Here is a 280,215-nt window from a genome sequence, read left to right on the forward strand (position 1 = left end):
ATATATACATTTTCCAGCTGGTTAAGTCATTTTGTTAAATGAAGTATACTTATTCTCTACCAAAGATCATTTTTTTTAAAAAAAAATTATTGTAAAAAAACAAAAAATGTAGGATTTTAAGGTCAGTTAGAATCATTTAATATATGGGTTCAAGGAATATAACTTGTATTCTATTTGAACCATTCCGTATTAATAAAACAGGACATTCACGATTCGTTGCATTCCATCTGCCCTGTGACCTGCTAAGTTGGTTTTAATTTACACTTAATTACGTGCATTGCCGGCGTAAAAGTGCAACAGATTGCCTCCTAGGTGTTCCATTAATTGTCCTTTGTTGTGGCATCTGACCCCCTTTCTCGACCTTTCCCCACCCCAAATAACACATTACCAAGTTGCTGGTGGTGGGTGCTATTTGCTGTGGTCACATGTCGGAGGAGGGGAAGAGCATTAACTTATGACCTGCGAAAGATAGCACGTCACTTTGGCTGTCCAAACAAATTGCTCCATGTCGAAGAAGTTCCATCAATCGATTATGAGGCGGTCGAATAATACATTAGTAATGCAATTAATTAGTAGAGAATTCAGAATTCCCACCGCCTTGGGCGCCAGATGATTAACTTCCATGGCGATTGTTTTGCTTTTAGCTTTGGAACCAACCACTTGCTTGATTCCTGCCACTTGGCTGCTCTTTTCTGGCCAAGAGCAACCAAATGCTCTTTGGAAACCATGGGCCTGGTTCTCTTCGTTTTTGCCACGCAGTCGCAGCTGTGTGATTCCGAAAATAAAGCAGCCGACCTGTGGACATTGCGTATACGCAGAGTTGTCGGCGCTGCTCGTTTGGAAGCACTGTGTTCAGTCGCTAGCTGGACGTGATGTTGGCCGGAAGGGCAGCACGGCAAAAAAAAAAAGGAAACGAAAGGCAAAGACTTTCAGCCAAAACAGTTGAACTTTGGGCCGTAACAAGTGTGGCAGAAGTGAGGTGTTCGTGCCGCTGAAACAACAAGTATCCGCAGTACTTTCTCTTTCGCTCGGTTCCCTCGGTTTTTCGGTCCGTGTGTGCATCGTGTGTGTGTGTGTGTAAGTGTTGTGTGCGTGTTGGCCCTGTGAATCCGCTGTGTTTTGGATGCAAATCAAAGCGCAGCTCAGCTGAAAAGTATGCTTTAAATTTCTACTATCGCCCGCTCCGCTTTTTTTGTGCGCTTGTAACTCTGTAAACTTTTTTTATTTGACTGCCTCGGCGCATTTACATAAGTGAACTTTGGCATGCGCGCAGCCTGCTCCACATGACGACGACTTTTGCACTGAATAATTAATGCAATCAAGCCATTTGAGCCTGCTGCGCTGTGGAGTGGGCCTGTTTCGGTGTTAGAACGGTTTCAACGTGACCATAAAGCCGCCTAAAGAGCCCACAAAAAAAAAAAACAAGCTTAAGAAAGAGATAACCTGACCAAAACACATCAACCAAATACCCAAAGCCTGAGGAACAAGGAAACAAGGAGGGAAGACTATACATATTTTTCGAAAGCACTATACTATAACTATACTATAACAAAGAGAGAGCCTACTATATATACTACATGTGCTAACTGACCACGCATATTCCAATCATAAATTATCGTGATAAAAATTCTTAGGCGCTGAAAGCCCATTTCAATTTTCACCCAAAAAAGCAAGAAGAAGAACACAGAGAGAGAGAGGGAGAAAGAAAGATCCACCAATTACTAAGAATAATTTTCAAAATTTAAACGACAACAAAAGCGAGACAAACAAACATATACAAACAAAAATGCGGGTATATAGCGAAAAGTAGACAGCCTGGCAAATGTATTTCGATTAAAATATAAACCAAATTGAACTGGACAGAGCTTTGACACGAAAACCAAATCGCTTGCCAAGTGTCTCTGCCAACGGATTTCGCAAACACGCACGAATTTCGCCTGATTATTGCCGCAACAACAGAGATAAGATTCGCAATCGTGGAAAAGCGTTTAAGTGGCTGGGGAAAAGCAGCCAACAGGTTGTCGACGGCCGATAAGGCCCACATTTTCTCGAAATTGGTAAGTCCAACAAGTCCAGCAAAGTGTGGCGCTAATGAAAAATAATAAATCTGGCATTTGATTTTCCGCTAACTGGAAGAAATGTTTGATCTTGAAGTTTATTAATTGGTCTAAAAAGTTTTGTCAACCATAATATTTTTCTTTGAGCTTTGCTGCGAGCTAATAAATGAGCTTAATCTTTGAAAACTTAATTGAAACTGTGTTTGTGTTTCCTTGAGACTCGTCAAATTTGTCAAAATAAAACAATTTCTTAAATAAAAGGAAACAGTTTTCATGAAAGGGGTTTTAAAGCATTTAATGCCATAACAGAATTTTTGTTTGACAAGCTCTTAAATTCTTAGAAAAATAAATATAATAAAATTTTTTGCAGAGGTATACTCGTGGCTTCAACTTAAATAACATTTTTAAATACATTTTTCCTATTCAATTCAAATAAACGTTTGTTTTTTTAAGCTCTAAACACTAAGAATATATTTATTTAGGTCAGCCACGACTGATAAATGTGATTAAAACATCGCCTTGCATTTGAGGAATTTAAGTGCCAAGGGTGAATACCTGCACTCCACCAACTGTCGCACTTTTTCGCAAAGGTGCTGAGCATCGCTGGCCAAATCCCCCATCCATTATCCCCGTAATACCGTAATCCAACTCCTCGGGGCTTCCCATCCGTCAAATCCCATTCCCACCCAGCAGCAACATGTAAATGCTCCTGTAGTTCCGCTCGTAACATATGTGGACGGAATGAAAAGTTCCCAAGGAGTAAACTGTAGAAATACTGACCATGTCGCAAAGTGCCATAAACAATTTTACAACATTTTTGCTGTCATAAGATTAAATGTGCATAAACTGGAGGGGCAAGGACAACGGGAAGCGGAGTCCTCGGCTGGAGGAAAAACAAAAAAAACTGAAAGTGGGGAAAAGAAAGGCGAGGAGAAAGCTGGGCGATAGAGCGTTGCGATGGGTGAAAGCGAAACAAAAGCAATAACTATAAAACAAACACGACAATTCGCTTCAACTTTGGGGCTACAAAAAAATGGCTGAGCACACACACACAGAAGCAAACCGACTTTATGGTAGAAAGAAAACAACACCAACGGCAGAACAGCACAACAACAGGGAAACACAGATAGGCTTACACTGGGGGAAATCGGATGATTTAAGCTACGCAATAAAGTATTGATTTAAGAGTGCTCAACTACGGTACACTGCAGATAAGTTTTGGTCGGGGTTTATTTTTTAGTTCTAAAAACTACATTTTTAGATTCATTTTGAAAAACATGTTCCAATTACTGTCTGTTTAGAGTTGATTTCTTTGAAATCTAAGATTATAATCGATAATTATCGATAACACTTTCAGTTTGAAGCTATAAATTCTTTTTTAAATCCACTCACAATTAGATTAAATAAAATTAATTGTGTTAATTTAGAAAGTATATCAGTATCTGAAGACTGATTTTTCTGAATTCCAAATCTATAGTGTATCATTGAATTTTGCGACAAAGAAGCGGTTCTTAATTTAAAAAAAGGTGGTTTTCTCTTAAAAGAAAGCTTAATCTGTCTATTTTTACTTCTTAAGTAATAAAATTAATTTAAAAACCGACATTATCTCAAAACTTCAATATGAACTCAAATCAATTACAGTAAATCTAGAGTATATCATATCATTATTAGCCAAGAATACGATTTTAAACCTTGAAATTAGTTCTTTCTTTTAAAAAAATTATGTTTTAACCTCTAAAGACCTATAAAGTTTGCTGTTAACTTATTAAAAAGAAGAATGAAACTAAATCTGCTTTTATTTTCGCAGTGCACACATACCTACACCAGCTCATATGCATTCATTCCGAGCTTCTTTTTTATAGCCGCGGGCAGTGGGTGGTCTGATATGGTATGGTATGGTATTGTTAAGGGTCGACTGTGCTATAAAGGTATGCAGCAGCCAACAGACGACAGCATCCAATTACAAAAGTGAATATTTCGAGACTGGTTGGTCTGGCTCCCGCTCCTGTCGTATCTCGGTCTCCTTCCATGTTGACCTTAACATTTATATCATCTGCCTTATTCTCGGCTTTTTGTTGCTGCCTTTAAGTGACTTTCAAGTTGTTGTTGCTGACCTGATTCTGATTTCTTCTTCAGTTGCACGAAAACGAGACCACCAAAACACCCGGGCCATTCCGAAATGAAAACATTACGTGGGTTCTCAGGGGGTTTTAGGGGGTTTTAGGGGTTTTTAGGGGTCTTCGGGGTCTTTGGGGTCTCTGGGGGAATAATGAGGCACGCGACCGTGCCCACTTGAGCACGTTTTACACGAACTGCCGCCCCAGCCGGCTATGATGATGGCATGCTAATAACGACCACCGACCACCTTGCTGAGTGGCCAAAAAACAACACGGAAAAAGCTGTTAGAACCACCAACGTTTTAGCATTTATGCATGGCTTGTCATTTTCACATTATTCACGCGAATATCCCCCGCTGGCCATCGATGCGATGGCTATCCTATCCTGCTGTTATTTGGCTTTGGGGCTTTCCCAGAAATTCGGTGGGCCAACAAGTGTCCGCCTCAATGTTTGGCCAGCTGTGTGTGAAATTTAATTAGATTTGCAACGCCTTTGTGTTCCTCAAACACTGTGCTCGCTCACCCACTGCGTATACGCAATGTCCAGGAAGCAATCACCTGCTGACCAAAGGCAACAAAGAGCACATTGTCCCCAGCCTTTGTGCCATGATTTTTGGGCACTTTGTATGCCTGCCGACATGTGTCAGGTGGGCTTTGTTCCACATTGGCTTTTGGCATTGGCTCTTTTCGAAAAAAAAAAAGTGAAAAAAGGAAGCACTGAAATGGCAGCACGTCCTTTGAGCCATATGACGTGTGGCAATCACAAGGCAGCTCAATAAAGGACGAATCGAATTTTTAGGCTGAGGCTGCAGTCGAGCTCTGACTATCAAAAGAGCACCATTTTTGAGTGATATGCTTCTCGGAGCCTACGGTTTTATTGTCTACTCGAAAATTCCCCTGCCATTTGCCATCCAAGTTTTGATTAACTGCCAGGGTGGCTTAGGGAAAATTATGGTTTTCGTTCATGACGGAAAGACAAACAAAAATATTTTCACAGTAGACACTGTGGCAATAGAAGCCGGCCCGTTGTAACAGGATATGTGTTCCCCGAGGATAACTAAACAAAAGGGGGACAAATGCAGTGTTTCGAATGTAGGGTATCCTGTAAAAAGCATTTAAACTGAATTTTAAAAGATTAAAAATGATAAAAAAAGAAAAATTTTTGAAATATTTTTTAAAACTATGCTGAAATGCTTTTCAAATTGAATATATTAAGGAACTTTTGAATGGATAAGAGTCGATAAAATAGTTTAATCACATTTTAATTCAGCACAGAGAGAAATGTACAACGTTCTTGAATTGAGAACATTCGATCTTGAAAACCGTGTAACTACATTTTGGTATCAATGCTCTTAACATAAGATTGAAATAGTATGAAGAGAAAAGTTAAATTGAGTGTTCCTAACCACTTTTTAATAAGTATGCATTACTGACTGGAATAAATCCTCAGTTGTTGAGATAAACAATGTAAATAAGCACATTTTAAACTTAGATGAGAACGTCAGAATTCTCTATGTGATAGTGACATCATTTTCCTGAAAAACATGGATAGATATGGTATAATAGGTAGAACAAATACGCCCGGGCTATTATTTTTGTGGAATGCCTAGAGAAACAATGGCATTTGTTGGTTCTGTAGCAGGAAAGCGAAGTGGCGGGCAGAAAAGGCCCGTTAAGGAAATTGCAAAGTTAATAAAAGAGTAGTCGGCGAGGCTTGTGCGGTTGGCATTTAGCTTTAAACGCGTCATTAACTGCTTAAATAGCAACATGTGCGCCAGTGAGATGGTGTGTGTGTGGATCCTGAGCGTGCTCATTATCACCTGTCCGTCCGGGACACACACACAAGGATACTGACAAAGCGAATATGATGCCCGGGGGGATGTGAAGGACCTGCCCCAACCCCGCAGGATGCTGACATCGCTCCACGCTCCTCTAAGTGCTTCATCTTGTCTGAATAACATTTGGGGCAGGACCTAAGCAGGAACAGAAGCATTTACCTCATTTCCATGCCCCCAGCTCCCAGACCTCCAGATTCCAGATCCCACATCCCAGATCCCAGCTCTTGGCCCCCAGATCCACCTACATTTCCCATTAAACCCCCCCTCCAGAAATGAGCTGGCGCATTTATGGCAGCCATTTTCGGGACGAGGAACTGGCATTTAGTGCCCCGCCAGAATTCCAGCCTTCATACGTATTTAATGAACTTTGTATTCTTGTTTGGAGCCCGCCTAAATAGCTCTTGTTTCGAGCTTCGGGTTAGGTTACCTGGCCCATCTGCCCATCCCCGGAGCTTATTTATGATTGCCCCTGCAAGAGCGAAATGCATATTTACGAGGCTGCCTATTTTGGGCTGTCTTCCTTTGCATTTCGTAGCGCTTTCTGGCACTTTATTGATCCGAGTCCCTGAGTTATGGACGTACCTCAGCCTCTGTGAACTTGGCAACAATAAACCCAGAAACTCATTTTGCATGCTAAATGTATAAATTACCTTTTCCCTAGTCTTTGACGGCCATGAGTGTAATATTTCATATAATGGCTTCTAAAAGCATAACTGAGCCAAAAATTTATGGGTACAAATAAGTTGGCAAAGTGAGGTGCATTTACTAAAAGTTAAGTTGGCAAATTAGTTTTTCAGTCATCGTATACTATTTCATATGGTCATTATGGTCCAAATAAAAGTTATGTTTGTGCAAACACACAAAAAATTATGAATATCCATTACCAAAATAATTAATAAAATGTATTGTACCAGGCAAAAGCATGCCACATGGAGCTTATCTTTCATTTGTAGCAAATTTTGTTGAACCAATTCAGGCTTTACCGTCCTATTCCTAAAATCCATTAAGCTGTCGACTCACAATTAGAATAAATCCCCATTGTGCTTCCCAGAAATTTGCTTGAATACCTACACGTACAATACATTTACCCAAACAAAAAAGAGCTTTATTAGAATTTATTATGAAACAATTATGCGCAACAAAAAGAACTTGGGTTTATTGACTGATAAAAGTTTGTCCATCAGCTGTCGGCAAATTGTATGGCCTGCCAGTGATTTACTTTGAAATTCGAAAACAACAAACTCTCGCTGACTTCATGATGAATATGCAAGAGATTTGCTTTCGAGTCTTGCCACACACATAATTAGAATTTATTTTTTAATGATTTCTCAGCTGTCATTCGGGCGTCAAGGTCGTAACGATTTGGCATTTTAAAAGTCCAAAAAACCCGTCGTCGTCGGGTGTTTCACCTTCGATTTGGTATCCGTTTCCTAGGAACGGTGCGAAAACATTTTCCGCCACTCTGCAGGTTGACAACTTTTCATGTTTTCAATTGAATTGCCTCCATCTGAGGCTCTTATCGGCTCGAATTCGAGTTTTCATAGCCGTGCGATTTTTCCAAAAATATTAACTTTGCCTGCTTGCGGGTGGGGTGGTGGTAGCTATATAAATATATAATTTTTTTTTTGCTTGTAACTCTTGTTACGGTTGTTAGCCCCCCGGGGGCGTAACTTTGGGCGTAGGGGGCGTGGCCCTTGAGTTTAGCCTGCTCAACAACGATTTGCAAGAAACATTTCAAAATGTCAGGCGCAGCTACAAATGGTAAATGGTAAAAGCAAAAGTTGAATATTCTTTTTTTGCACCAGCCAAGCTCAAATTTCTTAGCCTAGTTCTTGGTCGAAAAGTCGACTTTGGCTGCCATTTGCCGTCAGGGCCAACAAGAAACGGCAGTGATTGATTGACTAATGCCTCAATTTAACTCAATTTCTGCTGTCTCCCTGCTGTTTACATTCAGAATCTATTCGGCTGTTTACGCGCAAGCCAAACATTTATTTTTTAATGCCCAAACCATGAAAACGGATTAATTTTATTTGGAATTCTGTTTGATTTATTTTTGATTTATTGGCGGTGAAGAGAACATTAAGGCAATTTTCGTAAACCGATTTTGAAGGCTGAGATCAATTCAAATCGATTTGATAAACAAAACTTTTTTATGTTTACTGTTTGTCTTTCTGGTTTTTTTTTCGTAGTTTCTGAAGCGGAAACTGCGTCAATCAATGCAGCTTTGATGGTTTTGCCAGTCAGGCGTTTTTAAAGCTTAATGAGCCGTGACTATAAGTCCTTTTTACTCCCTAAGAGTAAGCACACAAACAATAAAATGCAAGTGAAAAATTACTCAAAACGTCATCTCAGTCATTTAGGGGGGAAGCAGCCCACTACTCCCTCTTTTTTCCAGTACCAGGCTGCTGTAGAAAAACTAACAAAGTGCTCTAATCGAGCCAAGGGGCAATTGCCGTGCTGCACCAGCTGCACTTCCCCATCCGTATCCCTTCCTCAGAAGCACACTTCCAAGTGGGTTTGAAGGTACACTGCAAAAAGTAAAGCTTATACTTAATAACATTTTAAATTTAGAAGTCGCTAAATTTGAATTTAAGCGAAATAATACTTCTTATGCGTAAATAATCACTCGTTAAGCTTAGACTTAAGTTATACTTTTTCGTTGGCATTAAATACGAAAATTAAGGTCTTATGACACTTGATTCATTTTAGGTCAACTAGATGGATTTGTTTTAAAATTCAAGGCAACTTATAGATAAAAGTGCCTACAGCTTAACAAAATTTTATAAATTTGTTTTTAAGCCACGTTAATGTTGCATTTTTGAAATAAATTCAGTTCGTTTATCAAAAAATCAAGTTAGTGTCATAAGAACTCTATAATTAAGTTGAGATTAAAAATTGTTTTATTTTGGTTAGGAGGTAAACATAAATTTTTTATTTGTGCTCTATGAACTAACCGAATTTTATTAATTTATATATTAAGCCATGTTTATGTTGCACTTTTAAGATAAATCCACTTTGCTTATTAAAAATCAAGCTAGTGTCATAAGACCTCTATAATTAAGTTGAGATTAAAATTATTTTTATTTCAGTTAGGAGATAGAATACAGAAATTTTATTTATTATAATTTTAATTTTATTATTTTAAAGAATTACTTACCGAAAAATGATTATGAAAATATTCAGCTATAATATTTTGAGTAAAATATTACAAATTAAAAACTTTTCTTAAAATAATATTGTACTCAGAATAGTTACTTAAATGTAATAAGATGTTTAAAACTATTAAAAATAGTGACGTGTATTTTATTGTTGCTTTGGTACCTATTAAAAACTACCATAAAATAGTACGTTGTGTAACTAGTACTATAAAATTTAACAATGCGTATAGTTACGTAAATGTAATAAGACGTTAGCAACTGTATTTAAATTTGTGTATTTTATTGTTGCTTTATATACTATTTAATAGAACAACTACCATAAAATAGTATGTTTTGTGTATTTTGTTGTTGGTAGAGTAACTGGAACCCCCAATTCGATAAATACAATTTCAATTTTACCTAAGTTTTTTTTGTGTGTATGTTTTGTTGATAGTTTTTTCCAGTGCACTGCTTAGAAGGCGGAAGCTGGAGGCGGCACTGGGCAGTGGGCGTGGCTTCGTGTTGACGCATGTTGACTTTGCCTTTGAAAGGCTGCCTTGGCTGTTTGGTTGGGTAATTTGCAATGCAGAAAAACCAGCAAGGCGCTGAAGCCGAGTGTTTTCGCAGGACGTGAGGCGGGCGGTGGATTCGCTAGGGAAACATAAATATTCAGCGAGAAACGTCATATTTACATTTAGTCTAGGCTGATAATCCCCCGGCTCCGTGGGGGCGTCCCCTTTTGGGATGCCAGTGGGATCCCCTGGCCGCAATAGGTTATCTCTGCCCCTGACATTTGGCCGTCATTCATTCGGCTGCTTATCGCAGCAGTTCAAATAAAAAGTCCCCAATCTGCGACTCGTTTGTCTGGGTCTCCCGGGCTATAAAAGCCCCACTGCTCGCCAGCTCAAGGCATCAATCAATTCCCGTCACCGAGCAAAGATGCAACTCAATCTTGGAGCGATTTTTCTGGCCCTGCTGGGAGTGATGGCCATGATGGCTCCGTCGGTGCTGTCAGAACCCCATCGGCACCAGGGACCCATTTTCGATACGAGGCCGTCGCCCTTCAATCCCAACCAACCTAGACCTAGACCTGGAGTTTACTGAGAAGATGGCGAATTCATACCTTCTGATGTCGTTAACACATTGACTAAGTTAATACAATTAAAGCCGAACTGAACATCAAAGCTGTGACACTGTGTAATTTAATTAATTCATTGCTGGGGGTCACAGGTGATTGAAGGGCAATCAGGAATCCACTTTCACTGAACTGGAGAATTATGAGGGAGTTTCCCCTGATTGCTCGCCATTTAAGGCTACTTCAACATACATTTGAAACTATGCTTGAGCCAGCATTGAGATGCAAAGCATGCCAATGCAATTTAATTTGCATTTGGCATCTGCTCGGCTCTCGGGGCGTATGAGTAATCACAGTTGCCATCGATTGCCATACACTACACACTACACTTGTGGTGCATATATATATATTTAGATGCGAATAAAAATTGAGTACGCGCAAACATTTCAATGAGCTTCTTCACACACAAAAACGACAATTTTCCTTCCTCACCCTCTGTGTGTGTGTTCATTCGATTTTTTTCTATTTTCCTTCTATTTTCTATTTTCAGCTGGCGATCCAAGAAAAGCGCTAAGAAAAACACTTGCAAAAATTAGCAGCAGCAGCTGATGGACGGCGTTTCGGCGGAGCAGCTCGGTGCGGGAGGCCTTTCGTCTATAAATAGTGCTTTTGAACACTTTCTGCGCGTGACAGCTGTGACAGCAGCAGCAGCGGCAGCCATGACGTCATTGGCTGGATAAGCCACGTCACGGATGCGGTATAAACTGGTCTGGCTGGGGCCAATAAAGCGGCATATCGCGCATACGCCGCATTGACCCACCACGGCAATCAAAGCAAAGTGGGCAGCGCCGCCATAATGGCAGCAGCATGATATTATCAACGGCAGCAACATGCGTACAGCCAGCGGCAGCAGCAGCAGCAGCAACATCAACAGGAGCAACATTTGCAGCAGCAGCAGCAACAGCACAACCAGCAGCAACAGCAACATCAGCAACATCAACAGTAGAGCAGCCATGAGAATCGCGAGAAAGCACAGCAAGAAGAAAGAGCGGCAGAGCAGAAGAATCACAGAAAATTGTCAAAATATTTAAATGCTTACAGCTGCTCGAGAATCAGTCTAAATTCGTCGTCGATCGGTCGTAGTTCCTGTTGTTGTTATTATTATCATTATTATTATTTGTTGTGTGTGCTGTGTGTGCGCCAGGCGACATAAATAAATAAAGAAAATTTGCAAAAAATTAAGGAAGTGCCACTGAAGCGACTCGAAACGAAACGAAACTTAACCAAAAACCCAAAAATATACGAAAACCAGACCAAAAGTCAACCCTATATACCACATTCATGTGCCACATATGTAAACCCAGTGAATCGGACAAGCGACAACAGTGCGTGTGTTGTGTAAACAAACAAATATTTGTGCTACATTCAAATTTAAAGCGGCATACTGAAATGTCAACCCAACGACTCGATAAGAACACAACATCGCTGTAGATTCTTTGAACGGTGAGTGGGGAATCTTGTTAATGATATAAATTATATTGAATTATTTTTGGTAATTTAATTATATTATTATTTGGTTATTACTTGCTGTCCAATTTGTTTGGTTTAATAAAATAGGTGGATTTGTCGTTTATTTATTTAGTATCAAGTTTATTTTTGGTTACCAGTCTATTAAAGAGGATTTTCCACCTGGATATTCGTATTCAATTTTTAACTAATGTGTGCCACCATTTTTATTATGCCCAACGTTTTTATTATTTGTTTTTAGATTTTTTATTGAAATTTATTTTCAGTATAAAATTCGGTAGGCAAACCTTCAGGTAGATTCTTAACCTGCGATATGGACAGGTCCTGTTTAATTATCCTAATGTATATTCCATCCCCGAAACTCGTTCAGGGTCCCAAAATGTTGGGTTTGGGCTTGTGTCAGGGTGTGCATGTCAGACGGAATTTCAATTCGAGTGGGGACCCATCCCGCCAACCCATCGAGATCCCAACCCTGTGCGCCCGGTTTTGCTGCTCGGGTGGCTCTGCATGGGGCCCACGTTGCGAATACGCAATTTGTGTGCCCAAGTCGAAGCCAAAGCTGCTCCATGTTTTGCCTGCCTCTTCGAGCGCTTTTCTCATAAATTGAGTTTACTCTTTTCGACGGCTTTGTTTGGCCAGCCTTCGCAGCGAAAGCCCCCATCTGCTGCACCTAATTTTCCTTTTGCATAAGTATCACATGTCTATGCTACCTGTATCATTGCGACTTTGTGTATTTTTACCCGCCTGTTTCTGATGTTTGGGCCATCTCAATGTGTATGGGAATTATGGCTTACACAAATCGGTACAAAACTTTATTGTGGCCCGTGTTTTCTCAGCTGGAGTACAAAACTGCTGGCTGGCATATGGGATTGATTGGGCTTTCCTCCTGATCAAAGGGGCTAGTTAAATAAGTTTTTTGTACTTCATAGCAAACTGAAAATCTTAAGAATTGTTTTAGAATTTTAGTTGCATATCTTATATAGTAGTTCAGCTTTAGTATGCGCATTGTTTTATTCGTTTTCTGAAAAAAAACAGGAATAAGAAAATACCATAAACTTCCTAGAAGGTCCCAAGTTTTTATTCTATTTCCTTTGACCTTTGCTTATGTTTCTTGTTTTCTGTTTGTGAAGAACATGTTCAAGAATTTGTGTTATTTGCAAGACAAATAACTTCACATGCCGACTCACTTAATTGTATTTGTTTAAATGTTCTTCAATTGAAGGATTAAAATAAGCCACTCAAGCAGGTTTTATAAGAAATTGAGAAGCAAGGATAAATGTTCTTAATACACACTTCAGGTATTTCCCCTCTCTATTAAAGACAAGCAGCTTAATTTACTGTGTTTTCTTAAAGCTGGGTCAAAACCATATGTTATGCTGATGTGTTTCTTGTTTCTTGTTAAATTAAATTAAGAACATAGAAAGAAAGAAAAGAGCTTGGGTGGAATTCAAAAGCAGGGTCAAAGGCATCCAACTAAGTTGCCTTGATCTTTGCTCGTTCTCGTATTTTCCTAGCAAGTCGCAAGGAATTCGGTTAATTTGTATTCTCATAGCCAGCACCGAATACCTCGGCGTGCAGACCCACTATAATACATTTGTTTATATGCTTTTAAATATAAATATGTTCTGTTCTGGGCTCACTGCCATGTAATTATGTATGTCGCTGGCCGAGAGCAAGTGCATCGCATGGGCGCCTTCACATTGCTCCTCCTAGATGTTTTTCTATTTCTTTTTTTTTTTTTTTGGTTTCTTTCTGGCCCGCCTTGACAATGCACTTGAGTCAAGTTTGCTTCCTCTAGCTGGCCGGCTTTTCCTGGGCATTTCCTCGGCATCTTAGCATCTCAGCATCTCAGCATCTGAGCATCTTAGGATCTCAGTGCCTCTTGCCAATATGCAGCTAGCCAAAACGAGGGGTTCGTCTGCCTGTTTATTTATAACATTTTGTTTGCTGCTGGCTTCCTCGTTCTGATAAGCGAATTGCCATTGCTCTTCAGGCTTCATTGTTTTTTGTAGTTAATTAATTTTAATACCAGTAGTTGCCATTTGCCCTTTTATGGCTCCGAAGTAGGAAGCTGCTGTTTGTGCATTTTCGCAAAATTGCTTTCAGTTGGTTTTTCCCCCCAGGCTGGAAAAGGTTGGAAAAGGCTTTTAAAATGCCAGTCCTTGCCAGAGGATAGAGGAAATTCCTCCTCGTTCCCTCGATGCTTTCACAACTTTGAGCCCGAGAATGGAGAATGGAGCCTGGAAACGGGAAAACTTTCTCTTTGTCCGCCACCGCCCACTTTCACTTACTCTCACCCCGTTTGATTGATCAATGTTGACAGATTTAACGAGCTGGTAAAGTGCAGCAAAACAATTCAATTATGTGCATATAAACGTGTGCGTGTGGGTGAGTGAAAGTCGGAAGGGAAGTCGCGGATGAAAAGGAAATATTTGCGTACCCATTGGATAGTGTCATCGGTGAATCCCCCCGCTTTTCCTTCAGCCTTGGAACCATCAAATGTACGGGGAATTATTCATGCGCCCGCCCCTTTCTGGCAGCTAATAAATAATTCACATTGAATTAAATTGCGTGATTTCTTTTCGGCTCGCCTTGCCACAAGCTGTAGCCCCCCATTTATGAAATGCAATTTCTGTCTTGGCTTTGGTTTTCCTCATACTCGTGTTCGTGCCCCCTGTGAGTCCCCCCTCCCTCAGCCACCATCATCATCTCATCGCATTCTTGTTGTAAGTTTTCTTTTCGGGTTTTCCTCATTTTCACATACGCACACGCAAGGCCGCCGTGCGCGATTTATATATATGAGTTTAATCTCCACCGATTTCCCGTGCCGTAATGCGATTTTAATGCCGGCCAAGGACCCGCCCTCTCTCATTCCGTGGGTGAATATTATTGGGTCAGTATCCATTATATATCAATTATGCAAATGGTAAATTTATAATGAAATTTTTAAATATGGGCTTAAGTGGCTCGAGAAGCCTCGAACTAAGCCTTTGGAATTAAAAATGAAAATCATTTGATTTCACAAAAGATTCTTAAAACCTTTGGTGTTTTATAAAGCTTAAAGACTGCTTAGTTAATAATTTTGATACATTTACAAGGGTAAAACAATGTGGTACTGCTGCTAAATATTTTTCTTTTAATGTTTGATATACTTAAACCTATTTTTTTAGTCCCTTCTTTTTGCATTCATTGGTTAACCGATGGTATTATTTTTTAAAGCTGTTTTATTTAAAACACTTTTTATATTTTAGATCCAACGTTTATATTGTTTTTTCGTTTAAATAGTAATTTATGATTCCGGAAAACCACTTAACAAACACTTAATTCGTTATTAATTGTTGTAGTGCTATAGTATACCGCGTATCTTATATCATTCTGGGAAATCCGATATTATGTCCGTAATTTCAACGCCCATAAACTTCGAACCGTGAAGACAAGACAATGGCAATCTATAATCACTCATCCAGTTAATACTGATCCGATAATTAAAGCGCCGTGTAACCATCGGTTATCATGAATATTTAATGCAAATTTAATTGATATGGGCCAATCGATTGGCCATAAAATGGCATAATAATAAGCCTTGCATGTGGCGAGTCCGTAATTTGCCCACCCCCCAACCCACCAGACGTTTCGACACGCACAAACTTTGAGCTCAGGCTGTCAGTGCCAATTCCTGTTAATTTGTGTTAGAGTCCCCACCCCCCAGTATTAAGTGAGTTGGCCCAGTACTTTTCCTTAAGGGATAGAATTAAGCAAAGAGGGAAAATGAAATCATTTATTTCGACGTTTAAAAAGTTATAAATGTTAAAGAAATTGGAATTGTTGACTAAATATTAAAATAATAGGAACAATTAAATTTTTAACAGTTCTTAAACTTGATCGTTTATCTGTTTATCAAAGTGAAATTGTTTTTTAAATTGAATACATTTTATATATACATTTAAGTATTCCAAATTTAAATTTGACAATATTCCCAACATTCGGTCTAAGCACAAAAGCTATGTAGATTGTTCACATAAAATAAAGTCACTAATATATTAAGCTTAAATCCAAATGTTGTTTAAAAAAGTTGTATCTCACAACAGTTCTTCATTATAATAACGCTTTAAATGAACTTTGATGAATAATGGGCGTTAACAGTTTTATAACAATAACACTTATTTACCATTAAAAATATGGTAAGTGGGTTTGTATTTTTTCTACCATTTTCGTACACATTTGGCACTCTGACAATTAACCACCTGGCCCCTGGGTTCTTTGGGCCTTGGCCTTGGCCATGCGAACCTGGCCAAAAAATTCGCTCTCTGTCAAACTTTGTTTGCCAACTTGCGGGGAATGAGTGCCCAAAGTTTGACCTAAATCTTGACCCTGGAGCAGTAACTTCTGCTCTTCCAGGGAAACAAAACAATTTAATGAGCAAAACGGAAAGACTCGCATGAGTGAGTGACCAGCACAAAGAAACGTTTTTAATGAGGCTGCCAAACTTTTGTTTTATGTTCTAAAAATGTAACATCCAGTAATTACGACTAATTAATCTTACGCTTGTTTTCTTTGTTCTACCCATTTTCAGTATCGTCTTCAAGCATCGACAATATGCAGCGATCCAAATGACAGCACGTCCCCGAGAGATAAACTAAACTTGAACTCACTTTGTGATATAACCGAATAGCAGAAAGTACGTTAAGTCCTAGTTGTAGACGAACCTAGATACGCCACATATCTATATTGTTTTGGTAACTTAAAGCACTTTAGTTAGACAACCCACAAAAGACAGACAGCTGACAGCACTGCTAACAGAGAACCCCAAAAAAGACAGGACCTTACAATCCTTAAAACCCAAGAAACAGAGACCCACCGAACCCAGATCGTATGTAGTTACCCCAGAGACCAAGAGATAACCGAGCCAACAGCTGAGATCCACTTAGCACAGTGCCACCATGCCACATGGGGACCGTGAGGAATGTACGTAATATATCCCGCCGATGAGCTCATCTGTATGACCTATGGTTTCTTTGCGCCACGTGTGAAACCGCGACCCTCACTCGACTGCCTGCCCGAGCCGCTCGTGCCCATCGAGTATCCAGCCAGAGCCACCACCAGTTGCCTCGTAGCCAGCACCACCAAGATCCCAACCACCGCCGCCGTCCACTTCGAGACCATCACCGCCAGCACTCCGCCCATTGCCATCCAGCCAGCGACCGCTCCGGCAGCACTAACCAGTTTCTATCCGGGATCACCGCCTGCCTCGCCGCCGTTCTCTTATTCAGGATCACCTGTGCCCTCATCCTTCTTCAGCTTCGACGAGCCACCGCAGAGCCAATTCCAGAACCAATCCCAGAGCCTGCCGCCCACGCCCACTCGCCGCACATCGCGCGCCTCCTTGACCCACTCCAACAACTCGAATCTCTCCCACCAGGGCTCCACCAAGAGGAGCAGCCTACGGAGGAGCCAACAGCGTCCGCCCGCTGCGTCCATGTATAATGATTATAATGATGCCAGCCAGATGCAGGGAAGCAGTAGTGCCACTGGACCAGGACGAGCACCATTCCAGCGCAGCAGCGCCGCCTACGAGCAGGATTCGTCAGGACTAGGAGCAGGAGGAGCGGGAGCCCTGGAGTATGGAGATCCCCGCTCGAGGAGCCCTAGTATCTTTCTGGAGCCACCCACGCCGGATCCCACGCATGCCCACTTCGGACCGGGATGGGGTCGACCCATGTCGCCCATGGATCTGCCGCCAGAGAGGTCCTCGGCCAGCGGATCCGGCAGCAAGTCGCCCACCGGCAAGTCGCGACTGCGGCCTAAGCTCCACTTGCCGCTGGGGCGACTGGGCCGCTCCAGCTCCTCGGACACGAGGGAGAGCAACAGACTGCGCGAGGATGTCCATGTGCATGTGGAGAATCCGGTCTTCAGCAGCGAGAATCTGCGCCAGAACAACTTCGATGCATTCTTCGAGGCCCGCGAGCCGGTCATCAAGCTGCAGCCGCGAACCCCCCACACGGCACCAGCGGATGGGAGTGGAAGGGGCTACTCGCCGCCCCTGGAGAACTATGCGGGTGTCTACGATTCGCCGAGGACGCGGAGTCCGGCGGGCAAGGGCGGCGGCAGCGGGGGCGGACTGTTTGCGCGGTCGCCTCGCGAGGATCGGGAGAGGATGGCCGGCACAAGGTCACGCAGCGCGGATCAGTGCGACGGGGCGGTGGGTGGAGGAGGAGGAGGAGCAGCAGGTGGCCAGCCCAGTGGATCCAACTCGGCGGGCGGCGGCGGAGGGGGCGGGGCCAGCTCAGCTGGAGCGCACTCCAAAGGTGACAGGTGCCTTCCAAGTCTACTCTTGCACCTGCTAATCGAATCGTTTACAGTTGTTTGCCGCGCGACTCGTAGAGATCGACCTTGGGTCGATCGCCATAACATGCAGCATATACGGAAGTGTTCGGGGTTTCACATTTTAGGGATCTAAAGAAATTCGATTTGATATCATCCCGCCATCTTTAAAAGCAAATGGAGTTCCTTCAAGATCTGGAAATGTTAAAACCCGAGCATTTCTGTTAGCCACGTTTCATCTGCAGCAAGTTTGATTCGCAGTTTTGAGTTATGTTAAAGTTTGATTCTGCCTTAAAACACCGCCTTTATAATAGGTATCCTTGGATTATAATTAATTTGAAATTAATTTTTTGAAATAGTCTGCTTATGTCCGTTTTAGTACAATATACAAAATATAACGAAAAAGTTGTCTGACCCTATTAAATTTTCTTTACAAGTTTGCTGTTAAAATTATATGTCTAAAGCGAATATATTTATGACATGACATGATATGTTAGGTATAATAGTCCTTATAGATTGAGTTTGTTGCCACTTTAGAAGTGTGGAATCCTTTACTAAAAGCAAACTTAATTAGAATTAGTTATTTTCTTGTTGAAATATTAGTTGCCACTCAAACCACAATACTATTAGTTGGAACCCAAATCAGTGAGAGCGCCTTTACTTATATAGTGTAAGCTCTAATGTAGGCCCCACCTCCTTTTCGTAAACCTTTTATTTCCTCTTCCCATCACTAAAACCTTTCAATTAGCTGCATTACGCACACGTTCAATTACCAACTGGCGCACAATGAAAGCACAATCCTCACAATGGACTCTCAGATTTTGCACTCGCAGCTTGTTTTCCAAGGATACGCAACCTTTGGCCCGGCCAGAGTTCGCCTTCCCCATCCTTTGTTCCACCCTTGCTTGGCTAACTTTCGGTACTAAACACACACACAAAGGCGAGGGGCGGACTTAAAGTGCTTAGGATGCCTGACTTTCCGCCCGACCATTCGCCATCTGCATATCCATCGCGCCACCTTATCGCTTGGGTGGGGTCCACAGCTGCTCCTCGCATGCATAATTGGATTACCTGTGCCCGTGGATGTGGATGTTGATGTGGCTGTGGATGTGGATGTGGATGCAACTGCTTCGCGTGCCCCGAGCGCATTCTCCAAATGCAAGCACGCACATAATTCCTTTAAAAACTAGAAGGATCCGGTGGAGCAGGAGCTGGAGGAGCAGCACATCCTGCTGTGACTGGCGTCCCAAAATGAATGCCAGCTTAGCAGCGCGTGAAGTGTAATCAACAACAGCGATAACGACATCCTTGCAGCTGGCACGTGAGCTGGAACCGCCTGAGATCCTGTCGAGCCACCAAGCCAAGAAAGTCAACAGCCACCCACTCGAATTCATTTCAAAGTTCACAGCGCGGCAAATTTGATGACCAGCGGCAAAGTAAATCAAGAGCTACGTGATCGCCGGCAATCTCGGACACGCCTTGTTTATCCCGCCTCAAATTGGACGGGATGGTTGAGCCATAAGGATGCGACAGCCGAGTCCTTTAATAATTTCCAAAGCACACTTACGTGGGCCATGCGCTGCAGCTCCTGCATATTTCATTTAGACAAACCCGTCGGACAGTAATTGAGCCTCGTGTGAGCTTGGGCAAACAAACACGGCTAAGGCCACTTGGACACTTGGCTAAGACGGGGATCCGGTGGGTGGTGGCCAGTGGCCAGTCCGAATGAAACAATCACAAGACATACCAAAACAAACGGGCCCTCGAGTCTTTTTAGCTGCGAGTGTGCTCGAAACGAAATCTCGACTCTCGCCGCGGCAATGAAATTACGCTTCATTTATTGATTGAATTTTAAATGAAGGGAGTCCCATCTGCCCCGACTTTCCGTTTGGCCACCAACCAAAGACCGAAGGAGCCAAATACCAGCTAGCCAAAGGAACCCACATACAGTTGCGCTTAAAGTTATAGGACTAGAATTAACCCTTGGTTATATATACTTCTAATAAATTCCATGTTTATAAAATTTGAAACGGGTTTTACTGCTCGAAATAGACTTCCTTTAATTTATTTTTATGATTTTCACATTAGCATTATCAAGGGACCTTAAAGTTTTACCTTTCCTAGTTACAAAGTTGTTCTATACTTTGCGAATATTAAAAAATTTAGGACTGCATTCATCGAACTAAACAAATATTTTAGAATGTATTTTTAAAGTCTACAAAAACTTAAAATTAAATTTGAAAAGATTTACCAAAGATTTACAAATGTCTTAAATCTGAAATAAACCCTAGGTAGGACCGATTTCTCAATGTCATGTTTAATTGAAATTCAAATTTAATTTTTATATATCATGCTATGTTTCATTTGAGTGGAAGCTCTTACCTATAGGTACTGTTCTGTTAAATTTGACCGTCGACAGAAATAACTGACAATAAAAAATGTTCCTGATTCATGTGTTAACAGAACTCGTTCGTAAATTTATTACATCACATTGGAAAATTTAATTATATTTTTCGCAGAATTGAACTTTTTATTATGTTTCTTTGACAGACAACAAATCAGAACCTTAACATGACATTGAGAAATCGGTTCTAGTTATTAATTAATTTATTTACAAGCCAACAGAACTTGAGTTTAATTGAATTTAAAATTATTAGAATAATTCATTCATATTGAACTCCTTGAGTTAAAGAGTAGTGCCATAATTTTGGCCGCTCCTGTCTTGGTTCTCTTGTTGACTTTGGTAATGGGGCTCGGGTTTAGGCCCTGTCTTGGACTGAAACACTCGAATTTCCGCCTTGGCCCAGAACGAAAATAGAAGCTAAAAGAAAGTGGGTTGGATGGGCTGCCTCCCCTCATTATTTATGCATAAATACAAAAGGCAGCGATCTGTTTGATTGCCCAAAAGGGGGAGCGGGGGAAAACCGACTTGTGCATTTATCACGGCGTGGCCAAAATAATTCCTGACATTGCCCGACGGATACTTTACTCCATCCACCCGAAATCAAATCACATTTCTTTTGAAAATTCTCATTTGTTTGCTTTCAATTCGGTTTGTTTTGTTTGGAATTTGCGTTGCGTTCTGTTTGTTTCCTCTCTTTAATTCCCCTTAATTGTTTGGTTTTACGAGTTGATTAATTTTTGGTTTGAGAAAAACATTGATAGCATTTTTTGGATAGCCTAGTAATAGTATTTGCAACACATTCACAGGTTCTTCGGTAAAATCTTCAAGTGGTCGAAGAAGTCGTAGGAGGAGGATCTTTGGGTGGAGGGGACCACGCGGTGGTTCCCTTAGCCCCCCGGGCGGCAGCATGGCGTCCTACAACGGCGTGCTCAAGGATTACAGTCACAGCAGTTTGAACGAGGCTTTCAAATCCCAGAACAATGTCAACTTTAAGTTAATTAAAACAGGTGAGCGAAGCGAAATCCAGAGCGATAGTCAGCGTCAAAGCCAATCTATTTGGCGTAGCATGTAAGTCGGATCCAATTCACATCACCGGGGACTACACATGTCGTGTGCCACCGCCACCTTTCACACCTGACACGCTCTCGCCAGGTGGCCCAAAATGACAAACGCCGGGGATTGGGTTTCACCATGGTTGAGGGGGTGAAAAAAAAGTACAAAAAAAGCAATTCCTGTGCCAGCATTTTATTTGATAAGTCTCGCCTGTTGTCACCTTTATGGCTTATTGATTTCGATTGTCAATTGTCTTTGTCGGTTCGTCAGATTGAGACATAAATCTGTTCGGTCTCGTAAATTCCCCATGCTCCATCTGCGAGTATGTTTACCCACGAACAATCTCCGGCACAGCTGCAACTTTTCGACATAACTTTGACTTTGAATTACGACGCTGTCACTGAAAGTTGTCCCAGCGGATGCCACCTTTGGCTCTTGCGTACACAGCACAGTTTCCAGAGTTTCCATAGTTTGTACTAGTTCCATAGAAGTTCCGTAGCATCTAAAGTTTTTAATAACATTTTCGTTGTGAACAGCATATGAAATCAAAGAGCCGCAAAAAAAGCAAAACTATTGATTAAATTAAAGTTGCGCAGACAAACTTTAGAGTTTCCACACATTTGGCAACCTGTTGCCTATAACAGTATAACACTATAAACGCGTATCTGGCGGGTTATAAAACGTTTGGGCCATAAACTGGCAGGTTAAGAGCTTGAAAGCCCTGTGAAAGCCAAACATACATATTCATATAAGCCTGAATAATCGTAAATATGATGGATCACTCCTTTTAAAGAGCCTGGCCTTATGTGTACGTAAACTTGAAGGGCTTTTATTGCAGAAAACAAAGTAAGAGAAATGTGAAGGGCTGACATTGGGCATAAAGTTGTTAAACCGTTTAATCATGAATAAATCATGCCCATTTATTGTGTAAAATTCCGAGCTTAGCCTTGAGCTGTGAGACAGAGCGAAAAGGACACAAATACTTCAGCCGGAAGTCCTCCTTTGGCATATCCGTTTCCGGCACTCGTGCTGCGTCTAATGCAGTTTTGTGGCTCGTCACAAGGCGTGACTGCCTCTTAGTTTTATCCGTAGTACCCACCTAGTACTCACTCAATCTAATTCAATTACAGTATCCGATTTCTCCGAAACACTCTCCCGTCTCTACGAGGAACACGCGACTGCCCTCCAGGTTGCGGTGTCCAATTATCGCAAGAAGAATGCCGAATTACGGAAAGAAAGGTAAGTGCCCCCCCCCCCCCGCGATAACGATTTTCCGGCCAAACTGATGCCAAAAACTTAATGGCGTGCCCAGACCCGCCTGCCACTTGGCCATCTTTCAGGCATGGGAAACATTCCTGCAGGAGGTCGAAACCGATTCGCAGGCCTGCAACGATGTGGCCAGCGTCCTTTCCCGCCAGGTGAGTCTCTTGAATTACAGCCTTTTGTGCGCCGAAAGTTGCCGAAAGCCAAAATGGGTTAATGGCAATATCGTGTCGCGTTAAATATTCAGTTGCCTTCACTGGAAATAGATTCGAAAGGGCCTGTCATGCACCAGCCGTTAAAAGATTTTTAATTGGATTAAGGCAGCCATTCTGGCAACAAAATGATGCCCTTTGAAAACAAAAGCCAAATTTCTATTAATAATAATAAATTTATTTGTACCAGTTACCGCATTGAACGGCTGTGTAAACCACATGTGAATATGTGTGGCCTTGAGGCCGCACAAAAAAAAGGAAAACAAACAAAAATCCCAATTTGCATTATAAAAAGCAGACTCTAATTATGGTTAATTAGTAGGGGGCGTGGCTCTGCGGGGCCCTGGGAAATGACATGTGTTTTTCGAGTGCCGAATAATGTGTTCTGCCGCCGCGTTTGTTTGGCTTACGCATTTAATTTTCATTTTTCACGATGATTTGCCCTTTTTAGCTCCGGACTGCGGTCTTAAAAAATACTCCATGAATAATTTATTTATTCATTTTCCCCCCCAAAACCTGCAGGTGTCGCGACCAATGCTGGATAAATCCTTTCATCGCAAAGTTCAAAGCCGTAAAATATTCACACACAGGGAGTCTTTCGAGACTATTATCGCAAAGACTGAAGAGAAGCTGTCAAAGGTGAGTTTAATTAGCAAAGAGCCCTGATGAAGTAAAGGAAATCCCCGAAGTCATCTGACCGAACAGGAATTTAATTTTCCCTTAAAGTTCTGTTCGAGCAGAAAACCTGAACACCGAACAATACGCAATACGCATACGCAGTGTGGGCCGTGCCAATTGCCCGTCAAATGATTTTCTGTCCATTGTGCGTGTGCACATTTACCCTTTGCTGTGATTACCCATAAATTGGCCACCCTTTATGGCTCTGGTTATTTACCTCTTACCTTACTTACCTCTGCCTCCGCAGTGCCGAGTGGACTACAAACAGTGCCACCTGGCCCACCGACAGAATCCCAGCCAGCACTCGCTCACCGAATACATCGACGCCCACAACGCCTACGTGCAGCAGCTGCATGCCACAAATGGAATGCTGGAGGCCTACCACTCGGACACCCTGCCCCAGCAGATGCAGGAGCTGGAGGAGATCCACAACGACCTGGTCGCCATTGTGTCCGACTCGCTGATGCAGGGCGCCGAAGTAATTGCCGGCAAGGTGAGTGTCCGCGGGGCAGTGATTTATCACTGCAGCAGGTGGTTGTCGCACCCCGGCAAAAGCCCACTTTATATAGCCTGGTAGTTGGGTCCAGTGGTCAGTGGGCAGTAGTTGGGGGCACCTGGAATTCGAGATAATTTCTGCACCGCCCTTTGTTTCCTGGAAAATAATTTGTACACTATTATAATAATTGCCGGAGTAGCAATTTGCTGTGGTAATTTGCCTAATGCGCGGGCAGGCTCTGGCTAATGATGGTTACACTTTTTACCTAGCCAGGGATTAGAGTAAATAAAAAGAGGGTTTACCTTTTAGCTAGGTGAAAGAAATCATTTTCATACATTAACCAGTTCAGTACGGGCTATGATTTAAATGCAGTAAAGAACCTAAGTATTTTTTGTTTTATTGTAAAACACTTCAAGAGCATTTAAAGCATTTTAGCTTAAAGTAAATAATTTAATTGCTGGCATGAAATGCTGCTTATGGTGTACTTACTTTGGGCTAATGGTAAACAACGCTTGGGGGTATAACAGCAAAAAATCAATAAACAAATCAACCTGTTTTTTGAAGATATGTAAAGTGCTTTTAATTACGAATTTTATTCAATTGTTTGTGGTATTTAGGAAATAAAAAATATTTCGAAGTGAGGTATGAATCACTCTTTATGTGTTATATACCTATGTATAAATCTAGGTAATCCTAAAAGAGGTATTGTTTTACTTTTTTGAGGCGAACTTCAATGAGTTTCTGAATAAAGTCCCAGGAAAAATGTTTCCAAGTGAGGTATGAAGCACCCTAAACCTATGCATACTATATATGTACTATACTCTATGTATAAAACTAGGTAATCTTAAAATAGGTATTCTTTTACTTTTTTGAGGGGGACTACAATGAGTTTCGGAAGACCGTCCCAGGAAAAGCCTTAAAATACCTTATAAAGTTACTGATTAATAATATTTTGTATCATCTCCCAGGCCAACGACCAAGCCAAGCGGTACAACAGCCTGACCAACCAGTGCAGCGCGGTCTCACCTCAGCAGGATCTGGTGAACTTCGTCCGCCTGCTGGCCCAGCCCTCGCAGGCCCAGAAGATTCCCCGACGGCTCTTCTCGACGCCCCAAGGAGAGGCCGGCGAGGAGGCGGGCGACCACAATGTGAGTACTGACCAAACCAGAACTCCTGAACTGTCCTGATTCTTTTTGTGGGCATATTGCGTGTGTCCTCCGCAGGAGATGACGCCCTGCCTGCGGAACGAGCTGGTCTTCGACCGACACTCCACCTTGTCACAACGCTCCGCGTTGGAGTCGCTGAAGCGAGAGGCCATCGAGTTGGAATTGCAAATACGTCAGCTGCAGGTGAGATAAATTGACCACAAGGTAAAAAAAACACCATAGGATACCATGAATATCTCGGGAGATTTTAATATTTATAGGTTTCAAAACGTCTCGTAAAAGGTGTTGGTTATTCGAAGTGCAGGGTATAGAACATCATGTGAAAACGATAAAATCCAACATATATTTGTTCCGAATTCTTCATAAAAGAATCTCCTAGGCTTCCTTGCTGCCTACAGCTCTTCGCTTTCTGAGGAGAGAACTTCGATATCTCCATTACATTCCTTGGGTTTCTCGTGGTATTTACAAATTAATGATGCAACTACCACGCCAAAATAGGCTTCAAGAGCTGAAAATTCTATATTAGATATTTTTATCTCCAATTTAATTAAAGTCTGCACACTTACTGAATGTCGGAAATATTAAGAGACACTGCATGAAAGTCAAGTTGCGAATCGTATTGTTAATAGTCGTCATAAGAGTCGTGAAAACTGTAATGTAAATCCAGAGAAAAAGGCAAACTTGCTGACCCTTGGGGAAAAATATAGAAATCAACTACTTTATTTTAAGGTCCTTCACTGAATTCTCACCCATTTGCATCCTATAAGGAGCAGCATCGAATTCAGAACAGTGACCAAACAAAGGGCCATCAAAAAGTGGTGATTCGTGTGATAGAGAAACATCCTATTGATAATGCCGTCTCGTTCGATTTTTGTGATCCAAAAGGGATCCGGTAGGATTACACTTGGTCTTGATTGATTGGCTAGATGATATATACTGCAGATTTGCATCACGCTCACCAGGGTCTCAAACAGAGCTATTATCCTGCATCCTGTTTCCAGTTCGAAAAAATAAAAGAAAGTCTTTAGTCTAGGGAAGTTTTTCAATTTGCGCACAATGGTCTGCCAGCGAATGTATATCTCAGTAGAGGACATTTTCGCACGATTAATGAGAGACTTTTACAGATATTTGCTCAATGAAAAAGCTATGGAATGTTGGCACCTAGCCTACTTTAAGCAGGTATTTAGGATGGTTATTTTTTACAAGAAATTGTTTTCGCAGGCTTCCTGAAAATATGTTAAGACGGAAATAAGTCATATATATAGCGCATACTCTTAACCTTAAATAATATTCTATTTAAAATAAATAACAAAATGAAGAGAATCAGTTAATGGCTCTTTTTAATTTGTGAAATTAACTTCGGATTACCTTAACAAACTCTTATATTTATTTATATTTTCCCAGTGCTAATGGCAAACCGTTCCATATTTTTCTTAATTTTTTTAATATATTACCTTATTGTTGTAAAAACATTATTGAATGGATGACTATCATTCATTATTAGTATAAACCTGATAGTATATAAATTAATTTTTGAGATTTGCAAGCTTAAATTTAAGTTTAAAATTTATTTCTTTCGAGTTAAATCCTAAGTGTCTCTGCATATTTTACACCGCAGGACTCCATTGAGGCTCTAAATCGAACGCAGACACGCGGGATCGAGGGTCAGCTGTACAACAAGGTCAACGAGCTGCAGGAGGATTTGTCCATGAAGAAGTTTGACCTGCGGGCCAAGCAGATCCATTTGGCGGCCATAAGGGCTCAGGTGAGTTCAGATTATCCAAGATGGTGAAAAGCTCGAAAGTTTAGCGGGATAATGCACCCAGCTTTTTGGCTGGAAAAGGGAAAAGCGGGGAAAGTAACCAGTTGGGAAAGAAAGTTTAGGCCGTGTGAAAGCCCACGCTAAGCTTTTCACGGACCTGTTGCTGGCCAGCTTTTGCTGTGGGGGGCTTTTCATGGCCGAGATCTAATGGGTTCCATTAGGCGGGGTCGGGACTGCCGACACGCCCCCCGTTTGCACGCTTGAAAGTACAGATGAACTGGCGCTCGTATGTAGGTCAAACAGCTGATTGCCGACTGCGCATGTGACCCCCAGCGTTTCGCCGTCTCTCTCCCACTCTCTCTTTAGGCCAAGGAAAGCCGCCAGCAGCCAGCAGCCAACTGTGGGTTAGGTTCGTCCTTCGTCCTTCGCTTAGTCCTGCGGTAGATTAGCTTGTGCGTGGTCAGTGCGGCAGTATGGCTTGATTTTTCCTGCATTTCCCAGCTGCGTGTTTTCCCAAATTTAAACGGGGCTGTCTGATTAAAAGTATCCTTCGTGTGCTGTGTGATTTACTTTGTTTTTTGGTGTCGAAAACAATATTTGTGTGCGGTTTTTTTGGTAAAAACCAGCAGCCTTTTGACTGTAACCTCAACCTCAGAGCCTCCAAGTGAATCAGCTGTTGCCGAAGAAGGCTCGGAAAAGCCTGAGAGAGAGTCAGAGAGAGCGCGGAAAATTGCATGCCGAGCGTTGCCAGACCTTTGCCAGCATTTTCCCGATGTCGCTGTTTATAAAAGCAGCGTGCAACGGTCGCTCCAAGTCAGTCACGTGCTTGCATCCCGACGTATACGTAACGCGGCTCGCCAGCTCCGTTCTTGGGTGATCCATCCGTTCGACAAATTAGCCGTAGCCGTAGCCGTAGTGCCGTAGCCGTAGTTCCGTAGACGTATCCGTATCCGTATCCGCATCCGCATCCGTAGACGCGTCGTCGTCGTTCTTCGTCGCGCCTGAGGTGTGATTGGCTGCCAATCGCCACTGGGCCAGCTAAACCAAAACCACGCAAACGAAAAACACAAACCTTTAAGAACCAAAAAAAAATAAAACGATATAATATAATATATTCCCCAAAACAGACACCATTCATATATATATCCTCTATAATATATATGCATAATTTTAGAGCGCAGTTCAGGGCAGCAGGCTTTTCTAGGCGAGTTGTTCTCTCTATTTTGATAGCCACATAGCCACACACAAGATAAATTGAATTGAGTTCAGCGCGTAAGTAACCAAACGATGATCAAAATAGTAATGCAACCAACTAGTCGACAGTCCATGTCCATGTAAAATAACTTTAGCTTTATTAATCAATCACGCATACGCACCGTGCGCCCAATGATTTCGAATAAAATAAGAACGTAGCACTGCCAGAATTTCTTCGAATTTCTTTTGCCTGCCTTTTCTAACAAAACTAACTAGCCAAGTAGTCGAAATTCGAGGCCCCAGTGCCGAACTTCACCCATCCGAAGCAACAACTCAACTAAAAAATAAAATAAAAAAATTCTAGCTAACTCGTATGTACTGTAAATAACCAATACTCTTTGCTAATCTAGATGTAGTTTAACTTATCTTTACTCAGTAATCGCAACATCAACTATGTAAAATTCTATCTAGAGCTAGAGGCTCGGCTCGCTTTGCATTTTGTAATTTCGTGACCTTTGTGCCTGTGCAGTCGCAATAGCACCCGAACACGTACTTGTAACCACCAACCACCCACTACACACTCCGCATCTAAATTCGAATCTGAATCTGAAAACTGAAATCTGAAATCTGAATCCGCCTCCGATGTCGCGAGGAGTGGAAACCCGTTTGTGAACGGCCATCACTTGAGAAAATAAAAAAGAGACTAGCGAACTCGGCGACACCTCGAAATTTGAAAGTTTTTCAAAATAAAAGAAACGAACACTTTGCGTAAATAAATAGCAAGCAAATAGTAGCCGCAAGCCACACGCACACGTACACCCCCTTACATTTGATACCGAGTAAATATATATATATCTGCCCATCATGCGCGTTATCGTTCTCAAAAAGAATCGGCCTAACAAACGCGGCACGCCCACGGCAGCAGCGGCCACCTCCTCGCGAGAACCGCCCAAAAAGTCGCCGTACGCAAAAGTAAGAATTTAAACTCGATACCTCTACTCTACTCTACTCTACTACTCTACAATGCTCCCAAATATTTGGTTTCAATTTTCGCCGATGAAATACTCGTTATCGCGATAACGAGCGTTTCAGCCTTTGTTTCCTGTTCAATTTGCCAGTGCAATCAATTTTTGAGATACCCCGATACCATATATACTATATGCCTTGCACATTTGCACATTTCGAATTTCCCCATGCAAATGTGCAAGTTTTCGCGCCGCGTGTGTGTATTTCACGAGTTTCGAATGCAAATACAATTACTTAGCCATAAAACCAGCATGTTTAAGTAGCAATCTGTGCATATTTAGCTCAAAAATTGGTTGTAGTGGCCAGGCATGCTATAACTCATTGCCCAACGAATTAATTCAATTATATATCATAGAAATAACCATATGCTATACCATTTATCTAAGCTACAAAACACTAGACTGCCAGCTTGTTTTAGAAATGTTTAACTGCGATTATCATACTCGAGTGAATTGTTTATTTCCTTTTAAGTGTTTAGGTGGTCTTGCTTTTAAAATATATTATTATAAGTATGACCATGATGTAGTACTTAAAGTAATTAAATTATCTTGTAATTACTAAGCTTCCTCGCTTTGTGTGAAAAGCACTTCCGTTTCCTGAACATTACGGCGAAGTTTATCCTGTAATTTAAGAACCAAAGAGGCAACCACTGCGCAGAAATAGATTTCGAGAACTGAAAATGGTGGTAATTAAATAATAGATAAGATATTGTAAGCTGGTTATTTTATTTTATACTTACAAATGGAAATAGTACGAAAGAACATGTTTAGCAAATCGCAATCTTGCATAATATCAATGATAGTGCCGATCATCGTGGTTATGACAGTAATGCAAAGCCACAGGACTAGACAGGATATGTGACTCTGATATGTAGTATTATATGATGTAATAGGAGTATTATTTTAAAAATTCCTGAGGACAACATACCCACTCGGCGCCTATAAAGAGCAGTAAAGACCTGAACACAGTCACTGAGCTAAGGGCTCTACTGAAATACATATTGGCCTCGAAAATGGGCATCATAGTGTTCGTTCCGAACATATCCCCGTCTGGTTCCCTGGTGACCATCAGCGAATCTGGGGACTCAGTTGTCCTGGTCTTAACCGCCATCTCGGCCATAAAGAGGCTGCACATTTGCAGCATATTAACCAAGGCTTCGAATACGGCTATCAACTTGCAGCCCGTTTTCAGGCCGAAGAAGTAAAAGCAACTATTTAATCCCTTCATATCACTGATATTTCGATTTAGTGGGGTCCAGCCATTCTGCGAGTCTAGCCAATTTCGAATAGACGACATTCTCGAACGATTTCAATGGATTAGAGCTGAGTAAATGCCTTGGAACATTTGGCTGCCAGCCTACTAATGAACTTTTCATCCACAGCCTTGCCGCTGATTGAGTTTTGGGTTCACTTCCGATTGACTATTCCAGAGTTAAGTGCACAAGAAAATCCAATTTGATTTATACGTTGCGCCAAGGAGAGCCCCAAAATGAAGGAAAATCTAAAACAATTCAATTTTCCAAGTGTGGCAGCTCCGGACTTTCCCCACTTTCACTGCCTGTTCAACTTGTTCCGCCCGATTCGATGGCACAATCACAATCAGTTGCCCATAAGCGAAATTCCTTTGCTGATTTCCTTTTAAAAGCATTTTTCGAATTGTCTTGACTGCCAAGGAGCCACTTGAGTTAAACCCTCGTCGCCCCCTGTCCTTTGGCGCTTTTTTGGCCCATTCTGGCCCATTTCAGTGTTTTATTCGCCCTTCTTTTCCTGCCCTGTTTCAAAAGCCTGCGGGCCAAGTCGTGTTTCCCATTTATTTATTATTGTTTGGCGTGCTGTTCTGTTCTGCCGTAGTGACAACTCGGTATATCCATTTATCGGTTGCCAGCCAATATGCTGGGAATTATTTCATTTCGATTGAGAGCCGAAACCCATTCAATTAATTAATCGCTTGAAATGGAATTATTTTTACCGATTTAAAATGCACAAATGGGCCACCTGCAAAGGCGATTAATTTGGCAGCCCTTGAGGAAATTGGCTGCTCTCTCTTTTTCGTTTTGGGACTGCGAATGCCCAGGATTTATTGTAAAGCCTGTCGCCTCTGTGGGCGCCAACTGAAGGTCAAATGTTGTGCTCCTAAAGGGTTAATTTTAAATTTATGGCCCTGCCCTTCTATGGAAGCCTGCCTGGGAATCCTTTTCCTAGGCCAAATCCGCAGGACAATCCTGAGAAGGGGAAGCAACAAATTTGCACGTTAACCGCAACCAAAGCAACAATGGCTCCCTCAATTTATGTAAGTGTGTGTGTGGGGTGTCCCTGATCCTGTTTCTGTCTCTGTGTGAGTGTGTGACGTGTGCGTGTGTGGGTGACACAGTGATATTTCTCTGGGTCCTGGGTCCTGACACGTTATCTGGGCAACAACTCTCGTGCCGGAAAGGCCCGTGTTGGTTCCTACTTTATTTTATTGCTTTAATAAATATGAAATGCGCTCACTTTTTTCGAAGCATTCGCATTCGCATTCGGCATAGTTTTGTTTTTCCGCTTTTCCGCCTTTCTCCGCCTTTCACCGCCTTTCCCCTCGAGTGCCTTCAATTAGTTGACCCAAATTGGGTTCTTCTTTATGACAATCCTCTTAATCTTAATCACCCAACTTGATGGCCACAAGGAATTGATGCCTGCCCTTTGAATAGGAATATTTATACGCATACGGTCTTTGGGAGTGAAAGCATAATTTGCTCGGGCATAAATTTTAATTAATCATAAAAACGCTGGCATAAAAATGCCAACAGGTCCCGGCAGCGTTTTCTTTTTCTCAGCCCACGCTTCACAGTACCAGTACCAGTCTCAGTCCCAATCCCAAACCCAATCCCCTCCAGCCCTGGCAGAAGGCTTCGTCTAGCAGATTCCATCCAGGAATTCATATTCATGTTTAATAATAAATCACAAGATGCCGCGCTGTTCGCCGGAGTTGGAGCTGCCCGAGGGCAATTGCGGTTGCATCCTTGGAAACCGCTCGGAAAAAACACAGCCCGGGAAAGTCAAATGCCAAAGGGAAGCCCCAGTAAAATGGCGCCGGCATAAAAGGATTTGCGGCTAAAGGCAAATTTAATTAAAGACATCAGCGCTGCCTCACACACACACACACACAATGGCCCTGAATCAGGAGTAAATCCTTGCCTCAGCCCGTTTTAATTGCCCACTACCTGTTCCTGTTCGCCAGAATCCACCAGAAACCATCAGAAACCATCAGAAACCGCCAAAAGGACGGATCCCGCGATACTGGGTGAAAGGCGAACCATGAACAATGGGAATTCATTTGCGAATTTTGGTATCAATTAACCGACCGCCCATTCATCATCGGAATCGTATCTAACGGATGTATGCTTCAACTAATTTACTGAATGAACACGCCGCGCAAATGTTTTGCAGTTCTGCATTTCACGCTGACGGTTTTCGCTGTCCACTGATAAATATTTAAGTGCTGGGGTCACAGCTAGAGATACATAAGCTGGAAAGAGTGATAAGGTCATCAAACGACTAGGGAATACTCTATTGCGAAAAATGTGCAGTACCCCAAAAAACGTTCGCTTTATAAGTACTGCATAATATCATATTATACATATAAATATCATTCTTCGAAAGTATTTTACGTTATTCTAAATAATTAATTAATTAATTAAGATATAAAATGTTAATTTAGTTTTTTATTTTTATAAACCAGGGGGCTTAAACAGAGAATGACTAGAATATATTAATATTAAATATGTTTTTGTAGTACTTTAAATAAACAGATGAATATTATTATTTTTGGAGTCACTTATAAAAGAAGGAAATACAAATTTTAAAGTTTTAAAAAAATTGTAATGTTAACATTTATTAATCTATTTAATGAGCACATCCTGGGCAACAAGTTTTTTATAAAAGAACTTAAGTTTTAGGCACTAGTCACAGATGGTGGTTGTGGTCATTTTAATATATTATCAAAAACTAGAATTATATTGAGCATTATACAAATTTAAACAGTTTTCAAAAATAGATTATTTAAAGTTCTTATACAATGTTATCCAGCTTCTTCATAGGCTTGAAAATTATTCCTTTTTCAGCTTGAACTCTCCCAGTTCTGAGCAGCTGTAGATGCTCATAGATACATTTACTGAGGGCCAAGTGGGAGTGCCTTTGGGGTCGTTTTGGCCGAAAATAGATAGACACTTGGACAGACAGATTTTCGGCTGTTTGGCGCTCTAGAGATTTAGCATTTCGTTGACGCACGAATGACAGAAAAAACAGTTTTCAGCTCCGATTCCTGGCACTTGCCATGGGTATCTAGGATTTCTAGGATATCTGCATGTGGGTGGTGTGTCTGTGTGTGTGTGCATTCATTAAAATTTCATTTGAAAATCAGCAGAAATGCTGCTGTAATCTCTTCTAGTCATTTGTTTTGCCAGCCACGAGAACTTGCCATTGTATTCCCCGTCGGTTCGCTGCTCCTTGGAAGGGAAACACTCGCCTGTCAGCAGGAGCCAAGTTGATGGGAATCTGTGAAATTGGTAGAAAAAGTGCAAGGGCAGGCAAATCGTAAGTTGATATGCTTGTGTCTTGAATATTTTATTGCCGGAGAGATAAATCTGATCGAGAACTGAATGGATGTGCCGAGTTTAGCAGTAAGCACGAACTAAGTTTCACTCGGAAAACGAGCATTCCTCCTAAATTAAATATTAGTATACGATTAGAATTCTTATAGGAACATGATTTTGAGTCAGGATAAGGGACACCTTGGTGTTTTAAGGACACCATAACTTATTTACAAGGCAAAACGTTTGAATAAAATGTTCGATAGGTGTTTTATACATTTATAGTTTCAATGGAGTATACATCTCTGGGCTTTACAAACCTGCAAATTGGCTGAAAAGTGATGGTTTCCGATACTGAGTTTCAACTTTTATTCAACTCAATGAAATTTTTATGCTCATCCGCTCTTAAAATTCCATGCATTTTATTGAAATTTAACTAGATGACAGTTTCGGATTTCCTTATTAATTTGATCCCTCTTGCTGTCGTAGCAAATCGAATAACATTTTTATTTCTCCCCCGACGATTTCAGGAATGTTTACGATTGCGTCAAAAAGTATGCCATGCTGGCCAGGCCAATAAAGTCCGCTGTTTATGGAGGGCCAAAGTCCAAAGAAGGATTTGGCGGAATAGCGGAGAAGACCTAATGGTTTTAAAATACGCTCACCCACTAATGCGAACCCTTCAGATCCTTTTTTCCCTTTCCCAGCACTCCATGCGAATCTGACGGCTGTTTATCTGACATTCATAGTTTATGCCCCATGTTCTGTTCACCTTACTCAACAAGATAAACGCAGTCGAATTTCCCTGGGAAAATGGGATAAAGGAAAATGAGGGAAAATAAGGCTGCTAGGGTGGGGGATAGAAGGGAAATCGTCGACGGGAGAGGAGCCAGGAGCAATGATAAAACTAGTAAAGCATACAACATTGTTTGACTTTGTGGATTTGGTGAGCCATGGAGCAATTCCACTCCGCTTCGCCTGTACTGCCACCCAGTTTGCACCGCCTCAAAGCATTTTTGGCAGTTAACCCGTAAAGATGATAAATGCGAATGTCTTTGCCGTTTGAGTTTGAGTTGTTGCAGTGCCTACTCAAGAAATTTATGGCCACCCGAAATGGGCTGGCTGGCTGGCATGGGCAACAAAACGGGGGGGAAAACAATCAGAGAAAATGGAAAAAGCGAGGCCAAGCTGCTTGAGTTTTCTTCTCCTTGAGAGATTGACAGGTCAGATGGTCGGATGGTCAGATGGTCAGAGGGCCAGATGGCCAGCTGGCCAAGTGCCATCGGCTTCACTGCATCCTCTTTTGTTCCTCGTGGTTCCTTCTTTCCCTGGCCAAACAGAAAGTCACATTAATCAACACTTAAACGTTTAATTGCCGTACATTAATCTTAAGGTTAAGCCGCCTCTGCTTGGCCCCCGACTGTCAATTTGGGCTTGGGCGTGTGGGCGTGTTCCTGCGGCCTTTTTCCGACTGCCTCGGCATTAATTGTGTCATTTGGCAATTAACTTTCCAGCCCCGAAAACGTTGGGGTGACAAATTCGGGGCTCGCCGCTTGTAAATATTGATGAGCCGCGCAACGCGAGGTGGCAAGCTGGCAAGCTGGCCAGGAGGCAAACGGGCAAACAGGCAAATCTGGCCCAAACCAAACAGTTGATGGACCGTTGCCAAAATTATGTTCGAGCTTATGCCGCTGGCTTGCAGCTGTCGCAGTTTTGATTGAAATATGAGCATGGAACTGCCAGCTCAGTGATGCGACCTCACTGGCAGTCGGGATTCTGGGAGACCGGGGTCAGGGGTCAGGGGTCTGTGGTCCGGAGACCAGAGTCCGGAGTCCTGGCTTTCGCGACGAGTTAATTAATTTCCACGTTGACATTTCACTCTGCTGTATATTTAATGAGCGGGCTTTGGCCACGGCTGCGGTTTCACTCACCACAGCCTTCCTCTATTTGTCTGAATCAACGTATATTTTACGGACTGGCAAACAAATAAATATTGTGGCGAAAGCTGATACCAAGATCTTGATAGGTGTCTAAATAAATTAAATAATATCGTTTAGAGCACGGCTTGTATTTTTACCAATCAGCGAGAATTTATTTCACCATTTCAACCATTATTTTCAATTTATTTTAAACATCTGTTTTTTCCCCTTTTGATGCAGATTTTTGTCATCAATTTATTATGGCCTAATATATTTCATACTTTTATCGGTTACCTGTATAATAAACAGTATATATATATTTTTAGAAAACATTTCAACTTTTTATTGAAATTAATAACCAGATCTTTATAGGTGTCAAAATAAATTTAATAATATCGTTTAGAACACGGCTTGTATTTTTACCAATCAGCGAGTATTCATTTTACCATTTCTACCATTATTTTCAATTTATTTTAAACTATTGTTTTTTCCCCTTTTGATACAGATTTCTGTCATCAATTTATTATGGCTTTAGTGGTTGCCTAATATATTGCACACTTTTATCAGTTACCTTTTTTATTTAAAACTGTATAAATTTTTTAAGAAAATAAACTTTCTATTGAAATTGAAACATATAACAAACATGGTTCAACTCTATTCAAAATGAAAATATTGAAGTAAAAACATTTATTTGAAAGACTATAAAAGTTCTCATGATTCCAGCTCCATCCCCAATTTTTTGAGTAATTTATGCTTAAAGTTTTCCCAACCCGGTTTTACTATGCCCTCGCTGTACTTATCCGCATCAACATATATATTTCCTGGTATAGACGTGGCGAAAGTTGATCCTAAGAGCCAAATAGATGTCTAAATAAATTCCATAATTTCATTTGGCCGCTGCATATTCAATAAGCAAAACTTTGGCCGCAAGGAAAATAAAATAATAGCGTTTACCAGCCGCATAATCTATAGCCGTCTCTTTTTCCGGTCTGGCCTGCATCTCTATCCGTCTCTTTCTGCGGTCCTAGTACGAGTGTGTGAGTGTATTTGCCTTTGCCAGTTGCATTTCGCCTTCAAAAGGAAAAGTTTGCACTATTTGCTTGGCACTTGTCTTTTATTTTGCCTTACACTTACTCGGGGGAGGGACAACCCCCCCCCCCCCCCCCACTTTCCCCACATTTTCCACACTTTTCTTCGCTTTTTATTTTCCGCCTTTTCAATTTTTATTTATGCAAATAAGTTTCGCCTGGCATTGTTGCTTGTTATCGCATAAGGATGTTGTTACAAGTTTACTACCCATTCCCCACTTCTGTTCGGGACCGCCCTTCTCGTTGTCTTGTCTATATACGATATGTACATTTTTTTCTTCACTTTATTGTACTTTCCTTTTGGCCAGGCCAACAGCAGCCGCATGTAGATGTTGGCCACGGCTGGCCGCCCACGACAAGTGTTACGAGTGTCAGTAAAATAGTTGAATAATGGCAAATGCCATCGCAAAGGCAAAGGCACCAGAAGTGATACTGTCTGCTCTTCGTTGTCGAAAGTTTAATTATCACTGTGTTTTTCCTCTGTGTGCCATGTGAGCTTTAGTTTGCTGTTTGAATTTTAAACTTTTCCAGCCCCCCCCCTCATTTTTCTGACTGGCATTTCTGTGGTCTGAACTGCGAACTTTGTGCATTTGAACTTTTTCCCCTGGCGTCTGCCATTTTTTGTTCTTTTTTTTTTTATTTACAACAGTCCATTCTGTGTGGTCAATGGCCATTGCATACTTTGAAGCAAATTCGAAGAAATCACGCATACGCCATGTGCCCGGCAATTAACTCGAGCGCCTGAGCATTTTGTAATGCCTGTGCAAGCCAGCCAGCCAGGCAGTCATGCCCAAAAATTTCCATATTCATGTGCACACACTCACGCATTTTATCGCAGTTGCAATTTTTTTTGCCGGCCTCCAGCCCAGCCTCATGCATTTTTATTACTGCTGTCGTTAGTGCTTTGCATATATTATTAGGAGGCGGTTGTGCAGCTGCAAAATGTGTCCTGCGAATGTGAATCTGAATGTGCCTGCTCGTGCGCCTGGGCCGCCCGCACATTCCCCATCAAGGGGAGCGGCGTGTGCCGCACTCATTTGCAGCGTTTGAAATATGCCAAGGAGCTGCCACAAATTTGTGTGCCGAGAAATCAATGAATAGCTGCACAGCAAAAAAAGGGAGGAAAGTTTCTAAAAACGAAGGGAGAACGCTTTTCTGTTAAATTCAATTTTTAACATGGGATTTTTAAATAATGGAAAACTACTAGGATAAGTAGGCTGGTGTGAACAGGGCCTAATACGGTATATACTGATATACCAATAGTGTGGACATACTTCTTCTTTGATTAGTGTTACCAGATACGTTTAGGAAGCACAAGCTACAAGAGGAGAACGGATAAACATATCCAACACTTAAAAAACTACCTTAATGGCTTAAATGAAAAATTAAGGATTGATTTTATATTTACTTTTTAGTTAAAAGAAAAATGTTGCATCAGACAGAATACATTGACACCTGCATGTGTTAAATTTGAAATTGGTTAACAAAATAAAGGTTGTCGGATACTCGAGGCACTTGTTTCTTCTTATTTAAATTAGTTGTTATTATTATTTACCGAGTCAACAAAACAAACTTTCTTAAGCAAACATTAAGCTAACCCTCGTTTGAATTTTCATTTGACTAAAATGTTGTACAATTTTTATTTGTCTCCTCCCTTGAGCAACTTTGAGTTACATCCATATGTAGATATTACAAGTTAACAATTTAAAATACTGGTATATATACTTTTCTGCAAGTGCAGGGAATGGGTTTTCCCCTAACGAAGTACTCCCATCAGTGCTATTACTCCCATTTCACTTCCTCTCGGCCTGAAGTGCCTTATAGAGCGGGCACTTCATTACACTACCCTCAGCATTTCTCAGAACTCGGAGAGTCGGGCTCCTTTAGGTGAATGGTAAACGATGCCACGTGATGTGCATAGACAAGCGGATTTGCATTGATCGTGGCTGCAAATGAAAAAAGCGACAGCCAATTCAGTGACACCATCAATTTGCGATAAATCAATGCGCCACGGGGTAAAATGGTAAAATGGGTGAGCTGCAAGTATGCATGTCATTTAATCTCTGCTTTCGCTGACGTCGTGACAACTTGATTGCGAATCCCTCCCAGGACTGCTCGGTACATGGTGCACGGTGCATGGTGCACTGTGCAATTTGATTCGGTTGGGTTCGCAGCTCCATTCCTCGCCACTCCGCTGCACTTCGATGCCTGGGGCTTGCCGAATAAGTTGCTGGCACGTTTCTGGACTTCAATTAAAGCCTCGTTTGGGGGAAACTTTACGGCGACCAAGTGCCCGGCACTAGTCTCATTTGAAATCCCATTTTCCAGCTCCTATCTCACATGGAAATATGCTGGAAATACAATAAATGAGGCGGAGGCAGTGCGAGTAAGTGCAACTGGTACAAGGCCGAAAGTTTTTGCAGCACATCGAGCCACAAAGCGCAGAACGTGGCGCTTTCTTTTATACATTTGGCTCAGTTCAGGTGCATGTATGTATATGGGGTGGTATGGTATAGTATAGCATAGCACTTTCAATGGCGAAATGTTCGGAAATGTGCGGGTATAGAACTCGTATCTGTGTGGGTTTTTGCGTGGGCGTGTCGCATTTAAGCCGCAGAAATCGCCCTCGGGTCTACCATCTACCATCTTATGTGGCTTTAATGGAAAACGAGCGGAAAATCGCTTATTATGCCAAAAGGAAATAGTTGCTCTTCCCCTTCCCCTTCCCTTTCCCTTTCTTTTACTTTCTCCTACTTTCGCTAGAAATGTGCCACCGACAGAGGCCGTAATTTGACTTTATATATTTCTCGGTCTTAGCCATAAATGGACTTTCATGCAAGATTTGGCTTGCCAGCAAATTTAGGCCAAGGCAAGTGGGGATTTCCAAGAAGAAACTGCCTAATTGCACAGGGACTTCGAGTTGTCCGGGTGGATAGTGCAAACTTATTGTTTTCAGTGGCTTTAATTGGATTCAAATCGTCATCGATTTGTATAGATCAGCAAAGGAACAGTTTACGTGTCTGGCATAGTTATCGTTTCATTTCCCTTTCATTCGGCTGCTCATTTGCCTGTGAAGGCAAACAGTACACTGGGGAAAATGTAGACCATTTTGGGTATGATGAAATTTTTTAGGATTTTATATTGTGGATTTTTAAATATGTTGAAAGGGGGAAAAATCGAAAAATGTCATTTTTCAGTATCTCTTTAACATTGTTTAAAGCTGAGTGTTATTGATTCATATACATTGACTCACTACCATAACTATGAATCAAACCCTGATTAAAATGTTTATAAATCTATTTGATTATCATTTAAATCAGCTTTTCTCGATGTGCACACAATGGCCAAGGGGTGGCAAAAGTGGGTGGCTGATGCAGCTGGTTGGTGTTAGCGAAAATATTTTCAAAGAAAACATTGTTCGTGCTTTCCCCTGACTCCGCTTTCAGCTCAATTTATAAACGATTCGTGCGGCAAATGCATTGGCATGGAATTTTAATTGGATGATTTTTGGCCGTTGCCACGTGTTGTTGGCCCAAAAAAGGAAAAACTATGCCATAAACATATGTAGTCGCCAGGCGATAGAGAGAGCTGCTGAGTTTAAGCAGCTTTTGCTAGCCGACAAATATTTCAATGTTGTTCCAGACGCTCGACTGCCGCAGATAATCCCCCAGCTCGACACATATTTTATGGGGGCGTGGTCGTGGGCGTTTTGGGTCCAGGCACGAACAACTTCCATTTCCACATTGGCAGGCCATAAACGAGCTTGGGACGTGGACATGGGTCCTGGGATCATGGCGAGTGTCCTGCCATTTTCCTCGTTCATACATACTATATCTGTGCGTATGTATGTATAATGATGTGGTCTTCCAGTCGCTCCTGCCAAGCGTGAAATGTATGACAAAAGGAGCAAAACAAAGCTGGCGAGTGTTAAGCTAAAAATACATGCACATATCGCACACGCAGGCGAACAATGGCCAAAGCCAGCAAAATCAACACCCAAGACCCGGGACACGAGGACGACCAGGACAAGCAGGACGACCAGGACACCCGGACTTGGGGAGCAGCTGCTCAAATCCAATAACAAATTATATGCACTAGACAATTGGTCCTTTATTGCGACAGCGGCGGCGACGACAAGGACGACGACAAGGACGAGAACGACGGCGACTTTTATGCGAAAAGTGCAAAATGATTTACGATTATGTTGATAAAATGGCTTAAATAGTATTTTCATTTCTTGATGCTCGAGTGCACTTTGTGGCATCATCCCACACACACACACACACGTATCCTTTCACCCACACACTTTCAATTGTCTGCTGCGGCAAAAGTGCCGTATGATTTGTTTGCGCTTAAGCAGCGACGACAGCGAAGGAGCTTTTCCTGCTGCATACTTTTCAGCGCCAAGATTATACACATGTGTGGGTGCTCGTGTCACTCATGTGTGCCTGTGCCCGTGTGTGTGTGTGAGTTTTGGATGGCTTGAAATATTCATGGAGCAGGGAGCATCCTTACCATTTATTCAGCTTCTTCCTTGGCCACGCCTCACTTTAAGTTTGCCTGCCAAATGTCTTGACTTTAAAAAGTTTTCCCCCTTTGCATATGAAATCTGTTCCGAGATGCGAACTCGGATCACTGGCCACATGCAGCCGGCATTGGTTTCGTTTATGCCAGCTCGGGCTGAATAATGAATGCCCAGGACGGGGCGAACCTCGATTTTTCGTGTTGGCTTTCATCCGCAACTTTTCACTGCATTGCTAGAAATATGGTGTTTCAGGAAATATTATAAAGGGGTAGCTTAAGGCTTAATATATCAAAAAAAAATTTGGTGTACTTAACATTTTGTTTTACTCTTTAACTTGTTTTCTATTATAGTAATTTGTAGAAATATTTGGATTAGTATTATGAATATCAGGATGTATCATATTGCATTGCATGCATTGCTCGAAATATGGAATTTCTGGAAATATTGTGAGGGAAAGCTTAATATATCACAAAAATCATTTGGTGTATTTAACATTTTATTTAACTTTTTACCTTGTTTTCTACTACAGATATATGTAGAAACATTATGATTAGTATTATGAATATTAGGATGTAACATAGACCTATAGGGTTGTGTTGGCTTTCATACGCAGCTTTTCGCTGCATTTCTCGTAATATGGGATTTCTGGAAATATTATAAAGGGGAAGCTTAAAGCTAAATAAATCAAACAAAAATCTAGGTGTATTTTATTTTTTTAAAAGTTTTTACCCCCTTCTCTATTATAGTAATAGGTAGAAATATTGGGATTAATATTAGAAATATTAAATTCACTGAGGTGGAGTTAAATTTTACTCACACTCGATTGGTTGCCATGACCTATTTTAAATTTGGCAACATATAGGAGTAGGTAATAAAACTAATAAAACGATTTTATTGCTATAACAACCACAACATAATATCCTCATGAAATTGCTTTAAACCGAAAATAAAGCATACATTGGACAATATAAACCAAGAAAAATATACATTACTTCCATTTAAGATTTATTGTTCAGGGGCGGATTTTCATCAGAGAAGTTGTAAAGTATTAAGGAATTTTAACTATGTCGTTAAATTCCAAAGACATGGGCAATGGTTCAGGATGGGGAAAATTATTTGAGCGATACGTCAAATTATAGAGGCCACATAATTCAAAATGTCGGCAGACATCGTTTTTTTGTATCCTTAGCTGTACCGGGGAACCTGTAGGAGATGGAACACAAGTTTGTATGGGAATTTTACTCAGGGGGATCCAATTATCTTGGAAAACTAGAAATGGTTCGTGGAAAATTTTGGCTGTGCACCTGTGCTATACAAAAAATTCCATATTTATCTAAACAAAATTTCACTTTTCTTAATTCTTGCCTATCATAGCAACGAAAAAATATTTCGAATTTCAATCAGAACATATTTTTCTCTCTGTACACTATCTTCATATGCGTGTGCAGCTGCATCGGTCTTATTGATTAAGCCACTCTGGAAAATGAGAGCAAGAAGCTCTGGAGTCTGGATGCAGAAGCGATGAATAAAATATTAATGCACTCGCATGGCATAATTGAATGAAACCGCAAACATGTCGCCGAGGAGTTCATTTCATTTGGCAGCTGTGCGTTGGGGTTAAAACGTGTTGAGACCTACTGAGGCTTTTGACATTAGTCTTTACCCAATCTTCCTATAGCCCTGCCTTAATCTTTTATATATAAGACAAAACCCATAAACCTAAATCCAATTACTTTACACACCCCCAATTCTAACGCGCAATTGACTTTGTATGGCCGGCTAAAGGCAAATTGCCCGTGAAATTATGGCAAATACTCGAAATTTCAAGGCCGAAAAGGCTCTTGCTGAGAACATAAATCACATATGCCCAAGGCTTTGGATTCCAATTGTTGCTTATTTACTATTATTTATTATTATGATTATATGCGAGAGCTGCCTAAGTGGGGTTGATATCGGAAAGTGGGGCCCAAAAGTGGTATCTAACCTTAAGCCCCCCCGAATGTGAATTAATGATGAGCCTATGAGGTGCAATCGGACCTAAAATCGGTCTATATTTCCCAGCCACGACATGTCAACCGGCTGACTGAATGACCAACTGAATGACTGACTGACTGACCGATGGACTGGCTTTAATTTGATTTTCGATTTTCTACTTGTTTCACGCACGCAAGTCGCAACGTTGACGTTGTTTTTGCTCTCGTCGCCGCTCATGGCGATTAACTTAATTAATGTCACACACTAATGACAACTCAATGCGATTATGCTGACATCTGCATTGGATTGGCCGGAGTGGCGGGGCGGACTAAATTAAATTGAGAAATTAACAATGAGGCGGCACGAGTCGAGCGGCGAATAAATTGGAATTTCGGAATCGGCCATCGAGCTCGAATCGAGTGGCGAATGCGATTAATAAATGAATAGCTAATGAGTGCCCCGCCCGCATTCCACCCCATAATCGCACGAGTTTTATCAGTGGGATTGACTTTTTAAGCCTCTAATTAGTCCGTTATGAATTGCTGCGCCAACAGCAGCAATCGAATGCTTAAACAAACTAATTGAGTTTGGGTTTGCCAGTCAATGGCAGGGCCAAATGACTCGCCCCTAATATTGGCAGGGCCCTGATCAGGTCTCTTGTCAGTCGCACTTGATCCATTTTCCGCATTCCACAATCCAGCAGGAGCAGCAGCAGCAGCTGCAGTAGCAAAAACAAACAGGCTGTCGGCCCTTCAGTGGTCCAATTGAGAATGCAAATCTGTTCGCCAGCTACACTCGAAGAAAAGGATTTTCAAATTCGAAATATACTTTTTAGCTGAGATAAAGAGTGGTAAATTATTTTGTAACATCAAGGACGTTTAGCATAAAACATTTTTGAGTTTCAACTATAACATAAACGATTTGGGGACTTATTGTAAGAAAATAATGCCAAATATTAATACATTTTAAGGTTGATTGTCTCTTAAAATTATATTTTTTTTTTCAGCCAAATTTTCAACATTTGGATACACTTATTTACTTATTGATTTAATTTTATAGATTAAACAAGATTTTCCGGATTTTCCAAAAACATCTTAGTTACGGTAGTACTACCACTTCGATTTTATTTAATGGAACTATCGGTTGTGGCAATTCCTAAAACTTAAATAATAGTTTTGGGTTTTATTACACATATTAATTTGGTAAAACTTTTAAAAATAGATGGTTAGACCTTCCAGAAAATATTGATTTTAGTATTTTTAATTAGTATTTTAATTGGTCTTTCCAGAAAATATTGATTTTAGTATTTTTAATTAGTATTTTAATTGGACTTTCCAGAAAATATTGATTTTAGTATTTTTAATTGGGTTTGATTTTATATGTTTTAAAAAAAACATCCGAATCGTGTTATTAAAAACCAATCTCAAAATGTTTTTGGTTTTATGTAGGTGAGACATTTTATTTTTATTAAGATGACAAAGCCATGTTAATCAAAGGAAAGTGCAAAGATTTGGGCGTTGGGCACACTTTAAGTATACATAAAGGGCTGGTAGATCTTGATACTTTGGTTTTCAGTGTACGAAGGCTGCTGTTGCTCAATCATCGGCTAGGCGGGCTGAGGCCTCGTCATCGCCAGCTACACTAACAGCCTATAATCGCAACTTAACATGCTAACGGCGGAGGGCCAAAAGTGGCATGCAGCGAGGGGAGGGGGTAACCAAGGAGCAGAGGCTGAAGCATCAGTGCAAACATCCTTCACATGCCGGATATCGCACAATCTCGAAAAAAACGAAAGGCAGAAAAAAAAGAAAGCAGTGAAACCAGCTTGACAGGCTGCCATCCTGCTGCTAGTCCTGCCAACCTCAACCTCGTCGCTTCCGAGTGCCCCATGTTGCACTAAATGACTCACCCACAGCCACGCCCACATATGACAGAGGGGGGCGGGGTAAGAAAGGATGTGTCGAGTGCGTTGCACTGAATTTTACAGCTTTTGTTTCGCCGCTCGAGCTGCTCTTTCTCTCCCGGCTGAGCTTGTGTTTTATATGCGTTTATCTCTTGGCTGCCGCCTCTTGGTATTGTGCCCCATTGTGCCCCTTCCCAGGATGCACTGCATCTGGTGGCAGCCAGGCCTCCTTTTCGCCTACTGCCTGCTGCTTACTGCTCATCCTTATTGGCAGAGAGGTCCTTGGTCCTTGTGCCTGAGCAACGTTTACAAACATCCAGTTGAGTGGCTCTGAGTGTCATTGTTCTTGAACATTTGAACATGTGTTGTCAGTGCGAGACCTGCACGGCTGAATGCGCCCGGGGAAGGTATAGCTATAGGTATCTCCATCCATCCCACTGCACAGTGAAAAATAACAAACCATTCACCGCCAGACTTCCATAACTCAAAGCCACTACTTTCTTGGGTTTACGAGCCAATAAAAGTCGCTGTAATCTGGTTTCATTATCATAACTTTTGCCATCTCTTTATAAGTTTCCACCCCTTAACTTTTTTCAACTTTTACAAAGTGAAGTGCCCTTCTCAATTTCGAAATATTTTGTTGTGCATACATTAATCAATCCTACTACTTTGTCAGTTTGCTAAATTCATAATTGATATTTTATTTCACTGTTATTTTGCTGATGATTTATCTTTTGATATTAAAATTACTTGTGTTTTTCTGACAGCTCAAATATATACAATTGATACTTTGTTAGGTGCTTACTTTATTGATAGCCTTTCAATTATTTATATATTTTTTTTATTTTCTCTATTCAATAAGCATCAAAATTCCTGAATTCTTTAAAGCCTTAAATTAAAGCCTTTAATAGTTTTAAATTAATTTCTTATGTTCTACATAAGTCAGTCATTATTATTCTCAGTTTTTAACTCATCCCCCTGACTTTCTCGAAATCATCTCATCACGCTCGAGCGCCTGATTGCCTTGAGCCAGAAGAGGATTTGATTATGAAAACGATTTTGGCCAAGTTTTAATTCGATGTTTCGCGGCGGAACTTCCGGCGGGAAGCACTCAAGCCGCCGAGCGGAAAACTTTGGTGGAAAACGCTGTCACCTTGTCGCCTGGCTGCTCGTCCTGCCAATATCTGGCCAAATCCAATATAGTTGCAGCTGGCAAGGAGATCTGAAGGAGGAGAAGTGCAACTACAACCATTAGCATTTGACAGAAGAATGGAATAGAAGTCAACAGAAGTGCGGGCCAAGTGAGCCTCTTGAAGTGCGAAAAGGCGAAATGGGAAAAAATATTTGCCCTGCCAGAAATTGACAACTGTTTGCTTAGTAGAGAGTGTTTGCACCCCGGCCAAAAACCAGAAACGCCCCGAAAACCCCCCACCCCCCCCCCCCCCCCCCCCCCCCCCCCCCCCCCCCACCACCACGAAGCAACCGATGCAGCTGGCTCTGAAAGCGGAAATTTGACACTCTCGTTCCCACTTTCACTTTCGCTCTCACCCGCAGGGCCATAAACAGGGGAATAGGATAGAAATAGTGTTGTAATGGGTGGGGAAAGTTAGGCGGTAGAGGGGCTGGGGAAAGTGCGAGAGTGGCAGTGAGGAAGATGAAAACATTCCATTTGCTAGAATGTTGCGCGTTATATCAGCTTACGTTTTAATGGCAATGCTGCCGGCGGTTCTTGGCAGTCAATGATATAGTTTCGTTAGCCATTCGCCGGAGCAGAATGTGCCATTACATTACAACGTGGCAGCAGAGACAAAGGGCGGTGGAATCGGAGGAATCGGAGGATCCTGCTGCATGGATGGAGACATCCATGGCCAAACTATTTGATTACCAATTGCTGCTGGGGCAAAGTGGGAGTGCCTGGGATATCTGATGATGGCTTTTAATTGCCGCATCCATTTCAAAGGAGCGCTAATGCTGCAAGTTGCTCGCTGTAAAAGGAGAAAGAAAATGGCAGTTGGAAAAGCGAAACATAGAACAGAGTCCGAGTGGAACAATATGCTTAAGGGTACTCAGAGTAATAGTACTTAACCTCTTTAAAATAAAAAGAAATAGTGCAAATGGCCTTATTTCTCTTTGACAGTAGACAGCAAATGGTACATTTATAGGGAGATGAAGTCATTGTAAACATTAATCATTCAAATTAAATATTTTACGAAATCCATTAAGAGATTTATTATAGTAAATTAACCCTTATTATAAATCTATCTGCTATACCAAAAATAACAAGTCAATTCCACATATAACACCTCAAAAAACTTATAGAAAAGTCCAGGAATCCTTGACACCTCTTTAAATTTAAAAGAAACAGGAAAATAGCTATATATTCCATTGACAGTAAACAACAAATTGTACATTTCTATGGAGATTAAGTCTTTATAAATATTACTCACTAAAATTTAAAGATTTAATGAAATTTATCAAGAGACTTGTTATAGAAATTTAAAACATTTTCATAAATCTAGCTGGCATACCAAAAATACCAAGTCAATTCCTCATATAACACCACAAAAAACTTATAGAAAAATCCAGGAATCCTTCACACCAAAGATAAAAGATCTTAAAGCGTGGACTGCATCGCGCCTGACCTTCTTGAAATTTAATCAATCAACTTAAGTTCCCGGATTTCTATTTCCAAATTGCTTTCTGAGCCACGAAATCGATTAAGAACTCGACCAAGAAAGTTTGCCAGCCACTATCTCTCCAAAATCAGACTAGTCCGAAAAGTCTATTTTCTTGTCCATAAATTTGTAATTCGTATTTCCCAGTTCCAGCCACAAAAACTTTGGGGGAAAACAAACTTGCAAGTGGCAGGAGCTTCCAGCTAGCGACGAATCGATAAAAAGAAATGACTGGCAGAAAGTGTAAATAGAACTATTTGACCCTGGACAACATCATAAATGTGTCAGGCGAAGACCAAAAACAATTTGTCAGCAGGGGACGGGACTGGGTTAACATATAATAATATTATGTCGTGCCTCGAACGAAAGTCCCCGCACCCAGAACCCGAAAATCGCCTTGGCCAGCCCAACTTTAATCAATAAATTGTACTATTATTAAACCCACGCTCCAAATCGCCTGCAGTCCTTTGCTGCATGTTGGATGTTGTATGTTGTATGTTGTACGCTGGTGGCCCGCAAATATTTGTGAGCTGCTTGTGGCAGACTCGTAACGATGCTCCCAAAATATGAGTTTGGGTCCAACAAGGACGTATTTGCCGGGCCCACAGGCGAAGATGCCCGTGGAACCCAAAGTCGGGCACATGCGGGTGTTCCAGCCACGTCCACATCTTGGCCGGAATGTGTGTGTTTGCCCGGGATCCTCCTTTGGCATCGTTACGCTAACAAGCTGCAGCTGCAGCCCGAAAACACTCAGCGAACAAGCCCTGAAATTTAGAAACTTCCTTCAGTTTACCATCGCACTTAAAAGAGTTTCTTTTAATGAGCGTCTTTAGCCAGACGAAAATTTTTAGTGGGCTAGAATACTCTCCGTTTCGATAGAGTTTTTTGCTTTTAAAAAAAGAGTGTAGTTTCTTTAATTTTTATTAGGATAGAACGTGTTTTTTCTTTGAAAGCTTTAAAATAAAATTGGTATTTTATACACCAAATTTATTTTATAAGAACTTTTTTATGTCGAACGTGACAAGCAATTTCAAGGCCACCTCTCGAAAAAATGCTTGATAACACCAGTTTACAAAAAAAAATTGATGAAATACGCCTTTCAGGAAACCTTTGTTTTCCGGTAAGATACATCTCCCTGATTAAGAAAAAAGCACTTAAAATTTTTTCTATGGTACCAATTTTTTTTAAAGTGTAAAAAACGTTTTTTGCACTTTTTTATTTTATAACTTGAGTTGTGATAAACCGAATTCGGTCATTAAGGACTCATTTTACAGGTAATAGAATGCCCTTTAACTTTCTTATACACATCATTAAGTTCCATTCATTAGTTCAAAAGCTACACTTCGTCAAAGTTGAAAAATTTGGAAAAAAATCAAAAACGCTGGCATAAATGGCTTCTTTAAAAATACACGCGTAAAAACCGAAATTAGTTTTATGTTTTTTTCTTGATGGCTGAACCATAACGGAGAATATGCGCCATAGATCACGACAATCCGTTGGTAAATCGATTTTTAACAGATTTTTAAACGTATATACCCAAGTTCATTATTCGGGAGCAGCGGCCGTTAAACGTTATTTTAAATTTTCAGTGTTGGGGAACGTAAGAATTTGGTGCAAGTTGTTATGCATAACGTCAGTTTCCTTGCTAAAAATATATGAAAATGATTTCCTCGTAACTGCAATCGCATACTCTTTAGCTTGCCCAGCGCTATAGCAAAGAAACTGACGTTATGCATAACAACTTGCACCAAATTCTTACGTTCCCCAACACTGAAAATTTAAAATAACGTTTAACGGCCGCTGCTCCCGAATAATGAACTTGGGTATATACGTTTAAAAATCTGTTAAAAATCGATTTACCAACGGATTGTCGTGATCTATGGCGCATATTCTCCGTTATGGTTCAGCCATCAAGAAAAAAACATAAAACTAATTTCGGTTTTTACGCGTGTATTTTTAAAGAAGCCATTTATGCCAGCGTTTTTGATTTTTTTCCAAATTTTTCAACTTTGACGAAGTGTAGCTTTTGAACTAATGAATGGAACTTAATGATGTGTATAAGAAAGTTAAAGGGCATTCTATTACCTGTAAAATGAGTCCTTAATGACCGAATTCGGTTTATCGCAACTCGAGTTAGAAAATAAAAAAGTGCTAAAAACGTTTTTTACACTTTAAAAAAAATTGGTACCATAGAAAAAATTTTAAGTGCCCTTTTCTTAATCAGGGAGATGTATCTTACCGGAAAACAAAGGTTTCCTGAAAGGCGTATTTCATCAATTTTCTTTTGTAAACTGGTGTAATCTTTTTCCAACAGGAAAGCCAAATAAAATAAGTGTGCTTTTAAATTGTCTTCTCAAAAAAATTAACGGATACGAGTTGTTATATTTGGTTCTTTTATACAAAAAAGATTTTGAATTTTTCCGAAATGTGACTCATAAGTGATATATTTCGTGATTAGTTGAGGGTTAGGTACTTTTTTCATAAATGTTCAGTTTTTGGGTAGGGACCTTAAGTTGTTTTAATATTTCCCATGGCAAATGCCCTATTTTCTTTTAGTGTAAAGACCCTGTGATCCTTTTCCGCACATTCTGCTCCCTTGAATGGGGCCAAAAGACGAGCACAATGTATGAAGGATGCCAGCGAGTCCTTGCTAGCAATTTGCCGGTGCCGGGGCGTCGGGGCTGAAGCCGGTGTGTCCTGGCCGCTTGCTTAATTTTACATCAAATTTATAACTGACTTATTGGCACTTGGCACTGGGATTATGCCTTCCAGGCCAGCACCCACCGACTGCACTTGCACTGCGGAGGAGTTGAGAGCTCCAGCAGCCATTACGTATACGCAGTGTGTGCCTGTGTGTGCCTGTGCGGATGACAGGGAATAGGGAAAGTTTTTGCTACGCCGGCGGGGGCCAAGTTGGGAAACCAGAGAGATCAGGTAGTCGGAAATTCAGATAGTGTGGCTGGGGAGAGTGGGTGAAAGCAGCAGCTGAGCCGGAGAGCCCCAGACCAAAAATACTTCATTTATGCAATTTGCAATATTGGCAACTCAGCAACACGAGTGGGCGCATCGCATCCCCTGGATCCTCAATCCCCCGAATCCCCGAATCCCCGATTCACCGCTGGCAGCTGTCGTCGGTTTCGTTCTCGCTTTTTTATCAAAAGCAATTTTGCACTTTCTTTGGCTTGGCCTTTTAATAAATTCCGCCAAGCTTTGCATTTTCAGCAGTTTTTCCCGGCAGCATTTCCCCGCCCGGCTATTCCACAGCCACCACCTCGTTTTTTCAGCTGCTCTTTGTGCTGATTTTAACACTTTTCGAAATTTCCGAGTAGGCCACGAAATTGGCAGAGGGCAAAGGGCACAGGAACAGTAAAACAGGCCCAGCCAACGAACTGTATCCGGGTTGAGTTTTGGCAGCAGCATCTTCTTCTCCTGTCTCACCTTCATTTTTTGCTCTGGCATTTTAATGAAAATTTAAATAATTGAAAACCATGTTGCAAGTGCGACAGGCGGCGGAGTCCGCTGATAGTGTTGCATATTAATGAGAGCATCTTTCGTTCGCCAAACGCTTAAAGGGCTCTCGGTTAAAGCGATTTGGCAGGTGACCAAAAGGTGAGGTGTTTTTCCTGGGCTTTCCCGATTTCCCCGGCAGCTCCTTGGCTGCAGCTTGCACAGCGTTTGACAATGACAAATGATTACTTTTATGGCCGCGACCCCGCCGGCTGAACGGGCACAGGCATTAAAAGTTTCTACACTTGGTCGAACAGACACCCCGGGCTGGTATTCAGGAACACGGAAAGAAACCCATGGTCAATATCATTTCAACCTTTAGGATTGCTTTACTTCCTTAAAAAAGGTATATATCTGAACAAGGAAAATGATTTGTGATGGCTAGGAAATATGCAATTTGTATATTACTATTCATAGTTGCCTTCAAAACAGTGCTATTTCCCAAAAAAAAAAATGAATTTGAAAAAGAAATAATTTTCTAATGGTTTTAAATATGCAAGTATGAAACCGTTTTAAATCAGATAATAAAATATACTTTGTAATGATTATTATATGCATAATATACATATATTGTATGCATTTTAAGTAGTTCCTTCTTCAGTTCCTTTCAAAATAGTATTATTTTGTCAAAAAAGATTGAATTATAATGAGAAATTTAATTTTTGATAGATTAAAAATATGATATATAAATAATACCAATTGTATTTCAAACCATTCAACTTTGTATCAAACATGACAAATATGTATGAGCAATTTTGCATCCTAGAGTAAATCTGTTACATAGATATATTTCAAATATTAAATGATACGCAGAAAAAAAATTTTAGCTGCTAAAATATTTATTTATTTTATATCATTAGCATTAACAAATCTCGTCTATAATATGATATGTTTTTAAACTTGAAGATGGCTTACCATTAAAGTAATATGCCCTCATACCATTTCGCAAGCACTTAAAGTACATTTACTTAATGGTTGGATATTAATGAGATGCTAACCGCGTTTCCATAATATTATCCTAAGTAACAGAATGCCAGAGATAGGATTTCAAAGATCATCTAGCATTTTCCCCTGTGCAGGGTTCCAGGTAAACAGGCAGGCGGAATCAGGAGGATGCCGGCGTTATAAGCAAGGTGCGACATCCCCTGAATAAGTGTGTGTGCTGGTGGAGCTAAGGCTTTGGCTTACGTCCTGACAGGAAGTGGTCTCGGCTACTTACCACGCAGTCGGGTCCAACACTTGCCTCTATTTATACAGACAGGTCCCGACTGCCTCCCACCATCACCATAGGGCACTACTTCTTCTATCCGGCCGTGTCCTGTTTACCAAACGAATTAAATTGTTCGCCTCAAGTGTATTTTGTGTTTTGACGCACCAACATGGGGCAACAACTGTGATTGTTGTTTGTTGTTTGCCGCCAGGGCCTCCAGGCTCCGAATTTGTTAATCTGTGCCACTCAATCAGCGAAAGCTGCGGGGCGGAGCTGGGTGCCAGCCATTTTTGCTCCTTGCCAACACACTAATTATGCACGTGTCGGGATACAGTGGGGATAAACCGAAAATAAGTGGAGCACAAGTCGAACTTGATTTATAGGCAAGGATATTAAAGGCACTGATATTTTTCGGTTAAACAATTGTGAACAGCGCCTAATGTTGTATATACCAAACCTCCCTGTATTAGTGTAGCATAAGTCGCTTTTAATAATGTTACCAGAGTCTGAAAATATAAAGTAGTCGAGATAGAGTCGTACTCCAGAGCAGAACACTTTTACTTATAATTTCTATATGTAATAATATATCCAACACAACTATCCTAAATAAAACCTACACCACTCAAAGCTACCCTTCTCACAATGCTAATGAAATTAGTTACTTTTTATTTTTTCTTTGCTGGATTAGTTATACAAATTTAATATTTCAAATTGGAACTAATTGTTAAATAAATTAAATAAGTATAAGCATTGCTTGTGCAAAAGAGAATACTTACTTTGTTTATTTGCTTACTTTACTAGCCAGCTTTTCGAATTTCGCTAACCCAGATTCATTTTGAAAGCCGCTTTCCATTACTGGTCACAAGCATTTAAATCCTGCAATTTATCTGTGCTTTTTTAATGGGCTTTCAATAAACTTAACGAATATATTTAAGTCGCATTTAATCCAACTAAAGGCCATGGTAGTGACGTGGCACGTCTCTATCTCTGTCAGAAATTGTGCTTATTAAGTTTCCCCGTCGATTGGCATTCACCTGGGTCGCTTTTCCTAGTCCGCCCACCTGGGCGCCTATATGATTAACGACTGCATTCGCACACACACGCTGGCAGTGAGACAAATGTGACGAGCATTTGACATCAATTATCGCGCCTGGTTTTAGCCAAAGCTATGGCCGTACCCCCCACGTCCACCTCTATATATCCACATGGAGGGGTATACTTAGTACGTGAGCCGGGGCCATCGATTTTCATCCGTGAAGTTGGCTTAGGCCTGTCATTGAGTAACGCGACTCGTGTGCAGGCAGGCAGGAAGCTCGCAACACGAGCCAAGGCCAAGTTAATTGATTTTTTATTAGCAACCAACCCGGGCTAACCAAACACTCGGTATACACACACACAGCCCACCCACCTGGAGGCCGCCACAGTTGAAGTTCTGTAGCTCGAAATTCCATAAATCGAAGCCCTGTAGGTCATGCGAGCTCAAGGGTCGATATGTATGCATTGGAAATTCCCAAAGTCCTTTTAACTGAATGCCAAACATGTTACAAAGGGATTTACAATTTTGCAGAAGAAAATTTTAAAAAGGTAATAAACAAGCCAGAGGAAAACCTCAATAATTCTAATAACCATTGGTTTCTGTACAGTTTCCAATAATTTCTTAAATCGCACAAGCTTTACGTACAGTCATTTTCAATACTTCCATAAACGATTGATTTTGTTTGCAGATAGTGGTTTCGGTTATGGAATTGCGACTGTGTTTGGAGTGGGAAAGTGACAGGGCTTTTCGTTTTGATGAAAAACCACAACGAGATAAAAAATGGACAATTTTTAATTTGAGTTGCGGAAATATTTTGATTTCCTTTCTGGTGGCGCACAAAAAACGTGGGAAATTCGCCTGGCACATATGCTGGTTGGATGGGATTTGAGGAATGTGGCAGGTGTGTGTGTGTGTGCACTGGCTTGTCCCGCTTGTCGCAAATATTTTCCGCTCCATTTCCCGCAGATGAAAAAGGAGGAGTGGGCGGACCAGGAAAAGTCCCGCTCCTGTGGAGCAAAAAAAAACCACAGCGGGCGGCACTTTGTCAGTGCAATAAAAGTTTGCGTGTGAATTGTGCTGCCCAGAAGACAGAAACGGAGAGTTTCCAGATGCCGGCGGCTTAATCAGCTAGGAAAGGAGTCAGCGGGTGGGAAAAACCAGGGGGAAGCAGGGGGAATGGACTCTACGGGGCCTTGGGAAAAGCATGCACTTTAAATTATGCATATAATTCGCCCGCTCGCCCCACCAAGTAATTAAGTAGATAGCAGCCAATGTGGGCCCTCACTGCGTATACGTGATACGTACATAATGTACATTTGCATATACGCTGCTTATGGGTGTGAGCCAGCCTCAAATGAGTATTTACGAGTGTGTGTTGGCGGCGTTTTAATTAGAAATTCATGCGCCTAGTTGAGCAGCCCCAGTAAACTTTTGTAAGCCCCGCTTGACTGCCTCACTTGACTTAAAAAGCGCCTTGTAAAAAGAGTTTTACCCCCTCCCCAATTTCCTAGTTGCTCTTGTTTTCCCCTTTTTTTTTTTTGCATATTGATTGATAAGCAGCCCGGTAGGAGGCGAAAATATACTCCGAATTTCGGAGGCAACCTTTGATAAATCGCTTTTGGGCCTGACACGTCCTGCCCATTTATCAGCAGGCCAATAAAAACAGATTCGATAGATTGGCAAGGTCAGAGTGGTGATTCATTTTGCACATTCCGCATGCAAATTGAATTAAAGCAATCTTAATTACATCGGAGTGAATTAAGCTGTGCTCAGGAAACCGAACCGAAACTTTTCTCAACCGCAAAGCAGACGGACCCTGACAGGGCGAACAGAACGAACAGGACGCACAGCCCGAACCCGACGAGCACGTGGCCGGTACTACTCTTCTAGGGGCTTCGGGAGTAAGCCGAGTATGTCATTTTATTGAATCAAAAACCACTCAGCTATTGAAAATCAATTTGTGCTGCAACAGCTGCGGAAGTCAGTCACATTCACAGGATATTTCCCACACGATGGGGGCCGCACACCCATCCCCATTCTCCGCCCCTACACTTGCAATAATAATAAAAGTACATAAAAAGCGGAACTCAGCATTCCCATTTGCAACAAGCATCATTCTGAGGTGTGTGGCCTGATCAGCAGTCGTCGCACATAACGCCTTTTAAAGCATTTCAAAATCGAGTTAAGGGGACAAGGACGGCCATCCTGAAAAGGGGCAGTGCCAGTGGGTTTCATTCATCTGTTTGTATGCAAAATGATGCGGCAGGGCCACTGAAAATTGATGGCAGTCACGTATAAGGTGAGAGCAGGCAAACGGAAAAACCCCAGCACAGGTGGAAAACTCGATGGGAATTTTACACGGCGCTCTCTCGTTTTGTTTTCAGCAATAAAAATAAAGTGTAAAAAGGGACAGGGGGCAGCAAATGCAAATTACATTCGGAGGTGGCAAGGATGTGAGGATGCAAGTGTCATTACAGGAAGAATCAGAGGGCATTTCACGCAGCTTAACCGACGCCCTTGGGGATTTTTCCCCACGCCCCCTGCTCACCCGGCTTAATGAAAGCCCTCTTTTTGGGCCCTCTTATTTTCGGTAAGAGCAGCTTAGGGAGCTGGTCGTAAAACAAAATGGGGCATGGCTCACGCACTACCCGGGAATAAGAGGTTCTGAGAAATGGCTAAGGATACCTGGCCTCCAAATTCCAGCACGGGAAAAAAAAGCCGATTAAGCTTATCGGCCAAACCAGCTCGAGTTGCAATGTGTGTGGCCAAAGCAAACAGCATTCTGCAATTTTAATTGCGGCCAATAAATTTCACATCAGTCAGATTTCCACACAGACTCAGGAATGCGCCTTTTGCATATTTATTAAGTGCTGGCAGGACGGCACGAATTGCGGTTAACCCGGCCGCAGGACACTGGACAAATGGACAACTGGACGCAGGACGAGCGACCGAAAACCGGACAGGTTTGACTTGCCTCTGTCATCCGACGGCATTCAATCCTTGCTCTCTCAATCGCAGTGGCATTTGTTATGGTTGCAATGGGTAGCCTGCTGCGGCTGTTGTTGATTGTCAAATGCAAACTGTGCCGCCTCAGAATCTGTGACTCCTTCCATATCCAGCAGATGGAGATATATTGGGTATACGGGTTTCTTTTGATTTCAATCTAAGTGATAATGGGCTTAAAACTCGAAAAACATTCCAAAAATTCTGTGAATTTCTGACTAAATTTGTAAAAGGTCTTACAAAATGTTAGATGATTATATTTATATCATCATTACTAGCAAAATATCAAAATGTAATACCAAAATTTACTAACAGACCTTTAAAACCAATATTGTCCCGTAAAGTATGCAACATATTTTAAACTGTCTTAATAGAACTTAGTTTGATTTTACCTCTTAAAGAATTTCGGTTTAATAAGCTAGAACAAATTTCAAGAATTTCTTCAATATCAGGATATCAATACGGATGTAGTTATATCATTGCTTCTATAGGAAGTGTCCTTGAATATTCCAAAGTAATTCTCATATTACCAACAGTTACATCCCTTGAACTATGCAGCATTTTTTTTACCAGATTTACTTTATCTATCTGATGTATTTGGGCTTAATAATTACCTGGTTCAAGATTTATACAAAATTAGACAAATAACCAAAAATAACCTTTGATAACCCTTAAGGTACCAGGTATCTTTTAGTCGCTCAAAGGATTTCAGTATCCTTTCAGCTGTTGTGAGTGTCACTTGCTGTTGCAAATGACACAAGCAATTTGGTCCGGCAGTTAATGAAAATTGAAAAGTGTTCGTTCGCATTACGCATACGCCAAGGGGTCCACAGAGCCCTGTGTGTCCTGTGAGTCCTGTGAGCCCTGTGCTGCTGCACTGCGTCCTGAATTGGATCGATGGGGCATATGCATTGTGAGAGTGAGGTGGTTGCATAATCGCTGCTCCACATTGCGCGCTGCACTGATCACACAGACGCGCACCAACACAATGACGCAGCAGGAGCTGCAACAAGCAAACCCATTAGAAGTTGCAACAGTTTTACAGACCCCCTCCAGCATCCCTCGCCTCTCCGTCCATGTCCTGTTTTTGTGTCGAGTCATTTTTGCGCTGAGAAGCACTCACTAAAACAAATAAACACTTTGCGCATTGTTTCGTTTTGACAAATGCGTGTAATTTACGGAAATGTTGTGTTTGTCCATCCACCTTCCCCTATTCCAGCCATCTAGCTATCTAGCTGTCTGGCTACATATTCAGCTACATTCTGGCTACATCCCCGTGCTCCCGGTGGGCCAAATTGTCTTGGGCATGTTTGCAGAGCTCTTGGACTCCTTGGCCAGACTCTACACAACGGCAATTAGTTGGAGCCGGGAAAAAGTGGGTGGAATACCCACCCATCCATGACCAATCCCCCCACAACCCCTGCCCACACATTTACACTTACTCTAGATTACAAAGGCTGCAGCGGGCTAGAAAAATATAGGTTAAAACTGAATGTTCGCTGCTTTTGCCAACCAGCCAGCCATCCAGCCATCCAACCATCCAGCTGCTCATCAAAGTGGCAATAAAATATGCTTTCATATTGCCAGTGCTCGAATGGGCCATCGTGGGCCAATTGAAATGCTTATTACAGGGAGGAGTATCTGGCATCGGGCTGTGGTTAAGCAGATCAGGCATGGAATCACAAAGGATCCGGTTCCTTTTGTCCAGCCAGCGCGCTTTGTTGCGGCCTTAATGAGGAAATTTCCATTGGCCGGGCAAAAGCGAGCTGGCCAGCTCGGCCGAGTTGGCAATTTACGATACCTTTGTGGTTTCAATCTAGCAATGGGCAACATAATTAAAAATTGTGACAGCCATAAATTTTGTTTTGGGTTCCTCCTCCGAGACGAGAGATGGCGATAGCAGATAATTAAAGTGGCCGGAAAAGCGGGGAGAAAAGCTGGCAGCTTGTAGGTACACTACTTTCCTTCCACTTTGGGAAGTAGCTTAAAAAGCCAAGTGAAATCAATTAGGTCGCAATTTATGTCACACAGAAAGGGGGGCGGGGGGGGATTGGGTTGGTTTGGTTTACAGATGGCAGCACTTTAAGCCTTTTTAGTCCTGGCCAAGGCAACATTTGATTTCAGTCTAGCTGAGCTGCAGCAGCTGCTCCTGATTGCACTGGGGGATGCCCACATCTCACATCCCTGGGACGGGAGGTTCCCAAAGCAGTACGCCCCCATCTACGCCCCTGTCCATTTGGCAGCTGGCTGCGGGCTTTGACGTCCCCTTTTTGGATGGGACTTGGCCTGTTGTAAAGTGTCAAAACGTGTACTTGTCGCTGGCAGAATGTGCTGCTGCTGCCGCTGCTGCTGCAGCTCCTTTAATTTGAATTTTATGCACTGCATGCATAAATTTATGGCCCCCGGAAACGCCCCCAAAATGGCGACGACAATGACAAAGGCAACATGACAGGCACATGTCCATTATGGCCAGACGCTTTGGCCGCCACTCAGGCGTCCTTCGCATCCTTGCCGCTCCCCCATTTAAATGTGCTGGTTGCCACAGACGTCAAGAAAAGAGCACTCCCTTCCAGACTGGGCCGCTTATCTTGGCCACGTCCTTAATCCTTGGCCCGTCCGCCTGCATAGTGGGCCATATCGCCGCTAACCGTATTTCCATTTCCGTTTCCGGCCTGTGGCTCCGCAATTGCGTGCAAATTAATTACTCATTAAATATGGGCTCTTTGAGCTGTGTGAAAAAATTAATTTTTAATTGCAATCGCTGTGAGTGAATTAATTTGTATCAGCGAATCCTTCGCCATCACCAAATGGCCTTCCGCCGAATTGCATCCTTTGTTGTCGGTGGCGTCGATACATTGATTTTGATATCGTGCTGCACCATATGGCAGCCTTAATATCCTGCCTGTCAGCTATCCGCCCAGTCACCCACTGCCACCACCCATGGAACACCCATTTACCACCCATTCACCACCCACCTGACCTCGCCCCAACTTCTGTCGGGCTGTCAAAGTGCTAAAAATAACATGTCGAAAACGAGGGGGACTTTCGTTGGAAAAACAACGAGGAAAACCTGCCGAAATCAGAAACCGAGAATCGCGCCAAGCGAAGCGAACTGCATCGAACGCGTTCTGCTGCATTATAAATACCGCAATTGCATTGAGTGCAATGATTTTTAACTTGTTTTGACGTTCTGACAACATGAAATCACCTCTGTCTCCCGGAATTCGGTGCGAAAAGAGGGAATATTTCGGAGATGTTGCGATTGCCGAAACCAAAAAGTTAATGGGATTGGCTGACAGTCTGGAAACTAAGGTTTGTTCGGGATATATGAAAGAGCAAAGGTGTTGTGTGGCCATCTAGTTTCAAGATTTATTTATACGAATAGCCATTAAATAATACTTTAAATCAAAACGACAAAATCATTCATTTTAAATCTGGCCTCTTGTGGCAAATAATTTATGGATACAAAGCTTCAGCACAAAGCATACATCTTTCCATACACAATTTATGAGCCATATTTCACCTTGGTTTAATTAATAACACTATTTAAGCGTTATAAGATAGAAGTTATAAGGAAATATGGTGAATATTTGACATAAATATTTTTTCCATCCGGAACAACCTGTTAGTAATCCCCTATTTGCTATTTCGTGCGGTTAAAAAGCAAATTAAGTGCACTGCAAAGCTCATCTAATTATGCAACGCTCGTGACAGATAGCAACCAAACAGGCTGCAACATGATAGCAACAAGGATGGCAAGGACAACTGGGCTTACTAAACTGTGACCTCATGTCACACGTGGTTTTAATTATTGTTGCAGGATGTGTGTGCGAGTGTGCGTGTGTAAGTGCGACCAACCGAGCCTTGCAACTTGTGTGCGACTGTGTGTGTGCTTGGGCCGGGCGTAATTACATTTTGTGGCATTCGGCAGAGTGTTGATTATTAATTAAAATGGCTTTATTCAACGCCTGGCAGCAGACACAAATGCGTTGCCCATCATAGCATCAGTTAAATATTTAAGCATTCCTTTGCCTAAATACTGTCCTCGTAATCACGGCTCCATTATGGGATAACGAGTGTTTAGAAAAATACACCGAAAGAAAGAGGGAGTTGGGATTACTTAAGAAATACTAGGATTTTCACTTGGATAACAATAGAAAATGTTACGAGATTTTTACTTAATATATATTTACTTATATCGCTTGCAATTCAGTAATGCTATGAACATAATATCGATTGGGGTAAGCCAATACCTTTTATAAAAAGATAATACTTAAATATTTTGAGTTACATTTGAAATGAACCTACATCGCTACTCTTCTATAAATACTACAAATACAATATCGATTGGGGTAGACAAACTCCTTTTAGTTAAAGAAAATGTTTAAAAATGTTGAGTTAGGTTATAAATATACTCATATCGCTTGTAATTCAGATTTGTTATGAAAATAATATGAATTGAAGTAAACAAATGTGGGATTGGTTTTTCTGGTTTAAATGAAAAGTCCCACTAGTTGTAATTTTATTATAATAGGTTTATAGTTTTATTTAAATGAAATAGTGATAAGTAATTCTGATTATAGTTTTGGGTATTTAATAGGGATTTTAACAGCGTTTTTGATTATTACTCCCGTCGTTCTTTTACTTCGTTTAAAATTCACGTCTTTCGTCTTCGTCTCTCTCGTTCTAAGTCGTTGTACCAGACTTCCTTTTTCACCACGCCGATAATTAGTAGTGCTGTTCATCTGTGGTGGGTTCGGTTGACAAGGATGCCAGACCTATTCCCACAACTCGGCCATCCTTCTAAACATTCGTCCCGAATGTATCGTCGTCGTCCTCGGAGGATATATTCATCCATGGCTTCATATACTCAGCGCAAGAGGTAGTGTATCTTGGTCCGTCCGTAGTTAGCGATTCCTTTACAACATCATAAGTGTCTTTCGGCTTGACTTTTGTAACGCGGTAGGGACCCAAGTACTTAGGCTTTAGCTTAAGTCCACCACCAAGTTGCGTGCGTTTGATAGCGACAATATCGCCAACTTTGTATGTTGCTGCTGGTCTACGTCTGAGGTTGTATGAGTGCTTGTTTTCATTCTGCATAACCAGGATCTGTTGCTTTGCGGCTTTGCGGATCTCGTCTCGGTTGTCCTGAAACATTTGTACCAACTCTTGCTCAATCATTTCCTTCAACAGGACGTCTGTTTTAGTACGCATCTTGATGCCTACAAGAAGTTCGAATGGAGTTGTCTGTGTACTTCTGCAGTACGTCGAATTAATTGTCTGCTGCACCTGGTTTACGAACTTATACCACTTGCTGGGATCATCTAATGAGAGTTTGGACAGTACGGATACAATTGTGGCGTTGAGGCGTTCGACTTGACCGTTTGCTCTCGGAACTCCAGTGGTTACTGCGTGAAGTTCAATGCCCTCGTCCTCACAATACTTCTTGAACTCGTCTGAAGTGAACGCTGTGCCTCGATCGGATATTATTTGAACAGGATTTCCAAATATTGCGCTTTGAGCCTCTAGTCTACTGATGACGTCCTTGGAGGATGTTGATTTCGTAGGATATAGCCAACAAAATTTGGTGAATCCGTCAATGACAGCAAGAATGTGCTTGTACGCCTTGTGAGTTGATTCGAGAGGTCCCAAAAAATCGATGTGGAATGTTTGAAGCGGCTCCGCTTCCTTGGGCAATGGGTGCAACTCTCCTTCTTTTTTCCCAAGTTTGCGGTTGGATACGATACACGGAATGCAGCATTTAATCTGTCTTTGGATCTTGTCTTCAAGTTTAGGAATGTAATATTTCTTTCCGATGATTTCTTTGGTTTTCTTTACAGAAAAATGTCCTTTTTCATGAGCCTGTCGAATGATTTCACGTTGAAGGATCGGTGGTACAACAATAAGCTCGTCGTCGTTCAGTAATTTGTACAGCAAACCAGATCGTAAAAAGAAATTGTTGTGGATAGATTTTTCAGCAAGGATGTCTATTATGGCTTTTAATTCCTCGTCCTGCGATTGAACACACTTCAATTTGCTGTGCAAACTATCGTCAGAGATCATCATTACAGGGTAACGGCTTAGAGCATCAGCATGGCGTATGCGAGTGCCTGATCTGTGTTCGACTTCAAAGTCAAACTCCTGAAGTTCGAGGATCCAACGAGCGACTCTAGTGCACACTTCTCTTTTCTCAATCGTCTTCGTGAAAGCATTGCAATCGCTGATCAGCTTGAAATGCATACCCAACAGGTATATTCGGAATTTTCGGAAAGCTTCTACCACTGCAAGGATCTCCAACTCGTAGCTAGAAAACTTTCTTTCTGCGTCTGTAGTTTTCTTACTCATGTAGTAGACTGGATGGATCTGGTTATCCTTAGGAGATTTTTGGAGTAATACTGCCCCAAAACCATCAATCGAAGCATCTGTATGAAGTTCTGTTTCGTGCTGTGGATGAAAAATTTTGAGCACAGGTTTTTGGGTAATCAAACTCTTAAGCTTGTTAAAAGCGTCAATCTCTCTGTCAGAAAAACAAAACTTGGCGTCGTGCTTCATAAGATCGGTCAAAGGTTTGGCAATGATTGAAAAGCTCAGTATGAATTTGCGAAAATATCCAACCAGACCCAGAAAGCTTTGTAATTGCTTCTGGTTTGTCGGGAGAGGAAACTTCGTCACAGCTTTCGTCTTGTCGTCTGAGATGCTGATCGATTGGTTTTCAATACAATGACCTAGAACCTCGATTTTCTTTTTTAGGAAGCAGCATTTCTTTAGGTTGATAACTAAACCATACTCCTCACAACGTTTGACGACTGTCTTGAGATTGGCTACTGCTTCGCCTTCGTCTGCAGCTGGGACTATGATATCGTCGACGTAGGGAATCGCAATACCAGAACGGGTCAAGTCTCGGAAAATGGCGTTAACGTGTCTTTGAAATACGCCTGGAGAATTCGTGAGGCCAAAAGGGACTTTCAGGAACTGGTACTGGCCATTGTGAGTTACAAAGGATGTGAACTTGCGGCTTTCTTCATCGACATTAACGTGGAAAAATCCGTTTTTGAGGTCCAGCGTGCTGAATACATGGGCATCTTGCAGACGGTCTAATTGGTCTTCGATCAAGGGAAGGGGAAACATATCTCGTACTATTACCTTGTTAATTCTTCTATAGTCAATGCAGAGTCGAGGAGTGTTATCGCGTTTCTTTACCAGGACGACCGGACTGCTGTACTCGGACTCAGAATGCTCGATGATTCCGTCCTTTAGCCATTGTTCGATTTGATCGTCTATAATGCACCGCTCGGAAAACGCGAATCTACGCGGGCGCGAATGTACGGGAGTGTCGTCTTTTAAAACGATACGCATTGAAACGTTTGTTGTTTTTGTACTCGTCGGGTTATAGTTCTTAATCAGATCGTAAACTTCGCGTTTTGCCTCAGTTGTTGCACTCTCGTCAATGTTTATGTTTAAATTTTCGGCGCTTTCGACGTTGATTTTCATTAGCGCACCTAATTCACTTTCGGCATGCTTTTCCTGGCTTTGTATTTTTATTCCGTCACGATTAATTATTATTTCAGCGTTGTTACAAAATTCTGCACCTAAAACAACTTGCACGTCTAGAAAGTCAGATGAGACAACAAGAAAATTTTCTTCAAACACTTGATCGTCAACTTCGAATTCTTCTTTAAAAGAACCGAATGGTTTTACACGGTTGTTGTTCCCGAAACCGACAAGGAAAATGTTTACAGCACTCAGTTTTGGCTTGTTCAGGCTTACGTACGTTGTTTCACTTACAATATTGTATTTGCTGCCAGTGTCAATAAGGGCTGTGTACTTGTTGCTTTTCATATAAATCTCTTTACACATCGAAAGTTTGTCATCGCATACTTTGCGCGTATTTTTCGGAGTTTCAACCGTTTCTATCTTGCCTGTGGGGCAGTCCTTCGATATGTGTCCAAAATTGTTACAGTTAAAGCACTTACGACCACTGTTTCGATTGGGGCACTGATTTGATGTATGGCCACCGGCACCACAGTTAAAGCAATGTACCTTTCTTTGCATTGACACTTCCTTATGACACGCACTTTCTTTACCTATCGGGTATTTCGACTTGTCTTCGTAATTTTTAGGCTTTCCGGATTTTTCGCGAATTTTCTCGTAGCACTTCAATTTTTCCTTGAACTCTTTCAAGTCTTTGGCATTGTACAAGATCGATTTGTTAACACTTAAATCATTGATGCCATCAATCACATATTGCATAAGTGCACAGTTGTCTACACTGCCACGAGAAGCGATTTCTTTCATTTTCAGGAGATATTCTTGAACACTTTCATTGTTTTTGATTTTTCTTTCGGATAGCAACTTATGTAATTGAGCACTATTTACTTCGGCTTTGAACTCTTTGATCAACGCGTTTTTTAACATTTGCCAATTTTTGATACCACGCTCACTCATAATAAAGACTTTAGCGAGACCTTTTAGAGAACGTTTCGCGAAAATGAGTTTTTGCAGGTCATCCCAATACATAATGGAAGCCATGTCCTCGAAATCAGAAATCCAAACCTCTACTGCAAGGGTGTCATCTCCACTGAACGGACGAATAGAGTCTTCTACATCGCGGAAGTTAACAGAAAAACGCGGCGAATTCACAGCGAAACTTTGTACAGAGGCGTAATCGTTATTGTTGGACGCCACTGTGCCAGCCCGTGCCTTGTTTAGTTTTTTCTGCTTCTCCGTATTGCTTCGCACAGAGCGAAACTCGTCGTCGTCACCGTTAGAACTTTTCTCGTCGTTATCTTCGTCATTCTCTTCTCGTTCGTCTATCTCATCATCTTCGGAGTCCCCTTCATCTGCATCTTCCAGCAGTTTTCCTGCGCGCAAATTGCGGAAAATGTGTAGCATGAGATCACTTTTGTCGTGTTGCAAGCCCAAAATGTTGCAAATTATGGCAAGGTCGCTGTTTGACAAATTTTGCGCAACGTAAGACACCTTCTGGTTGAAAAGATCATCAGTTTCCAAAAAGTCAAACCCGTCGAAACCCCGTAGTCGCTTTCGGTTATGCCGATCGCCGTCATTTTCGTATACAAACTTGTGCAGCAGGTCAACGTTTTTCTTTTTTTCAGATTTTAGCGCCTGTAAAACGGAATCAAAATCAGCTAGACTGGACATGTTTGCAGAAACAGTTCTTGGAATTGTTCGCTCGTACTCGTTGCTCTTCTTTACACTCGTATTCGTCGTTTTCACTCGCGTTCTCTACCCGTCGTTTATATACACATACGCGTCGTTATATATGTATATGGCAGATCACAGTGGTGGTTGTAGCGTCGTTTACACACACTCGTACGTCGTTTTTTAAGTTTTTCCTCGGTTTCCACAGTTTTTGTCGTTCTAGATCTTTTCTTAGGCACACTTTTCGTCGTTTTACTTTTCACTTTTCACGTAGGTTGAGCCCCCATATTTGTGGGATTGGTTTTTCTGGTTTAAATGAAAAGTCCCACTAGTTGTAATTTTATTATAATAGGTTTATAGTTTTATTTAAATGAAATAGTGATAAGTAATTCTGATTATAGTTTTGGGTATTTAATAGGGATTTTAACAGCGTTTTTGATTATTACTCCCGTCGTTCTTTTACTTCGTTTAAAATTCACGTCTTTCGTCTTCGTCTCTCTCGTTCTAAGTCGTTGTACCAGACTTCCTTTTTCACCACGCCGATAATTAGTAGTGCTGTTCATCTGTGGTGGGTTCGGTTGACAAGGATGCCAGACCTATTCCCACACAAATATCTTTTATTTAAAGAAAATGCTTAAATGTTTTGAGTTCAGTTATAAATCTACTCATATCGCTAGTATTTTACAAGTATTATGATGGTATTCATATTGGTATTCGATTGGGATGCAAATATCTTTTAGACCTACGATAACTTTTTCGCTCTGCATGTAATGTGTGCATGTGGCACAAACTGAAATCAAAATGGTTTGCAAATAGCTGCAGACAAAGTTGCAACGGAATGCAACGAGTTGCGAGTGTTAATGGCCTGTAATTAAACTGCAACGTGAGACGTTTAAGTGGAAATTGCATTTTGGCTAATGCACTTTCTCCCCCTTTTCAAACCCCTTCTCACTCCCCTTCTCCACCTTCCATGTGTTTTGCAGAAGGATCTGTTCGTGAGCAAAGTTGAGCCGACGTCGCCGCGAAACGAACGCAAATTCTCCGCTGCCACAGCGCCATCGATGAAAACAAAGTGGCTGAAAGCATTTAAGAGCCTAAAGCCTGCTGGTTCTGGTTCAGCACAACAAGCAGATAGGTGAGTAAGGCACTATATTTACCATCCAAACCCCCTTGCTTTTTTTTTTGTTGCCCACACCACCCATATTCCCGCCGTTACACAACATTATCGGGCATAGAGAGCAGGGCCCATTAAGTCGAATACAAACCGCAGCAGAGTGTCTAGAACTATGGAAAGGGTGGAGCAGATGGAGAAACCCATCCAGATACAAAATGAAATAGTGCTGCAAATACCAGTGGAGGGCGGACAAAATCGGGAGCGGGGCCGCCCGCACATTAATATGACTAAAAGCTTGTGGAAAACGCGAAAAATTATTCAGGCATTCGGGCAACCAAGCATCCAAGGGTAGAAGACCCTCACCCTCCAACCTCCACCCTCCATTCCCATCCGCAATAAAATAAACTAGAATGCTCTGAAGGAATCCGTAATATTTGCACAATCCGGATTATGCAATGCAATGCAGCAATTGCACTCGCAATTTACAAGATAATTCCGTTCAGGTGCATCCACCATAGTTTAAGCTAAGCTAAGTTATACTTGCCATAATAATAATCTCTCCACTTCTTCTCTATACAAATTTACGTATATATTACCATCTCCATTCGAACACTAAATGCATTCAATATGCTTTGCCCAACCAAAAAAAAAATACAATGTCTCGATATATAATCGATATATAATCGCGAACTATCAGCCAACCACCCCGACAAAATCAAATGTACCACGCTGTATCAACCGTATTGACTTTGAGGTAACCGAAATTCACCAAGAACCACAACAAAACCCAATCACCCAGCATCTAACTATAGTCTAATTTAGTCCCAATCCACATAACCGTGTACAGACGTACTATAATATATAGCATATACCATATAATCGATACGAAAGGTTGCTGTAATGTTGCACGCAAATGTAGAATTAGCTGAGAAAATAAACCCCGCTTGGATCCCGAATACCGAACAACCGGCTAATTGGTTTTAAATAACGCATCAACTGCAGCACACAACACTGTTTTATTTGCCTATGTTTGTGAATCGATTTAAATTTCAATTTAACACGTACTCAGAGCACATTTAATTTGTCTTCGGGCGCCGTAAATGCCGTAAATGCCACCTGCGCCCAATCGAGTGTCATCAATCAATGGTGTGGATGCAATTAAGGCTTTGGTAAAAATATAGTAAAATGGCAAAATCCATGGCTAGTGCAACTGGCCCAAAGACAATGCAGTTTCTGGAACTGGTCCAAGTGCAGTAACAAAGTTTTCCCCATTCGATAACTACGGATAAATGTGTCGCTATATGTCCGTCCGTCTGGCTTCTGTTTTTTTTTTGTGTTCCATATGTTCCGGACAAGTTTCCGGCTGCTCCCCCAGTAAATTCCACTCGGCGCCATTCGAGCATTGAAAAATATGCGAAAAATTGAAAAACTATAAATTCTGCAGCCTTTTCCACCCACATGGACTAGGGGAACTGCAAACGTTGCAGTTGCAGCATCCAGTGGCAACAATACTTAATTCCGTGCCGGCAGCCTGCCCTGCCAATGATGATAAATCGGAAAATGGGAAAATCTTCTCGGCTTAGTGAATGCCCATTGGCCATTGGGTGTGGAAACGAAAGTGGAAAGTGGAAGGGGGTGCTTAAGTGGGCTCTATCTCTTCAAACTTCATTTCGAAATATTCGCCACTCTTGAGGCACAAATGCACACGGCATAAATACCACTCGTATATATATTTGCAAACGTGACAAGAAAATCGCAGCTAAAAGTTCGCCTGTGTTATATTGCAAAAGTTTTGAACTGGAATTACGGAAAGCCCGAAACTAAACCACAGTCGTTGCTCCCTCGAAAAAAAAGCTAGGCAGTTACTCATTACGCTCTGCTTTTTATGGTTTATATTTCTGTTTTTATTTTTCCTATTTTCGTGCATATAATCCCAGACCAATGAAAGTTTTAAGTTGCATACAAACCAACTAATGAATATGTTATGGAAATTATTATAATTAAACCATTACTCATGCTGCCCATACAAACGCAAAGTATTTCCGTTTTGTTTTTAGCATTTTGCCATAGCTGCACCCCAAAATCAACCACACACAAACTTGTCCAAATAACCAGTGTACCTATTATTAATTAAACCGAGTCCCGCTAAACACCCAACTTGATAATCCCTTTAAGTATACCAATTAATCGTAATTACCCCAGTATAAACCAGCTGAATGCTGTGCATACCAATTGTACACACCTGTAAATTGTACATGGCCTAGATAATTGACACCTCGGGTATTATTTGTTAGCTAAGTCTATCAGTTAGTTTGATCAATATTTAGTTTAAGAATTTACAAATATATTTTTTATCTATAAAATGTCATCGTGTCAGTGTTCATTTGTAGCTGCCAATCACAATGTTGCACTTTCTCCTGGGGCCGCCACGCCCTTCACCGAATATAAAGTGGCCCAGAAATCTGGGAATTTTTGTATACTCTACGCATTTGCAACAAACAACTTTATAAATATTGTGCCAATGTGCTCAACTGAATGTATTTGTTTATCTGTGTGCATAAGCCACTTACAAACAATCAAGGCCTCTGAGCCCGGTTCTGCCTCAACAATTGCCCCATTGTGAGGCAAGTAGAGTCGAGTCTGGTCGAGTCCTTCTGCCACTGCCACCTCGCTTCAACATTCGCTGCTTTTTGAGGTTCTTTTTTGCTGGCAAATAAAACAAAAACAAAAGTGCCACGGGGGCAGGAAGCGAGGAGGAAGCCCTTGCAAATTGGCTGTATCTCTCTGTATAAATATGAAACGAAATTGCTGAAATGATTTCGATGCGCACACAATATAAATAACACAATAATTTGCATAAGCACTGTGGATTGAGAGATCTGGCCAAAGCACGAGATCACGAGATTGTAAAATACTGGGGGCAGTGATTAATCGACCAATTTCCTGTAAATCCAATTAGGTTGAGTACGCACACTGTGTGTTTATTTTAAATACAATTCTTTTTAATGCGTTTCTTGTCCAAACATGTACGCACCATCGCCCTGATTAATGTGCATTGTCCTGCGTCCTGTGTCCAGTGTCCGGTGTCCTTTTTGTCCATTGTCCACACGCCATTGTTCATTCGCCATTGTTTGCCGTTGTCACTGTGCACATAGCGTATAGATATACAAAAACATAAAGTAGCATAAGAGCAGCCTTCAAATGCAATGTATGTTCGCAGATTTATGAACATATGTTTAGCCATTTGGGCCGCTTTCGGCCAATTGGCGTTTTGGGTTTTTGGGGGCCTGAGGGAAAAGTGCAACATTTTCTCCAACTCCACCCCATTTAGCGGTCCACCCACTAACACCGCCCCTTCGTCTCCCTCACAGGCGCAATGGAGCCTCCAGCACAGCCTCCGAACCGCTGCGTCCCAACCTGGATGGCAGCCACCACCTGCAGGAGTACACCTACAAGAAGATAACGGCCTGCGACGTCTGCTCCCAGATCCTGAGAGGTGGGTGTGCCCAAAGTCCTTGGGTTATCTAGCTCTCTGGTTAAAAAGGGGCTGGCTATCTTTGCCAAGCAGATGTTAAGGGGTGCAAAAAGAGAGGAGGACTTTTTAAGTACAAAGTATACCTACACAGAGAGAATCATTCAAGTACATTGTTCTTGAATTGAGAACATTCGTTCTTAAAAACCGCCTAAGTACATTTTGGTGTCAATGTTCTCAATATTAGAACAAAATAGTGATAAGAGAAAAGTTAAATTGAGTTTATCTAACAACTTTTTGATAAGTCAGTAGTGTATGACTGGACTAATAGTTTATTTGTTGAGATGTACAATATAAGTACCGCCAATTCAATTTGATTCGAGAAAATTAAAAATATATTCAACTTCAGAAATGTTGTTCTATTTTTAAGAACATTTTTAACTCAGATGATTTTCTCTGTGTACATTCATTAACTGGGGACTTAAATACAAAATTGGTATGAATTTGTATAATTTCTGTATACATCATAGTGTTTTTTTCACTTTAGCAAATTTTAAAATCTTTATGCTTTCACTAGCACTTTAAACAAATAAAAACTATTAGTATTGGTATTACATTTTTTTCGGCTGTAAAAAATTCATGTATAGCTACAGGGCCCTAAACTAAAACTGAATAACATTGTTCATACTAGGGTTTTTGGCTTACATGCATACCAAAATTAATTAAATGGAGATTGTTAGGGGTTCATGAATTGAAATTGGCATACAAATATCTTTACTGTTTTGCATTTTTTATTTAAATTTAAACTTAGCAAACGCTAAAAAATGTCAATTTCATTATGGAGCTTGTTACATTTGTAACATCGTTACAAGATAGAATCTGTTTAAATCAGGAAAGCATAACAAGCTATAAAAATAATAAATAAATGGAGCTTGTAATGCGCGCTTTGGGAACTATAAAACTCGTGGTAGTAAGGGATTTTTATTTAAATTCATTTCGACAATATTTTATTTAACCTGTTAGAATCAAGGGTCTTCTAAAACTAAGCCTAAGTATAGCCGTCACTATGATTTTAATGGGTACTCTGGGTAGTGTACAGTGGGTGCCCTCGACTGTGGCACTTCTAATCCTTATAAGCAACATTCTCAACCCCTCCGCTTTTATTTAAATTTAAACTAAATAAACATTAAAATATGTAAATTTCATTAGGAAGCTTCTTACATTAAGATTGGGTCATTTTATATTAGGAAAGCATAACAAGCTATAGAAACGATAAATAAATGGAGTTTGTAATGGGCACTTTGGGAATGCAAAATTCGTGGTAATAAGGAATTTTTATTTCAACTCATTTATAGGTAGACAATATTTTAGTTCACCTGTTAGAATCAAGGGTCTTCCAAAACCAAGCCTAGGTATAGCCGTCACAACGATTTTAATGGGTACTCTGGGTAGTGTGCAGTGGGTGCCCTCGACTGTGGCACTTCTAATCCCTATAGACAACATTCTCAACCCCTCCGCTTGCAGGCCACACACGCCAGGGATTGCGGTGCCGCATCTGCAAGCTGAACGCCCATGGAGACTGCGCCCCCAATCTGCCGCGCTGCCAGCCGAAGCAGAAGCTGCTGCGCCGCCAGAAGAGCACCTCGGAGCTGGAGAATCGCGTTGATATCGAGGAAGAAAGTGAGTATCTGGCACGCACCTGCATCACAGAGCCATGGCCCCAGAAAACAGAAACAGAAACAGAACCAGAAACATACAGCTTAAAACAGAAACAGAAACAGGCTAAACACATTCGCATACTAACCGCTTAAGGCTGGCTAACGAGTTGCATGGGAAATGCGATGTGCTGGCAGGCGAAATTCCCCAACAATTTGTTCGACTGGCCGTGCCCGAACCGTGTTTGCAACGAGGCATTACCATGTCCTGCTGCAGGACCCACCTTGAAAAGCCTCTGCCGGAGCCTCTGCTCCACATTCCACTTTCAACTTTCCACTTTCCACTTACCTATCCACTTGCCACATTTTGTTTGCCGCTCGGCAAACATTTATTGATTCGGCCAAAAGAGAATGCCAAGTGGGAGTGGCTGGTACTGTTTGGTATCAGTTGATTTCACAATGGATTTATGGCACTCGTGGGGCATACAGATTGTGGCACTTGTGATTTGTGTCGCAATTCTCCAGACCTCAGCGAGCAAGAACCTTAGCAATTTCCCTGGCTCCCTCGGTTATCCACACAAGCACCACACAACCACACAACCACACATACGCATTGTGAAATATCCTTGGAGTTCCGCAGAAGATGACTACGATGGTATCCTGCTCAGTGAACTGTAAACAATTGTCAGGAGGAAAATAGAATCTGTTGCATACCTTGCGGGTGTGCGACTGTGCCATTTATGCTGCTCATCTATCTATCAACCACACACAAATTCCAAATTGCCGACTCTCGACATTTATTTGATTAAATCAATATGCAAACCTCTTACCTCCCCCCCCCCCAAAAAAAAAAAAACAAAAACCACACTGAAACAATACATAGCCTCGCCACAGGAGTCGCTTGTTGCAGCTGCAGCAGATCAGGCGGACGATCCCAATCTGAATTCCAATCTGAATCCGAATGCGAATGCGAATCCGAATCCGAGCGCAAATCAGTTGAATGTGCCAAATGCGAAGTTCCGTCAAAAGACGCCCTTCATGCATCGCATTGCGCAACTAGGTATTTCCCGATTTAGTATGTGCCACAAACGTACATCCAACATCTATTTCAATATATTATAAATACTCGTATAGTATGCGCCAGATACTCGATTGAAATGCGCTTGACCTTTTGATTTTATTTTCGTATTTTGTGTTTGACTGTTGCGCTTTGACCCACTTAATTAGCGAGATATTCAGCGAATGACAACCAGCTCAAAGTAAATCCAAAAAACACACTCAAGACACTCTACACCCTCTCACTTCACACAAATATCTTAAGACCACAAAGGACACAAGGTTGCCTTTCTTGGCCAATCAAGGACCCTGAGAAAGCGCTGGGGGTCCACTCAACGAAAGTTCAGTTCAAGTAGTGGAGCATGTTATAGCCGCAATACTCAGTAATCAGTTATCAGTATTCCGCATTCAGTAAATATCGAAACAGCTCACTAGAAATTGCCTCACGTCTCATACCGCATAAGTGTTGTTGGCTACTGTTTTGGATCGGTTTTTGGGTACCACATCTTAGACATCTGGCTCATCACGACGATTTGGCCGCCAGCGGGCCTAGAGTAAAGTAACATCGAGCTTAGCTGATCGTTATTATATATATATATGTACCCACCACCTTTCTCTCACACACTCTACCTATATATTTAATTCAAAGTCATGACAAGTGCCCAAAAAAAAAAAAACAAGAGAACCCACTCCCCGCATCAATCTCTCATCCCCAATTATCGAATCGCCCCGAAAACCACTTGCAATTTGTACTAATGCACTTCAACAATGCATCAACAACATCATCATCCCAATCCGACAATTGAAAATGATATCGAATCGAATCCGAATATATAAAAATTTGCAAAAATGGCCCTCCATCAACCGTACCAACTTGTCAATGTCAACTCTCCTACTTCGGCACCAAAAAAAAAAACCAAAAAAAAAATAAAGAAATAACCGAAATCGATCAAATTTACCGCGTGCTGAAACAAGCCGGCGAACTCAAATCCGGGCATCTTGCAGCAGGCGCCGACAAATCCGTCCAGGGCAAGCCAATGGATGGCGTCGCGGGAGGATCGGCACTTCCGGTTCCGGTTCTGACCGAGCGGGAAATGGGCAGGGCCCCCCCACCGGACATACCAATTGTCAGTGTCTCGGAGTTGGTCCTGCAGGAGCAGCAGCAGCAACAGCAGCAGCAACACCAGCAGCAGCAACACCAGCAGCAACAGCAGCAGCAGCAGCAGCAGCTACAGCAGCAACACCAGCAGCAACAGCGCAGTCTGGCATCGGTGGCGCAGGCGGCGGCGGTACGGGCGGGACGAGGGGTCCGTCCGCCGCCCGTGGCCATGCCCATTCTGGGCGTACAGCTGCAGCAACAGGAGCTGCAGCAGCAGCGCGGCGGCCTGCCGGTGCCCAGCCAAGATATATCTAGTAGCTCAGGTCCGAAAAAGTCGCCAAAATGCAGTCCAAGTAGTTTGTGTTACTCTCTACCTTCTGTCTCTCTCTCTATCTCTGCATTTTTTCGCTCATTTAACATTTTCGCAATTATTTTTGAAGAATCCTTGGTTGTAGTTTTGGTTTTTCGGTTTTTCGGTTACCCACCACTCCCAGGATCCCGTCTCAGTGCCTCAGCTTAACCATCAAACATAAAAGTAATGTCCAAAAAAACCAAAAGTCACCAGCCATTCGTTGCCATAACGTTGCTCATCCTTGTAGTTTTCGGGCGTCCTGTCTTCTCACATTTTCTGCACCCGACTCGTAGAGCAGACAGTAGTAGTTCATCTCTATCCACATATATAGCCGCATTAGTCACACACAATTGCATTCCCTTTGCGAACATATTTAGATTTGGCAAAACAATTTCAATTTCACTCACATTGCGCTAACCAAATAATTGCTCATACGCCCCATTGCTTCGCTTTGGAGTTGCTGGATTTTTTGGCCGTTTTTGGCTTTATAGAACACATTACACACAGAAACACACACACTCAGAACTAATAACTCACAAACTATAAATATGCATTTTGTGTATACTCGTAAATAATTTATTCTAGAGTTGAATTTGGATTTGAAACGCTATTATTGACTGAAGCAACTGCCGAAATATAGTATTTTGTAGCTTAGCCAACATCAATTATAGCTTACGCAAACACATGTAGCATCTACGTATCATATTTAGTTGAACGTAATTAATTTGTGTATGCCAAACACTTTGTTTTCCTTTAAACATCCTGATTTCCCAAGCCGTCTCTGTTCAAACAAGGAATGGAGTGGCCTCGCAATCACAATGAACAGCAGGGAGTGAATGGGGGCGTGTGTTTGTCTACGCGAATGAGGCTCAATTAAAATACATGGTCTACTCGGTTCGTGTCGCCTCCCCGAGAGCAATCACTTGGCAACATGACATTGCCTTTTTGTCGCCCTCTTAGGGACCCCGCCCCTTTTGGCCGCAAAGTGCCCTAAATCTTGGCAAGTGCGCACATAATTAGCGCCACAACTCTTGCTGACTGAACACTGGCAACCAGCAACTGGCAACTGGCAACTGGCAACTAGCAACCAGCAACCAGCAACATGCAACTGGCAACTTGCAACCTGGCCAAGTATAACTGCAACATTCCCTGCGGTCTGCAGTTGCATTATTCCAATTAGAATGGTGTAAATGCAGCACTGCACTGATTGATTGAGGATTGCCTTTTGCGGTTGCCAGTGCGCCTGCAGCAACCACATCCATCTTGGCCTGACCCTGTTTACATAGCCTTAAGTACAGTTCCATGTTCCATTCGAAAGTCCCAACAACACAGAACTCACATCTTAGATAAGCAAACTGACTTAACTACGCCTTAAATGAAAACACATATATATCTATATATTCTTTCGTGTCCATATCTTTTTTGCCAATTTTCGTTTCGCTTGCCAAACTCAAATTAACCAACCAATAACCCAACCAACCAACCAACCAACCAACCACATCAAACCAAAAAAAAATAAAAAACACACCAAGAACCACCGGGGCGATATGGCCAGTTCTTTGCCCCCGTATCGAATATGTCCAGCTCGGCGTACATCAGCAATGGTTTTGGCATCAACTACTATACGGGGAATAGCCAGCAGACTGGGTACATGCATCAGGTTCCTGGCCCCGGTCCCAGTACGTCCTCCACCTCGGCAGGAGCTTCGCCAGCCCACCAGGCGTTGCCGCAGCAATCCGGGAGCAGCACCAGCGGAAGCAGTGGAATCAACTATCCAACTACCGATCCGGGACTCCGGAGGCGACTGTTCGCCGGAATCCGACCATTGTCCGTCTTCGGGCGGCTGAGACAGCGATCCTCGCAGCACCGATCCATCTCGTTGCCAGAAAGTAATTACGTGACTTTGAAGCAACCAAAACAACCAGAAAACCACATCCACTTAGGAGTCAACCGAGGGGACAGCAACTACAGTCACTACCACAGACCGATCCCAATGCAGAAATCGTTCCATCTCCCAGCCAGCACTTGCAGCACCACCACATCATCATCATCCTATCTCGGGGATGCCTATAATATTATGGGCCGCCCCATCATAGCCATGCGTTCTCGTTGGAACAGTACTGCATTTGATTCCCACTACTCGACATCGATGTTTAGATTGTGTTTCCGTGTTCTGTGTATCTTTTTGAATTTCAATTTCAATTTGAATTTATTTCCCGTGTAGCGTGGGCCACAGAGATTGTATCTGTCTGTCGTATGTTTGTGTGTCTGTTGCGTGTTTGTTGCCCACTGCCAAAAGATATGGATATATGTAGGAGATGTATGGCAAGATGCGTTTTAATTATTTCAATTTTGAGTCTGCGAATCGCAAGTGGCTCAGCCGGGCTCAGCATGGCCACAGAGGCCCTAGAACAATGGTCGGATTAAATGCCAATTAGTCTTAACCCAGTTTACACTTCAGGCAAATGGCTCATTTCCGTTGCAACAGCAGCAGCAGTAGCGGCGAAAGCAACTGCAGCGCCATCATTTGTATACATGGCCGAGTTCCTTTCTCGCTGAAAGCAGCTTCATCATTCTTCAGCTTGGCTGGAGTCGAAAGGAAACTTGCTCCGAGGAGTGAGTCTCCATCCTCCTACTACACTTGAAAAGTTACCAATTTCGGGGAAATAAATTTCGATTTTATCTCTCAAATTTAAGGTGGTGGTAATGGCAATCGTAACTCTTTTAAGAATCAGCCAAGTATTTTAAAAGGGAAATAAAATATTTGATTTACACAGGCATAATACTAAAGTTTTAACGTTTAGAGCATAACATTCCTTACAAAATATGCAAAAACTATTTATCATTGTCAGTGTTATAAAGTCGAATATACTTTACAATGGGAAAACTTAATTACTTCTTGAGAAACACCAAGTCAAAGTTATACCTTTTTTTTCAGTACAGCCAAAGCTGATTTGATCTTTAATAGCCAGTTGTGGATTTTGGTTCTTGCTTAGCAAGTTCTGCCACTTCAAATCCTTTTTTAATGGAAGCTAAAGACCAAGGCTTTCGAATGCCAGACCCTTTTCTTCCAGATTTTGTTTTCTCTGTATATCCTTGCCTCGAGGACCTCCCATCCCGCCACTGTTTATGCCGCAGCTTCAGGACTACTGTTGCTGTTGGTGCTGCCGTGTAAATTACAAGCCATTGTCAACTTTTGTGCAAAAAATTCAGCCGCACAACTTGCCAGTGGGGTTGGGTGGCAAAAGACTGGCTGCTTTCCGCTGGATGCTGCATACAAATGTTGCAGACGGGCCAAAACTTTATCGCCAAGGCGCGAGTTCATTTGTGCTTAATGTTTGCTGCATTTTTAATGCCACTCGCACAGAGGCGACGCAAGTTTAAAGTCCCGCTGCCAACTTTTTGTCTTAGGCCAAGCTAACTTCTTGTCGACGGGCGGGTAAGGGGTTCAGATGGGAGATGGGGGGTTCAGAGGGTTCAGAGGGTTGGCTGGGGGCCGAGGTCGGTCCCAGGCCGAACATAATTATGCTAAAAATTGTTATGACACACAATCTTTTTGCGCTCCTTATTTTTCTTTCCGTTTTGGGTCTGCCTTTTCCACCACCCAACCCAACCTTCCAACCTCCCAGCCCCCTTTTTCCCACCCGCATGCCGCCAGTCTCGACTTCCTTGTGGCAGAAGTTCCTTCCTAGCGAAGGCTCTGCACTTATTTTCCCAGGATTATGATTCTGCTCTATTACTCGGGCCAGGCTCCTCGTCCTGGCCATGGTCGTCCTCCTCGTTCCGGCCCTCTCCTCTGGGCTTCCGCCGGCTTGTTTTGGTTTGCTTTATGCATGAACGCTGTCTTAATGTTTAATATTTTCTTTCGGGCTTCTTGTCTTCATTTAACTTAATTAGTTTTAATTCACATTTCTCTGCGATTCACTCAGAGAGCGAAAATTGCCCTCTTCCCCGGAGCAGTTAATCGATCGAAAAGCTACTAACCCCACTAAAAGAAAGAAATACTGGCCCCCCCAAACTACAAGCCTTGTGTATGGTATATACTTGATACAGCCTCAGCGACTCCGAAGTCCGAAACTACGCGACCCTTTGGCGAACCCCTGATGCTCCTCAAGAACCCGGAATCCAATCCGGATGAGTCCAAGGGCAATCGACGAGTACGTTAAGCACACGGATCTAGAAGGATAACGATGAGAACGGGCGGAGGAACACATAACCGTTTAATTTACTACAGTTCTAATGCGATTTATGGTTTAAGTTCTTGATTTTATTACACCCTAGACACCTAGCCCAATTGATGTTCTAAATGCAGCACAGTAATTATTATAAAATACTCCACATAGTTAAATTTACCCCCTACTTCTATATATCTACTGTATGTATATCTTAGTTAATTTCGATTCTGCGAATGTGCGTGAGCCAGAGAGCAATGTTAAATGTATATTACGATTAAAGTATTAAGTCACTTCTGATTACACCACGATTATATTCTAAATGTTGTATGATTGTTGTAAATATCGCACAAAAACCCACACATCACCCACAAACGAATGACTATAATAACACACGAATAAAATGCAAAACGATATCTGGCCTTCCTTCACTTTCCTTCAGAGGATAAACACACGATCACCTTCATCTGGCACAGGGCGATGGAAACGAGTTTTCTATGATTTTCTATATATATTTTGTATAGTCAAAATCCAAATTGGAAAACACCGATACACACAGTATTCTTGCGTTGGCTTTTGATTTTTGCGGCAACTGAAACGGGATGATTAGTACTAATACACTGAACAAAACACTCGCTGTCTCTTCCTGAACGTGTCGAATGTTGCTCTGTTGCAAGCAAAAAAACAAAAAAAATAAGAAAAACAAAATTCTTTGATTGCATTGATTAAGCTATTATCTTTCTATCGATGTCCTTGCCAAAGGCCACTAAATGTTCAACGTCTTTTCAGTTCATATTTTCTAGTTCTTTTGGGTTTTTGTTTAGATTTTGTAGACGCCTAGATTACAATTTGGACTTACCAAATGCTTAACAAACGAAATTAAAATCAACAAATTTTTATTCCACATTTTACTGCCATTTTTTTGCCAACTGTGTTTTGTCCGACACACGACAACAACAACAACAAATAATATAACCATGTACCAATCCAAAAATTGAAAAATAAACAAAAATAACAGCACCGCACTCACCGCGCCGCCAAAAGTTGAACTTACGCATGAAATCCCTGAGCCTGGACTCGCCCGAATCCTCGGAGCTGCACGGCCAGTTCCGTCGAAGGGCCCAAATGCCCGGCACGGGGGCCTCCACGTCGGCCGGCTCCGGGCACTATCATGGTGGGTCCGGAGGCCACCTGGAGCACAGCACTCCTCCGTCGAACAACAGCCGCCTGCACTGTAAGTAGCAACCCAGTAAACGGATCCGTTTCCGGTTCCGCCGATCCCCGGTCCCCAAAACCGTTACCGTTTACGAACCCGATTCCAATTTCGGACACCGACGTACGCTGCACCACTAACCACTGTACCAGTCCAACTAGCCCACCACCCCTTCTATCCACAGCGGGCACCTCTAACTAATCTCAGCTTCATAAGATCTAATTTCCTAAGCTATTTAGTATGTATTGAACACCTACATATACACGCCATCTTAACTTTTCTTAAGTGCTTACTACTATACTATACTATTACTATGTAAATACGTTGCCAAAGTAAAAGTCGAGTAAAGTAAAGTTTTGTTGAGTAGTTCGAATTTGTTTACATCTTATCTAAGTAGTTAATAGCAGCTTTGAGATACATGCCAGCTGTAGACTTACTAACTTCATCTGCCAACACACATCTTCAACCTCAAATCGAATCGATCTACCCCCCCTTTGAACCGTATATGTGTATATTTTATCTGTACAATGTCTATATCTTCTTTTTCCATGGATATTCTTCTTATTTTTCGTTCATCCACTTGCATTCGATTAACCAAACCGTATCCATTGAGCCTGTCCTGGAGCAGGGACTAACGCATCCAAAACCATTACAGCCCCATCGAGCCCCTCGCATCCGGGCCGCAAGCTGCTCTACGCCACCCGTGGAATGCGTGGTGGCAGCGTCGATCTGCCGGATGAGATGGAGAAGTCGCAGTCCTCGGCCAGCACATCGCCGTGCCTCTCACCCGTAAGACATCCCCAGGTAGACCCCACTCCACTCCTCCTACTCCTACTTTGTTAATGAGTTCATATTGCCTGCTCCGTTACATTGATTAAAACCTTAACCCCACACTAATCCATTCCCAAACACTCGTAACATTTTCATTTTCAAGAAAACACATCGTCTGCTGCCCACGAATCTGTATGTCATCATCTACAACTTCAAGGCGCGACATGCCGACGAACTGGATCTCAAGGCTGGTTACAAGGTGAGCTAATCCCACTGTCCCTATCTACTCCATAAATATCCCCAACAAATCCCAGTCCCATTCCCATTCCACGCGTAAATAAATGAGAGTATGAATAATAAACAATGCGCTTTGTTTAATCCGCTAAGCGGTGCGCTTAGTTCGCACAATGGAAATGCCAGGGAAATTGGTTAACTAAATCAGAAACATATACTCGTACTCGCATTCACATGTTTGTACTGCGCTCTTTATTCAATATTAAAAACGAACAATGCCAACAAAAACTTGTTTATTTATCATACAACCGAGCATATGGAGGAAGCTCTTTTTCCACTGCGTAAACAGGGCGAAACAAACAGTGAATAAGAAGAAATAATAATAGTTACCGACTTTTTGTGTACATTCTCTGATTGCGAGTGCCTGCCCGCCGCCGGCAAAGTGTTCAATATTTACAGATTAGCTTTTGTTTGGACTGCGTCCTTGTTCGCGAAATGGCTTCCTTCCACTGCCATGGGTGCGGGATATAGTCAAACTTTTACTGCTTCATGGCAGGCTTCTGGGAATTTACTACCCAGATCGATAAGAGCTCTTCTCAGCCGCGTTTCTACTTAAACACCGAACGAAAGGAATATAATATCTTTATGGGTTTGCGAATATCATGTGCTCACCATTATATCAAACTTTTTTTAGTACTTTTTAGGAAGGATAGGACTCGCTTACGGAAAACTAAACTAGTAAATTTTATTTCTTTGCAAACTAGCCTCTTGTTTAACTATTATATTGGTTCTGAAACAATTTTTTGTAATTACTTAATGAAGTAAAGTGATTGTCTGTTTATTTCTGTCTTAACTAGGCTAAAATTGTCCCCAGCCCACTAAAATGATCCAATAATAATAACAAGCTTTGAAAAAAATAAATGCTGAAGAATTCGCGTTTTTATTAATTGACGTGACACGTAATGGTACACTTTAAAAAACTTTCTCAGGTGACTGTCATTGACAATTCGGATCCGGACTGGTGGAAGGGAAAAGTGCTGGGACGCGTTGGCTACTTCCCATCCAAGTACTGTGTGCGCTTGAATGCCAACGAGAAGCCCCTGCAGGTGACCCACAATCTCCAGGTGTCGGACAGTGAACGCGGCGAGAACCTCACCCTGCTGAGGGACCAGATTGTCATACAGGTGAGAGCTAAAGCCCCCATCTCCCATCCCCCTATATCATCTTGTTGCAATCTCTTACGTTTCCCAAACAAGACCGGCGACGAGGTCAACGGCATGGTGATGATCCGCGCCGCCGAGCACGGGCAGGGCTACTGCCCGATCAAGTATCTGCAGGAGGTGTGACAGCCAGAAGAGGACGAGCCGCCCTCCGACGAGCGGGACAGACCCCACAAGTCGTCCATGCAGACGTCGTCGTCGCGGACAACGGACAAGACCAAGCGTAGGATTAGAATCGTAGTGTCCGAGAACCACAGCCTAGCTGCTAGTAGTGTTGCAACCGCACCACCCGCTTTCTCCTCCGCTCCATCCGCCCCATCCGCCTACACATCATCCATTCATCACACCCATCACCACCAAATCCCGAGGGAGTCCGACGTCGAGACGAAGCGGCTGAATATCGACTACGGCGACGAGGGCAGCGCCGACTGGGACAAGGATCGCGAGGTGCTCATCCTGTCCGGCAGGCGGAACAAGAACGAAAAGAACTGGGAGAACTGGGAGCGCATCCGGGAGCAGAAACTGGAGAAGATGAAGGGCATCTGCTTCGAGAGCTACCGCCAGTCGAAGCGGGACAAGCTGCTGCAGGCGAAGCCGCGTCCCAAGCAGCTGGATCCCACCTGGTACACGGACAACATCTACTCGAACCGCTCCGACGACATGGACGAGGACTACGTGCCAGATTGCCTCAAGTACGGACCTTTCCGCACGCTGCGGGACATCCACGAGCTGGACGAGAAGAGTGGTGGCACCGAGGAGCGTCGAGTGGACGGCGAGGGATCACCCGGCTATGGGCTGCATCGCTCCAAGAGCTGCAAGGAGTTTCAGTACCCCAAGTCGCAGAGTTGGTGCTTCGAGGGCAACGTCTTTGAGGCGGGTGGCGGTGTGGCCAGTGGGAGTGGCAGTTCCGGCGGTGGGGCAACAGCCCCAGCAGCCACCACCTCCATCCTGAAGAACCGGGCTGGTGTGCCCAAGTCGTACTCCTTCAGTGCCACCACCAAGACCATGCCCTTCGATATCATCGACTATGAGCTTCCGCCTGCCTCGAATACGCGGCGGGAGAAGCGGGAGGCCCTGAGAAGGAACATGAATGCCCTGTGCAGCAGCAGTCTTGACCGCTGTTGCGCCCGGGATCAGTGCACCAGTGCCCGCTGCCTGCTGGAGGACATCTATCCGGGATCGGGGAGGGTGCGACCAGCCCGGTCGGGCAGCAATCGGAACCTGGCGGCGGACTGGCTTTTCGAGGAGCGCCGAAGGACGCCGGCTGCTCCAACGGTCATCTGCTGCTGCTCGGCGGCTGAGGAGTGCTGCTGCCAACGCCAGCGTCAGCAGCTGCAGCAGCCGCCCCTTCCCGCTCGCCCCAGATCACGAGCCCTCTGTCCCGGCCATCATCCCGCCGCCGAGGAGGAGGAGCACATGCACTGCCGCTACGACACCGACCTGGAGCACTTCATTCGAGCCGAGCGGGAGCGCCTGATGCTGCAGGACAAGTTCCTGGACGAGGATGAGCGCTATCTCTCCGCCGCTCCTCCTCCACGAAGTCCTGGCCGGCGATATCCAGCGGGAAACTCCAGCTATCACAGACCACCGCGCAGCAAGTCGCTGCTGGAGATGCAGCCACCCACCAGCCTGTTCGACGAGGACACCTGCTCGGATACCACCGAGATCGATCTGGAGGACTTCAACATCGACCTGGAGAAGTACTGGGAGCAGCTGGACAAGCCGCCCAGTCCCATTAACATGGACATGCGCCGCAACATGCACAGCAGTCTGAAGGTGAAGAACGTGAATGTGCGGTGCTACAACAATGGGCAGCCCATCGATCTCCACGACCGAGAGCACGAGCGGCTGATGATCAAGAAGTCGCTGCTCGAGGGGATGCCCTCGCCGCCACAGTTGGACTCCAGCGAGTCCTCGACCAATGCGGGTGTCTATCCTTTTTTTGACCCAGCTCCCGCTGCAGTGGCGCCCACTCCCGCCTTCCATCACCGCTCGGTGTACGGACAACCCACGCAGGGCTATGGCCACAAGGTCTACCCCACGGTGGACACCCTGCCCTCGTACCAGTACAACAACTTCTATCCGGAACAGAGCCACCACCCGACCGTGGGCAGTGTGCTGACCCAGCAGCCGACGGCCGGAATCCACCATCCCTCCGCCGGTGGTCACTCGGCGCTCAGCCTGATCAACAACATCTTCTCGATCTACAAGCCCAACAAGTACTCGCCGGAGAACTGCCAGATGAACTATGAGAGCAAGCCGGAGCCGTGCAAGAAGATGAATGTGCCCAGCACCCACAGGCCCCTGGGGGCAGCCACCGTGCATCCGTATCCGCCACATGACTACATGCACTCCTCGATGAAGCGACCGCTGCTGGTGAGTGCCGATCAGCCGCACTTCAAGATCATCCCCGAGAAGACGGGCCTGAAGATCTCGCCCCTGATGAGCTACGAGGACTACGGCGGAGGTGGAGTGGGTGGCTGTGGAGCAGGCGGAGGAGAGAAGGCCCACCACCACAGACTGAGTAGCACGGCCAGGCCTCTGATGCTTCCGCACTGATGGTGCTGGACCTTTCCGTGGTATGGCAATGGCAATGGCAACTATTGTTAGTTGGGCTCCCACCCATCCAACTATCCCAAAAGACTCGCGAGCAGCGAAAAGCAACCCAAGCGCACAATAACTGGGTCCAGCCAATACGAAAACGAAAACAGGAAACCATCGGAGGATCATCGGGATCAGGATCAGTATTCTTGATCCTGCCGAAACCACTCCACTCCTCCACTCCAACTCAACTCGCCGTCTTCGTCGTCGTCGTCGTCGTCCATCCGCACAATTTGCTTTTGGTTTAGCCGGGCAGGTGTTCCATGTTCCAGTTCCATCGAAGCATCCTCGACACTCCAGCGACCAGCAGGAAACCACTTGAACAACAGCAACTACAGCCATACCATTGGAAAACAGCACTACAGACAAAGACAACATCAAACTATCGGAACGCGGAAGCTTAAGTGCAAGTAGTAGGATTAGTAATGTAACGATTTGATCAGCGGATCGATTAGGATCTCCCCAAGAACACAAGACACAGTCACACACATATGTATACAATCAATGTGCTTTTAATTCGCTTAAAATCGCTAGAGAAATCGCATTGCAGTTCGATTAACCACTAAAACAACAGATTCACTAATTTTCGAGCAACTTTTAAGCAATCAAGAGCGTATTCAATAGAACAAAGAGTAGACCTAAGAATCGGAAGAATTAAGTATTAAGCCGTTCATATCGTGCGTTTCATATTTCAGTATGAACATGTATTGTATACCCTAACTCTGTAGAAAGCTAAACGGATTTTATTAGCTCGGAAGAAGATTCGGGAGAATATCTACGGGACTTATTTTGGCCTCAATATATATATGTATATCGCGATAATTTTGAGATGCAATACGAAAACAAAAACTATGGAGAACCGTTTTTATTGTCACCAAATTTTTTCTATTTTTTATACCAAGTAACTTTGAATCAACTAAACGGGAGGGGTTATTGAAATTGCTAGGATCGATAGGGCTAGAAGCTTTCCCCATAAGTTGCGGCTACTAGGAGCGATTATACGAATGCATGCTTATGCTATTTATATATATGATTAGATGCGGTTCGGATAGGTGTGCTAGGTGGTGAGGACTCGATAGAAGCGCTTTTTATAAACTAACTAGATTTGTATCGAAATGTGAAACATTGAATATGATAACATGAATTGTACTTTTATGATGTATGCGTATCCACTGGCCTTATTTATTGAGAAGTAACCAAACAATGAGCTGAACCCTCACACAAACACACACACTCGTTTGAGGACACAGATACACACACACAGACTATCCAGAAAAACAACTTGAGAATTACAATTGAATTTTTTCAGAAAGATTCAGGCTTAGGGCTTTGCGTCACTTTTGTTAATTGTTTTTTGGCGTCCAATTTTACATGATAACTAATGTAGGACTCTAGACGAAACAAATCGAAACTATCGAGCATAGATTAACTATCGAGTATTTTGTAGTGCGTAAGCTAACTAAAACCTAAACCAAACCAAATGAAGATAACTTTTTAGCGCGAGACTCCTTGTGCGAGAAGATTTTGAATTTGAATTTATTTTTAATGACTTTTGAATACGAGACGAAACAATGGAGGAGAGACATTTTATCAGAGATCGTTTTTTATCTATTTAACATTTTCTTGAACCACATACAACAAATATTTGCTAAGTGTACCCTATGGCCTATGAGTTAGTTGTAAGTAGGTGTTTTTCCAAGCCCCCGCTTAGACCACAAAACCAAATCGGAAGTCAGGAGATAGGAGACAGAAGAACAGGGGGAATTCTGCACAAAACCCAATCTAAGAAATATCCAAACACTGCACCCAATTAATTGTACGACATATATCTATCGAGTAACCAGTATTCACGGTCACACGTCTAGAAACTAAGGGAGAATTGTATTGTAAAATGAATGGAATCGACGAACACGAAAACGCCCAAATCTTATGAGTATGTAAGCAAAGCCGAAAACTTGAATTCAAACAGGATAACCGCTCCCCGCGGTCATCTAAACTGCTGAAATTGGCACTTAAGTATATAGGTATACACACCGCATATGTATGTACAACGTAGTAGAATTTTCGACTCAACTAAACTGAACTTGCAAGCGTAGCGCGACATTTGTGCAAGTCCAAGGTCCCCGAGAGCCCATAGACCAACCCATCGATGGGCTGCGAAATCGAATGGGGCTGGGGGCCAACTTCGCGGAAGACAGCTTCTCGTTTTTAGCGTAAATTTTGTTTCACATATGTACGATTAGGCGACCAGCATGATGACGATGCACCTGGCGCACCAGAAAATACATGTAAGCAGTAACTAGAAAATGGAACAATATAATATCAGTGCAACGTAATATATCAGTTAAAATAACAGAGGCAAACAGAACTCGAACTCAACTCATTTAGCACTACCTACCTGCAATTTGAATGTGAAAACAACACTCTCCCCTCATCCCACAACCGCTTCTCCGACGCGACCCCATTAATTTACCTGAATTGCAAATAAAAAAGATGTTCAATTCGATGTGAAAAAACAACAGACGGTGTTTGTGTTTCTCTGGGTGGGTTAGTTTATTTATTCACTGTCGCCCCGAAAGTAGGCAGTGATCGGCGCCCTGCCCCGGAAGAACACTGGAAAAAATGGGGATTATGTAATGATAGAAAATTGTTAGACTTTATAACATTAAAATTAAAAGAACATATATTCCAAAGACCCATAACTGAACCCAATCTATTACTCAGTCTTGCTATAATGGTCTTAAAGCTTAAGATCCTAATATCATATCATTAATTTATTAACCCCGCTATAACATTTAGTTTTTACTATATTAATATGTTCTTTTTTAGTCTCATATTTAAGAAATTATTTTCCTTTTAATTTAAACCTTTTTCCCCTCTGCGAATTTGATATATCCCAACTACATCCTTCAAAATAACTAAGATAATACCAAAATAAAGATAATATTCTCCTTTCAATTTAACATTTTATCCCTCCCTGTAAATTTGTAGTATCCCCAGCACATCCTTCACAATAACTACTTAAACACTTTGCTTTTTATTCAGTTTTAAATTTATATCACATTAAAGTTTAAATTAACAGAATTACAAAAGTTAGTCGATTCGTCAGTTGGTTCTGCTGCAGCTGCAGTTTTTCCTTTACAATCATCATTATTATTATTACATTTTCAATTATCGGAAGCTAATTGGGTCTGCCGTCTGCCAAAGGCGACAGCGGCGTTGACAGGACGGCCGGGTCTGGTTATTCATTAATCCATTAATCGTTAGCATATATAGTCAAACATTTAACATAGAGTCACACTTAAAGCTATCACTAAATTGGTTTTAAGCTAATTGCATCAGAGTCAGTCAGAGAGATGTTGGGACCTTAAGATCTACGTGTTTTCCAGGTGCGACACCTTCTTGTCAGGCTTACAAGCTAGTTCGTTGGCTGTTCCTGCTGATGTTGCTGCGGGGCATCGCTGGGTGTTGCTGCTGTTGCTGTTGCAGTTGCAGTTAGTGTTGCTGCTGCTGTTGCTGCTGCCGCTGCTGCAGCAGCTGCTGTTGTGCTGGCCGCCGCGGCATCCAGGTTCAGTGTGGTGCTGCTGGCGGCCTTCTGGTTGGGGAAGAGCACCGAGTAGGCCGGCGGGGGATCCAGCTCCTCGTAGTTGGGCGGCGCGGTGGCCCCCAGGTGGTCCTGGCCACCACCTCCTCCTCCATTGGCGGCGGCCAGCGCCGCCTCGCGCTCATTGTTGACCGCATGCTGCGACGCGGAGGCTGCAAGGGAACGGATGGATTCAATGTGAGAGCTCAAGCGACAACACAGAACTGGGGAGTGGATGGATGGGGAGTGGTTTTAGTGGGGTTTTGTTTTGCAGAAAAGTTAGACACGGTCATGGCACAGCACACGAGTCGTAGGTCGGTTCATGATGTGCGGAAAGAGAACAAATCGGGGGAACTCGTGGAAATGACAGTGCCTTACTTGGACTAGACTATGGTGCAATTTAACGTACCCCAGAGGCCGCAGATGAGCAGGGCTCCGCCGCACAGGAGCATGCCGAGCATCAGGTAGCCCCATGGGCCGTACTTCGATAGGTCCGAGTGCAGGCCGGATCGCGTCGAATTCCGGCGTGTGAATCCGCTGCCGGCTCCAGTGCCCGCTCCCATTTCGGCCGTATCGTTTTCCGGCCTCTGATGCTCCCCCTCGGTGGCCAAACTGGGCCCAATCGAGTTGGGCGACCCATCCGGTCCCACCGGCTTCTTCATGTCTTTGGTGTGCACTTTGCGCAGCGTGGTCGTCGAGCTGGCCGTCGAGTTATCCAAACCGGCAGCGCCGTCATCGCTATCACTGCCGTTGCGCGGCGAGTCCTCCGGTGCCGAGGGGGCATCGTTGGCCAGTAGGTTGCGGAACACTTCCAGGGCGAACTGCTCGAAGAGCTCCGACTCTATGCCGGCGGCCAGGTGGCCGGCACCAGGGCGATGCCGCTTCGAGCACAGCTCGTAGTCCTCATCGCCGTCGTACTCGTTGCTGTACGGACAGTGGCGGATCCCGTCGCAGGCCAGCTCCTTGGAGATGCACAGAATGGGCTCATCGCTGCAACAGAATAAGCCATTAGTACAATATCTCGGGGAAGAAAATAAAAACCTATATAGTAAAGTACTCTTTAGTTTAAGTCTAACATCAGCCATTATTAACTTTTTATAAACATTTAATAAAATAAAATGATACAATTTGGGTTCGATTCAAATAAATGGACTTATCGCAGCACCTTTGTATTTAAATACGAACTGCTTGGTTGAGGTAGGAAATAAAAAATGTGATAAGTAGTTTAAGTCGCACATCATGAAAATTTATATAAAGAGTGTTTACTAAAAATAACGTACACAATTTACGACTTAAATGATTATACCTTAAAAAGTAATTTACATTGTTACTTTTTATATGGTTTTTAACTTGTACTGCCTACTTTCAGGCGCTCTACGTTTAAAATTCCAAGCCACACCTGTTCGAAGGTGCAATACTTAAGTGTTTTCCTGTTAAAAATGCATTTGATTACTTCCAGGAATGAAGTACTTTATAAATTTGTAGAATAACTACGATCTATTATTTTGAATAATAGCAACATTGAAAATGCAGAGATTAAGTTGTTATGTAGAGAAGAGAAGTGGTTCAATCTAGATGATTTCAAGACTTCCTAGGTACGTTTCCTTATCCAACTCACCCGATCTTCAGGCACTGGTGCTTGCTGCCATCCTTGCACTGCTCTCCTTTCCCGAGCACCGTGACCATCAGCTTGGAGCGCAGCGACTGCTGACCATGTTCCCAGACGATCTTGACGCGGCCGTGGAAGAGCCTCACCGGATCCTCCATCTCCGAGGCGGTGTCCTCCAGCTGGCAGGGATCCACTCGCCACTGGGCCGTGTGCGGGTCCAAAGAGCTGAACTGTTGGGGTGAAGGCAAATAGAACCTTTTAATTATGGGGGACTGGCTAAAAGCGTGGCCTAAGTGCGTACTGAATACTGGCTGCGAAACGTGCGAGCAAACAGTTTACACGATCGAAATGCTAATCGCTTAAATTCTCAAACGCCCCCGCCCCCTTGACCACGACCACGCCCACAGCCGCAAATCGTTGACGTGACGTGAATGGCCAAGTTCAACAAAACGATCAAGAATCAACGATCAAAAAACTGCGAATGCAAACACACATAATGCAAAATTAAATATTTACGCTGGAAAAATACGAAAACAAAAAGCTGTGAAAGCCACGCCAGAAACGAGAACTACGCTGGGTAGCTATAGGTATATAAAATTAAATCCATTAATATCGTAGCTGTTTCACGTGCAGATGATATGTAGAAAAAATAAGCAATGGATACGGGTTCGGCCAGCTTTGTGCCATCTCAGGTTCAATAACTGCGACGAGTTGGTTTTGTTGGTTGGTTGGTAGTCCCCATACCCATTGTAAGTACACACTCGTAGTAAACAACAATTAGCCAGGGAGTGTCCCCGTCGGTGACAACGGTTAAACCAGTTCTCGAGACTCGAGTGATAAAAAACACGCTCCATGCATCGTGATGTCTACTACATTTTTCTAGCCAGCTCATTAGGAAGACGATTCAGTGCTGTAATTATGCGACGCATCAATTTGCACTTCTCACCGAATCGGTGACGGAACAAAGAAGCTCCTCTGTTCTGGGCATGCAAATGTGGATATGTGCCTCCACTCCCTCGAGATCGAGTCCCCAACCCATCAACCCATTGCTTTTTTTCAGTTTCCAGTAGCATAGTTTGCCTTTATGGCGTCGCCAACTGTCAGTCAGTCGGTTCAAGTCGACGGATTTATGGCGACGCGTCGCCTCACTAACCGAAAGTGTTGCTTCTCTTTCTGTTTCTGTGGCTTTCCTGGCCAAATGCTGCAAACGTGTTTCAAATATCAAACCAATATAAAAAAAGGTCCAGCAAAATGTTTGAAATTCGCGCGCTTATGCAAATACTAACGCTTTTCTGACTGCGAAGCGGAGTTTTGGGCCCGCAGAAAGTGAAACTTAAACAGCTGGAGTTCAATGTCAATGGCCAAATGGAAAGTTTCTTATTTAATCGAGAACACCTTGGCAATGTCAATGATCAGCTGACGAATTACGTTTGCCTCGCATGAGAACTGCCGGTAATTGGAGACAATTTCAGATGTCAAACTGTCTCATCGGAAAGCCACAAAAAAGTAACAATGTCAATCGAGAACTTAGGCTGGTGTGCTCGATAAGTCTGCTTATGAGAACATAACATATAATGCAGCCTGCAAACTTAATCTATTTGACAATGGAAGTTCTCAGCAATTTGGAAAACACTCATAGCCGTAGTTTTCATGTATTGCGGAATAAATTATAAATAGACAGGTATCAAAAAAGATTACCGATGAAGTCATAAAAAAATTCTGATTTCATTTGTCATTTTTTTTAGGTGTAGGAGAATCCTGAGCTGCGGAAAATCACTGGCTACTTGTTCTTGAACTCTCAGCTTTTTGAACTTCTCGATCCGATTCTCACACTTGAACGCTGCGCATGCGCAGTCAAGTGGTGTATCTTAAAGTAAAGATGAATGGGATCAAAGAAACTGGCAAATAATTCGAGCGGAAGGTGCAGAAAATGGCAACCTCGCACTAATCAGCGAAAAATAAATACACTAGGGGAAAATACTTTTAAAGTATAAATAGAGTGGAATTCTTGATTTAGAAAATCACTTAGTAGCAATCTAAACAACAAAGATTCTAAGCTGAACAAATATAACTAAGTCCATTAGAATTTCATTTATAGTTTTATGATCTTTAAATCCATTAGAATGTGATCTATATTTGTAAGATCTTGGACTTTGATTGGTTTTATTTTCTCCTTTTTAACCTATAGATATCTTGGTGGTGCCAAAAACCCAAGGAATGTTAAATGATTTGTTTTGCTAACTATCAGAATTCTTCAAAACACAGAATACTATCAAGATTTTCTACTAGTGTTCCCAAGTGTGATCAATCGAAAGGCAACCTTGTCGCCAGAAATGGGGGCTAAGGTGAGTTCACTTACGATGTTCAGAGGGCAGGTGCGTCCCATCACCCGGGAGGCCTTCGAGGAGTTCAGGGAGGCGGAGGACTCCATGATTGCCCCCGACTTGGCAGTACGCCGCAGCTTGGAGGAGTTGCTGGCACCGGCCAGAGCGGCCATGATGTTGGTGGCCGGACTCCTGGTGGTGGCCACATCCAGGGGCTGCCTGTGCTGCAACTTGGGCAGGATGAGGCGCACTATGAAGCCGTAGTTGGGCGGGGCACTCAGGATGCGGGCGCAGGAGGCGTGCTCCGCCCCATACGATCCCGGCTTCAGTTCGATGATGAGACTAGATTCTTTGCCCTCGCTCTCGATGAAGTGCTCGTGCTGGGGGCTGCAAAGCGGCTTGAATGTGGGATGGGACAGCAGATCACCTGAAATGGAGAGTTTCGTATCGAATATCATTAATGAAGCGCAGATGCCTTGAGTTCAAATTTACATTGGTCTGTTAATTCCTACAACAAACTGATGGATGGTCGCTGATTTGGGGCCATTTGTATGCCAAATCCATCAAACCAACTAAACGCATCGCATGCAGACGAAATACGCGAGTTGTCAATCAATAAATAACTCACAGCTTGACGAAAATAAAGATAAATCAAGAAAAAAGCTGCGGTGTGACAACGCTAAAAATAGGAATTTTGTGTGAATTGGCAGGGAAATGGAAATGGTTGGGACTCCAGTTTCGGGTGATGAAACCAAACCGAACACAGTTCGAAAATTCCATTAATTCGAATGGATGCGATGATAATTGAATTACCGCGTTTACCTAAACACGGCGAGGCAAGTGGGAGAGCTCCTCAAATTCAATTATTTTGCACTCGATCTCGAACTTTGCGCCGCCAAAGGTTAAAGATTCGCACAAGCACTATTAAGTACTTCAATTAATAAAGTACAAATACAAGCACACGAGCAGTACGGCTGTGTAGGAAAACTACTTTTGCATTGTGCCCCAGAGGTAGTCACACATCCATATTCTTCTGGGTCAGTGACTGCACCACATATATGGCGATATGTGTGTACCATTATACCATTATTATATTATTACCCGAGCCGTTGCTGTTGCAACTGACTTATTGTTTGTGTTTTTGCAGCCGCCCTCGCTCTTTTTTTACCGCTGAACAATTGCCACACAGCTTTGGCGAACTATTAAACATTTTATTAAACAATTTGCATTTGCTCCGTACAGCCAAGTTTTTAGAGTGCGAGTACTCATACCCGCACTCAAGCAATTTAGCAGCTAATTCCCATTTCGAACTTGACATTAATAGCCAAGGGGTTCGAGCTATCCACACGTGCTGGAGTTTCAATCATCATCTCGGCAAATGCACCCATTACATTCAGCTTAATGACAGGCTCTCGTCAGTTTTATACTCCGTTTATGGTAGATTTGGTTAATCGATTCAGATGTTGTTCTAGGGAAAGCCGTACAAATGACACTCATTCAGTTTCCCCACAATATCTTCAATTAGTCGCAATTGTTACAGAATGAAAAGCCATTAGCACTGTAATACAATGAATTCCATACAGTTAAGTAATGATTAGGGCCTATTTGAGGGCCAACAGAGTGGGGCTCTAAAGTACCAGCGTCATTGCTAATTGGGTTAAAAGCGCACAAGCACTCCCGGCCAAATAAACACATGCATCCGCAAGTTAACTCGGCTTTTGGTTGCGCCTTAATGTTTATGCGGGGAGTTCATAGAGAAATGGGTTTACGATTCACAATTCGGGCAGCCAGCCAAGCGGGCCAGAAAGAAAGGGCCAGCAGCACCAGTTCCACCCAATTTTTTAACTAAATAAACCGTTCATAATTTGTCTTCGTTTTCAGAGCAGAACCGAGTGATACTGCTTTTTTGTAGGGAAATCAGTACGCTTTCCCAGGGAAAGTCAAATCCCAGATAAGCTAAGGTGCTAGCCAAACAAGGCTTGAACCTGTATCCACAGCATAATGTCGTTTCGTTTTGGGCAAGGTCAGGTTAAGAGACACGATTACACAGATAAACATCAAGACAAACAGCTAACAAACCAACGAGCAAACTCACAGACAAACATTGAAAACAATTTACTGTCAACTGTTGGGCACTGAAAAAAATTAGATACTTAGGTTTCTGATACTGTGAACTTTTATTACGGTTTCAATTTAACTTTGCAGTGTGTTTTTGTAGGTCTTGGTGTTAAATATATCTACAGAACTTCTAATCTCATTCGGAAAGTATTCATATTATTTTGTTTCTCATAATAGGAAGTACTGTATGGGTTTTGTCCAGATCTGAATATTTTTTTGGTGGGGGGGGGGGGGGTTAAACTACAAAATTTGGTTAAGTAGAAATCAAAATTTTTTAATAAAGTACATATAACAAGTACTTTTTAACCCGAGTGGGGGTTCTTTCCATGCTATCTATACCAACTTTTTAAAATATGGTACCGTCTCTTATAGAAGTAATACAAGTTTAGAGGGCCTTGCCACACCCCTAAAAAATACCACGAATTCTCGCAGTGCACTTCAATATATCTGCCAATATCTCGCGATGTGTATCTTTGGCTTCTGGTGTACGTGCGTATCTGTGTGTAGGTCAAGCATCAGCAGCCACTTGAATTTGAAAAGGGCACATTAAAATGCGTAGTCAATGCCGATCCACAAGTTATAGTGCTACCCACAGTCCACCCATCCCTCCTATGTTGAGTGGGCCAGTTTCGAGCTGTTGTTGTTTGGATTCAGATTCAGATTTAGACAAAAACGGAACTTGGCCGAGAGCAAACTGCAACTGCTCGTGCAGAGATTGTCAAGCGGTTGGAGGGTTTTCATTTTTTGAGTTTTTGAGTTCTGCTTCTCGAGTGGCGACTGGGCATAATAAATTCTGTGGCTGCCACGCGATGCGGACGCGTGTTGCATGCTGGATGGATGGATGTGTGTGGATGCTGGATGTTGGATGCTGGATGCTCGTCATAATTACGCCCGGCTGCCTGCGGAAAGGGGGCGGTGGCAAGGGGCGGGGCGGAACAGTAAAAGCGCACGATGGAGAGACACTCGAAAAAAAGTTGTTGTTAAAAATTACACAACACTCGCACACACAAACGGCAGGCAAACACACAAACACACACACACACACGGAGTGAGCGCCACTCGACGCACAAACAGAAACAAACAAAAACAGTCTGCAAGTGCAGTTTGTTATACTCTTCTCCGCAGAGGGAATGCCATAAACCCGTAAACCCGTAAGCCCTTAAAACCCCCATCAAACTTGTTAAGTTACACAATCGAATTACGGAATCGATAGGTTATCTGCAAGTCAAGTGGATGGATTTTATTTTTCCTATACATCCCATGTAATATTTATCAAAAAGTCCCCGTGAAAAGCATCAATAGGAGTGGCGCTTTTGGTTTAATTTACTGAATTAAAAATCAGTCTTTATACTTATTTGGTTTGGTTTGAAACTTGCCATTAAGGAAAACTAAACAAAAATTTGTTTATACATAATTTCTTTGATTTAATTTGTCACCCATTTTAAACTCGTTTTGTAACTGGGTTTAGGTACTGTTTTATTAGAACCTAGAAATAGTATACTCCATATATCATTCAAAATCCCTCCCATTCTTTTGCTTCTCTAAATTCACTTGCAAGATAATTTTTAAAATTTTTATTACGATCATTTCTATTATATAGAGCATAAGATCTTCCGCTATCGCCTCTCATCATGCTGTTTGCTTTATTTTTATTTGTGTAACTGCTGAAATTGGGTCAACTATCAAAGTCAGAATGGCAAGGGTTAAGTGCTTGTCCCTCCTTCTCTTTCTCTGTGGCTGTCGCTGTCCCTGTCTCTTTATCTGTCCCCGTCTCTTTCACTGTCTATGCCTCTCTATCTGGCCTTGCACCTTTCCCGCTTTCCCGCTTTCCCGCTCTCCAGCTTTCTTCTCCCGCTTTTCCCGCCAGAAGCCCGCACCCGCTTTCACATCCCATCTTCATGGCTTTGGACAGCGCGCTACATTTCCCGTTGGCCAATTTTCCTAATAGGTCAAGCGAATGTGTCATCATGTTGCTGCTGCCTTTGCTGTTGCTGCTGCTGTTGACCACTGTCGTTGTTGTCGTTGTAATTTGTCTGTTTGCCCAGCTAAAGAACGACAAAATAAATAAATTGTACAATAAACAAGAGTTCAGGCAACGCGAAAGGCAAGGAACTGGTCATTTGTTGCTGCAGCTGCTGTGGAAGTTGCTGCTGTTGCTGTTGCTGCTGTAGATGTTGCTGCTGTTGCGTGCAACACAACTGCAACAACGGCAACTGTTGCTGCTTAACTGGCCAAGCAGTCAGCGGAATGGCGGCGAGTCGAGGCGGAAGCCAGTCGAACATGGCTTCTAATGGCCCCATACATAAATCAAAGCCCCATTTTCAGAGCGAAAAACAGTATTGCCAAGGCGGAGAAAAAATTCACAAACGCCCAAAATTGCCTTTGCTACTCAAGCAGAATGCCAGCTATTTTCTATTGCCATTTATTTTTTTTGTTTTTTATGAACAATTTGCATTTTAATTAAGCGATTGCAAACGCTTTGTCGCCGTCTCGCTCGCAAAAAGTTTGAATTGGATTGGAAAAACGGGTGTGTGTGTGCCACCTAATTGAACCCAGATGACTTTTCGAGTCGCATAGCAGGCAGCTTCTCGCCACAGCGGCCATATAAAACCAGACTCCCGGGGAACTTCTCCAATCCAAACCAATCCACAGATGGCTGCTGGCAACATGTTAATTCTACTTGATATTCAGCAGCGGCAACGGCAAAACAGAGCTGGAAACCAGTTTGCAAACATGTACATGGCTAAATATACATATGAATGCTTATGGCTGGATAAACAACGCTCTTCGACTCGACTGTTTGTTGTGCTAGCCAAAAAGTTCGGATAGAGTAAACACTATCCCAGATCAAGATTCGGTGTTAGATTTCGATTAAGATTCGGGGAGAAACTTGTGTCTGCGCACTTGGCGAAAATGTGGGTACTGTTTGGGGACTTATGAGTTTCCATTTCTACTTGATATGAAACAAATTTGTTTGGAAGACTCTCAGGTCTTGTCAACACCTATATAAAAAGGTAAACAATCTAGTAGTTTAAGAAAAGCATCTGGTATTTTCAAAATATCATTTGAAAACATGGTTGTAGATTGTATCCTTTAGTATGTTAGGGATTTACTTAGAACGTAGATTAAATAGCTATCAGTTTCCATTAGAACTAATTGTGTTAGGGTTGTATCCCAGTTGATATTATGTTATAGATGGTTTCACCTTAATTTCATATAGTTCACTTCGTTTCCATTTGGATTTTCTATAGAAATATATTCTTCAGATGGTAGCTGGCCTACAGGATCTAGGATCGTACTAAATAATTTCTTGGCTTGATCTTAAATCGTGTAATATCACCCAACAACTGATCTAGTTCTTATAGATCGTATTACCTTAATTTCGTATACTTCACTTCGTTTCTATTTGGATTTTCCATTTTTCAGATGGTAGCTGACCTATAGGATCTAAGATCGTACTAAATAATTTCTTGGCTTGATCTTAATTCGTGTAATGTCACGCAACAGTTGATATAGTTCTTATAGATCGTTTTACCTTAATTTCATATAGTTCACTTCGTTTCTATTTGGATTTTCCGTTCTTCAGATGGTAGCTGAGTTATAGGATCTAAGATCATACTATATATTATCTTCGTTTGATCTTAAATCGTGTGATATCACCTAAGAACTGATCTAATTCTGTACAGATGCAAAACTTTCCAAATGGAGAGGTCAATGGAGCGGTGGCCCTCGTCGGGGTTTCTTTGATGCTGCCGTTAACGTTAACCCCTTGTTGCAACGCAGGAGTTCCAGACGCGAAGTTTGCCAATCTGACTCTTTGTTCGGGCCATAACTGTATTTCAATGACAATGAGGTCGTCTGGCGGTTGGGTTGCGTTTTCTTATTTTCTGTTCTCCGCTTTGTGTTTTTTCAGTTTTCTGTTTCAAGTTTCACTAAAAAAAAGAGTATTTTCTTTTATTTGCATTACATTGTTTTTTTCGTTTTCAATTTCATGCCGCAGAACTTCCGCGTGATATATTTACGGCTTCTAGCCGCTTTTAATAGCCACCCGTGCCGAAAATGATTCACGAGTCTTGACGCTTATCAGTTTGGGTGACTAGCAACCGAGATTTGGCCTTTCGGCAGAAATTAAAGCCAAATCATTTACGAGACCATGTGCACGGCGGGATCGGTCAAATGCGGTTAAGATCGAGTGAGTGGGGGAACCGCCAACCGGTTTTCCAAACACAAACAGCACAAATAATCGGTGATAAAATTAAAAGCACACACAACAAATGACAGTGGTTCACAATGCGTGTATTCTATGGCCACGGATATGGGATGGGTGACTAAAAAAAGAGGCTATAATGGCGGAGATTAGAAAGGCAGCGGTTAACTACAGTCAATACTCGAGAATACTCATACTACCAACTGCGTATTTTAAACTTTTTTTCTAACCACATACACAAAGTTTACTTATTGCGCTGGTTAAGTTGCTTATGCTGTGCCAACTAGTTTGTAACACTCATGTAACCAAAATTCTGGTTTCAAACAGCTTAAAAAGTTGTTACCTTTTAGGTAGGATTCATGTAAATACAGTATAACTAGGGTGGGGTTAATTCGGGTTAAAAATAAATTTATAAACTTATTAGAATACTAAAATATTAATCTATGGCGACTTTAAATTATTTTAAGAATAAATTTCGATGCCTAAGGCGATAAGAAAGACGAGTTATAGAATTCCAGAAATTCTAGTTCTGACTATTTCTGGAAGTACAAGAAAAGATGCTAGTATTGCCCTGTTAAATACTTGGTTTCTATGTATGGAGTATTTTGATTTTTACTGGGGTACCAAATAAACCTATTAACTTTCTCGAAATTACCGTTAATTCATCTTGGGAAAGTCCCAGCTATAGAAGTTCGACTGTACGACGCAAAGTGAAATCCAAGTCTTGAACTTGTGTGTGGGGGAAGTACCTCTTTTGGCCAGATCTTGTGACCCGATACTTTGCACCGATTCCCCGAATCCGGTAATTATAAAAGCCGCGAGCACTTGGGGCGCCTCAATTACCAGGTTTTCCCCATCCTGCCATCCTCCCAATCCCACCCTTTCACCATTTCTTCTTCACTTCACACCGTTTGCACACAATGCAGTGATAAAACGCGATACCCAAAACCCCACCTCCCTAACTTTTTCCCAGACACACAATTTTTTCTGCATTTTTCGCAACTAACCAAAGACTGCTGCACTTTGGACCATGGCAACACTGGCGGCCAAGAGAGTGATCGACGCCCACGCGCAGTAAATGTGCAGAATCCGCCTGAAGTTGTTGTTGCGTCGCTGCTGCTGCGCATGCGCCCCATGCTGTTGTTGTTGTTGTTGGGCGCAGCGAACGCAGGCGGTGGTCGCCATGTTGCTCTGTTGCTTTTCGTACTTAGTCAGTTTTTCTTGCAGTGTTTTTCTGTTTTGTTTTAAAACGGCTTTTCAGAGCTTTGCTTTTGCCTTTGCTATCGAATTTCACTCGTCGACGCGCGCACTTAAACAGTTGCTTTTCGCGATTTTCGCTTTAAAATTGCGCAATCTAAAACTAGTTCGTCTAGGATCGAGATCCGTTACTCGCGGATCTCCACTCGCGCGCCCTTTTCTTCTGCGAAAGTGAACAGAAAAGGAGCCAAGTTTTCTGCGCCGCCCTCGGCGTCAGCGACTGGGGCCCGAAGACTTGGAACGCTGCTCTTTTTTCTCGCTGTGCGCCGCTGCTCGAACTCGCGAACTTGCTGCGCCGACCGATCGGATTGGACTGAGCGCAGCTTTGGCCGTCCCGCGGCGACGTCGACGCCTCTGCCGCCGCAGAGCCCGGCGATCTCTTCCACGCTGAGAGAGATGTATATTTTCGCAGAGAGCTACAGCGCGGAAGCCCCAGTCTACTCTCTTTTTCGCTCTCTTTGGGGAGGGCCCCAAGTAGTGACAAGACCAAAACAGCCATACTAAGAAAATTTCCTCAAGCAGAAATTATTTTAGATGCCTATAAAACTCAATCAAATTCATTTCTAATTTCCTTTCAAATATCAAACGATTAAATATATTTCCAATTTTTAATATAATTGAATATATTGAATACTAGAGGTGCAGAAACATCGATGTTTTTCGATGTTACATCGATGTTTTCCTGTTAAAGCATCGGTAAAGCGATGTTTCTACACCTTTATTAAATACTTACAATTTTATTTTAATCAAATCTAATATTTTTTGTTCTAAAAGTTATTTGGGGATTTCACCACTGCAGCACTTATTATCAACATGGCGAATGAGTAATTTATCCATAAAATTCCGTCATATTCTGAAAAGCAAAGAGTTCCAGGGGCATCCCAAACTCAATTGGAGGACAAATTGTTCTATGATTAAGCATTAAATGTTTTGAGTGAAAAACACATTTAAAGATTATTTTTCATTTATTAATTTATCAATGTTTTCTGCACTCTTATGGAAATGTTTTGCAACGAGCTAAGTATTCAAGAAATACGGAAATCCATTTGATTAAACAAAGCTTGAAACCTTCATATAAATTTAAATTTAAGAAAGAGATCGACTGAAGATCGGATATTAAATATATGAAACGTTGGGATATTAATGCACTTACTTTACTGGATGTGAACATTATTATTTTATTTGCAAACATTTCATTTGTGTAATATGGGAGGTGCTATTGGAACTTGAGTTTTTGTTGTCTAATAAAATTAAATGTTGTAAAACCTTAAAACAATATTTACATTTTTAAGGTTTTATTTAAGTATCAGAACTTTTGTTTTGATAGTGGATACATTGTGAGACAATAGATCTTTTGTTTGACTTACATCCCATTTCTTCCAGTGCAAAGCTCGTAAACAACTGTAACTCTGCAATTTAGCTAACAAAGCGGACGGACGCTAAAGATGGGGAGACACGAGCCAAGGAAGCAGGCAAAAGAGAAATCGTGAAGGAGGGGGAGGGAGAGGGAAGAGGTTCTCCTTCATCTGGCACCTACAATAACAGCAACAACAAAAACAGCAACATAAGGCATGAGCAATCAGTGCAGCAATTCTCCTGCTGCTCTCTTCTGACTCATGGAGCTTATGGCGTCAAACGGATTTTTGCATTTGCATGTTTTTGCCTTAGTCTTTGTTGTTGTGGCCGTGTGCTATATTTTTTGCGGGCCCTCCTGTTGTTGTTCTCTTACTCTTTATTTTTTTTTTGAGCGGGGGTCTGTAACCCAATTTTGAAACGAGTCAAGTCGATATGCGAATGGGGGGGGGAGGGGGAAGAATCGCAAAATCAGTAAGACGCATTGGATGTGGGAGACAGAATGCGAAAATTACAGCAAAAGACATTCGGTCGTTCGTTCGAGTGAGGCAAAAAATCGAAAGCAGTTCAAACAACATGTGTCAAAAGGGATGAGCACGAAATACATCTTCAACGAGATGAATGCATGCCACATGGTCCCCCTGGGGGTGTGTGTGTCGGTGTTTGTGTGTGTTTGCGCCAAATTGGAGTTTACCTTAAGCCCAGCCAGATGACAGGACTCGCTCCCAAGGCCAACCAGCTGGGAAAGTGGGTTAAAGCCCCGTTGATCCCCGTAAATTTTACAAACCAGCGCCACAAGATACAAGTTTTGGGTCACGGGATTTCAGGAACCACGCGTTGATCTCTTGGCCCTGTTATGCAAAGTCCAATACAAATTGGCATATTTCTCGCTATATACTTCCTAATCTTGGTACTCTTTGAAACATACATATTATAAAATCAGTTAGAACCATTAACATGCATTTTATACTTCCTTTATAATAATAATGGTGTAACACTTAAATACAGTGATTGGGAAAAGACTTTAGTACTTTATTGGCGATTGTCTTACCAGCCCTTAGATCATCATTAAAGTTACTGAATTTTTTGGTTAAGTGCTACCTTTACCTGAGAATATGATACATAACAAAACGAGTTAGTACTTAATATTAACTTTAAGCCTTATTATAACGAGCTATAACTTTTAAATCAATCATAGCTAATATAAAATGATAAGCTCCCCTCGACTTTGACTTCATATCATAAGTTTATAATGTTTATCCTAATTTTTTATAAAATGTCTGTAGTTTTAGAATAAATAATATAATTAGGATAGCTTTTACAACTTTATTTTTTACTTTTCTCAATAGCGGATCCAAAATTTGGTTGTGAGGGTGTTATAAAAGAAAATTTGTTGACTAGAAGCAAATATTTGGAATAAAATACATATAAACATACTTTATAACCCCCCTCAACTTATGTTTTCACAAAGACGCAGTTCTTTACCTAGAAATCTCTCGAACTTTTAGCAAACTTCGCATCGTTAGCAAAGTCTTAAGCTTTGTTTGTCTCACAACGAAAATGTTTTGAAAAACGCTCGCACATTGCATAAGTCAAATAAACATTCAAAACGGATGGCCCGACCCGTCGTATCTCCCCGTATCTTAAACAACTCACTCTTGGCAACAGCAGCGCCAATTTAGCCGGTACATGTACTAGTATGTATGTACTATATGTTTATACATACAGATGGCCAACGTGAAAAACCAGGCTTCGTTTTACGAGTATGTACTGCAGTTTTTGTGCTGTTATCGCTGCATTTGGCCGTTTGCCAGTCTTCGCGAGTTGCGAGTTGCTGCTTTTGGTTGCTTGTTGCTAGTTGCCAGTTGCAAGTTGCTGCCGGGGCAGCTGTTGTTGTTGCTGGCGTGCGTAGTGGCGGAGCTAAAAATAAACTGCATGTAATTATAGTCGCAGCGACTTGTTGCACCTACCAAAAAAAGCCGTCAAAACAACCAGCCAACTCGAGGCAGACAAACTGAGAGAGATCGCCTAAGAGAATCCCTCTTTTGGCCAACTCTCTTCGCCAACTTCTAGTCACGTCTACCGCCGTGGACCAGATCCGATATCGGTACATAGTATATAGCCGGGTCACGTATGCGTGTGATTTGTGGGCTCTGCGAAATCTTGTCCTGCTATCGAGACACGTTTAACTTCTTGCTGGCCAGCACTGCAGAGACTGCGGTGGCCACCGGCTAACCTTGGCCCAAATTAAGGGGTCCGATTTGGCTGATATTGCCCTCGTATTGCAGTCTGAAAAACTTGGTCAACAACGAAATTTGGGTTAGATTTACATGGTAATTATAGCCTAGAATATTTTAATTGAGCTTTATTTGAGAAGTCTGTTCCTAATTATATGACTATTATTCTTTGATATTATTTCGGTGGTCTTTTACCTGAGAAAATAAATGTAAGAGAATCTTTACATTTACCTTACTTTAAAATTACATGCACTCTGGCGCTATCTATAATGTTGGTTGTTTTTGGTACTAACGTGAGTTATTTACATTTACTACCGTTACTGCATTACCTTTATTTACTTTTTACATTTAAATGATCTATTTTACCTAAATTTTTACATATGAATAATTTATTTTACATAAATAATATTTAATAAAAAGAGGCTAAAAACTAGTAATGATCGCACCTTCGACATACAAAAGATTAGATATCAACTTTTGTGGCGAAAATGTATTATATGATCCACAAATAACAAAGTTAATTCACATAAATCGTTAAAAGGTAAAACATGAACAGAGTCACGGGTGAGAATATATTAAAAAGGTACTACAATTAAAATATGTATTATATTCTAAATTTTTGATTCCTACACAAACATTTTTTTTATAGATTCCCAACGACCAAATACTGGATCCGCCACTGAGTTAAAAGCATTCGTAAATGTTGCCAAAAAATTAACTGACCCACAAACTTCTTTACAAAAAAACACAGACCATTTTTAATTTTTTTGTTTATTTTTAATATTTTTACGTAAATTAACTTAAATTAAGATAATTGTAACATCAGCATAGAATATTTACAAAATGGAAATACTACGAGGGGATTGGATGCAATGCCGTGATCAATGAAACGAGTTTCTCCTCTTTTTTTTTGAGTGGAAAATGTGCAACCTGAGGACAGGGTAAGGAAGGTATAGAAAACAAAAACAACTAAGGAAGAAGTAAAACATAAGAGGGGTTTTCAGGGGCGCACGATGATCATGTCTAGTTGAGTAGCTAAATGGCATTTTGTTGTGGACTGCGGCGACTCGACTCGATCGCGATGTCTATCTGCGGCGCAGATGCATCATGGACTCCAGCGAACTGGGGTCCAAGGTGGCGGCGTGCTCCAGATCCTCGCTGCTGGCGTTCTCCTCGGCCACATTGACAAATGTGCTGGAGAGCTCCCCGTTCAGGCGGTTGATGCTGCCCGTTCCAATGTCGTACATGAAGATCTCCTGCTCCGCGGATGCATCGGTTGATCTGGAAGAAGAAAACGTTTAGTTTAAAACTCTTCAGGAAATGGTATCTAAAAATTAAATTATGGGCTTAAAAACTTTGAAAATGTTAAAAAAAAATCATTAGAGGTTTGAAATCACTTTAGAACCCTTTTAAAAAAGTAAAAATATATTCACAATAAGTTATAAGTCCGATGAAAAGTGGATATAATGTATGTTTACTTTGAGACTTCTGCAAGAGTACACAGAGAAAATTGAGCCAAAGTTTAATGTGCAAAGACAAGGGGGCTATGAATATTTTAAAAATTGTGTATGATGAGTTTCACTTCTTAAAAGTTTGGAGCCTGTTTTTGCACCTACAACTTTTGCTAGTTTACTCTAAAAAATAGTAAGCGGAGTTTTCGAAAGCATATTATCGAAGGTGCAACCAACTTTCAAAAATCACTCATGAAGGTGTCTAAAAGTATGCAACAAAATATGTTTAAGCCAAAATTACGATAAAAATGCTTTTAAATGCATAAGTTAATTGTTTAAAGATGATTTTTAGACACCTTTATAAGTTTTTTGTAGTTCTGTCGTGTTAGGTGACCTCCCAAGATAGCGTTTACAGAGATTTCACTCACTTGGCCACCAGCAGGACGACGGACTGCAGCTCCAGATCCGTGCGCGCCTCCTTCTCCAGCCAGCGCTTGAAGTTGTCCTTGGTGGGCTTCTTCACCAGCGTCTTGATGAGCTCGCCGCCCAGGAACTTGACCTCCTTCCCATCGGTACTGGCACTTCGCGCCTCGCTGCTCGCCTGTGCGGGATTCTGGGCTTCCACGGGGGCCAGGACCACCACGCTTACAATCCGTTTGCCCAGCAGCTCCTCGCTGTCGGGGATCGGGAACTGGGCTCCGTTGATCTTGAGGGGCAAATAGCGGTTGTACTGCTGGCGCTCGGCCAAATCCACCGGGGTCACCACGGTGGCATCGGTGCGCACATACTTGTCGCTCACACTCTGACCCTGGGCGGCATCGTAGCGCACCACCTTCACGTCGAGATCCTGTTTCTGGGGCAGCGAATTGCTCTGCTTCACGCGGTCCAGCTGCTTCTCGCTGAGGGCCACCTTGTCGCCATTGGGCTTGACCACGGTCAGCACTTTGTTGGTCTCGGCAATCTGGGCGCCACCACCGGCTCCATAGAAGTGCTGCAGATGCTCGGCGGGCAGGTTCTCAAGCGCAATGTCTCCCTGCTTGTCGTAGTCCAGAATGGAGATATCGGCATTGTTCAGGATGCCCGAGGAGAAGAGCTGCTGGCGGAGATCATCGGGCACCTCGTCGGGCAGTTGGAGCAGGGTCTGCGAGGCCTTGCCATTGGGTGAAGCGGAAGCAGGAGAGGATGTGGGAGCGGGAACAGGCGCGGTCTGGGAAACTGGAACAGGAGCAGCGGCAGTCTTTGGAGTCTGCTGTTGCACCTGGTGGGACACCGGCTTATCGTTCTGGTTGCGCTGCTCCAGCTCCTTGAACACATCCGAGTGGTAGGTGGACACACTGAAGGGCGAGTTATCCGTGGATGGAGCGCTGATCAGGGAGGAGGCTGGCTGCCTCGGCTGCTGGGCAAAGTTGGTGCTGGCCTGAGCCTGCAGAGACGCCGACTGGGCATTCACATGGACCACCGGCTCATGGGCGGCTTGGGAATACTGGCTGTAGGTCACATAGTTCGAGGAGGGAGGCACTGGGGTCACCACCATCACCTTCTGGCCATGAGTGGACTCTGCGTAGACAGGTGGCTGCGGAGGAGCTTCACTGGGGAAGTGGTATTGCTGCTGGGAGTGCTGGGCACTCGATGATCCAGCCGTCACATAATGCCCCGAGATGGGCTGCTGGTCCGTGGGTCCCAGATTGGGAGCGGGCACATCGTGGATCACCTCATTCCGCGTGCTGCTATAGGCAAACTGCTGGTGTTGCTGTTGCCCCTGCTGGTGTTGCTGCTGCCCCTGCTGCTGATATTGCACCTGTGGCTGCTGCGAGGGAACAATCGGATTGTGGACGGTCTCCGTGATGTGCTGCTCGAACTTGGGAATGGACTTGAGCAGCTCCGTCTCCTTGGAGGGCTTGATGTCGAAGTAGTTGAGAGCACTCTGGTGATGTTGCTGCTGGGAATGTTGCTGCTGTGTCTGTTGCTTCTGCTGGGAGTAGTATTCTGGTAGCGGAGTGGGTGACCTCACCACGAACTGTGGTTGCTGCACAAATTGAGGCTGACGGATGAACTGATAAGATTGCTGCTGGTGCGGCAACTTCTGTTGCTGCTGCGGCTGATAGTGTTGCTGTTGCTGCTGCTGGTAGTTCGTATTGTCCAGTTTCACGGGCAGGGGCAGAGGTTTTACCTGAGACACAGGTGCTGGTGTGGGACGGAACTTGACGGGCTGATATGGGGCAGGAGTCACGGTTTTTGGCGGAATTGTGGGAAAGAACGGCACCTGGACCTGCTTGTGTGGAGGCTTTTGATATTGCTGCTGCTGTGGTGACTGTTGCTGGTGTTGCTGTGGTGCCTGTTGCAGGTGTTGCTGCGGTGCCTGTTGGTGTTGCTGCTGCTGTTGATGCTGATGTTGCTGTGGCTGCTGTTGATGCGGCTGCTGCTGTTGATGCTGCTGTTGCTGGTGATGTTGCTGCTGCTGCTGCTGCTGTGGGTACTGTTGATTGTGGTTGATATAGAATTGCGACTGTTGCACCAGCTTATTGAAAATTGTCTGGGAGGAGGTGGAGGGCAGTTGCTGCTGGGTGATGCTAGGGCGATGTTGCTGCTGCACCTGTTGCTGTGGTACTTGCTTAGGATAGCTGGGTGGAGGACCCACCAGAGCCGCCGGTGGCCTGAAGTAATTGCTGCCGTGCTGCGTGGGCAATTGCTGCTGCTGCTGTTGGTAGTTAATGGGCGACTGCTGGTAGTTGCTGCCAAAAAGCAGGTTCGAAATGGGTCCTGGACCACGGCCAAAGTTGTTCTCCCTTCCGTAATCCGCTCGCGTGTTGCTCAGGTATCCTCCCTCCGATTTGGAGGACACCGAGGGGGGCAGAGCCACCACTTGACGCTGAACGCTCTCGGCATCGTGCTCCTCCAAAATGTGACCAGTTTGGTGCAGGTTCTCCGCTCCAAAAGACACATGGATGCCGGAGTTGCTGTGGAACTTTTCCGAATCCGGGTGGATAATAGTACGGAGGGTGGTGGACTTTACAGGGGGCAGGGGCGTGACCGGATACTGGATGACCTCTTCCTCCTCCTCTTCTTCCTCCTCGTTATCGTCGTTGTTCAGGGAAGCAATTGGCGACTCCAGGTGCAACTTGTTGTTCTGATCCTTCTTGTAGTTCACATAGAACACATGAACCTTCTCCTTCTTCTTCTTCTTCTTGGTCACAATCGGCTGGGCGGGCTCTTCGGGTAAGGTTTCATTAGCATCCTTGATGATGATCTCGATGATGGGCTCCGGTGCCTCCAAGTACTGAGGATACTGAGCATAGGCGGGACCAAAGTTGCCGGGGTAATGAGCTGAAATTAGAAGGAGTTGGGGATTAGATTTAATCACAAATTTTAAAGGCCTTATGACACTGGCTTGGTTTATGACTAACTGACTGGACTTATTTTGAAAAGTTATTGCAACCTACAGAAAAAAGGTGTACAGCTTAGCAATATTATATGATTATATTGCAGCATCTTTGGGATGCCATAACTGTTGTAAAATCAAGCCAGTGTCGTAAGGTCGTAATGCTTAAATTTTCACTTTCACAATATTAAATCCTACTTTAAATTTATCATTAAAATTGAAGCACTAGAAAATCATTAAATTAACAACCGACAATCTAAAGTTTTTATTTCCAATCGAACTAAGTGGTTTTTTAATACCTGTGAAAATGAAAACCAGATCATTTAAGTTTACTTACCAATTGCATTTTGACCATTATAGTAGCCAGTCTGGGGATAGTAGCTTGCCGTGTTGTCCACAAAGCCAGCCCTCCGAGAGGCTATTTCCGGATAGAGATAGCCGGCATTTCCAAAGTCATAGAGAGTTCTCTTCCCACGATTCTCGCCCGGCTTTACGGTCTTCGACTGGCGGGTGGTGGATGTGGAGGTTGTGGCCTTGGACGAGGGCGATGCCGATGGCAAAGGCTGCTTGGTGGGCTTTTCTGGCTCAGTTTTTGGCTTGGTCTCTGTTTTTGGCTTCGCCGAGGTGGTGGTGCTGGAGGATGAGGATGAGGCAGTCGCTGTGGCTCCAATGACCAGCAGCGCCAGCGCCAACTAAAAAAATGAATAGAAAGTTGTGGATTAGTACTGGTGCCAAAATATTTTAATTAAAACTTCGTGGAATTTAAATTTTGTTTGCGATTAGGCTATAGCCAAAGATACTAATCAGTCTGAAGAGCGAAATTTATTCGGGGGAAGTTGTTCGAAGGCAAAACATCTGAAAGGTGGCCATAAATCTTACAGATAAATCCAACTGTCATGTAAACACATGGCTCCTGAAAGCAGATACTTTAATTGATATCTAGTAGACAAGGTCGAGACCCCGACAAAAAACTTTTACCGGCCGAAATAGAAGATGGCAAAAGCAAATTGGTGAATGCCCAAAAAAGGCGAATTAAAAACGCAATAAACTCAAACATAACCAGTAAACGAAGCCGCAACAAATTAGCCCAGCAAAAATTTGTGAACGTGTTTGTCTATTTTTTTGCCTTTTTTTTGCATTGGGTCAATGTCAAGTTGAGGCTGTTTGGAGTTGGAGATGGAAATGAAATGGAATAGAGAGGCTGCGATTGAGTTGTTGACCACAGAATTGACACACCGCACAACTCGATGGGTTAAAGGCAAGGCAATCCTCGTTTCGCCCCGGTTTCGCCTTTTAATTTGGCATATCGCGATGCGGTTAATCAGCCAACTGGAGGCCATTGAGTCATCATCAGTCATCGACTGGCGGAAGAGGCAGCCCGGCCTTTTCATCGCAGCCGTGAAAGTTGCCCTGGAGTGCGGCGACGAATTTCAATTGACCGCGGGAGCCGCTTTCTGGCTTACTGGCCACGCCCACGCAAAAATGCCAAACGAGACAAAAGGAAAACCCAGTTCTGTGTTGAATTTTTCACCGAACTTTCCAAACTGCACTTGGACTGCAAATGTCAGCCGGAATCGGAGATTGTTTTGTGTGTGTGAGCGCTTGACATTTGATTTGTATCTAAATAATAAAGTTCGAGCGCGAGTGCGGGTATAACACATTTTGATGGCTGAGCAGAAAGTGAAGTGAAAATAATACACACTCGACGGACAATGAGCGTTACCCACTGCCACAAAGATCGGGGGTTTGCCCCAGTTGAGCTCTGTCGATCGGTGGCGCATGCGCAGTAGTCTCACGGTAGTCTCGCCTGATTATGGCATCTCTAAATGGCATTGTTTTTACGGGGAGGCGTCCAGAGTGTCATGTCAAAACGGAAGCTGTGAGATTGCCGTATTTTGACAGCCCTGCAGACAGGCTGTTCCTTTGTTTTCACAGTTTTAACGCAGACATTTTGACAGCTTAATGATGCTCTTTTAATTGCAATTACTGCTGATGTCACTGCTCTACACTCACTTTTTAGCTCCATTTCTTACACCGGGGGGGATTATGCCACATATGCTAATCAGTGAAGCCCACACAAACAAACCCGGCGATTATCCAACAGCCACTTCCCAAAGAAACTGTCACATTACCATACCAAACTGACCTATGGCCAACTCACATACCATTTGGAGGGCTGCAGCTCGCACACTCCGCTGACCACATACAATGGGCAAATGTCAAAGATTTGCCAAAACAAAGCCAAACAAAATATGAAAAAAGCATATACAATATAAGACACAAGGAGAGGGAAATAATCAAATCCACATCACCATCGACAGGCAGACTGGCAATGCGAACAGCCAAAAGCAGTTCATGAAAAGAAAGATGCTAACAATGGGAGAAAGTTACACACCACGGCACTCGGGCAAAAAGCCATCAAAATTCATCTCAAGCCAAAGCCCCAAAATACTCGACAGCTCTGAACTCGCACATTAACATAACGAAAATGTTTACAAGCCAATAAATCTGATGTCAGTTTAGAGTTTTCCTCTCGAAGAGAATTACGCAATCCTAGCCAAAGACAAAAATATATTAATGAAAAGGCAGAAGAAACCCGAAAATCTTTGGCAAGCATTTAGTGGGCTGGTGTAAATCAACGGCAGGCACTTCTCTAACTGCTGCTGTTGTGCAATGGTTAAAATGGTATGGGGGTGCCTAACCAGTTGACCGCAGGACTAACAGCTTGTGGCATGTGGCTAAGTGAGCTGGAGCCAAGTGGCAGCTACAACTACGAATGATTTGCGGCACGTTTCTGCGGTTGGTTTTTGGCTCGTTTTTGGTGTTTGCGTTGGTGTTCGAGACGATTGGCCAAGTGAAATCTGGCCGACAACTTGTCTGAATTTGCAACTGACAAATAGCCAGGGAAGTTCTCATGTAAATTGTGTTTATTTTCGGTTGCTTTGTTGTCTGTCTGCCTGTCTAGATATCATTATACATCATCATACACAGCCCCTTGCACTTGATGATGCACAGTTATGATATGTGCCAGTTGATCTGCCATTGTTTGGCCGACTGTCATGTGAATAGATTGCGGATTGTTGGTTGCAACGCGCAGACAATCAGCCTGTGACACGGCACAATTATTCTGGCCCACAACTTGAAAGTCATCTCCGTGCGAACCCAGATGGCAACTAAGCGGTTAGCCCAGAATCGCAACTTGTCTGCAGGCCAATTAGCCGAGTGGGTAGGAACGTCAGTCATCAACGAAGTGATGCAAAAGTTGCCAAAGAACATTATGACTGACTATAAACCGTAACTGACATCATTTCCCATTGGCCAAAAAAAAACCTGTGAAATATTAAGTATAAGTGACAGAGAAACGAAACCGAAGCGGATGTAAATAATGCGTCATTTTCGCGTTCGTTTTCGCGCGAAATTGCCCACAATCGGGTAAATCCTTATAATTAAATCCCAGACCCTGGTTGCATAAGCAGCTGTCCAAATGGAATAACCGTAGCGCAACCAGAGCAACAGGAACGACTAAGGAAAGGAAGTGAGCACTCAAATTGAGGCGTAGCAAATGTAAGACTTGCGAAAACAAACGAAAGACTGCAGCGACAAACTTGGCATGCGAGCTCAGATCACAGACCCCAAACCCCAAGTCCCAAAGCCCCCCGATAAATGGTGTAAAAAAATAAAACACTTATCGTTTTCATGCCGTCATTGTCTCTTAGAAGTGGCAAACGACCAAAGAAAACGGAAGTAAGCGACACGCCAGCCGGCAAAATGTGGACCACTCTTTAAGCCATAAATTTCGCGGGGGGGGGCGCTTCAGATAAAGCCAAAACGATGACGGCTCAGAGAAACAAAAGGGGAAAATATGATAAATTATTAAATGAAATGAAAAATGAAAGTGTTTTTATGCTTCTTCTGCTGCTGCTTCTTCTCTGGCGGGTTAAGTGCACACGGAGAAAAATTCAAGCGAACACTATTTCAAGCTAACCTCTTATTTCACATGATATATTTAAGCTAAATCATTGCTATATAAGTTATTAAGTGTTTCGGGGAATGAGCGCAGTAGTTGCCTAAATGAAAATGCCAGTAATCTCAGATTATATCAGTCATAACAGTCTTGGTTTCATCAATATACAAGGATAAACAAAACTGAACTTTATAAAATAATTAGAAATAAGACCATAAGCTTTATTTGTTTATTTAATAGCTTATCGTTGGTTATCCACTGCTCAACAGTTTAGTAATTTAATGAGAATGGTTACAGAAACAACAACCTCTTAGGCATTCCAATGAAATCACTTGATATTTATCAGATAATAACGACCCGCTGACATGCCAAAGATACAAGAGGTTTTGTTGTGGAAAATACCTTAAATAATTAACAATTTGGGAGCTCTTTTTGCCGTGTACCTTTCGGCGTGACATGGATTGGCCCCGAGAAAGTCCACCTATGCCGACAAGTGGTGGGAAGTGGTCTTAGCGGGTCGGACCTGTGCGTGAGCTGATCTGCATAATGGGCCCCACTGTCGATCGCTAAGAGATGAGATGCGATCAGATGGAGCTGCATAGCTGGGAATCCGGTGCAGGCCCTGGCAAATGTAAAAGTTGTCCAACCACTCCAAGGGATCTTTCGAATTGATTGCAGGCTTTTCCCCCATTCAAATGAGGGCACAAGTAGCCAGAAATCTCTATGGTAATTTGACCATTGCAACTACTCACTACTCACCTCATATTTCTGTCATTTGTGCAATTTCTGCAATGTGTCAATTGCAAATTACCGAGTAATGAGTAAATTGAAAGGCAATCGAACAAACATTGCGTACTGGCAGTGACAACAAACGGGTTATGCAAACGGCGACAAATCAAGCAAATTAGCTGGTAAGACACCAGTGACCAGGCACACTCGGTGTGTCCAACACCCAGAGCTGCAAAACAATTGGCCACTGCAGTTATTGCCACCGAAGGGGGGCGAAAAACAAAAGACTTAGGCAACGAACGCGAGGCTCCTCTGGCGGCGGCCATTTGGAAACGAAAGGTAAATCCTAATTTAGCAGCCAATCAAATGATACAATCCCAATTAACTAACCAATTCCAAAAACCAATTTCTGTTGAGGGCGGTCAGTGGCTGGGTTTTATGTCTTCCTTTTAATTACTTAACAGCGGTGACGAGCTAAGCGATGAGCAAGGTCGTTGCATAAAATAAATAAAAATCAAATAAACAATCGGTAACCCTCGAAGAGGAAAGAGTTCGCATAAATTAAGCAAACCTGGTCGCAGATAGCCAGCCGGAACCGCGTTGAACTCTGGCCGCATTCACGACCCGGGCATTACGTAATGCTCTCTTTTTCGCCCTCTCATCGTCGGTGAAAAGTCAAATAATTAAGGGCCACAAATTAGTAGGCTGCTGCCTAATCGACGGCCGAGCAATTTCGGTTACCCATTAATATTCATGGCGAATGCGTGCAGTCTGCAGTTCAAGATGCTGGTCTCTGATGGCTTGAGCAACATTTAATTAAATAAATATGAGCCCGCACGATGACCACCGAATTGCGGATACTTGTACGGTGTAATTGCGCGCCAAACAGAAAATCGTCTGCGGTCGAAAACCGCATTCCAAAATATATGAATTCGTGTGTCGCCGCCAAGCCATCGCATCCATATCCCTGGTACATCTGTACATCTCGGCGGTACATTCACATCTGGCCGCATCAAGAGCCGAAAAACTGGCCACTGGCAACTCGTCTTCAATTGCAAAAGTTTTCCTTTTATACGGTGGGCATCTTTCGATGGCAGCAAGGAAATAATTGAACGAGAAGTGAAAGGTGCATTCCTTATTTGAAAACCAAATCGCAGGGCTGCACTTGTCGAAAACTTTTCGGCAGGCCACCCAAATTCACAATAATAATCGAATCAAAAATAAATTCAAAATCCAAAACCAAAGACGAAACAAATCCAATCAACTTTCTACACTCTACAAGCAACAAATGGACAGTTTGCATGCGTGCAGCATATTAAAATATGCTCAGCCTCGGCCTATTTGGGGAACCACTAGTCTTGGGCCAGGGGAAACACAACCCAGCAACAGGTGCTGAAGTCAATGGGTGTCGTGAATAGCCGTTGGCCAAAAGCCTCGAACAGAAAGCCAGCCATTCTTCGACTTCGACAAACATGCGCAATGACAATCAGCATTTTCTTTTCCAATTTGCCCCGAAAATTAGCCATGAAATACTCGTAGTTTTCCTCACAATCCAAATAATTACTTTCTGGGCCAATACCACTTTGGCATTTATTCGTTTACTTGGAACTGCATTGAACAGAAAAGAAGTTCAATAAACGAAGAGACTTACACGTCTTTTGTAAAGGTTACACACATCATGATCCAAATAGCAACTACTAATGATCATCAGGGGGATTTTCGGCTGCAAAAGTTAAGAGTCATCTTTGACTGCTCTTTTGCAAAAGCCACATCTGATGGCCATTTGGCGCCTCGGTTTTGAAAGGCAGACGAACGACTGAGATGGAAAGGAGGACAGTTTGGATCTGTGCTCAGATCTCGTGTTGATTTTACTGATGATGCAGATGAAGACGTTAAATGAGCGCAGTTGACTGCCCCACTCGGTTCTTCAGCAGGTGGCTGATTGCATGTGGTTCCATATTGCAAAAGGAGTATGATTGTGTAAATAATGAGATGCATGGAGAGAAACAATTTGTTCAGACAGATCGAAATACAAGTAGTGACCCAGCCTAAGCAGGAAATGTAAAATTAAAATATGAAATTACAATGTTCATTAATCCTCGCATGATTAATTTGTAATGTAAGATGTAAGCGATACTTTTGGGATAATTAGATTATTAAGAGGTTTCAAACCACTCATAAGATCCGTATAAATTAATCATTCATCATTATTTTACACGCTAAATGGGTTCAATGCCAATAAACTAAAAAGGAAACACAAGAAGAGGTCCAATAAAGGTGTATGTTATAAGTCATAACATAACGAAATCGAAATCTTTTGTGACTTACTAAAAACACCATTACTAATTCCTATACCTCTTCATGGTATGATTATTTGTCAGTTGTCTTGTGTCTGCTAGGAAAACTCACTCAATCAATCATTAAAAAATTCCAAATCACAGTCTGTGGGCAGAAAATCCCCGTGATCACATTAGAGGCCAAGAAATTTGTTAATACAAAACAAGAAAAAAACTTTAGCAATGCAATTCAGGGAAATGTGCAAATCAGGCAATGGCAGTGCTAACAAGAGTCGTGGAAACAATGAGACAATTTGCTGGGCAAATCCGCACATGTGCGGATCGCATGGATACAAATAAAGCGATCCATGAGATAGGCAGACATTTCTTCGCGTAACAAGTGCCAAGTTAAAGGCTTGGAGTCGCGGCAGCCGGAAGGCAATTTACACTTGGCTTACTTCGCTTACTTTTGTTTGGGGCCCTGTAATGGAATGACACGATTTGTCAATGTCAACAAAGAGGGAAGAGGTCGCACATCGCAGGTCAAGCCAGCGATGACACCCCAGGAGATTGATGATCGCTAACTGGTTGCATAAGTAGCCAGTTAATATTGAAAACAGGGCCTATTCCAGCCACTTACCAAAAATGGCAGGGTTCTCATCTCGCAGCAGGATGCAAATTAAATCCGTGATCCTTGGCAGGGAGATGCTGAAAATCAAAACTATATTTAATAAGCACTCGCGTTTGGTTTTATGTATGTGATAAATATAGTCGATCTTGCACTGCACCCACTCTTTTCTTCAAGCGATTATCCTTCAGGACACACACTCGATTTTTCAAGACACGCGCGGAGCAACTGTGGAAATTGCAACCGGGCCGATTCGCTGCCGTATTGTAACTGAAACTTCAAGTCGACTGTGGCCAGCAACTTGGCCAAAACGAAGACGAAGTCGGCGAAAGAGAGAATCAGTCGAGAGAGTTACCATCTCTCTTCGTCTTCGTTGGCTGAAGATGGCCTATACCCTCTCACCTCGTGGTGAGTTTTGCGGTTCGACTTGAAGATTCCAATACCAGATTCAAGTATTCTCAATCAAAGCATCGAAAGTGAATCTGGATGCCAGCAGCGATTTTACTTTCAATGGCAAATGCTTCAGACGAGGAAATGAAAGAGAGTAGCCCGCATTGAAACCGAAAACTGAAATTGTGCCGCCAGCTGTCTGGTCAATGTGTGTTAAAGTCGCCGGCAAAATGTCGGACAAACAAACCCAAAAGTGGGCACATTAAGAGAGCCACGCCAAAAATACAATGCTCGGGCAAAAAAGAAATGGCCCAAAACAAAAGCCAAATCGAAGACCTAATGAATAGCTTGTGCAGATTTCGGTGGCTATTGGCTCTGGTTTTATGGCTCCTTGGGTTACCAGCGATTTGACAGGCCAGACAAAAGAGTTGGGAGTGAAAGGAAGTGCAACCAGTTTTGTTAAATTATCATAATAAGCCGTTCTTGGGCGATAAACATATATTGGGCCAGTGGGGCAAAATAAATGGGTTTCCTACTTGCTCCTACTAATTTTAATTTTTCAGATTTTATGTGTTTAATTTATGATTTTACTATTAAATCCAATAAAACAGAGAAATCGCATACAACGTTTATAAACAAAGAAAATACTTGTTCAAAAGAAACAAAAAAGTTAAAATGTTTTGCAAGCTAATAAAATACCATTATTGAAGAAAACAATTAAGTCGATAAGCTTATATATTTTTAATACAATATATTTATATATATATACTATAGTTGTAGATACATAACAGCTTAACAAATGGCCAGCGCTTACAACATTTTTAAAACAAAATAAAAATGTGCAAATTAGCACTAATTAACGCTATTTAATTAGTACCTATAAATATAAAAATATTATGAAATTGATTGTGGCCTCTCTAACTGTTATTTGTTTAACCCAATACAATTTAAACATGAAACAAACTTGCTTGTACTGAAACAAACCCTTTCCAAAAATATACAAAATGTAAAGGTTTTTTTAGCCAACGGAAAACTATAAAGCCATATTCTTATGGGAAACCAGCAAGACAATTAGTTAGTAATTTTTTTTCAACAAAACTGCCGCTTTAAAATCTAAGTAGGTATTGCACAACTGTTCAAAAAACATAAAAACTAGACACTTTGCCACAATTAACACAAAACAATTAGTTTTGAAAACTATTACGAGCAACTTAAGTGCTTCTAGGAAAATATACAGGTCCATTAAATAATACACCATAGGCGACCAATCAACGACTTTATCGGTTTTCTTTGAAGTATGTTTATTAACAAAATATTTTCTTTGAAATATATCAGACAATGTTCGTCTGGCACTGCAACTGGTTGGCTATGCAAACATTTACCGGCCATAAACAGCGAAATTCGCCACACACTCGCACGCACGCGGGCCATTACGGCCAAATCAAGCATACGCAGTGTGGAACGGGCCAAGTGACAACAAAGCATTTTTACCAGCTTCAGTTGCAGTTGGCAATGCAAAAGCAAAAGCAAAAGCAGTTGCAGCGGAGATGGGATGAGTTGTGCTCCACAGCTGGTCATGGCCAGACAATTTGCAGTAACCAAAAATCAATGACCGACCGGTTTTGCATAGGCTTTCGGTGCTGGTTGTCGATGATGGTAACGTAACAACTTTCGCTGAAACGTCATTCGTGGCAGAGAGCAAAATGGCAAAAGGCAGGCCGAAGAGATAAAGCCACGATATCATCGCCTTATAGCCAGATGATGAAGCAGAAGAAATTCAGTTTCTGTTTCAGTGTCGCCTTGCCTTCGCCTTCGCCTTATCCATCTCCCCCGAAACTCTTTTGGCCAAAAACGCATGGCGTTCGGACCAGTTTGTGGCAGTTCGGAAGTGCAGCTGCATGTGTTGGGGAAGCGACTCATTTGAATAATTGAAATCCACTTGCACTGCAATTAAGAGCATAAAACGAAATGTTTGCGTTTCTACACTTTCCATGCGGGCCCAGTCGGTCCGAGTCACAAAATCGAATGCATCGAGCCTGACTTGGCTTAAATTGCCGGAAAATTTCGTTTCAGCAATCGAATTGTCTGTCTTCCCAGCGCTCTGAAAACATGCATCGGAATGGGTATGCACTTGGTGTACGAGTTCATTTTCGAGTTGCAGCGGAAGTTGTTAAAGGCCTTTCGAGACATTCAAATGGGGCAATCTCACGCACAAGGCCAGCATTATGGTTTGCCCCCAAGGAAGAGTTATTCTCAGCTAAATGAATCTCATGTCCCGCATAAATGTCAGCCAAACACTTTAAAGTGCAGCCGCTAATTGCCACACACATAGTCAGACGAAACATGTTGAACACGGAAATTGCATGACAAACTGATATGCACTTTTTGACACGGTTTCGAAATACCTTTCAAAACGATTTGGGGCTAGGCAATTATAAAAAGGACTCGTCCTGCGAGAATCACAAACAGTTCCGCGATGGCTATGGGATGGATCGTCCTTATTTTCTGGTGCTTTGGCCAGTTGAGTGCCCAGTCATTCAATATTACTCGTCCTACAGATTTGGAGTTGGAGGATAGATTACTTCAAGTTCTTTTGCAACTAAATTTGGAAGAAGAGTACAATACACTGCTGGTCTACGGAAAAGAATGTGTGTTCCATTCGTTACTAAGACACTTGGCGATCCCCACAGTCATTGTGGGGTCGGGAAGTACCAATTATACTTGGAACTTCAGTACCTCGACCCTTATATTGACCTGTGGGTCTGATGCAGAGAGGGAGGAGAATTCTAACACCCTACTGAAGTTGCAGAGAACCAGGCGACTGATCTACCTACAGGATAATAGTGAACCAGAGTCTATTTGTAACAAATATTCCCTGAAGGAGCAGCATAACATTGCTATGGTGAAGTCAAGCTTTTATCAGTCGGATTCCATCTATTCCTGTCGCTACTTTCAGACACCCAACTATAAGGAAGGACACTTTTCTGAAGACCAACCCATATACATTGAGAACTTTCAGAATATGCATGGGACTACGATTAGAACGGTGCCAGATCGTATGGTGCCTCGAACCATAGTTTATCAGGATAAGAAGACTGGCGAGACCAAGATGGTGGGCTATCTGGCCAACATGATGAACACCTACGCCCAGAAACTGAATGCCAAGCTGCAGTTTATAAACATTACAGAGCTAGGAGTTGAGAAAGCCAATATGGATGATATTTTGAACTGGGCAAAGCAGGACATTCTGGACATTGGCACCGCATTGACCAGTTCCTTGCAGACTAAGGGTATGGATAACGTAGGGTATCCCTACTTGCTGACCGGCTACTGCCTAATGATTCCAGTGCCCGCCAAGCTGCCCTACAACTTGGTGTACTCGATGATAGTGGACTCACAGGTTCTCAGCATTATCTTCGTTCTGTTGTGTGTGTTCTCGGTTCTGATAATCTACACCCAAAACCTTTCCTGGCGGAACCTCACCCTGGCCAACGTCCTTTTGAATGACAAAAGCCTTCGTGGCCTTTTGGGCCAATCATTTCCATTTCCCCCCAATCCCAGCAAGCACCTCAAGCTTATCATCTTCGTCCTGTGCTTCGCCAGCGTTATGATCACCACCATGTATGAGGCCTATCTGCAAGCGTACTTCACTCGCCCTCCGTCTGAACCGTTTATTCGCGCCTTTCGCGATATCGGAAACTTTTCGCAAAAGCTGGCGATAAGCAGGATTGAAGTAAAGGTCCTTACCTCCTTAAACAATTCTCATTTTCGTGAAATCAGCGAGGATCACCTGATGATTTTCGACGACTGGTCAAAATACCTAGACATGCGTGACTCCTTGAATACAAGTTTTATATATCCGATTTCTGTGGATCGATGGAGTTGCTTTGAGGCGCAACAGAAGTTTTTCGAAGAGCCCGCCTTTTATCTGGCCTCCGATCTATGCTTCAATGAGCTTATGTTCTTCAATACCCCCCTGCGACGATATCTGCCCCATCGACATCTCTTCAATGACCACATGATGCGGCAGCACGAATTCGGCTTGGTGGGGTTCTGGAAGAGCCAGAGCTTCCTTGAAATGGTTAGATTGAAACTAGCATCCATGACAGACCTCAGTCACAAGCAAAGAACTGAGGACAGCTTACTGCTCGACGATATTTCCTGGATACTTAAGCTTTATATGGGAGCTATCGCAGCTAGTATTTGCTGCTTTATACTGGAGATATCTCGATGCGGTGAGAGGTGTAATCGGTTGTGGAGGCGACGGAGGTAAATAAGTGGTTTTCCAAGTATTAAATAGTATATATGTGCATTTTATTATTTAAATACCTAAATCAGATTCATTAAAACAGAAGAAGAAATATATTATTGGATTTGTAACATTATCATAGTTATATAAATTCAGACTATTAAAATTTACTGATAAAGTAAAAAGCAAACATATTTTAGAGTTATTGTTTATATTGGGTCAAGGAAACTTCAGCCACATTTTGATATCAACAACACGGAAAGTGCATGAGAAAATTGAATCAACTTGAAACCTTCTGAAGGTCTTCAGAACTATAAAAACTATTAGACAAAATCGTTAATCGCTCCAACAACATTTTTACTTGTTGGGACCACCTCTTTTACAACATGTTTTTTTCCTATATGGGTTTTAAACATGTGAAGTATTTAAATGAACAAGCCACTGAACAAAAAGCAGTGAACTGTCATGATATCCAAACAGTTTGGTAAACACTATGGTTGGGCTACCATTCCTCCTTCTCTATCTTGGAGAGATAAGAGGTCAATTACCAGATATCCCCACTCAAAGAGAAGATGACCCACAAGAGGAATTGTACCAACTTCTTCTGAAACTGCGCCAGGAAGAGATATTCGATACCCTGCTTGTCTATGGGAAGGAATGTGCTTTCCATTCCCTATCCAGACGTTTGGAAGTACCCATGGTTATGGTGTCTTCGGGTAGCACCGAATTCGATTGGGGTTACAGTACCCTAACTTTGATCCTCAGTTGCGGCCCAGAAGAGGAGAAGGAGGCCAATTACCGAAATCGTGTTAAACTGCAAAAAAACAGACGTTTGATCTATTTACCAGAGGACATCCAGCCGGATTCTGTATGTAATAACTATTCACTTAAGGAGCAATATAATGTGGCGATGGTAAGAGAAGACTTCAAGAAGACGAGAGTGATATACGCCTGTCGCTTCCTGTCACATCCCAACCTTGTGGAAAAACATCTGATGACAAGTGATCCCATTTTCATTGAAAACTTTCAAAATATGCATCAAAAACCGATCAAAGCAATCGCAGATCTAGTGGCTCCTCGATCCATGGTGTGTGTGATTGCAAAGAGCGGAGAAAAACAGCTAAAGGGCTATGTGGGCAATCTGATCACTAACTTTGCACAGAAGGTAAATGCCACTTTGCAATATGAAACGCTAAACAACAAAGTTAGTTTTTTAGATATAATAAGGAGGGTAAGTGAAGATGAGCTTGATATTGGCATTTCTTTGGAGGCCTTGAATGTAAACAAAGACCTTGATACTGCCAGTTACCCATTCTTGCTGACAAATTACTGCTTGATGCTCCCTGTTTCAGCAAAGTTGCCGATAAATCGGGTTTATGCAATCATAGTTCACCACCTCGTTCTTGTTATAATCTTGGTGCTTTTCATCGTGCTCTCTATTTTGCTAATTTACAGTCAGAAAAGGTCTTGGAAAAATCTGAACGTGGCGAACATCCTGCTTAATGATGTAGCCATACGCGGCCTATTGGGACAAGCTTTTCCGTTTCCTGCGAACGCAGGCAAACATCTGAGGATAATATTTTGCATCCTATGCTTTGCCAGCATTATGATGACCACCATGTATAATGCCTACCTGCAGTCCTATTTCACAAATCCACCAACTGAACATGAAATTCGTACTTTCAAGGATATTGGAAAATATCATCAGAAGATTGCACTGCCCAAATTCGAAATGACATCGCTGATAACTACGAATAATTCCCAATTTGCTGAAATAAACAAACGTGAACTACTAATCATTGACGGATGGAAGGATTATCTGAATTTGCGTGACTCGCTCAACCTAAGCTACGGTTATTTAGTGACGGAAGATCGTTGGAGCGTCTATGCCGAGCAGCAGAAACTCTTCAAAAAGCCCATTTTCTACTTCGCAAAGGACCTATGCTTCTCCCGTCAACTTTTCATGTCCATTCCCCTGCGAAGACATCTGCCGTACCGTCACCTTTTCGAGGAACACATGATGCGGCAGCAGGAATTTGGCATGGTCAGTTACTGGAAGAGCCACAGCTTCTTTGACATGGTGAGACTGGGCATAACGCCCATCAAGGACCTAAGCCCCCCAAAGGTTTTTGAAGCAAGCCTACTGCTTCAGGATATCTCCTGGATACTCAAACTGTATTTTGCCGCTATGATGATCAGCATCTTCTGCTTTTTGTTTGAGATTTTATATGCGGGACAACGGAGAGTAATAAATGATGTACGCTGACATGCAGTTCCTGCTTCTTAGTCATGTACAACTTTTAAAATTTTTATTAAAAATAAAGTAATCAAAGCCTTTTCCATTTAAATTGCTCTTAAAACCTAGTATCGATTCTTTTATTTGCTAATAACTTTTTGATAAATGGTCTGGTCTAAAAAACTTTTGCCATGTAGATTGGTACTAAATCTACCAGATACTGACTTCAAGAAAGGAATTTCCAAACAAGCACTGAACAAGGAAAGTGCATGATGAGAGCCAATAATTGTCACGGACGGTTCCACACGAGGTGTATTCCAAAGTTAACATCATTCAAAATTGTTTGCAGAGTTACCAACTTATTTAGTTGCAAATATGAGAATCACACATGATAAATATTTAAAATGACCAGGAATGAAGCAAAACGGTGAAACCTTCATTAAATATCAACAGTTTGTGTGAAAACTATGTCTTGCTTGGTCATTTTCCTCCTCTGTCTGGGGCTGCAAGTTGCTGTTCAGTTCTCAGACATATCTGTTCAAACCAAAAGTGACATAGATAAAGGACTTCTTAACCTTCTTCGAGAACTGCGTCAGGAGGAATACTATGACACACTACTTGTATACGGAGAGGATTGTGTCTTTCACTCCCAAATCAAATACTTGGATGTTCCTACCGTGTTAGTTTCTTCAGGAAACAACAGCTTTGATTGGAATTTTAGTAGCCTAACTCTGATACTAAGTTGTGGTCCTGAATCAGAAAGAGAAGCATCTAATCGTACCATTTTGAAGTTGCAAGGGAACAGACGTCTAATCTACCTACAAGATAAAAACCAACCAGAGATTGTCTGTGATAATTACTTCAAAAAGGATCATTATAATGTAGCCATGTTGCGGAATGACATTGTAAAGTCGATAGTCCTATACACATGTCGCTACTTTGAGGATCCTAACTTTGAAGAAGTAAGTTTATCAGATAAGAGTCCGATTTACATTGAACAATTTCAAAATATGCACGGAAAAGCTATCAAAACTATGTCAGATCTCTTACCCCCACGATCCATGCAGTATCAGGATCCAAAAAGCGGTGAAATGAAGACAAAGGGCTATGTGGCCGATTTGGTCAATAACTTTGCACAGAAAGTAAATGCCACCTTGCAGTTTGGGTTTCTAACTCAAAACCATAGCTTAAAAGAGATATCAAGAAAGGTCCAGCACGATGAGCTTGACATTGGCATCACTCTGGAGACCTCTTTATATTCCACGAACCTTGACACAGCTAGCTATCCATATCTTCTGACATCTTACTGTCTAATGGTTCCAGTTCCAGCAAAGTTGCCGTACAATCTGGTGTATTCCGCGATAGTGGATCACCTCGTCCTTGGCATTATCTTCTTGCTGTTCTGCCTGCTTTCTACGCTGCTAATATATAGTCAGAAAATGTCATGGCAAGAGCTCAGTTTGGCCAACATATTACTTAATGATAAAAGTCTGCGAGGTCTTCTGGGCCAATCGTTTCCATTTCCCTCCAATGCTAACAAGCACTTAAGGCTGATTTTTTGCATTCTGTGCTTCGCAAGCATTTTAATATCCACGATGTACGAGGCTTATCTGCAATCTTTCTTCACGGATCCCCCAGCTGGACCTCACATTCGTTCCTTTAAGGAGTTCGGAAAGTTTAACCAAAAGATTGCAATTACCGAAATTGAGAGAATAATTTTAACAAATATCAATAACACACGTTTTAGTGAAATTCACGAAAACGACCTGAGAATATTTCATGACTGGCAGGAGTGCCTTAAACTGCGTGACGCCTTAAATCGGGACTACAGTTACTTGGTGACATGGGATCGATGGAGCGCCTATGAGGAGCAGCAAAAGCTTTTTAAGGATCCAGTCTTCTACTTTGCCAAGGACCTCTGCTTCTCTCGTCTGATCTTTTTGTCTGTTCCCATGCGGAGACATCTGCCCTATCGTCATCTTTTCAATGATCATATGATGCGACAGCACGAGTTCGGCTTAGTGGATTACTGGAAGAGTCATAGTTTCTTCGACATGGTAAGACTTAAAATAACACCTCTGAAGGACCTAAGTCAGCCCAAAGCGGTTAGTCCAAGCTTAATATTAGATGATATATCGTGGATCCTCAAACTTTATATGGCCGCCATGGCGATCAGTATTATCTGTTTCATGTCAGAAATAGCTAGAGAAAAGTGGCGGCGCCGGCGTGAACTCAAAAATTAAACAATCCATAGTCCCAAAGCGTTACAGACTTTTCCAAATCCTTTAAAGTAGTATATAATAATAACCTGTTCCCTGACCTTCACAGGATTGTCATACAAAGCGGAAAACACGAAAATTGCATGCCAGACCACCGAGGTAGTTAGTTCTTTTAAAGTACAACATGTGAGGCTCGCACGACATATCCGACAGTTTTGTGTATACCATGTCCTGATTAATTATCCTACTGCCTTGCTTTCCCACTTAATGGCCCAATTACGGGATGTAGCCATGAAAAATAACATAGATCTGGAGATCTGATTGATAGATCTTCTGCAAAGATTGCAACTGGAAGAGTCGTACGAAACCCTGCTTGTCTACGAAGAGGATTTTCTTTTCCATTACCTATCTAAACGCTTGAATGTGCACAAAGTTCTTATGTCTTTTAATAGCTACCAATTTGATTGAAGATTCAGAATCCGAGCTCCTATCCTCAGTTGTGGTCCTGAAGATGACAAGGAAACTAACGACCGCACTCTCAATAAACTGCAAAGAAGCAGACGTATAGTATACCTACCAGAGGATGTTCAGCATAACTCATTTATACGATATACGCAAAAGGATCAATATAATATAGCTATGGTAAACTTCGAAAAGTCAATAGTAAGGTATGTCGTCGCTCTGCTCAGGATTCCAGCCTTGAAGAAATTCGTTGAAAACCGTTTCCATCTAATTTTCTGTATCCTTTGCTGTACCAGCATCATGACCACCATGTTTAATGCTTATCTGAATTCCATCTTCACATATCCCCCTTCAAGGGTACTTCAAGGACATAGACAAGTATGAGCAAAAGATTGAAATTTCTGCATTCGAGGTAAAATCACTGGTCAAAAGCGATAATACATATATGAAGGAAATTCTACATAATGAACTAGAAATGTGCTCTGATTGGATCGAGTACATATGGTACGTGGAGAAATTGGCGATCCCTTCATTGAGAATCTATAGCCAATCCTTATTTAATTAATTATAATTTTTCAAATGCTACAACTTAAAAATGTTTTTAATAAAATAGATTTTTCAGTTTATCATGTATTGATCTAGTAATTATTTAACATCTGAACTCCTTAAGAATTGGAATAAAACCCCAGTACTTTTGCGTTTCTACACGCTTGAGTTTACTTATAAGTAATACAATTTTTTATCTTCACAGCGGGCTTTCGTTCTACTTCTACTAATGCTAGCAAAGTCCATAAGTCAAATAAATATTTCAATGGAACACGTTTAAGAAAACCAATATGAAATGGAAATTGTTGGGATGAACTTTACACTTTTAGAGCTTTTATAAAATATTTGAGTAAAAGAATATTAATTTAAGACATTAATACTATTAACTTTGGCAATGAATGCATAAAAAAGGAAAGACAGTTTCAACAGTTGGTTTGGGAACTATGGCATGGTCGTTTATTTTCATCTTCTGTCTAGGATAGATCGGAGCCCTCAAATCTGATACTTCTGTTCAAAGTACAATCGGCACAGATGAAGGATTACTTCGCCATCTTCTGAAACTACGCCATATCCTTATCAGGTATTTGAATGTTCCCACAGTGTTGGTTTCTTTAGGAAGCACCAGATTTGATTGGAATTTGAGTAGCCTAGCTAGTTGTGGCTGAATCAGAGAAAAAAGAAACTTGTCGTATTATTTTTAAGGTACAAAGAAACAGGCGTCTGATATACTTTCAAGAAAATATACATCCAGACAATTTGGATACTACTGACTATAAAATTTTAGCTTTTTGTGGAGATAAGAGAGAAATTTTTGGAGTTTGAAGTATTGTGAATATAGTATATAATCAATATACATTGGTAGCCCCTATCCAAGCCTGAACTCTTTGCACTTTAAATGCATCCCATAATTGCCCAGATATGGCATGTAAGCATTTGGACACGATGTGAAAAAACACGAAATGAGCATGTCTGCACAACTGTTCGTGAAAGTACAAAATGTGAGCAAAGCGCAGGATTTGTCACAGTTAAATGAAAACCATGGCGTGGTTAGTTTTCCTACTTCTCTGCATTGGGAGTTCAAGTGCCCGGTTTTTGGATGTCGCCAATGGAAATAACTCAGACTTAGAGGAAAAAGTGTTTAGTCTCCTTCAAAGGCTGCAAGGGGAGGAATTCTATGATACACTGCTTGTCTATGGAAAGGATTGCATTTTTCACCCACTATCCAGGCGTTTGGATGTATCCACAGTGCTTGTGTCTTCGGGTAGCACAGAATTCGATTGGGAATTCGGCAGTCTAACCCTGATTCTTAGCTGTAGTCCTGAAGAAGAGAAAAATGTATCCAACCGAACTCTGATTAAGCTGCAAAGAAACAGGCGCTTAGTTTACCTACGAAGTAATGATCACCCGGATTCTGTGTGCGAAATATATATGCAGAGGGAGCAATACAATATTGCCATGGTCAAGGACGACTTCGGTTCATCAAGAGCTATCTACGCTTGTCGTCACTTTGAAGATCCTATCTTTGCAGAAGTCAGTTTATCGGATAATACGCCCATTTATATATAACAGTTTCAAAATATGCTCGGAAAACCTATCAAAACGGCGGCAGATCTTTTGCCCCCACGTTCTATGCTTCTTTCGAAAGAAAAAAACGGTGATAAAAGGATAACAGGCTATGTAGCTAATTTAGTAAATACTTTTGCTCAGAAAGTAAATGCAACGCTAAAAGTGGACGTTTTGGACACCAAATCCATCGTTAGGGAAATATTAAGGAGGGTGCAGGACGGAGAGCTTGACATTGGCACCACCTTGGAAACCTCATTAAGTACAACTCTCTTCGAAACAGCCAGTTATCCTTACATTCTCACATCGTACTGTTTAATGGTTCAGGAGCCAGCCAAGTTGCCTTACAATTTGGTGTATGCCGAGATCGTGGATCGCTATATTCTCGGAATTATCTTCATTGTGCTGTGCATACTTTCCATGCTGCTAATATATAGCCATAAAAAGTCATGGAAGGATCTAAGCCTGGCCAACATCGTGCTAAACGATAAAGGCCTGCGTGGTCTCTTGGGCCAATCTTTTCCAGTTCCCTCCAATGCAAACAGACATTTAAAGCTAATAGTTTGCATAATTTGCTTTGCAAGCATTATGTTGACCACCATGTACGAGGCATATCTGCAATCATTTTTCACGAATCCCCCAACTGAAGACGGAATTCATTCCTTTCAGGATATTGGTAAAAATCAAAAACGAGTTGCAATCCCTTCAATTGAGGTTAATGGTCTGATTTCGACTAATAATTCACATTTCCAAGAAATTCAAAAAGAAAATATTATAGAATTTGACAATATGCCGGAGTGCTATAAGCTGCGGGACGACTTTAATCTCAGTTACAACTATTTGGTAACCGGAGATCGTTGGAGTGCCTACGCGGAGCAGCAGACCATCTTCAAGGAGCCAGTCTTTTATTTTGCCAGGGACTTGTGCTTCTCGAGACTTATTTTCTTGTCCATTCCCATGCGTCCTTTCTTGCCCTACCGCCACCTCTTTGAAGACCACATGATGCGGCAACAGGAGTTCGGCTTCGTGAGCTACTGGAGGAGCCACAGCTTCTTCGAAATGGTGAGACTAAAACTCACTCCTCTCAAGGACCTCAGCCACCCGTTAGCGTACACTCCAAGCCTATTACTACAAGACGTGTCGTGGATACTAAAACTCTACCTGGCTGCCATGATGATCAGCGTTGTCTGCTTCTTATTGGAAATTGGAGTAAATGAGTGGAAGTATTGGAGGAAATCCAGAAACTAGTGCCCGAAGTTATTTACGATAAATTTTGATCTTAATTATTTTGCTTAACCAAAACATTTAATGTAGGAAGAAATGTTAAATAAACGCACCGAAACATAGGATAATTTATAATGTTTACACTGAGGGAAAAAGGCTATCTAAATTTAAGAAACAAATTCCTGATTTAAAGTCTATTTATACCCGTTACTCGTATAGTAAAAGGGTATATTAGAAATTATGTAAGAGCTAGAAGGAAGTGACTCTATAAAGTATATACTTCTCATCGGGATCACTGGCCCAGTCGATCTAGCCATGTACGTCTGTCCGTCTGTGTCTGTTAACGCTGAGATCTCGATAACTATAAAAGCTAGAAAGTTGGGTTTAAACATCCAGATTCCAGGTGTCTATGCGCAGCGAAAGTCGAATAATAGAATCGAATCATAGAATCGAATGATTAGTCGAATCATTGAATCGAATCATAGAACCGAATCATAGAGCCGAATCATAGAATCTAATCATAGAGTCGACTCATAGAGTCGGATCATAGACCCGAGTCATTAAACCGAATCATAGAGTCGAATCACACAGTCGAATCATAGAATCGAATTATAGAGCCGAATCATACAGTCGAAACATAGAATCCAATCATAGAGTCGAATCATAGAATCTAATCGGAGAGTCGAGTCATTAAATCGAATCATAGAGTCAAATCATCGAACCGAATCATAGAGTCAAATCATAGAATCGAATCATTGAATAAAATCATAGAGTCGAATCATAAGTCGAATCATAGAGTCGATTCGTAGAGTCGAATCATAGAGTCAATATATTGAATCGAATCATATAGTCGAATCATAGAGTTGAATCATAGAGTCGAATTATGTAGTCGAACCATAGAGTAGAATTATGGAGTCAAATCATTGAATCGAATCATAGAGTCGAATCATATAGTCGAATCATAAGTCGAATCATAGAGTATAATCATAGAGTCGAATCATAGAATCGAATCATAGAGTCGAATCATAGAATCGAATCATAGTGTCGAATCATGTAGTCGAATCATAGACTCAAAACATAGAGTCGAATCATAGAGTCGAATCATAGAGTTGAATCATAGAGTCGAATCAAAAAATCGAGTCATAGAATCGAATCATAGAATAGAGTCATATAATGAAGTCATTGAATCGAATCATAAAATCGTATAATAGAACCGAATCATAGAATCGAATCATAGTAGCTATGTATAGTGGCGATCGCGCACCAGGACAAACAAATCGAAAAGTATCGCAAAAACTATCACTAGCATACCAACACTTTTTTTTTTTTTGTAAAAGTGTAATTTTATTCAGAATTAACAGGTATACTGCTACCTATGTGGCAGCTTGAGCAGTTTGTAAATATAGGGGACTTCAGACTTCGAGAGTAATTAGCCTGTTCGCCAGGGAGTTAGGATGAAAGCCAAGGGAGAAACAGCGGTGAAGGTGTTAAAGTGAAAATTAGGAAATTGAAGCTGTAAAGTTTTTTTTAATAAACAAAAAAATAAATAAAACAGTTTTTAATTGAAAAAATAATATAAACAAATAAATAAACTAGATTCGTCGGAAAATATGTACCAGGTAGAAGCAAGCGTTTCCAAACCCATAAAGTATATATATTCTTGATCAGGTTCACTAGACGAGTCGATCTAGCCATGTCCGTCTGTCTGGACGTTGAGATCTAGCTCTTAAGCTAGCTAGTTAGGATTTGGAATATAGACTATTGAGCTTATTGTAAAGAGCAAGTTTGTTTCAGCAAGGTGACACGCCCACTCTAACGCCCACAAACACCCATAACATTTAAACTATTCTAGAGCCCACATTTTGTTATCATCACATCACATCAATACCTATAACATGCCAAAAAATGTTGAATTCGGACTAGTCATAAAAAGGTTCTAAGCAAATAATAATTAATATTTTGCAATTCAATCGATTTTGCACACCGCATGCAGCAAATAAGCTGTTTTTACTAATACTCCAGCAAGTTGCTAGGGGCGCTATATGCGTTAAAGGCTAGGTGGCGCTATAAGCTAGGTGTCGCTATAGGCTAGGTGGCGCTATAGGCTGTGTGTTAGTGAAAAAAGCATATTAGATGAAGCATATTTCCATCCCTCTCGCACTCCCCTTAGCTGAGTAGTGGGTATCTTATAGTCGAGATCATCGACTGCAGCGTTTTCTCTTGTTTTTCACGAGTCCCCCATCTAAACCAGAAGCTTACCGCTATCCGCATATTGGTAAACAGCAAACAAGGATACTAATCTTTTCTAAATCGCCTTTTTGTGAACGGCAGGAAATATATGTATTTTTGAGTGTAACTACTTATTAAATGAAACATGAGCTGTACCTTAAGCCCTGTCTTGTAAACACAATATCAGAAACATAAAAATGGCATGCCCAAAGAACATTTACAATCTAAAGTTGTGCAGAGTACAAAATGTGAGGAACGCACGGAATTACCAACAGTTGCTTTTGAACCATGGCTTGGTTTATAATTATTCTTCTTTGCCTGGGGAATTCAATGGCTCAGTTTTTGAACATAACCAATAAAACTAAACCAGACTTAGAGGAAAGATTGGTTGGTCTTTTGCTAAGATTGCAAACGGAGAAAATATACGACACCCTATTGATTTATGGACGGGATTGCGCTTTTCCTTCTTTATCCAGTCGATTACAAGTCCCGACAGTGCTGGTTTCTTCGGGTAGCACCAACTTCGAGTGGAATTTCAGTAGCCTAACACTTGTACTCAGTTGTGAGTTTCAAGCAGAGAGAGAGGAGAACTATCGCACATTGATGAAGCTGCAACTAGCCAGGCGCCTAATTCTTCTGCGTGGAGATTTTCAACCGGACACAGTATGCGACTTCTATTCGAAAAAGGATCAATATAACATAGCAATGGTAAAAGAAAACTTCGATCAATTCGGGGTAGTTTACTCCTGTCGCCTATTTCAAGATCGAAACTATGAAAAAGTGAATCTATTCGATGTCAACCCAATTTTTGTGGAACAATTTAGAAACATGCATGGAGCGCCGATTAGAACAATCACCGACAACTTGGCACCTCGATCCATGCTTACCCAGGACCCAAAAACCGGGGAGAAGAAGTGGATAGGATACGTGGCCAACGTAATAAGCCAGTTTATTGAAAAGGTTAATGCAACCATGGATATGCAGGAGGAATTGACCGACATCGAAGGAAAATTCTTCGTTGCGAATATATCAAAATGGACCGCAGACGATCTTTTGGATATTGGCATGACAATGGAATCCACCGGGGAAATGTCTAACTTTGATACGTTCACATATCCTTACTTGACATGCTCGTACTGCTTCATGGTACCACTTCCAGATTTGGTGCCATACAACGAGATCTACGGAGTGATCATAGATCGCGGCGTCCTAGGCGTGCTATTTGTCTTATTCATCATCTTCTCGGTGATGCTGATCTACATCAAGCAGAGGTCTTTTCGCGGTCTGAGCCTGACAAGAGTCCTGATGAACGATATGTGTTTGAGGGGGTTTTTGGGACAGCCGTTTCCATTTCCCCGCCAGTCCTGTAGAAAACTGAAGCTAATTTGCTTGCTTCTGTGCTTCGCCAGCCTTATGACCACAACCATGTACGGAGCCTACCTAAAGACCTTTCTGTATAGTCCGCCAGCCGAGCCGAAGATGCGTACCATTAGCGATTTTGAAAAGTCCAGGTACACGATTGCAATGAACTGGGCTGAGATAAACTTGTTGCTCTTTAGGAATAGTAAACTGCAAGGTGTGAGTGATGCACGGGTCCAGATCTTTGAGGACTACCTAGAATTCCTAAGCTTACGAGAATCTTTTGACACCGACTATATCTTTCCGGTGAACAGTGTGCGCTGGAGCACTTACAATGAGCAACAAAAACTCTTTCATCATCCTGTGTTTTACTACTCAGATGATTTCTGTCTCAGCCGCTACAGCATATTGAGTTTTCCCATAAGACGTCACCTTCCCTATCGCGAACTCTTTGAAGAGCATATTCTAAGGCAGAAAGAATTTGGACTGTTGGATCTCTGGATCGATCACAGCTTCTTGGATATGCTCAGGCTGGAACTTATGCCGTACACGGATTTCAGCGAGCCGCCAGAGGATGAGCTAGAAATCTGGTTAGACGATCTTTACTGGGTTCTGGGCTTGTATGCGTTGGCATTGGGTATCAGTTGCTGCTGCTTTGCATTGGAGGTTTTGGGATCTTTAAACTGTTGGACCCGTTTAAAAGAATATAAATGGAGATAGTTAGCTTACTAAATATTACCTTAAATGTTAAAAATTTTAATATATTTTGTATTACATCACAAATAAACAAATGACTGCAATTGAGAGTCCAATAAAAATTGATTATTCTAGAATTCTAATTTGAATGCTGATAAAGAATTGAAATTGTAAGAATTAAAAGCAAGGGAGAATGTAGATGGGAATCAAAACGATATAGTCGAGTACCTCGACTCTCAGATACCTGTTACTCAGGACCAAAGGAAGATTGTAATGCGCCACCTATCCGCTATCCCAATATATGGTTACGTGGGCGGCAGACAGATTTAAGCGTTAAGGGCGCCAGAGTGGGCGTGGCAAACTTTTTTTGATCAATCGATGGGTATTGACGAGACTAATGCATAACAGCTAAAATTTTGTTTTTAGCATGAAAATTGTGGGCGCCACAGACTCTGGTGGTTTGTGGGCTTTAGAGTGGGCGTGCCAAACCTTTTTTGGATCTATCGAAAGGTATTGACGAGACTAATACATTTTAGGTAAAATTTTGTGTATAGCATGAACATTGTGGGCGCCACAGGCTTGGGCGGTTTGTGGGCGTTAGAGTGGGCGTGGCATATTCGCGTAACAAACTTGTGCTGCGTACAAAGCTACGGAATCTAAATATAAAATCCCAATTCTCTATATTTAATAATTTCCGAGATAAACACGTTCATACTTACGATTTTTTTAAGTTTGTAGGCGGTTTGTGGGCGTTAAAGTGGGCGTGGCAAACTTTTTTTGGATCAATCGATAGGTATTGACGAGACTAATACATTTTAGGTAAAATTTTGTATCTAGCATGAACATTGTGGGCACCACAGGCTTGGGCGGTTTGTGGGCGTTAGGGTGGGCGTGGCATATTCCCGTAACAAACTTGTGCTTCGTACAAAGCTACGGAATCTAAATATGAAATCCCAATTCTCTATATTTGATAGTTTGTAGGCGGTTTGTGGGCGTTAAAGTGGGCGTGGCAAACTTTTTTTTAGGTCAATCGATAGATATTGATGAGAACAATACATTTTAATTAAAATCTAGCATGAAAACTGTAGAAGCCACAGTTTTGGGCGGTTTGTGGGCGTTAGAGTGGGCGTGGCACCCTGCTGAAACAAACATGCGCAGCGCAATATCCTAGCTCTTATAGTTTCCGAGGTCTCAGCGTTCATACGGACAGACTTGCCGTTATGGGTGTTTGAGGTCTTTACAGTGGTCTCGGCTAACCGATCAAGAACATACACACTTAATATACCTGATACATACTTCTTGATGAAGTTATTAAACCCTTTAACTCTACAATTAACAGGTATAAAAACTTGATTCTCCTCAAAAAGAATAATATTTTTCATTATGCATTTTTAGCCCAGTCGATAAAGCTAGTCGAGTGTATATGAACGCTGAGATCTTTGGAACTATAAAAGCTAGAGCGTTAGGATTAAGAATGCAGATTCTTAAGATCCCACAATAGTGACGTCGCTATCAGGAGTATTTGCCTCACCAATATGGCCTCACCTGAGTCGAGACACTCGACTATAACGCATCTTCTTCCATTTATTTCAGCTCCAGATCCGAATTTGAGGCTTATCAAATCATATTTTATTCATTGAAACCATTATGTTGAACTCAAGCCAACAAAATTATTTCACGAATCCCCTATATAAACCAGAAGTTTATCGCTTTTAGCATATTGATAAACCTCAAACAAAGATAAATAATCTCTTTCAATCGCATATTTGTTAGCCGCACGGAATATTTGTATTTTGAAATGTAACTACTCATTAAATGGAACAATACCTGTATCTTAAACCCTTAGTTTTGTTAACACAATACGAGAAACATAGAAATGACATGCCTGAAGAACATTTGAACATTTACAATCTAAAAGTGTGTAGAGTACAAAATGTCAGGAACGCACGAAATTTCCAACAGTTACTTTTGAACCATGGCTTGGTTTATAATTATTCTTCTTTGGCTTGGGAATTCAAGGGCTCAGTTTGTGGACATAACCAGCCAAACTGAACCAGACTTAGAGGAAAGATTGTTCGGTCTTCTCCTAAGATTGAAAACGGAGAAAATATACGACACCCTATTGATTTATGGACGGGATTGTGCTTTTCCTTCTTTAGCCAGTCGATTACAAGTCCCGACAGTGCTGGTTTCTTCGGGTAGCACCAACTTCGAGTGGAATTTCAGTAGCCTAACACTTATACTTAGTTGTGATATTCAAGCCGAGAGGGAGGAAAACTATCGCACATTGATGAAGCTGCATCTAGCCAGGCGCCTCATTCTTCTACGTGGAGATTTTCAACCGGAGTCAGTATGCGACTTCTATTCGAAAAAGGATCAATATAACATAGCAATGGTAAAAGAAAACTTCGATCAATTCGGGGTAGTATACTCCTGTCGCCTATTTCAAGATCAAAACTACGAAAAAATTAATTTCTCCGAAGGTAAACCGATTTTCATAGAACAATTTAGAAACATGCATGGAGCGCCGATCAGAACGTTTCCAGTTGTGAAACCACCTCAATGCATGTTCTATCGGGATGCCACAACCGGCGAAGAAAGGTATATTGGTTTCGTGGCCAATTTGCTGAACAACTTCGTTACGAAGGTGAATGCTACCCTGTCAATGCAGATGGAATTGGCCAAGAACGGAGCAGAACCATCTTTTGTAAACGTTACGAATTGGGCCGCGGAAGATCTTCTGGATATTGGCATGAGCGAAGCCCTCTCCTCTAGAATGTCGAACTTTGATACGATCTCTTACCCGTATCTGATGAGTTCTTATTGCTTTATGATTCCTGTTCCGGATAAAATGCCTTTCAGTGAAATCTACATGGCGATCGTGTCTCCACCAGTCCTGATAGTGCTTTTTATTATATTCTGTATTATCTCGGTGATGCTGATCTACATCCAGAAAAAATCCTGGCGAGCTCTTAGTGTGACCAGCGTCCTGATGAACGACATCTGCTTGAGAGGATTTTTGGCTCAACCGTTTCCTTTTCCCCGTCATTCGAGCAGAAAACTTAAACTGATTTTTATGATTCTCGGCTTCTCTAGTGTAATCACCACCACCATGTATTTGGCTTACCTGCAGACTTTTCTATGGGCTCCACCAGTCGATCCACCTATGACTTCCCTTGCGGACTTAAGGAAATCTCGGTACAAGATGGCCATATCCATTTACGATGCAGATGTAGTGAATTCTTTGAACGTCAGCAAGGAGCAGGTAGTGGTTCTTGGCCTTACAAAATTGCGTCATTTGAGAGGCACTTTTAATGACAACTATATCTACCCAGTGACCGGATTGCGCTGGATAACCTTCAACATGCAACAAAATATCTTTGCATATCCACTGTTCTACTACTCAGAAACAATCTGTGTAAACTATTTTGATATCTTAAGCTTTCCTTTAAGACGGCATTTGCCGTACCGCGATCTCTTCGAGGAGCACATGCTGCGACAAAAAGAGTTTGGCTTAACGAAGCTCTGGCTCGATAGAAGTTTCTGGGTTATGTTAAGATTAAATCATTCAACACGTGAAGATTTAAGTCCGCCTCTTCGCGATGATTACATCGAAGTAGATAATCTGTACTGGGTTCTATGCCTATATTTTGCTGGACTAGGCCTCGGTTGCACTTGTTTTATTCTGGAGCTTATAACCCCTCTGACCCGCTGGGGACGATTTAGAGTTCTTCAGTAATAAGGGGATTACAAAGAAATATGTATGTAAATCTTTCCAGCTTTTGTTACCTTTTTGCATTGTACTATCAAAACATGTTTCTCAGTAAGCTGATTTGAAATAAAAAGTTACTCCACGCTTATAAAATTAGAGTCGTCCTAAAATTAAAATCGGACTGAAGTTTAGAAAAATTTTACTTTCGATAAAATAAATAGACCATCTTAAAATGTATTCACTAGGGTTCCAAAACCCATATAACTGCATGGGTATACAAGCTTCGGCTTGCCGAAGGCTACGGTCAGACTAAAACTATATATTTGATTTAAAGAAAGTTATATACAAAACTGGCTCGCCTTTTTAAAGTGAATTTATGGAAATTTTAATAGAAATATTTTTTTTTTAATTAATGTTTAGGACTCGTTTGCTAATTTCTCTAATAAAATTTGATGACGTCTGACCGTAGCGTTTGGATTTTTATACGTTCTCGCCGTTCTTCCAAAAATGATCGAACGGTCACACCAAGCGTTTTCGCCGCACATTGTAAATAAAATCAAAGTGTACAAACGCACCTACATACTTAACATAAGTGAACTTTTTTAACAAAACGACACGCATGATTCAATATAGTGCATGCCCAAACGGAAATTCAAGAATGCATTCCGAGCAAAATAGTTATAGGACGAATTTTTTTTAAGCAAAGCGCAACGCATGGTCATTTTCCAAATGTGCGTGCTAGGTGCATTGGATTGCAGTGCTATTTAGAACTGTTAGTGTTAACAACAAAATTAAACCCGAAGTTACCGATGGGCGTTTTTTACAACCGTTTTTCTCTTGATAAAAAAATATTAAAGTCAAAAGGGAGCATGCAAGGAAACGCGCTGTTTTCTCGTTTCTTTCATTTCTCGTCAGTTGTACTTTAAATCTGCAAAGTGAAGTTAGTGCCACGTGTTTTGAAAATTTTTGTTGCTTTCTGCCACCAATTCTACATCAATATTTTCACAGGTAAGTTAAGTGTAGTTAATTAGTTGAATACTAACACAATAGAGTAAAAATTAAAAACGTAACCGCAAAGGCATATGTATAAAAGTTAAAAGTACAAATTACATATATGTAATGTAATGTATTCCACCGTAAGGAAGAAAAGAGAGATCCCTATTAAAAATAATATGTGTTCGTAAATATTTAAATTTTAAAAAAATATTGAATTTAAAATCCTGTAAATAAATGTATTCCTCGGGAAAGCCTATGTGTAGATATGTATTTTTTAAAGCATATACAATAGTGCATTCCAGAGTACAGTTTACAGCCGCTTTCTACATAAATGCGTACAGAATCCGTTTAGTTGTTGCATATAGGTGCATTTCTGGGTACAGCTTACAGGCGCATTCTAAATAAATGTACCAGATACCTTACTTTTTGTTTCGGACCCGTGTAAACAGAATGTTAAGGTTCATCCATTTCGGAACATCTTTTTGGTGACTATTTCATAAGGAAAGAACGGGTTTCGAAATGCACTCATTGCCGATCATTTGACCGATTTTGGGCCACTTTTCGTTAACATTAAACATGGAATACAAACACAGCCGGAAAATGTTCAAAAAATAATGTAACTCCACGAAATATGCGAACTGTGCTGGCCAGGCGTCCACTAGTCGGCGTATGTATGAACATATGTATGTACAATGTACATTGAACATAGGTATTTTTATACCCGTTACTCGTAGAGTAAAAGGGTATACTAGATTCGTCGGAAAGTATGTAACAGGCAGAAGGAAGCGTTTCCGACCCCATAAAGAATATATATTCTTGATCAGGATCACTAGTCGATCTAGTCATGTCCGTCTGTCCGTATGAACGCTGAGATCTCGGAAACTATAAGAGCTACAATACTGGAATTAGGCATGCAGATTCCTGAGATTCCTGCGCAGCGAAAGTTTGTTTCAGAAATGTGCCGCGCTCACTCTATCGCCCACAAACCGAGCAAACCTGTGACGCCCACAATTTGCATGCTAGATGCAAAACTTTAACTGAAATGTATTGATCTCGTTAATACCTATCGATTGATCTAAAAAAAAGTTTGCCACGACCACTCTAACGCTCATAACGCTTAAATGTGTCTACCGCCCACATAACCATATATTGCGATCACAGATAGGTGGCGCATTTGATGTATGTCAAATTCAGAAACAGACAGCTTCCTTGATTGCAGCAGTGGGATCCCTAATTTAAGTATAATATATAATATAATATTTAATTAAAAACGATGTTGTTACATTGAATTATATTAATGGGATAAAGAATTTATTTCCTTTTTGTGAAGCAGAGATAAGAAACAAATCAAATATATTTGATCTCATACACTTAAAAAATTATAATTTAAATATGACGGCAAGTGAAACTATTAGTTTTACACATTTTCTTCCTCTAATGATAGGTGACCTAATACCTCTCGAAAATCCAGACTGGCAGCAATTTTTGTTTTTGTTAATGATTATAGTCGGTAAGCTAATTAATGCTGTACAAAAACACCATATTGCCTACATCGAATTATATGGAGCTTTAAAGCCGAAACAACAAATACTTGAGCATTTTGCATCCATTATTAAGAGAAGCGGTGCTACTATTAGCCACCCACAATATGAACTCAAGGTTGAGTCCGGCCATAGCCATACAATCCGGATTAAAATTTTTCAAATTATTTATGGATCATCAAGACTCATTAGAAGAACTTTTTTTCTTTCCAAAAGAACCCAAAAAATTCTTAAAAATTCAGAATATTTTAAAAAAGTTATAAACATTCATAACATTGATTCTAATATTAAAAAACATGTATTTTATTTAACGAACTGGAACACAAAGGGACGAAATACAAACTAAGTTATTATGTTATCACACAAAACTGACTTGTACACATGTATTCAATTATAAGTTGTTTAAGTTATATAGAAGATTTTTTTTATTTTAATGAAACAATTAAATCTACATTGGAAATTGAAATCTGTTATTCATTCGAGCAATTTTGAGTTTTAAACATTTATTAAATAATTACTCTTCATGTGCACTTATTCAGAATAAGCAACGCAGTCATATGTTAAATTTAAGTATATATAGAAATTGAAAAAAAATTTAAAATATTATACGTTCTTAATTTAAAAATAAAATGTTCTTGAATTAAGAATTAAAATATTTTATTGTTTTAAGAAAACTTGAAATATAATTAATTCTTAAATTTAGAATTTTGTTCTCCTTTACAATGCTTGTCGAAGCTTTGACACTGAAAATAGTTGATTCAAGCACGAAATAGTTGATTTATTCTCTGAGTGTTGCTATGATCGGATCATCAGATTTTCGATATTGCGGCTATATGTATATACTTGTAGTAAGAAGTCGGCTTTGCACACTCTCCTTATGCGCTTCGTCACTACTTGTACAGAATTCCAGCGTGTGGTTTATAGATCAAACACTAGAAGACAGAGACACGATACCAACGGATAGGTGGACAAAAAAGTAGCCACTGAAGATGAATAACATTCAAATCAATACAATCAAAACCTCCGGCAGAATCCAGAGTTCGGAGCACTTAGGGCTGTTTTTCACAAAGGAAAAGAGTGGAAGATTTTCAAATCATTATGTACATAACACCACATAATCGTATTATTTTCCCAAAGAAGGAATGCAAACATAATATCACCTCAGTTGTTGGTGGTTGGTTGGTGGTGCTCATATATATTTTTCCTTCTCCCCTAAAAGGGGAATGAAAAAGTACAAGTACATTAAAGAGAGAATGAGAAATTAATATTTAATCTGACTCCACGAAATATAAGTATTTTAAAGCCACTATTAATTAGATATAAAATACAAAGGCTACATGCAAATACAATATGAGAAACATAAAAAAGGCAGGTCTGACCAACATTAATAAAAAGCCAGGAAGAGAGAACGCTATAGTCGATGCCATCGACTTTCAGATACCCGTTCCTCAGCTTATGCGTAAACTAAATTAGAATTTAGTTGTTAAGCATATTAAAAATCCCAAATTAATTTTGTTTAAATTGGTACGACAAATGTTCAAACAGTTCCAGTTTTCTGTCTCAGCCGTAACCGCATATTGAGTCTTCCTGGAAATCTGGATGGATGATCTTTAGTGGGTTGTGGCCTTGTATGTGTTGGCATTGGGTATCAGTTGCTACTGCTTTGCACTGAAGGTCTTGGGATATATCAACTGTTCGAATACACATGGAGATAGTTAGCTTAATAAAAATTACCTTAAATTTACAAAATTGTATCACATATCAGAAATAAATAAATGAATGAAATTAAGAGAACTGATTAATATGGAATTAAAATTTGTATGCCAGCCAAGAATTAAAATAATCCCGATGAAAAACATATATACTTTATACGGTCGGTAAAAGCTCTGCCATTTTGTCCATTTTCCGTACAGATCTAAACACAAATTTGAACACGACGCGAAAAAAAAATTAAATTTCAGTTATTTACTGGTTTTTGCTGGCAAAAATGAGCTTGCTTACCTATTTAGGCTTGAGATCGGCGCGTCTATCTGCAACTTTACGTCCAGCCCTACTGGACACACGCTCGGATTCAGTCCACCAACACACAACAATCCTAAGGAAACGTAAAATGATATTAAGATTTATTTAATCATTTTAAAGAAAATGTTATTTATATAACCCTAGTTTGCACGTATTTTTCCTCTTCTTATTCTTATGGTTACAATCGATGTTGACATATATTTTTTCCAAGCTCTATTTCAAGATGTGTAAGAAAAATTATAAACAAAAGTTCGGGGAACCGTGGTTTAAGCAATCAATATTTAAAAACTGGTTTGAGGTCTGGTTCCGCATAAGGTTCCCCATATTGAATCGCATTGATTCGGTTAACGGTTTGGCTTCTGCAAAAAATATTTGAGGCTTATGTTGAACACAAGGCATGCCTGCAGTATTATTTCTGGAATACCCTATCTACACCAGAAGTTTACCCCTTTCAGCATATTGGTAAGCATCGAACAAGGATAGTAATTTGTTAACCGCAGGAATTAAATATATTTTTAAAAGTAACTACTTATTAAATGGAACATGGGCTGTACCTTAAACCTTGTCCTGTAAACACAATATGAGAAACATAGAAATGACATGCCTGACATTTACAATCTAAAGGTGTGCAAAGTACAAAATGTGAGGTACGCACGGAATTTCCAACAGTTTCTTTTGAACCATGGCTTGGTTTATAATTATTCTTCTTTGGCTTGGGAATTCAAGGGCTCAGTTTGTGGACATAACCAGCCAAACTGAACCAGACTTAGAGGAAAGATTGTTCGGTCTTCTCCTAAGATTGCAAACGGAGAAAATATACGACACCCTATTGATTTATGGACGGGATTGTGCTTTTCCTTCTTTATCCAGTCGATTACAAGTCCCGACAGTGCTGGTTTCTTCGGGTAGCACCAACTTCGAGTGGAATTTCAGTAGCCTAACACTTATACTTAGTTGTGATATTCAAGCCGAGAGGGAGGAAAACTATCGCACATTGATGAAGCTGCATCTAGCCAGGCGCCTCATTCTTCTACGTGGAGATTTTCAACCCGAGTCAGTATGCGACTTCTATTCGAAAAAGGATCAATATAACATAGCAATGGTAAAAGAAAATTTCGATCAATTCGGGGTAGTATACTCCTGTCGCCTATTTCAAGATCAAAAATACGAAAAAATAAATTTCTCCGAAGACAAACCGATTTTCATAGAACAATTTAGAAACATGCATGGAGCGCCGATCAGATCATTCCCAGATGTGTCACCACCGGGATGCATGGCGTACCGAGATCCCAAAACTGGCGAGGAAAAGTATATTGGTTTTGTGGCCGATTTGCTGAACAACTTCGTTACGAAAGTGAATGCTACCCTGTCAATGCAGATGGAATTGGCCAAGAACGAAGAAGATCTTTCTTTTGTAAATATTACGAACTGGGCCGCGCAAGATCTTCTGGATATTGGCATGAGCGAAGCCCTCTCCTTTAGAATGACGAACTTTGATTCAATGTCTTATCCGTACCTGATGAGTTCCTTTTGCTTTATGATTCCTCTTCCGGATAAAATGCCTAACAGTGAAATCTACATGGCGATCGTGACTCCACCAGTCCTGATAGTGCTTTTTATAATATTCTGTATTATCTCGGTGATGCTGATCTACATCCAGAAAAAATCCTGGCGAGCTCTTAGTGTGACCAGCGTCCTTTTGAACGACATCTGTGTGAGGGGATTTTTGGCTCAACCGTTTCCTGTTCCCCGTCATTCGAGCAAAAAACTGAAACTGGTTCTTATGATTATCTGCTTCTGTAGTGTAATTACCACCACCATGTATTTGGCTTACCTGCAGACTTTTCTATGGGCTCCACCAGTCGATCCGTTTATGACTTCCTTCGCGGACGTGGAGAAATCCCGGTACAAGATGGCCATAACCACTTACGATGTAGATGCAGTGAATTCCTTGAACGTCAGCAAGGACAAGGTAGTGGTCCTTGAATCCAACAAATTCGGCCATTTGAGAGGCACTTTTAATGACAAATATATCTACCCGGTGACCGCCGTTCGCTGGATGACCTTCGAGAAACAACAGGATAACTTTGCATATCCACTGTTCTACTACTCAGAAACACTTTGTGTAAATTATTTTGATATCTTAGGCTTTCCCATAAGACGTTATTTGCCGTACCGCCATCTCTTCGAGGAGCACATGCTGCGACAAAAAGAGTTTGGCTTAACGAAGCTCTGGCTCGATAGAAGTTTCGGGGATATGTTAAGATTAAATTATTCAACAATTAAAGATTTCAATCCACCACTTCTGAATGATTACGTGGAAGTGCACAATTTATACTGGGTTTTTGGCCTGTACTTTGCTGGATTGGCCCTCGCTAGCATTTGTTTTATCCAGGAGCTTTTAACCCCTCTGGGACGCTGGAGATTTAGAATTCTTAAGCTATGAAGAATCACGAATTAAAACGTAAATCTCCTCAGCTTTTCTTTAATATTTGCATTGTAGTATCAAAAAATTTTTCTTAGTATGCTAAAATAAAAATTTACCTTATCTTGGCTTGACTCACTCCGCTTAATCTTTATTGAAGCCTTTGGGGGTTCATCCATGGATTCAGTTTCAAAATTTTTTTTTCTTTAATCGCAAATTTACCTTTTAAAATATGACGCTAAACGGATTTTTATACCCGTTACTCGTAGAGTTAAGGGGTATAAAAGATTCGTCGGAAAGGATGTAACAGGTAAAAGGAAGCGTTCCCGACCACATAAAGTATATGTATTCTTGATCAGCATCAAAAACCATTTTGTTTCGTGACACGGGATAATAACATAATTCCTGAATAGGTGCACACAAAAAGATTTGGTTGGTAAAATTGACCAATGCAGATAGTTTAATAACTATACCTTACTAATACATTTTTTTTTTGTTTTTGTTTATAGTTAAGCCACTATTAACAGAGTTACGTTCAGGTGATATGTGTATTTTGTTATTGCAATATAAAATAGTTGAATAACTATATAAAATATTTATCATAACGTAAAATCTTCAACACAAAAGAATGCAACATAACTTTTCAACTTGTATCCAATGTGTTGTTTAAAACTCCCAACTGGGTCTAGCGTCTCGTACACCTAGACACCCAAGCCAATCTCTGAAAAGCTAAGACTTTACTTTTTGCATGTATTCTCTAAAGCCTTCAACATACTTCCACACTAGCTGGAAGTCACCTCTAAAAAGTGCAGTTCTAAAATTACGTTTTTTTATTTCGCTTATAAATTATCTTGAATTTAGTTAAATAATTTTATTTACTAACTATATTTTATGGGTTAGATAACTTTAAAAGTAGTTATTTAACTAAAATCGATAATCGTAACTATATTTTACTCTTTATTTAAGTTACATAACAATTTTTTATATTAACCCTAACGCTTATATATTACGTAAGAGTTACTTTTTATGGGTAAAATTGACAATTTGATGGTTGGGAACCGTTTTACTATTATATTGGTACATTTTAGCAATCGATTTTTTTGTGTGTAAAAGGGTTGCAACCCCGAATAGAATGATCTCGAGAGGACTGAACTAAGCTAAAATCCAGTATACCCATTTACTCTACGAGAAACTGGTGTACAAATCTGATACGCGTTAGGAAACTGGGTCGGAATAGTCTATAAGACTCAAAAAGGGCGGTAAACAACGATGAGAAGCACGTGTAATCCATGGTGGATGCCAACTGGTGATGGTTGATGTCAATAGCCTGAAATGGTAAAGAAATTTATTTTGTGGAGATGTTGAAAAAGTGGACTCCAGTGCCAAATATCTTTCTTCATTTTTAGAAAATAAACAAAAAATGTTTATTCCTTTTTATATTCAGGATCACTAGCCGAGAGTTGGAGACGTCTAGAAATTAATATTGTTACATAAACAACCATTTTTAAATGTTTCAATCGTAATATTTTGCTATGTTGCAATATTGCCGACTTAAATTAAAAGTTTCGCTAGCATGTCTAAACTCATTCTGCTCAACCTTCGCCAAAGCCATAAAGCAAACAAAGAAATGCTGAATTGGGATTAGCCACCTCCGCACAATAAATGATAGCGGATATGGATACGCGGCGGTTTTTGTTGGCGCTGTTATTCAAATGAATTCAAATCGGAATCATCACATCGGAGGTTGCGAACATTGAGACAATGCTCAGTTTTGGATGTTGATCGATACGCGATATTGATTTTGATGTGCTTTAAAAGACAATCGGCCCTATCTACAGCTGTCCATCGGCGATACGATTGTGAAAACCCCGGCGAAATGGACGAAATGTGCATTCCACTAGATATGATGAGTCGACCCAGTGAACTGGGCGAATATTCGATGACATCTCGCATGATTGGCTCTTACATAAATGTGACCATAAACAGACGACAATGCGGGTGTCTCAGCAGGGCCCGGGGATTATGCAAATCCCGAAATGACTACCGTCATAAAGCCGACACAGTTTGTGCGTTTTTGGATACTTGTGCATATTTGAAACGAAATGAAATAATTTGGTTCGTCACTTTGGCGCCACTTTTGACGCGTGCTGATTGAACCTAGGGCACTGGAATCGAAATTGGAGTTGGTATGGAGTTGGTATGGGGCATTGGGTAACCGGTTAACCCCCAAGCGTTTTAGTGGGTGAGACAATGGCTGGGCATTGTCATTGCCAAGCTGTCGGCATCGTGAAATCTTTCACTTTCGATTTAGTTGTAAACGAAGTTCCCCTGCTAAAACCGATCGAACTGGATCATAAATCACGCTCGAAAACGTATGATAATGTGGCATCATTACGCTTCCCAGGCTGATCAATTTGTCATGGGAAGTCGTGGACTTGCTCCAGCTTAGATCCGATCAGATCCGACCTGTGCTCATCCTCTCGAGCTGACGAAACCCCAACAATCAGCCACCATCGCAATTGCCCAACCTTTTGACATTTGCAAAGGCTTTCGTGGCGAAACGAAAGTAGCAGACAGGCCATAATAATAATCTGTAAAATCTATGGCAAACATTTTTCAATTGCTATCCCAATCCCAATTCTGTTATTATCCGCCGTTGACTACCCATTTCCATTGATGGATGGTGATCGTTAGTCGACCATTTCTTGCCAGCCTGTGTGATCTTCAGGGTCATTTAGATTTAATAGATTTTTACGGCCAGAGTCATTACGGCGAGCACCTTAACCGCAGTCAGCTCATATGTGGTCTTTAATTTGTTGTTTTTAACCCCTTTATTTTATTGTGTGCTACGCGCTTTAATGAGACCTCGTTGGGGGCTTCAGCCACACTCATTATTGAATAGAGTAATTTTCAAAAATTATTTATCGAGCACTTCTGCTATTTACCCAAACGTATCTGCGGGCTCTTGAAGGCGGCTTGGGTTTTCAATCCAGTTGCGGCTCATAGCACTTAAGAGCCAACTAATTCGACCTCAGGCCATTAAGCATTTCACAAATGTGCTGAAAATGCATAATTTTCGGTGGCGATAATAAAAGAGTATTTCAAATTTAGGAGGTGTTAATTTTTTCAACCGTAGAAACTAATCTGTTTCAATGCCGGACTCGCTGCATTTTTACAAACTAGTATTTTGAGGTCGCACACGAAATGAAATTCCAAAATCTCGTCTCGTATCTCCCGTCTTTCTGCTTTGTCTTATTTTAATTTTTTTTTCTTTTCGGTAAGGTGACTAAAACGAAGGCCCCCGCCAAGCAGGTCCATCAAAGTAATTTATTTCCTTCCTAGTTTTTGTCGCTCAGAGCCATTAGGGAGTTTTAGCGAAGATTGGCAAAACAGTTGCCACCTTTCAGCGGCTGAGATCTTCCCACAAAAAAAGCGGCTCCGAACGACTCCGAAACTCCAATTACCATGGCTGTGGAGCACTTTGAACTTTAATTTGGCTGCTGGGTCGCCGATTGGGCCAGTGGCGCCTCCCGCTGCGACACCAATGCGTATACGTAACGTATTAATTATGCGGCCCAAGAGCTCAGTTAAACCAAAAAACCGAAAGAAAACACCAGCTCACAGTTAAGATTCGTACGCTAATTAGCCAGATTAATCACAGACCTCTGCCAAATGCGGACAGTCTTGTTGGCATCAATTCGAGGCATTACAAAATGAAAGTTGCCTGATGAGAACCCCAGTCAGTTAGAATTCAAATGAGATTTAAACAAGCCGCAAGAGACACATTGCCAACATGTGGTTGCATGTTTGGGCCAAAAGGCGAAGCAACAGGTTTTCAACGGGAAACCCATTTGATTCGCCCTAACAACAAATGAACATGCCATTTGTGCATTAAGTGCCGCAGCAAAAGTGTCAAGTGCGGCGTCAGTCGGTCAGCCCCTTTCGTTTTCGACTCGAAAACGTGTGCAGGATGCCTTTGATTTAAATTTTCGCTTGTTTTAGTAATTGACGTGACAACTGGCGCAGAATGTGCGGTGGGAGGGCCTTGCGTGCTTATCGGCTGTACTTATAGTTATAGGTTTTAGGTTCACGCTTAAAATAACCTGCAATCTAAACTTAACTGACACCACAAGCATTCCGTGATAATTCATGTTGTTCTTAACGGTGTAATAAGTGATTAAGTTATTATTTCTTTGTTTGCGATTTTAAGCTGTACACTGAGAAAATTCGGTTGTTCTCATCTCAGTTAAAAATGTTTTTAAAAATAGAACGACATTTTTGAAATTCAAATTGTTTTTATTTTGCTCGGATCAAGTTGAATTGACGGTTTGTACATTGTATGAATATCTCAATATTTATCGAAAAGTTGTTAAAAAAAACTCTATTTAACTTTTCTCTTTTCACCGTTTTGTGAGCACATTGATACCAAAATGTACCTACACGGTTTTTAAGAACGAATTTATTTTAGTATCGATAAGAGCAGACTGAATCTTCTATTTATAATACTATGTCTGAACAATTTTCTAAGCCAGCAAAGGTGCACATTTTAAATTGATAAATTTTCGTACCAATTTCTGAGATGGCGTTTTCTTTGCCACGATTTAATTTAAAATATAAAATTGTATTTTTTATTGGACCATAGAGACCACATAAACTTTTATAAATTTTCAAATTAGAATCCACCATTGATTTCAAATCGGCATTTGGAAATCTGTCCATTTTTACAAAAATTAAAACATTAAATCAACTTCGCTTTGCGATGTCAACTACTTTAAGAGCAAGGCCTAGTATTCAACCTAACAAAAAGTCGTCCAAAACCAAAAATTGTATATGAAAAAAACGTCACAAAACGTCGCCTTCGCAATGCGCCATTCATCCCGATCCCTGAGGAACGAGACGATGATGCTCTGACCGATCGGTGAGTTTATATTAAGAAGGTTTTTATCTACTTAAAGAAAGACAGGTATTTAAATTATAATGTTCATCAAATTTCTCTATTCAAGAATTCGACTTCTCACTTTTTAGAGAAGAAACGTCCTTAAAATCAACATGAAATAAGTTGAAAATAGTCTCGTAAGCCGAGATCACTTTAACATTATTAATAATTTAAGATAGAGTTGAGAACGAGCTGGCTGATACGTACGCCATCCGGGAGGCGTTGTTCGTGTGCCGTGAGAAGGCACGCAACATGCTGCAGTCCCAGCAGGAGCGGGCGGAGCACACCATTCGCAAGCGAATCTTCGAGACCCAAAGGGCCAGATGAAGGACGAGATGGAGAAGGCGATGTGCGAGATTCGTACTTCGGAGAACGCCCTGCGCGACAAGACCGATGCCCTGAAGCTGGCCGAAACACGCCTGGAGAACCGTGCCCAGAGATCGGGAATGGAGCTGTGCATGGACCAGGCCCACGACATGCTCTGTTTGGAGGTAGAGAAGCTGCGCGAGATCAGACGCCGGCTGCAGGCCAAGATCGACGAGAGCAAGACCAACTTTAATCTGCTGGAGGAGCACGGCAAACGCTTTGACGTGGATCTGGAGAACAAGCAGCACTCGCTGATGACGGACATCCGGGCACTGGATCTGCGTATGCGCCTCCGAGGAGGAGAGTTCGGCACCAAGACTACTCCTGCCACGCAGACCGACAGGAACATTACGCTCACGCGCATGGAGAACGAGATTCCCAAGGATTAGATTGTATTTTCGTTTAAAATATCACTCATTCAATGCATTTACCCTGACGTTCATTGCTCGTTTGTAATTTGTCCAAATTTTTGTGAATAAAGCTTCTTTGGGCTGAAGCTAAAGTTCAGTTCACCGGCTTCTTTGGTTTTCCTGGGAAAGTGCACGCCCTGTCGGACGAACATGTCCCACTTTACAAAGTCACCGGTAACGATGGGTTCACTGGGACCACTGCTAACAATAGATCTGGGACTGCTGTCGTCTAGCAACTGCCAATCCACCCAAAGAGCCACTTCATTGCAGGTTCCAGGACTGTAAGAGCGAATGAGATTAATACTTTTAGAAGTCGTATTACTGAGTTGTACCTACTGCTTCAGTTCTATGCTGCCCTTGAGACTGTGCTCTTTACTAAAGTTGCTGAACTGCACATTGAGCACTTCCTGCGGCTCGGAAAGGGCGCGGCAGGGGTATTCCCAGAGAGGCTGGGCTTCCACCAGGGACACTGCCTGCTCAGCAGATCTCTGTAAGCAAGAGAAATAATTATATCGTCTGATAAATCCATTAAAGTCCAAGTATCAAAGCTCACCTCTACCATTTCTTTAGTTGGTTGTGCTGAACAATCGACTCGAGTAATCTGCGCGAGAAGCGATGAGATTCATGCAGTTGCACAGAGGCAGCTCCCAGGGCAGAGCCCAGGAGGCAGCTAAGCCCAGGAGGCAGCCATTTCCTAGGACCAAAACATTGGATTTCCCCGCCTCAATGCTTTCCTCCAGGTAGCGTAGGTAGCGTTTGTTTCGCGGGGACTGGTTAAGCTGCCCGATTCTGCTGCGCGAGTAGGTCATGTGTAGGTCACAGGAGCAGGTATGGCGCCGTACACTCTTCGTCGGCGCCTCCTCGCGAGCATCGAACCACAGAGAGTACTCGTCGTGGTGACAGCTCAGGTGAAAGGATTTACCTGCCTCGAGCAGCTGGAAGGCCTTGGGTATGTAGTAGATGGCCTGCATGCAGTGATCCCGCCAGGGCACCACATTGGGCAGCGAGTGGTCCTTTGCCTTCTCGGCCGCCAGTTCTTTTAGTTGAGGATGCGCCCAGTAAGGAGCACAGCTGAGGTTGGATGTCCCACCAGTAGAAGACCAGTTCAGCAGCTCCTGGTTGCTTGGAATGCAGCTTTAGAAGCTGCTCCCGCCGCTTTTCTCTCTCCTGCTTGCGCTGAAAATCAAACTGGAAGATCTTCACAGGATCGGTGATCGGACGGAAGGCTGAGCTGGGCAACTGGGACAGCTGGACGTCGTGGAGGGCAGCCTCTCCCTGGCAGCCTTTAAGCAGCTCCGGCGGTTGCAGCAGAGGTTCGCCGTCCAGGTTGGCCAGTGTTTTCAGGCTGTTCCACTGCGCAGCAAGCGGGGATTGGGCCACCTGGGCGTAGCACCTGGCGCAAGCGGGAATGCAGAAGGCATCTTCAGTGAGAAGTTCCGCGTGGGCATGGTTGTAGATCCCAATGGCTCCCTCGCCGATGAGTTCCGTGTCCAGCAGCTCGGCCACCAGCAGATTGGCCTTCCGTGGCATGTCCTCGCCCACCTGGATCTCCGTGGAGCGCTTTCGGAGGAGGCGCACCTTGTCACCAGCTCCATTTGCGGCAAGGATCTTCTCCGCGCAGTAGGCCATGGGCAGGAAGGCCTCGCAGGCGGTCACCGAATCCGCTCCAGCTGCCAGGGCCATCATGGAGAGGATTCCTGTGCCGGTGCCGATGTCCAGGACGGGCCCGCCGCCCGCATTTCCCCGATGGTATTTTTAGGGCGGCAAAGTACTTTTGATTCCGCTCCCAATCGTGCAGCATGTCGCCGAATCCCGCGTTGGCCACCTCCAGGTGGTAGTCGTACTCATCGCCGCGCTCCTGCCAGGAGTTCTTCCCCGTCATCGGGTTAAGCACTTGCGAGAAGCAGGACACCGTGCGGGGACTTAAAAAGCGTGCTTTTAGCAAATTCCTCAACATAAAAAACCGACTAAGTAAATTCTTTCTAAAGTGCAGGCTGCTTTGGCTTAAAAAGAGCTAAAAATAATGCTGAAATAGCTATACTTTAATTTGGCTACAAAAACGATTTAAGATATCTAAAATTTATCGATTAGCCGCGTATAAATATCGAATTTAAAATGCAACTTAACAATAGTAAAATATATCCATACCCGATGCCAAGCCTCAACCCTATACTCAATTGCATTTCTTAAGCATCGAGGTCCTGATCAAGTTTTTGCCCTTATAAGTATTTGTTAAGAAAAGCTTTTTTCGGTGGCAGTGCCGCTAGCTCAGTCTTTCCTCAGGGCAGAGTACCCCTAATGCCACAGCTCGCAACATAAATATCGATACTTCACGGTCTCACATTACTAAACTATCGGTCATCACTAATGACAAAAAAAACGTAAACAAAGCAAAATTCTACAAATATTGACGGAAAAATGGATTACATTTGGTGGCTATCGGTGACCTAGCCAAGCGCTCCCACCCAACCATGGATGCCCTCAAGATGCTGCAGGGCACCACCCATTCGCAGTCGGCAGGAGCCCCCTCCTCGCGACTACGGCGGTTCGATCTCCCCCACTGGGAAAGCTTACTCACACATAGTGGGTATTACAAAGGTTTCATAAATATCGTAAGTACAATCGTTTATACACATGCTCCTCTTAACAGATCTATCCTTCCTCAGCCTTTAAGACCGAAACCTGGCCACCGTCTCGGATATTTACGCGGTCAAAGCAGAGGATTCGTTTTGCAGGAAAAGGGTACAGGCGCCGCGGAAATTATGCTCTACCAGTCATGTATTGGTAGAGCTCGCATGGAAACGCGGCCCTCAAAGGAACATGCGGGATGCGCGTGTGTATGGTCATCTAATCCTGAGGAGCTCCAGGGGAAAAGAAGGGACAGGCCAAAAAGGTACGTAAATGCACTGTAAGCTATACCATTTAACTAATGCTCGCGACCCTTTTAATTTTTAGCAAACAACGAGGACAAATAAGGCTCTCGGGTCTAACTCCGGATAAACTCACAAACAGGTAAGTAGATATCAATATATATAATCGAGGTACACGTGTGTTCAAAATTTCCTTAATTCCAGCCACTGTCGGGCCGGGCCTGGAGGATGATAGCCCGGGCTGATGACTTCCCGTCGGAGGCCAGCAGCGATACGGATCTCCACACGGGAAATCGGCGCTCTCCGGTAAGTTGTGTAAGGGCAGTCCGAGATTCGGCTGGCAGACAAAATGGCGATACTTCTCAGCGCCGCAATGCGACCGCTGGAAGTTCCCGGGATGAGGAGGACGCTGTACGCCGGAACGGACTCACCGGGAAATGTTGACGTCGTTGGCGTCGACTGTGGAAGGCCTTTCTGGATGGTCGTTGGCACGGGTCGAACGGACACCTGTTGCTGGGCAGCCAAGTCGGGCTGGTAGGTATGGCGAAGTATGGCGATGTCGGTAAAACTCCAAATAAATTCTTCCGGGGCCCTTTGTATTGGGACCCCGGTTGCCTTTATAAATGATAAATATTAAATACCGAGCTACTATGGATCTTTAACATAACTCACTTTTAATTTAAAGCACAAAGAAAATGTATACTCTCACTCCTAGCTGCATCTGCCTTGATTGTTGGACAGTATGGCCGCGACTATCACGATATCTGCTGATCATCGCCCCCCGCCATATTACATGGCCTCTCTCACACTCGACTCCAATTGCAACATATTAAGAAGTTCGGGCTAAGAAATATTCAAAATTAAATAGTAAGGTAAATAGATTCAAACATTTAGCTTTCATGGCGTCTGTGTAGCTCAGCAATTAAGACGTTTATAAGTCTGTTCGCTTCTCTCGCCCAAAAGCTCTCGTTTAAGCTCAGCTTAAGTTTTCGGTAGACGCAACTAATTAGAGTCAACGATATCGAGCTTCGGTCGGCCACCGGATTTACATTTATTTATTGGGCAATATTTAAAATGATAAATTGGGCACATATTCAAATGCAAAGAGCATGCCAACCATATATTATTTTATATTTATAATCATTTCATTCTTGGCATTCAACAAACATAATTGGCGTACCTTTGCTCTGCATAAATTGGATATTTTACTTTTATTTTTCGTGGTATATGGTTAGCTAATTGGTTAATTAAGTGACCCCTGAGCAGAAAGTATCGACGAAAATAGATTTTTATGCAAGCCAAGTCATTTTGGTCGAATTGGATGTTTGTTGCTGTGTGAGATTTTTTAAGTGGCATTATTAAAACGGATTACGCCTCTTCTGCAGGTCATCTGCTTCATCTTTTTCGTAAAAATAGCAACTGATATTGGTAGTTTAAAGTAGGGTAAGCAAATTCGCGATACCTTATGAATAGATTTCGCTTTAGGAGAAATAGCTTTCAGGTGCTGCATTTATGCATTAGAAATTGAATAATAAGCAGGGGCTTCGATTAGTAAAAACAAAAATAAACAAAGCGTTAACACGGGATGTCTGAAGGTTGTACACGATAAAAATTAAGCCTTGACACCTGTGACATATTAAATTACAACGAATTCATCATAAATTTCAAATTTAAATTTTATCACTGGTATCAAATTGATTTAATTTTTTATTTATAGATTTATTATATTAATAAATTTGTGTTCTCTTTGGGATGTATATATATATTTTTTTAATGTCGCTGTTATCATTTTCGATTTAAATATAAAATGAAGTACAAAGTTGTGATATACAAAGTGATTTAGTTCGGGTGTTAAAACTATCACTGCCTTTATGTTGGGAGTGGAAAAAGAGTCATCTCACTATTGAGCAAAAGATGGGAAAAATCCCAAAAATATACATGGCATTCCAAAAACTACTCAACTGCAGCTTTGATGGCCTACATATGTATAACTAAAGTTTACACAATTAATATCAAAAAATAATAAAGCCATGTTTCGGTACATCTTTCGATCTCACTATACTCAAGTTCACTAAGGCAAAGGCCGAGCTGGGCATCCTTGAGCGCTTGGTCAGGCGTGTAGTTAAACCATTAGCACCGGCTAATAGTTAAACACAACCAATTTCCGCTAACTGCAGTCGCGTAGATCAGTTGACCTTTGACATTAGCCGGCGCCCTTTAATCGCTGCGTGGCCAGCTGCCTCGCATGCAAATGAGTGTTGGCGTGTCCCGTGGACGTGGACGTGGACGCTCAATCCAGTCGCCTGGCCCATTGACATTGCCAAACCCATTCAAATCTCCCGATAACGAAGAGCGGTTGCCGGCGAACAGCCACGCTCTTAACCCGTAGTTTGTCATATGATTCCATACTAAATTACATACATTAATTTTAATGTTTTTTAAATAAGTACGGCAATTTGATTAATCTCTTTAAATTTATTGATTTATAATCACAAGGAAAAGCTTTAACTTGTTATTTAATAATATTTATTTATTATTTCCCATCCTTATTTCAAGAAGTAACTATAAACCGGTTTCTATAAACTTTATAAGGAGAACCACTTGGACTGAGCTTGAGTCTGGACAAATTAAAAGGGTCAAGGTCGTTCATTTTAACGCTGAGATAAGCAATTAACTTCTCAGAAAAAAGAAAAATATGTACGTTTTCTTCGTAGGTTTTTATATTCTATATTCAAATATTAAGAAAAATGTCAATAAGAGATTTGAATACCATAACTATTTAAATACGGAAAGTATACAAAATAAAATAAAACATACGTAAGACCTAACGACAATTTTATAATATTGCAAGATATTTTAAGCTGATGCTTTAATTTAATTAGTTCGCCCAACACCCATCGCAGGGTTAACGATCACCACTTCACTCTCTTCATAACTAGCTGCCTTTTTCTTTGACAAAAAGAAGCGCAGGCCCTCACCGAAGACAGGTGAACAGCTGGCCCAATCTTTTTGGGCTCTATCTTTCGGTATAAAAGTGCCGGCCCATCTGCAGTTGGTCATCATTCAGCTTGAGCGTCTTGCGACCAGAGCTTACCAAAGCAAATCCAACGAACTTAAAAAACCCCATCAACAAATCAACAACAATGGTGAGTACGCAGTCGACTGTCCAGCTGATAGTGGCTGACCTTGGTCAACCCCTCACCTTGGCCGGCGGTTAACATGTCACGGCTATGGATCCCGATCTTCGTGTCCAGTGCTCATCCGCTTCCGCCTCTTGCAGAAACTCTTCGTCTTCGCTGTGTGCGCCATCGCCGTGGCCTCCGCCGATGTGTCCCACCTGAACCTGGGCAGTGGCTACAGCTACAACAGGCCGACGCCGACCTTCAACATTCCGTCGGCTCCCGCCCCGGCCTACCTGCCTCCTGTCCAGGACATCCCTGCACCTGCTCCTGTTTACTCTGCTCCTGCACCTGCTCCAGTTTACTCAGCTCCGGCACCTGCTCCAGTTTACTCAGCTCCAGCACCTGCTCCAGTTTACTCAGCTCCGGCACCTGCTCCAGAGTACCTGCCCCCTGTCCAGGACATCCCTGCACCTGCTCCTGTTTACTCAGCTCCAGCACCTGCTCCAGTTTACTCAGCTCCAGCACCTGCTCCAGTTTACTCAGCTCCGGCACCTGCTCCAGTCTACTCTGCTCCTGCTCCAGCTCCTGAGTACCTGCCCCCTGTCCAGGACATCCCTGCACCTGCTCCTGTTTACTCAGCTCCAGCACCTGCTCCAGTTTACTCAGCTCCAGCACCTGCTCCAGTTTACTCAGCTCCGGCACCTGCTCCAGTCTACTCTGCTCCTGCTCCAGCTCCTGAGTACCTGCCCCCTGTCCAGGACATCCCAGCTCCGGCTCCAGTCTACTCCGCTCCTGCTGCAGCTCCAGTTTACTCCGCTCCAGCACCTGCCCCCGTTTACTCCGCCCCAGCTCCTGCTCCTCTTCCCGAGTACCTGCCCCCCGTCCAGGACATCCCAGCTCCAGCTCCCGTTTACTCTGCTCCTGCTCAAGCTCCAGTTTACTCTGCTCCTGCTCAAGCTCCCGTGGAGTCGGGCTACCAGTACAATGTGCCCGCCAAGCGTTTCCGCTTCTAAAGTGGGCCACAGATGGACCCAAAGAGCGCACAGCCATTCGCGTGGCGACGACTTGTTAAATTAACAAGCTAGGTCGCCCATTGTTGTTGAATATTTGTTGTTACGCAAAGTTCCCGTTGAGATTTTAGCTAATAAATAATCATAAAAAGTTATTAAAATGTAAGCACAAGCGGTGTTAATTGCAAATGGATCAATGGGGCGAAGGGGATAAGTCCAGAGTTGCGCGATTTCGGTGACCGCTTTAATGCATACGTATGCATATTTAAATTCGGCGCCATAAAGCCTGGTGAGAGTCGAGATCAGCGTTGGCCAAATCAGACCAACAACAAGGCAGATTATACAAAGATGACCTCAGGTGTAGGCCATAACCGCGTTGGCAAACTTTGGCCAAGAGTCTTCGCCAAGACCACTCAACTTACGTACGTATAACAAGTTTATATGGAAGAAATCTCTCGAGGGTTACAAATTTGATCGCCGATGGCCCTTATACTTCTTCAGGTCCTCCAGTTTAATGGTTTTCTGGAATTGTGTCTTAAAATAAACATAATGTGGTTTTGTCGTAGCTATAAATTAACTCACAACGAGATTCAAAGTTGTCTTCCCTCTATTAAATGCGAATGAAAAAAAATATTTTTAATGGCTGCAACTTATGATATATAGTTTTATTATGAACATTGGGTTCTAGCCCATTTTTAATATACCCTCTTTACACAGAGGGGGTTTCCGCATCAGCGACTTTTAATTCCATAAATTGACCCGAATTCTCTATTAGGTCTATTAAACTTAAAAGACCAGGATCAAGGTGCCTTTTAATGGCTCGAAACCCAGCAATTGATCTCATTTTAAAAAGAAATATTGCCATTCTCTTTTTAAGGAAATGACCAACGTCCTTCTTGGCAAGACCTAGATTTGAGCCTCCCAAAATTATCCCATATTCTGTATTAAGGCTTTTTAACTTAAAAAAACCGCCGATAAAGTAGATAACAGCGCTTAATAACACATTTGAAAACAAATAACAATATCTTGTTATTACATTATAAATATTTATAATATCTATTTTCCTTAAAAATAATTTATTTTGTTAACAATTTTTTGCTTTAAATATTTGTACACTTTAAGTAAATAAAACCGCAATGGATGAAAAACTTGGCAAAAAAATTACAATGCAATATAAAACCGTTGGACCTGCTACATTTTTTTTTATCGGTAAAAATTGCTCACTTTTGTTTTCGGTCACTTGATTTATTTTATTTTGTTGTAAACAATTATTACGAAAAATATACCACACATTATTTATGTATTTTTTATTATTTATTAAAACATTTATTTATTTTGCAGTTGCGGAAAAAAAATAACACTTTTCCAGGATCTGAAAATGGGAGATGTTTGAGATTTGTATTTAAATACGTACACAAAAGCAAGAATTGTTGTTAAATTTTATTAATATTCATTTTTATCGAATTTTAACCACAAATATAAGTTTTAATTTTTGTCCCCAGAAACTTTGTACTCAATAAGATTTTTAAATTCTTTCACAGATTGGTTCATTTGTTTATTATATGCACCATTTGTTGCTTTTCACGTCAAAAATTAATAAATATAATAATAAAATATTTCCCTTATTTTAAATATGTATAGATTATCTTGTTTTTTACTCTCACTGTTTTCAATATTATTAGTCTGCGACTGACTTACCTGGGAATCGTTTCTTTTTCACTTTTAAGGCACTAATTTAATAAATATAACAAAGTTAACTGCTGGTAGTTTTGCTTCAACTTCTAACTTCTTCACTAAAGTAAACGCAAGTGAAAAATACGAAAAAAGGCGCGTGCCTTCCAGAAAAACAACAAGCAACAACAACAACGGTTCCGCTAAGCCGTTGTTGTTTTTTTTGCATGTCCCGTTTGGTCTATGCATCTTGCACATAAAAGCAGGGTATTTATAGACATATTCGACTATGCAAATCGGTTTATAAAAATATATTTTTAAAACTTTACATATTATTAAATAATATTAATAAACATATAAATTTGTTTAAGAAATACAAATATTTTAAAACAGTAACCTATTATTTTAAATGGTTGTTTTAACATTTACGAACAAATGTCGCATTATTCAAAAGGCAAGGGTGCACAAAGGTCTATACCCTGCAGTTCCACAATTGAGTTAAGCGCCCAATCATCACGAAGCCGACTGCGACGTCGGCAGAGCAGCCAGCGACGCCGGCAGAGCTGAGCGCAACGGCGGCAAAGCGACGCGCTCTCAGTCGGGTCCGCAAAGAGAACGCACAAAAAAGTAATTTTGGGCTCTCCCTCTCTCGTCATGTCTCAGACGGAAAAGTGCGCGTGAAGGGAAGGAGGCGCAGCAACTAAAATATATAGACCTTTGTGCACCCTTGCCTTTTGAATAAAGCGACATTTGTTCGTAAATGTTAAATCAACCATTTAAAATAATAGGTTACTGTTTTAAAATATTTGTATTTCTTAAACAAATTTATATGTTTATTAATATTATTTAATAATATGTAAAGTTTTAAAAATATATTTTTATAAACCGATTTGCATAGTCGAATATGCCTGCTTTTATGTGCAAGATGCATAGACCAAACGGGACATGCAAAAAAAACAACAACGGCTTAGCGGAACCGTTGTTGTTGTTGCTTGTTGTTTTTCTGGAAGGCACGCGCCTTTTTTCGTATTTTTCACTTGCGTTTACTTTAGTGAAGAAGTTAGAAGTTGAAGCAAAACTACCAGCAGTTAACTTTGTTATATTTATTAAATTAGTGCCTTAAAAGTGAAAAAGAAACGATTCCCAAGTAAGTCTGTCGCAGACTAATAATATTGGAAACAGTGAGAGTAAAAAACAAGATAATCTATATTTAAAATAAGGGAATTACAAGATTCCCAAAATAACACGTGGCGGAAAAAAAATAGCTGTGAAAAATATTAATTTTTGACGTGAAAAGCAACAAATGGTGCATATAATAAACAAATGAACCAATCTGTGAAAGAATTTAAAAATCTTATTGAGTGCAAAGTTTCTGGGGACAAAAATAAGAGATGTTTGTTTTTAAAACTTATATTTGTGGTTAAAACTCGATAAAAATGAATATTAATAACATTTAACAACAATTCTTACTTTTGTGTACGTATTTAAATAAAAATCTCAAACATCTCCCATTTTCAGATCCTGGGAAAGTGTTATTTTTTTTCCGCAACTGCAAAATAAATAAATGTTTTAATAAATAATAAAAAATACATAAATAATGTGTGGTATATTTTTCGTAATAATTGTTTACAAAAAAATAAAATAAATCAAGTGACCGAAAACAAAAGTTAGCAATTTTTACCGATAAAAAAAAATGTAGCAAGTCCAACGGTTTTATATTGCATTGTAATTTTTTTTGCCAAGTTTTTCATCCATTGCGGTTTTATTTACTTAAAGTGTACAAATATTTAAAGCAAAAAAATTTTTAACAAAATAAATTATTTTTAAGAGGAAAATAGATATTATAAATATTTATAATGTAATAACAAGATATTGTTATTTGTTTTAAAATGTTTCATATTATATCTTTATTATTATATATTATTTGTTCAAAGTTTTAAAAATGAGTGCCCCAAAGCGTTTTTGCCTTACCACGAGCGGTATGTATAATATTTTTCTTAATTTTTCTAGTTAGTAACCATTTAAATTTTTTAAAGGATTCCCAGAGCGCCCGGCTGGCGATGGCAGAAATGAAAGGTATCAACCAAGGCCTCAATGCCCTTACAGAGGCAGTGGGCTCCCTAACCGCCTACGTAAGGCAGTCGGCCAAAGTGGATAAACGCTGCCGAGGGCCTCCAAGGGATCGACAGTAAGCTAGTGGACCCACATTCGGAGAACTATGTAAGTTATATTCTTGTTTTTTAATTATATTTATTTCGTAGTCGAGGCTTTCGTTCTTAGCTTTACTTCTCCATTTTTTTGATATTTTCTTATATTTTTAGACAAAGCTGATGGTGACGCTACTTAAAAATGGAAGGCTGAGCCGTTCCATACTAAACGTGCTGTCAGAGGACATTGTTCTGTCCTACAATTTGGAGGGGGGCCAGAACAAGAAGAAGCTCAAAGCTTACCAAAATTTCGTACGCGCCTTGTTAAGTAAGTTTTTATTGGGGCCGAAAGTAACTATTGTTTGTAAGTTTAATTTTTAAAAGACTTCTGGGATTTTTACATTGAATGCCAAAGATAACATTTCTTTTATTATAAATAAAACTTACAAATAACGATTACTTTCGGTCACTCGTTTTTATTCTCGTCTCGTTTTGTTTTTAAAACTAATTTTTCTTATAATACTAGATGCAATCGCTCTGGTGGAGCCCTCGGAGCCTCCCGAACAGGCACTGCAAAAAGCAATGAGGTGCGTTAAAAAAAAGTTAACGCCGGCCCCAGATGCTGAAGAGCCAACGACCCCGATAACACCGGGATCCCCCGAGCTGAAATTTAAAAACAAATAAATAAAAATAAATAATTACAGCTGAAATTATATTTGCTGCTAGGCGCTTAACGTGTGCTGAATGTGTGCTTTTTCCGCTGCTCAATCGAGCGCTCAACATGGGCTGAATGTGTGCTTTTTCCGCTGCCTAATCGTGCGCTCAACATGTGCTGAACGTGTGCTTTTTCTTCTGCTCAAAAAAGCGCTCAAAAAGGTGCTCTAAAAAGCAATGTACCGCCTTGGTACAAACAAATGGTACAGACCTCACCGCAATCCATCTGTCAGATACCCCCAAACCAATAGGAAAACAAAAAATACTCATACACCGGATACGACTAGGACATACCAAACTGACTAATGCCCATTACATGGATAGAACACTTCCCAACACATGCCCATTCTGCCACCACTCCCCGATAGACACCCAACATATCATTATACACTGCCCTTCCTTATCCCAACCCAGATCAGAATCCTTCCAATCACTTAACCCCATCAACACCATCTCAAACCCAACCCCCGACAACATCATAAAAATCATCACCTTTCTTGAAAAAGCCCAAATTAAGTTTAAAATATAAATGTATATAAAAACGCTGTTAATCCCACATCTCAGATGAGCTGAAGGCCTTAGCTGCAAGAGCTCTTATTTTAGTTAGCCTATAGTTTTAACTTTAAGCTAGCTTTATATAAATAAATAAATAAATAAGTATTATTTTGTAAACTTTCATATTTTTGCTTTTGATTTGTTTGAAAATCGCCGGAAGGAAATTAATAATAAGATAAGTTTTTAAATAGTTTTGAATTTAACCGCCGATGCTATTGATATTTTCGCAATCAATTTTAGTTGAGTGTATCGGTGTATATTTTGAAAATTGTCGGGAGTGTGCATCGGCTATGTCGGGAGGGGGACTCCGCTATTTTCGGTGTGTGCATCGGATACACCTCAATTCATGGCGATGGGCGAACCTCGATACCACCGATAACAACGGCACCGAAGAGAAGCAACAGCCGTAGAGTAAAAAAAACATGCCAGAGTAAGTTTTCGTTGTTTTTTGTTGATGTTGTTGTTCCTATTGTTGTTGTGGCCGTCGTGCTTAGAATTAATATTTCCATTTAGTCTAGTTTAAGCCACTCCAGACAGCGGCGGTGCGCGGCGCTAAACGGCAAGCGAGCAGAAACTGGAATTGAAATTCTGGGCTAACCGAGAGCCACGATTCATACATATGTGTCTGCTTTTTCGCCAGCGAATCGGAGTTAAATGATTGAGTAGCGGATAATATCGGACACCGAGATCCGCGGAGCCACGTTTGCGTGGAGCTCAACCCAGTGCTAACTACCTCAGAAACCCAGTAGCAAAGCCTACTCTAAGCCAACATGCTGCCTCGGTTCCGTTCCTTCTACGGCAAGCTGATCATCTTCATTCTGGTCGCCCTGTGCTTCATCCTCTACAGCAAGGTGCAGCAGAACGGAGCTCCCGAGGAGCAGGTGGCTCCTCCCGTCCGGGCGGCCGCTCTGCGTGGCCATGGACGCGAGCGGTTCGAGGCGTACAGCGACAGCGAGAACGAGATCGCCAGGCCAGCCACTCAGTCGCCCTACGAGCAGATCATCCAGCTGGACCTCCAGAAACAGAGGGTGGGACTCGGCGAACAGGGCGTGGCAGTGCACCTTACGGGCGCCGCCAAGGAGCGGGGCGATGCCATCTACAAGAAGATCGCCCTCAACGAGGAGCTCAGCGAACAGCTGTCCTACAATCGCAGTGTCGGCGACCACCGGAATCCCCTGTGCGCCAATCAGCGCTACGATGACGCCTCCCTGCCCACCGCCAGTGTGATCATCATCTTCTTCAACGAACCCTACTCCGTGCTGCTGAGGACAGTGCACAGCACGCTGAGCACCTGCAACGCGAAGGCGCTCAAGGAGATCATCCTGGTGGACGACGGCAGCGACAACGTGGAGCTGGGCGCCAAGCTGGACTACTATGTTCGCACGCGCATTCCCGCCGGCAAGGTCACCATCCTGCGGCTGAAGAACCGGTGAGTAAAGGGGACTACGAGGCTATGTGAGGTAAACTGGGAAACCCCAATAATCTCTAGAGATAACACTTTCTATTTGTTTAAAAAGTCTAAAGTATCAGTTTAATTTCGCTGACAGATTAAAAAAGATCAAAATATTAAGAAGGTTCCCTGATATTTTCACTGTATTGGTTGAAACTTACATTTTATTTAAAGACTTTTATCATTTTACAATCAAGATAAGTCTTTAAACGTCACAGAGCCCACGAGATAACAATAAATAATCTACAACGTGGATTCCCTGAATTAATTGACTCTCTAAAAAACGTTGAACAAAATGTGATAATGCTAGCGTCGCATGAAGTTTATAAACAAGAGTTTAATAATTCCAAGTAAGGTTCGACTTGAATAAACAAGTGCGAATTATAAACATATGTTTAATGTGATGTTCTTTGTGTGGGAGAAGTGTGCAATTTAGCACCTGATCAATTAAGACAGCGTAAAAACCAACTTAAAGAAAAAGGGGCACAAGACCTATTGAAACTTATGTTTTGATGACACAAATAAAATGTGTATCTCCCGCTTTGTTTATTATTATTATAGCTAACCTTTGGTATATGCAAATGTTTCATGTTTCAACTTTCTTGTTCTCGTCGTTTAAAAATGTATAGTATTTATATTGGCTTGAAAGATCTCTAATTGTATCTAACCAAATAAAAATCAAAATTAGGTTTTATGATTTTTTAAATTACACCTTCATAGCTAAATAAAACACCTAGATTCTTTGCATTATTGCCAATAGAAGAGGAAAAGTTCAGCAATTCGGCTAATCGAATCGCTGGCGGCTTGAACTCATTTGAATAACTTGTTTGCCATGTCAGACGCGCATGGAGCATCTTCTTTTTGGCCAGAACCGCCGACAAACGCTCAAAAAATCCAAAACTAAAGGCTAAACACAAAAAATGAAGAGAAAACCAGTTCGTCAAGTTACGATTATTTGTGTTGGGCTTGACTTTTTGTAACTCCCAGACTTGGTTTCTGCGTGCATTACACTCGGCAACCCGCGAGCTTTGCAGACTTTCTGATGACTTCACGCGGCTGAAGCCATGTAGGATGGTGTTAATCGTGCTTGGCAGACGATCGAAGGTTTTCGGTTGACCCAATAAATTTGTTTTGTTTTTTTTCTCTATCTTTTGCCCTTCACATAGCTAAAGAAAGTTTTCACCTCTCTCGATTTTCAGATTGGGTCTGATTCGTGCCCGATTGGCGGGCGCTCGAATCGCCACGGGAGATGTGCTCATCTTCCTGGACGCCCATTGCGAGGGCAATATTGGCTGGTGTGAGCCTCTCCTGCAGCGGATCAAGGAGTCCCGGACAAGCGTCCTGGTGCCCATCATCGATGTCATCGATGCCAGCGACTTCCAGTACAGCACCAACGGCTACAAGTCCTTCCAGGTGGGCGGATTTCAGTGGAACGGCCACTTCGACTGGATCAATCTGACGGAGCGGGAGAAGCAGCGCCAGCGAAGCGAGTGCAAGCAGGAGCGGGAGATCTGTCCTGCCTACAGTCCCACCATGGCCGGCGGACTGTTCGCCATGGATCGACGCTACTTCTGGGAGGTGGGCAGCTACGACGAGCAGATGGACGGCTGGGGTGGCGAGAACCTGGAGATGTCGTTCCGCATCTGGCAGTGCGGCGGCACCATCGAGACGATTCCCTGCTCCCGCGTGGGACACATATTCCGGGACTTCCATCCTTACAAGTAGGAAATATTTCTATACCTATAATTTATGGTCAGACTGGCCTTCAAAGCAGATGAATAGTTATCTGTAAACATTTTTTAGATCTCCGGCATTATCTATGTCTGTATTCTAATGGGCTCATTTATATTCATTTTAGATTCCCCAACGATCGCGACACACACGGCATCAATACTGCCCGCATGGCGCTGGTGTGGATGGATGAGTACATCAACATATTCTTCCTCAACCGGCCGGACCTGAAGTTCCACGCGGACATCGGCGATGTGACCCACCGCGTGATGCTGCGCAAGAAGCTCCGCTGCAAGAGCTTCGAGTGGTACCTGAAGAACATCTATCCGGAGAAGTTTGTGCCCACAAAGAACGTGCTGGGCTGGGGCAAGGTGCACGCCGTCAACTCCAACATCTGCCTGGACGATCTGCTGCAGAACAACGAGAAGCCCTACAACGCCGGCCTGTATCCCTGCGGAAAGGTGCTGCAAAAGTCGCAGTTGTTCTCCCTCACCAACTCGCAGGTGCTGCGCAACGAGCTGAGCTGTGCGACGGTGCAGCACAGCGAGTCCCCACCGTACCGGGTGGTAATGGTGCCCTGCATGGAGAACGACGAGTTCAACGAGCAGTGGCGGTACATCAGCCAGCACATCATCCACACCAACACGGGCCTGTGCCTGGATCACCAGGGCCTCAAGAGCCTGGACGACGCACAGGTGGCGCCATGCGATCCCACCAGCGAGTCCCAACGATGGACCATAGAGCACTGAGCGAATTGGGTGGAGCGGGGGAATGGGATGGGGACCAAACCAACTGAGAGATACTGACTAACGCCGACTGAACGGAACTCGAATACAAGTTAGAACAACTCATTGTAAATACATAAATCGAATGCTAGAATTATATATTTTGTGTACACTAACCGTGTATAATAAGACGAGACGGGGTAGCTAGTGCAAAACAAATCGAATGGAATCAAATCAAAAGAAGAGAAAACAAACCCAGCAAATCAAACGCAATCGAGTCATTTGGAAAGCTAATAACAATTAACTGTGTGTTGTGTACTTTGTGTGTATAAATATAAATAGAGAAAGCTGTAAGGATAGAATGTCGGAGCATCCTATGTAAATGATATAGTCGCCATGTGATCATGTAATCATGTAAGGATGTAGGCAGGTGTGGAACGATTGCATTCCATGGCCAGGGATTCAACAAGGAGCTCTCGCACGCGAGAGCCTCCAGCAATAACCAACTATGTAAACTGTAAACTAAAAGTGTTGTAAGCATTTATCTACTAACCTAACGATTTTGCCATTTGTTTTCATGAATAAAACACTTCCGACTGGGAGATGCACATCTTCAAACGAACCAGTAGCCTCATTCATGGGAGCCCTCGGGGCAGCAGGTGATGGCCCCACAAAACGTAACATGTTGGTAGTAGCGAAGGTCGAGTTCGGGGCTAATTTTCGCTATACCCACTTGTTGCCCCAGCCGCAACAAGTCCCCATTTAGCCCCCAGCTGTTAAATTAATGCCAACTCAGTAAAAAATATCCATTGCATGTTTGTATATTTTTGTATTTATAGATATAAGTACATATTTCATATTCTCTTTTGTTTTTGTTTGTTGAAGTTTTTCAAAATTGCTGATTACGCGTGTGTTTTTTGTTTAATTTCTCTGACGTGCTTGCATTAAAATACTTAAATTGGAGTAAAACAAGTGTAAATTACTAAAATTATCTGTATGGTTTCCGCTGCTGACACCTATTTTTTTTATTCTAATCTGTTTTGTATTCGCAACCACGAGTGGGTAGTAAACTCAACTGGATTATCTGTACTTACAGAACGAACGAAACGAACCAAATTCATCAACAATGGTTTAGCTCCGTGCGTCTGCATGTGTATTATGATAAAGCAGATCTAGAGTATGGTTTAGTTTATTATTAACTCGTGACTGAACATCTTGGATAGTTTATTTAACGGCTGATGGTGTAATAACATTTATTCGTTGACCGTGCTAAAAGCTCTAAGAGTGCGCAAACTTACGAGTAGACTTTTTTTCGAAGGCTGCCTTCCGATCCTATATCCATATAATATGTGTGTGCCTAACATTCCGTTACGCTAGACTATATGCAATGGCAAACTATCTTATTTGCGGGGCTGATTGCGTGAGAACTGCACTAGATTGCACAAAAATATGATTAATTCTTTAATAACGTCAAGGTACGATTCAATTTGTCGGCGTTCCAATCGATCTCTACTCTACTTAATTTCCTTGCAATGCACTCTGCCTACAACTATGGATTCTCGATCTATTTTACAATTAAGCTGTGCTGCTAACTTTCGGTTTCTATCGGGGTTTCGTTACTTTACTCAATCAACCTCTAGTTGAACGTTATTTGCGCTAGTTAAATGCGTTAATTTGAGGGTGATTTAGCCGGTAATAATGCCCCACTATATACATTCATGTGATTAAATTAGTTCTGAATTATAATGCTCAACCGATCTGAATTGCGGCGTCTACAAATTGCACACACATACTCAAAAAAGTGCCCCCTGTTGGAGATTTATTATCTGGGATTCCCCCAGGGAGCACTCAATATTTAAATGAACTCTGTTTCAGTTAGGATTATCATTGGTAAATATGCAATTTATATTTATATTCATGAATATCCATGCAGTTGTAAGTATATATCGTAGTTGTATCTTGACCTTGAATTTTTTCTTTTTATAATTTTGGACGTATTTTCAAGTATATTTTGGTAGTTGCTTTTCGCTTTACGCAAGTAGAAAAACAGTTCGAAAATATATACCTAATATATATATAAGTGGTGTATATTTATGCTTGTATACACTGGATGAATGGCTGTAGATCTTCCAGTTGGGTTTTGACCTTAGACGCGTCCCAACTGCTCACTGTTGGATTTTAGTTTCAGTTTCTTTTTGGGTTTTCTAAGTGTAAATCGCTCTTATTGTTTGTTTTTAAATTGCAATTTATCTCAGACTCAGTTTTGGAGTGCTTTGGATGTTGGTTGGTTGGATGGATGGATGGATACGTTTACGGTTTTGCGTACAAACGTTCGTTAGCCGGTATTGGATTCAAACATTCACATTTCCATGCTGTCTCCTGCGGCCACTCGTTATCCTTTTCGTGTACGATTATTAAAGTATCTTAACATAAAATTGAATATTTAATGCAATTATTGCTTTTTTGCTTTTTGGACTAACACCAGCTTCTGGCTCGGTGTTCAGTTAATGTTACTTAAAACGCCTCACAAACATAGTGGCACAACCTTCAACATTGATAAATACAACTTAAAGATCCTAACACTTATATTGCACACTCCGGACGGGGTAAGAAAATAATAGAAATCATAAGTAATGAGGTACATATACGATAAAATCAATTTTATTTATATATATGCATATATAAAGGGAAATTATAAATACATCACATCAAAATAATACAATTTACACATTAACTGCGCCGGTGCGAAGCGTCTTAATCGGGGAGTAAGTTTCAAGATGCGTTCATCTTGGGAGGCTTCAATTACTTGGACGCAGCCCTATAGAATATTTTGCTCTCATTATTACTAACATCGTATTGTATTGGTAATTGTATATAAATGCGCTAAACAGAATATGAGCTCAGGAAAGGAAACATGGAGACGAAATTATTGCAAGACCTTAATTATAAATATATACAAATGATTTATATATTGAATATAGTCAATAACAATTAAAAATATAAGCTCATCGTTAACCAAGTCACATCGATATCAAAAACAATTGAACTAAACTAAAGGCAAAGAACCATTACAAAAATATATCAGTAAAGCGCTTCATTCAAAAATCGAAAAGCAATAAACGACAATTAACTACACGAGAACACAAAACAATGGAATCAAAAGAGAAGTGCTTCTTTCACACATACATTAATCGAAGGGTCGCTAAAATTTACGATCTCGCCCAAGTGTTCGAGGTATTGCAACTACGCGAATGCCCGCCTGGCTTAGTTTAGTTTCGATTCGATTCGTTTAGTTTAGTTTAGCTAGATTAGTAATTAGTTCTGCTGTAGACACCGCCTTAAACTACTTAGAGAAGCGTGGGGTTAAGTGTACGGCATTTCATTTGCGGCATGGTGTGAGAATAGTTAAGTAAGCTAGAATATGGTTGGCATGTGGATTATGCTCCGCATTGTTCGTTGCTTGACGAGACGCTCCCTCTACTCCTACTCCTCCGTCTTCCTCGTCCTCGTCCTCGACATTGTCATCCTGGGTGGCGACCTTAAAAGGCCGTCGAGCGTCGATTGGCATAGCACTTCTTGCCATGACTGTTCGCATCTGCAGCGCCGCTGGTTGCACGCAATCTGTGGCAGGTCGCCGGCGTGCTGGCAGCAGCACTGGTGGCCACCGTCGACTGCCTGCAATTAGTCCAACGCTGCAGCTGATGCGAACACTTGGGGTACAATCATTTGCGCGCCGAAAGGTTTAGCGAATCGCCGCGGCTCTTGGAGCGTGTCATCGAGCCAGTCATCGATCCCGTCATCGAGGTACTCATCTCTAAGGGGCGAACAAAGTGTATCAGAGAATGCACGCTACCCATGGGCCAATGCCAATCCACTCACCTTTGCTGATGCTGTTGCTCTTCTCGGCGGCCTTGTAAGCTCGCATCGCCTTGCCGCGCTTGTCCAGCATCAGCTTGTCGGAGCGCACAAACATGCCGTGCTTGGGCTTGCACTGGAAATACTGAATGCCCTTCACGCTGCCGTCGTTCTTGCCGGTGGGCGTGTCCAGTTCAACGCCTATCCAGGCGCCGGGCTGGAACTCCGTGGTGCCCACAAAGCGGATGACGCCGCTTGTATTATAGGGTCGGATCAGCACCGACTCGCCCACCACAATCCAATCGGGCAGGATTAGTTCCACATCCTTGCTCTCATCTAAAAAAAGTTAGGGTAAGCAAATAAATAATAAGAAAATATTTTCATCAAGATTATAGTTCAATCAATGCCCTCTACTGGACAATTACAGATCTAACACTTTGTTTAATAATATCTAATAGAGATTAATAATCACCATCAACTTCTGTGCTGCTGGACATGATGCTGGAGTCCATGTACGCGGCCAAACCCTCCATTTTGGCCACCGAAGCTCGATGATTGATGCGCGGTGCCTGACTTGTGCTGTTATTGTTGTTGTTGTTATTGCTGTTGCCATTGCTCGGAGTCTGGATGTTGGACTTCTTGCGCCGCACCACCTTTCCAGCGGGCAACTCCTCCCGGACGATGCCATCGCCTTCCAGAAGCTCCTCGGAACTGTGGCTTACCTCATCGGAGGACCTGTTGCCGTTCTGATTGTCTGTGGCAAGCTCTGTTTGTGACTCGGTTTGCGGCTCAGCTTCCTCCAGCTCCGTTTCATTGGATTGCAGCTGCGGCTCCTCGACCAAGTCCTCATTGTTGTTGTTATTCTTTGGCAGCTGTTCGCGCTCATCCTCGTCGCTTTGTGCGTTTTCCCTGGTCTCCACCTGCTCCAACGGATGCGTGAAGGTTTCCTGCAGCTTCTTGGCCTGCGGTTCCGGTTTCTCCTGTGCTTTGGCTTTGGGCATGTCCTTGAGGAAGGGATTGACTCGTGCCTGTCGGTTCGGGGGCGAATTCGAGTTGACTCGATCGAAGTCTGAGGGGTAAACTAGTATTAGCTTCATGAAAATAACCAGCAAAGGGTAATATCCCACCTGGCGTCTCATCAATGCTCATGGAACGCATTGAAGCAATATCCTCGTTGCTCAGATTATTGCACGAGACCGCCTGAGAGCCGTAGCCACTGCTAGTGGAGGAGCTCATGCTCAGCGTGGCCAGGCCGGTCAGGTGCTTCATGTTCGCATTGGCACTGGACGTGTAGCTCAAGTAGCTCTGGTTCGAATGGCTGCTGACATCCATGAAAGAGTCCATGGTCTTGGAAGCCGTGAGTCGGGAACGCGTGGCCAAGCTTCGGTTCTGCTGCCTCTCCTGTTCATACTCGGCGGTGTACTCCGAGTCGCTGTAGCTGTCCTCCGGCTCCTCGTCCAGGGATCTGTGACCACCCAAAGGCTCCTCGTGCAACGTGGTCATACGCATGCCTAGCAGCTTACTGGTTGCTGGCGAAGCTGTGGAAATATCAGAATGTCAGGGTCAGTATATAGATTCTTCGCAGACATAACTCTAAGCTTAGAGCTAGACAAACCACATACGTTTCGTTGGCGCAATTCTCAATGTGTTCAAGTTCAAATTGAGATTCAAAAATGTTGGACGCGCTGCATTCCACATTTGGGGGCGGGGAAGATAATGATTGTGAGTTATGTTAAGTTACAATGCAATTTACAGATTTTGATGAGTGATCAAACTAGCCGGGGAAGCGACTAGCTCGCAGGCCCAGCAACACACTATAGTAACACCAATGGATAACGAAATAAAGGTCTAGATTCTAGGATAAATAATCGCTACAAATACGCGGCTCGTGCTAAGATCTCGTGCTGTGTGCTTTGCTGCTGTGTGAATTGTGCACCGGATTGCATGGGTGGCTGGAATGGAGTGGATTTAATGTCCATGTGATGAATGTACAACTGATCTCCATCGCGATGACTCGAATTTGTTTGGATGATAGAGAGTCTTGGGTATGATTTGAAGACAGATTTACCAGCAAACAGAACTAACACAAAACTACATGTAAACACTTCTAAGTGGGGCACAAACCAATCCATTTCATCGGGGGTCATGGGCTAATGAGAGATAGGTGTCTGTAGATGAGCGGGTGTAGAGATGACGGGTTGTGAGAGACAGACAAACTTAAACTCAACTAACAATCAATGCATGGCAATCGAGAATGCACTTTCGGATTTGATTTGATTTGGGCATAAGTTTGGCCTTTACCTGACAGCAGAGATATCGAGCCTGTTGGCCGTGGAATTTCATTGAGATTACGTTATGTTGAAAACACAGAAAAGAGTTGGACAATGTGAGAAACCATATAGTAAGTACGAGAAGCTATGTGGGCTTGGTTCGGTATGGTTTGGTTCATGTTTTCGTGGATGCATGTCAATTTATATGATAAGCAATGGAATGTGGAACAGTCGTGTGCATCAAGACGAAGAATCGCTCGAGTCTTCAGATCGAGTTAATGCAGTTGCTCTCGCTAATTGCTTGGTTGCTGCAGGTGTTGCATCGAAGCAAAGCAAACAAATTAGGTTTTGAAAGTTTAACTAAGCAATGCGACAGTTCACAGAAGTGGAAACTATTGCCTTAGGTGGTTGCTCTCGAGCATGAAGAAAGCGTAAGTTAACAAAAAGTTAGAAAGGATTCATCTTGTTCTTAAGTTTAAGTCAATATGGGTTCTTTAGAGCAGTCCACACTTGAATGGAAGCTTTTAAAGTCCTACTCTCACCAGAAAAATACGTTCAACAGTCTGCGCATTGGCTTCAAAGTTTATCTTTTATAAGTACTGTTGCCTTTGATAAAAAGTTTCTTTCAATTAAATTAAAAAATTATTATCAACGTCAATAAGTCGACAGGTTAAAAATGAGATTTTTGGATTTTAATCTAATGGTTTACGAATCGTATGAGTATCTTTTAAGTAGACTTCAAGACCATTACAAAACCTTTAAATCTTAAACTACTTTTTTTTTGGTTTTCGTTTACATTTTTTGCACAACAAATCTATCAAATTTAAGGGTGAGAATAAGATTATATTGTTTGGACCACCCTAAGGTTTACTAAGTACTACTAAAAGTAACAGTTCGCGTAATGTACAAAGTAATCTACGACTTTTGTGGATTCTATAGGAGATCCAAAACTCAAAACACAGATAAATCCCTTGATCTTGAGCTTGGCTTCAACTAGGTTGTATAACATGTTCACTGCGCATAAGCATATGCAGAATTACTTAATTAAGTATATAGTGTATTGAAAAACTCGGTTATATGGATTATAGTTTCAATATTTTTGCTCAAATATTAATGGTGAGTATATAGAAGAAAACTGTTGGGTGTACGGAGTCGCTTAAGCCAATTGAATACCCACCAATGCCAAAGGCTTTTCCGGGAGAGTCATCGCTGCTACCTTTGCCGCCAAAGCTGTGGCGATTCCGGATGACCCCGCCTGCTCCTGCTGGGCTGTGACCTGCTGATCGAAATAGAAGGATTAGTCCGAATTCGATTTGAAATCTCAAGGTATAGCTCACCTGGCGTAAATTTGCTGCCCAACGCACTGTTATTGAGATCGGCAAAGGACTCGGATCGTCCCACGTTCAGCAGCGACTCCATCGATGCATCGAAGCGCATAATCTGCGTAAGTTTACTTATGAGTTGCTTGCATCATAAATTTCGTACGAACGTTTTGTTTTTTAAGGAACAAATGTTATTCAACAGGATGAAATAAAAATGGTCGAATTAAAAACGAAAAATAAATGAACACAAAAATAACAAAAAATCAAACCAACGTTTACGGAAAAGGCGAACTGAAGGGCGCACACAAACGGTTTTCAAGATAGTTAGTAGTAGAATAGTCAAGAGGGAACTTAAGAAAACTCCAAACTACTAAAGCTTAATGTACAGTGCTCGGCACAGGATAAGGAAACAGATTACAGAATACAGAGTACAGAATACAGGAAACAGAAAACGGAAAAGAGGATACTAGTTACTTACACTCCCGGTATTGGTGGTGTCTTTGACCGCCTATGTGCGCAGTGAGAAGCGTTTTGGGGCAACACACACACGTACACAGCATAAACATAAAGACAGGATAATACCAATACGCACACATACACACACATAGAGGGAAATTCAAAATTGCAGGAAGTGCGCGCCGAATTTCGGATTGGATTTTGGTTAATTTTGTAAGTTTTATCGGTGGTTAAACACAAATTTTTGGGGGTTAGTTTGGTGAAAGCGCATAGAAAAAAGTGTGAAAAGAGAAAGAATTTGCGTTTAGTCAGATGTTCTTGGTTAATTTTGCTTGAGTGTGTTAGGTGAGTAAGTGGAAGCACATAATTCAGCGGCGGCGGCGGCAGCGACGAATTGTGTAAGCGGCGCAGCGGCAGCAGCAGCTCGATGGGATGAGCGGGATGGGGTTCCCAGTAAGCACTCGTCCTTACCTGCGAGAAGTTCGGCACACTGACGGTCTTGCGCATGCTTAGCGGCTGTCCGTGGGCCGTCTCCAGCTCCTTGACCGCCACGTTTTGCCGCAGACGATCCAGGGTCAGTATGCTCTCCACCGCCGAAACGCCACGCGTGTATTTCTCTGAGGGATCGAGAGGTCGGCTCATTAAGTTTTCTAACAGCTCTGTCCAAAATGACTTACCTATGTATGTTTCGCCGTCGCTCGCCGAGCAATCGTCTCCACTGGCAGCCAACTGTGCCAGCGATTCGCGATCCTCAAGCTCCTCGGACGCCTTTGGAATGTTGGAGACCACCTCATAGGTGACGCCGCTCTGCCAAATTGCATTCTCGCCCCTCACAAGTCGGAATTTCTTTAGCCGATCGGTTAGTGTTTGGCCCTTCTTGATGTTTATGCTCAGACGCTTGCGGAGCACGAGATCCATGGGAGCTGGATGCGACAGGCGCACCGTGGTGCGCAGAATGAGATAGACGCGCTCGTTGGCCTCAGTGACGCGGTTCAGGGCCTGGCTGTCGTGCATCGACGAGTCCCAGCTAGCCACACAGCACACATCTTTGTCCAGGTGCTGCAGGATTTGCAGCGTATAGAACTTATGTCCATGTTCCTTGGACAGAATGGAATTGATGCCGGCAACGGAGAGCTCGTCGTTGGTGTTCTGTGCCGACAGATCGTCGCCGTTCAGGTTGAGGAAGAGGACGGGCACATGGGGCTCCATTCCCGACGGTGGTTCCCACGAAGCGGGAGCTCCGGGAATTCCTGATCCGGGAGCCGGCACCAGCACCGCGTTACGCTCCTCCGTCAGCGAAACCCACTGATGCACCAGGCTCAGTTCGCGCTCCCGTTCCTGCTCGTTCTTCTCCTCCTTTTTAATAAGCATCTGGATTTGCTGGTCCAGGTATTGACGCCTTCGTCCCAAGGCCTCGCTCCACTTTTCGCGCAGCACGGTCAGATCCTCTTCCTGGTATGAATCCAGTGGTCGCTGCAACCGAGATCGCACCGTCACACTTCCAATGGCAACGTTCACAATCGACTGACAGATGATGGGCAGAGTGCCAGAGTTCTGTACTGGCTTCACCCGCACATTTACTCGTCGCTGCTGACCCTGACGCAACTGGTAGATGCCGCCGGTCAGGACCTCGTTCCGATTGGTAACCTCCACGGGCGAGTACTCGCCGTTGTCGTTAAGCTCGTGGATCTCCACCCAAAGCTCGATCTTGCGCGACAGCTCCGCCCAGCGATCGACCAGCGAACGGGCCTTGGCCTGCTGCTGCTCCACTTCCCAGCCCTTTGTCTTAGAGAAGCCGGCACTGCGATGGCCCCACACTTCGATGGACAGGGCTCCCTCGATGCAATGCTCCAAAAACTCTTCGTTAATGGTAACCGTGAAGTCCTGCGTGTGCTCGAACTTGAAGACCATGTTCTGATCGTGGGCCGTTGACTCGGCATTTATGACCGGTACAACCATCTCTTGGTGACCCCAGAAGGTGTACTGGCAAAAGACGAAGTTGGAAAGCGACAATGGTAGCCCACTGGCACACTTGATGGTCACACGGCAGGTAATCTGATTGGATGTGGGATCCACGGGGTCGTCGTACTCATCCCGAGAATCGCCGGAGGACTCTGAGACCGACTCACACATGCGATCTTGCGGCATCTGCCCAGCAATCCGCTCAACCTCCACCTGCAGACGACCCGCCACCTCGCCTTGCTGGCTGATGATGGGCGTGTGGTAGTCCAGCTTGACGTCGTGGAAGAGAACCTCCAGGAATATATTGGCAACGCCAATGAGATTGTGGTTCTCCTGCGACTCGTAGAACGGATCCTGCGGCTTGGAGCTGTCCTCGTCCTGTGGAAATCCGAGATCAGTTAGCTTTGGCTAGGAAGTCCCAAACAATACTAGCTACAACATAGTTTAGACGTGTGTGGTGTTCATGTTTAGGGGTGGTGGGGGTGTGGTGTCTTAATTACCTTGTCGTCGTACTCGTCATCTGAGAATGGCTCTATAAGGGGCTGTAGTCAGGGGTTAATTGAATGCGTGTGTGAATCGATACAATTATAAATGGTTAGTACGCAGCACAATGGCAAAAGGTGGATGAAAAAGGAATTGAATCTGTGATAACATACCAATCCGTTAAGCACGCGCTCCTTGTGGTCCTGGTACATTTCGCGCATATCGATCAGCTTGTTTTCCAGCTTCTCCATCGTCCAGATCTGGCTGCCGGAGTTTGTGCGCTTCACCAGAATGGCCGGTTCGCTGACGAAGGCCCCACGCCGCCTATTGGGACTCAGATTGGCCGGCGGAATCTGCAGGGTGACGGAGAACTTGGTCTTCTTCTCCATCTCCTCTGCCAGGAAGTTGGCCTCCTGTACCAGAGAATTCGCACGCATAATATCCGTTTTCAGCTGGCCCAGACTGCGCCGGAACATCTCATCGCGTTCCTGGAAAAACGAAAGTGTATAGAAAATGGAACCAACAGATGACTATCGATCTCTTCTTACCTGCGCCCACTTTTCCACCCGCATCTGCGAAGTGGGAGTATTCGGGGTAATCTTGCCCATGCGCAGTGGATCGTACGGTGCATAGGGCGCATACGGTGTACTGGGGGACAGAATATTGCGCAGCTGTTGAAACTGGCGCTCGTACTCCTGCCGTTGCTTCTCAAGCGCCACCTGCTTATCTTCCTCGTGCTGACGTTCCAGCCGAGCAATGGCCGTCTGGATAGGGTCGTTGCTCATCTCGTTCTGCATAATCTCATCGCGTGCGAAATTGTAATCAATCAGTTGCGCCGGCGTCTGGGGCTCCGAGGCACACATGCTAGTGTTGTTACTCTTCGGCGAGTTAACGCGGAAAAAGTGGTGGTTGCCCCACAGGATACGGTCGCCGTTCTGCAGCGGCGTCTTTTCCACTGCTGCCGATCCGTTGACAAAGCAACGTGCTCCTTGCACAGGCTCCATGTATAGTCCACTGTCCTCGATGGTGATCACACAGTGCTCGGGCTGGATGCCCAGGCCGGAAAGTTGAATATCAGGCTGCTGCCCACTGATGCTGCGTCCGCCGATCAGTGTGCGTTCCTAGAAATAAAGGGGATTAATAAATCTGTTTTCTTTCTGGACTTGTAGACTAACCTTCAGGTAGTAGACCAGCAACTCATTGAGGGACGGATCGGCATTCAAATTGACCAAGTAGTACTTGTTTTTCTCCACCTTGATGCCACTAGCCTGCACACTAATGCCCATCTTTTCGAGCGCCTGCTGCCGTTCGTTCTGAATGCGTTCTGTCTTTACGAGCTTCTCCTCCCAGGTCTGCGAGATCTGCTTCATCAGGTTCTCGCTCTCGGCCAGCTTGTCCTGGACATCGCCCACCGGTGACCCAGTGGCATGCTTCAGCATACTTCGGAGCGTCTCCACTTCGTGTCGCAGCTCACGAATGATGCGGGCATTGGGATCTTCGTTGACCACAGCATGGTTGACAATACGCTTGGCCCGATCCGCATAACGCAGCGTGGACAGCGTTTCCTCGTAGTTGTCTGCCGAGGGTGAAATTGTGGCCACCATCACTGTCCTGGAGTTGCCGCCCAGATTATCCTTCAGCAGCCACGTGAGCACGGAGTCGCGGTAGGGCACGAATTTGTCATTGCCGCTCTTCTTGCCGTTGGACTGGTCGGCCAGTTTGGAGATGACCAGCCCCAGTGTGGTCAGAGATCTGGAATAGGCACAAGATTAGCTCAGAATCTTAATTGATTGACTTTCAACGGGAATGCAGGTCACTGCGATGCGGGTTGCTCAAGATTAAATGCCATCATTTAATTCAAATGCATCACAAATGACCTGCATAATCGTTGGAAACCCAATGCAAACCAAGATTATTGACTAATTTTCACCCACTTGTTGATGTTGGAGCCTTCCTTGAGACGGTCGCCAACTGCTCCCGTTTTCACAGCTCGCTCGGAGCCAGCCAAATCCACCAGGGACATGCGGGACACCTTCTCGCCGCTGACGCCCGTCGCCTGATCCGTGAGTATCTGAGTGAGGACCACCGAGAAGACGGCATGGGAGCGCGAAGACTCGGCGTTCATGTTCGTGGCGGCCACCGTGCGCGACTTGTTGCCCTCGGTCATGAGGTTGTCGATGTCCTGGTAGGATGTCACGGCCAGCTGCGACAGGCCGTCCACATACGGACCCATGACATTGTGCTCGCGCACCTTAAGCGACTGTTTGTTCGGCTTGGGATCGAGCAGATCGTGGACCTTCTCGTTGTAAATCTCCATGTAGGACACCTCCACCTTGTACATCAGCTCGGGCGTGGATTTGTTGGCTATGGCCGAGAAGAGCAGGTCGCACAGACGCGGAATGATGCCCTTGCTCTCCTGGCTGCCCATCATCGTGTAGGACTTGCCAGAGCCTGAGGAGGTGATCAGGTGATTAATGAAATACGCGAAAATGGTGAATCACTCATGATGGATCTTACCCGTCTGGCCGTAAGCGAATATGCACGCATTATAGCCCTGGAATGCATTATCCAGAATTCCACGTCCCACGGCATCGAATACTGTCTCCTGGGACGCAAAGTTGTTGTCCTCGGGGTTTAATGAGTAGAAGCAGTGGTCGAATGCAAATGTCTTTGGTTGTTTTCTGTTAAAACAGCGAGGGTTTAAAAAGGTATTAAGCAAACAGTTTGGTATTACAAAGGTATTACGAGGCCAAGTGCGGCTATAAATTACTGTATAATTTTATTGGTTGTGCAACGGACAGTCGGCTGATTAAATAATAATATATGGATTTATATAGCTCCTCACCTTTCGATTTTTTCCAGCGGCGGCGGATTCTGCAGTATCGTCTGCTGTTTTTCCATTTCCACGATACATTTTGTACCCAGTTCGATTTCTGAAAGTAAACGAAATCACTATTAGCCCTCTGTTCCGGAATGTATTTATATGTTATGTGTGAAATTGAGATAATTTTGCCTTTATTCCGCGCTTGGGGTGATAACGAGTTCAAAGTGGCAAAAACAATTTAATTTTATACACTGGGTGTACCCTGCACATAGCGCACAAAGCCTGTGTGTTGGGTTTTTCGTACATAAGTGCGAAATATGGACTCGTAGAGAGCGAGGGGCGATAAATGTGCATGTTGGGTAGGAAACGCCAATGCCACTACAATCTCAATGGAGAGAACCTTTCAAATAAATTGTAAACAAACTTGAAAAGGCTGAAAAATGGAGTTGCCCAATCTGCCCATGTAATAAATATTTCAGCTGTAATAAAACAATGAGCGATTAGATAGTCCTCAAAACGAATTTCAGTTGCCCTTGGTATTTCAATCAGTGATTTATATGAGATTTCTGGGTCTTGCTGATACGATTTTGTAGGTTATTGGTAATTTATAATTTCGTGTTAGTCCCGTATTTCCTAAATACATTGGAATAAACTATTTTAAGAATTAGAAGACTACTAATTCATAAACATGAAATTGTAATTTTGTATATTTTTAATAGCTGTGATAAAAACGTGAAATTTAAGATTCGTATAGTTATCATGTATATCATCTTATGCATTCATTAAAACAGCCAAACGAGGTGACCTTATCAGGCTGATTATTCCATTCATCCTGGCTGACTTGTACAAAAAGTGCCAGCTAATAAATCGTGGAAATATTTCTGTTCCGAGCCTCCCCGTGTCCTTCGCATACTTCATTCACTCCAAACAAAACGGAACGAACGGATCCAAATGGCAGCGGACGGCGAAATGGCAAAGGCATACTATATTCTATATCTATATGGCGTATATAGCGCACAAAACATGACGAGGAAACGGGGAAACAGCGACGTCAAAGCCAAACCCAGACGGGCAGACACATTCGGGCCCACACACACAAGTCGGGATGGTAATGGAAGTGGAAATGGTATTGGGGATGGGGATGGGGTATACATATATATAGGGCCGTATCCTGATGTGCTGCCTGGCCTTAGGAACTTCCGTTCCGCTTTATGTTACAGAGCCGAGAACGTGACATGACATGGAAATGAAAGCCGCAAAGGACCCAGAGCAGGACAGAACCGACCTGACCCTATACCTATGTATATCCATACCGGCTGGCTACATGTCTTGGCCAACTTGGCTCGAATGTGACGAAGGCGTGCCATAAATTATTTGATGGTCTCATTTGTAGTTCTGGTCAGTTGGTTTGATAGCGTCTCCGTATAACCTCAAACGGTTTTCACTTTGCTATTGTCCAACGCTGAAATTAACATACATACACAAAGGCAGAGTGAAAACAGGTTAAGCTTTTTGGTAAGAAGTACCGGAGCTGTGACTTCATTTCGAGCTTGTTTCGACTGACTTTGCTCCGTGTCTTTGGAGTGTCTTTGCCTTTGAAATTGCCTTTTCTGTTTTCATTTTACGCTCTGCTGGCCAGCTCAGCGCGGAGAGGTCACTAGTCAGTGGCTACGGACATGGCCCAAATGCGATGCCCACGATTGACTAATGCCAGGCACTTCATGTGTAACAAGGTATGGCAAAATAAACGCCTTATCAGACCTGAGATAGCGCTGCTTATCGCAGACATTCTGGTGACTACGTCTACTCCCTTTCAGTCACAAACATGCCAGCGGATCAGGCCTTTAACCAAACAAGCTGGTAACATGACAACATACAAGTCGGAATCACCAAATTCTATAAATAACTGCTGTTACTAAGTTTACGCGTACGCCTTACCTGGTCAGACTTCTATTGAAAGTGACAAAGTATGATGGATAAACTAGGCGTTGTTTTTCGTTTGCCAACAAATAAGCAACTAAGGCTTTCACCAATACAATTAATTATTTCCACAAGTTACTTAAAAAACAGTAGTTCAAAATAAAACGAAATGTTCATAGTTTTTTTTTAAATATTTTAAAGAAACTTTAATGGAATATAAAAAAATTTTTAAATTGAATGATCGGTTTTAAATTATATTTTAAGTAAGACTAAATAATTCTCATTTACCAACAACTCAATTGAATACAATAGTTTAGAAGTAATTTTTATAAGGTCAAACCGTGAGATCAGTTATAAAACTATAAATAGAAACAAATATGCAATTATTGCACTAGCCTTTTATCTCAAGTTTGTAGTTAATTCTTCTATGAAGTTTAAATGGTATTTTTGCTTATGCAAGTTTGTCAATTAATCTGTTTATATGAAAGATATAAACATAAACAAATGTGCAAATATTGTACACAGTTTGTTATTTAATCAATAGAGCTGTAATCCAAAAAGACCTTGCCCCATATAACACGAATATATCTTAAACTCCAATGCATTTTGTTTACATTTGGGGCTCAAGTTCAAGGTATGTATGACTAATTTGACGCAATTTGTAAAGCAATTTAAAAACGTTAATTGAATCAAAGTTAGTAAAACCATTTCCCTAAATCGTAACTTTGAATGAGATTGTTTCAATAATTTATGTAAATATAAACAAATGTGCAATCGTGTAACAACGTTTGCCGTTCAATCAATAGACAGGGGATCCAAGTGGACCTTGCCCCACGCACAGGCATCGTATATATAGCATATGGCATATGGAAATGGCCCCTGTGTCGTAGAGCCCCTTTTTCCTCTGCCATCCTTCGTTTCCGCCGCGAATGTGAGTCATGGATAAGCCAAATGAATGATCAGTGTTGACATTGGAAGCGCTGACGGCGTTGCTTTTTGCACTTGCAACACTTCATGGCTGCAGTGGGAAACGCGAAATTAGCTGGAAACGAAAATCGTTTGTCCGACGACCAGGGACCATCGCCATCGCCATCACCATCCATCCCATTTCGTAGGTAGTCGCTGCAGTAGGTATACACAAAGGTATTGGTATAAACCATGCTACACAACACATTTAAAGCCAGCGAAAAATCCGCTGGCGCAGCAGTGGAAAAACGAAAACGAAACCGTATTTCAAAGGAAGCGAAGAAGCCCATGTAAATTTCGTTAGCCTAAAAAAACAGTCTCTTGCCTGGTTGTTTGCATTATTGATTGCAGGCAACTAACTGCAGTGCTCGGGGTATTGTTCAGAAACAATGTTGGAAAATGTGGCCAAAACGGAAATTGCGGGCTACTCAAGGCAGTTCCTTGTGAAATTACAGGATCTTCTCCTAGGAAATACATTTAATTATCTAAGGTTCCCCAAATACCAAGCAATTGTAAACCACTTAAAACCATTAGAATGAAATAAACGAAATATAACAATGGAACATTTTCTAACATTTATTATTTTTAGGAGAATTACCGACTGTTTCATTTTATACAGTACCATAATTCGTACATGAACTTACAAACATGGTATTCCATATATTTCAGCTATTAAAAACAACTAATATAATCTTTTTTAGATTATTCTGTAGAAATATTTGTTGAGAATATTTGTTCTAGAATTTCTATCATAGCACACAACCATTGTATAATACTTGGAAGTTTTTATACACATGTATATGATATTTTATTATGCAAAGTACTTCAATGTTTTGCAAATAATACTGTTCCCCAATTATGTAATACATATGTAAAAGAGCAGGAAACGCAAATAAACATTTTTCCTCAAAAATAACTTGTTGACATTATTTATTCCCAAATGATTAGAAGGTTCAATGCCAAAGAGTTGTGTAGTACATAAGAAATGAAAAGTAAATATGAATAACCACTTTTAAGGCTCTCGAATTATCTGTTATGCGAAAGAGAAACCTTTTTCTTTTGATAAGTGGAACAGAGTGGGTTATTTCTCGCAGTGGAAGGGGATTATCTGAGGCATGGAGATTGAAAATCTGCACTTACCACGGCGATTGAAGGGTCGCACCCTTACGGCGACTTTGATCTTATCACTTGACATCGCGGATGCGGATGCTGCGGCTGTTTTTTATAGAAGTTCTGGAGTGGAGATGCGGGTGGGCGGGGCACCTCTCGCGACGGGGGGCGTGGCAGCTCCTTCTCCTCCTGCTGCGTTACTACTTTTGATTAGCGTTGGTTAGTTGTGTCTCTAAAGTTGTTGGCGTCCCCGCGGGAATTGTGTGCACGCAATCTGGAAGGCAGGTGGAAGTCGTAAGCTGACTCACAAATATGTGGCTTTTGTGGAGCGCCAAAAAAATAAATTATATATATGATATTGTGTGAGTTCAATTAGCGCCACGCACACAGGGGCAATTCTAACAGTAAGTGGGGGGTGGGGACAGTGGGCGGCAGCAGGGGGTGGTTTTCCATTTCATTCTCGCCGTTTGTCATTCACTTTGTTTTGCTTTTGCTTTTTTGCTTTGTTGTTACTACACACACACACCACACACACATCACACATATTTACACGTTTTATTGTCATGTGCTGGCATTCCGCTATTTACGCGAGGCACTCACAAATATTTGCTGGAAATTAGCTAATTACGATTATGATTCGAGTGTCCTTTACGATTTTCAATGCCTGTGCAAATAAGTATGTATAAATACATACATAGAGATAATTTTTTTCGCACTTGCTGTTTCACTCACACACATGCACACAGTCTGCACAGGTACCACTTTAACCCCATAAAGCCCCCTCAATATAAAGACTTCTCGAAATGCATATAGACTTGCGAAAAGAAACGCCAGGCTCCACCGCCCGCGCAAAAAAGTCTCGAAGGCAGTGTGCGACTTCTTTGAAGAATCGATTTTTATGGCTCTCTTTTTTCTTTCGCGGGGGGAGCTTCTCACTTGGGGGTTTACTTTCTTGCACCCCGCGGGGATTCTCTGCAATTTAAACTATCTCGATAATCGCACCTTTCGCTCCGTCGTTGTTGCACTTGGTTTCACTTCAATTTTGCCTTTCTGTATTGCGTTTTCATTTTTCGCGTTTCGTTTTTCTAGCAATTTTTACTAGTGGTGGAGAGTCATCGATTCGTTTTGCGACTATCGACCAGTGTGACCGTGCGCGGAAGCAGAAGAATTAACACGAACGATTTCAAAAATACCAAGCATGTGTTTGTACACAGGTTGATGGAGGTGTATTCGGTATATTTGGTGGGTGTACTCGCTAGTTTCCATTGTACTATGGGTAAAATCGGTTTATCCTTACATAAAATCTAATTATAAAGATTATTATTATTATAAAATGTTCGACTATAATGTAAAATTTACATTCGAACTTGAATTAAGCTATAGCTACGTGGCCTTAAGCTTAAAAACTAGGAAATATAAAGATACTTAAATAAAATATTAAACTTTTACTTCTAGAAGTAAATTTGTCTTTTTTTAATTTAAAAATATCTTAAATTTTTTTAATTTGACTTTAATTTTTTACCTATTTCACCCTACTGTTCTATGGTAGATGCTCGAAATTTCTGTCCTGATCAGGGCCCACACACAAACTGGAAAATGTTCAACGATTGAACCTATCATACCTATGTGTGCTAAATAGAGTCTTCCAATCGGCAGAACCTTGCCCCCACCCTGATCGAGGTAATAAATACGACTTTAAAACAGAAGGAACGTAAAATGCGGGTAAATAGCATTCGGCTATGTTTAAACGTTATTCTATTAACCAATTTCAAAATAAATATACGTTCGATAAGAGGAGAAAAACATCTATCTTTTTATCTACTTTAAATTTTTACATTATACCCATAACATTTTTATTAAATGCGACGTTACTGACCATATATTTGCTTTATGTATACGGGTATAAGGGCATAACTTTTAGAGTAATCCCAACTTTCTAGCTTTTAAAGTTTCTGAAATCTCAGTGACACAGATCATAGACAGACAGATGGACATGACTATATCGACTCGTCTAGTGATGCTGGAACATAAATAGTTTATTTAAAATAAAAATTATTTAAAAGGTGGAAATGGTATCTTCACTGCATAAAAAATATTATGCCAACCAGAGCGAACGTTATAGTCGATGAGTTCTAGATTAATCAATTTTTATTGAATACATAATATTATTTGTTTATTTAATTCAGATGTAAGAGAAAATATATTAAAATCGTTTAAATTTTAGAAAAGATATTAAGTAAGATAAGTAAGATATTAAATAAGCTAGCAATCTCCATTTATACTCCTTTAAACGGTCCCAATAGTTTAAAGATCTTAAAAGCTCCAGTGCAAAGCAGCAGCCACCGATTCCCAATGCCAACGCATACAATCCCAGAACCCAATAAAGGTCATCCACGCAGATTTTCCGTTTATCCTCTAGCGGTTTGCTGAAGTCCGTGCGCTTCGTGAGTTCCAGCCTGAGCATATCCAAGAAGCTGTGATCGATCCAGTGATTTAATAGTCCAAATTCCTTCTGCCGTAAAATATGGTCTTCAAAGAGTTCGCGATAGGGAAGGTGACGTCTTATGGGAAAACTCAATATGCTGTAGCGGCTGAGACAGAAATCATCTGAGTAGTAGAACACTGGATGCTGAAAGAGCTTTTGCTGCTCGTTGTAGGTGCTCCAGCGCACACTGGTCACCGGAAAGACAAAGTCGTTGTCAAAAGATCCTCGTAAGTTCTCGAACTTTTGGAAGTCCTCAAAGGTGTGGATCCGATCATCGCTTACTCTGTGTAGTTTACGATGCTTCTCGGAACGCAACATGTCTATCTCGGCCCAGTTCATGGCCACCTTGTATCTGGACTTTTCAAAATCGCTAATGGTACGTACCACCGGCTCGGATGGCGGACTATACAGAAAGGTGTGCAGGTAGGCTCCGTACATGGTTGTGGTCATAAGGCTGGCGAAGCACAGAAGCAGGCAAACTAGCTTCAGTTTCCTGCTCGATTGGCGGGGAAACGGAAACGGCTGAGCCAAAAATCCCCTCAAACACATATCGTTCATCAGGACTCGAGTCAGCCTCAGACCGCGAAAGGACTTCTGCTGGATGTAGATCAGCATCATCGAGAAGATGAGAAATAAGACAAGTAGCACGCCCAGGACTCCGTGATCTATGATCACCCCGTAGATCTCGTTGTGTGGTACCAAATCTGGAAGAGGTAACATTAAGCAGTACGAGCTTGTCAAATAAGGATATGAGAATGTATCAAAGTTAGTCATTTCCCAGGTGGAGTCCACGGTCATGCCAATATCTAAAAGATCGTCTGCGGCCCACTTAGATATATTCACAAAGAAGATTTTCCCGTCGACCTCAGTTAATTTTTGCGGCATGTCCATGGTTGCGTTAACCTTTTCAATAAAGTTGTTTATAAGGTTAGCCACAAAACCTATCCACTTCTTTTTCCCTGTTTTTGGGTCCTGGGTAGCCATGGATCGAGGTTCCAAGTTGTCGGTAATTGTTCTTATCGGCGCTCCATGCATGTTTCTAAATTGTTCTACAAAAATTTGGGTAACATCGGATATGTTCACTTCTTCATAGTTTCGATCTTGAAATAGGCGACAGGAGTATACTACCCCGAATTGATCGAAGTTTTCTTTTACCATTGCTATGTTATATTGATCCTTTTTCGAATAGAAGTCGCATTCTGTCTCCGGTTGAAAATCTCCTCGCAGAAGAATTAGGCGCCTGGCTACTTGCAGTTTCATCAATGTGCGATAGTTCTCCTCCCTCTCGGCTTGAAACTCACAACTGAGTATAAGTGTTAAGCTGCTAAAGTTCCACTCAAAGTTGGTGCTACCCGAAGAAACCAGCACTGTCGGGACTTGTAATCGACTGGATAAGGAAGGAAAAGCACAATCCCGTCCATAAATCAATAGGGTGTCGTATAATTTCTCCGTTTGTAGTGTTAAGAGAAGACTTAGCAATCTTCCCTCTAAGTCTGGCTCAAATTTACTGGTAATGTTTAAAAAGTGAGCCCTTGAACTCCCGAGGCAGAGAAAAATGAGTAAAAGCCAAGCCATGGCGTAATAGTAACTGTTTGAAATCCTGTGCGTTCCTCACCTTTTCTACTTTACACACCTTTGGATTGTTAATGTAATGAATGCCATTTGTATGTTTCTCGTTTTGTGTTAACAAGGCTGAAAGTTTGGTACTAATGGTCCATTTTACAAGTGGTTACATTTGAAAACCATTTACCCTTTTACTCTACGAGGAGCAAAAGAGAGAACATAGTCGTTTACTTGCTTATAATTTAAACTTAAAAACTTAGGGCATGTACATGTATAATGATGATCAAACCAAAATCCATTTTAAGCTTTTGCCAAATCCTTAATGTATGTATGTATAAAGGTTTCTGTTTTACGGCTAGATCGACTCGGCTAGTGATCCTGATCAAGAATATATATACTTTATAAGGTCGGAAACGCTTTTTTCTACCTTTTGCATACTTTCCGGCGAATCTAATATACCGATTTACTCTAAGATTAACGGGTAACAAGTATCCAAGTACTCTACGAGTAACAAAATTAAGAAATTGTATTTATTTAGTAGATCGCATAATACATTTTCGTCACAAAAGTTGATATCGTCACCAGATTTTTACCTCGTTGAGAGGTGTTTTTGTTTGATATCAGAAGTTTTTGTTTTAAACATCAATCATATAATTAATCCACATTCCCAAATGCCGGAGAGTTCAAGTTTCTTATATGGAACTGTTGATAGCAATTTAAATGATTCCATGACCCTAAAATGTCCAAAGTTGAGGAATCTCAAGAGCTATACAGTTTAAACTCAAATCAATTTAAATCAAATTATCGAGTATAACTAAAGATTCTTATACTAACCTGTTTAACATCACCTTACTTTTCAGGACATTTATATGAAGTTTGGATACGATAAAAAAGTTCAATACTCAGGCCGAGTAAGATGTTTTGAACTGGTAAATGTGGCCATTCTTGTTGATTAACTGACTTGACTTGAAAACTTGACTTTTAACAACAAAAAGGGCTATACACTATCAGGACTAAATTAAAACCGGCGAGCCGTTTTTGAGAAATCAAAAAAAAGGACTCAAAAATTGGAATAGAAAAAATATTATTCAAGAATATGTAAAAATAAAATAAAATAATAATAAAAAATAAAAAAATAATATAAATTAAGTTTAGCTATTTAAAGCTGTTTTTCCGCCAAATTTTCACTTTACGATTTTGCAATACCTTTCGATTTATGTATCACTAGAAACCATCGGAAGATTACAGTAGATTTTCATTTCTTCGTGTATATATAGTAGTCGCGTCCACAGTGATACTTCGCTCACTCCCCTTTTGGGCCTCAGTGATTTCAGAGACATCCGAATATTGCTGTTGCTTCTTATCATGCATTTACCTTGCAAATCTCAAATTCATCCTTATGTGTTTTTCCTTTGTACAAACTTCTGGCAAAAATGATTAATTCTCAGCAGGGGTAAGTATTTAATATTTCATGTACTCCTACTTTGCGTATTTATAACAATAGGTACAAACTATTTTTTCAGTTGTTTATTTTTCGTGAAAACATATAGGTATATTTTAATAAAATGTTAACAAGGAAGAGCGCTATAGTCGAGTACCTCGACTATCAGATACCCGTTACTCAGCTAAAGGCAACAAAGGGAAATGGAGATATGCAAGCGAGATTGAAATGCGCCACCTACCCGTGATCTCAATATATGGTTATGTGGGCGGTAGACAGATTTAAGCGTTATGGGCGTTAGAGTGGGCGTGGCAAACTTTTTTTGGGTCAATCGATAGGTATTGATAATAACAATACATTTTATTTAAAATTTTTATTCTAGCATCAAAACTGTAGAAGCCACAGTTTTGGGCGGTTTGTGGGCGTTAGATTGGGCGTGACACAATGCTGAAACTTGCGCTGCGCAGGAATCTCAGGAATATGCATGCCTAAACCCAGTACTGTAGCTCCTATAGATTCCGAGATCTCAGCGTTCATACGGACAGACGGTCAGACGGACAGACGGACATGGCTAGATCGACTCGGCTAGTGATCCTGATCAAGAATATATATACTTTACGGGGTCGGAAACGCTTCCTTCTGCCTGTTACTTTCCGACGAATCTAGTATACCCTTTTACTCTACAAGTAACGGGTATAATAAGCAATGCCACTTATATGCGTGAGAAGATAACTAAGGTCTCTTTGCAAAGAACCTAGTCACTGGCACATCGAATCCATTGAAGGGACTAGCAATGGGCACTGTGTAGGCTCCCATGTTGCGAAAGCCCAAAAGATCGCCACAGTTTAAGTTGGGCAAGAGACAATCGTCCAATATCTTAAGGTTAAAAAAAACATTCTGTTGATATTGAATGCTTTGGTTAATTAGATTACCTTGTCCTGGGAATCACAGCTGGGTCCCCAAATCACCGACTTGAACTTTGGACGAGACTCGACGTCATCCTGTAAAAATTAATTTTTTTTATCCGTTATTCGAAGAGTAAAAGGGTGTGTTGAGTTCGTTAGAGAGTAAGTGTGATGGAAGTAGAATGAAGCATTTCCGAGCATATAAAGCAGTGATGGCCAGCAGAAGCAGCGCACTTGGCCCGCAGGCTGGGCAGATACCTTTGCTGCTGCTCCGCTGATCATTAAAGGACATGGATATGCTCACAATTATAATAATAAAATAATAATCAAAACGATATCTTATTACAAGTTTTCCAAATCCTTAAAAAACTGTAAGGTAGACAGAACTTTGCGATTGTGGCACATTCGGCTAACAAACTTTCGCTGAATGAGCAGCTAAGAAATATAAATCCAAAATTTCTAGATCTTATAGTTTCCTATATCACAGCGTTCACGCGGACAGACAGACTTTGCGGATTTAGCCACTACTGCTACTGATTCTGATCAAGAATATACATATATACTTTAAAGGATCGGAAACAAATATTTCTGCTATTAAATATGGAATTTAAAAATGAATATGAAATTGAACAAATTTTACGATATATAATAATTATATGGGTTTGCAAAGATATTCATTATTTTCATACCAGGTAAAGAACAGGAGTTAGCTCCTCAGGGCGGTAAAACATTGCTGCAAAGTGTCCATACATGCCATCATTTAGGAAGTACATATTTTTCTCCAGCTTTCCGTTTTTATTGCGGACCTCTCGCTTAGCGTGGATCTTGCAGATCAATGTGTAGGCAGCCTCCACAAAGAAACGTCCTGGTTCTCCAATTACTTGAACACGCTCATCGGGGAAACGGTTCTGCACCGAGGTGTTAACAGCGGCAGCTAACTGTAATGAGTGTCTCTCTATACAAATAGCTCTAAGACGGATGCGTTGTTGCACATACCTCCTCGAACAATTCATCGTTTTTGCCCGGAAATCCTCCGCCAACATCTAGTAAATCCATCTTATGACCTATAAGCTCGCCAAACCGAAAAATGTTTTCGGCCTTCTCGACGGCTCGATCGTAAGCCTCCACCTCGCTACATGCGGAACCCACATGGAAACTGGTGCCAGTCACCTTGAGACCCAGGGCCTTGGAAAGAAGCATTAGATCTGGAGCATCTGCCTCCGAGTCACAGCCATATTTTTCGCCCAATAAATACAACGCCTTCGTGGACTCGCTCTTGAATCTTACGATGATACTTAAATACGGAACTCTATCATTGTACCACGAAAATATTGAGATGGGTAGAACTTACTTGGAGTTGGGGAAGTGCTTGGTCAGCTGGTAAATCGCGAACTCATTATCCACCGTGCCATTGACAACCTCATGTTCCTTGGCGTACTCTAAATGGCTGGCAGGACGAGAAGGATGAGCAAAGATAATACGTTCAGGAGACACGCCAAGTCCTAAGACCTAAAAATGTTGTATATGTACATATATGTATTACGGTGGGGCGACTTGGGTGCAAAAATTTGGAAAAGAACATTGCTGCCTTATAAGAAAAAATAATGTATTAACGCGAAGAAGTCATAAATTGAGAGAAAGATTTGAACGATATATGGGGCACTCCTGATCAAGACACTTTGATGCTTTTTAAAGCAATAGTAAATTTGTATACTTCTTTCGAAGCTTATTTTAAATGAAAAAAATCTGATTGCAGTTGACATTTTTCACTTTCACTCACTAGTTTCAGTTCGTTTTTGGAGGCGCAGTCGAATCCCGTTCCAAGATCTGCCAGAAACTTGACCAACACCGGAATGTTATTGCACTTGACGGCATAGTAGGGTTTTATCCTTGGAATAAGTTTCTGCCAGAGGCGAAGCTTCCGTTCCAGACTGGACAGATCGCAGATGTTGAGGGCCTGGTCCATACTCTGCAGATCTGATTGCTCGATCACCCGGCGGATGTTGAGCTCGTGATCGTAGTATTCAATTTCTGGGGTACCGTTCGCCATCTCGCACTGTTTGCAACTGAATGGGTGTTCAGAGCCCTAGTCGTTCCTGAGCTGGGTACAAATAACAAAATCTAACTTCGTAAATCATTTTAATGACCTCGCGCGGCTGCACGGGCATGTAAAACTAATAACATTTTAATTTTCAAGAGCAAGTGCCCGAGTGGCCATTAAGTCGGGACACGGGGCACTTCACACCGCCTTTCACATCTAAATCGAAATCGCATCAAATCCCTACGCACACCCCTAGGAAATTCCACGGTGGTGTGTGGGCGTTCGAGTGGGCGTGGCACCTTGCTGAAGCAAACTTGCGCTGCGCAAGAAGCTCAGGAATCTGCATGCCAAATCTCAATAGCCTAGCTCATATAGTTTCCGAGATCTCAGCGTTCATACGGACAGACGGATATGGCTGGATCGACTCTGCTAGTGATCCTGATCAAGAATATACATATGTACATCCAAAATGTTAAATGAAAGACTAAGACATATTAGTGTATGAAAATTCTTAGAAATTAAACGAAATAGATTGTTTGAAGATGTTGAACTTATAAAAAACATACAGCCAAATAGAAATTAATTAAGAGAGGCGTGTATTAACGGAAAGCAATCTAGGCTAAAATTGGAAAAATCTAAAAACAAAGAAAATATTGACTGCTCATTGTTCGTAGTATTCTGATGTACGTCTGTGGTCCGATTACGCCTTCAACTATTGATAATAAAAACTACTATGTAATATTTATTACGCCTTCAACTATTGATAATAAAAACTACTATGTAGTATTTATTGATCAATATACACATTAGTGTGTGACACATTTAATAACTTATAAATCAGACGTGTTTTTTGTATTCAAGAAAATGTATGATGTCTAGAGATGTAGTGGTGGACGAAATAAACATAAAATCTGTGACTTTAAATGAAAATGACTCTGTAGTAAAACATTATGATTTTAACAGAAGTCATGATTCCCCAATAGAAGAAAATGTAAAGTCAGATTTTCCATTACAGGAAATGAATGAATAAATGAATTCGAAGCCTGTTGAAAACTGAAATAAAAATTCCACTTGTCTCGAGAATACCGATCTGGTGATAATATAATTAAAATCAATAAGTTACTCGCAGTGAGAGGATTGAAGATAAACAAAATTATCATATAGATTTTTAGAAAAATGTCTTATGAATACCGAAATATTTTTAAGTGACATCCCAAATACGAATGATGAAATTAAATTTCGCGATGACAGAACCTAATTGAACTTAATTCCCATCTTGTAAATAATACATGGTGCTTAGTGCAAAGGCCTACGGATAAAAACATAGTAGATTGCAAGTGGATTTTTAGTTTAAAACAAGACGAAAATGGCAATTTACTAAAATATAAGGCAAGACTGGTAGCAATGGGCTTCACCGAAGAATATTTGATGGATTATGATGGGACTTTTGCACCAGTTGCACGAATTTCTAGTTTTAGATTTCTTTTAGCGTTTTCGAATTAATATTATTTACTGATCCATCACATGGATGTCAAAACAGCATTTTTAAATGGAACCTTAAAAGATGAAATTTATATGAAGATTCCAAAAGGTTTAACCCAGTACGATGGAATTAAAGTATGTTAACTAAATAAAGCTATTTATGTCCTTGAGCAAGATACAAGATGCTGGATTGGGGATTTTCGAAAGTGCACCATCTTTTATACTTATTATTTTTTGACGATGTAGTAATTGCCACCAGAAATTCCGAAAGTATGTCTAAATTTAAAACGTATCTTTTAAATACGTTTCAAATGACTTACTTATGTAAAATACGATATTTCATTGGTATAAAAATTGATCGAAAAGATAATCAAATTTCTCTCAGTCAATCTGCATATATTAAAAATGTTTTTAAAAAAATTCAATATGGAAGATTGTAAATGTGGGCGTGGCAAACTTTTTTTTGGGTCAATCGATAGGTATTGACGAGACTAATATATTTCAATTAACATCTTTTATCTAGCATGAAAATTGTGGGCGCCACAGATTTGCATCTGGGTGCATTCCTAGGTACATGTTCCAGGTGCATTAAAAAAGAGTGTATTTTCGCCAAGCATGGAAAATACAGAACCCGAGAACAAAATACTACTTTCGAGCAAGAATTTTCAAGACCGAAAATACTAGATTTAAGAACCTTTCGGTCTTCAATCAATGATGAATAATTCTTAAATCAAGTCATATTTGGGCTAAAAGCAAGAACGATTTAATAACAAAGTAAGAAAGTTGCAGGCATGATTTAAGGTCGAATAATTATGAAATTTAATGAGTTTTTTTTTATGGTAGTAAGAGAAATAATTAATGGAAACTGAAACGAAATAAACGAGATATATATAAATAATATTAATATTTTAAGTTTATTTACGACTTGCCGCTCACGGACATTAACACTATCTAATTACTTTCAGAATAAACAGTTGGGAATTATTAGAGTTGGCACCCCCTAAGTACATCTGGGTGCAATCCAGAATGCGTTTAGAGAGTTGCACTAAGGGGGTGCATCGTCTTTTTTTGCAAAAAATGCGAAAAGTTAAATATTTTCAGGTTTGAATGCCAATGAATTGGAAATTAAGCTCAACGAGGTATGATATTCCTCGATCTGAAGTTTAGTTTAGCAGCCAAAAAGTGCATTTTGAGGGCGAAAAAATGGGATTCCGATTTGGTCAAAAATACGAGATTCAGATTTAGTGAAAAATACGATTTTTCTTTCCAGTCTTTCAGTCGTAGTTTAGTCAAATTAAGACGTACCGCTAAAAGACCGACAGTTTTGAGCAGCTTGCTACCTCTGCTAACGATCCCAATTACTTTAAGGAAAATCTGTTTTTTGGCAAGTTTTAGCTTTTTTGTAAGGGGTGCAACCCTAGGTACGTCTGGGTACATTCCTAGGTAGATCTTGGTGCATTCCTAGGTAAACATTTATTTTTTGACTAATTTTCGCATTTATTAGGGCTTGCAACCCTAGGTACATCTGGGTGCAACCCTAGGTACATATGGGTGCAACCCTAGGTTCATCTGGGTGCAACCCTAGGTACATATGGGTGCAACCCTAGGTACATCTGGGTGCATTCCTAGGTACGTCTGGGGGCATTCCTAGGTAAAAATTTATTTTTTGACAAATTTTCTCATTTTTTGTAACAACCCTAGGTACATCTACGAAAAGTTAAAAATTTTCAGGTTTGAATGCCAATGGATTGGAAATTAAGCAACGAGGTATGACATTCCTCAATCTGACGTATAGTTTTTTTTATAGCAGCCAAAAAAGTGAATTTTGAGGGCGAAAAAATGGGATTCCGATTTTGGTCAAAAATACGAGATTCAGATTTTAGTAAAAAATACGCTTTTTCTTTACAGTCTTTCAGTCGTAGTTTGGTCAAATTAAGACGTACTGCTAAAAGAGCGACTGTTTTGAACAGCTTGCCACCTCTGCTAACGATCCCAATTACCTTAAGGAAAATTTATTTTTTGACAAGTTTTAGCTTTTTTTGTAAGGGGTGCAACCCTAGGCACATCTGGGTGCATTCCTAGGTAGATCTTGGTGCATTCCTAGGTAAAAATTTATTTTTTGACTAATTTTCGCATTTATTAGGGTTTGCAACCCTAGGTACATCTGGGTGCAACCCTAGGTACGTATGGGTGCAACCTTACGTTCATTTGGGTGCAACCCTAGGTACATCTGGGTGCATTCCTAGGTAGATATTGGTACATTCTTAGGTAAAAATTTGTTTTTTGACGAATTTGTTGCATTTTTTAGGGTTTGAAACCCTAGGTACATCTGGGTGCAACCCTAGGTACATATGGGTGCAACCCTTGGTACATTTGGGTGCATTCCTAGGTACGTCTGGGTGCATTCCTAGGTAAAAATTTATTTTTTGAAAATTTTTTTTCGTTTTTTGTAATTTATTTTTTGACAAATTTTCGCATTCTTTGTAAGGTATGAAATTCCTCAATCTGACGTTTAGTTTTTATAGCAGCCAAAAAAGTGAATTTTGAAGGCGAAAAAATGGGACGATTTTTCTTTCCAGTCTTTCAGTCGTAGTTTAGTCAAATTAAGGCGTACCGCGAAAAGACCGACAGTTTTGAACGGCTTGCTACCTCTGCAAACGATCCCAATTACTTTAAGGAAAATCTGCTTTTGACAAGTTTAAGATCTTGGTACATTCTTAGGTAAAAATTCGTTTTTTTGACTTTTTTTTGAAATTTTTAGGGTTTGCAGCCCTAGGTACATATGGGTGCAACCCTAGGTTCATCTGGGTGCAACCCTAGGTATATATGGGTTCAACCCCAGGTACATTTGGGTGAATTCCTAGGTACGTCTGGGTGCATTTTTAGGTAAACATTTATTTTTTGACAAATTTTTTCATTTTTTACAACAACTCTAGGTACATCTACAAAATGTTAAAAATTTTCAGGTTTGAATGCCAATGGATTGGAAATTAAGCAACGAGGTATGACATTCCTCAATCTGACGTATAGTTTTTTTTTATAGCAACCCAAAAAGTTAATTTTTATGGCGAAAACAGGATTCCGATTTTGGTCAAAAACACGAGATTCAGATTTTAGTCAAACATACGATTTTTCTATTTTTTTACTTTAAGATTAATTTATTTTTTGACAAATTTTCGCATTCTTTGTAAGGTATAAAATTCCTCAATCTGACGTTTAGTTTTTTTATAGCAGCCAAAAAAGTGAATTTTGAGGGCGAAAAAGTGGAACGATTTTTCTTTCCATTCTTTCAGTCGTAGTTTAGTCAAATTAAGGCGTACCGCGAAAAGACCGACAGTTTTGAACGGCTTAGTTTAGTTTTAGCTTTTTTTGTAAGGGGTGCAACCCTAGGCACATCTGGGTGCATTCCTAGGTAGATCTTGGTGCATTCCTAGGTAAAAATTTATTTTTTGACTAATTTTCGCATTTATTAGGGTTTGCAACCCTAGGTACATCTGGGTGCAACCTTAGGTACATATGGGTGCAACCCTAGGTTCATCTGGGTGCAGCCCTAGGTACATATGGGTGCAACCCTAGGTTCATCTGGGTGCAACCCTAGGTATATATGGGTTCAACCCTAGGTACATTTGGGTGAATTCCTAGGTACGTGGGTGCATTTTTAGGTAAACATTTATTTTTTGACAAATTTTTTCATTTTTTACAACAACTCTAGGTACATCTACAAAATGTTAAAAATTTTCAGGTTTGAATGCCAATGGATTGGAAATTAAGCAACGAGGTATGACATTCCTCAATCTGACGTATAGTTTTTTTTTATAGCAACCCAAAAAGTTAATTTTTATGGCGAAAACAGGATTCCGATTTTGGTCAAAAACACGAGATTCAGATTTTAGTCAAACATACGATTTTTCTTTTTTTTTACTTTAAGATTAATTTATTTTTTGACAAATTTTCGCATTCTTTGTAAGGTATAAAATTCCTCAATCTGACGTTTAGTTTTTTTATAGCAGCCAAAAAAGTGAATTTTGAGGGCGAAAAAGTGGAACGATTTTTCTTTCCATTCTTTCAGTCGTAGTTTAGTCAAATTAAGGCGTACCGCGAAAAGACCGACAGTTTTGAACGGCTTAGTTTAGTTTTAGCTTTTTTTGTAAGGGGTGCAACCCTAGGCACATCTGGGTGCATTCCTAGGTAGATCTTGGTGCATTCCTAGGTAAAAATTTATTTTTTGACTAATTTTCGCATTTATTAGGGTTTGCAACCCTAGGTACATCTGGGTGCAACCTTAGGTACATATGGGTGCAACCCTAGGTTCATCTGGGTGCAACCCTAGGTACATAGGGGTGCAACCCTAGGTACATCTGGGTGCATTCCTAGGTACGTCTGGGGGCATTCCTAGGTAAAAATTTATTTTTTGACAAATTTTCTCATTTTTTGTAACAACCCTAGGTACATCTACGAAAAGTTAAAAATTTTCAGGGTTGAATGCCAATGGATTGGAAATTAAGCAACGAGGTATGACATTCCTCAATCTGACGTATAGTTTTTTTTATAGCAGCCAAAAAAGTGAATTTTGAGGGCGAAAAAATGGGATTCCGATTTTGGTCAAAAATACGAGATTCAGATTTTAGTAAAAAATACGCTTTTTCTTTCCAGTCTTTCAGTCGTAGTTTGGTCAAATTAAGATGTACCGCTAAAAGACCGACAGTTTTGAACAGCTTGCTACCTCTGCTAACGATTTTTCTTTCCAGTCTTTCAGTCGTAGTTTAGTCAAATTAAGGCGTACCGCGAAAAGACCGACAGTTTTGAACAGCTTGCTACCTCTGCGAACGATCCCAATTATTTTAAGGAAAATTTATTTTTTGACAAGTGTTAGCTTTTTTTGTAAGGGGTGCAACCCTAGGTACATCTGGGTGCAACCCTAGGTTCATCTGGGTGCAACCCTAGGTACATATGGGTGCATTCCTAGGTAAGAATTTATTTTTTGACAAATTTTTTCATTTTTTGTAACAACTCTAGGTACATCTACAAAATGTTAAAAATTTTCAGGTTTGAATGCCAATGGATTGGAAATTAAGCAACGAGGTATGACATTCCTCAATCTGACGTATAGTTTTTTTTTTATAGCAACCCAAAAAGTGCATTTTTATGGCGAAAAAACAGAATTCCGATTTTGGTCAAAAACACGAGATATAGATTTTATTCAAACATACGATTTTTCTTTTCACTTCTTCAGTCGTAGTTTAGTTAAATCAAATCATACTGCTAAAAGAGCGACTGTTTTGAACAGCTTGCCACCTCTGCTAACGATCCCAATTACTTTAAGGAAAATTTATTTTTTGACAAGTTTTAGCTTTTTTTGTAAGGGGTGCAACCCTAGGTAGATTTTGGTGCATTCCTAGGTAGATCTTGGTGCATTCCTAGGTAAAAATTTATTTTTTGACTAATTTTCGCATTTATTAGGGTTTGCAACCCTAGGTACATCTGGGTGCAACCCTAGGTACATATGGGTGCAACCCTAGGTTCATCTGAGTGCAACCCTAGGTACATATGGGTGCAACCCTAGGTACATCTGGGTGCATTCCTAGGTACGTCTGGGTGCATTCCTAGGTAAAAATTGATTTTATTGACAAATTTTCTCATTTTTTGTAACAATCCTATGTACATCTACAAAATGTTAAAAATGTTCAGGTTTGAAAGCCAATGGATTGGAAATTAAGCAACAAGGTATGACATTCCTCAATCTGACGTATAGTTTTTTTTTATGGCAACCCGAAAAGTGAATTTTTATGGCGAAAAAACAGGATTCCGATTTTGGTCAAAAACACGAGATTCAGATTTTAGTCAAACATACGATTTTTTTGTAAGGGGTGCAAACCTAGGTACATTTTCCAGGTGCATTAAAAACCATATTGAATAGCAGCGTGCCGAATGTAAAAAAATAAAGAAATTGTATTTATAAAAGAATTGTTTGAAGAGAGTGAAATTTTAGTTTTCGTCAGAAGTTTTTAACTCAGAGAAGGAACAAAAGTCGTTTCGAAAGGCTTACAAAGTATTTCGAAATTCCTTTTAACGATATATAGCACAAGCCTTTGGCTTTAGTAGTTTACAAGTTACGGGTGTACAAAATGTAGCTATTTATAGCTGTTTTCTCGGAAAACTAGATAATTTTTACAAAAGTGGTAGAACTAAAGATTCTTATATTAAGCTGTTTAACATCATCTTGAATATTCAGGACCTTCAAATAGAGTTTGGATACGCACACAAAAAGGTCAATGCTCAGGCAGTGAAAGATGTTCAGGACTGGTAAGTGCGGCCATTTTTGTTAATTAACTTTGACACGAGACTTTTTACAACAAAGTGTCGTATGTCAACAGTTGAGGAATCTCAAAGGTTATACACCTTAATTTAATTGAAAATCGGTAGAGCCGTTTTTGAGGAATCAAAAAAAAAGCTTAAAAAATAAAAATAAATACAAATTTGGCCCATAATTTTTAAACGGTGGTTTTTATTATTATCATCTAATGCTAACTTATAGTTAAAACTTTAAGTAACAGTGGGATTATTCTAGAGCTATAGCAGCAAAAGGCCTTAAGCTCGCTTATGGTAATTTAGTAGTGATGATTATTATTTTTATTATATTTTACAATTTATTATATCTTATATAATATGTTCGAATTATTAAGAAAGAGTAGGATTTTCTGGGTATTGATTAAAGTAGGGATTTGATATAATGTGGATAGGGTCTTGGGAGTTGAATGATGCAGTTCTTTGGAGAGTAAGGTCGGGGCATGAGGTAATAATATGGGTTAGGCTTATTGGGCTGATGTTGCACAGGGGGCAGATAGAGGAAAGGTTTCTATCAATGTAATGCGCGTTGGTGAACTTGGTGTGTCCAAGTCGTATTCTGTTGATAATAATTTGTTGTCTTCTATTCATTTCGTATTTGTGTGGGAATGTTGGGGGTTTTACAAGTTTGTACCAAGGAGATGCTGTTTCCAAGGTGTCTATCAGTTCATTGTCTAAGCATTGTTTTAGGTGGCGAGCGATGTCAGTAAAATTGTAGTTAGGGGTGTATATAAGGGGGGATTGAAGGCTAAGTTTGGCAAATGAGTCAGCAGTTTCGTTGCCTTTTATTCCTATGTGGCTAGGAATCCAAATAAGGCTTGTTTTTGGGAAGTTTTTGGTTATGATGTTTCTTATTGATGTAATATAGTAGGAGTGCTTATTGATGTATCACTCGAAACAATCGGTCGATTACAGTAGATTTTCATTTCACACCCTCCTGGTGCGCTTCGTCACTATGTGGACTGCCGTCCTTGATAAGGCCGAATGGGTCTCTTCAGGAGAAGTTCACGTACTACATCTAGCCAAGTATAAAAGTCTCACTGAAAAGCTAGGTTTTGTTTCCACCACCTCAGTAGCATTTTAAGTGTTGAACACGCATTCACGTTACACATCTTCCTGTAATTTATGTTGACCCTGTTGGTAAATAGGTATACGATTCCTTATGTAATTGCTATTTAAGCGGCACTTCCTGTTTATTACTGCTCAATCTAGCTACAGTAGACAATCCCTATGTGAAATCTTCAAGGTGCTTTGCAAAGTTTAAAGAAAAAATAAATGGTGAACTTATAAAAACTTGTTAAGTAAAGGGAATAATTTGCATAAATAATAGTAATTTTATGAACAAACTACAAGTCTCAAAGGTTTATTCCATTAAAGTTTCACTGTATTATAAAGGGAATGGGTTGAAAGGGCTCTCATTGCCGATCTTAATTCCGGGGAACGCCCCCATATCATCGCAGTGTCAATGAACGCGATCGATGAGAAACGGTGTGAGAAACAAGAACCGGCACTTTAAAGCCCGGCTTGTGACGTATGTATTAAAGAGCCGATCGCAAATGCAGGCCGTCAATATTCCCAAAAATAAACAGCGCGAAGAGCAGTTTCGCTTTCATCGCTCGGTTTGTTTTCGTTCGTATCGCATTTTTAAAGCCCCCTTGATACCTGTTCACGTGCGTTTAGGCGATCACGGAGTTTATAAAGGTTTGGATCGCAGCGAAGGGTCACAGTTTCTCGGAAAGACGCGAAGCTGCGAGTGTCGCGCTTAACCAAAATATATATATTATCGGTGTTTTCAATTTCAAACATTACAAAATTAAATAAACAAATCGAAAAAATAACAAACGAAACTCTTATTACCCATACGCGAATGCCAAGGACAGTTCTATATTGATTGGATACTTGTTTGCACCGCCCCTGAAAGTAGGTCAATTTTATTTGTTTGAAGTTTGTTTAGATCCGGGATTTGTATTGATCCAATGCCTTGACCCCTAATCGCGATAACAAAAAATACAATGAAAAAGGAGCAAAAAATAAATCTTCATCTCCCATAAGCCACTTCCATTAATAACTACAAAAATCACACACGCAAATCAGCAAAGTTGGCAAAACCAGAGCCAGTTGGCGAATATTAGTTACAAAACCATCGTTGGTCCAAAACTGGGCGATCGGGATCCGATTCACTGGCAAAGTTAAGGTGAAGGTTCATTTGCATAGCCAAATACAACAAAAAATAGATGCGAAACCAAGCGCAGATTTACGATTTACCCTTGAAACGGTTTCATAGAAAAGCCATTAGCTGCCATAAAATGCAAACTCACTATTGGGGTCTTACAACTGCGAGTCTTCGGCGACGTCTTCGAGAGCAAAGAAAACATTGGAAATGGGACTTATTTTCTTATTTATTATTATTAGTTTTTGGCCCACGCCTGCGCCAAATTGGCAAAACGCCCGGAGGATTTATTCTCGAATTTCTACCTCAATCAGCCTAAACAAACATTATTAAAGATGAGTATTTTGGGCAAACAAACAATAATTTTCGGGCTTTCATGTGGTCAATTTAATTTATGCATGTAAGTTCTGAAGCACGTGTCTTTATCCCCTGTCAAAAGAGTAAAAAATATTTACCAGACACACGCACTCTACTCGTGGACCTCTGGAATTTTTGCAAAAATAGGTGCAAACAATAAAGTTAATGACACTGAACTTGGGGTATCAATAGTTGGTACTTGAAATCTGATGAATCAACGCGAGTGACAAGTTCAACTGATTTGGCAGCCCATAAACCTTCAGGTGACTGTTCATTATAGATACTGTTTTCTCGTGAATCAAACTAATCCGATACATTGGAGCTGACATTGAGACGCACTTACTGTTCGGATGCGGCTAATTGATGTTTGAATTGAACTCCACCTTCCACTTGGATTACCATTACTTCCTCCATGTTCTGTGAGCAGTTGACTGGCAGGCGTACTTCCCCTCCTTGAAGCTCATGTCCCTTAACCTTTTTTTGTCTTTCCCGGCTTAGGTTTAATTAATAGCACATTAAGTACTCCGATCAACGCCACCTCCATAATCATCTGTCAAAGAAAAAATATTAACCATCCATCCACACCCAACTTAACCACGAAAATTTATGGTTTTGGGATTTAACTGAGCGAATTCTTTAGACACCTATTGTGATAAGATAAATGTGATGTCGTCTGTTTGATTAATATTAATCAATAGTGAAATTCGAGTCGGTATCTTAGAAAGTTGGTTCCAGTAAAAAGGTCGCTTTTTCGAAACAGATTAGTAATCAACGAAACTAAAAGTTGGGTAAGATCTAAAAGGGTTAAATGATTGCTGGGCAATCATGCCCATACCTAAGTTACGGCTCTGTAAGGTCGTAAATGTTTTCCGGGAGGAAGTCGACGCAACCTTGTTTGTTTTTCCCTCCTTGAGGGCGGCTGCCTCTGTTTTTCGTAACATGGGAGTGGAGTGCTCATATTGATGGGTAAACAATTAAACACCTCTTACTTTTTCCAGCTGCTGCTTCGTTAGCGGTCCATTGGCATGGAAAGGCACTGGAAATGGGTCTTAATCATCGGCATCTTAGCTCTAGTGGCTGATGCTGCCGTGAATGATACTGCCACCTTGCGACAGTATCGCTACGATTACGGACTTTTCAATGGCAGCTTGGAATTGGCCACGGAAGTTATCAGAACAGATATACAGGGAAAAGAAGGATCTGTTTTCCAGCCGCAGCATGAACCCCATCTCATCCGGAGCTCTGTCATCTTTGGGTTAACCAAAGTGGCCAACGAGAGCAATGTGAATCCCAGCTGCCACAACCACCTGAAGCAAGTGCAGCGGGGAATTCTTAGCAAGCAACCTTGGGCCATAAAGGGTGAGTAACCGGAAAATAAATATAATGAGATGTGACGCACGTTAGGGTCCTATAAACGCAAGCGTTGATTTAATTATCTTATAACTATAAGAAAAGTTGTCACAACTAAGCATCAGTTCGTTCCATGAAATTTATAAGTACACAGAAAAACAAAATTTCTGGATTAATTTGTTGTTCACTTGTCGCATTATTACTTATATTGACAAACAAATAATCAAGACTTTGAATTTGTTTTCTTTTTTATTTATTTTGTTTTTAAAATAGTATTTTAAAATAAAAAATTTAAGAAATAGCGAGCATGATACTTTTAAAAATACAGTGTTTAATTTAGTAGTGCCATTATTAGTATTATCATAGTTAATTATTATTATTTTACATTTTGAAACAGTAAAGATTGGAATAATCAAGTCATATAGACATTAACCTTAGATCTTACAAAACAACAGTGGTTAAGTTTTAATTTTTTAAGGGGTGATTGAACTTAAAACTTTTTAATATTCGTGGTTACAAGCAAACATTTTCCGTAAATTCCAGTTCTTGATGCGTCGGGAACCAAACCATCTGGATTCGTCTTCGGGCAGAACTATTGGCTGGGAAGTCGTGAGGCGTGCCATGGTGTCCAGAGGCCCGTGGGCATCACCTTGTCTCGAAACTACGAACGCGTGATGCACTACAGCATCCTGACGCAGAGTGCTCCCTTTAGGATGGACTACCGTGTGATATACCTTCGCCACCGTTCGCCGTGGCAGGTGGAGATCAAGGTGATGTCCGAGCAAGTGCTCCACATCGGCCTGTGCCTGCCCAGCTCCTGTGGCTCCGAGGAGGTGAAGCAACTGGCCAGGGATTATGTGGCAGGCGGTTCGTTTGCCGAGGACGACATCTTCGACATGAAGCCGGAGGTGCTCTACATGAAGGACCTCCAGTTGAGCGAGAGGTTCTACCAGCGGCTCACTTTCCGGCTGGTGGTGGCCGCGATCCTGGTGACCGGAGCCCTGATGCTCTGTGCCCAGCAAGTGCGAGTGGCCAAGAGGGGCGATGATCCGGATCCAGGTCTGGCTCCCGTGGAATCGGAGCTCTGGCAGGCATTGGATTTCCTCTTGAAAAAGGAGCCCCTTCAGAACTTTGTTTCCTGTTTCGATGTGGCGAACAACTGGAAGAAGATTTCCGCCATGAGACCCAATCAGCCTGGGGAGATTCCCATCATGAATGGTCTGCGTTCCGTGTGTGCCATCTGGATACTTATCTTCCACGTGGTGTGGTACATGTACTTCACGGTGCACAACAAAACGATGCTGATTTCCTACGCGGAGAAGGTTTTCTTCCAGTACGTCTCTACGGCCCCGCTTCTTGTGGATGTCTTCTTTACCATCAGGTACATTATACTATTCAAAAATCTAAACAATACCTAAAAATTAATACCTTAATTAATTTTTAGTGGCTTCTTGCAAACTTACAACTTCCTGAGGAACGCCAAACAACTGGAGGCAGTGCGTCTCAACGGTCTGTGGGGCAATGTGAAGCTCTTTGGAAAACTGCTGTTCCATCGCTACCTGAGATTGGGACCACTCTACCTGGTGGTGATGGGCAGCGTGGACTTGGCCTTCGCCTACATCGGCGACGTTTCGGTGTTCCACATCAACGAGAGATTCGACGAACTGTGTCCCCAGTATTGGTGGAGGAACCTTCTCTTCATCCAGAACCTCTTCGACCACCGGGAGATGTGTGCCAACTGGAGTTGGAGTCTCGCCTGCGACATGCAGTTCTTCCTGCTGGCAAACATAGTGCTCTTTATTTACGCCAAGTGAGTCTCGATTTAATATATATCTATAGGTGATAAATCACCGAGGAATTCTTTATAAAGAAATTTTATAAAAGTCCATCTATAACTAAACAATGGTTATCAGTTTGATATTAATTTAATATTACTATTACTATATTAATATTTCTACCATTGAACTAGTTGTTATAAATTCTGATTTTCGTTTTCTTCGAATATACCGGGAGAAAAAGCGATAAATATAGTTTAAGGATACGACTATCATTTTTTTTAAACTTTTTTATCTGAGTAGTAATTAAAGAAGAATGGATACATACATAATTTTCACCATTTCTTTGTCTAGGTATCCAAAATTGGCCAAAGGAGTGACGCTCTCTGGACTTGTGGCCACAATAACCTGGTCCTATGGCATTGGTATCACCAACAATTTCGAGTTCTCCTTCGACTCCACCTACGCGACGGGCACCCAGATCTACACGAGTCCCTTTGTGAGGGTGCTGCCCTATATTGTGGGAGCAATAGCCGCCTGGTTTTACCAGGAGCAGAGACTACAGTTCGAGATGAGCGAACGGCGAACCCGTCGGTATTGGCACTTAAGTCTCAAGGTGTTCGTAGGTTGTATTTACTCCACGGTGAAGCGGGATCTGGGTACCCTGATCACCATTTCGCTGTTTGTTCTGGGACGGGGTCTCTTTTCCCTCACCGTTTGCTGGATGATCGTGGGCAGTGCGTCCGGAACTGGGGTATGGTGGTCACGACTGTTGGAGGCCAAGTGCTTTCAGCATTTGAATCGCCTGTCCTACGCCATATATCTATTGAATCCCCTAGTGATTGCCCTTGTCTACAGTTTGACCAGTACGAGTTCTGCAGCCGATCCCTTCCTGCTGGTAAGTAATAACCTTTTTCGATACTCTTTTTCTCAATTAATGTTTTATTATTTTTTTATTTTAGAGCGTCGTCTGCTGCGGCTTTACGATAATCGTCTATCTTGCCTCCATCGCCTTTTCGCTGGCTTTTGAGCTGCCCTACAGCAATCTGTCCAGTTTGCTGCTTAAGGGAAAACCAAAAACCTCATAAACTGTGATTACCTCTCATCGTTAGCATTGCATCTAAGTCACTTATTAATAAGAAAGTATGGTTTAAAAAAAGATTTCGTTAATAATAACATTTTCGCGTCAATATTTTTACTTTCTGCTTTCATCGGATGCATTTGGTTCGTGTCTCCGCTAGATGATTATTAAAAACGATATTGAGTTTTACAAGGCAGTTACCTTGTTTTTAGCGAAAAACTCAAATTTTTAATAGCTGCTAGGAGTCGACCACCAATTTGCACACATTTCGTACTTGAAAAATTTTAAAAACGAAGAAAAATCGGGAAAACTAACTTCCCGCCAAAGACTAAAAGTGTGACCAGCAAAAAACATTAAAAAAAAGGCTAAGTTCAAAACTGCGGTCACACTGACCGCGTCTTAAAAAAAAATAAAAAAAGTATTGACCAAAAAATATTGATTATCGCCCACTGCCAATCGCGTCCTGCCGAAAGAAGCAGTCAACTACTTAGCCCAGACCCAGATCCAGATCGTAATGCCCAAGGAAGACGCGGAGCCATCGGTCGGTGGCGTTCCAGTGGTCGCCAAGGAAAGCGATGTGCCTCCCGCGGAAAATGCGACACACAAGGAAAGCGATGCCTCTGCCCCAGCCTCTGCCAGCGCCAGCAGCGCCTCGACCACGCCCCCGCCCGCCCAGGACGACGCCGAGGAGGCGGAACTGCTGGAAAGGATGCGCGGCGATGCAGTGGGCAACACGATGTTCAGCAGTCGGTTCATCCTGCAAACGGTTTTGAAATTGGTGGAGCTGCAGCCGGAATCGCCACTGGAACAGCAGCTGGAGGACGATCTGTGCAAGGTGTGGGACATGTCGGTGTCCCCCGAGGTGGTCACCCTGCTGCTGGAAAACGAGGCCATCGATCCCATCATGTACTCCCTGATGGCCGGCTGTGAGGATGTGCGTCTCTACGAGATTCTCATCGGCCTGCTGGGCAACATGTGCGCCCAGGTGGAGTGCGCCGAGCTGCTCACCTGCAATCACAGCACAATGGAGACCCTGTTCAAGCTGACCAACTGCATGGACACCGCCATGCTGATCCAGCTGATGCGACTCTTCCAGTACATCATGGCCCACGTGCTCAGCGGCAAGGAGCAGTTCGCTGTGGACTGGTACGTCTGCTTTGCTGCCTTCGAAAACTCTGCCCAGAATCTGGGCAGGATTCTGCAGCAGTCCGTGAGCGATGAACTACTAATAGCGGCGCTGAAGGCCACCAATGCTGTGCTGGCCAGTTGTGCCCTGGTGGAGGAGGAGAACGCCAAGACAACACTGAATCTGAAGCCTTTCGCGCAGGTTTTTCTTGTTCCGGAGCTCTGCGATGGCGTCAATAGCGCCTTCCTGCGACTCATGCGCGATGATCAGGCCAAGCTGGCCGACGAGGAAGCTGGCGAGGAGAACGGAGAGGCCGAAGTGCCAGCCGCTGCCCAGGACAGTGATGAAGATGCCGACGTTGGCTACGACTCGTGCGGGCCGAAAATAACCTGTGATGTGGAGATCATTCAAACCTACCTCAACATTTGCACCATTCTGGTCCAGTTGCCCGAAGCGCAAGCCTCCATGGACGTGTATGCACCCAGCATAGTCAGCTGTCTGGCGCGGATACTGCAATTCCTGCAGCAGCCGCTGCAACTCATTCCATTGGGTGAACGGCAGGAGGAGTATCTGGAGGATCTGGCGCACATATGGAGTGTGAGTTTACGAACTTTCCAAACCATTCAAAGTGTATTTTAAATATTCCTATTACAGCGCCTCAAGTACTTCTATCACAAGGAAGCATTTTTAAATCTTCTGGAGTTGTGGTACAGACTCAAGCAGCATATTGATAATTACACCGGAAGCGATCCAGAGACCAACGACTTTGAAGAGGACGAAGAGGAGGAGGAGGACGCACCCAAGGAGCAGTATGTGGAGAATGCCTTCAAGCTGCTGCGCCTGTTAGCCTGCATGGTAATAAAAGCGGAGAACTCGGATCTCCAAGAGATTGGTGACGAAAAGGTGCAGCTCTTTGTGTCTGCGCTGAAAGCCGAAGAGAATGATGCAATCTTCTCAAAGGCCCTCGAATGCCTGAGCGGAAGTGTGGACAAGGAGACTGGCCAAGCCTAAAGAACAAACCTCCAAGAAAGGAAAGACAAAAAAAATGACTGAGACTGTAGCTTGCAGCACAATATATTCGTAACTTAGTAAGTGTCTATGTCTTTAATTATGGTACTTCCGGTCCAATGGGCTGAAGTTTTTGGCGCATCATATCGCTCCACGACTGTTTGCCCAGACGGACTCCCTTGCCGCCAGTGCTACTGACCTGCAGTCGATTTGTATTTGAATTGCTCAGCAGGAATTTGTTCTTGTCCTCGTTGAGAGCATGGGCTACATGCTCGAGCTCGGTATCCAATTTCACTTCCGGGGCTGTCACCTCGATGTGGAGATCCTGCTCGATGGCTTGGGATATGTGAATAATAGCCTCTTCTTCCAAGTTGTGGGCATCGATTTTGTTGTGGCCCACTAGCTCCGAGAGTTGGACATTTAGGCTGCCCCCTTTGCTCGTTACTTGGAGGTTGCCATGCACACCAGCTGGGAATTTGGATTTATTAATATATTATTTGGGATTACTTCACTTTACTTACTCATATTGAGCTCCGCGGACTGGTGGACATGAACCTGGCTGCTTTTGTGGACATTCTTGAGTTCCAGGCGTCCAGTTTGCGTCTGAAAGTTGGATTTCTCCACATAGCAGCAGTCGGTTACAATACTGCCAGCCTTGGTGGAGCAATTCAAGCTGTCTCCTTGCAACTTGTCCATGGAAATGTTCTGGGGAGAGGATATGTTACTTGGTATTCAGGTGTGGCTTATGTACAAACAGTTGCTTACCCCATTTTGCGTCTCTATTTCGGTGATCTTGCCCAGCAGCGTGCCCTGGCAGTTGATGTTGCCATTTTCGCTGTACAGGCTAATATTGGTGGCCTTAACATTCTTCGTGAGGATGCCTCCCTCTGCCTTGATCTGTAGCAACTCACTCTGGACTCCCTCCACCCGGACACTTCCCTTGGCCTGCACGGAGACATCGGAGCGCACGGGAATCTGCAGACTGCACTCGATCTGCGAGGGCTGCTCCGCCAGTTGCTTGACCACCACATTCACCACCTTATCCTCGTCGGTTATCTTCACATCCAGCGAGACATTGGAATTCTTGACTTGACCACCGAGCAGTTGGGCTATGAACACATCCCCACTTGTGTACAAATGCACATCCGCCGGTTGAATGCGAAGAAAAATGTCAGATTTCACGTTGATCCTGGCAAAGGGATTTACATAATGGAGGATCTCCTGGTGGACCATGCGCTTGTTCACGGCCATGATTGGTTTGAACTGCGCCCGAGACTTTTTCGCGTATTGCCGCAGGTGGTTGTTTAATTGTGGCAACCACACACGTTGCAGCAGCATTCTAAAAATGCAATCTAATCCTAAGAAAATATTATTTACTTTCAAATGCAAAATCAGCTGTGGGTGTGTGTATACCAACACTGCCTTTTTCGCACTTTCAAGCACTCTCTGTTATCGATTGCCCCATGGCCCTAACCAACACTGCCGTCCGTCATTTTCCAGTTGGAGATTTTCAGTGTTCTGCGACGGTTGCAATTTTCTCGATACGCAGTTGAAAATATCTTAATATCCAGCCAATAAACGCCCAAAAAGAGCAACAAAATGTCCGGAAAAGATAGGCTACCGATTTTCCCGTCCCGTGGTGCCCAGATGTTGATGAAGGCCCGTCTGGCTGGAGCCCAAAAGGGTCACGGCCTGCTGAAGAAGAAGGCGGATGCCCTGCAGATGCGATTCCGCATGATTCTGGGCAAGATCATCGAGACCAAGACCCTGATGGGCGATGTTATGAAAGAGGCGGCCTTCTCGCTGGCCGAGGCCAAGTTTACGTCGGGCGACATCAACCAGGTGGTGCTGCAGAACGTGACCAAGGCCCAGATCAAGATCCGCACCAAGAAGGACAACGTGGCTGGCGTGACCCTGCCCGTTTTCGAGTCCTACACGGACGGAGCCGATACCTACGAGCTGGCCGGTTTGGCCCGTGGTGGTCAGCAGCTGGCCAAGCTGAAGAAGAACTACCAGAGCGCCGTCAAGCTGCTCGTGGAGCTGGCCTCGCTGCAGACATCGTTCGTCACCCTGGACGAGGTGATCAAGATCACCAACCGTCGTGTGAACGCCATCGAGCACGTGATCATCCCTCGTATCGACAGGACTCTGGCCTACATCATCTCCGAACTGGATGAGCTGGAGCGCGAGGAGTTCTACCGACTGAAGAAGATCCAGGACAAGAAGCGCGAGGCTAGGATCAAGGCCGATGCCAAGAAGGCGGAGCTCCTGCAGCAGGGCATCGATGTGCGCCAGCAGGCCAACATCCTGGATGAGGGCGACGATGACGTGCTGTTCTAAGTAGTATTACCGCGGATGTGTAGATATTCCAGCAATATTATTGTTAAACTATTTTTCTGTTTCCGTTCTGTAACCGTTCCCAAATACTGTATGTAATTGTAATAATTCGCAGAGGGCAAGCCACAAAAATCTTAGCAAAAGTGTGTAGACTATTCCAATAAGCAGAAAAGTATGTATTCCATTTTTGTAGTGTAGTGTAAGCTGCGCCATCCATGCATTAAAGTCTTGTTGTTTCATACGAAATCTGTGTAATCCTGTGAGGAAAGCGAAAAGGGAGTTTTCATTGCAAAAAGGGTCATCTGACTTGTTTTATACAACAGCAAAAGCAACAAAAACAATGACGCGGTCACATGACAGCAAACATATGTCTGATTGAAAACAGTGTTGGATAATGCGCAAGAGGCCTCTTGCATTCCGATCAGCTGTTTGCGTGGCTTTTTTTGTATTTGCTCTGCACGCTTTTTAGCCGAACTTTATTAAGTTAAATCTCTTGAGAATGACGAATTCAGAGTTTCAGGCGGTGGTCTTTGCCGCGGGGCGTGGCACCCGCTTGCCCGAAGTCCTGGGCGATGCCCCCAAGTGCCTGCTGCCAGTCGGTCCATATCCCCTCATCTGGTATCCCCTGAATCTGCTGCAACAACACAACTTTTCAGGTAATTCCGATAATGAGAGTGAAATTATGGTTTTAAATGGTGGATCCTTTTCTCCCGCAGAGGTCATTGTGGTGGTCCTGGAGCAGGAGAGGCTGGAGATCCAGTCGGCTCTGGAGAACACTCCCCTAAAGCTGAAACTCGACTATGCCACGATTCCCAGCGACAGTGACTTCGGAACTGCTGACAGTCTGCGCTACATTTACGACAAGATCAAGTCGGACTTCCTGGTGCTGAGCTGCGACCTGGTCAGCAATGTCAACCTGTACCCGCTGATTAACAAGTTTCGGGAGCACGATGCCGCCCTGGCGCTACTCCTCTTCCCCAGCGGATTCGAGTCGGATGTGGTGATGCCGGGTCCCAAGAGCAAGCACAAGCCGGAACGGGATGTGATTGGAATCCATGCCGCCACCCAGAGGTTGGCCTTCCTGTCCGCCGCCAGTGATTGCGAGGAAACCCTCAATATCCAGCGGCATCTGCTCCAGAACCGGGGACGATTGGATGTCTACAGCCGTCTAGTGGATGCCCATGTCTACGTGCTGAAAAAGTGGGTCATCGATTACCTACGTAGGGTAAGTAAAGCTGTTACTTTCAGATAAATATCCCTCTAATATTGGTCCTTTGCAGAAGGAGAACATATCCACTTTTAAGGGCGAGTTCCTGCCGCACTTGATCAAGAAGCAGCACTCCAAGCGACCGCTCAAAGTAGTCCAAGATACCACCTCCGAAGTAGGCGTGATCACCAAGAATGAGGATAACGTTCTGCATGTAAGTATATCTTAACCTCTTTGTAGACAAAAATCAAGATATATTTTTTAACTTCCACACTTTCTCCCCATTTCAGTACGTGCCCCATTCTATCCTGGACCAAAAGATCACGCAAACCTCTCTGTTCAATCAATCTCTATCCCAAAATCCCTATCATGGCGACGTAGTGCGCTGTTATGGCATCCAGGCTCCCAAGGAAGCAATCGGAGTGCGGGTTAACAACACCCTGAGCTTCTTGGCCATCAATCGCAAGTTGGCCAGCATCTGGAACGAACTGTGCGGCGAAAAGCATCCACTTATCTCCCCAGGAGCCCTGGTGAAGTCCACCCAAACAAAGGAGATCATAGCGGCCGACAATGCCAAGTTGTCCGAGAAGACCTCACTGAACTTTAGCGTTTTCGGACCGAATTGCATTATCAATCCCAAGAACATTGTTGCCAACTCGCTCATCATGTCCAACGCCATTGTGGAGGAGGGCTGCAACATCGACAACTGCATCATCGGCCACCGGGCGCAGGTGAAGAGCGGATCTGTGCTGAAGAACTGCATCATTGGACCCAACTACGTGGTGGAGGAGGGCACCCACAGCCAGGCGGCGCATCTGTCCAACGCGGATCAGTTCATGGAGATAGACATACAATGAGCGGCTAACTTAATGTGGCTTCCTTTATTAACGAATTGAGTTAGAAGGCGGATTCTTCTAGCAGGACATTAAATATTACAAATAGGTACACAAAACTCGCGCAAGGATTTTCGGGCCTGACAGACAGCTGCGGGGGCGAGAGCTTAAAGCTACTTAGAGATGGGGAATGTACACGAGAGGTGGATATTGGATCCGAGGGAACGACAAGACTGTTTTCTGCTCACTCCTCCGCCATCCTCCTCACTTCCTCCGCTCGTAGAGGTACTCATCCTCATAATACCTCGGCGTTGTGGCAATGAACACCTGCGGCCGGCGCTGCTGCAGCGATATGTTGATCTCCTCGGGTGTGCGGAAGACCTGCTGCTGCTGCTGTTGCAAGTGCTGCAGCTGGGGGGCGGCGGTGTAGAAGCGGTACGGCGCCGGCGTCACGGTCGGCGCCAGCGTCTGTGGCCTTTGCTGGTGCAACTGCAATTGGGGCTGGTGCAGCTGATGCAACTGCAACTGGGGCTGGACTGTGGTCACGGGCAGTGGCTTCCGGTAGGCCAGGGTAGTCGGCTGAGGTTGCGGCTGGTGGCGGATCTGCTGCACCACTTGTGGTTGCGGCTGAGCCTGTTGGTGGTGCTGCTGCGGCTGCTGCTGGTACTGTACCCTCACTTGGGGCTGCTGCTGCGGCTGCTGGTAGGCCACTACCTGGCGATGCTGCTGCTGGGGCTGCTGCTGCTGTTGCTGCTGGTGATGTTGTTGCTGCTGGTGGTGTTGCTGCTGCTGCTGCTGCGGCTGATGCTGGATGCGTGGCCTTGGAGCGGCGGGCAGCTCCTCCTCCTCGTCATCGTAACGCTCATGCTCGTAGTAGTTTTCCGGGAAGTAACGCTCCGAGTAGCGCAGTGTGACGTTGGGCTTGCTCTGGTGCTCCTGGAGGTTGATCGGCTTGTACAGGTAGTCGTTCACTATGTGGTACTTGGAGGACTGCTTGCAGATGTTGTCGTGCGAGGGCGGCATGCAGATCAGATGGATCTGGTGGAAGGTGAAACCCTCGGGGCAGATCCATGAGTGCTTCTGGCTCTCCTGGCAGTAGTGGAACACCTCGCAGCTCAGCGATTCGTCGGCATAGTATCTGAATTTGAATTTAATATTAAGAAATTGCAACTCATTACTTTCAGAAGTGTACCCACCCGGAGTTCCTGTCCGTGCAGCTGAAGGAGGACTTGCTCAGCAGGGTGGACAGACGATCGGGCTCCTCCACTTCTTCCTCCTCCTCCTCGCTCTCCTCGCTGAGGGGCTTCTTCAGCTGTCCCTGGATCTTGAGGTAGTTGCTCTGCTGCTTGGCATTTCGGTTGGCGTACACCTGGCGCGGAGGCTCCTCTTGATCCTCCTCGCTGTACTCATACAGCTGGCGCTGCTGCTGTGGCTGTTGGCGATAGGCCAGATGTGTCTGGGCCTGGGTCTCAAAGTCGTCCAGCTCCTCCTCGCCTCCGCTGGAGCTGACGTCCAGGGACCGTGCCTCGAATCCCTTTGGCTTGGCAGTGGTGGCCGTGGCCGAGGGTGCTCCGGTGGCTGCTCCCTCCGCGCAGTTGGCCCACAGGCCGGTGGCCACAGCCAGGACTAGAAGAACGGCTGACGGGATGCTGCAATGGAAGCAATGGCCATCAATTGATGAGTCAGCCTGCTTTATGATATGGGAAACTCTGTGGCAACAAGACAATCAACCAAAAAAACGCGGGAAAATATTTCTGCGAACCTTTTCGCGAAGATGCCGCCAAATTGCAGCCAAAGAAGGCAGCATCATCGGATCGTCATTGGCATCGGCAGCCCAGCGACCAGTTATGCAAGAGACCAGACCAGACCAGCCAGGCCAGAAAACTTGTTATAAGGCAACACGGCAAGCCAAGTCCCCCAAGATCGAAACGGGCCACGGAGTTCGCTGCATGGAGATGCAACTGCGGCTGGGAAGGCAAGGAAAGCTGGGCTCTGGGAATCACTGATCATGGCATACGCTTGTTACCCTAAGTAACCACTAGCCAATATCAACAGATTTAAACGTTTTGGGGAAGCCATGTCCAGGTCAAACACTTGATCACAGTGTGGTATCACAAAACTTGGCCTTAATGGCGAATATTAAGTATGATTTTCCAAAGATTATATTCATTTCCTTTGTAGATCTTAAGTGACATCAAGTCTTGAATTTTTTAAAGCCTTTTGAAACATTCTATAGAAACTAGGCTATCTTTCTAAAATCAATGGTTAAGTGATTCAAAATTTGTTTAGTATATAAGGCATACCAACAAGTGGCAAGTAATCCACTAAACTATGTATACCAGACAAATATTCAAATGGTAAACGTAATTTCTAAAGGTTTACTACATTAGAATAGTGTATATGTATGTTATTTTATTAGGCACCTTTACTATAGCCATAAAGGTTCCTTGTCCCAGTTTCTACCCCCTGCTTCGGGACCCTGATCCCATAGCTCATATACCCCACCAGCAGTCGGCATGATGAAGATGCTCAGCCTGCGGCGGGTTCAATTTGAACGCCATTTACCCGAGACCCGATCGCTGACTCGACTTGGCTGAATGTCAACTGCTGTTCATACGCATAATACATTGCTACCCCCGTCGAGGGGGGAGGGGGCATTCCTGGCCCGGAATCGCTGGCCAGTCCAATTAACCAATGTTACGTGCCTGCATCTAATTGGGGCCATAACGTCAAAGCCCGAGTAAGAGTGAGTCGCAAATAGTTGGGCAAGGTGAAATATGCTTGGAACGGTGGTAATAAAAGCAAAAGTCGGACCACTGGACTTTTACTTTTCACGCCAATCCGAGTGTCCGGCTGGGAGTGACTTTGAACCCGGCTAAATACCCAGCGGATTGGATGCCATTCCGTTGATTTGGCCCAGGCCAATAAATCTGGAGAGCGTCTTATGCAAGTATCGAATTTTCCAGCGGCAATTTGTCAGCCTGTCGCTTGGCAGCTGCAAGTTGCAAGTTGCAAGTTGCAAGTTGCTAGTTGCACCTTTGAACTTTAAGAGCTGGCTAAAAGAGTGCCACTGTTGCCTGTTGCATTGTCACTGTCAGCGAACCTTTTGCGCAACCTGCATGGGAATCCGGGGGAATCTGCCCCCAGGAATCCCACTTCATCTCCATCATCATCTTCATCCCCCATGCCCGTTCCCATTCCCATTTACATCCCACCTGCGAGTCATGCAAATAGCTAGGCACATTCCTGGTCTGGAGTGCTCCACTTGCGCACCACTTTCGCAGTCGCAATAGCCAGTCTGTCTGCCATAAATGGGGAATTGGTTGCATGTCTCGGGATCTGTCTCTGCTTTTGGTCCAGATGCAGACGTTATCGCACTGCGGTTACATCATGCATATAGCATAGAGCATATACCATAGAGCATATAGCACATAGCAGTGGAGGCGATGCGTTGATGTTGATGCTTTTCGTCGGCCCGATCCCCAATCCCCAATCCCCTAGACCCGTGCCCCTGTGCTCAGCCACTTCTGGAAACCACAAGACAGGCGAAGCCGTCGGTTTCGTTATACATTCGAGTCAGTTGAAGTTAGTTGGTTTTTTGCCGTGTGTGTGTGTTGGCCACCGGGTTTTTCTTGCGTATGGAACTCGGACTATATTTGCTTTTGATTTCCTTAAATGTTGGGTGTGCGTCATGTTAGGCGGGCATTTTTGGGGTGACATAAGCGCCGGTCTAGGATTACGACATTTGGCAACCATGGTTGCACCTGCATTTTGATAAGTGTCTGCTGTTATACAAGAAGTATAACTCGCTGGGCATTTTCCTTGGGGAGTAGGCAGAGAATTAAGAGCTTGGCCCGGTCCACTTAGCGCCACAATCGCTTCGGCTGCCCGCTGTTTTCCATCCATTTCAATTTCCATTCGCATTTCCATTTCGCGGCTCCTTAGCATGTAATCGGTTCGAGTTCGTTGCCTAAGTCTTTTGTTTTCACTTGCTGTACTTTATTCGAGTGCCTAATTAAACACTGGCTCGTTAACACAACTCCCGATGCCATTAAACTGTGTGAAACATGAAAGCCCAAAAAATAAACCACATTGCATGGCATTAAATTCGTTTTTTTTCACTTTTTGCCACATTTATTTTATACTTTGTGTAACAAATTAAGCACTGTTAATGTGCGTGCAGTTGGGGCGGTTTTTTAATGTGCTGGAATTTAACGTTTGCCTGATTTCGGGCATCTGGGATAATGTGCCACCATAATTGCTTGGCAATGGGTTTTATGTTCCACCGTTTTTCTCTTTTTAGGTTTTTTTATGCAGTGGTAATTTTCACAAATCACAAATCGGTGACCTTCACTCGGGGCTGTCTTAAGTGGGTGTGTTTTTCTGTTTGCCCGCTTCGATGACGGGCCAAATCCAAATCGAGCCGAGGCAAAAAAAAAAAAGTGAAAGAAATCAATTCGATGGCAATTTATTAATTGCGCCCCAAAACACACCCCATCAAAGGTGGCCAAAAATCGAAAGCCACTAAGTACACCCGGGGGCGGAGGTGGGCGTGGCCGGCAGCACGCTTGGGCAATTGCGCATTTCTGAGCGTCGCTGTAATTCCAAACGTTGAAATATTGCGTATACGCCACATGCGTCGCAGTGCGTGCATTTGATACAATTGCCGCTCATATTCGCAGTCACTTATATAATGGCCCAGGGCATGAGTAATCCACACGACCTGGCTTTTAGAAAGGACCAGCTTTGTGATGCAATCTGTCACGGAGATTGGATCTCCCCCTGTCCAGCAGGCGTGACCGTTCCGAGTCCTAATCGATTGATCTAGTCTCGGACATTCGATTGCCACAAAGCAAACATAAATTAAAGCCATAAGATCAAGAGATTGGCTAATCTACACAGGAACCAAAGATGATTGATGTTTCTATTTAATAATATCAAATGGCTGTGCTCATAACCGAAAATCCAATAGTGTTGCCGCAGAATATTCTTGAACTTTGTGAATTGGTTTAAGACAAGCAAAACGAATACAAAAAAAAAGGTTAAAATTCTAGATATGGTATTGTTAAAAAAGAAGAATGTTCTTGAACTTTAAGTTCTAGGTATTTTGTTGCTCACAAGGATTATTCCATTGGTTATTATGATCACAAAAGATGATATAAGTATGTTTATGGGATCCCAATAAATCCCTAATATTTTTCAAGTGGTAGTATCAACCCCTTACAAAAGAGATCCTTACTTTTTTCTGTGTAACAACTCATATAAATATAAATATTTTGTACCTCATAAGAATTATTCCATTGGTTATTACGACCCCAAAAGGTGATATAAGTATGTTTATAGGATTCCAAAAAATTCCTTATATTTTTCAAATGGTAATATCAAGCCCTTACAAAAGAGATCCCAACTTTTTTCTGTGTGTAACAACTCATATAAATAAGTACAAGTATCCCCCTGGGTTTAAGGCAGCTGCCTCAATGAACTGGCGGCAAACAAAAGCGAAAACTCCCACGCCAAAAACACACACCGACAGAAAACGAACAGAAAAGATATAGAAGGAAAAGTCAGAGCAACAACTTGGCTTGGGTTGGGGTTTCTGTCTCTGTTACGTATGTCGCTGCTGGGTTTTGAAATCGCCCAAAAGAATATTTCGTGGTTGCCAAGTGGCCCAGAAAATTGGGCCGAGAGAACCCCGGAGACCGAGACAATACCGAAAATGTTAATTATCGGTTGCAGCGACTGCAGCACGAATTTGTGGCCGCGAGGCGGGCCAAGTCCAGGTTCAGATTCCGATTCGGATTCGTATTCAGATCCAGGTTCGGACTATGATTCATGGTATCCAGTGGGTGTAGAACTTACTGCATTCTGGGGCGATCGCTTCGTATCGGTATCCAAATAATCCAAATAGTTTTGGCTCCGGATCACACACTGCACTCACTGGGGGATCGAATGGGTTCACTTTATGAGTCGAGTGTTTGTCTCTGGCTTTTCTATTTATCACTAGGTTGCACTGGGCAGCTCGGCTCTTCTTCTAGCTGCTGCTGCTGCTAACGGTTCACTCGTCTGGCTCGAACAACTAAATGAATGACTTTCTTTGGCTTGTTTATGTTTTATACCAAAAAGTACCCTCGCAGCCGAAGCCGCCCATTGAGAGGCTAGTTTTGGCCGAGAGAACAGCCGCTTCTCAATGTCTCGGGTCTTCTCTCTCAGCCGTGGCTCTCATGTTCTCCGTTTCTCTTTCTCAGCCCAGCTCAGGTCTCAAAACTCGGCTCAAAAGACTCGGCTAGTTGAGTGGAGTTTTCCTCATTGCCTTCAAGTTCGTTCCTCAAGTCTTTTGATTTGCACCACAAGAAAATCATTTTCAAACAGATAAAAGATTATGGTAATGGTTAGAAAAAATTGATGTGTATGAGAAATAAAGAATACATTCTAAACTAAAAGGTTATTATTTTACTATTTTTTTTTATTATTTAAAAATATATTTTCCAAGACCATTTTGTTCAAAATTAATGTTGGCTGACTTACTAAAAATACGTTTTAGTTGTATTTTTTCAGACTTTACGAGTATACATGCAAACACCCAAGGATCATCAGTTTTTATTATATTCGTTTTTTATTATGTTTGCTCCGGAATGCTTTTTGGATTCATGTTTTAATTGAGGTGTTATAACTATAAATAGTTTTAATAATTTACATAATAGATCTTGTAAAATAGTAAAATATATATTTTTTAATGCTTTTCCAAGATACAAATGGGGCGATTTTAAAATGATCATTATACAAAATATAGTCCTATAATTTTGTTTAGTTTTATTGTTGTAAGACATTCACGAATTAATTTATTGAAATCTTTACTGTGTCCGCTGACAGGGATTTAGTTTTAGGGTTGCCCATTAGTTTAGATTCATGTTTCACAATTTAACTAAAATAGTTTTAATAATTTAAATAATAGATATTTTAAAATGGTAAAATATATATTTTTAATGCTTTCCCCAGATACATTTGGACGATTTTAAAATGATCATTACAATATACTTCTATAATCTATAATGGCTTTATTGTTTCTAAACATTTGCGAATTAATCCCAGGAAAATTTTTACTGTGTCCGCTAAAAGGGTTTTGCCTTCAGGCTCTTCCATTAGTTTGAATTGATGTTTCATATTATAATTTAAAATAGTTTAAATAATTTAAATAATACATTTTGTAAAATGGCAAAATATATATTTTTAATCCTTTCCCAAGATACATATGGACGTTTTTAAAATTATCATTACGATATACTGCTATAATCTATAATGGCTTTATTGTTGTAAAACATTATCGATAGGAAAATCAAAGGAAAATCTTTACTGTGTCCGCTGACAGGGATTTGGTTTTAGGCTTGCCCATTAGTCATAAACCAATTGATATTACTCATACAGTGCAGTTCAAAGCATATCTCCCGAGAGATCTGTAACTGTTTGGGGTTTCGAAAATGGCTTCTACACATTTGCATCCATCAGATACACTTAAGTGGCCGTCGAACGGCCAGATAGAAGCTGCTCAGATATAGTGTAATTAACATTTTCGCTGTTGATTTTCTCAGCCTTCGCTGCGCATTTTGCATGTTTGCTATTTTCAATACAAGTTGCAGCAGCGGCAGCGCAGATAAAAAAAGAAATAAAAATCATTTGCGCCGGTTTCTTCAACGAGGCTGCGACTTCTACTACGAATACGACTACGACTACGACGGCGACTGAGATGCTCCCACAACGAACTTCAGACCGCAGAAAAACAAAACCTGTGCGGCAACTCATCCCATCTCAACTCATCTCATCTGATCTGCCGAACGAAATGCTAAAAGCTGCTCACCGACACACTCGGCCAACACACACTATATGTCTGCATTTGTTTGGCTAATATGAATTAATTTACAATGCTGAAAAACGCCTACAAGTGAGGGGTGGGGGGGTTTCGAGTGAGAGGGGGTTCCACCAACGCCTCCGACTGTTGAACTTTTGCGTTTCTGTGCCGCACTTGTAAATGCATCTGCATCTGCATCTGCATCTGAATCTGACTCCCCGCTGTATCTCAATCCGCATCTGTATCTCTTCGAGCATTTCAATTGCTCGCCGTTCAATGTCTGGACACTGACCGCTTGCATATAGCCGCAGATATCTGGCGTGGCTAACTGTCTATAGATATATATATCTCTATATATAAACGATTTGGCAATATGCATGCAAAGAAGCGTAACGCAAAGAAAGTGCAGCAGCAGCTTGTTGTTATGATTGCCGCCGCTCTAATAAAAATACAAAAAACGAATAAAAAAAACAAGTGTTTGAAGCCTGCGATTTTCAGCCAGGTGATATAACAAGTTCACATAATTTGCTGGCTTTTCTTTTCGGTTTCTTCTCTCCAACCATTCCACATTACATTTTTGCACTGCTGATGCATACAGACCGAACAAACAAATTCAGCAAACTTGCAAACAGCCTCACGATCCGAGGGATAATTGCAGGGTGGCGGCTAATCAAAATTATTCCCAGGCGGGTGCCTCAATTATGAGGCATAATTACTAAATGTTTTGTTGTTTATTAGTCAGCGCAAAAGGGAAAAACCAGTTGCACACAAAGAAATATGCATTTCAAAGGCAATGTTGATTTTATATGATGATTTATTAGTCGTGATTCCCTTTTTGAGATTTATAAAAGGTTTATTGTGCTGACCTTACGATATGATAATATAATCTTAACTAGAAATTATTGAAATAAACATAATTATAGATCAGCCTATTGTTCGATTTTTACACTTGCATTTTTATCTTTTTGATCTTTACTTAGTTAAATGAAGATTGATAACTTTCGTTAAGGTGTATTTGCTTGGGCTTTAGATTTGATAATATCATTTTAACTGGATGTTCTTCAAATATAAGTATTATATTTCAGCAATGGGATCTACCAAGGCAGTATTCGTTTTGTTAATAAACATGTCTTTATTTATTTTTCAGCTTAACTGGTATAAACAATTTAAATTAATCGTTACACCCTAAACAATTATTTTGTATGAAAGTTTTGTTTTCTTTTTGCCCAAAGGCTTGCCGAAAAAACATTGCACCTGTAACTGCAATGTCGCTGACTCCCAACAACGATTGTCCCCTAATAACACGGGTAAAAATTCATTACACGAACTAACTGGCTAACTGGCTAACTGGCCAACTGCTGGCCATTATGCAAAGTCCAAGTCCAATCCGAGCCATTCCATGCCAAAGCCATTCCAAAGCGGCACGTTTCGAGGAAGTTGATTGTCACAAAACCTCTCATAATCATAACTGTGTTTGCTGTGCCCCATCAGCACTACAACAACAATGGCTGGTTTGGTAGTGGCAACGTAGAAACAACAACCACGACGGTCAGGTTCAATGGGGGAAATTATAGGCATTGCAGCCGCAAAAAACTGGAAAAAATAATGGTAAACTTAAATCCGAATTGGGCAAGAGACTTGGCCAAAAATTAGCCCCTCCACGTATTACCATTTTTAGCTCAAGTTGATTACCACTAAAATGTAAAAAATAGGGGAACTTAAAATATCTATTCAAAAGCTCTTAAAAATATGTATTTTAAATTACCTTTCTTTCTTTTGATTTTATTGCAGCTCTAAAAGCAAAATGTTTTTTCAGTGCAACGGTTATACTACTGCAACACAGAATTGACCAGTTGAAAAATTTGCAACGTACTCTACCACCAAACAAATTAAAAAAAAGAAAGACAATAAAATGATGGCGAAACATATTTTGCATGTGTCCATAGTCCACTCTTTTCTTTATTAACTAATTAGCCCCAATGCTTAATGCTCCACATATTTTCCAACTGAGATGCGAGTGCGTAAGTTTGGGTTATGTCACTGCGATGGTTTTCCCTCTTGCCAATCTTAATCTTCCAAAGCGATGGGGTTTCTCAAGAATTGCGACGTTGTATCTTGATGGAAAAAGCGAAAGTACATCGGATCACAGAAAACGCGGATCCATTTGCGTTCTAATAGACACGTCGCTCAAGAAGTTCAAGGTCGCCCTCGAAGAGTGGCGAATCGAAATTAATTACATCTAACGCGCCCCGAAGTTCCCTGGGCGTTGTTTGAGCACTCCATTAATGACTTGGGGCTGGGATCTGTTTTAGATTAGCAGTTCGTTTAATTCACACACGAATAGATTGAGTAATTGGGCTCAGACATTTCGAGGGGTTTTGTAGGTTCTTTATAACTGAAAAGGCCAAATAATATTATTAATTACTAGAAAATACAATATATTATATAATAAGAAAACAAGATTAGGCCTAACTCGTATTACAAATATGAAATATATATGTATTTCCTAAGAAATAATTTGAAGATTACTTATAAAATCTCTAAGGCTTTTTAAAATAATACAAAGTGCAAAAAATGTACATATATAATTTTGTAATAATATCATTTTAAATCATATCAGCATTAAAACACTTTTAAATAAATTTAAAAGAATTTAACAAACCAATCTTAAAATGTTAGACCTAGTTCCTTTGGAAACTTCCCAAAGAGCAACTTACCTTCGACTTTGTTGTGATCTCTAAAAATCTCTTCCTCTTGGGACTTTTGGGAGTTAATTGACTCACATTAGCCCCGTGCTTAAAGTTATTTAATAGATGATTAAAGACCCAGCAACTGACATCACCCGCCAGCATCCACCGGCAATCACACACCCACAATTAGCGGGCAGTCGGCTCCAAAAACCGTTGGGATTAATTCACCGCACATTCACAGCGTCATAAAAATTATAACCATCGTTTACGCCGAGTCAACAATGGCCAAGTATTAGACCATAAAGCCAAACTCGAAAGCCGGAACTTGTCCGCCAGATGATTTGTAAGTTTTTCGGCTGGATTGTTTGTTGATTGTTTTCCGTGGCTATCAAGATAAGATCGGATCAGATTAGTGGAAGTTACGTGTTAGCACCCAGTCGCTGCATTTTCCGTTTTTCGGGCCGGAAGTGACTGTGAACTTGACATTGAGGGGGCGTGCCCCGGAGCCAAAGAAATGCAAATTTCTGCCCGTTCTCACAGCTCACAAGAAAGATAAGATATTAGAGCGGAAGGAAGTGGAAGTCGCAATCGAACTTGACTCAGAATTCGCACATTATGGTTAACAACAATCAGTTGACCCAATCATGATTTAAAAAAAAGATTTTGTTATTACTTAAGAAGTTAAGAAAACGGTAAGAATCATTACTTCACTCGGAGAAAAATCAAGTATTTCTTGCTTGCAAACATGGAAAATCCCAATGTAAAGCTTTTAAGTACGAATTTTTAAAGCAGAAAGTACTCTATTTAAGTACGTTTATAGAACCTTTCGGTCTACAATCAAGTATTAAAATCTTTAAAATTCTAGTCATATTTGCTCTTAAAACCAGTACAATTTATTAATAAAGTAAAAATGTTGCAGGCGTGATTTAAGGACCAATAATTCTTAAATCAACACAGATATATTGTAAATTTAAATAGGGTTTTAATTATATGCTATTAAGGGAAAAAAGTATTGAAAACTGAAAATGAAATAAACGAGATATATCTAAATTACATTAATTTAATAAGTTCACTTACGACTTGCGTTGCCGAGCACTTTCAAAATAAGTAGTTCGAGTTTTAAGATTTAGCAGGTATTTAAATCCAAAAATGTGCTTAATGTAAGACCTTTTTCAGTACGAACGGTCCTAAAATGGTGAGCATGAAATCGTTCTTAAGTCAAGACTGTTTGTACTTGAATTAAGCACGGTGTTTTTCTCTGAGTGTTGTATTTCCAAATTTTTTTAACAATATCCATAAAATAGCGATTTGTTGGATGAGAAATTTCACGTATAAGTGGAAATCGCAATCGAATTTGGCTCAGAATAGGCACAATCATTTTATACACTAAGCAATAAATACTTTATAGAAACTTGATAGTATTATTTTAGCAGTAAATTGGTATAAGAAGTATTATAAAAAAGTAAGCAGTAATAATGCTATCGTTATTTATATTTCTGTATCATACCAATCTGTTATTAAAATCATAAAAGTAATAATTTGGGGAATGAGCCACTCAACGTATATAAGTAAATATAAATTGAATGATTTATAGTGATTTAGTTATATTCCTATAACACATTGATTTAGCATTTCAACATACTGCCCTCACTGGGAGTGAACCTCAGACTTCATTGGATTTGCAAATTTCAATAGGTTGTCATCCTAATCTCATGAGCCAAATATAATCATAAAACCGAACAATAAAATCCCAAATTAATATATTTCGCTTTTTGAGTGTCCAAGTTGGTGCGTTGTTCAATTGAAATCAATTGCAATGGGTCTGCTAACAAATTACCAGTCCACGCCAACCTCAAACATCAAGTGGCAACAAAGGAAAATGGAAATGGGCAAGATAAAAAACCCAAGAGCCGAGCCAAATCCGCTTTTGTCCAATTGTTGCGCACTTGAAGCATGAAGCGTGCCCATGGAGCAGGTATACCCAAACCCAAACCCAAACCCAAACCCATACCCATACCCATACCCATACCCATGGAGCACCTGACGGCGGGCCCGATGGACTGGACGGATGAGCTCCTCCGCCACGGAACGACCAATTGGGCATGGCTGGCTGCATTAGCAGCCACAAAAGAAATGCTGACTCGGAATTCGGTCTTGGACTTGGGAAGCTGAGGCTGCTGAGGCTGGTGGACCCTTGGTTGGTGGGGGCTAACACTCTACTCTGATTCGGGCTGATTCGGGGCTAGCGGGCTCATTAATTTCAGTTCAAGGCATCGAAATACTTTTTTTTCGAATGTAGGTATTTTTACGTAAACCTACTCGTTTCGTTGGCGATTTGTAACAATAAAATAGTGTGGACGCGAGAAAGAAATAAAACAGGCAGACAAAAGTAAATTCGCATTTTTGTTACAATTTTCATTGTGTTGGGTGCAGTTTGAATGTTTGGAGTTTGGAGTCCGAAGGCAAGATCTACCCTCCGCGGACACTCCCAGGCCAACTATTAATTATCACAATTCAGCAAAGTTTGTTTGTTTTCAGGTCCGACCGCCCTATAATTACCCGAGCGGTTCACTTTAATTGCCTCAGATTTATAAAATGGGTCAGTTCAAGTTGGGTTTTTTTTTGGTTTTTGGGTCTTGTTGCTGCTGTGAACTTGAAAATTGATATTGTTGTACGATGACCATTCGAGTACAATGCAAGGGTATACAAAAATCATGACTGTGTTTTTTGGTACTGGGAGGGTACGGCATTTCAATTAAGGTGGGAGAGTTCCGACTTTTGCACGTTAAGTGGGAGAGTTCTGAACAACAAACCTATTTCACCAGTCTTGTTATCTAGTTTCCAGTGTGCTAGTAAATAATTATATTTTTCAAGGTTTTGCAGTTAAGCAGAGAAATAGGCTATAGAAAGAATTTCTGTTTTATGGGGGTGTCCACTCAACGGCTAAGGAAAGCCATTCACCGTAATCTGCTTTCCTATTCTTAGAAAATAAATATTTACTTACCTTTCCTTGAGGTGTTTTAATTTGGAGGAGGTTTGAAATGTATCAATTTAAAAAATTTAGAAATTACTAAAAACTGCCTTAAGTGAAGGTGATTTTTCAATACAATTTTTTTATTCGAACATGCATACATGTATTATTCCAAAATTGGTTAATTTAATATCTTCGAACCAGCCCAATATTAATAACTATGTTTAATGAACATTGCTCACACACTCTTAAGATAAATGGAATACACAGTACAAATAATTGTCTGCATTATAATATTAAAGTGTTATATTAAATATTTCAATATAATACAAGAACATAATGTTCAATACAAAACAAAAAAATTGCATCATTTACTTTGAAAATATTTAAATCAGGGTTGATAGATTTGATGCTAGTCAAATTTACTTTAAATGTTTAACGTTATTAAAAAAGAATTCCTTACTAAAATCAAAATGTTAAATCTTTAGACTTACTATAATTGTTAGTGAAATACATCCAACATAGCGAAAAATATTTCAATTTAGTATAAAATACTTGGATTTACTACGTTTTTCTTAAGTGTGAGTAATACAGTCCAAGAGGGTATTCCAAGCCTCGGTTTCAATATTCATTCAAACTTATTTTGACCGATAAGGATTAATCGGCAGTTGGCGTAGACCGATTAAAGTGTCTAGGAGGCGATCATGTGTTGGCGCATTTGATTACCCCACACATCTCAGACCTGAAGAAAGTACTTTCAGTTGGCTCCTCGCACTCATCAGAATTAGGACAAGTGAACCAATGATGACGGCAGCCTTTCTTATTGCTATGATTTTCCTGGGCCTGGGCACCATCGCTTGCATCAAGGTGGGTGAAGAGTCTCAGGATTGAAGAGATCACTTGAGTTCATTGAATAAGTATTTCGCCTACAGGTAGCCTGGTCGTCGTTTGGAAGGTGCTCGCACAGAGGTAAGTGTGTTTTGATCGCGTTACGGAAAACGGTAATACGGTGATAAGATATGGATAATGGGCAATCGGTTCGGGGCTCCGAAATCGGCAGGTTTCGATAGCTAGTCAGTTGTCATAAAGCATTCGTCCCAAACGGGCTACTACAGTTATGGGTGCAGAGTTCAGTTCTTTCTCCGTGGTGCTGTTAGTCATCATTATGATTATTATCGTGAGTATCCGCACTCGAATCTATATCGGAAGAAAGCACTACAGGATTTCCTCTACTTTCCCCTATACAGTTTATATCGAATGCCTATCACAAGGCCAAGAGAGCCGGCCAGATCAGAGACAGAGAACTCAGGGCTAGATCGGAGAGGTCCATCGACAGACGTAATGGTGAGCAGGATCTGTAAAACGTACAAATAGACTTAGAGATTTCGTAGATAACAAACTCATAACTGGGCGCACATGCCAGTTTTATTGGTCCTCTGCTATAATTAGCTCTGATTTGCTTATCGGGTAACCCAGCCGTATTACCCAAGCTGTCAAGTTGATGCAACGCCGTATCTGACTTTATCTTTGTTTATCGAAAGAGCTTTATCACAACAGTTTCCCTAGGGCTTATTTTCGTATTCCCGTGGGCATCCGCTCATTTGTTATTTCACATTTCTCAGATTCAGTTCGAAATGGATCTGGTGGAGGGATATTACTTCGTATCCTTTGTTCTGATATTTCTTATTTTGATAAGGGTGAGTGTGACTGGTCTATCCTTATTGTGATCTGTGGTTAATTGAGAATTTTAAAAGGCCTATATCTGTCCCAACCACAAGTGGAGGTGCGTGTGCTGCCTGCAATATAGGCAAGAAACGGGTGAGTTTATTTATCCCAAGTAACTCCGCTTCCATTAGTCAAATCTTTTAAATTCGAGTGTGAAAAACTGGTATTTTCGATCGGAATAACTGCTAGGCAATCAAAAAACTAAAATTCCCAGGGAAATAGGGCCCAATGTATGTGGAAATCTGGTTCTTTGGCTTTGTAGTGCTGATTGTGGTGTCTCTTGCCGCGCGGGTAGGTAAACCACTACGTTGATTCGACAATTTAAGTCATCACACCCTCTCAAGGAGTGCTATCTGTTTATCAAGTTGAAGATCGACGAGTGGAATACGCGGGTTCATGCACGCCTTTTACGCCACGAGATGATGTTGCGCCTGGCCATGGAGGGTAAGATCCAAATCCAAGTGTTTTTGCCCATATCAATGTGCAAAAAAGCTACAAAAGCTTGGCCGATAAGATAATGGATGTTGTTCGATGGGGTTCATAGCGGTATAAAAACGGTATAAGGAAACTTTTCCAAGATATGAGCGAACGACTTGATCGCATTGTACGTCTTCCTTCACAAATTACCACCAGTCCAAGTTAATCCATCGCATACTCCACTCCGTTCACTGCTCTCGAGAAATGGAAGGGATAGACATATTCTACATAACTCTAGTGTTTTTCCTTGTGTTTGTTGTGAGTTTACACTAAAATCAGGAATATATTCTTGATGGCGCGGGAAATCTTTTAAGAAGTCAAAACAGTTCATTTATTTTTGACCCGCTAGTTCAGAGCGAAATCATTCTTAACAAAGTTCCTAAATACCTTTATTAATTTGTATTGGTATATTCCTGATTTTAAAAGGTATTATCACTTAAAATCTGTTTCTGTTCTGATAGTTGTGCTACAATATGCGGGAACATGTCAAGTGCGGAAGCCCCCATGTCGAAAGTCACGTTTCCCCAGGTGCGTACGACTAATTGTCCGAATGAGTTGGAACTGTAGAGACTACAGTTTTGGAAAGGTACCTACAATCGTAGGACTTCCCTTTGCCATTTGTAGATCGCTTGACCTTAAGAATGTTATTGACTTCTTATATCAGCACTTTTTATAGTAGTCCCTTATCAAGAGTTATATTCCTGATTTTAAAAGCTACTTTTGATGTTAATCATTATCTTTGCCCCGACAGCTATGCTACAAGAGCAGGAAAAACATCGATTCCGGGGACTACGATACCGAGAGTGTTTCGGCAGTGGTCGTATCCCCAGGTGCGTAAGTCTTTCTGCGCGATTTACACTACCAATTGCGTTAAATGTGAAATGTGCGTGTGTATGCCTAGTTTTAATCGCAAATTTGTTCAACCATTGATAAGGTTTGTGTTCGATTTGGTTTTGTTTGGTGATTAGGCTGTTAGCGATGACAGGCCTTGCCATTGCCATTTTAGCAAGGTTTCTTGTGCGCGGCGAACGGTGGAAAACTGGTGTTGTCTCTTCTGAACATCCGGCATTAAATAGTCGATTTGATAATGCCCTATTACGCTTTAATGATGGTTGGCTGGTTCCTAATAATCTCAATTGTATCGATTTTGATTCGAGTAAGTTGTAATGTGGCTTAGCACAAGTCCTGAAACTCTAGCTGATCTCAACGACCCTTTTAGGCCTGTTGTCTCTGCGCCAGGCAGAAGACTCCAAGTCAAACTACCTCAAGTGGTCGAGGTACAGGTAGAGGTCCTGGTCCTGGTGAAAATCCAGCAAGGCGACAGCCAGGAAGAGTGCTACAGAGCTATCGAATCGATCCGGCAGGAGTAAGCTTGAACACAGGTGAGCAGCCGTGAGTCACGAGCGTTTCCCGATAAGGTTGGTTATCTATGGTTCTCCCTTATCAATGTGTTGGCTTGGATAGTTGGTTGGTCTGTTGGTCGGGAAGACTCCAAACGTTCGACAGTAAAATTAATTTATTCAGATGTGCGGTCGCAGTTCGGGATGTTAGAATATCTACATTCCAAATCCGTAAAATGGGTGATCAGTTCCGCTGGTGTGAGTTCGGGGTCCTGCTGCTCTTCTTCCTGCTGATCCTATACTTTTCTGTCAGTGTGAGTTGTTGGCCCAAATGTAGCCACCCAAATGGGAGTGAAACCGCCAGATAATTGCAGAGATGTGTGGCCCAGAAGCGCCGCAGGAGATCGCCGGTTAGCCCGCCCTTGAGCAGATTCGTTTCCTCGTGCCCCTCGTCGCCGGGAATGAGTAGTCGACTTAGTTGGACAGCAGGTGAGCAGCCCCGGTGATTTGTGGCATTCCCGGTGAAAATGTTCTTCCGCCCTTCGAAAATATGTTCTTTTGTCTGGCTAAAATGAATCGCTTTGAATTAATCAAAAATTTGTGTTACATTCACGTTTCACGCTTGACTTCCAATTTATGAGTTACAATTTACAATAAAGCTGTCCTTCTTATAGTTATTTAAAGAATATATTACTTCAGAGCCCACTGCGTATACTTTTATAGATTAAGTTACACAATATTAGAGGTATTCTATAAATGCTTTTATTCAGTAAACAGACAGCTGTTTATATCAGCTGTACATATAATAACATGTTTTTACCAATCAATAAGAGATATCTTTCTAGTTATTTCAAGAAAAAGAGGTTTGGTAATCACTTTAAAAAAATAAATATAATAACTTCTAGAAATTCAGTAAAAATATACTTAAAACTTGATTTCCTTAAATATACAATCTACTTATAATGAGTTGATTTGGAAGTAAATATTTGCTATGGTGTATTTGTACACGTATCTTATCTAATCTATTATAGAACTTGATATTTGATAGTCTAACTAGTCATGGCACTGAGAAAAACGTCACTAAAAAGCTAAAAATATAGTATAAACTATATAAAAATAAAAGCTTATTGTTAGTATGTTTGATAAGTAAAATAATCTGTCGTCTTATAATAAAATGATATATTTTATTTTATTTATAGAGGTCCTCTAATAAAGTCACCTGTCTTATTATGGAATATTTTTCCTGTTTTCGACTTTTGCAGGTCACGTGTCCGTCTGACACTATACAGAGCGCAATTATGCGCATATCTGTTAGATACAGATACATTTACGGCTCGCCCACGAGTAATAGAACGGCAGAGTGAACAAGAGAGAGGGGCGGCGTATCTTATCGGACTTCGTTCGCCGAGCGCTTATCGCATGGCCCTTGACACACCTGCTCGCCGCTCCCTCGATCCCCTCTCTCTCGCTTTCCACAGTCGCCGATAAGTCTTGGCCAAAAGCCAGCGACGCGTTATGATATGACAGTTGGCCTAAGGCCTTTTCATGGAGCGAATATCTTCGTCGGTGCGGTGCTCCTAACTCTCGTATCCACGTGGATATATAATCAAAAACATAATCATATTGTGATCCCAAAATGTCGTACATACCGCCCTACCTGGTGTTCTTCTTCCTGGCCTTCATATCCTGCGCCGTTACCTTCTGCTGCCTGCGATTCTGCATTTGGGTGTGCTTCGAGGCCAGGGATTCTAGGAGTCGTCGGCGAAGACATCGTAGGTTTTCCCCAGCCCGAAACGAACTCAATGTGACTTATTTTTGGCGGCTATCATGGGTTATACATATAGAAACTTTGCCAATCAGACTGTTGTCTTGGCTCAGATAAGATTAGTTGGAATTTCGCTCTGGAGAGTTCTCAGTTTAAACTCGCCGTTCAAGTGATTCGATTGTGTGTTTTAGTTTCCGGCGGGGATTGACAGAATGGATTTCTTTATCCTGTATGTGGGGCTGTTCTTCATCTTCTTCCTGATCATGCCCATGATCTACTTACTCCTGCAGGTATATGTCTGGTATTCGTTAGGACTCCTCCCTCGCTTAGCCCGTTTCTGCCATTCTTATTAAGAATGTTTCCAAACTAAAGTTTTCATATAATACCAATGAACAACATTGTTCCTAAAAAAATGTATATATATATATATTATGAAGTGCTAACTTTGATATATGTATCATAAACATAATCTCTAAAGTCGCTTAAGCGAGGGCTATTAGGTTCCACCCCCTTCTGATCCTTGACTGATTTTCTTTGAAATTCCATCGAAAGTGTTTTCTATGGACTATTCTGAACAAGTGTTGTGGGACCAATCCGATGGGACTTCAGGATCCGGTAAGGCAACGACGTCGACGACAACGTCAAGAACGGCAGCGTCGCTTGGTTGCCATTGGTATGTATTGATGAATCGAAATGATATTTTGACCAGCTGATATATATGTATTGAGGAACTGATATGCTGTGGCCAAGTATGTGTGGGCGGGTTTGATGATCAAGTGCTTTTATAAATCTATAAAACCTGGAGTGAACTGTTTGTTTCGCGGACTTTCGCGATAAGGGTTTCTTCGACCGCCTTGCAGATATTGCAAATCAGTTTTTAGGAGGTCAGTCTGCTGGAGAGCTTGTTGCACAATGGATGTCAGTCCCCTGGGAACTTTCTTCATACTCCTGCTGATCGGCTTCGTGGCCTATGCGGCCCTACAGGTGATCCCCAGATCTTAACGGTCCCGCCTTGCTTCCCTATAACCTTTTTTTAATCGTTCTTCCAAGTTCGCTGTTATTTGGATCGTGAAATTCTGCTGCTCCCGACGTCGAAACTCCCGATTTGAGATGTGTAAGTTGCACTGCCTTTTGTTTTGTTTCGCCAACAACCAAGTCGTATATATATCTGCCTATATCTGATATATGGAGCAACGTTTATGGGGTATTACCAACCAAACATGGCGGACAATCTAATCTCGGGCGACTAATCAATTGCGTGCCAAACGCAAACTATGGCCAATACTAGAGCCTAGAAAACGCAGTTGGTGGGTGTAGTTTGGCTTTGATTACTGCCCCGCGTCGTTCTGAGTTTCCTTATAATAATGCACGGATCGGTGGCCACGATTGATTGGGACACCAGTTTCGGCCTGCATGTGGCCATCTATTTGGCCCTGGTGTTCTTCTTTTTCTGTCTAATCCCTCTGGCCTGCTACTACATCCGCGTGGAGAGCCAAACTCTGGCCAAGATCTGCCATCCGCGATGTCGACGTCAGCAGAGGCAGAGGCCGAGGGCGAGGATTCGTCAGCGATACGACATCGGAATTGGTAACGTGTGCCAATTGAAAGGTGGGCAGGAAGCCTATCTAATCGGTTAGGTTGGGGCCGATTATTTTGGCCTCAGTCTTCGAGAACCGCAGAATGGGTCTGACAGCTAATCTGTGCGTGGCGCTGGGCTTTGTGTTTGCCATATACGCCGTAGGGCAGCTGATATACGTAATTATCCCTATCCCCACCAGCTGAAAGATGAGCTGGTCTGATCTGACCTTCAGCCGGAACAATAGCCCCAAAAATTGAATTATCTGTTCGTATTTTGATAGCTGGCAAAGCGCATACACGACTCGATGGCCCGAAATCGTCGCCAAATACAAGCCGGTACTGATGCAGTGTGGATATGGGATACATTGGCTGATATATCACAAAAATTGATCATAAAAAGTGTCTTATCAGCGTGTAGTTTCGAGTGTCTCAACTTTATATTTAGCCTCTCAGCACTTGACTTTTAAACAACTGTCATAAAGTGATATATAGATGATTGCTTAATTTAAAATGTGCATATCACAATAGTAAACTGAGGGATATTGTGTCATAAGTACTATCTTGTAACTGAAAACAAAAATTACTTAATGTGGTAATAGATCTTCACATTCAAATGTTCAGCCAGATGTTCTTAATACATATCGATTTGATATCAACAATTCAGATTCAAATGAACTTTTGTAGTTAATAATATTTTTATGTCATATCGATGTCACTTCTAGTCACTATGTTAAATTTAAATTAGTTAGCCACCTATAATACTCACTTTTTTTTCTTCGACCTCTTGCAGACCGCCAGGGCAATGTGTTCAGCGTGCCGGAGGAGCCTTCTGCGAACCGCTACGGCGATATATTCTTTATTGAGCCCGGCAGCGTGGAGGGCAACCGCATCCGCGACCAGCTGGAAAAGGATGAGAAGGATCTGCCCAGCTATGACGAAGTGATGCGCATGTGCAACCTGACCACGCCCACAGCTGCGGCAGCGGGGACGCCCCTTCCTCTATCGCCGCTAGGCGAACCCGTTGCCGGTCCCATTGGGATTGCCGCACTGCCGGCTCCTCCGTACTCGGAGACAGATCCACATTCACCCACCGCAGCAGCCACTGTCATCGCAATGGAACCGATGGAGCCGTCCACTTCCCGAGCCGCACAGATTCCACCCAGCTCCGGTTCCGGGCCACCTGCTCATTCGCCGTCCACGACAACGGTGTGATCCGCCGGATGCATGGAGAGATGGAACTGAAGCATTCGCCGTGCCACTCTGGGCCACACAGATGCCACTTTGTGTGCGCTTCCAGAACAGTTAATGAACTTGTGTGATCTTATTGAGTACATACCTAGTTAAGTGCTAGAGATTAAGTGTCACCTATTGTAAATACATATTTTTAGGATATAGGATGAAAATTAAAGTGAGTGATTTATTAGAAAATAACTTTGACTTTCATTATGCAGAGAAACTAAGAATGTTCAAAAAATTACTGGGTAAATAAGAAGAGCCTATTAATAATTAATCATAACAAAATATACATACAAGTCATATTTGTTTAATAAAGTCAAACATTCATACTCAAAAGTATTTTCTATAAGTAAACAAACTAAAATTAAAGTATGAACCCATGGTTTTAATTTTACCGTGGAGATTTCATAACGTCCCCATTACTTCAAAAAGCTGATTCAATTTATAACAATAGAGCTTGAGCTAATCAGAGCTGATTTTTTATGATTCACTTTCAGATTGTTCAGCGTCAGCATTATTTGAGAGTCTATAAACCTCCTACTAACTGTAGAAATTTTTAAGCTTACGGTAGACAAGTTTTATTTATTGTTATTAGTTATCAATATGTGTATATGTTTTCTTATATTCATCTTGTATTGAGAAGTCAACAATTATACAGCTAAGCGCAATGTGAATACCGAGAAAATACAATAAATTATAGGTGGACTTCAGCAAAACGTTGTAGACTATCACATAGATAAACGGTATTCGTGGGAGCTAAAGCTATTTACAGAGAATACACTTGTAAGATTATAATAAATAGTTGTATGCAAGATCGCAACATAATAATATCCAACGGAAAATGCACAAATGAGAAACACAAATCAGGGCAGATGGGGAATTGTGCAGGACTTGTCCCAATAGATTAAAGAACGATTCGAAACGAACTCGTGAACAGCCAAGTTTTAGATTGCGATGCAATGAGCAACATTCAAAGTTTGTAGAAGCGCAAAAAGCCTCCGATCATCGGTACGTTCAATCGCTGTTGCTTATCAGCGACTCCTGCTGCTCGTCATCGTTGACCCTACATGAGTAATTATCCTGTTCAAAAGCAGTTCATTTTGGCAGAATACAAGACTCACCTCACAATGCTTGGCTTATGGCACCGGCAGACCTTTCTATATACAATCCTAAACAGTTTCATCAGCGGATCGGAATCGTCGTTTCGCATCAGTAGGGATACGAAAACCAGGGCGACGAATATGGGTATCGAGCCCATGTAGAACATCGGCGAATACGGCTTGTTCTTGAGCAGGACATCGAACATGATGGCCAGCGGAATCTGCAGCGACATGGCCAGCGTGCCAATCAAGGAGGAGGTCAGAAAGCAGCCCCACAGCCAAAGGGCTTCTGCCAGCACAGTCCCAATCAATCCGTTGAGGAACAATAGGGCAAACTGCCCTTGACTGGGCAGCTCAAAGGTTTCAATTTTGGTGAAGTGGAGAATGAAGAAAATCGGCCACAATAGCAGCAGATTCCACAAACCCACAAAACCTGCAAGAGAGCCAAAGATAAGCAACGATAACAAACTCAAAATTTAATGATTTGGCTTACCGAAAAACAAAGGTATATCGACCTTTTCCTCCGTATCGCTTTTTCGCTTTACGAAAACCAGATAGGCGGCGTAGAAGAAAGCACTGAACAGGGCCAAAAGGACGCCTCGCGTCATCTTCGTGTCGTGCAGGTCGTTCATGGTGATGGCAACCACGCCGCCAATGTTCATGGCCACCGCAATCACCTTGGTGATGGTCATCTTGTCACCAGTCGCCGAGGGAAACACAGCCGCCAGGCAGATAACGAAGAACGACGACGTTGAGCTGACCAGCGTTATCATGGCGGTCTCGTCCATTTCCAGGGCCAACTGAAAGAAGTAATTGGCGACGAACCAGAGCAGGCAGAAGAGCAGGGCGGTCTTGGCAGTCTTGTGGTGGGTCTTCTGCCGCCTGATTCTTAAGCTGGCGGCATACGAGAGCCTGGCCATTAAAGCATCGGTGGCTTCGTGGGCGGACATCTCTCTGACCTCAGCCATCTTGCTAAAACGCACACTCCTCACACTGGAGTCATCGCTTTCGGTGCCGGATAACGAGTTTGTGGTGGCATTATTGGCTGGGGCTCCTAAGTGGGGCGATCTAATGGGCACATAGGTAGGATTTCCCTGGCAAAGTAAATACCTAAGTGTTAGACGAGTTTTTGAGGCCCATTTAAGCAGGTTTGGCTTACCAAAACAGCCTGATTGGTGTAATAATTCTCGTCATCTGCATTCTGCTCCATCATCTGTGGGAAATACAATCATTTATTGTGTCATATAGTTTTGCTTTCTAATTTCTTACAGCATAGTTTCCATTTTGACGCTCGCAGGACTCCTTCCATGGAGCCAGGATGCCAATGACTAGCAGGTAAATGCTGAACATGGAGGTTTTGAAGTATGTGCAGAAGAAAGGTTTGTCGAACTTGGCCTCATTGTACAGAAACTGGATAGAAAATGTAGGATTAGATATTTGAATAAGGGGTATAGAAGATCCTCACCTTTGTTAGCTCGCTGGAGGAGACCCAAACCACATCGACTAGTATCAATATTGATATTCCCAACAGGAGTCTTTGTGTGCGACCCAGCATGATTTTCCGCTTGTTTTCCGAAGGTTTTCCAAAACAAATACGGCTGTTGGGTGAATGTCTTTTCCCTTCGGCTATCTCTGGGTAAATAACTATTTACGCTTGTGCCGCCAGCGTTTCAATTTCATTTTTGCGACGATTTTTGGTTCTGCCTTTCGGAAGTGATAAAAGGTTCGTTGCCACTCGATTTAAATCTGGGTTCCACGCAGATAAACCTTCTGAAATTGGGGGAAAATATAGTTAAGTGGGTGACTTGAAGGGCGGTAAGGAGCTGCATTTATTGATTTTGATTTGGCGAGTGGGTGCGGCATTATTTAAGGCTCAAATTACCATTTAACACGTTCGATTCGATTCGTTTTTTGTTAGGGAGCAGAGGTAGAGTAACAACTTGATTAACGAAGTCATCACTCAATTAGCATCTGGTTCACCAGATATCCCCCATCCAATTACGGATTAACGCTGGCAGATGTGACTACTGATCAGCTAAGTATAAACAAATTAGCAAGATTCGGGAGGACTGACTGATAAGATAGCGTCGATTTGAAAGCCAATTGTTTGGTTGGTAAATATAAATCATTTGGGGGCGGAGTGGGCGGCAGGTTGTTGATAACGGCCCAAAAACAAAATCAATAAATGCCAGCAGCGATATGGACACTGAGAAAAGCAACAAGTCTAGTGACCACCTATTTAATTGCGATATTGTATTATACCTAATGGTTACGCTTGGTTAATTTATGCTGTTTTTACCATTTCTTTCCGCTTTTAAAGGCTGAACTTTTTCCCTTGTCCAAGTGCCGCAGTCGATTTGGTTGGTTTCTAAGGTGGGGAAGTCCCCTTCTGTGATTCCTTTCTCAATGAGACTCAATTGAGCAGCATATGGATAGCTTTTGACTCCGCTCCCCTCGCTTGGGGAATTTTTGTGCGTTATAATACTGATATTCTATTCTGATTAAAATTTTTGTTCCAGCTGGATGCAGTGTTACCAGAGGGTAAATGGGATTTCGCCCAAAAATGACCTAGGCCGACCATAAAATCACACTAAAAAATCCACGTTTCCGCCTAAGTTCAAACTTGTGTTTAAATTTAAACATGATACAGAACGGAAATCTCAAACCTTTGGCCAATTTATACAGAAAACCAACAGAGAAGTTTTAGAAAACACACAAATCTTACCCCAAAGAGTAAAATCTCTGCTCTGAATACCACATCTGGCAACGCTGGCGCGTTGTGTAGTTGACCATCGGAAAAAGGCTGCCGCCAATAAACTTAAAAACAAAAACTATTTAAACATATTTAAAATATCTTTAAGAAAACAAATGTCGGAGATAAAAAATTTTACAAACTTACAGATTAACAAAATAAATGGATTGCGGCGATGGCCGATATATTTCTTCAACCGCCTTTTTAAGAAAAAAAAATTTATTTTTAAAGTGTAAAAAATTAATTTGGAGGTCATTTTAGATTTTGAACTAATGGAACATTTATTTGCGTTAAAGATTTTGTTGTTATTGATTTTTGCTTAATGTAATTTATAACTAGATATACATGTACATAAATAAAAGTAATGTTTTTATTTTCAAAATTCTATTTTGTTTTTTTATTTGATCCCTTACAAAAAAGATGTTAAAAATTAAACTTTCGCTACTGTGTCATATTAGTCTTTTAAGCTAGCAGCGTCTACTTTGACAATTGATTTCAGCTCAATTCGATATTTAAGTTTATCATCTTAGGCCTTGGATTTTACTCTATATTCGGTCAGCTCAATTTCCTTTCCCTTGATCTCTAATTCAAACTTAAATATTTTTTCTGAAAGCGTAGCATTTTCAATTGATATTCCTCAAATCTGGAAGTCTTCAATTTCTATCAAGTTGGACCTCATTACAACCTGGTTTTCGTTTACATTTTTGTTAACTTTCTTGCCCTCGGCATCATTTTCAAGGGCAAGGTTTTTCTCCATCAACAACTTTATTAAATCGTTCTTGTCCTTTAATGAATCATCATAGTGCTTAATCTTTTTTCTCCAGGGTAAAAACTTGTTCTTCTAGATTTTGGATTAATCGCGTATCCGTGGATTCATTTATGATTTCGACATACCATTCGCTGCTAAGCTGAAATATGATTTTTATTGTTAAAAAATTAACGTTTAAAGGCGCAAACTTTGATTCTTTACATACCGACGATATATCCATGGTTGAGGATCCAATCAGTTCCTTGATTAAGTAATCTTTTTTCATGTTTACAAGTAATTGCAAGTAAAACAAGTAATTTCAAACAAACTGGACTGGGGAGTATTTTCCAGCTTGAATACATCCCACAATAATTTAAATAAAAACACAATTTTTTGATTCAAGGAAGAATATTTATTCCACGCTCTGTGCAATACACTTATATAAATACATATATATTGAATACAAAATATCTCTGCTCCTCTCTCTGAGTGCGTGTGTAAAACATGTTGCAAAATTTGTAGGGTTAGCACAAAGATTCAATAATATATTAATTATGCTGTTAAATACATAAACAAAGTTTAAATGCGTTCGATTTCAGTTTTTGAAGTATTCGATCGTTCAAGATTGCATAATTTCTTTTTTTTTTTGAAGAGTACATAATTGTGTGTGTTTTGATTTGGTTTTCATTTGGATACTTGTTTAGCCAGCATGCACAGACTGAAATGAAGAGAAAGGAAACGTAAAGTAAATCGAAATCAGGGAATCAATATCGCAAAACAAGGCTCAAATCAAACAACGGAAGCAAACTGAATCGGCGTCCTCTTTTGTCTACCAAGTCTTTTGATTGCCATTTGTTTTGTTTCGTTTGGGTCGTCCATCTTCAACTCGACGAGCTCGAGACTCGAAGTTAGATAAATTCAGAATTGGAACGTACCCGAGCAATGTCCACGCCGGTTATGTTCTTAACCAGTTCTGGCACTTTGTTGACGATGGCCAGCACCTCGCCGGTCAGCTTGGCGGCACCGATATCGCCATTACCGCTGGACACCATCGTGATCTTCTTGGCCTGCGACAGTGGAGCAGCCACCTCGGCGGCCACCTGCAGAAAGATTAAGCAAATTAATATTTTACTGTGGTAATAGTAATCTTAAACTTAACAATAGAGACTAACAGTTCAAAAAGTATTATAAATAAGAATGTGTTTCAATGGAAAACTCAACCCACCTTCGGCAGTGTGTCCAGGAGCATTTCCACCATGGCAGCCTCGCGGTACTCGCGATAGGCCTCTGCTTTCATGGCCATCTGCTCAGCCTCCGCCTTGGCCTTGGCGGCAATGGCAAAGGCCTCGGCCTCTCCGCGGATCCTGATCTGTAACAGAAGAGGGAGTAGCTACAGTTAAGGCCAGGGTTTTTATCCTCACATGGGACATTCCATATCAACACAATCGATATGGAAAATTCCCATATTTAAGTGGTATCTAACCGATTCAGCCTCTGCCTCGGCTTCCATGACTACGCGCTGCTTGTTGGCCTCGGCCAGCTTCTCCATGCGGAACTTCTCCGCCTCAGCTGGACGGCGAATGGTGGCCTCAAGCTCCCGCTCACGACGCATGATCTCCTGCTCCTGCACGGCGATCTCTTGGGTGCGCTCGATCACCTTGACCTGCATCTGCTCCTCCTTGATGCGCTGCTTGGTCTTGGCCGCCTGCAGCTCGTAGGCCATCTCGGCCTCTGCCTTTTTGGTCTGTACTTCCACATCGTAGGCGGCTTTCTTCAACTCAAAGTCGCGCTGAGCCTTGGCAATGTCGGTGTCATTGAGGAACCTGGCAGCCATGCGCTGTTCCTCAGCAATGGCCTCCTTTATATGGGCCTCAGCCCGGGCCTCCGCTTCGCCGATCCGGGCATCTCGCTTCACCTCTGCCGTTCGAGCCATTCCCAATGACCTTAGATAGCCCTGAAAAAGGAAATTGAGAGCGAGAGTCAGTATCCCGTTTATCCCAAAAAGGAGCAGGAGAATGGGGCACGGATCCCACCGATTCCACACGCAGGCGGTTGAGCGGACATACGCACCTTTGAGTCTCCCTACATTGGATCCATGTGGACATGCAAGAAATATATATATACATATATATACAAGAGGTTAATAGGGAGCAAGGGACTCGAAGCCAGTACACAGTGATGGGAAATTTGATTTTAGAATACTAAAAAAAGCTTAGTATAGTTAAATACGGTAAGAGATGAAAGAATAAAAGGGAGAAATTATTAAAACTCGTTAAAATAAAAAGTTTCAGAAGTCAATTAGAATTAGTGAATTTACAAATATACTTCAAAATGCATTTTTAATATAAATAACTCCTTTAGCTTTCTATGTCAGTTGAGTATTAAACAAAAAACTTATTATATTCAAAAACTATCGTTTAAAATAAAAGCCAAGTCAAAAAAAAGTACAATGAAAATGAGTATACATATACTGGAATTTAAGGAAATTCAAAATAATTCCCATCACTGCTGATGATTGGGTTAGTTGTGCAGGGATTATGGCCATAATTAATCGGCTAAGAATAACCCACCTCCTCATCGCGCAAATCCTTGATGGTGTAGGAGACCACGGTTATACCCATGTTGGCCAGATCGCTGGAAGCCACCTCGAACACCTGCTTGCTGAACTTCTTGCGGTCCTTATAGATCTCCTCCACGGTCATCGAACCCATGATGGCCCGCTGATGTCCCTCCAGGGTGACCAATGCAATGTGGTTGATCTCCGACTCAGATTTGCCCAAGAACTGCTCACAGGCAGTGAGCAGCATGTCCTCGTTCTGACCCTGGACCTTCACCTGGGCGATTCCCGTCACGGAGATTGGAACTCCTTGGCTGGTGTACACGCAAGGACTCTCCACCTGGAGGGTCATCGTGTTCAATGAAATTCTGTGGGAAATAGGACTATATTAATATATACAAATTTACAAAACACATAATCCCATTGTTTAGAGCTAACAAACTATTTAAAAAAAATCCTTATCAATAACGCCGGTTTAGTCTATAACATTGCCTTAGAATCTATAGAATCTATTGCTTAAATATAATATAGACGTTTTGCTAATAGTTCTTTGAATCCGAAAAATGTTGAATCACTTGAATCTAATAAAATAAAACAAACCCTGTTGATTCATGCACGTTTCTTGAAAATACACACTAGTTCAATATTATTTTGGTCAAAACTAAAGCTTAAATGTTATAAATATTTAAGTTCGAAAAAGTTTTGGTAATTAAAGGCCTATTTCAAAATCTAACCGCAACCCTAGTCTAAAATAGAGTTCTCTATGGATCCCTGGTAAGAAGTGTCTTTAATACCCACCGTTGAACCTGCTGGATAGTGGGCCATACGAAGGCCCGACCTCCCGGCACCAAAAGCGGCTTCATGTAGCAACATCCTGCGGAGAAATCGAACAAAAAACACTTTGTTTACAAAACATTACAGAATTTTGGATTGCAGCATCGCAACGCCGTTTGAATGCGCGCGCACGGCTTCGGAATGCTTCTTCTTCGTATTATTGTTATCTTCTTCTTGTATGCGGTACACAAAAATCGATAGTGACGTCATTAGGGGTGGGGTGCGTGTGTGTGCCCATTTTATTTATATTCGCTGAATTCTTTAATTAATTCGCCAATTGGTCGCGTTATCGAGTATATAATGATTTTGTGTTTTACCAGAGACAACTAGCGCCTCGTTGGGGCCACAGGTGACGAATCCCCAGGTCATTTTAGAGCTCTTTTCGATATTTTCCTATACCGACGCCTGCTAAGAACAGTCCTGTGCGATTGTTTTATTTACGGGGTTCTGTTTTACTCGGTTTAGCCTTAATCGCTATATGGCTAGCGATCCACAGGTATTGTTTATCGGTCTAAATATATAGAAGTACGCCCGACTCAAAACGCGACCGGTTCGGTGAAGAATTCGTAGCACAATAAAACTAAAACATCTCTCTCAATCAAGTGACATTCTGATTCTCATTCTCAAATCGCATATGCGCAGGTCTACTTTAACCCCTATCGTGTAACGGTGGTCCGAACAGACCTCTCAAAAAAATATTATAATGGTAAGTGTCAATTTATTGTACATTTAAAATTTTATTGCTACAAATTGGTTTTAAACTTCAAAATTAAAATTAGAAATTGGTATTTAAAGCATTTGCTTCCAATGGTACATATTTTTGGTATACACTTGAACGAACTCCTCTTTATTGGTCTACAAAACTAGGATACATCTGAAATTCTGGAATTTAAAAATTAATTTAATCAGAAAAACCCTTAAACGTCATGTCTCTAAAATGTATTTTTGAAACCAGAAATCTCAGTTCCTTAGAATTTAGAATAAAAGAGTGGGATTTAAATTAATTATATCCGATGACACATGTTTTTGGTGCACACTCATACGAACAGTAGATATCGCGTAAGGAAAACTTTGACAATTTTAAACATTTGTTGAATCTTAACAAATGAGTTAACAAACATAATTTTAAAATTACAAGATTTGAAATGAGATCTTTTTAAAATCAACCAGTGTTAAAACGTTAACGATTAATTTGGCAGCTAAAATGTCACATTGGTAAAGATTGTCATTAATCAAACTTCGCTATGATTTGTTGCTTAGTAAGCGAGACAAAAGAAAACAAATAGTAATAAAGGACAGTTTCTCTTAGTCTATAATCGACATCTACTGCATATGGGGACACTGCACACATTCATAGGTTTCGGCTTAGGTCTAATCAAAGTACGTGGAAACAGTCGCAATAGAATAGGAAACACTATTCCCACCCGTTTCAGTGGCCCGAAGAACTGCTGTCCGTGAAGTAGGGATGCTGCATGGCGGCCTCCGCGCTAATACGCTGATTTGGCCGGCAGACGAGCAGTTTTTGCAGCAGGTCTCGACCCTTGGAGTTCAGCCTAGGCACCAGTTGGCTCCACGAGGTGATGGCCGGAAAGGCTGTCGAGTAAAAAAAAAGGAAAATCAGAGTCTTAACAAGAAGTTAACATCGGACTCCATACATGGAAGCGCCACGTAGTCAGAGAGGTGCGATACCCCCGGCCAGGAGTCTTCGTTGGGGGTTCCCAGCACTCGGAAGATCTTCATCAGCTGGTCCAGCACGTCGGAGCCGGGAAACAGCGGTCGTCCAGCGTCCGCCAGCTCGGCCAAAATGCATCCAGCCGACCACATGTCTATGCTGGTTGTGTAAAGCTTGGCTCCAAACAGAACATCAGGTGGTCGGTACCACAGGGTCACCACTTCTGCGGAGTAGCACTTCACGGGAATGCCGAAGGCCCGAGCCAGACCAAAGTCAGCCAGCTTCAGTTCACCATTCTTGTTGATCAGCAGGTTCTGCGGCTTTAGATCGCGATGCAGGACGTTGTGGCTAGAATATTAAAATATAGTTGTTGGGTTAGTTGAGATTTCTTAACTTAGGGTACTGAAGAATAAATGGAACCAATACTCTTATGTCAATCCAATATGGTATAGTATATGTACCCAACTCTTTACATAAGAATAGAAATGGTTGTCGATATCGGTCGACTCCAATCATTTAATGGGAAACTCAGCTATACCTGTGGCAGAACGCCAATCCGCGGAGTAGTTGGAGCATGAAGCTCCTGCAGACGGCCATGTCGATCTCCCCGTTCAGGCTATCGAAGTACTTCTTGAGGTCCTGGTCACAATGCTCGAAGACCAGGGTGAGTTTCTTGTCCGAGTGAAGGACGTCTATCAGCCGCACTATGTTCTTGTGCTTCAGCTCCTGCGGGTTGAGAGGTTTGGCTAGAATCAAATCAGGTCCTAATTCAGTTCCGGACTCACCTTCAGCAGGCAGATCTCCCGGAGGGCGGAGCTGGGCACACCCTCGTCGTCCTCGTCCAGTCTCACCCGCTTCAGGGCCACTATCTCCATGGTGTCGCGGTTGCGACCCTTGAACACCGTGCCGTAAGTGCCCTCCCCGATCTTCTCCATCTTGTCGTATTTCTGCATCCTGTTTCTTGGGAGGTATTCCTCTTTTTTGGTTGCTAAAGAAGAACTCCGCGGATTATTATTTCTGCAGTTTGTTTTGCTGCCAGCAGTGTGACCGCGGAAATATCGATCAATTATACCGTACGACCCTAGGAAATATACTATTTAAATACCATTAACATTTTTCTAAATTTACCAAACATGTTGCAGACGGTCACGCTGAGAACAGCAGATTACTGTTAACGATTTCCCTCCAATTTTTGCGAACTGTTAATTTGTTATGTACAATTTGATAAAACTTGATTTCCTAACAAAATAAAAGCCAAGAATTTGTTATGTATTAGAAATAATAATTTCTCTAAATATAAATTTAAATGAAGTTAAATTCGCTAAACATTACTTATACTAATTTTCTTTTCGGATTCAATCAGTTTTGCTTACCTGAAATAAAACAATATAGTTTTTAGTTTTGTTGAGCAATAATTCTGATCTTATTTCCAGTCTAGTTTGTTTCGTTAGTTTAGAAGAAAAAGTGTATAAGCTTTATTTATGTTTATATAATATATAATATATCAATAAAAATAAAAAACTCTTTAAAACTGTCAAAAGAACTGTTTCAGATAGCTCAAATATTTAAAGTCAGTGCTTTTAACAATATTGTCAAATACCTTATGGATTAAAATGTAAAACAATCTTGTTTAATAAATCTATTTACAGAACGCCGAGTCGGATTTATTAAGCCTGCCAGATGATGCCCTAATTCTAATTTTGGGTTATCTGGAACTGCCCATACAGCTAAGGTTGACACAAGTGCATCCTCGGTTTTTGGAAGTAATGCCGCATGTCTGGCGTTCTCGCAATAAATCTTCAAATCTTTCCCTGATCGAACTGCATCTGAGCGACAAGGATCTTCGATTCTTCCTGGAAAGCACTCAACGATCTCTCAAAGCTCTACGATTGAGGATGGAAAAACAATCAAACTTTGATATATTTACTGATTATGTCTTTCCAAATCTTAAAGATTTTCGCTTCTCAACGCATTCGTTTTCGTTAAGCGATTCGAACCTACCTAAATTGATAAAGAGTTTACCTAATTTGAGGACATTTAGTCCCCATGGAAAGTTCACTGGCAAGCACTTGGTGGATTTCCAGTTCCTGGAGAACCTTACGCTATCCTACTGCAGCAAAATGGAGGTCGACCATTTGATTCACATCCTGAGAGCCAGAAGCTTAAAAACTTTGAAGCTGGCCGTTTTCGATATAAATGACACCCAGAGCATAGAATTGCCTTGGGAAGGGATTAAAAACCTAGAGCTACTGCAGGGCTACAGTTGGGAACTGGAGAGATGGTTTTTAACAAAGTTGGATCACCTTAAGCACTTAAAACAGATTATTCTATGTGATCATGATGACGACGGTTTCCTTGAAAAAGTCCTGATGTCTGCAAAGCGAAGTAGTATCAAAATGCTCGAGATAAACGCCGGAATGCCCTTATTCTATGTAATTAAAAAGTTAAATGTCCCGTGTAAGACCATGAAAGTCTCAGGCTATCATCTTTACTTATATGATGGATGCTTTGAAAATATAACCGAATTGTACTTAAAAAATAGTCATTTTCCTAAGGAGGCAATCCTAAAAACTATAATGCAACAAATCAAGACATGTGAAATACTGGGACTGGAGTGCTGCCAATTTGGGTTTAAGCATTTCACATTTGTGGCACTGGAGATCGGCTTGGGCCGTTGCACAAAACTCAATGTGTATTTAAGTGAAAACATATACCAAAGTAATAATTTCATGGTAAGTGTACGAAGAACCACTTATTTTTACATCCCAAAGCTAATATTCTGGCTTACAGGACAACGATCTGGAGATGACCTGGAGTGTAGAAGGCGAACACAAGTTTTTCGAACTGCACATGGATCACCCGAAAATCACCTCCTATTCCCATCCACTTACAATATATTTCGATTGAGATTGCAGTCTCAAATTTTTAAAATGCTGTAGCATGTATTCAAGATCTCAAGTGATAATATTCAGTAAAGAAATTTGTGTGGTCAACATGTGAGTTGAATATATCTAAACTTGGCGACATTCCTGATTAGATAAGATATAATTAAATCAGTTCGGCTTGGAATAGGTGTGAAATTGTAAGAAGCGAGACCAGATGGCTTCTTCGAAAGCTTCCAAGTTGCAGTTTGTCAATATGCAAGTGATAACGTGGCTGTGTATCGGAATGCTCCTGCTTGTCCGGGGTTCATCCTTGGAGATTGATTTTAAAAAGCTCCCTGCTACGAGCGGCTTGCTTTTTCCCCAGGATTCGGAGACTAGAGAAGTGCGATCACTAGACGGAATCTGGCAAATGGTTAAGGGTTCTTCTTCTGGCCTAACCAACAAGGACAACCAGGAGAATTTGTTCGAGAAGGGTCTCAGCCAGTCGGGTCGCCATTTGATTCCCATGGCGGTACCCGCATCCTATAATGACATCACGGTCAGTAGGTCACTGCGTGACCATGTGGGTCCAGTTTGGTACGAGAGAAGCTTCTTTGTGCCCTCCTCCTGGGATCGAAGGCTTCGAACGTGGCTCCGGTTCGGAAGTGTCCACTACCGCGCCGAGGTGTGGATCAATGGGCAGCACGTCGTCCGTCACAGCTTCGGGGGATTGCCCTTTGAGGCGGAGGTGGGTGGCGTTGTGAACTTCGGGGCTGAGAACAGACTGACTGTTATGTGCGACAACAGACTGGATAATCTGACTGTTCCCCAAGGAGAGCTCCATGAAGATGGTGGTGACACATCCAAGAGAACCCGGCAAGAATATGGTTTTGACTTTTTCAACTACGCTGGGATCCACAGGAGTGTTTTACTGTACTCTACGCCCCTGGTCTTCATCAGCGATGTCTCCGTGTCCACAGAATACACCTCGAGGAAAGTGGGCATCATCAAGTATCGGTTGTGGATGGCTGGAAAGTCCACGACTAAGTGGCGGAGAAACTACTACTTCCGTGTCCAGCTGCGTGATCAACAGGGTGAAGTGGTGGCCCAGCAGGTTATCAGGCATCCCTTTAAGGGTAGACTGCGCGTTCATCATGCCCGAGCCTGGTGGCCCTATCTCATGGATCTTGAGCCAGGCTATCTTTACCGGCTCAAAGTGGAGCTCTTCGAAGGCGATTCAGAGATTGAAGAGACATCAGATGATGACCGGCTGGATGTCTACCGGATGTCGGTGGGAATACGCAGCCTTAAATGGGACAACAGCAGCCTGCTCCTAAATGGCAAACCCTTGTATCTGCGAGGATTTGGCCGCCACGAGGATTCGGAGATCCGCGGCAGGGGTCACGACAATCCTCTGATGCTGCGGGACTTTAACTTGCTCCGATGGATAGGAGCAAATGCCTATCGCACATCCCATTATCCATATTCCGAGGAGTCCATGCAGTTTGCCGACGAGCAGGGCATAATGGTTATAGATGAGTGCTCGGCGGTGGACTTAGAGGGCTTTCACCCAGGCCTGCTGCAGAACCACATGTCGGCAATAGAGCAGCTGATCCACAGGGACAGGAACCATCCAAGTGTCATCGCCTGGTCGCTGGCCAATGAGCCCAGCTGTACGTTAAAGTCCGCAGAATACTTTAAGTGGGTCTGTGAGGTATTTCAGGGCTGTTTAGTTAATCCCACTTGTTATCCTTCAGATCCTTGGTCAAGTACACTCGGAATTTGGACCATGGTCGTCCTTTAACGGCTGCCCTTGCAACGCCAACTGCTGATGCGGATAAATGCGAGCTCTCTGGATTGCTGGACATTTTGGGCTTCAATCGGTATAATGGTTGGTACTTAACTTCTGGCAGTCTGGACAGGATCACAGGTCCCGTAGAGACTGAGGCCACAATGTGGCGTAATCTGACCAAAAAGCTGGTTATTATGATGGAGTACGGCGCGGATTCCATCGACTCTTACCGATCGGTAAGGGTTATATCCTTGGTATACCCTTCGTTTCAAGGTTTTTCTTTCTAGTTGCCTTCGCTTATGGGTTCCCCTGACTTCCAGCGGCAGCTGTATTCCCAGCACTTTCAGGCATTCGACAAGTTGCGAGAGAATTCTTGGTTCATCGGGGAGTTTGTTTGGAACTTTGCCGACTTCCAAACGGCCCAGTGTGAGTGGAGCTAATCCTTCGTTTGATTAGAATTTACATTTGTTTTCCTAGCTTATACGAGGCTTGGTGGCAATAGGAAGGGCATCTTCACCAGGAACAGGCAGCCCAAGGAAGTGGCCTATGTGCTGAGGCGACGCTATTTTGGCCTGGCCCACAAACTAAACCAGGCCAGGATGCCGGCGGATTTGGAGGAATATATAGTGGGAGAAAGGTTGGTTGTGTATACTTATTAACATGTAGATTCTATTCTGTTTCCTCCGTCTTTAGCAAACCTTCCAAGCAAGCCGATCACGAGTCTGGAGAGGATATTGATATGTATTAGTTACAAAATACATGGTGGGATTTATTGAGACTCTGAAGTGGGAACTTTTATGGGATTAGCCTAGGAGCATAACTCCAACTCAGCCTTTTCTGCATCCGTCATGGGTTCCACGACCTGCAGGCAGGCATTGGCGAACTCCACGAAGAGCGGCTCCTGCATGGCGGCCATCATGGCCGTCTGGGCATTCATGGCCACATCGATCTGCTGGAGCAGCGAGCGCAGGTGGGGATTGTGGAGCAAGTTGCGCAGCTCCTGGCAGTGTTCTGCGGGGGAATACTATGAGAAATTGCTGATTTAGGTAGTCAGTAAACGCACCTAATTGCTGGAGCTTCTCCGCGGGAACGGTGTCATCTGTGCTGAAGGGCACATGGAGCGTGGGTTCCTCCTGGAATGCATTTTCCGCCTTTTTCCCTACCAAATCCTTTGTCGCACATTGGGGGGAATCTTTATGTTCCTTGTAACAAGCCACAGAGCAGCTGAAATTGTGGTTTTTCTTTTATACCAACTTGAGTTTACAACTTGGAGAAACTTACTAGGGCGCCTCGCACTTGCTGCACTTGTATTTTCTTGTGTTTTCCTCGCAATTAACGCAGGTTTCCATATTTCAACAAACAAAACTAGCGTGCAAAATAAAAAACAGCTGAGCGAGTTTCACAGATACCAGCTTTTGCCCTTCACCAGAGTCCCAGGCCGCTCCGACTTGGCTGTAACGCCGTTCTGTTGTTGGCGGTAAAGAATGAAAAAATTAATGGCAAATCTCAAGCAGAATAGCAAAAAAATGCGCATTAAGTCGCGTGGCTGCATGGCAAATTGTTTAGAATATATATCAAGCAGTATTTATGCAACGAGTGTGATGTAAATTATAAACAAATATTTTAACATTGACAGTTGGACTTTTAGTTTTAAAATGTCCGGCCTGGAACTACCAGGTTTTAAAATCGAAATCTGTTTTTTTTTGGGGCCACTACTTTGTGTTTAAATTTTTAGGAAAACTCTTTGAAATTTCCAACAAAGGAAATTTTTATTTATTTTAATAAATTTGGGGGAAATTTATTCATTTTATTTTAATCTTTTGCAGGCTTTTGATGACTATAACAGTGTTTTGTGTTTTAGTGTCATATTAAGCTTTGTTTTAAATAATGTTTTGATTGAGAATCTGATCCGACAAAAAAGTCAAATTAATATAAATAATAGGGAATAATATTTTTTCAAGCCTTGTTTTTTCTGAGGAAGTTTAAAAATAGGTTTTTTTGGAAAATTTACAAAGTACATTGTATATATAATCGGGATCATCTTAATATCATATAAATTAGAATTGGATCGTGGAAAACGAAAAACTTGATTTTTAATTACAAATAACACCAAATAAAATATGAAGTTTAAATGTAATATTCTCTGCCCCATTAATATAACGTGTAAAATTATTTCATAATTAAAAAATCTAGGAAACGTAAATGAGCATAGTAAAAACTTTCGTGACGACAATTTGGGGATGATGTATTTGTTTCCATAGAAAACTAATAAAATCTAGGATGAAATAATTTATTTCTTTTATTTATAACTATTTTTCATTAATTTGATGGCCTGACAGTAGCTTTAGTTTTATGATAACTTCAAAAGCTAATCGACAGAATTTTTATAACTAAGCACAGATTGTTATAGATGATCTCCGCGTATATGTATTAAAATATAAAAGTGCACGATTAGAGGTGTGTTTGGTCAGATTAAGGGAGACATATAGCCCTGTTCTGCCCTTTTCCGGTTGCGGCCCTATTTGATTGTATGTATCCTGTGTATCCGGTCTTGTTTGCCTTAGCCAGTCTCATTTATGGGCCATCCCGGGCACGTCATCTTCCGTGCGGCTCCTGAGCAAACAAACGAGGGCCGCTTATCATGGTAGCCTCCCTACTTTCAGACCAACCTGACCCCCCCCCCCCCACGATTTCCAACCCCCCAGCAATGCGCAGTCTGAAGGCACCTGGCGAATTAACCAAGAATTCGACAAGCGAGAGGGAAGCAATCAAATGACGGTCGGCGTGTCCACAAATTGTAAACATATCCTGCACACGGTATGGAACGGAATCGGAGTCGGCATCGGAATGGACCTTCCCGACAAGGAGTCGTCCAGATCCGCTCCAGCTCCAAAGACAAGTATAGTTGGCGAGGAGCAAAAAAACCTAAAGAAAGAAAGGAAGGCCAAAATGGATGAACGACGATAGGAATACCTTTAAATTCGGTGAGAGACTAATATAATCCTCAACTTAAAGACATGAATATTAATTTTAATATAATTATATATTTCCTAAAAACAATTATTACAAAAATACTGAGTGTAATGTTAATATGTCTTATCTTAAAAAACAAAATAAAGCACTCTAAATTTGATATTCGATTTTCAATTAGACTGTTACGAACTGAATAGGATAATTCGTAGTCACCATATACTAATAACCTTTTGGGTCAAACTAGTTGTATTAAGCGTTTAATATGGTATCTATCGTTATTGTGGAAAAATGTAGTCGTACACAGAGAGAAATACCCAAGAACATTGTTCTTGACTTAAGGACATTTGTTCTCAAAAACCGTGTAAGTACATTTTGGTATCAATGTTCTCAATATTAGAATGAAATAGTGAGAGGAGTAAAGTTAAATTGAGTTTATTTAACAACTCTTTGATAAGTATACTCTACGGACTAAACTAATAGCTTGTTTGTTGAGATATACAATGTAAATACCGCCAATTCAACTTGATTCGAGCAAAATGAAACCATTTTCATCTACAAAAATGTCGTTATACTTTTAAGAACATTTTCAACTCAGAATTTTCTCTGTGTATACTTGTTTTTATACAAAATTAAAAAAAGTTTTTAATGAAATGATTGTTAGCTGTTTAATTTCAACTGGAATTTAAAAGGTTTCACGCAATTTTTAGAAACAGATATCATTTGGCATTGACCAAGCTAAACTTCCATTTGACTGTAAATAACATCCAAACTTATCAGGATCCCTATATAAGCTAAGGGTTCTGTTCTATCCGTGGTCGGTGCTATAATAACCGCTGGTAACCAGGGTATTGCAAACAGCGAAAAACTTTTGGTGGCAATAAATGACTTCAATGACTGACTGACTGACCGGAAGGGGTGGTCTAGGTGCCTGACTATATGCGGGGAGGTCTGAATCTTTTTCTCTATATTTTTTCTGTTTGCCATATTTTTTGGGGACTTGTACTCGGACTGGTTGTTGTTATTTTCAATGGTTTTTGCTTTGTTTTGGGCGCTACCAATTGGATTGCACAGAGAAAAAAGAAGGGTAAGGGAAAGGATGCCGGGGAACAAAGGAAGGTTGGGGTTGGGGGGTATGGAATCGGACCGGGTAACATGATGTGGCGCCTCTGCCGCTTCCGCTGTTCGTGCGGCACAAGCGCGATAATTGCCAGCGTTATCCGCTCGGCCTGCCAGTCAAATAGGCGCAGCAGCAGCAGCAGAGGCAGAGGCAGAGGCTCTGGCAGAAGGGGGGCTCAAAGGGGCAGGAAGACCCTTCGTGTGACTCGCCTACTTTTGATTTACAACATTCGTGCAACATCAGCAGCGGTGTATCGCCAAAAGGAAAAGGGGCAACGGCGACCAATGCAAACAGCAAGAAGAAAAGCGAGACACACGCCACCAAATGGGGCAGATGGGCTGGGGCCCTTTTCCGAGGGCAGGTGTCGTTCGTTAGGAGTTTTCAGCGTTTTTCATTCCCAGCTTTTCCCTACCAGTTACCAGTTACCAGTAGCCAGTTACCAACTACCAACCCGCCAGCGAAAAAGCCAAAAGCGATATTAATAGATAGCGGCACTTTTCCCTTCGTTTTTATCGCCCGAAAAGCCAAATGGGAAAAACTCGGCAAGGTGGAAGAGAGGGGCAAGATGGTCCCGGAATTGGGCAGATTGACAGATCATGCAATCATAGTGGCACAGCGTTTATAGTGCATATAATGAATATTAAATTACATGCAACACATCTGGCTTTGGCAGTCGAACTTCCTTACCGCTGTGAGGAGTTGAATAACTCCCCACAAATAGAAGCACCAGCAGATGGCCGGCCGCTTACCAGATACGCGGCGAATTCGCGTAGTAACGGCGCGGCGAGGAGAGTTTGGAGACTTGTATGGAGAACGAGAGAGTTTGGAGACAAAGGATGGAGATCGAGAGAGTTTGGAGACCAAGTATGGAGATCGAGAGAGTTTGGGGACCAAGGACGGAGAGCGAGAGAGTTTGGAGACCAAGCATGGAGATGGAGAGAGAATGGAGACTTCGCGGGCAAGGCAAGAGTGCCGTGTGCAAAAACAGGATAACGGAACTCCACCGGACTTTGGACTCTCCCGTCAACTTTGGACCGGGAGAGGAAGTGCCACATCTCGGCAGTGGAGCGGCACACAGGCGTGCCACAAGGATCACGGGAATCAGCGGGATGGCAGCAGTGGGCGGAGCATCGATTGGAAGCGGTACGTGAAGGACAAGTGGGTCAACCAGGAGTCACGGACTTTGGACCTGGGGTGGAGAGATCCAGCGGGCCGTGCGCAAAAGGGAAATAACCGTTCCCGGAGGCCCTATATAAGGCCGCAGAGCGCTGGCAGCTGGATCAGTCGATCACGAGGAACCAAACCTTCAAGATCAGTTAAAGTACCAAGTGAACAGTCAGTCAAGCAAGTAATCGACGAGGGAGCCACAACCAGGCGAGGCGTCGGAAGCAGCGCCGTAAGAAGCACACAAGGAGCCAGATTGCCACGTCGAGACGTTTGGGACATCAGGAATCTCCGAATTGAGACACAAGTGGCTGAGTTCCGGAAGGCATCACGCGGCTAAGTCAAGGCGTTTGTTTTCCAACTTTGTCACGACCACACCCTGGCGAGTCGCCCGGCGGGTCTGTTAGAGACAAGCAAAAGAGTCCTAAGACGAAGAACCGTCAGCTTGGGGAGGAAAGTGGTCTGCGACCCAGTGTACCTTGCACGACCAAGCAGGACCTGGCGTGGTGGACGAGCTGTAGATCGAGGCAGCGCGTCGGCAAGCAAGCAGAGGCGGCCACTACGAGCGTCCCGGAACCCAGGATCCAGTGGAGCCAGAAAGAGGAGCGCCAGCAGCCGGCGGAACCAGAGCCAGGAGATACCGAAGCTAGCCCAGCCAAACACCCGCTGTACTAATACCACGAGAATAAATCCCACTGTTACCATTTGAACCCTTTGTTTTCTCACTGATCTACAGGGCAATCACGACATATAAATTTGGTGGGACGAACACACAATCTTCTGAGCTAGCCGCACGAATCTCGTAGCGAGCAGACACAAAAATCAGTTCGTTACACCGCAAATTTGTTTATACAAAAAGTTTTAGTTTTTTTTGGCGAATTTCGCTATACAATTTAAGTGTAGAGATAAGCTAAGTCTATAAAGGCCAGCACTATAGGTTCCTATGATAGTTGTAGTTTTCAAAATTATTCTGGAACTAAACAAATAAAAACTACATGTTAGAACAAAAAATAGGCAGTAAAATCGTGTCCCATAAATATTTATTTTTTAAATATTTGTAAAAAAAAGTTTTATTTAAAAGTTTTTAAAAAAATAATTAAAGTTTAGTTGAACTGGAATAGTTTTACTTTGAAAAACAAAATAAATCTTGCAATGTAAAATGTAACTTAAACTTAACAAATTGGTTGATATTTTTAGGAAATATAAAATGTTGTTCTGTTGGTACTTAACATTTCTCATGATGTTTATAGGATTGTAAAAATCTAAGAAAAAACATAACTTGTTACCAAGCAAATATGAAACATTTAGTAATTTGGAAAATCATATACTTCAATTCAAATGTTCATATACATATTTTAAATAATTTTAATTTGTAACTCAAAGACCTTTTAGTAAATTACGATTTAGCGGAGATATCCTGTAGTGCTTTTGGTAGAGGCAGGCAGGCAAAAGCGACATCTGTCGGCCGGTTCGATTGGAATTCCCCGGAGCTATTGAATAGTGGACTAGTGGGTCATCAAAAGGATTTGAAAATAATTCGAAATTCCAAACGGATCCCCGGAGACATTAACTATCAGCAGGAGACTCGGCTTCGGGGGGATGGGTAGTAGCAGTAGCACTATATGAATCCAATGGCCTGTAATTTATAACGCAATCACGTGCCACATTCGACGCCGTCGAGGAAAGGCGCCAAAAATATGAATATATATATGAGTCGAGAGCGACTAAATAATTTGGAAATGATTTACAATATGGCCGGGACGCGGACGACCGGAGGCCCGGCGATTCCGGAGGTTCATAAATCTAACTGCATGACGAAAAGATGCAGTCCACTAGAGTGGAGTTTCGGCGGAGTTCTTCTTGGGGCGCCTGGCGGAATGAAATGTGCTGAAATTACAGGCTGCAGCCGGGAATGATGCATGACTGGCAGGCAAAAAGTCTGGAGCGGGGAACCCCACTCCGAACCCCGAAAATTGTCATATAAAAATGCGACCCCGTGGCGCTAATTCGGTTATGTATTGTCAGTGGGCCTAATCTAGCGGGAAATGGCCTTTGGGGAATCCCCCCCCCTGGCGATGCTGAGGCGATAATTGCAATGGCAGTCATTTCAATTCGCCCGTTCCACCATCCGAGTTCCTCGATCCGCTCCCCGCTTTTGGCCACTTTGATGGATGACAGCGCCTGCAGTCCGTTGCTGTTGTCAAACATTTCGCGCCTTGGCCATTTGTCTTTCCGCCGCTGCGGCTCTGGCTGCTCCTCCCGATCCTTCAGGCCCATCTCCTCCAGCTTTTGTTGCAAATATCGCTTCTCATCCAATGGGGTAGCTTAACTTTTTAGTGATGTTTGAAGGGATATACTCGATTGCCTAAATAGTATCTAGTAAGTACTGATATAATGGGACTCTTCATTATATATACTATATTTTATTTAGCAGAACTTATGCTCAATTTTGGTATTGATAGAATGTAACAACTTTTTAATTTAAAATCAGATGTAATTAGACTTAGAGAGCTAACAAACAAATTCCAAAAGACATTTTCATTGTGTTTTTATTATTTATTAAACTTTCAAGTTAATTATTTCGGTATGGATTTGATATTTTAAGCAGATAAAAAGCATTAAAACTTAAGATTATTATGTGAAAATTAAATGTCAAGAACCGAAGTTTTAATTTTCAAGTAATACCTACCCAGAGAGAATTCTTACATTCTAATCTGAGTTCAGAATGTTTTTAAAGATATAACGACATTTTAGAAGATGACAATTTTTTCATTGTGCTTAAATCAAGATGAATTTGCGATACTTACATTGCAATTCTTAACAACTAAACTATTGGTCCAGTCAGTAGTGGATATCTTTTGAAAATATGTTAAATAAACTAAAATTAAGTTTTCTCTTCTCATTATTTCGATTTATTATTGAGATAACTTATATTAAAATGTAAAGTACACGGTTTTTAAGAACGAATGTTCTGAAATTAAGAACAATGTACTTGAATATTTATCTCTGTGTAACTTTGATATTATATATACATTACGATACGTTTTCTATGCTTAAACCCTACTTTTAGTTTAACATGCTGATAAGAAGACAGTGTTTTATCAATTTATTTTGGTTGAAGAAATGTAGTAACCTATTTATGTATACTAGAAGTTAAACCTAGATATTTCCCTTGGGTTTTCCTAATAATTGTCCGTAAGTTACACCCATACACTAGCTGTTAGGGCAACTAATCGCTGCCTTGGGTCATGGGTACTTGAAACATTCCCCAACTTTGTATAAGGATTTTAGCTACTTTTTTTGCTGCTGCCGCGCTGCGCCTTAATTAAAAAGCTGCAGGCCGCTTTAGAAGAAGTTGCAGTGCTGAAAAGCAAGCGTCCAGGGGAACGGGGCCGCCGAGGTATTTATGACTTGGCACGCAACGGACGGAGCATGATTTACGGTTTCCACGGCTTCGGTTTATTGAGAGGCGCCACGGGCAGCGGCCCAGGATGCAGTGGAAGCCAATGGATTCCACTCGAAACAAAGGCAGCGCCAAGAATTGGCCGCAATGGCCCATCAATCATTGGTAGCTGTCCATACCTTGGCGTAATCCTTTTCGCCACTGGATTAGGGGGTTGGTGGGTATCTGCGTCTAAATCCCGGCTATCCCATGGATACCCATACCAATTCGGGGTGGCAGGAAGCAGGAAGCAGGACTCGATTGGCTCGAATGGCTTTATGGCCGCATTATGCTTAATAAAGCAGTCGATGCCACTGGGTCTTTATTTTTATTTCTATCGGGGATCTGGGATCGGGCAGCGGGTTTTATCTGCGAGTCATAATGGGAGATGGCGACGCTTTTACATCGTGATTTATGTGATTACTTCAATGCGGCGGCGTTGCGCCAAAAGTTGAAAAATATATTTATAAAAGCGATTTGGAGATTCGGGAAGCGATTCGCAACCCCCATTGACTGCAAACATTTTGTGGTCGAGGCGTGTCAGCGTGGCAGTATAAATATGCATAAATATGCTGCAGTCTAAATTTGCAATTAACACTTGCCCCGAAACGTAGGCAACACTCTTCGCCAGCTCTTTTGACCACTAATGAGCCCGACCGTCCAGTTTGATATTCAATTTATTTATTTTCTGCCCTTTTTAAATGGCCCAACTGCCGCGTTATTAACTCGCCTCTTGCCTTTTTTTTCATGCCGCAATGGCACAAAACAATTTTCCCAATTGGGCATAAGTCCTGCGGTTGCACAGACCGCCCCCGACTGCCACGCCCCCCGCTCCTGTCTGTGTGCAAATTGAAACACTCGCAGATCCTGCTCTTCTGCGCCGGCCTTTATGCAACCCGGAGTCCACGAGAGTCGTCCACTCATTCATGAATGCATTTACATGGCCCGGCTTCAACTTGCCTCGCAGGCACTCGAAAAAAGGGTTTACCCTGAATTTATCAAATGTTCAATAAAGAAACTGGGGTCCTAATTTAAAAGAAGGAAATATATTAAAATGTATGTAATTGATTTTGATAAGGGTTTGAAGTTCTTTAAAAATGTTATTAAAAACCGTTTTTTTAAACGTTTTAAAAAACTATCTATTTCTATTGTTCACCAAGTAACCAAAATATCCTTATTTTTGAAAAACATATAAAACTATATTTCGTAGCGTCCACAAAGTGCACAGAAAGCAGCTAAATAAATTAGATAATCGTCTTTAAGAACTTTTTTTCGAAAGGCATTTTTAAAATATGATCCTAGTTCGATTAGAAAAACTGTTTTTTAAGTAGAGATAATATAACTTAATGATTTCATTATGTAATGTAATATTGGTTATCTATATCATCATCTATGCCAATGAATTTGCTTACACAAAATTTTTAAGCTGAGTATAATATATTCAGCTTAATAAAAAAAATTGTTATTTGATTAAGGGATTTACCTAGATTATCTTAAGTGATATTTCTTGAAATTAAAATACCAATATCCAAGTAAAACTCTTAATTTGCTCACATTTTTTTAAAGTGTTTTAGGGGGGTGGGAGTTCAAAGGGGTGGCAATTTAACAGCATTTACAGTAACACGTGTAATTATTTCATGAGATTTATCTGCAGCAGCCGCTCGCCTTCGCTGCACTTTGGTAAATGCGACAAAAATTCCAATTGCAAGGCGCAAACAAATGGGGCGTGGCAGGGGGGGGGGCAGAGATTGGGGATGCCACAAGTGACCGCAGCATAAACCAGACCATCTTACGAGGTGCCCGAAAAGCGGAAAAGGGGGGGGGGGGGGGAGGGCAGGATGCCGTGATAAGCTGCCATGTGGCAGGCGCAACCTGTGCTCATCTGTCACTTCCGGCCACGCCCCCCCCCGCCCCCGGCGCCCACTCGAGCATCAACTTACAAGGCACACGCAGCGCCATCTGTTGTGGTTTATTTGCGTTAAAATGATTGGATGCACGTCATATCTACGGGCCCCCAGTTACCAGTATCCCCGATCCAGTATCCAGCACACAGCTCCAGTTTCATCTGCAGTCCCTGCAACCCGGGCCAGCTCGTAATTCTTTTACGAAGCCTGCGATAGGCGCAGTTTTAATATCCTGCAAGGTGTTCAGTATCAGGGTATATTTGATTTGACATAACATTGATTTAACAAAGAAGATATACCCTTAGATATTACAATCTATTTTCTAACTGTGCTTTTATACTTAAAACTTAGATTCTTTTTTTAACTGAAATATAAGGTTTAAGGATATATTTGCTAATTATAGCTTCTTACATTTACTTATATGACCAAGCTAACACATTTTAAATTATATTTTTTTGATTTTGATATGCAAATAAAAAATTGATAGGTAAAATTTTGGGACTTATAATCATAGAAGAGTTTCAAGTGCCTATTTTAATCACCGATTTGATTTCTCTAACCCTAAAATAATTTTCAATTTATATATACATAAATTACCGATTTAGTATTTGCAAAGACCTGTTCGACATAAACTGATATGGGCATTATAATTTAACTAGTTGTTAAACTGGTTTTTAACTCAAGTTAAACAGACACAGCTTTTACATAATGAAATATTGTAATATCTGTATTACAGGATTTTTTATTGGAAAATAATAAAGGTATAGTGTTTTTAAAAACATTATTTATTGTGTAGTGAATATAAATGTTTCTTTTAGCAGTGGGCTTGGAGCTGGGATAAGTGTGAATACTCTTGATGGCAGCTAAGAAAGCTCTCAAGATACTGGGTATCCTTTAGTCGATGGTCTCGAAATCAGCGTTCTGGCGTCTGTTGCAACTGCAACTTTTGTTGGTGCTGCCACTGCGTGTGCCGTGATGTCGCGATGTCCCGGCAGGCCTTTCCCAGGTACTTTATGGCCTTGTCGCGGTTGAGCTGAGCTCCGCGCGTGCCTCCTCTGCATATTTAATATGCAAAGCCACGCGGAGAGCGACTGAGCCGCAGATGGATGCACTGCCACATGGCGGAAGATGCAGCAGGAGCCCCAGCCACCAGAACTGAAACTGAAATCGAGCTCTGGGAGGCCCGCAGGAGGAGCATTCGATGGCAGGAAATGCGATACGATGCAGTGTGGTGGCCAGTCTGCTATCAGTTTTCAGTATTTTTTGTAGCCTGACCTGCGGGAAAATATCGCAGTTGAATTTGCGATCTTGCGGGGAATTTGCCATTAAATGTTCTTAAGGAGACATTCTAGTTTGCTTAATAATATTATTTTGTTCAACATTACATTGAACATAGAATATTTAAGTTTTAATTCCTTGAAACATATCTGTAAAATGTCTTAAGCTTTGTTTCAAATTATCACTGTTAAATGTAAGGTTTATTCATCAATATAGATATGATACATAGGATCTTTGCACCTGTATTACCTAGAAAGTCTTGCTTCTTAAAATAGAAAAATATAATAACGAAAAGTTCAATTCCTGGCTCGTTATCATCATCCACATAAAGTAGGAAAATCTACCATCATATCTAGCATTGCGATAAGAAGTGTTTGCAACATAAATAAAGATGGTTCTAAACTTGAAGTTTTATTTCCGAAGTCTAAGGACTCTCCGCATCTAATCTCTGTTGGACAGGTGGCGTTAAAGTAATTCCTCCCTGAAAAGTCCCCTACTCCCTGTGGCCATCAGGCCAAGTTCCCGGGACACATGCGTTCTCATGCAAAATCTCAAAGCCGGGCCAACAAGTTTGGGGCATCTGTGAGCGTCACCTGGCTGCCTTGCTACCTGCCCATCTGCCCATCTCCCTGCGCCGACCATGCCGAGCAGCATGTCACCAAAAAGGCAGGAGATACTATTGCCCATGCCAACCGCACCGCAACGAGAAATGCCCGGGAGGATTTTCAATTTTACTGCATCATAAATTAAATTACCTCTTTCGATGCGATGTGCGATGGGCACGGAGACGAAGGGCAGAGCTGGGCCCATATTTCGCCAGGACAGGAGCAACCTGGCTCCATTTTATTACCGCAAAAGAAACGCAACAAGGAGATGGGTGGTGGTGCGACCTTTGACTTTGCCAAAATGCCAAAGGTATGCGCAAAAATGCACAAAACATTCAAACAGTCGGGGTGGGGTTAAGGGCGCTTGGGGGGGTTAAGGGGGTCCAAAAAGGCCAAGGAGTGGGGCCCGACCAATTCCCAAACTGCAGCAAAAATGTACAACAGCAGTCGCAGTCGCAGCCGCAGACAACGATGAGGCCAAACGACGATTGCGACTGCAACATTACGTATACGCAGTGGTGCACCGCTGGAAAAAAGACAGCGGCCACCCAACCACCCAAGCTCTGCCCATGGATCCTAATGAAATCAGTAATAGTAATGTAGCAGTGGCCAAAAAGAATCTGAGGGAGAGTGGAAAAGCGGTAGCACTGCCCAGCCAGTTCATCCACTCCAGCCTCCTCCATCCTCAAAACGCGAATAAAAAAGTAACATCACGTACTGCCCCCGGCTGGCAGTTTGTTTTTCGAGTGCGTCCTTTTGAAATCTTGCACACAGGAGTCCATTAAATTTTCCGGCTTTGATTTGGCGAGCGGAAAACTGGCCACCAACAAACACAAAAAAAACAAAAAAACGAAACACTCGCGGCTAATTTATGTAATTTGGCTAAGAGGCAAACACACCACCAGTGTCGAATTGGCGCGCATCCATAACGACCCTGAAAAAGGGGGCTAAAAGCTGGTATCCGAATGCTGATGAACCCGGCAAGACGACAGCACATCGACTGGCCATAATTAAAATTACCCCGTTTACCTGTCACGTTTCCGGGGGACCAGGTGGATCCCAGGATCCCAGGATCCCTGGATCCCACTCTCCGATGGCCTCGCTTTTGGCCTCTTTGTTGACGTATTTTTTGGTTTATTGCCTTGCATTGCGGATGTGTGCGACGGCTGCCAAATTGTAATGTGCGGTGCGTCCAGGGAAATGGCCAAGCTCTCTGCGATCATAACGTGGCTCTAATGGTCCTCAGTACTGGTCCAGTCTGTTTTGGCCTGGTCAATGGAGGTTACTTTATCTTTTCCGGCCTCAGACTCGCTGCTTTATTTTATTGCTGTCCGTTTTGTCGTTTTGGCCTTTTGTTTGATGAAATATGATTGTGTTTGTCACTGGAAAAGTGGCCAAAAGGGGCTGCACATTTTCCTGGTATTGGGTCTCAGGTGAAGTGCACGCTTCGGCATTTTTAATTGCCTCAGAAAAACTGAGCTCTCGTTAGCCGTATTTCATTTGGAAAATATTTTAATTAGAAATTGTTTTAATGCCCGTCCAGACCATAAATCCAAATAGTAACCCAATAAAATCATATTTAGCCAAAAGGAGAATTTTTTAAATGCCCGTATGCAGGTTTGTATATGTGAGAGGTCACCGTGTGGATGGGGTTATCCTTGTGGGTTACCGAGTTAAAGTGTCGTGCAAGTATTTCCCTAGCCTTGGCCATGTTATGCTGTTCCTCCAGCTCTGTGGGCCAAATCACATGCTGCTTACTTATTGCCGGGATTAGGAGAAGATACCTTTCAGCAGAAGCCCCCACTTTCTCCGCACCCCCTTTACTGTTATCCTACACTACAAAAATAGATCAGAATTTGCCAGGTTTCAAGACATCGTTTTTAAATATTGCAAAATAATAATATAGTTTTCTATTTCTAGGCAACGAAAATTGGGAACCCAGTTTAAGAATTTTTTGTTATAAACAATCATTTAAATTAGTTTCTAGGAACTAAAAACTTAGTAATATCGGTATAAAATTAAAAAAATGTCAAAATGTATTCTAAACATTTACGCTATAGAAGCTTATAAAGGCGATTTTCACTCTAACTTTCTTGAATTTTTCTAGATATGTTCCTTTTTTTGCATTACTTCAAATCTAAAACGGCTTGTTCAATTTTGTTTTACCACTGTCTGTTATTCCAGAAAAAAGCATTCTCAAAACCGGTCTCTCGCTCTTAAAAGTGAGCTCATTGATTTCGTTCTAAGTTTTAAAATCGTAGTTGTAAGACTACTTAGCTTTTAAAACAAAATTTAGTCAACATTCAAATCTATTTCAAGATTACTTCATCCCGAAAAACAAACTTAGGAGTACTTTCAACTTAATTTCAAGAAAATTTCTTCTCAAATAAGTGAGAAGAAAAAATTCTCAAATTAAGAACATTACATCTTGGCCTTTGTCGTTTTAATTTTTTTTCGGTGTGAGCAGTTTTTTCTATGAACTGTTCTCAATATGTATTTTTCAGAACATTTTCTTGATTCATTATCCATTTTTGTCTCAGTGCAGGTGCGAGTGGTTTTTGCCGGGCTTCGGCGGACATAACTCAAACCGAAATCGCCTGCCATGGCCTGCACGTGCAGCAGTTGCCGCCTGAGCCTGAGCCTGCCCTGCCAGCAGTTCCCCAGCTGCGGTTGCAGAGGCTGCCCCGCCCCTTTTGCCCCAGCCCCTTACTCCTCCCCCCCCCCCATCCACAATGTTGGTGGTGTTGCAGCCAGCTACTCGTATTTGCAACAGAATGGAATGGAATATGGGTCAAAGTGCAGTTGAATGTCCTGAAACATCCGCAATGCTGTAGTTTGACTTTTTCCACACACACACGATGGTTCGCTTTTGGTTCAGTGTTGGTTTGCATGGGAATTGCATTCAGGAATATTTTACGTTTTACGTTACGCTCTGCATGTGTGTGTTTGTGTGTGTGTGTGCGGCAGGACTTTTACGTTACTTATTCGCAGTTGGTTTTTTTATAGGCGCATACACATGCCTGGGATTTTGCGATTTGGGGCTTGCAAAAGTTGTGTAGCCTGTCAGGCATCGAGTCTGAGCCGATCTGTCTGGATCGGTCGATGGTTTATGCATTCTCGCCTCATCCCCAAACCCCTTACCCATTCCCAAAACCGAAAATCCAATCCCCCTGCCCCACTATATTGTGTGCCAGCCAAGTCAGTCCCTTTCTGGCCTTCAATTAGCGTTCGAGCTTTAAGGACAAACAATTTGCGGAACTAGAAATTGCCAGGACATGTGCAACACATTTTTAGATTATTTTACATTACCCAGTATTATAAAAGAATAAAGGGTATATTGAATTTGTCTTAACTTCAAATATAATATTCTTAGCTCTTACAAAAGCACATAGTAAATTTATTTCACCAAGTTAATTCTAATTCTAAGCATTTTATAGATCGTATAAGGCTTTATAAAGTTATAAAAAAAATTTTATTGCTTAATTTTGTAGACTATTTTTCGCAAAATAGCGCTCGACTTTTTTTCAATATAGGAGTTCCTTAGTTCAAATCTAAAATATGGGGCTTACTTTGCCTATGCCGTTTATTTTGATTTTTAGTTTGATATCATACTACTATTTATTTTAAATAGGATTATCTATTATTGCTTTTATGTTTTCTGGTAGGATTTATTTAATTTGTCCTTATTTTGTAGCCACTTAAATTCAAGTACTTAATATAAATAAAATTTGTCAACTGAAATGGGTATCTTGCGGTCAACAAATTCCTTTAAATGTTACTTTTCCCAGTTGAACCCATTACTTTCGACTTGTGGACAATCAAAAGGTCCTGCCTGCTCTTGGCCTTTGATCAAAATTCAAACTACAAATTAGCCAGGACGCGACTAGGACCGCTGCCAGTCTGGGGCTTTTCCTTGGCCACTGGCTGTTTCCCCCCCAGCTCCAGTCTAATTTCAAAGTTTCAAGGGTAATTTTAAAGATTTGTGTGCCGCAATCCATTAGCCAGGACGAAGAAGGCAGGAGCAGGAGCAGCAGGAACTACTTGACATGCCGTTGGCCGCAATGAAATGCGCAATAAATAAGACGCTAAATGAATACCAGGGCATGTTGGCCCCAGATCGGCCGAACAAACAAGCGCATAAATTTGGCAACTCCTCCTCCTTTGAGCCGTGTGTCGCCTGTAATTTTGCTCTTTATGGTGCTGGTTTGTCATTGAAAGGATGGATATCCCGGAAGGGATATCTCCGGCTTTGATCACACATGCACGGGTTGATTGACCGGAAGGGCTTCGAGTGCTCTGGGATGCTCCACCTTCGATGCCCAGGAGTGAATCACGACTTCGGGTGGCCAAACACTCCAGATCGGAAGTTCTGCAATCGCCTCTTCAGGCCAAAGTTTGGAAAGGTAAAGGAGAGTTGGCAAAAATGCGTAGCTCAGCAGTTTTTCTTCTACACAGAAATAAACTGCCGATTGCACTTGCTTTGAAATAAAGAAGTTTATTTGGCTGAAAGTCTTAAATATTATACGTATTTTCTTAAAGTAGGTATTTTCTTATAGTAAGCTTAATAAGTACAGGAGAGCCTGAGCTCCTGAGTTGCAGAAGTTAGTTAAAGAAGATGTTTACCTCTTTATAAGTTCTTGGAAAAACAGTACAGTACTCGCTTTTTACGATGTTTTGATTAATATATGTAATTAATGTAGTTGATAAAAAAATAATTTACTACTTACGAATTTTTGCCATGACGTTTAATGAAATAATGCCCAGTAAAATAACGCCCAATTAAATAACTCCCAGTGAAACGACCAGTGAAATAACGCCCCGTACAACATCTCAAATTTTGTTAAATTTTGTATTTGCTAAAAAGTAAATATAAAATCTTTTTAGAACTATATAAATTATTATTATTCTTTTAGTGTTCACTGCGCATTATTGCGATCATGACATACAATATCGGATAAAAAAAATACTTTAGTAAATATGGTTTGACTCCAAACTGTAGTCTATTGTCCTAAACATCGAAGTCCTTTGTTGTTGCGAATCTTTTTTCCCGTGCACCTCTTCTTTGTGGCTCTCTTCCCTAATGAACGTGTGGCATTTGTCACCCGAGGAATGCGGACGCCACTGTGGGTGGATGCTACTGGGGGCATTAGTGTCGGCCAGTTGGGTCTTGGCCATATGCAGCAGATTAAAAGTCGATTTGACAAGCTGTTGACTGGCCGGAGGCAGGAGCCGAAGGATAAGCGAGTAAGTGGAAGACAAGTGGCATGCGTGTCCAGTGACCATGCCCCTGTGACCCTTGCCCCTTGCCCCTTGGCCCTTTCTTTCTGGCCCTTCTCTCTCTCTCTAAAGATTTATGTGGACAAGGACCACTAGCTGGCAGGCAATTAAAAAGCAGTTAATAAAAAGCGCCAACTCAGCCTCAAAAATCTTTGCAAAGTTTTTGCTGCGCCAAAAATTACGCATACGCCGCATGTGACAACTGTCAACAATATAATTCTTCAAGCCAGCCATAAAAAATGATGCAGGTAAGGTGGCAAAGAGGGGGGGGGGGGGGAAGGGGGGAGGGGTGGACAAGGGCAGGCCTAAAGCAGCTTAAGGCAGTTACTTTTTTCACCTTTTAGACGGCTTATGCGAACGGGAGGGAAGCCAAGTCAGTGCCAAAGCCGGGGCTCACTTGCCTGTCGTCTTCGCTGCCAGCAGCAGAGGCGGCGGGAGGGGGTTCGGGGCATAAGGGAACCAGAACTGAATGATGGTTCTGATGATCTCAAACTAAAAATACCCTTGCAGAGTGATCTATTGAAGTAGGGATCATAAATATGAGGTTGGTCAACCTAGAATGGTTCAGAATACAAGGGTTTAAGGGAAAGAATTTTTTATAAAAGTGTTTCGATGTCTGATACACACAACTTATATTCATATTAAGTAGGATTAACATTAAAGATATCTAGTTTATATCATCTTATATATATCTCTCTCGCTTTTTGGCATACGTGAGATCAATAAAAGAGCCGAAAATTAATATTATTCCAAGATGGTTTAGTTTCAAAACGGTATCTTAAATAAAAACGATATAATATCAAAAAGATTGTTTTATGAAAGATGTATTGACGTCTAAAAAACACTAATAATATTCATATTAAAATAGCATTAATATTCAAGATATCAAGTTAATATAAACTAATATTTTTATATAAAAACGATTGCTCCCTTCTTAGCAAAGAAACAAGATTCAGAACCTTTAAATGATACCAAGATGTTGTTTTTTAATGTTAAGCTAAAATGTTTTACTTTCAAAACGTAATCTTAAAGGATAACGTTTAAATATCATATAGATATTTATTGTATTTGGTTTGTGGGTAGGTTTAAAATTGGTAGTACCCCCTGAAAGGGAATACCCGCAGATAGCGAGAGGGGCAGAGATATACAGAGAGAGAAAGAGGGGCGGAAAAGCGTGGCTGCACTTTAAGCCTTCGCTGAGTAATTGCGCGCAAAAAATGCGCAAATTGAGCGCAAGACCCAGAAAGACCCCAAAAGCCCCACCACCACCCCCATTCGCATCCCCACTTTTCAAAGGGCAGCGAAAACTTAGTTTTCGACTGTGTTTACTTTACGAGTTGCGTTTTGCGTGCGAAAAGTTTTACTTACGACTTGCATAAATGCAGTCATTGCCAGCTCCCCGCCCGGTTTTTCCCCCGGTCCGCAAAAAATGCAGTCAGAGTCCCAGAAGAGATTGGCATGTAAAATATGCTAAAAGCATGCCACTTCCCAGGGGGCCGAAAGGGGGACGGTTATGGGGATGGGGTTGGGGATGGCAAGGCCTTTTCAAGGCGTCGCTTAGTCGCGTTGTCAGATTTGTCAAACGCTCTCGGAAATGAGGGGAAAATGGGATGGGGCCCGGAGCAGCTGGAAGACATCGAATGCCACCATGAATATTTTCCAATTGCATAGTTACAGGCGCTTGCCAAATATTTTGGATATTTCTGACATTTAACTAGTCGGTGAATTCTTCAAACCGCTGGAGAATACAAAAGCCTGTCAAATAGACAAATAAATGGACATTTAAACGCTTTTATCAGGCCAATGAAATCTAACTTTACTAAAAATAGTACATACCTAGAGAAATAGTAAATATGTTTGTTATTTTTGGCATTTCAATAGTGGGGAAATTTTATCAAACAGATGCAGAATACAACACCACAACGAACCAATAGACATTTAAGTGGTTTTATGCAACCAAAATAATGTAGTTAAAAATATCTGCCAAATTTGGATGAAAATTAGGTAGAGTTAGAAAATCCTATAGTTCTTAATAGAAAAATAAAATATCATTTCGATGCATAATTCTCGATATCAACAATTTGTTACGAAAATTCGATGTGTTTTTGTTTGATTGATCTTTCTTTTTAATCGTAACCAACTACAACCCTAAAATCCTTAACATGATTATAAATATGATACACTTTTTTATAGCAAACTTATTGTTTTAAAACCAGCTAAAGCCTTAGAATTAGCTGGACAAATATCTTTTTGAAAGATCCATTTCAAAACCACTTGATTTCCTTATATCTGCATGAAAAGCATGCCTGATAAAGTGCAGGGGCCAAAATTTAGAGGAGTAAACTTACAAAACTGGAGGAAGGGTGGCGGCAAACATAAATTACTCCGCTCATTGCGCACATTTCTGCGCCAAATCTAATTTGCCAATAAATTCCTTTGTTCATCTCGGCTAGAATGGGGGCCATACTCGTATCGAGCAAAGTATCAAAACTTTAAAAGGATACTTTGCGGCAACCAGCAGATAATGCCTAAGCAGAAAGGGCAAAAGGGTGGGGAGCTGAACTGCAGGCGAAACTTTAAAACTAAACAAACTATTTATAAATTGCGCAGAACTTAAGACCAACCGAAAACTTGCCAAGCAAAAAAGGGCAGATATGCACAGGGAAAAATAAAATGGTATTGGATTAATATTAAATGTAAGAATTTGTTTGTTTGTAAACTTCTATTCTTTAGAAAAATGTAGGTACAGGTTAGGTAGTAGGTAGTTCGTAATTTCGAAAGAATACAATGTTAAGATCATTTTATAACTATAACTAAGATACTTTTAAAAAGATGTTTGGTTGTACTTATAGTTGTATAAATTCATCCATTTTTCTGGCAAAGAAACAAGAATACTGTGAAATGCTGGGAACTTCTTTAAAGATAACTCAATTTATAAATAATTTTTTTCAGTTTTCGAGAAGGAAGAATCGGAAGAGGAGGGGGGTGCAAATGGACAGCGCGTAGGAAGATGCAGTTGCAACTGCTAGCCAAGCCAACTTCTTGCGGGCTGCGGCAATTCGTTTAAGCCGCTTTGCAGCCCCGGCAATTTATGTGCCACGGCTGCCTTGCCAGAAGTTCCTTAAAGTATGCAGCGCACCCCCTGTCCCTGCCACCGCCGCCGCCCCTGCGCCTTAACCCTCCGATGGGCTGGCAAATGCGTTTGGCAGACGCCGCGGCATCGATGACGCCCCGAAAAACTTGGCGCTAAATTGCGGCCGAGGCGCGTGTTCCACAAAAACTTAAGTGGCTTATATGCTGGCCATCTCAAGGGGGTGGGGACACACAAACAGCAAACACGCAGCAACAACACTTCCAAGGAACATAAAGAATAACCAGGGGCCAAGAACGGGGTTTAAAACCGAACTAAGGAATACCTTACGTGTGTAGTTAAAAACAAAACAAAAGTAATTTGTATTAAAAATTAATCATATTTAAATGTTATAGAGGTTACTAAAAGTACTTGAACTAAATAAAATAATATATAAGTTTTTATCTAAAGACCTTTTCATTATTGTAATTCTACCACTTCAAAAATAAAATAAAGTATACTTATATCTATTACTATTCCTTTTAATTAAAGCAATATTTGTTCATATAAAAACACACACACATAACTAGCCAATGAACTCAAATAAGACTAAATAGGATAATTTAAATTTGAAAAAATATTTATTCTTGTTATCATCTGGTGTTTAGTATTATTTTGTTAAGCAAAGGCGAAGCTAAGTATTGTAAAAAAGTTTTTGTTTCTCTTGAAAACTTTTCGCATAAAATCATTAAACCCACAAATTTCAGATGGTGTGAGGTAGATTATCTCAATTATCCCCATAAAAGTCCACCCCAAAAAGCTCTGTAAAGCGATTAGAGCTCCAAAAAACTAAGGCTTTGTATTGTATATTATGGATCGAATAAAAATATTCATCAACATATTCTTAAGATAAAATATTGGAAATAGGTAATACTTGTGTTTATATTCGCAATTACCTACGATAGGCACGCAGTTCCTTTTTGTGGTGAATAATATCATAGTATCCATATCCTTGGTAAGTGTATGGAGGTATCTGCTGAAGCTGATGTGCTATGTGCATGAAAAATAATCATGGGCAGCACTCGAAGCGTCGCAAAGTCTGCGGCAAAGTCTTTGGCTTTCGATGGGAGTTCTCAGTCAGCTCTTGGCGCTACTCAGCGAGTGTTCTGGCCTGGGTCTGGGTCAGGGTGCTGTCTATATATATATATGGACTAGGGATATGCCAGGGGATGACGAGACACACTTCGGCATGAAGCTCACGCCAGGCGTCAATCAATCAAACGAGTGGAGAGATCGATGCCGCTTATCGATGAGTTCATAACATCAATAACCATAAAAATCCGCTTTGGCAAATTCGTGGAAGTGCCCCATAATGAATGGATGTGGCGGTCTTAACCTGTGGATCTGGGTCCTAATACCTGGATTGGACCGAGTAGTGGACACGGGACTCTGCGTCGCTCAAGTGTGATAATTAGCTGCTGCAAGCTGTTGTTGCACCGACCATGTCCGGTGCTCTCGAGGAGGCTTCATTAGCAGCATCAGCGGCTGAGGGGGGATAGCCGGTGCATAGTTAATTGGCCGGCCATTGTAATTACTTAAGCATTAACCACGAAAGCAACACTTGAGCGGCGCCAGAACGGCAGCCACATGGCCAACAACAATGGCCGGCCATTTCCGGCCGAGTCTCAGAGCCTCTTGGCCTCATGGCCTCGGCTCCTGGCTTAATTAGGTTTTTGGGCAGCGGGAATTTGTCGTCATGTCGAGCATATCCTTGGGCCCCTCCAACCCATCTGCCCCATAATTTATGATCGACAACGCGTTCCGGCCTCTGGAATCTCGGTCTCGAGAAAGCCGGGACATTAGGAACCCATTGATTTATGCCCCTCGTTTGCGGTTTTCTATGTCTGCCCGTCGTCTTGGCCTCTGTGATTTAATCGACAACCCATCGATTGTTAACTGAGGGGATTTTACGGCTGCCTTGTTTATACGATGGCTAACAAATTGTCGGTTAACTCACAGATTAGTTGCAGAATCGGAATCAGACACCAAAAGTGAGTCCTTGACTGGCTTTGAACGCCTGGGAAGTATGAATATTGATATACTGGCAAGCCTTTGTGCAAGTTTTAATAAAGTCAATTCGGCAGTCAAGAAATTTGCACAGCAATTTGCAATTGGGTAAAGCTGATTGATTTCGTCGACGATGGGATGGCCCCCCCCCTCCCGGAATGGGGCAACATTCGGTGGAAAGCCGGCAAGCTGGCAAGTCAAGTGTGCCGCAGTTAACGAACACACACAGAGGGCCAGACTTTCCCAGATTTACCCTACAATCGCACACTTAAAATGCCAGCAGCTATAATTGTTACTCAGGTGACAGATTGCTGAATGGCAGGCAGCGACAGCGAATGGTTGAAAGCGGGCTGCAGGGGGGTTTTCGAGGGGGTTTCCGGGGATTTCAGGGGACTGCAGGGCGTTGCAAGGACCCAAGGACCGAGTGGAAAACCAAAACAAGCCCGGACCCGGCAATCTCGACCCGGAGAACGAGGCGGCATCAACGAAACGTCAGACAAATTATCACGTTACACTCGAGTGCGTGAGGCGGGCAACTATCTGCCTCTCGGTTGCCTCACTTGCCTCACTTGCCCCATGCCACGCCCCCTTTCCGCCCGCTGTCTTGCAAGTTGTCGCCATGTGTCGTGTTCGTGGCAATTGCAACGGCAGTTGAGTCCGCATCCGCATCTGAATCTGAGGAGGAGGAATGGGTTGCGGATGGCGATGGGGATGGGGATGGGGGCTTCCCCCAGCAGGAGCTCCAGTGACGCTATAAATGCATCGGAGAATGGCAAAAGTCAATTTGGGGTTCTCCAGGCTCAAAAGCTACATGGCGGAAAAAGTTTTTTAATTGCATTGGGTAGAATCTTAATTTTGTATCTTTTCTTTGGAAATTCAAATTAATGATTTTCAAAGATTTATTTGTCTAGGTCCTGTGAAGAGTATAAAACTTTATACGTACAATTAATATTTCAGAAAATAATTCATAAAAGTTTTAAATTAAGAAATACTAAAGACGTTAATGAATCTTTGTTATTATATAATTCAGACTTAAAATTCAAGTTAGAATAAAAGGTAAACTTCTTATAATATAAACAACTTGTTGTGATTTACCCATAAAATACAAACCTAATTAATTAGAAACAACTTTTCTTGGGACAATGAGGAATTTAGTAAATATAAGTAGATCTTAGAAAATCAATAAGTAGTTTGATTAAAATTATATTCCTTCTTTAAAAAGGATATCACATGTGTATGGATAAATGATCTTATCCCTCCCTTTAAAGTTGTATTCTCGTTCTACGAATGAACTTTGCATAAGGTTATGTATATATTATTATATGGAGTCCGTGGACTACTAAAGTCTTAGTAAACCTAGCTATAGGTTAATGTTCACCTTATGAACGTGAAATATACTTTAAATTAAAATTCAAACACCATCGTGTTAAGTACTCTAATCCTCCGTAAGCTTACTTTTATTAAACATCAAAGTTGTCTAATGTATTTATTGATTGATCATTATTTTATATAAATAATGGGATATAAGCTTAGTTTACTTAGAACCGAATGTTTTAAATATGATAGGGTGCTTAATTCAAGGTGCTTTAATACTCATTGAAAACTATATTATTTGTCTCAGTGTTTACCCCCTTGGTACCCCACTCCTTGGGTTAAATGTATGTGAAAGTGTGTGTCATTGCTTACCGCAGGAATGATAACCCTGCTCGTGGCGTCCGTGGTCGTGCTCCGACCTCTGTGCCCGCCCACTTGCAGCCTCCCATTTTCCCAGCCCCCATTTTCCACCTCTCATTTTCCACCTCCCAATTTCCACTTTCCATCTCCTGCTGCCTGCGTCTGCCTGCTTTATTATCTGCTTAAGCATTGAGCCTTCCGACTGCCGTGTCCTGGTGTCCTGGAGTCCTGGAGTCCCGGGGTCCTGGCTTTATGCGCCGCTGATTGACACACCGAAGGCCCATCGTGGCTTAATTGCATTCTGCCCAATGATAGCATAATTTAAAGGGCCCAGCATGGAAGTCAGGTGTGCGGATTGTCCGGCTTGATTAACGATCGCCCCAGCTTTCTTTAATATTTGGTTTATATGTATACCAAAAAGCATATATTCAATTAAATATTCAACACTACAAATATCAATTGATAAACCATCTCGTATTGCAGGGCATTGTTTAATGTTATCTCTCAATTGCTATGGCATTTTTAGCATTTAAATAATTGATGCATTCGCTGGCATGGCCTTTGTTCTGGCCTGTTGGGCTTTAATGGCGAGAAAAACGGACTAAAACTGCAATTGCTAAAACGATTTTCGCGCCAATTTCATTTGATAGCTCCCCCCCTTTTTGGCCCTCCGACCGCCGCCCCTGCCTCGCAATGGCACCAATCACGGCTTGCCACCATCAATTAAGTGTCAACGTTGTTGTTGTCGCCGGCAACACATAAAAAGTTATAATAAAAGTTGACAACATTTTTTGGTGCCATGCAGCAGCAGCAGCAGCAGCAGTAGCAACAAAAACTTTTTGCCGATTTTTATATTTGTGCACAAATTTTTAATTTGCCCAGGCCCTAGCCGCTGCACCAGCCCATAAATTGTTTTATTCGAAGGGGGTTTGGGTGCACTGGAACTGCCAAAAGAGATGGGCCAACTAAAACTGAAATTAAACAAAACTGCTGTCATCATCTCTGGCAAGTAAACAATTGACGAGGGCGGGGATTCCCGATCCCATTCTCGGATTTTTCCATTCCGAACTCCGTTGACTGACTGGCGGGGGGACTGTCAGCGAATCGGGTGACATCCAACTGCCACAGCAGAGCCACGACAAGGACTCCCGATTTCTGGGGCCTCTATGCAAATTTTATGAGCCCAACCATTTTCGTTTAGTTTTTCCATCTCAGAAGCGGGAGTTGTGGCACCGGAAGGGCCCCGACTCGCCTCAAAGCTGTCATTACATAATGACAATCATTAACTGGTCTCTAATAGGTGGCTTGTGGGGAGAAGGAACTTAAAGAAATTTTTAGAGATCTAACCAAAGCCTAAATACTCTGAAGGTAACTTCCTTCTTTGTAAAAGACTATAAAATATAATCTATATTATATAATAATATATTTAATATATTATAAATTATTCAGCCGCTTGTTGTATGAATACTATGAATCAAACATATTAATGAAAATAAATTCACCAACCAAAATATTTGATTATAATCTTAAAGTGTGATTATTAAATCTAAATAATATTTGTTATGGTATTTTTAAAAAATATTTTCTTGGTAGGTTTCAGAGACCATTATTCTTAAGCTTGTAATTTCTTGAGTGCAAACTCTATCTTAAGATATACATTATATAAGATAAGATTTATATTATATTAAAACTTGAATATGAAGTATATTCCTTTATATAAATACGTAGGTACTTACCTAAAAATGATTGTCCTTCTTACCATTAAAATTTCTTGGAATAAACTTAAAAAAAATCCTTATTCCCAAGGACTGAAAGACTCATATAAGTTTTGGTGACAAGCCAATCGGTCTTTAAATCTCAATGAAGTGTCCTTAAAATAAATTAAGCATATGAAGTTCCGAATCTTGTAGGCCACATAATATCTCTTCTTTTCACTTCACAAACCTGCTGACAGTTCGGATATTTCCATGGGGGCCCGGTTGTAATTAGCATAATCAATTTGCTGGCTGCCTTCGTTTGCGTCTCGCTTGATAAATCGTTGCGGCAAGTCATCAGGAGGGGGTGGGCAGTGGGCGGTGAGCGGTTGGGTTAAGGCCTTACTAGTTTTTTGGTAACGGGCAACATCAGTCGGAAGTTGGAGTTAGTGTCACTATCTCAGCCCCTTCACCCGAACCCCAACCCCTCGCTCGGGGACTGCGTGCATCCTTACCGGTTGAATGGGCAGGGACACGAGTCAAGTGTGAAGGGCGTAGGAAGGGGGTCAGAAAGGGTTCAAAGGGGTTTGCAGGGGGGTGGAAAGTGTTGTCCTGCGACCCACTTAACGCTGCAGATACGCCGCCAATTTCGCATGCAGCAAGGAGTTGCAGTTGTTCCATTTGCGTGGCGCATGTTGCACGTAGTCGTGTTGCCTGTAAAGGGGGGGGGGGGGGAGGTTCAACATTGGGGCTCGGGGGTGGCTTCTGGTCCACCCCTTTTCTTGCCATTCCTTTGGCTTCGTTTCGTTTCGTTTCGTGTTTACTTTGGCATTTTTTAGTGCATCTGCAGCACATAACTAAGGGCGCAAAAAACAAAGCAACAAGCAAATGGCCCACGAGGAAAACGGGAACCAGAACACGGCGAAAAATACCAAAGACATTGGCTTAAACTTCCTGCTTTTTATTAATATCTAAGGCTATCATCTAAGGCTATCATTCACTGTTCTTTTCCGATCTGTAACTAAGCTATTATTAAAGTTTAATTTATTAAAAGTTATTCTGGATATACAAAAAATCTATGGAGACTTCGAAAAAATAGTATAATGCACAATGCTTCTTAATTTTATAACAAATTAACACTGTTCATTGGTTTTAAAATCCTTAGGATTAAGGTTATGCTTCTTGTACCTGTTACTCGTAGAGTAAAAAAGTATACTAGATTCGTTTAAGACCCTATAAAGTATAAATATTCTTGATCAGGATCACTTGTCGAGTCAATTTAGTCATGTCAGTCTGTCCGTCTATCCGTATGAATGCTAAGATCTCGGAAGCTTTAAGAGCTAGAATGTTGGGACTTGACATGCATATTCTTGGGCTTCCTGTCCAGCGCAAATTTGGTTTCATGGGAGTGCCACGCCAACTCTAACGCCCCAAACGTTCTGATGATCAATACGCTTCTACATCCCAAAAATTGTTTAGGTCGGACCATTCATTAAAAAGTTATAAGCAAATAAAGTGTGAAATCTCGGAAACAGACGGTTTGCTGCATGCATGCCTTCATCTCTCTCGCACTCACTTTAGCTGAGTAACGGCTATCTAATAGTCGAGGCCGTCGACTATAGCGTTCCTTCTTGTTCCTTTTTTTAAATCTATCTTATATTTGAATTAAAAGAGAGTCAAGTAGTTTATAAAGCAATACTTGAATCGTGTAAGTAGAATTTTTTATTACTGTGCACCAAAAGCAGGAGCATGAAAAGGGAAGAAAAACTTGCAAACTGTTTGCCTTTTCTTCGGCCAGGCCCATAAACTGGCCAGTTGTTATAGTTGTTGCTGCTACACAAGGACTGTCGCCAGCGAATGCATTTTGTCACTTGGGCAATTTATTGCCGGGCGCCTTTTGATGTTTCGGTGTTTGACACAAAGGAAGTCTTTAAGCTGTACTCGCCTCGACCCGCCCCCTATCTGTTCTCTCTTTTTTTGCAGCCCAAAACCATTTAATGCCCATTCCACTTGGCACTTGGGCAAACTTCATTTGCATAAATAACAAATATTACTCATACGCCGCATTGCACGGTGTTCAGCTGCCGCCTTTTCCGACTTTTCCAGCCTTTCCGGATGCGTGGCAACATTAAAAGGCATAAAAAATTATGAAAAATCGTGCCGGGCTATCGATATTCACTTGAATTTCCTCAAAAACCCCCTCCCATCCGCCGTAGCTCTCGAAAATTCCAATCAACATTTTTATAAATCACATGCGCGCCGGCAAATTTACAGCTGCGTTGCGGGAAAATGTTGAAATGGTCGGTGGCAGGGGGTGAATTTATGAACTTGCGGCATGTTTCCATTGAATGTGGCCGACAATTTCGCGTTATGCCAAGATAAATTGTCTTTGGCAGTGTAAACAGCAAATGAGTTGCAGGCCAACTGCTTACTAATTGGGAAAGAGCCGGCGAACAGTTGCAATTGTCATGGCAAACACGTGAAAAATTGCCACTCATTACAAAAATGTTGGCCAACGGCAAAGGAACAATGGCCAACACGCGTGACAAACTTTTTAATAAATGAAACTTTTGCCAGCCACTCGACTCCTGTTTTTTTTTGGTTTGGTTTGGTTTTTGTTGCTGGTTGTTTTCCACTTGTGGTTGACCACTGTGTTGTTAACCGCAACATTTTTGTGGACCAGCATTACAAAACAAGAACAACAAGAGCCGTAAACATAGCAACAATAGGCCAAATGCCAAATGGCCAAAAAGCTTAAACAAGCTGCCAATATTTTGGTGTCTATTTCCGCGTGGTCTACGCGGCTCTTAGCCACCGAAAAAAGACCCATACTTCTTGGTTTTCTCATTGTCGTTACTTACACTTTATTGGGTTTTTGTCATGTTTCAATTTTTTTGCCCTTCGAACTTGTACAGTGCGTGGCAGGGTTGTAAGGCAAGGGGATTTCTGAAATCAAAGATCTTGAGAATCATACTAAAAGTGCTGTATTGAAGGCAAGTGGATCCAGTTAAGTTCTTTCCACATAAACATATATTTTCATTGTCACCATTTTAACCAAAGGTTAAGGCATGAATATCTAGATATTGAACTACACATATGTTGTCATGGTCCCCTTTGTAACCAAAGGTTAAGGGATGAATTCCTAGATATTTCAACAATTATTATTATTTAATTATAATTTCGTATCTTTTCTTCGAAGCTTTATAATTGTAATGTCAGTTTTACTTTCTTTAATGTTTTATATATTTTAAAAAGTCTGTAAGCTTTATAAATACATTTTAATTGATTATTTCAAACATTTTATAACTTATTTTTATGTATTAATAAATTCCATGGAGCATTGTACACCTATTTAAGCATATGTTTTCATTGTCACCTTTTTAACCAAAGGTTAAGGATTAAATATCTAGATATTTAAATTAACATATGTTGTTATGGTCACCTTTCTAACCAAAGGTTAAGGAATAAATATCTAGCTATTTAAATAATTATATTTGTTTAACTATAAGTTGGTATCTTTTCTTTGAAGATTTATAATTTTAATGCCAGTTTAACTTTCTTCAATGATTTATATATTTTATAAAGTCAGTAAGGATTTTAAATTTTAGTTGATTATTATAAGCATTACTTATTTTCATGTATTAATTAATTCCATGGAGCAGTGTACTCCTATTTTCAAGTAAAGAGAGCTGTAAAACACTGGTTGTCCTTTAGACCATAAAATAAGTTCTAATTGAAATCTGTGTGACTCACAAAACGAACTCGCTTATCACATCTATTCCTTGGGAAATAAAAATCTTTTATCGACCGGATACCGTCTTACACTAATGAAAAGTAGTGTACGCATATAGATGTACAAATTGCCGATACTCTCCCCAAGGAGATGCAATAATTCTGCGTAGCAAACAAGTTTTTGCGAGCCCCCCATATATTCCAATGAATTTACAATAAAATAAAACTATCGTTGAACTCTGGAGCTGTTTTTTCTCAGAGAGTGGGGCATTATCAGGCGTATCAAAAGCGTATACCCCGGTCGACCTGCCCGGGGGCAATCTCTGGTTTTGGTTCGGTTGCTGGTTCTGTTTCTGCTGGTTTTATTTGATTTGAAGCCCTTTTCCGGGGAATTGGCTGAAAAAGGAGCGAAAAGGCATTTATGGCTCTTTTCATGTTTATTGTCGCACATAAAGCAGGCGCAAGAAGGACACTCGACCCGCCGACTGACTTCTCTTAGCTATTTTTACGGCCAGTTGGCAAATGTGTCGCTGCTTGCCAGCTTTAAATTCTATTAAATCAAGCAGAAACTCTTCTTCGGGTTTCGCGGGCTGGTGGAGCAACCAAAAAAAAATTACGCTTACGACAACAAGGAATAAACTCAAAAACAACTTTCTGCTCGGAGAAGTCTAAACATGCACACAACACAATGGCAGTAGCAGCAGTATCAGGACAAACAACTACAACTACAACGAGGGCAAACAATGATCTCCTGCCCAACTCCCCCTTCCCCCCCCCCTGCTCTGACTTAACCCCCCTTCAAAACCCCTCTTACAGCACCCCTTGCTCTTAACCATTTTTGTGCGCGCGTTGACAAAAAATCGTTTAAACGCAGGCCAAGGCACGTTTCCTAAACACAATTGCTGTGGGTAAACTTCATTAGAATGCGGCTGCTACAGCAACAACAAAGCAATAGGTACAGTGCAACTTGCCTAAGGCAAATTACCAGAACTGACTAACTTAACCTTAATAAACAAGTCAGGAAGAAATCAAATCCCAGTCCCAAAGCAAAGGTTTTCTTTAAGCCTAAGCTACGTCTTTTAAGAGAGGAAATTGTTAAGTTGAGTAAAGGAATGTTTTATAACCCCATAACAAGATTTTTAATCTATAAAATACTTCCGTTTTTCAATCCAATGAGAATTATGGCACATGATTAAAAATAAGACGTAATCAAAATTAATAATAAGTATATCCTTATAAACATGACAATATTAAGCTTAAGGGAAGTAGGCAGAATAACCAACGAGAATTACGGATACATTATTAAAATACATATGTATTTAAAAAATGATTTTAAATATTTTTATTAAAAATGTTTGGTATTTAAAATATTTTAAAAAATTCGCAGTAGTACAAATTTAAAAATTTAGATAGAAATTTTAGAGAAAATAGCCAATGAGAATTACGGATAAACTAACAAAAATTAGCAATGTACTGAAACAATTTTTTTTAATATTTTGATTAAAAATATTTGGTTTTTAAAATATTTTAAAAAATTGGTAGTAATACAAATCTAAAATTTTAATTCGAAATTTTAGAGAGATTAACCAATGAGAATTGCGGATAAATTACTAAAGTTCCTATGCTCAACCATATTTCATATTTTGATTAAAAAATGTTTTGTATTTTAAATAATTTAAATAAATTGCAGTAACAAACATTTTACATTTTAAAATAAAAATATTTAAACCATTGAGTTGTCACGCCAAGAAAATATTGGGTATTCTATGAATTTGTAGCATTTATAAGTGGTTTTAGTTATAAAAGCTCAACTGTAGACCAGAAAGAACAATCACACAAGAGTGACATACAAGTCGCATAGTCGGAATGCCGAGGGCTGGAGGGGCGAGGGGGCGGGGCAGCGGCCAAGTTCCCAAGTCCAAACAAAAAGCTAAAAAAGTAAAATTAATAACAAGCCCAAAACAGAAGCCGGGGCAACAAAAACCAAAAAAAAAAAAGAACACAAGAGGCCAAGAAGGGAAAACACCCGAAAAGCGCTGTTGGGCATTTGTAGCGGCT

At 41.8% G+C, this 280,215-nt stretch overlaps 32 protein-coding genes, 2 long non-coding RNA genes and 2 pseudogenes across 69 annotated transcripts; 21 read left to right on the forward strand and 15 right to left on the reverse strand.

Moving 5' to 3' along the window:
• Positions 1 to 10,050: 10,050 nt before the first annotated feature.
• Mtk (Metchnikowin) lies at positions 10,051 to 10,333 on the forward strand. The gene has a single exon (XM_017085179.4). The coding sequence runs from the start codon at positions 10,089 to 10,091 to the stop codon at positions 10,251 to 10,253; it is 165 nt and encodes a 54-aa protein (XP_016940668.2). The 5' UTR covers positions 10,051 to 10,088; the 3' UTR covers positions 10,254 to 10,333.
• Positions 10,334 to 16,714: 6,381 nt separating this feature from the next.
• LOC139352494 (uncharacterized) lies at positions 16,715 to 17,345 on the forward strand. The gene is made up of 2 exons (XM_070994766.1): positions 16,715 to 17,229; positions 17,264 to 17,345. Exons 1-2 carry the CDS (start codon positions 16,715 to 16,717, stop codon positions 17,343 to 17,345), a joined length of 597 nt encoding a protein of 198 aa, XP_070850867.1.
• On the forward strand, positions 17,219 to 87,370 carry LOC108017946 (SH3 and cysteine-rich domain-containing protein). The gene is given in 19 exon segments (XM_036814056.3): positions 17,219 to 18,063; positions 21,283 to 21,483; positions 22,660 to 22,768; positions 22,842 to 22,947; positions 23,527 to 23,643; positions 23,930 to 24,175; positions 25,147 to 25,326; positions 25,402 to 25,527; positions 26,963 to 27,109; positions 66,876 to 67,027; positions 67,704 to 67,760; positions 70,378 to 70,502; positions 72,003 to 72,158; positions 74,195 to 74,611; positions 79,831 to 80,046; positions 80,681 to 80,814; positions 80,960 to 81,055; positions 82,020 to 82,214; positions 82,287 to 87,370. Coding segments are annotated over 19 exon segments (5,994 nt in total). The 5' UTR covers positions 17,219 to 17,372; the 3' UTR covers positions 84,810 to 87,370.
• Positions 25,728 to 26,494, reverse strand: LOC108017948 (uncharacterized). Its single transcript, XM_017085178.3, has 3 exons — positions 26,094 to 26,494; positions 25,911 to 26,034; positions 25,728 to 25,852 (listed from the first exon to the last, which is right to left on the reverse strand). Exons 1-3 carry the CDS (start codon positions 26,436 to 26,438, stop codon positions 25,737 to 25,739), a joined length of 585 nt encoding a protein of 194 aa, XP_016940667.3. The 5' UTR covers positions 26,439 to 26,494; the 3' UTR covers positions 25,728 to 25,736.
• Positions 29,756 to 30,691, reverse strand: LOC108017947 (uncharacterized). Its single transcript, XM_017085177.4, has 3 exons — positions 30,254 to 30,691; positions 30,066 to 30,189; positions 29,756 to 29,999 (listed from the first exon to the last, which is right to left on the reverse strand). The coding sequence occupies exons 1-3, from the start codon at positions 30,620 to 30,622 to the stop codon at positions 29,884 to 29,886; spliced, it is 609 nt and encodes a 202-aa protein (XP_016940666.3). The 5' UTR covers positions 30,623 to 30,691; the 3' UTR covers positions 29,756 to 29,883.
• A 499-nt stretch (positions 87,371 to 87,869) lies between the features above and the next one.
• On the reverse strand, positions 87,870 to 100,270 carry LOC108018202 (uncharacterized). 2 transcript variants are annotated; one of them, XM_065863654.2, is made up of 5 exons: positions 99,700 to 100,270; positions 92,403 to 92,794; positions 90,053 to 90,273; positions 88,844 to 89,424; positions 87,870 to 88,658 (listed from the first exon to the last, which is right to left on the reverse strand). In XM_065863654.2, the coding sequence occupies exons 1-5, from the start codon at positions 99,875 to 99,877 to the stop codon at positions 88,270 to 88,272; spliced, it is 1,761 nt and encodes a 586-aa protein (XP_065719726.2). In that variant the 5' UTR covers positions 99,878 to 100,270; the 3' UTR covers positions 87,870 to 88,269. The 2 variants fall into 2 exon arrangements, with proteins under 2 accessions (XP_065719726.2, XP_016941207.3); XM_017085718.4 differs by having other exon boundaries at positions 87,870 to 88,607; positions 99,700 to 100,269.
• Positions 100,271 to 104,294: 4,024 nt separating this feature from the next.
• Positions 104,295 to 116,271, reverse strand: LOC108018249 (uncharacterized). 2 transcript variants are annotated; one of them, XM_017085779.4, is made up of 5 exons: positions 116,131 to 116,271; positions 115,979 to 116,046; positions 108,707 to 109,061; positions 105,419 to 108,314; positions 104,295 to 104,820 (listed from the first exon to the last, which is right to left on the reverse strand). In XM_017085779.4, the coding sequence occupies exons 2-5, from the start codon at positions 115,997 to 115,999 to the stop codon at positions 104,625 to 104,627; spliced, it is 3,468 nt and encodes a 1,155-aa protein (XP_016941268.3). In that variant the 5' UTR covers positions 116,000 to 116,046; positions 116,131 to 116,271; the 3' UTR covers positions 104,295 to 104,624. The 2 variants fall into 2 exon arrangements, with proteins under 2 accessions (XP_016941268.3, XP_070851380.1); XM_070995279.1 differs by having other exon boundaries at positions 115,979 to 116,059; positions 116,131 to 116,147.
• A 1,561-nt stretch (positions 116,272 to 117,832) lies between these two features.
• Ir52a (Ionotropic receptor 52a) lies at positions 117,833 to 120,700 on the forward strand. Its single transcript, XM_017084797.4, has one exon. It carries the CDS (start codon positions 118,833 to 118,835, stop codon positions 120,627 to 120,629), a length of 1,797 nt encoding a protein of 598 aa, XP_016940286.3. The 5' UTR covers positions 117,833 to 118,832; the 3' UTR covers positions 120,630 to 120,700.
• A 398-nt stretch (positions 120,701 to 121,098) lies between these two features.
• LOC108017689 (uncharacterized) lies at positions 121,099 to 122,933 on the forward strand. The gene has a single exon (XM_017084798.4). It carries the CDS (start codon positions 121,099 to 121,101, stop codon positions 122,869 to 122,871), a length of 1,773 nt encoding a protein of 590 aa, XP_016940287.3. The 3' UTR covers positions 122,872 to 122,933.
• A 375-nt stretch (positions 122,934 to 123,308) lies between these two features.
• LOC108017690 (uncharacterized) lies at positions 123,309 to 125,084 on the forward strand. The gene has a single exon (XM_017084799.4). The coding sequence runs from the start codon at positions 123,309 to 123,311 to the stop codon at positions 125,082 to 125,084; it is 1,776 nt and encodes a 591-aa protein (XP_016940288.3).
• A 2,008-nt stretch (positions 125,085 to 127,092) lies between these two features.
• Positions 127,093 to 128,968, forward strand: LOC108017933 (uncharacterized; annotated as a pseudogene).
• A 2,404-nt stretch (positions 128,969 to 131,372) lies between these two features.
• On the forward strand, positions 131,373 to 133,244 carry LOC108017691 (uncharacterized). Its single transcript, XM_017084800.4, has one exon. The coding sequence runs from the start codon at positions 131,373 to 131,375 to the stop codon at positions 133,161 to 133,163; it is 1,791 nt and encodes a 596-aa protein (XP_016940289.3). The 3' UTR covers positions 133,164 to 133,244.
• A 1,870-nt stretch (positions 133,245 to 135,114) lies between these two features.
• On the forward strand, positions 135,115 to 136,989 carry LOC108017692 (uncharacterized). Its single transcript, XM_017084801.4, has one exon. The coding sequence runs from the start codon at positions 135,115 to 135,117 to the stop codon at positions 136,876 to 136,878; it is 1,764 nt and encodes a 587-aa protein (XP_016940290.3). The 3' UTR covers positions 136,879 to 136,989.
• A 3,016-nt stretch (positions 136,990 to 140,005) lies between these two features.
• LOC139352593 (uncharacterized) lies at positions 140,006 to 143,062 on the reverse strand. The gene is made up of 3 exons (XR_011603817.1): positions 142,927 to 143,062; positions 141,390 to 141,483; positions 140,006 to 141,303 (listed from the first exon to the last, which is right to left on the reverse strand). It is a non-coding gene; the product is annotated as an uncharacterized lncRNA (long non-coding RNA).
• Positions 141,736 to 143,955, forward strand: LOC108017693 (uncharacterized). Its single transcript, XM_070995280.1, has 2 exons — positions 141,736 to 141,872; positions 141,933 to 143,955. Exon 2 carries the CDS (start codon positions 142,093 to 142,095, stop codon positions 143,854 to 143,856), a length of 1,764 nt encoding a protein of 587 aa, XP_070851381.1. The 5' UTR covers positions 141,736 to 141,872; positions 141,933 to 142,092; the 3' UTR covers positions 143,857 to 143,955.
• Positions 143,956 to 149,576: 5,621 nt separating this feature from the next.
• On the reverse strand, positions 149,577 to 151,547 carry LOC139352495 (protein arginine N-methyltransferase 7-like; annotated as a pseudogene).
• Positions 151,548 to 151,915: 368 nt separating this feature from the next.
• LOC108018052 (uncharacterized) lies at positions 151,916 to 156,715 on the forward strand. Its single transcript, XM_070995281.1, has 5 exons — positions 151,916 to 152,159; positions 152,214 to 152,440; positions 152,503 to 152,559; positions 152,622 to 155,563; positions 155,698 to 156,715. The coding sequence occupies exons 4-5, from the start codon at positions 155,561 to 155,563 to the stop codon at positions 156,550 to 156,552; spliced, it is 858 nt and encodes a 285-aa protein (XP_070851382.1). The 5' UTR covers positions 151,916 to 152,159; positions 152,214 to 152,440; positions 152,503 to 152,559; positions 152,622 to 155,560; the 3' UTR covers positions 156,553 to 156,715.
• Positions 156,716 to 159,167: 2,452 nt separating this feature from the next.
• On the forward strand, positions 159,168 to 160,380 carry LOC139352594 (uncharacterized). Its single transcript, XR_011603818.1, has 3 exons — positions 159,168 to 159,367; positions 160,155 to 160,199; positions 160,257 to 160,380. It is a non-coding gene; the product is annotated as an uncharacterized lncRNA (long non-coding RNA).
• Position 160,381: 1 nt separating this feature from the next.
• LOC136116513 (uncharacterized) lies at positions 160,382 to 161,704 on the forward strand. The gene is made up of 3 exons (XM_070995282.1): positions 160,382 to 160,440; positions 160,542 to 160,695; positions 160,894 to 161,704. The coding sequence occupies exons 2-3, from the start codon at positions 160,551 to 160,553 to the stop codon at positions 161,049 to 161,051; spliced, it is 303 nt and encodes a 100-aa protein (XP_070851383.1). The 5' UTR covers positions 160,382 to 160,440; positions 160,542 to 160,550; the 3' UTR covers positions 161,052 to 161,704.
• A 236-nt stretch (positions 161,705 to 161,940) lies between these two features.
• Positions 161,941 to 166,164, forward strand: Pgant1 (Polypeptide N-Acetylgalactosaminyltransferase 1). Its single transcript, XM_017085716.4, has 4 exons — positions 161,941 to 162,066; positions 162,150 to 163,065; positions 164,286 to 164,807; positions 164,945 to 166,164. The coding sequence occupies exons 2-4, from the start codon at positions 162,407 to 162,409 to the stop codon at positions 165,564 to 165,566; spliced, it is 1,803 nt and encodes a 600-aa protein (XP_016941205.3). The 5' UTR covers positions 161,941 to 162,066; positions 162,150 to 162,406; the 3' UTR covers positions 165,567 to 166,164.
• A 2,009-nt stretch (positions 166,165 to 168,173) lies between these two features.
• On the reverse strand, positions 168,174 to 183,871 carry Khc-73 (Kinesin heavy chain 73). 15 transcript variants are annotated; one of them, XM_017085307.4, is made up of 20 exons: positions 183,713 to 183,871; positions 182,741 to 182,984; positions 178,736 to 178,823; positions 178,408 to 178,571; positions 177,825 to 178,341; positions 177,066 to 177,642; positions 176,439 to 177,011; positions 176,064 to 176,378; positions 175,908 to 175,949; positions 174,123 to 175,785; positions 173,917 to 174,062; positions 173,468 to 173,497; positions 173,005 to 173,107; positions 172,845 to 172,946; positions 171,699 to 171,719; positions 171,020 to 171,082; positions 170,525 to 170,935; positions 169,870 to 170,466; positions 169,422 to 169,733; positions 168,174 to 169,356 (listed from the first exon to the last, which is right to left on the reverse strand). In XM_017085307.4, the coding sequence occupies exons 2-20, from the start codon at positions 182,793 to 182,795 to the stop codon at positions 169,265 to 169,267; spliced, it is 5,871 nt and encodes a 1,956-aa protein (XP_016940796.3). In that variant the 5' UTR covers positions 182,796 to 182,984; positions 183,713 to 183,871; the 3' UTR covers positions 168,174 to 169,264. The 15 variants fall into 15 exon arrangements, with proteins under 15 accessions (XP_016940796.3, XP_016940797.3, XP_016940801.3 ...); XM_017085308.4 differs by having other exon boundaries at positions 172,845 to 172,943; positions 183,713 to 183,870; XM_017085312.4 differs by lacking the exon at positions 175,908 to 175,949 and having other exon boundaries at positions 183,713 to 183,870.
• Positions 183,872 to 184,874: 1,003 nt separating this feature from the next.
• On the reverse strand, positions 184,875 to 186,980 carry LOC108017695 (uncharacterized). The gene has a single exon (XM_070995283.1). The coding sequence runs from the start codon at positions 186,768 to 186,770 to the stop codon at positions 184,914 to 184,916; it is 1,857 nt and encodes a 618-aa protein (XP_070851384.1). The 5' UTR covers positions 186,771 to 186,980; the 3' UTR covers positions 184,875 to 184,913.
• Positions 186,981 to 188,844: 1,864 nt separating this feature from the next.
• Positions 188,845 to 191,174, reverse strand: LOC108017857 (ornithine decarboxylase 2). The gene is made up of 6 exons (XM_017085011.4): positions 190,885 to 191,174; positions 190,456 to 190,613; positions 190,101 to 190,398; positions 189,794 to 190,042; positions 189,132 to 189,200; positions 188,845 to 189,075 (listed from the first exon to the last, which is right to left on the reverse strand). Exons 1-6 carry the CDS (start codon positions 191,152 to 191,154, stop codon positions 188,932 to 188,934), a joined length of 1,188 nt encoding a protein of 395 aa, XP_016940500.4. The 5' UTR covers positions 191,155 to 191,174; the 3' UTR covers positions 188,845 to 188,931.
• Positions 191,175 to 200,692: 9,518 nt separating this feature from the next.
• On the forward strand, positions 200,693 to 205,960 carry LOC108017916 (nose resistant to fluoxetine protein 6). Its single transcript, XM_065863449.2, has 6 exons — positions 200,693 to 200,892; positions 202,498 to 202,858; positions 203,393 to 204,230; positions 204,294 to 204,659; positions 204,979 to 205,522; positions 205,587 to 205,960. The coding sequence occupies exons 2-6, from the start codon at positions 202,525 to 202,527 to the stop codon at positions 205,710 to 205,712; spliced, it is 2,208 nt and encodes a 735-aa protein (XP_065719521.2). The 5' UTR covers positions 200,693 to 200,892; positions 202,498 to 202,524; the 3' UTR covers positions 205,713 to 205,960.
• A 119-nt stretch (positions 205,961 to 206,079) lies between these two features.
• On the forward strand, positions 206,080 to 207,923 carry LOC108018227 (uncharacterized). Its single transcript, XM_017085746.4, has 2 exons — positions 206,080 to 207,428; positions 207,486 to 207,923. Exons 1-2 carry the CDS (start codon positions 206,220 to 206,222, stop codon positions 207,840 to 207,842), a joined length of 1,566 nt encoding a protein of 521 aa, XP_016941235.3. The 5' UTR covers positions 206,080 to 206,219; the 3' UTR covers positions 207,843 to 207,923.
• LOC108018228 (protein FAM185A) lies at positions 207,878 to 209,250 on the reverse strand. The gene is made up of 3 exons (XM_017085747.4): positions 208,605 to 209,250; positions 208,361 to 208,544; positions 207,878 to 208,307 (listed from the first exon to the last, which is right to left on the reverse strand). The coding sequence occupies exons 1-3, from the start codon at positions 209,175 to 209,177 to the stop codon at positions 207,940 to 207,942; spliced, it is 1,125 nt and encodes a 374-aa protein (XP_016941236.2). The 5' UTR covers positions 209,178 to 209,250; the 3' UTR covers positions 207,878 to 207,939.
• Positions 209,251 to 209,328: 78 nt separating this feature from the next.
• On the forward strand, positions 209,329 to 210,422 carry Vha36-1 (V-type proton ATPase subunit Vha36-1). Its single transcript, XM_017084957.4, has one exon. It carries the CDS (start codon positions 209,439 to 209,441, stop codon positions 210,177 to 210,179), a length of 741 nt encoding a protein of 246 aa, XP_016940446.1. The 5' UTR covers positions 209,329 to 209,438; the 3' UTR covers positions 210,180 to 210,422.
• A 165-nt stretch (positions 210,423 to 210,587) lies between these two features.
• eIF2Bgamma (eukaryotic translation initiation factor 2B subunit gamma) lies at positions 210,588 to 212,335 on the forward strand. Its single transcript, XM_017085752.4, has 4 exons — positions 210,588 to 210,832; positions 210,893 to 211,401; positions 211,457 to 211,597; positions 211,674 to 212,335. The coding sequence occupies exons 1-4, from the start codon at positions 210,676 to 210,678 to the stop codon at positions 212,238 to 212,240; spliced, it is 1,374 nt and encodes a 457-aa protein (XP_016941241.3). The 5' UTR covers positions 210,588 to 210,675; the 3' UTR covers positions 212,241 to 212,335.
• Positions 212,246 to 218,302, reverse strand: LOC108018231 (putative uncharacterized protein DDB_G0271606). The gene is made up of 3 exons (XM_017085753.4): positions 218,076 to 218,302; positions 213,413 to 213,865; positions 212,246 to 213,354 (listed from the first exon to the last, which is right to left on the reverse strand). The coding sequence occupies exons 1-3, from the start codon at positions 218,078 to 218,080 to the stop codon at positions 212,481 to 212,483; spliced, it is 1,332 nt and encodes a 443-aa protein (XP_016941242.3). The 5' UTR covers positions 218,081 to 218,302; the 3' UTR covers positions 212,246 to 212,480.
• Positions 218,303 to 226,487: 8,185 nt separating this feature from the next.
• On the forward strand, positions 226,488 to 234,036 carry LOC108018117 (uncharacterized). Of its 18 annotated transcripts, none has more exons than XR_010653565.2 (6): positions 227,546 to 227,736; positions 227,790 to 227,889; positions 228,674 to 228,752; positions 228,891 to 229,078; positions 229,142 to 229,304; positions 233,396 to 233,535. XR_010653565.2 is itself a non-coding variant. In XM_065863452.2 (5 exons), the coding sequence occupies exons 2-5, from the start codon at positions 226,978 to 226,980 to the stop codon at positions 233,815 to 233,817; spliced, it is 648 nt and encodes a 215-aa protein (XP_065719524.2). In that variant the 5' UTR covers positions 226,767 to 226,897; positions 226,968 to 226,977; the 3' UTR covers positions 233,818 to 234,036. The 18 variants fall into 18 exon arrangements, 16 of the variants coding, with proteins under 16 accessions (XP_016941045.3, XP_016941038.3, XP_065719524.2 ...); XR_010653566.2 differs by lacking the exons at positions 227,546 to 227,736; positions 227,790 to 227,889 and adding exons at positions 227,910 to 228,180; positions 228,384 to 228,450; XM_065863452.2 differs by lacking the exons at positions 227,546 to 227,736; positions 227,790 to 227,889; positions 228,674 to 228,752; positions 228,891 to 229,078; positions 229,142 to 229,304 and adding exons at positions 226,767 to 226,897; positions 226,968 to 227,064; positions 227,343 to 227,417; positions 227,475 to 227,538 and having other exon boundaries at positions 233,396 to 234,036.
• Positions 234,037 to 234,394: 358 nt separating this feature from the next.
• Positions 234,395 to 237,479, reverse strand: LOC108018116 (solute carrier family 35 member F5). Of its 2 annotated transcripts, none has more exons than XM_017085542.4 (7): positions 237,241 to 237,479; positions 236,407 to 236,711; positions 236,211 to 236,351; positions 236,101 to 236,154; positions 235,435 to 236,035; positions 234,963 to 235,374; positions 234,395 to 234,904 (listed from the first exon to the last, which is right to left on the reverse strand). In XM_017085542.4, the coding sequence occupies exons 2-7, from the start codon at positions 236,494 to 236,496 to the stop codon at positions 234,856 to 234,858; spliced, it is 1,347 nt and encodes a 448-aa protein (XP_016941031.3). In that variant the 5' UTR covers positions 236,497 to 236,711; positions 237,241 to 237,479; the 3' UTR covers positions 234,395 to 234,855. The 2 variants fall into 2 exon arrangements, with proteins under 2 accessions (XP_016941031.3, XP_070851386.1); XM_070995285.1 differs by lacking the exon at positions 237,241 to 237,479 and adding an exon at positions 237,204 to 237,218.
• A 1,351-nt stretch (positions 237,480 to 238,830) lies between these two features.
• Positions 238,831 to 242,437, reverse strand: Flo1 (flotillin-1). Of its 2 annotated transcripts, XM_017085459.4 has the most exons (8): positions 242,150 to 242,437; positions 241,797 to 241,872; positions 241,012 to 241,366; positions 240,512 to 240,523; positions 239,925 to 240,395; positions 239,667 to 239,810; positions 239,377 to 239,541; positions 238,831 to 239,159 (listed from the first exon to the last, which is right to left on the reverse strand). In XM_017085459.4, the coding sequence occupies exons 1-8, from the start codon at positions 242,199 to 242,201 to the stop codon at positions 239,142 to 239,144; spliced, it is 1,293 nt and encodes a 430-aa protein (XP_016940948.1). In that variant the 5' UTR covers positions 242,202 to 242,437; the 3' UTR covers positions 238,831 to 239,141. The 2 variants fall into 2 exon arrangements, with proteins under 2 accessions (XP_016940948.1, XP_016940949.1); XM_017085460.4 differs by lacking the exon at positions 240,512 to 240,523 and having other exon boundaries at positions 242,150 to 242,430.
• Positions 242,035 to 246,497, forward strand: LOC108018064 (uncharacterized). Its single transcript, XM_017085461.4, has 4 exons — positions 242,035 to 242,052; positions 242,475 to 242,538; positions 245,154 to 246,236; positions 246,295 to 246,497. Exons 2-4 carry the CDS (start codon positions 242,536 to 242,538, stop codon positions 246,409 to 246,411), a joined length of 1,203 nt encoding a protein of 400 aa, XP_016940950.3. The 5' UTR covers positions 242,035 to 242,052; positions 242,475 to 242,535; the 3' UTR covers positions 246,412 to 246,497.
• Cdk5 (Cyclin-dependent kinase 5) lies at positions 242,757 to 244,565 on the reverse strand. Its single transcript, XM_017085462.4, has 4 exons — positions 244,290 to 244,565; positions 244,043 to 244,230; positions 243,488 to 243,852; positions 242,757 to 243,425 (listed from the first exon to the last, which is right to left on the reverse strand). Exons 1-4 carry the CDS (start codon positions 244,455 to 244,457, stop codon positions 243,262 to 243,264), a joined length of 885 nt encoding a protein of 294 aa, XP_016940951.1. The 5' UTR covers positions 244,458 to 244,565; the 3' UTR covers positions 242,757 to 243,261.
• A 106-nt stretch (positions 246,498 to 246,603) lies between the features above and the next one.
• On the forward strand, positions 246,604 to 248,938 carry LOC108018062 (beta-glucuronidase-like). The gene is made up of 5 exons (XM_017085458.4): positions 246,604 to 248,069; positions 248,126 to 248,396; positions 248,448 to 248,586; positions 248,638 to 248,797; positions 248,854 to 248,938. Exons 1-5 carry the CDS (start codon positions 246,604 to 246,606, stop codon positions 248,906 to 248,908), a joined length of 2,091 nt encoding a protein of 696 aa, XP_016940947.3. The 3' UTR covers positions 248,909 to 248,938.
• LOC108018066 (zinc finger HIT domain-containing protein 3) lies at positions 248,909 to 249,634 on the reverse strand. Its single transcript, XM_017085463.4, has 3 exons — positions 249,442 to 249,634; positions 249,224 to 249,384; positions 248,909 to 249,171 (listed from the first exon to the last, which is right to left on the reverse strand). The coding sequence occupies exons 1-3, from the start codon at positions 249,507 to 249,509 to the stop codon at positions 248,969 to 248,971; spliced, it is 432 nt and encodes a 143-aa protein (XP_016940952.3). The 5' UTR covers positions 249,510 to 249,634; the 3' UTR covers positions 248,909 to 248,968.
• Between the last annotated feature and the right edge of the window lie 30,581 nt (positions 249,635 to 280,215).

Source organism: Drosophila suzukii, chromosome 2R (genome assembly GCF_043229965.1).
Source record: "Drosophila suzukii chromosome 2R, CBGP_Dsuzu_IsoJpt1.0, whole genome shotgun sequence".
In the NCBI taxonomy this organism is placed as follows: Eukaryota; Metazoa; Arthropoda; class Insecta; order Diptera; family Drosophilidae; genus Drosophila; species Drosophila suzukii.

Bases quoted from the DNA above. Each gene is read 5' to 3' on its own strand.
- Mtk (XM_017085179.4), top strand. From the start codon at position 10,089: ATGCAACTCAATCTTGGAGCGATTTTTCTGGCCCTGCTGGGAGTGATG.
- LOC139352494 (XM_070994766.1), top strand. From the start codon at position 16,715: ATGTACGTAATATATCCCGCCGATGAGCTCATCTGTATGACCTATGGT. The intron at 17,230-17,263 runs GTATAATGATTA...AGCCAGATGCAG, and splicing joins CGTCCGCCCGCTGCGTCCAT to GGAAGCAGTAGTGCCACTGG.
- LOC108017948 (XM_017085178.3), bottom strand. From the start codon at position 26,438: ATGTCCTCTACTGAGATATACATTCGCTGGCAGACCATTGTGCGCAAA. The intron at 26,035-26,093 runs GTGAGAATTCAG...TTTTTCCCCAAG, and splicing joins TCCTTATAGGATGCAAATGG to GGTCAGCAAGTTTGCCTTTT. The intron at 25,853-25,910 runs GTAAGTGTGCAG...TAGAATTTTCAG, and splicing joins CTTAATATTTCCGACATTCA to CTCTTGAAGCCTATTTTGGC.
- LOC108017947 (XM_017085177.4), bottom strand. From the start codon at position 30,622: ATGTCGTCTATTCGAAATTGGCTAGACTCGCAGAATGGCTGGACCCCA. The intron at 30,190-30,253 runs GTATGTTGTCCT...ACTACATATCAG, and splicing joins TCTTTATAGGCGCCGAGTGG to AGTCACATATCCTGTCTAGT. The intron at 30,000-30,065 runs GTAAGTATAAAA...CACCATTTTCAG, and splicing joins CTTTCGTACTATTTCCATTT to TTCTCGAAATCTATTTCTGC.
- LOC108018202 (XM_065863654.2), bottom strand. From the start codon at position 99,877: ATGGCGACCACCGCCTGCGTTCGCTGCGCCCAACAACAACAACAACAG. The intron at 89,425-90,052 runs GTGAGTTGGATA...ATTCTGTTGCAG, and splicing joins CACCAGTGCCTGAAGATCGG to CGATGAGCCCATTCTGTGCA. The intron at 88,659-88,843 runs GTACGTTAAATT...TCCACTCCCCAG, and splicing joins GCTCATCTGCGGCCTCTGGG to TTCTGTGTTGTCGCTTGAGC.
- LOC108018249 (XM_017085779.4), bottom strand. From the start codon at position 115,999: ATGAGAACCCTGCCATTTTTG. The intron at 108,315-108,706 runs GTAAGTAAACTT...TTCTAATTTCAG, and splicing joins TAATGGTCAAAATGCAATTG to CTCATTACCCCGGCAACTTT. The intron at 104,821-105,418 runs GTGAGTGAAATC...TTCTTCTTCCAG, and splicing joins GTCGTCCTGCTGGTGGCCAA to ATCAACCGATGCATCCGCGG.
- Ir52a (XM_017084797.4), top strand. From the start codon at position 118,833: ATGGCTATGGGATGGATCGTCCTTATTTTCTGGTGCTTTGGCCAGTTG.
- LOC108017689 (XM_017084798.4), top strand. From the start codon at position 121,099: ATGGTTGGGCTACCATTCCTCCTTCTCTATCTTGGAGAGATAAGAGGT.
- LOC108017690 (XM_017084799.4), top strand. From the start codon at position 123,309: ATGTCTTGCTTGGTCATTTTCCTCCTCTGTCTGGGGCTGCAAGTTGCT.
- LOC108017691 (XM_017084800.4), top strand. From the start codon at position 131,373: ATGGCTTGGTTTATAATTATTCTTCTTTGCCTGGGGAATTCAATGGCT.
- LOC108017692 (XM_017084801.4), top strand. From the start codon at position 135,115: ATGGCTTGGTTTATAATTATTCTTCTTTGGCTTGGGAATTCAAGGGCT.
- LOC108017693 (XM_070995280.1), top strand. From the start codon at position 142,093: ATGGCTTGGTTTATAATTATTCTTCTTTGGCTTGGGAATTCAAGGGCT.
- LOC136116513 (XM_070995282.1), top strand. From the start codon at position 160,551: ATGGTGACGCTACTTAAAAATGGAAGGCTGAGCCGTTCCATACTAAAC. The intron at 160,696-160,893 runs GTAAGTTTTTAT...TTATAATACTAG, and splicing joins TTTCGTACGCGCCTTGTTAA to ATGCAATCGCTCTGGTGGAG.
- Pgant1 (XM_017085716.4), top strand. From the start codon at position 162,407: ATGCTGCCTCGGTTCCGTTCCTTCTACGGCAAGCTGATCATCTTCATT. The intron at 163,066-164,285 runs GTGAGTAAAGGG...CTCGATTTTCAG, and splicing joins ATCCTGCGGCTGAAGAACCG to ATTGGGTCTGATTCGTGCCC. The intron at 164,808-164,944 runs GTAGGAAATATT...TATTCATTTTAG, and splicing joins CGGGACTTCCATCCTTACAA to ATTCCCCAACGATCGCGACA.
- Khc-73 (XM_017085307.4), bottom strand. From the start codon at position 182,795: ATGTCAAGTGATAAGATCAAAGTCGCCGTAAGGGTGCGACCCTTCAAT. The intron at 178,572-178,735 runs GTGAGGAGCTAT...CTGTTTTAACAG, and splicing joins CCGCTGGAAAAAATCGAAAG to AAAACAACCAAAGACATTTG. The intron at 173,108-173,467 runs GTAAGTAACTAG...AAACTTACGCAG, and splicing joins ACACCACCAATACCGGGAGT to ATTATGCGCTTCGATGCATC.
- LOC108017695 (XM_070995283.1), bottom strand. From the start codon at position 186,770: ATGGCTTGGCTTTTACTCATTTTTCTCTGCCTCGGGAGTTCAAGGGCT.
- LOC108017857 (XM_017085011.4), bottom strand. From the start codon at position 191,154: ATGGCGAACGGTACCCCAGAAATTGAATACTACGATCACGAGCTCAAC. The intron at 190,614-190,884 runs GTGAGTGAAAGT...CAACATTTTTAG, and splicing joins CCAAAAACGAACTGAAACTA to GTCTTAGGACTTGGCGTGTC. The intron at 189,076-189,131 runs GTAATCTAATTA...TTTAACCTTAAG, and splicing joins GCTGTGATTCCCAGGACAAG to ATATTGGACGATTGTCTCTT.
- LOC108017916 (XM_065863449.2), top strand. From the start codon at position 202,525: ATGGAAAGGCACTGGAAATGGGTCTTAATCATCGGCATCTTAGCTCTA. The intron at 204,231-204,293 runs GTACATTATACT...ATTAATTTTTAG, and splicing joins GATGTCTTCTTTACCATCAG to TGGCTTCTTGCAAACTTACA. The intron at 204,660-204,978 runs GTGAGTCTCGAT...TTCTTTGTCTAG, and splicing joins GTGCTCTTTATTTACGCCAA to GTATCCAAAATTGGCCAAAG.
- LOC108018227 (XM_017085746.4), top strand. From the start codon at position 206,220: ATGCCCAAGGAAGACGCGGAGCCATCGGTCGGTGGCGTTCCAGTGGTC. The intron at 207,429-207,485 runs GTGAGTTTACGA...TTCCTATTACAG, and splicing joins ATCTGGCGCACATATGGAGT to CGCCTCAAGTACTTCTATCA.
- LOC108018228 (XM_017085747.4), bottom strand. From the start codon at position 209,177: ATGCTGCTGCAACGTGTGTGGTTGCCACAATTAAACAACCACCTGCGG. The intron at 208,545-208,604 runs GTAAGCAACTGT...TCCTCTCCCCAG, and splicing joins AAATAGAGACGCAAAATGGG to AACATTTCCATGGACAAGTT. The intron at 208,308-208,360 runs GTAAGTAAAGTG...CCAAATTCCCAG, and splicing joins GTCCGCGGAGCTCAATATGA to CTGGTGTGCATGGCAACCTC.
- Vha36-1 (XM_017084957.4), top strand. From the start codon at position 209,439: ATGTCCGGAAAAGATAGGCTACCGATTTTCCCGTCCCGTGGTGCCCAG.
- eIF2Bgamma (XM_017085752.4), top strand. From the start codon at position 210,676: ATGACGAATTCAGAGTTTCAGGCGGTGGTCTTTGCCGCGGGGCGTGGC. The intron at 210,833-210,892 runs GTAATTCCGATA...TTTCTCCCGCAG, and splicing joins GCAACAACACAACTTTTCAG to AGGTCATTGTGGTGGTCCTG. The intron at 211,402-211,456 runs GTAAGTAAAGCT...GGTCCTTTGCAG, and splicing joins TCATCGATTACCTACGTAGG to AAGGAGAACATATCCACTTT.
- LOC108018231 (XM_017085753.4), bottom strand. The intron at 213,355-213,412 runs GTGGGTACACTT...ATTCAAATTCAG, and splicing joins TGCACGGACAGGAACTCCGG to ATACTATGCCGACGAATCGC.
- LOC108018117 (XM_065863451.2), top strand. From the start codon at position 232,392: ATGCACGGATCGGTGGCCACGATTGATTGGGACACCAGTTTCGGCCTG. The intron at 232,636-233,395 runs GTGGGCAGGAAG...GACCTCTTGCAG, and splicing joins TAACGTGTGCCAATTGAAAG to ACCGCCAGGGCAATGTGTTC.
- LOC108018116 (XM_017085542.4), bottom strand. From the start codon at position 236,496: ATGCTGGGTCGCACACAAAGACTCCTGTTGGGAATATCAATATTGATA. The intron at 236,352-236,406 runs GTGAGGATCTTC...TTTTCTATCCAG, and splicing joins CCTCCAGCGAGCTAACAAAG to TTTCTGTACAATGAGGCCAA. The intron at 236,155-236,210 runs GTAAGAAATTAG...TATTTCCCACAG, and splicing joins GTCAAAATGGAAACTATGCT to ATGATGGAGCAGAATGCAGA.
- Flo1 (XM_017085459.4), bottom strand. From the start codon at position 242,201: ATGACCTGGGGATTCGTCACCTGTGGCCCCAACGAGGCGCTAGTTGTC. The intron at 241,873-242,149 runs GTAAAACACAAA...ATTTCTCCGCAG, and splicing joins CGAGGCGCTAGTTGTCTCTG to GATGTTGCTACATGAAGCCG. The intron at 241,367-241,796 runs GTGGGTATTAAA...TATTTCCCACAG, and splicing joins ACTATCCAGCAGGTTCAACG to AATTTCATTGAACACGATGA.
- LOC108018064 (XM_017085461.4), top strand. The intron at 246,237-246,294 runs GTAAGTGTACGA...TCTGGCTTACAG, and splicing joins ACCAAAGTAATAATTTCATG to GACAACGATCTGGAGATGAC.
- Cdk5 (XM_017085462.4), bottom strand. From the start codon at position 244,457: ATGCAGAAATACGACAAGATGGAGAAGATCGGGGAGGGCACTTACGGC. The intron at 244,231-244,289 runs GTGAGTCCGGAA...CTCAACCCGCAG, and splicing joins GGGAGATCTGCCTGCTGAAG to GAGCTGAAGCACAAGAACAT. The intron at 243,426-243,487 runs GTATGGAGTCCG...TTTACTCGACAG, and splicing joins TGACTACGTGGCGCTTCCAT to CCTTTCCGGCCATCACCTCG.
- LOC108018062 (XM_017085458.4), top strand. From the start codon at position 246,604: ATGGCTTCTTCGAAAGCTTCCAAGTTGCAGTTTGTCAATATGCAAGTG. The intron at 248,070-248,125 runs GTGGGTCTGTGA...GTTATCCTTCAG, and splicing joins AAGTCCGCAGAATACTTTAA to ATCCTTGGTCAAGTACACTC. The intron at 248,587-248,637 runs GTGAGTGGAGCT...TTGTTTTCCTAG, and splicing joins CGACTTCCAAACGGCCCAGT to CTTATACGAGGCTTGGTGGC.
- LOC108018066 (XM_017085463.4), bottom strand. From the start codon at position 249,509: ATGGAAACCTGCGTTAATTGCGAGGAAAACACAAGAAAATACAAGTGC. The intron at 249,385-249,441 runs GTAAGTTTCTCC...CCACAATTTCAG, and splicing joins AGCAAGTGCGAGGCGCCCTA to CTGCTCTGTGGCTTGTTACA. The intron at 249,172-249,223 runs GTGCGTTTACTG...ATTCCCCCGCAG, and splicing joins GGAGAAGCTCCAGCAATTAG to AACACTGCCAGGAGCTGCGC.